The following is a 288,358-nucleotide window of genomic DNA, read 5'->3' on the forward strand; positions in this document are numbered from 1 at the left end:
AGATTCATAGGGGCACAGATTATGCCTCAGGTCCAGTACTGTTTCTCATATATTAAAACAGCAATTCACTTAATATGCTAGTATAATTAGTTATTTTTGCAGATGACATGAATATTAATGTAAATCTCAGAAGACATTACGCAACTGCAAAAATTTTAAATACTGTAATGCTTTCATTAGTGACTGGTTTAGTACAAATGTATCCCTCTAAACTTAAAAACCATAACACTATACAGTATCATACAGCTCTGGGCCTCCACAGCACCAAAAAATTAATAATAAATTTTGTACTTGACAGGCGTTATTAAAAGGGGTAGAGTCTATGAAGATGGAAATATAACTGCCCACAAAAGAGGTGGAAGTCAGTTCTCTTCAGGCACAAGCATACTATTGGCAGCCACAGTCTTCTCACTGCCACTCCCACAGGAATCAGATTACAACATTGCTTCACTCAGCTGTAATATGCTGAATTTGTCATCTAGCCCTTCTTTACTGTTACAGGGGTTTGACTATGTCACCAGTGTTCAACTATAGGTGACAGACTTGAAAATAATTCTTCTGGACATTTGTGATTCTAAAAAAATGTTGAGTGGAACACTCTGAAATTGCTCACCTTACTATCAAGTATCAATGATTGCATCTTGTGATAGATGCTGACCTTCTGGTACTTCAAGTGTCAGTTCCTCCTACATTGTTTATTTTTCTTTTGGTCTTTAATTTTTCCCAGATACAAAAATAGGCAATTTAAGTTGAATTAATGTCATATACTGTAATAGTACAAGTTTTTATTTATTGCTGCAGGTTGCAGCAAATGACGATGAAGTATTAGTCTCATGCATGCAAGACAGCTACAGTATCATTGACCATATACATTATCAGTCCAGAGCAGTATCTAGGTCTAGCCAGTTTGTGAAAGAAGGACAGAGTGTCAAAGATGGAGGCAGCAGTTCAAAACAAGAGCAAAAACAACTGGAACTACAGGAAAAACTGTATGAGAAGTGACAGCAATAGCTACAGCTACAACAGCAGCAGCAACAATTGGAACAGCAGGAACAATGGCAGTGGCAGGAACAATTTGAGTGATATCCCAACAAAAAAGCAAAGAACCCAGAAGGACAGCAGAAAAGAAATGAAACTTCATGAGTTGAGAGGGTACATGATGTTTTTTTGGTGATTACAAAATTGAGTACAATTTTTAAACCACTTGGCAGTATGAGCCACTTATTTGTATCATGTTGTACTGTCTCTGGTCATGATTTGGTCTGAAAGGTTGTCAGAAAGCCATTGTATCCTCTCCTGAAGCAAGATGGCCCACAGCTGTTGCTACTGGTTCTTGATATCCTGGATACCAGCACTGTGATGGAGTTGACATGAAGCTTGTTCCATAGACGTTCAATTGGGGACAGACCTGGGGTTTTACTGACCACGGGAGTACCTTAGCATCACGTAAACAGTCAATAAACAAATGTGCCATGTGTTAATAAGCATTGTTCTGGTGGAAAATGGAACCATGATACTGTCGCATGAGAGGTAACACACGAGAACGCAGGATGCCCATGACGTACTGTTGTGTCATGAGAGTTCCCCCAGTCACTACCAGCCATGACTGTAAGGCATTCCTAGTCACCCACCCACATTATTATGTCAGGAGTAACAGTACTGTGCCCATCCAAAACATTGGAAGAATGAAACCGCTCCCAGTTCACTGCCATACTAAATGGCCACTGCCATACTCATACCACGGTCATTCAGAGTAGTGCAGAACCTCAATTCATCACCGAACATAATGCTGTGCCATTCATCAGCTGTTCATACATCCCAGTCATGGCACCACTCCAAATGCACCCAACTGTGTTGTGGTGATAACTGCTGCCTATTCATGGGACAGTAATTCCCTAGTCCAGCTGCTGCTAGTCTCTGACCAATGATGCAGGATGACACAGAACGTTACAGAGAATCCATTATGTGCTCTTGGATAGCAGGTGCAGGTGCGAAGGGGTTACAATGTGTTTGGTGCATAATATGGTGAGCCTCACTTGTGGTGGTCAAATTTCACTGACCAGAAACTTGACATCAAGTGTACCCTTGTGTTTTCGTGCAGTCCATCATCAGGCCACTGTCACATTCATATACACAAAAATGTGAATACTGCATTATTAAACCAACCAGCCAATTGGAAATCCTCAATGAGGCCCCTTTTTGACTCTCTCAGATGCTGATAATGCAGTCTCATGCATGTACATGGCATTTCCATATGCTTCACAGTGACCACTCAACATCTAATGCTGTTCATGCCCCCTTATACACTCTACCAAACCAGGTAACAAGACTAAACATGAACAATGCTAATGCACTCTGCTGCGGGCTTCACTTTTTTTGCCTGGTAGTGTATATCAGCAGCAGTTGTTGTCAATATTACAGCAATAGCCTCATACAAGACAGGCTTGCTCAAGATGCACCTAACCATCAAGTCTACATTGATATCCTCAAGTTACCTGAGCATAGATTGGAAGAAGTCCTAGCCCACACATGATCACTTGAAATAACTCAGACAGCCCAGTGTCTATAATCACATGTGACAGATGTCACCTTCACAGCTTCAAAGAATAGCCATCCTTGCCATCCACCTTCCCTCTTGCCCACAGCACTTATACTACCACAGCTGCAGCCCCTACCCCTATCCTGCAGCTCTTTGTACACCTTGTGGTCAGACAGGCCACATTTCTGCCATCTGTCCCAGCACCTGAGGACAGACTGTAGGGCTCTTGCCAACAATGGAGGTCGACATGCTCCTCATGATGTAGAATGGGTTTCATGTCAAGTGGTTATGGGTACACCTCCACATTCTGGCCACTAGATACCATTTCAGCTAGATACTGCTATTACAGCCAACACATTGTCCATAGAAACATATAAGCAGTTGAGCTCTGCCTCTTGTCTGCACTGTAGCAAACCTCTGCTTAGGTATGGTCAAGTGTCAATTCCAGTTTTAGGCACATGGTTACCTGCCATCTTCTGTTTGTGATAGTCAGCCATAAGTATGCCCCTAACATATTTTGTATGTACTTCTTTAATGTATTCTGTTTCATCATTACAGACTGTTTGTGTGGTATCATTAGTCACTCTTTTCCAAAAAATCAACATCATTTTAAACATTCCCACCTCACTCTTTCAACAAGATTTAGGGCGTGCAAAAGGGTCTTGAGGACATATCACTCTTTGTGTTGATACCATTTCACAATCTGCATGTGCGAACCAGATGAATCTCTTCACATCAGTGGTGCCTTCAAGGCCATAGTCAATGCCTAAGCTGTAACAGATACCTACCCATTAACACAGCCTAAAGAATTATTTTCTTGGGCATTACTACTCAAAGATTGACACCTCTCATGCATATTTGCAGCTTTCCCTTGATAGAGTCTCAAACATTCATGGTCATCTATACACCATTTGGATTATACCAGTTCCATAGGCTGCTGTTAGGCAAATGTACCATCAATTTCTCAAAGGTGCCTGGAGCAATTACTACAGAACATTTCCCATATTACTTGAATTAAACCATAGTAAACAGAACAGATACAGAAGACCATTTCCACAACTTCTAGTGAGTTTTCACACTGCCAGAACAAACATGCCTCTGTTGGAACCTGCAGAAGTGCTCATATTTTCAGCCACTCATAGTAGCGTCGAAACCAGGTCAATTTTGACTTAATATTTGTGACTGAGGGCTTATTTGTTACAATATAATTCTGACACAGTCACTGAACCTTAGCAGCTATGTTCAAAGATTATGAAAGAAGGTTGTGTATGTTGAAGAGAACTGGAGACACTGGAATGTTTCAGACTGATTATATAATGGTAAGACAGAGATTTCAGAAATAGATTTTAAACTATTAGGCATTTCCAGGGGGAGATGTGGACTCTTACCACAATTTACTGGTTATGACCTGAAGAATAAAACAGAAGAAATTGCAAAAAGGTAGGAAATTAAGGAGATGGGAACTGGATAACTTGAAAGTTTCAGAGAGTTTCAGAAGGAGCATCAGGCAATTACTGGCTGAAGCAGGGGAAAGCAATACCGTAGAAGATGAATATGAATAGCTAAAAAGACAAGGCCTAGCAGGAATACTTGGATATCATAGGTGATATTGAATTCAATTAAAGCAGAAAATATTAAATGCAGCAAATGAAGCAGATTAAATGGAATACAAAAACCTAAAAATGAGACTGACAGGAAATGCAAAATGGCTAAGCAGGAATTGCTAGAGGACAAATGTAAGGATGCAGAAGCATAGATCACTAGGGGAAAGATAGAAATCACCTATAGGAAAATTAAAGAGGCCTTTCAAGAAAAGAGAAGCAGCTGTCTGAATGTCGGCAGCTCAGGTGGAAAACCAGTACTAAGAAAACAAGGAAAAGCTCAAATGTCGAAGAATTATATAGAGGGGGCACACAAGGGAGATGAACTTGAAGACAATATTATAGAAAATTATGACAATATAGATGGAGATGAGGTTGGAGATATGATACAACAAGAAGAATTTGACAGAGCACTGAAAGACCTAGGTCGAAACAAGGCACCTGGAGTAGATGACATTCCATCCGAACTACAGATATCCATAGAAGAACCAGCCATGACAAAACTATTCCACCAGGTGTGCAAGTTGTATTAGAGATGTGAAATACCTTCAGATTTAAAGAAGAATGTAATAATTCCAACTCCAAAGAAAACAAGTGTTGACAGGTGTGAATATTACCATGCTTTCATGTAGTATGATCAACCCCAGCTGTACAGCTATGTAAGAAGGGTCAGTATGGAGTTATATTGGTTGCTTATGGCAGCTACTGAGTCAGACATGAGTTTGGCTCCTGTTGATGTTATTGGTAGGTGGGATTTCACTTGGCATGACCTTCATCCCAATAGGAAAGGGAAGGCTAAATTGGCTGGGTTGATAACAAAATCCTAAGGAGTATGGGGCACACTGAAACTCATGAGAGTACCTCTTTTTTAGGCTAAGATCAGTGTACACTGATACAACACTGAAAGGAATCAAACATGATGAAAAGCTTAGACAGGCAGGTACTAAAGATGTTAAAATACCACAAGATTCTTACAAAAGTAATATTAGTATATTGCATTAGAATATCAGTGGATTAAAAAACAAATTAGATGAACTTCTTGTTTGTTTAGAAGATTTAGAAACTGAGGGTGGAATAGATGTACTAGGCCTGTCTGAACATCATATAGTCACAGGCATAGAAATGGTATACGTAGGTGGGTATAAGCTTTCAGCACATGTAAGTAGAGACACTGTGGAGAGAGTTGCCATCCATGTATGTTAAAATCAGTCATAGTGTGGAAAATTTGGAAACTAAAAAAAATTTTGTAGAGAAACATACAGAAGCATGCGCATGTGAGCTTAAACTAAATAATGGTACTGTTATAATTATAGCTGTGTATAGGTCACCATTGGGAAATTTTCAGCTAGCTGTTTTTGAAAAACTTGGATTCTTTGTTGTGATGTCAGAGGAAAGCAAATTATTGTTTGTGGGGATTTAAATGTTGATTTTCTGAAAGAGTCTGATAGAAAGCTTGACCTTGTAGTATTACTTGGTTCTTTCAATTTGACATCAGTTATTGATTTTCCTACTCAGGTGGTACAGGAAAGCAGCACACTGGTAGATAATGTTTTTATAGACCAAGATAAATTAATCAAATTAAAAACTTTTCCTGGTAAGAATGGTCTGTCTAATCATGATGCAAAGCTAGTTACAATATATGACACAACTCCATACAGTAATGCAAAACAGTCCTCCAAAATAGTCCGTTCAATTAATGAGTCAACAACTGCAAATTTTAGGGAAAGCTCGCAACAGTTTAACAATTTAGGACATTGTTAAAAGTGAAACAGGGCAACCGATAGCACAGGATGACTGTATTTCTATCAAGGTCAATGAAAAGTTTGTTAACAAGAAGTCAGAAGCAGAACTAGCACTCCTGGAAGAAAGAATCTCTTCCAGGAGTGCTAGTTCTGCAAGGTTCGCAGAAGAGCTTCTGTGAAGTTTGGAAGGTAGGGAAATGAGGTACTGGTGGAATTAAAGCTGTGAGGACAGGGCGTGAGTCGTGCTTGGGTAGCTCAGTTGGTAGAACACTTGCCCGCGAAAGGCAAAGGTCCCGAGTTCGAGTCTCTGTCCGGCACACAGTTTTAATCCGCCAGGAAGTTTCATATCAGCGCACACTCTGCTGTAGAGTGAAAATTTCATTCCAAAAATACAGATAGTCTGCAAAAATCAGCAGAGACCTCTAACAGGAGAGGTAGCAAGGAAGGTGTCCCACAGGGTTCAGTCTTAGGTCCCTTATTGTTCTTAACATATATTTATGACTTGCCACTCTATATTCATGAAGATGCAAAGCTAGTTCTTTTTGCTAATGATACAGGTATAGTAATCACAGTCAATAAACGAGAATCAGCTGAGGAAAGTGTAAATAACATCTTTCCAAAAATTTTGAGAAAGCAAATGGCATAACACCATTGATAAATATAGACAGTGAACAGAAGTCTGTTGCTAAGACAGAATATTCAAAATTTCTGGGTGTGTGCATTGATGAGAAATTGAATTGGAAGAAACACATTGATGATCTGCTGAAATGGTCAGGTTCAGCTACTTATGCTATTAGGATTATTGCAAATTTTGGTGACAAATATACAGTAAATTAGCCTACTATGCCTATTTTCATTCACTGCTTTCATATGGCATCATATTTTGGGGTAATTCCTCATTAAGAGAAAAAGTATTCATCACACAAAAGTGTGTAATCAGAGTAACAGCTGGACCCCCCCCCCCCCCCCCTAAGATCACCTTGCAGACATTTATTTAAGGAACTCAGAATATTCACAGTGCATTCAGAGTACATATATTCACTTATGAAATTTGTTATTAATAACTCATTCCAAATCAAAAATAACAGCAAAGTGCATAGCTACAACATTTGAAGAAAAATGAAATTTGTTATTAATAACTCATTCCAAATCAAAAATAACAGCAAAGTGCATAGCTACAACATTAGAAGAAAAGATGATGTTCACTATTCTGGGTTAAATCTGGCTTTGGCACAGAAAGAGGTGAATTAGGCTGCCACAGAAATCTTTGGCCATTTGCCAAACAGCATTAAAAGTCTGACAGATAGCCAACCAACACTTAAAAACAAATTTAAAGAATTTCTGAATGACAACTCCTTCTACTCAATACATGAATTTTTAGATATAAAGTAATAAAAAAAATAAAAATAAAAAAAAAAAAACGTGTAGAAGAAACGTATGTTAAAGCATCATGTCAGTTACTGATTTTCCTACTTGGGTAGTATACTGATAGGTAATAGTTACATAGACCAACATAAATTTAATCACATAAACATTCTGATCATGATGCACAGTTAATTACAGTATATGACATAGCTCCATGCAGTAATGCAAAACAATCCTCAAAACTGATACAATCAATTAATGATTTAATGGCTGCAAATTTTAAGAACAACTTGCAGCAGTTTGACTGGGATGAGATGTACCAGGAACCTGATGCTAATTTAAAATATAACATATTTCATGATTATGTTTGTGAGTAGTTTTGAAAACAGTTTCCCTAAGAAAACTGTGAAATACAATTGTAAGAAACTACGTAGAAAACCATGGCTTAGTAATGGGATAAAAAATCTTGTAACCAGAAAAAGGAAATTTATCTAATAATAACAAAGACTAATGACCAAGAAACAGTCAAACATCAGAAAAACTACTGTATTATATTAAGGAAAGTTATTACTAAGTCCAGAAGGATGTGTATTATGTCTGAGATTAGTAACTCTGATAATAAAATTAAAACAATTTGGAATGCTGTTAAAAGGCAAACAGGGCAGCCAGGTGCACAGAAAGACTGGGTTACCATCAAACCGAATGAACAGTTTATGAACAAAAAGTCAGAGGTTGAAAATATTTTAATAAGCATTTTTTAAATGTTGTGGAGAAAATAAAATCCAGATGTTCATTAGAAAAGGTAAACTACATATGGAAAAGGAAATAAATTTAAAATTCTACCCACCTTTCCTTCTGGAGTTAGGAAAATAATAAATTCACTCAAATGTAAAAGCTAGATGGCATCTCCACCAAAGTACTATCCGCTTGTTCCCAACAAATAAATTCTCAGCCACATATTTAATAGCTCACTGAAACTGAGCATTATTTCTGACAGATTGAAATACGCTATTGTTAAGCCATTGCATAAAAAGGGGAATAGGTCTGGTGCCAACAACTACTGTCCACTCTCACTTCTGACATCTTAGTCCAAAATTCTCAGAAAAGTAATGTATTTATGAGTAGCCTCACATTTTTGTAAAAATAAAGTACTAACAAAATGCCAATTTGGTTTTTAGAATGGCTTTGCAACAGAAAATGCTATATATGCTTTCACTGATCAAACATTAAATGCTCTGAATAACTGAACATCACCGACTGGGATTTTCTGTGATCTCTCATAGGCTTTTGATTGTGTAATCATGGAATTCTTGTAGATAAGATTAAGTATAGTGGTATGAGTGGGACGGTGCATTAATGTTTTAATTCATATTTAACTGGAAGGGTACAGAAGGCTGAAGTAAACAGCTGATATAATGTGCAAAAATCAGCAGATTCCTCAAACTGGGGAGGTATCAAGAATGGGGTCATGCAAGGTTCAATCTTGGGTTCCCACTGTTCCTAATATATGTTAATGACTTGGCACATTATATTCATGAGGATGCAAAACTAGTTCTTTTTGCTGATGATACAAGTATAGTAATCACACCTACTGAACACAAATTAGTTGAGGAAATTATAAATAATGTCTTTCAGAAAATTATTAAGTGGTTCTCTGCAAATTGACTCTCATTAAATTTTGATAAGACATGGTATACACAGTTCTGTGCAGTAAATGGCACAACACTGTTAATAAATATTGAATTTGAACAAAAGTCTTTAGCTGAGGCAGAATATTCCAAATTTTTGGGTGCATTCACTGATGAAAGATCGAATTGGAAGAAACACATTGATGATCTAGTGAAACTTTTGAGCTCAGCTACTTATGCTCTTAGGGTTACTGCAAACTTTGCCAATAAACATATAAGTAAATTAGCTTACAATGCCTATTTTCATTCACTGATTTCATATTGCATTATATTTTGGGGTAATTCACCATTATTGGAAAAAGTATTCATTGCAAAAAAGTGTGTAATCAGTATAAAAGCTGCAGCCCACCCAAGATCACCTTGCAGACATTTATTTAAAGAACTAGGAACATTCAAAGTAGCTTTGCAACATATATATTCACTTATGAAATTTGTTATTAATAACCCACCCCAGTTCAAAAGCAATAGCCATTTGCATAGCTACAACACTATGAGATAAGCTGATCTTCACTACTTTGGGTTAAATATAACTTTGGCACAGGAAGGGGTGAACTATGCTGCCACAAAAATCTTTGTTTACTTACCAAATAGTATCAAAAGTCTGACAGTTAGCCAATGAACATTTAAAAACAAATTAAAAGAATTTTTGAATGACAACTTCTTCACCTCAATAGATGAATTTTCAGATATAAATTTGTAATCTTACAAGTAAAATACAAAAACTTTGAATTACAGCATTTAAAGAAACCTTTTGTTAATCTGACACATTCCACATCATTACAAAATGTCATATTCATGACATATGGAACAATTATTAACCTAATCTAATCTAGTCTAATGACTCATGGTTGCAAAATACTACCATAAATTCTTTACAGAAGAATGGAAAAACTTGTGGAAGTCAACCTTGGGGATTAACACTTTGGATTTTGGGGAACTGTAAGTACACATGAGGCAATACTGAAACCACAACTTATCTTATGAGATAAGTTAAGGAAAGGCAAACCTATGTTTATAGCATTTCTATATGTAGAGAAAGCTTTTGACAAGGTTGACCAGAATATTCCCTTTGAAACTCTGAAGGTAGCAGGGTTAAAATACAGCGAGTGCAATGCTATCTACAATTTGTACAGAAGCCAGATGGCATTTATAAAAGTCTAGGGGCATAAAAGATAAGCAGTGGTTGAGAAGAGAGTGAGTACAGGGTTGTAGCCTATCTCGAATGTTATTCAATCTGTTCACTGAGCAGGCATAAAAGACACCAAAGAAAAATATGGAGGAGGCATTGAAGTTCATGGAGAAGAAATAAAATTCGAGGTTTGTCAACAACATGTAATTCTGTCAGAGACTGCAAAGGACATAGAAGGGCAGATGAACAGAATTGACAGAGTACTGAAAGAACATGAGATGAACATAAAAAAAAGCAAAACAAGGATAATGGAATAAAGTCAGATTACATCAGGTGATGCTGAGGGCATTAGATTAGGAAATGAGACACTTAAAGTAATAGATGACTTTTGCTATTGGACAGTAAAACAACAGATGATGACTGAAGTAAGGAGGATATAAAATGTAGACTGGTAATGGAAAGAAAAGGGTTTCTGAAGAAGAGAAATTTGTTAACATCAGATGTAGATTTAAGTGGTTTAGGAAATCTTTTCTGAAAAGGAGCCACTTATGGAAATGAAACATGGGCAGTAAACAGTTTAGACAAGAAGTAAATAGAAGCTTTTGAAATGTGGTGTTAGAGAAATTGTTGAAGATTAGATGGATAGATCACATAACTAATGTGGAGGTACTGAGTAGAATTTGGGGGAAAAATTTGTGGTACAACTTAACTAAAAGGAGGGATCAACTAACAGGACACATTCTGAGACATCAAGGGATCAGCAATTAATATTGGAGGAAAGTGGGGAGGTAAAAATCATTGAGGGAGACCAAAAGATGAATCCAGGAAGCAGATTCTGTAGGATGTAGGTTGCAGTAGTTATTCAGAGATGATGAGGCTTGCACAGGGTAGAATAGCATGGAGAGCTGCATCAAACCAGTCTTTGGACTTAAGACCACAGCAACAACAATAGCAAAAACAACAACAAGAATAATATGCAGTGCTCAGTTAAAATATGATGCACACAACTATTTAAAGATTTCAGCATTATATGTATAATGTAGATACTCTCTCATGAATTTGACTGTAAACAAGCCATTATACTTCAGATGGATAATGGTATCTGCAACTACAAAACTAGAAACTGAAATGATCCTCATTGCTTTTCACTAAATTTGATTGATGTTTAGGAAACAGTGAAATATGCTGGTATCAGCTTTTTTTTATCTAAAATGCTTTAAGGATAGCATAGCTAAATTAGAAAGCAAGCTCAAAAAGTTTCTGCTGAGCAAACCGTCATAGCAAAAAAAGAATAAAGGGTATAGCAGCGTAGCTTATGTGCTGTAAAGTCATTACACATTTTCTTTCATTACTAAACTAAATACACTGACAGAAATAGAGACATAAAGTCTGAAAATGAATCTGTGATCATGTTTTTGACACTTTATTTTACAGGTCCATCTTGATCAAGATGGACCTGTAAAATAAAGAGATTTTTATATCATGAAGCACCAGTCTAATATCTATCAAACAATGTGGAGATGATCATCATATAGTGGCTATATAATGATTAAACTCCCATTTCATTCAGAAGTCCGTCATAGCCACTGGTATGAGGCACTAACGCACTCTCGTTTTCACTTTTAAATGAAAACAAACAACCTCTGAATGTTACCTTGAGGCATTTCTTGCCATGCCTGAAAGACATGCTGTATCAGTTGATGAATATTGCTGGCTGGAGGCTGGTATGAAGTTATATCTCTTATCATCACACCCCACACATGCTCTTTGGGTGACAAATCAAAGAATCACTGCTTCCTGCAGTCTTTCACCATGTCATCTATGAATGCACTGGCACCTATCTGACTGACACAAACAGATGCAAGACTCATTTCTGAACACTACAGAATGCCACTACATGTGTCAGTACAGCTCTGCACCATGCAGTTCTCTGTCATCTGTGGTATTGTGGAACTCGTAAACAGTTTATGGTGACAGAATCTCAACCCAGCTTCCAGCAACCTGTTCACAACAGTAAGTGGTGGCATTCTACCTCTGCCTCAGCTCAGCTCATATTCCATTTGTTGTCCATCTATTCGTCACAGCAAGTCAAATAGTCGTATGTTCTACTTATGGTGTAGTCCAGGGCTTAACAACTGGCCGGTTTTGAGCGCGAGTACTCGCGTCTGCTCAGGCACGTGCTCGCGAGCAGGTGCATGGTCGTGAAGTAGGGAGGGAGGGGGGGAGGGGAAATGCGCACGCACGTTTGAATAGGGCCGCTGCGTGCCTATTGAATTCGCGCCGACTGTGTAACGTTTAAAGTACTACGATTAGCTCTAACAGTCACTTCGCTGGTTAAGAATCATGTCAAGTCGCCGTTGTGTAACCCCAACCATGCTTTCGCAGTTCAACCCCCATTGGGAGGAATTTTATCTGTTTACAGAAAAAGATGGTGTTGCAAAATGTTTAGTATGTCACAAAATGCTGAATTCTTTTACAAAATTTAATTTGCAGTGACATTATATGTCGTACCACGCGAAAGACTACGGACGTGGAAAAAGTGATGGACCAGATCGTGCACAGGAAGCTATTAAACTTAATAGGAAGCTATCAGAAGAAGATCTGGACGACAAAGAAAAATCAACTGAGGCAGCTCTCAGAGTGAGTTACAAAATTGCCTTGCTTTTAGCAAAATCCCTGCGCCCCTTCACTGATGGCGAGCTAATAAAATAATGTTTGGTAGTTGCAGCGGAACATTTGTGTCCATCTCAAGTTGAACAATTTCGGATTGTGCCATTATCTAACATGACCATTATGCGTCGCATACAGGACATGGCAGACAACGTCCAGAGCCAGCTTGCAAATATCTGTAAAGATTTTATGGCGTATTCTCTAGCTCTGGACGAAAGTGTTGATATCACTGGTACAGCGCAGCTTGCCATATTTATTAGAGGTGTTAATAGAGATCTTCAGGTGAGGGAGGAGCTCCTCGATGTAGTAGCCATGAAGAACACTACAACCGGAGGTGATATTTTAAGTAGTGTTGAAGAAAGTGTTGAAAATATAGGATTGTCGTGGAACTCTTTAGTTTCAGTGTCTACAGATGGTAGAGGCATACACTAAGCTAATAACATTATGTGGCACGTGTACATTCTCCTTTATTTGATTCATTTGTCGCAGTAATAATTCGTGAGTGATATCCCTGCAGGTAGCCGCGGATTTACATTGACTGGCGGCAGCTGTTGTGTACCCCAAATGACTCTCCCCACTCTCCGCTTTGGTCCGGTAGTGAGGGTAGCGTGCGCGCGCTGCTCCATGCTCGCGCCTTGCTGCTCACAGCTTGCCCCACGAGAACGTATGTTGTGAAGCCCTGGTGTAGTCCTTCGGGAAGGACTCACGCCCACTCCTCTTGCATACTGTTGTCCTGAGTCCATCTTGTTACTACTTGTTCTGGAGTCATTACGACATTTTGGTATGATTTTCCAATGTCCCTCATGCCAATGATACAGTGTTTCTCAAAGTTGGAAAGATAGTGATAAGCTACATGTGCATGTTCTCTTGCCTTGCTATGTTGTGATCTTCACCTGAAAAGCTTCAGTAATGTTGCAAACACACAACAGCAATTGTAGACATGCACCATTTTTCATCTGTAAGAGTGACCATTTTATATACTGAAAATAATCTCACATAGCATTGAGTTTTAATCAAAATATTCATGGTTATGGAGATATTGGAGTTTCATTTTAGTAGTATTTCCATTAGTGTATTTTCTACTGTTACATAAATTTGTTGACAAATTGCCAGTATGCAGCCATACATAAATATCAATAGTTCCTGGAGTCATTCAAAGAACATCTATGGTCAGTAGCATGTAAATACCTGTATCACGCATTACTAGTTGGAGGCGACTTTAGCCTACTGAGTGTACACTGGGATGTGTAGGGATTTATTGCAGGGGTTACAGACAGTCTGTCATGTGAAGTACTTTTAAAAATATTTTCTGAAAACTGTCTTGAGCAGCTAGTTTAGCAGCCCATATGGAATGTAAATTTCTCACACCTCGTAGGTACAAATAGGCTGGACCTTATGACAATGTCAGTATAAAAATGGGGATTAGCGATCATGATGTCATTATAACAACCATGGTTACAAAAGTCAATAAATCAGTTAAGAAGGTTAGGGAAGTGTTTCTGCTAGAAAGAGCAGATAAGCAGTTATTAGCATCTCACTTAAACAGTGAATTGACATCACTTAGTTCCATTATAGTGGATGTGGAGGAATTACAGGCAGATTGTAAATCATGGTCTGGAGAATTCTGTGCCTAGTAAGTGGATTAAGGATGGGAAAGACCCACAATGGTTTGATAACAGGACTCAGAAAATACTGAGCAAACAGAGGCTGCTGCATGCTGAGTTCAAAAGAGAATGCGCAAATGATGACAAGTAAAGGCTAGTAGAGATTCGTACATCTGTGAAAAGATCTAAGCACGAACCATACAACTACTACCATCCTCATACCTTACAAGGGGAGGCCGCCAATTGCGAAATTCAGATTCGATTCATACTGCGCATAATAAAAGCTCATGGCCAGGTGTAATGTGGTAAAGCACCAAGATGCACTTCTCAGCCGTTGTCGAGAAAATCAACAGTTAAAAGAAACCGTTGCAGTGAAATACTCTCTACGATTAATAATTCTCTACAGCATCGTGGCGCAGCAGTAAGTGCTCTGGTTTGTAATCCGAAGGTCGCCGGATCGAATCTCACGCTATGCAACCTTTTTTTTTAGTATTTGTTTTTTATAATTCAAATATATATATTGGCGGCCTCCCCTTGTAAGGTATGAGGATGGTAGTAGTTGTATGGTTCGTACTTTATATATGTATATATATATATATATATATATATATTTTTATTCCCGGCAATCAGTTGCAACAATTATGCATATAATAAGTTGTTGAAAGTCGTTTGTCGTGGAAAAACTGGCGACTTCGAACATCATTACGTTTTCCGCAAACAAAGTTGTATTTCACAAATGTTATTAATTGTCTTCATAATGTTAACCACGCATAGTTAACCGGAAGACGTAGAAACGATATTCCGAAACGAATACGTATAGCGTAAGTCAAATGTTCGAATTAGAATAGAGACCCCACGAACACAAATTTGCTGTGGCAGGTATGAAATATAAACTCCGTTACTCGCTCGTTACACTTGAATGACATGTTGAATGGGCCGAAACGTGCCGCCGCATAACAGCATAGTTGCCTGCTAACTTCGAAAGAAGGTAGATGCGGTCCCTAGCGCAACTTATAACATTGTCGAAAATCAGTGCGGACGGGAGAGCTTTGGTACACCCTGTTAAAAAAAAACGGAAAAATGGAGGCGGTACAATTGGAGAGCGATCCGCCTTCACCAACATGCACAAGCAATTCATTAATACTTTATATATATATATATTTGAATTACAAAAAACTAATAATAAAAAACTAATAAAAAAAATTGCATGGCGCGAGATTCGATCCAGCGACCTTCGGATTACGAACCCGAGCGCTTACCGCTGCGCCACGACGCTGTAGAAAATTACTGATCGTCGAGAGTATTTCACCGCAACGGTTTCTTTTAACTGTCGATTTTCTTGACAATGGCTGAGAAGTGCATCTGGGTGCTTTGCCACATTACACCTCTGGCCATGAGCTTTTATTATGCGCAGTATGAATTGAATCTGAATTTCACAATTGGCGGACTCCCCTTGTTAGTAAAAGATCTGGCAGAGAAACCAAGAAAATTCTGGTCTTATGTAAAGTAGTCACTAAGTAGATCTACAGCTTTGTGACTTGTTGGCCTATGTGGTGTGGCAGTTGAAGATAGCAAAACGAAAACTGAAGATTTAAATTTTACATTCAAGAAATCATTCATGCGGGAGAATCATACAAATATACCATTGTTTTATGAAACAGACTCCTGAATGGATGACATAATAATAAGCATCCCTGGCATAGAGAAACAACTGAAGAAGTTAAAAACAAATAAATCACCAGGTCTGGATGTAATCCCAATCCAGTTTTTAAAAAGCACACTATAGCATTGGCCCCTTACTAAGTTTGCATTTCTTATGAATCTCTCACATGGTGTAAAGTCCCAAGAGATTGGAAACAAAGTGCAGGTGACTTCTGCGTATAAGAGGGGTAAAAGAATGGATTTGCAAATTTACAGACAAGTATCCCTAACATCAGTTTGCTGCAGAATCCTTGAACACATTCTCAGTCTGAATACAATAAATTTTCTTGAGACCAAGAAGCTTAGGCCCACAAATCAGCAAGGTTTTAGAAAGTGTTGCTTGTGCAAAACTCATCTTTCCCCTTCCTCAGATGATATATTGTGAGCTATGGATGGAGGGCAACAGGCAGATACCATATTTCTAGATTTCCGGAAAGCATTTGACATGGTGCCTCATTGCAGGCTGTTAAAGAAGGTATGAATATATGGAACAGTTTCACAGGTATGTGAGTGGCTCAAAGACTTCCAGAATGTTGCCCTAGATGACAAGTGTTCATAAGAGACAAGGGTATCATCAGGAGTGTCCCAGGGAAGTTTGATAGGACAACTCCTATTCTCTTTATAAATAAATGATTTGGCATACAGGGTGGGCAGCAATTTGTGGTTGTTTGCTGATGATGCTGTTGTGCATTGTAAGGTGCTGAAGTTGAGTGACTGTAGGAGAATACAAGATGACTTAGACAAAATTTCTAGTTAGTGTGATGAATGGCAACTAACTCCAAATGTAAAAAAAAGTAAGCTAATGCAGATGAGTAGGAAAAACAAACCCATAATGTTTGTATACAGCATCAGTAGTGTTCTGCTTGACATAGTTATATTGTTTAAAAATCTGGGCATAACATTGCAAAATGATATAAAATGGAACAAACATGCGAGGATTGTGGTAGGAAAGGTGAATGATCAACTTCGGTTTATTGGGAGAATTCTAGGGAAGTGTGGTTCATTGTAAAGGAGGCCACACATAGGATGCTAGTACAACCTATTCTTGAGTAATGCTTGAATGTTTGGGATCCATACCAGATCAAATTAAAGGAATACATCGAGGCAATTCAGAGGCGGGCTGCTAGATTTCTTACTGGTAGGTTTGAACAACATGTAAGTGTTACAGAGATGCTTCAGCAACTCAAATGGGAATCCCTGGAGGGAAGTCCATGTTCTTTTCGAGGAACAATATTGAGAAAATTTGGAGAACTGGCATTTAAAGCTCACTGTAGCCTCCAACACATATTGTGCTTAAGGACTACAAAGACACAAGATATAAGAAATTAGGGCTAATACAGAGGCGTATAGACAATCACTTTTCCCTCACTCTATTTGTGAGTAAAACAGGAAAGGAAATGACTAGTAGAGGTATGGGGTACCCTCCGCCACATGCCTTAAGGTGGACTGTAAAGTATCGATGTAGATGTAGATGCAGATGTTAAATATGCCTGAAAATGACTCAATCTTTGTCATTATGTTGTCACATTTAAATGGTTCATGGAACACGTAAATAAGAAGTCTAAATCAAAATAAGCTGCAAATATACGTGTAGCATCCTTCAGGTTGTCCAAAACTTTCTAATCATTTCTTACTCTTGTGTTTCTCTAGCATTCACAACAACAGTACCCCTTAATCACAAAAACAAACTGCATCAGAAAACTCACAAACTGAATGTTCTTTGTGCTAGTATTGGATTTATATAAATACGCACACAACTCTTTCCATTGTCTGAATGTAGACTCACCCAGCATATAGTACTGATGAAAAGCCCTCAGGTTTCCAGCTGGATGGCAGTTTCACTCAGCTGGGAACATGAGAGCTTTTCATTATTCCATTGTAACAAAGGATTAAAACATTATTCTAATTAGCATACATGTAGCAGACATGAAAAAGAATATATGTTATCAAACACATGAAAGTCCCCCCCCCCCCCCCCCCCCCCACACACACACACAAAAATAAGATATTTTTAAAATGATGGTTACATCTTTGTACTTTTGTTTGGAGGAAAAGTGTTTTTCCGATTACTGTTGAATATTTTTCTTATTTTTTTACAGTGAGAACTTGGCCAAAATTTCAGTATTTTTTTATCTACAGTGGAGAACAGTTCATGTATACCATACAAGTATGCAAATACAGATAATAATAGCTAGAACTCTTAAAAAGAAGTTCAAAATAATTTGTCTACAAATCATAAAAATTGTTCTCAGTAAAAACAGAGCTTGATGCTACTTTTTATTTTCTGTATTTTCCCAAAAGTATCTCTAATGGTAGTTTCACTTCTTTTAAATCACCTCATACAAAAAAATCCACCAAATGCGTCTCATTTTTATTTTCTTTCTTACTTTCTAGTTTCTGGTTACATTTTTGACTCTCCCTAGTACAAATACTTTTTCTTCAAAAATACTTAAGTTGATCCATACACACTTATGACAGCATAAGCAACGCCACTTTGTTGTCCAGTCAGTTATGAAATTTCAGTTACGTCAGTGCTACTACTCTTACTATTGTTACTTTTCGAATCTATGCAGCATTTACACTGCACATAAGAAAGTGAAAACAACATACAAAACTGACAAAAGTTATGTATTTTCAATGTTTCTACATTATCTGGCAAAAAAGGTTGAAGGGTCAAACAAACATGTACCTCAACCACTACACAGTGGTCATGTACATAGATATTCCAAAAACCATTCTCCAAAGAGTCAACATTGCACAATGACTGGCTTCCCTTTTCCATTGTCTCATTCTATATACACACAAGTACTATAATGTATAAGCTGAAAATTTCACTAGTCTTGTATGCTAAACAGTTGGATCAGCAGATGACTATATTAGTCTTAGCCTTGGACTTAAAACCTTATCGCTACATTGTACAGGCATATATTACAAAGCTTAAGGACATTACAATGCACCTGTGTTGTTTATTGCTATTTCACAGAGAAATAATTAGCAGATTTAGAAGTATGAGAATATTTCACCAGTCATTGTAATCATTCTATTCTTTATAAAGTGAGATGACATGAAATGTTCTCCCAGTATTCATGTTTGTACTTTATTTCACTATGGTTAAAAATAATTTTGAGATCAATTAATCAAAACAGTATACATTTTATACTACTGTTTATTCTTCTTCTTCACGTGTTTTTTCACATGTACAGCTTCAACTGTAGAAAGAATATTCAAAGTGGCAAAATACATAAGAAAAACAATTTCAGGAATGTTTGTAACAGATCAAGTCTCTTTGTGTATACTGTGAGTTTGCCACTATATAGACCTTCAAAGCATTGTTGCTTAACCAGACAGTTATCAGTTATGCTATGGCTTGCTTGTCCAGCAAGAGGTTAAAATATGGATGATAAAGTATACAAAATTTATTTATATAATACCAAAGGATGTAACATACTGTGAGTTGCTTATACAGCACAGGGTTAGAATATGGATAATAATGTACACAAAATGTATTTTTATGATACCAGAGGATGCAAGATAACTCAGATGAATGCTAATAGTAACACAAAAAAAGAAAAAAAGCCACGAAACACCTCCTTACAGACACACGTATACATCCATAAAGATTTAAGAGTATCATGATATTTGTTCATAATTAGTGACATACAATGCACATAAATGATCATTGCCTATGAGGAATATCATTTATTACTGTAATCTTCTGCCTAACTTTTCTAAAAATAATAAAATGTCTGCCTTTGTACCTTGGAATGACATTGGAAAGGAGGCTGTTTAGTTCTACACAGTTCATAAACCTCGCAGTGGATGCATTACACTTTTGACTATTTCATGTAGCCACTAATACCAAACAAATTTTAAGGAAGAATACTTCAGTTTCAAGCCCAACATACAGTAAAGCTATTCATATGTACATATTGTATCATTACAGAACCTTCACGCAAGACCTGTGTGTGACCCACTAGTGCTGAAGGCTTTATACCACAGTCATATTTGGTGGCTATTTCATTTCCAATATAAATTATTATTGTGAATAGACTTTTACTGCAGTTGAACTATTTTTATCCATCAACACCCTTCACTACTTGGAAACTGCACACTAAGAGATGGCGTTATGTAAGAGTTAAAGTACATGCACTCAATAACGGGCACTGTGTTTCTTTCTGAGGAGTCTTGATTAAGTTCTAATGTTTCATGCAGATGGACATAGCTATAAGCCTACCCAACTGTGCATAAATACATGGTTATATTCTCTTTTTTTTCTTTTCTTTGTTTTTTTGGGCTGGAATATAGTGGATGTTACATGCACATATAAAGTAGCTGGGGATATTCCAATCACATGTTGTTCTGATGTGTCTCAATCCAAGAAAAGTGAAACGCGTACTGTTTTATTTTAGCATTTCACTGCACATAAAAAACAGCAGTGCTGTTCTCTCACACAGATTAGTAGCCAGAATAATGAACAATTCTTGCAGCTATGTCATCGGGACCTGTAACAGAAAGTATATCTTTAATTCAACAAGTAAAAGTAAAAAATGAGAGTGATAACCTATGCTCATAACCTAAAGCTGTGTACTTACCAACAGCAGAAATTGGGAGAACTGACACTTGAGTTTGCAGTAATGCTAAATGCTTCAAGACAAATCTTGAGTATCTGAATGACTTTTTGAGTAACTAAAGGATCAAGGAACTGAAGGAAATGTAGAAACAATGCAGAATGATAGATACCACATAGAATAACAGACCCAGATATAACTGCTTGAATCTTACTGTCTATTTGCAACTAGTACCTTAATCTGAAACTTGAATCCTCTGTAACTTATGTCAAATTTTTACACTTATCCCTCTAGACTATTTATCACTCAACTTTCAATGAACCTTTATTTCAAAAAGCTCAAGATGCATCTCCAGCAGTTTAGCATTGATGCCTACCTTGCCACAGTTTTTCCAATTCCTGTTGCAGTAGATAAAATTTTCTTGTTTTCTCAAATTGAGACTCTGTGGTAAAAATAAAGGCTACATGCAGTTAGCTAGGAAAGTCAATGTAATATCATGGTGAATTATAAGAACATCATTCTTCAGTTACTGATTTGGCAAGAGAGTCATTACTAAGCAATAACATTCATGTTCAGGAACCAGTATGACAACATAATTTAATAATAAACATTAATTGTATTTATGGCAAAATTCTCATGTTGACCCTTGAAAACGCAGCTTACTGGTTGTTTCTCTGAAAGTTTTGTCCCCTAATACTTTAAAAAAGTTAAATTTTTGTTCGTTTAACTACTATTCTGTATTTTATTTTGTCTTTTGGAGATGAGTAGCTAACTCAGCCACATTTCTACACTATGACAATGGTTCTTTGCAAGAGTGGTGTGCCTAGTATTTATATCAGTCTTTGGTGGCACAATAATTGCAAAGAAGAGTTAAAAGAAACCATACACACATTTCCATACATAGATCATAGAAAATATGGCCTAATTTGAATATAAATTTGAAGAGAGTTGTCTGAAAAGCCATCTTCCACAGTTTTTATGAAATATAACCACTATTAGGCTTTGGATATGTCCAGTGAAGGTAAGACAGTTTCTTCAGGAAATAAGATTTTAAATGAGGATGCAAAAAATACTGAGTCTTACAATCTTTATGAAGAGTAAACAAAAATGGGAATACAAAGACATGAAAAAAAAAATCTTGATTGCAAGACTGTTGTCAGAGTGTCTCAAAATTAGAATTCCACAAAAACTAAGATCATAGGTACTAACAGACCATGTACGCCTCTATCTCTGCTGTGTTAACAACTGAGACCAACATCTGTGTCCCCTGATGGAAGGCAAGAAGTGAAGGTACTGTCATTATACCCTATGCAAAGTTGAACAAACAGTTTCTCCCATTTATAGCTGAAATCAAGCTTGGTTTTAACAGTTGAACTGCTTTTTGGGTTACTATTAGACATGTGGTAGCGCAGTTAACCTGATTTCTAATAAATTGCAAATATTGATGTGATGGTTACAGATTTTACATTGAACCCGGTAAAGCATAACAAACAGTCTGAAACATTGTATCTGCAGTTCCTTCTTTCTACAAATGACAGAATTAGTTCTTCAGTGACTGGCCCAGATACTTGAGGACATTTAAGCACCTGCTTCCAGGGCGTGAGGAGGCACACTGGCCGTGGATCAAATCCATCTCGCAGATTAACAAAGGGGGCAGGTATACCGGCCAGTCTGGATGTAGTTTCTAGGCAGTTTCCGACATGAAACTAGGTATATACTGAGCTGGTTCCCACCTCAGATAAACAATGAGCAAACACTTGGGAACACAATGTCACATTTGACCATGCGATTACACTAGACACACACAGAAGAGGTACATGCTTCCTGAAGAGAGCTAGCAGAAGCTTTAAATGTCTTTGAGAGTGATGATCCCACTGTAACAATAGCCTAGAGATGTGTATGTTTGGTTCTCCATAGAATAGCAATACAATAGCAATCCAAATCTGGAACTGTATGGATAAAGGGCACCAGACAGGAAGGAGGGGAGGGAGAATTAGTTATTGAGTGAATTCCTGTTTTTGCTACATTGGGAGTCACTTAGTTCACTGCTTTAACAGCAATGGAAAACATATATCAATTTTGCAGGAACCATTTAGTTCTCTGACACATCCTCAACAGTATAAGTAAAATGTTTTATTTTTATATGACATCTATTTCTGTCCACAACATTTGGTTTTTACACAAAATAGGCATTTAAGTTTTATGGCTTTTGCTTAATCTAGTACACATACCAAAACAACATCATGATAAGAAGTACATTCTATTAGAAAATATTGATTGCATAGAAACCTACTGTAGTGAGTTAGATATTAACATTCTGTTTTCTCAAAACCTTTGTAATTCACGGCATAAATTCTCACTTTGAACTCATGCAAATATCTCTGGAAGAACTACAAAATTATTCCCTTTCACAACTCAGACTTAACCAGTTTGCCTCATGTGCTGTGTGCTAAGCAAGACATCTGTGAGCATACATGATGCTCAAATTTTGTAGGAAATTTATGGTAACATGTAAATACTTTTGGATTAAAAGAGCCCACAGCCCGAAAAGTAGGCTAGGCTTACAATTCCAGTGCTGCATTTCATCAGGTGGATTAGGTTGTGGTGGGGCTAGTGTCAGGTCAGGGGGGTAAAGGGAGAGAGAGATGGGAGGCAAGAAGAGGGATTGGAAGTGGGTGGCTAGTGGCTATGGGATAGGCAGCTAGTTTGCTAGCTAGGAATGCGAGAGGGAAGTGTGGCTGGTGCACAGGCTAGGCATGTGACATGTGGTTGTTGGAGCTGGTGGAGGTGATGTCAGGATTTGAATCTGGGAGGGATGACAGGAGGGGAGAAGTGGAAAATGTTGGAGAGGGTGTGGGGACAGTGGTTTACTGGTGATTGAGGCCACGACGATTACGGGAGCAAAGAATGTGTTGCAAGAATAATTACCATATGCATAGTTTACAGAAGCTGCTGGTGGAATAAAGGATCCAGATGGCCCAGGCTGTGAAGCAGCCACTGAAATTGAGTATGTTATGCTCAGCTGCATGTTGTGCCATTGGATGGCCAACTCTGTTCTTGGCCACACTTTGGCAGTGGCCAATTATCTTGGTGGACAGTTGGTTGGTAGTTATACTGACATAAAAAGCCATGCAGTGTTTGTAGTAGAGTTGGTATATGACATGGCTGTTTTCACAGATGGCCCAGCCTCCGATGGGGCCGGAAAGCTTATGATAGGATTGAAGTAGCAAGTGTTGCAGTTCATACCACCATCCAATCATGTCCCTGCTCCCTCCCACCTAACCACTCCCTGGTCACCCTCCAGGAATTCCTACCTTGAACTTGGTTTCACTATCCTACCCCACATCTCTTCCTAAGAACAATGATCTTTCTGCAGAAAAAAGGACAGCCATATACAAACTTAAAACAAATTGCTACTTAATCATCCCACCTGCAGACAAAGGCTCCACCTATGTTACAATGAGTTGCAGTGACTACCTGGCAGAAGGCCTTCACCAATTGTCTCACTCTTCCACCTACTAGCTCTTCCATAGTGATCCCATACCATAAGTCCAACATAACCTCCAGTCCCTTCTAAAACCATAGTCCCTTCCCAGAAGCTCTCACCTGAGTCCACCTCACCCCTCCTCTTCACCCCAAAAACTACCCACATGACCAGCTACTATATACTCCCCAAAGTCCAAAAAACAAACAATATAGGATGCCCCATTGTAGCTGGCTATTGTGCTGCTACTAAGAGAGTTTCTGCTCTTGTTGACCAACAACTCCAACCAATTACCCAAAATGTAGCGTCTCGCATCAAAGATACTAACCACTTCCTTCACCAACTATCCACTACACCCATCCCTTTACTTCCTAGATCCCTACTTATCATCATTGATGCCATTGCCCTATACACCAACATCCCTCATGCCCATGGCCTTGCCACTATTGAACACTACCTCGTCCAGTGTCCCTCAGACTCCAAACCCACCATCTCATTCCTTATATATCTCACCAACTATAACTTCACATATGACTACTTTTAATTCAAATGGAAGGCACAGCACCCTCCCATGCCAACCTATTTATGGGTCATCTACAGGATACCTTTCTAGCCTCACAGAACTTCCTAACCCTAGTCTAATTCAGGTTCACTGATGGTTTTTTAATCATCTGAACTCAGAGCCATGACATCCTGCTCTCATTCCTTCACAACCTCAACACCTTCTCTCCCATCTGCTTCACTTTCACAAATGTTGACTGCCACCTCCATGATGGCTCCAACTACACCTCTGTCCACATCAAACCCACCAATCACTAACAGTACTCACATTTTGAAAGCTGCCATCCCTTCCACAACAAAAAATCACTCCCATACAGCTTGACCACCTGTAGGCGACATATCTGCAGTATCGAGAACTCCCTTACCCCATATACTGAAGGTCTCCTGAATTCCTTCACAGGCAGGTTCTACCCCACAAACCTAGTCCACAAATAAATTTTCCATGCCACATCCTCACACTCCCCAAACCTCTCACCACCCCCAAGGATCAGCCAGTACTGTGTCCTCATATATTCTTGGTCAGGGCTTTGATTATCTCTCATCATGCCCTCAAATGAGGGACATCCTACCCAAGATCCTTCCAACACCTTCTAAATTGGTGTTCCATCAGCCACCCATCATATATCTGTGGAAGACGAAGCTGCGGGACCTGCCCAATCCACACACTCAGCACTCTCCTGTCACAAGCTTTTCCTACCCCATCAGAGGCCACACCATTTGTGAAAACAAATATCTCATGTAGCAACTCTGTGGCAGACACTGCACAGCTTTTTATGTTGGTATGACTACCAATCAGCTGTTCACCAGGATGAATGGCTACTGCCAAACTAGTCCAAGGAAAAAGTTGACCAGCTGGTGGCACAACATGAAAGTGAGCATAAGATGCTCAATTTCAATGAGTGCTTCGCAACCTGAGCTGTCTGGATCCTTCCCTCCACCAAAAGCTTCTCTGAACTGCACAGATGGAAGTTATTCTTGCAATAAATCCATGCTTCCATATTTGTCTTGGCCTCATTCTCCAATAATCTGCGTCCCCACACCCTCCACCCAAGTTACCCCTTCCTGTCCTGTCAGCCCCTGCTAAATTCTCCAAATTAAACAAAGTCAAGCATTCACCTTCCCTACTGCCAACTTGATATTCTAATTCCATTTCATATCACTTTATGACATTACACTTAGATATTTAATCATTGTGACTGTGTCAAGCTGCACCTTAATAATTCTATATTCAAATGGTACAGGATTGTTTTTCCCACTCAGCTGCATTAACTTATAGTTTTCTACATTCAGAGCAAGCTACTGTTCATCAGACCAAGTAGAAATTTTGTCTAAGTCATTGTGTATACTCCTACAGTCACTCATCTATGACAACCTCCCATACACCACAGTGTCATTAGCAGACAGCTGTAAATTTCTGCACACGTTGCCTGTCAGGTCATTTATCTATATAGAGAATAAAAGTTGTCCTATGACACTTCCCTGTGGCACTCCAGACTATACCTTGTCTCTGATGAAGACTCACCATGGAGGACAATGTACTGGGAGTGCTAGTTCTGCAGGGTTCGCAGGAGAGCTTCTGTAAGGTTTGGAAGGTAGGAGACGAGGTACTGGCAGAAGTAAAGCTGTGAGGATGGTGCATGAGTTGTGCTTGGGTAGCTCAGTTGGTAGAGCACTTCCCCACGTAAGGCAAAGGTCATGAGTTCAAGTCTCGGTCCGGCGTACAGTTTTAATCTGCCAGGAAGTTTCATCCCTACCCTTATCTGGAACTGAACTTGGGATCTACAGGGTAGAAGTCTAATGCTCTACCCACCAGCCCACCATGACTACTTTTGCATCGATTAAATAACAAAAAATCTTCCACTTGCTTGAAAGTAAATGACATCCCACAAAGAAATTGTCTGCTTCCTGGTTTATCTTCTGATTATGTATGAACACATGCATACATGGTGAGGCGGCTAAGTCATAACACCCCTTGTATCTCCCCAACCGTAACAGATATAGATACAAAGATTCCATTTGGACAGTGAATTGCAGGGACAGAGGCTACTTGAATACATCACATTTTTTTTATTACAGAGATATGAGGCCATCTTTGGTTTTTTTTAAATGGAACCCTATATTAAATTTTAGTGTAACATGATGGGCTTAAAAAGACGGTTTCAAATATGTGTATACCATAATATTTAGGCAAATAGTTTTTGAGATGCAGATGTATTCTTGTATCACGTTTGTCATTCGAAGCGGCATTGTCCAATGTGACCTTTCCTGTTGTGTAGAGTACATCGTAAATGTTGCGAGTCCATCCATTTACACGTCCATTTACCCAACAATAGTAATACATACTGTGATACTTTGCACAAAAATTAACTGATGATGTTGCGCAAATATTATTCAGTTATTTGACAACTGTGATACCAAAATAGTAGACAACATACAGTATTAAAATACTACAAGATGTTAATACATTTTAAGTAACAGAAATACAAATGTAAATGAGGAGGCCCTTATTGGTCACAATTATTTCATACATATTTGTTTTCTATTTGAAAATATTTACTATTGATCGCAATAAAAAGCTAAAACACACAAACATGCAAAATAAATACTGTACAGGATACAAAAATTTACTGCAGCATGTGCTCATAATGCTTCCCCTCTGCAGCAATGCACATTCGTAGTCACCATTTGAATGATCTGTGAAGGGTGTCATGTATGATATCAGCGCACGCTTCAATGATATGTTGCTTCATATCGTCTGGTGTAGTTGGTATTTGAGCATACACTTTATGTTTGATTGTTCCCCACAGAAAAAAATTGAGAGGGGTCAAATCAGGAAGCGAGAATGGCCACTTCACTTCAGCACGTCTTCCTATCCAACAATCCAGGAACTTTTCATTTAGCAGCTCTGTAGCCACACGGGAAGAGTAAGCAGGACAGCCGTCATGTTGGAACCACATGCACTGACACATAGTTAGTGGTACCTCTTCCAGCAAAACGGACAGAACGTTTCACAAAAGCTGTGCATATTTATTGCCATTTAGTATACCCAGAATGATATACGACCCCACAATGGCATTTCCGACAATGCCCCACCACACGTTAACACTTCATGGTTGCTGATGCTGTACCTGTCGAAGCCGATGAGGGTTCTCTATTGACCAGTAATGCATATCATGCAAATTCACATTACTGTGGTTGGTGAAAGTCGCTAAAGCACCCATTGAAGAAACGTTGGATCATCTTGTAAGCGCTGCAGAGCAAACCGGCAAAATTCCTTGCGCTGTTCAAAATCCACACCGCAGAGTGCTTGATGTAACGAGAGGTGAAACAGGTGAAATCTATGCCGGTGCAATATGCGTAGAACACTTTTTTGAGTTAAACCACATTCCGAGGCGATACATCGCAATGAAACAGTTAGGTCGTTATGCACCAATGCTAGAATGCCCTCTTCATGTACCTCGCCAGTTGTGGTTTTCTGCCTTGTCCTCAGCATGGCATTCCGTGATCCCAATTCAAGTAGTTTCTTGCAAATACGTGCAAGAAGCTCACACGTAGGACACTCACGATCAAGATACAGCTGTCCATATCACTTTAGTGCTCTAACAGCATTTCTTCTGCTTTCACCATACACTAGAATCATATCTAACTTTTCTTCATTGGTGTACATGTTTGCTCCAAGAAACTGTGATGGAAATGCGATGTCTCATTACCCCAGCAGCACATTTATAGCCTTCTCTCCAGCTACCTTGTGTGTCATCTTGCAGCATTATCGAGAAGCAGGAAAACAATGGCTTTCCTGTTAAGATCCTCAGTGGTCAACAGGAAAGGTCGAATAGGACTATGCTGCTAAGACGGATGAATACAATCCGCTAACATATTTGTGTCTCAAAAACTATTCACCTGAATATTATGATATACACATATTTGAAACCGTCTTTTTAAGCCCATCATGGTATGCTAAAATTTAACATACGGTTCCATTTAAAAAAAAACAAAGATGGGCTCATACCTCTGTAATAAAAAATAGCACAAACATGAAATGTGATGTATTCAAGTAGCCCCTATCCCTGCAATTCACTGTACAAATGGCATCTTTGTATCTATTACGGTTGGGGAGATCCAAGGGGTGTTATGACTTGGCTGCCTCACCCTGTATATTCTTTTTCAAATTTTCACAGCCTATGCTAGCAAATTATTTCTCCAAATAATCACACTTGCATCACAATACTGCTTTATCTTTTTCTATTACAAATGCAAAATCCAATTTCCAGTACTAATTTCCACACTTTTCAATAGTAGCACTGTCAAAATGTGTCTAAAGGAAGATGTAGTTTTTCAGCATCATGACATTATCACACGGGTTTATCACATTCAGCAAGAAATAATTTTGGTAGATATTTTCACTTAATGAAACAAAATGATCGTATGGCACTGATTGCCACGAGTCCCCACCAAGGAATGTTCGGCCACCGATTTGCAAGTCTGTTCAGTTGACACCATACTGGGTGACTTGCGTGTCAATGATGATGAAATGATGATAACAACAAAACACCCAGTTCCTGAATTCCTGAATTGAGAAAATCTTTGACCTTGTTGGGAATTTAACCTGGGCCTGCTACATGGTAGTCAGATGGAATAACCACTTCGCTAAGAGGGTGGACTTCACTTAATGAATATCCAATGAAATAAAGTATAAATTATATGAATCTAATCTATCCACAAAAATGTGCAAGTAAAACTAATAAAATGTGATGCACTATAGTTAGTGAACTTTCATGGGGTTCTGGTTTTCGAAAATCGAGAATCCAATAACTTCTTTGATTTGCTGTCTGTTCTGTTTTATGAATTAATTTTACTAAGAACAAGATTTTCATAAATATTTTAAAGATGCTGGATACTAACTTTACTTTGGCTTTTTCTGACCAAACTATACAATTTTCCTCTTTTTCCTATCCCGAAATATTGCTTAAATTTTTTCTACTACACAATGTACTCAAGTTTTCATATAGTAAAATCATACTGTAAAATTTATTGATGTTACCAAACAGTCAAATCAGTCACAACATTCAAACTGGTAGAGATAAATACACGGTTCAAAAATTGCAAGAGGAGGCAGCATATATCAAAAAGGCCAGGAGATGCAGAGAGACATCAACTGCATTCCTTCATGGTTAGACTGATCTTACAAAATCATAACTGTATTTTAAGGAGTACACAGGAGCTGATATAGGTTCAGTTTGTAATTTAATAATAATGAGGAGTGGGCTGAAGTTTAAGAGAAACCCCAAGATGATCAACATACAAGGAAGTGGAATATTAAGGAAATGTGGACTGATGATATGTTTTCAATGTTTCCTGAGGCTGTGGTAATGAACAACACAGTAGGTGATTAAGGGAAGAAGTTGTGGAAATCTCTGAAAAGGGTTATCACTGAAGTTGGACAGATAAATATAGATATAAAAAAGTAACTGTGAAGAAATTGGACATGCCAGAAGACATGTTTCAATTGATCGATGAAGGAAATACAAAAACTCCACAAAAAGAATGGAATACATAAATACATCTCAGTTAGAAATGAAATCATGAGGAAGTGGAAGGAAGCTAACATGAAATGGTAACAGGAAATATGTCATTTGGACAAATTCATTATGAAGCAAAGTCAAAACAACTGCCACAGAATGTAAAAGCAAATGTGTTGACATTATGAGTACAAGAGGAATCCCACTGTTAAATACAAAGGGGAGAGGGGATAGATAAAAAGGACGGATAGAGGACCTCTGCTAGGGGCCAAGGACTCACTGACAGCATGGTAGAAGATGAAATGGGTGACAATTTGGAGGACATAGGGGTTTTAGTATTAGAATCAGAGTCTGACTGACCTTTTGGAATACATGTGAGTGAACAATGCAAAAGCAGTAGTTAACATTCCTATGGAAACCAAACAGTTAACCAAGTTGGTGGCAGATATAGACCATCAGAGTTTTGGAAGAATATCATCCACACAATGCTAGATATACGACAGGCAGATAAATGTGGCAGTTATTGCATAGTGAGCTACATTCCTATGGAATTTATAAAATCATTGGGGGAAGTGGAAACCAAATAATTAATCAAAGTGGTGGTAGATACAGACCATCAGAGTCTTGGAAGAATATCATCCACACAATCACAGATATACAATAGGCAGATAAATGTGGTAATTATTGCACAGTCAGCTGGATGGTTCATGTATCTAAGTTGCTGATGAGGACAATACACAAAAGAATGGAAAATACAATTGAGGATCTGTTAAATGTCAAACAGTTTGGCCTTAAACTTGATAAATGCACTAGAAAGGCAGTTATGACGTTACATGTAATGGAAGAAAACTTAAAGAAAAATTAAGGTACTTTTATAGGATTCATTGACGTAGAAAAACAGATTGACTATGGAAAAGGAACACACGATGTTCAAAAATCCTCAAAACAATAGTTATAAATTGCAGAACAATGTGTGTAATACACCATATATATAAGAACAAACAGGAAACAATGAGAATGGAAGACCCTACAGTTCAAAGCGTATATAGAAGAAGTGTGAACTACATACATGGAAGGTTACGAAGTGTGATTAAAATTAAGAGGAGGAAATGTCAATAATAGATTCACTGTTGATATTACTATCATCTGGGAAAGTGGAGAAGAATTAAAAGACATGTTGAGTGGAAAGAACATTTCTTTGAGTACAGAATATGGATTGATAACAAACCTTCCAGCCAGGAAAGTAGTGCATGATGGATGAAGTGAGGAAGGAAGATGAAAGAAGTAGAGTTGCACAGGAAATGAGAGCATTCCTTTCAACTAAATCTATTATATCAGATTTAAGAAATAAATTTCTGAGAATGTATGTTTGGAGCACAACACTGTATGCACATGAATCATTGGTTGTGTAAAAAACAGAAAGGAAAAGAATTTCAAGCATTTGAGATTTGGTGTTACAGAAGAATGTGGTTGTTCATGGTTGCCTATCACCAGGCAATACATCAAAAATTGCAGTTAGACCTTGTGGTGTCTGTTGTGTACGGTAGTGGCTCTCCTAATGCTCAGGCCAATGTGGTCAGTATCATCAGAAATGTCATGTGAAGCCAGGACAATGAAGTAGTGGAATGGTTGGCAGTGAGTCCCAACCTAAGACTCATCTTGGACACATGGAACATGCTTGTCAGATGTGTTCATGGTTGTCTTGATCCACAATACTCTCCAAGAACTCTCATGGGCTCTCGCTGAATAGCATAGAAAATGCACAGAAGACTTAAATCAAGAAAGCTAGAGACAGGAGTTTCAAATTTAGTTATCTTGATCACACATGGTTTTAATATTTTATCATTTTATCACTTAGTTCTGTTTCTGTAATTAAAGCTACTATATTGAACTTCTTGTCTAATGGTTCTACATCTTCAGTATTATTTATCCTATGCACATTCATGGTCATGCAAGTAATGAACAAGGTTCTTTCGAAATGCTTCTTTTCCCTTCATTTGTAAACTCAAAGAGAACATTGCATTTACCAGCCAATCACGCCAGTCATTTATATCACACATCTACACAACTGACTAAAAATATGTAGGTCAAGGTGAATAAAAGCAAACTGCATTCACAGTATTTATTCCAAGAAAGTAAACAAGGGCTCTTAAATTGTTCCTCAAGCCTTACAGAATAAATTGGGGCTATAATCTGTTTGTGATTGGAGCAGTGGGCTAATATCTGTACGTACAGGGTTTGTCTCTCATGAAATTTGTCACAACAGTGAGCTCTGGTAACTGTGATTCCAGGATTAATATTTCACAGTTCCCCCCTCTCCTTCCTCTTCTCTTCTCTCTCTCTCTCTCTCTCCCCCCGTGTGTGTGTGTGTGTGTGTGTGTGTGTGTGTGTGTGTGTGTGAGAGAGAGAGAGAGAGAGAGAGAGAGAGAGAGAGAGAGAGAGAGAGGGAGAGGGGGAGAGAGAGAGAGAGAGAGAGAGAGAGTGAGTGTGTGTGCACGTCCATGTGAACTTGTAGTATTTATATCCAGGTAGAATCTTTCAGGTTTGTCACAGACATGGCACAAACTGCTTCTCCCTAACACATGTTAAAACGTGATACATGGCTTGTAATATTCTGCTCAATATGTATAGTACTTGACAGATACTCTCATAAATAATGTAAGCAATAGGGATTATTCTCAGTTCCTTTGCTAATTTAGGTAATACTGCAATACCAAAGAAACTTTTACAACATAGATTTTACTTACATTAATTTCATGTAAAACAAGGTACATGCCCAACAATAAATTGGAGAGTGTCTTTTTGTCCAAAAATAAATAACATAGTATGGACCGATGACCGTCGCAGTCTGGTCCCTTTAACTCCCACAAACCAAATAACATAGTATTAACACAAGGCAGACGATAAAGATGTAAACGAACTCTGAAGCAAACAAAATAAACTGTACAGTATGATATGGATTAAATACGATAGAAGGGTTTAACATCCCATCAATGACAGGGTCATTCCAAACAGAGCACAAGCTTAGACTAGACAGGCGTGGGACAGGAAATGTGTGTCCTCACTGAGATCAGCACCAGAACCAAAACAATGCTTCACCAGTTATTGAATCAAGCAATGGAAAATCCAGGATGGACTGTAACAATATGATGAAAATAACAAAATTATGAAAAGGAAGTTGCAGCATCTCCGTTGTATAGTGAGTAGCAACTTTCCTTTTCATAATATTGTCACCAGTTATTGTGAATTCTAAGTGGAGCTGGAATAACTACAGAAAACAATGAGAAAACAACAGTCTCCTGTTAGGTCTATCAGCAAAAAACCACTTTGCAATAATGCATCTCACTTGAGCTAATGAAAAAAAAATAAAAAGATTTAAAATATATGCTGGTATATATTCTTCCCTGCAAGTTCTATTGAGACCATGTGCCCTGTTCAGGTTCCCAGAATCCAGACTGTCAGACAACGAATAAATTAATCATCACACTACAAGATGTAAATAAAGCAAGGCACAAGATGAATCAGCTGTCACAGAACTCTGGAAACATTACCCAAGAATCAACTGAAATCCATCACAAAGTAAATAGCAGAAATTTGGAATATGAAAACCCTAACCGAAGACTGGAAAATTCCATCCACCTGTGACCTACAAAACTCTATCACTTACACTCTTGGAACAATTAGAAGTGTATGCTGAGAATCAAACAGGTGAATACCGAGAGAACTCAACAGCCAAACAGACCCAGATAATTGTCACATACTGTATGCTTACATCTAAAACATTTGTGTCAGTCTTTTTAGACTATGAGTAAGCATATGACTTGATAGACCATGAGGTCTTGTTAAACATGCTTAATGAATTAACCAAACTGCTGGCCATAATTAGAGCCATCCTGACAGTCAAGAAATCCAAGGTAAAGTTCCTCAGATGTACCTCACATTTTTTTAACATGAAAATAGGATTCCAAATAGTTATGGTCTGACTCTGTTGCCTTTCAATTGTGTTCATCCGAACCTGGTGAGTGGAGCTAACATAAGACCATTTACAGTAAACAAGGTTTTCTGAGAACAGCAGCATATGTCATTACAGAACATTTCCAAAACCGGTAGTTTTGTATGTAATCAAAACCCTGTACTGGAGCAGTGGTAAAGGACTCTTTCAAGAGATGGAGAACAAAACGTACAAAATCTTTATATGTATCACTGGTATTCAATTACAAGAACAACATTCACAAAAAAGTCCAACAAAGAAGTTAACAATCAAGTTAAACAAAGCACAAAAGTTATCTGCATAAGAGAGCCAAAACTCTATGGTCACTTCAGACAAATGTTCAGAAACAAGCTAACCAAAACGACTTTCGGTTTTCTCAACACTGTGCCAAAACTCTCAATGCCCTGGTTCACAAACACCAAAGATAATCTCCAAACATTATATATCAAAGCCTTTGACAGGAACCTATTCTGTAAAAAGATAGTGACAAATGGGATAAAATGAGACAAACAACCAAGAACAATTTTTTTTTCATTGAGGCTAACTTACACCATTCTAAGCCTTGTTAAATTTGGCAGGGAGCTTAGATTTCTTCAATGCTCCAATTCTTATATTCATTGTGAACAGTTTTCTTCTTCCACTCCTCTGTCCAGAGGATGTAGTGTTTTGTTTCTGGTTGTTCATCTCAGTTCATACCATTTGTCACTATCTTTTTTGCAGTCAAAGCCACCTACAGTCTTAATTTCTAAAGTTTCAAGCTGTCTTTGCTGCTTGTTAATAAACCAGGACATTGCAGTTTTTGTACATACATGCTTTCACTGGTTGAATTTATAAAAAAAGTAAAGGATATAAATTGTTGTTTAAAGCAGATTATCACAGGAAATCCAATTCTGGACTGAAAAACCATAAATTTAATTAAAACACTACACAGTCATATTGAAGGAGCTGTACAGTTTCCTTTAGGCACAATGTCTATGCCTTTGCCTTCCTAAAACATAGGAACCATGGAAAAATCCAATGACATTCTCCCTAATATTAGATTACTAACTGCAAGTGACTCCCAGAAGCTGATCTTGAGCAGGAAATAATTTACATATATAAAAAAAAATGCATACAAAATATTCAAATCATATGCAAAACAACAGAGTAGGATATACTGATGATATTTGCATATGAATACTCTTAGACACACACACACACACACACACACACACACACACACACACACACGTCCCCCCTATGGGCCATTAGACACATTTTCTGTGGCGTTTCAACATATATTTGCAATTTAGTTTTTGCTATGTGTAGCTGGAGTCAGCCAAAACAAATCTTGCTCTTCACATCTTTCATATGATGCCCAGTGTCAACGAAAAGTGTCGGCCTGTTTCTCATTACAAACAAAATTGTTTTTAAAGTGGAATTTTACATGCCATTCAATAGAGCAGTCCCATAATATTAGTCTAGTGTGTTATTTTGTTTATAATATGTATTAATGGGAACAGTAAAACACAAGGAATAATTAGTAGTTCAGCAGCGACTGAGCAGCACTTCTGAATGTCATTACGTCAGAGTGGGCAAGGGTGGTGCTGTTGCTGCTCATTATTCTTCATGTTTTACAGTCACACATTGATAAAAGGAATATCACATTAGACTAATTTGGGACAACTTTGTCAAATGGGCATATAAAATTCCACTTTAAAAATCATTTTATCATTTTGTTTGTAACCTAAAACAAACCAACACTTTCCATCAATGTTGGGAATTGCCTGAAAGATGTGATGAGCAGTATTTGTTTGGGCTGACTCCAGCTACAAGTGGCAAAACTGCAAATATCTGCTGAAACACATTAGAAAATGTGCCTAACAATTCTTAGGAGAGGGACCATACATATAACAGTGTCCTAATGTAACCACCAAAACAAAGTTATTCAAATACACTTTCTGATACATAAATTGAATATTTTAATGTGTTATACTGTATAAGACAGAAGAAATTTAACAATATATATTATAACTGAAACACTAAAATAAGATATGAAACATTGTCACAAAAAAAGCCTCAAAAGAAGAGCACATGGAATGTTTACAATGTTATGTGCAATAAAGTGGTTAATACTGATATCTATCCTTATGAGACTTGAAATATATACACAAAACACATAAATCAAAAATTAAGGTGCACAGAACGTGTCAAACTAAAGATGTTGCAGACAGGATGAAAGTGGTGAACTGTATACATCCACTTCAAAGGGTGATTGCCAAACAACATATTTGAAATTAATGTGTACTAGGATGTAGAAGAATATAAAACTAAAGTAAAGTAGAGATCAAACCAAAAATTCTCTTGAATACTACAGTTACTCTTTGCTTTTCTCTGACCTGAGAACCAGCTCACCCAGTTGTAAATTTGAATTATAAAACCTTAAGGGTTGGGGGGGGGGGGGGGGGGGAAGACAAGGGTGTGGGGAAAAGGTGGCAAACAAAGGGCGCCAGGGGGAAATCTTGTTAGTAAATTTTAAACTCTGTTAAGCAACAGTGTTCACTTGCTGTCAAAACTACAGAAGGAAGATCCTCATACAGATGTAGAGAAATGTAGGGTGCAGCAGAACAATGCTAAGAAACTTACAGGTAAGTCAGGAGAAAAGCAGAACAGGAAAAGAAGAGTTCTGCTGCTAGGTAGCAGTCACAGGATGGGTGTAGGCAACTACAGCAAAAATTTGGAGCAGAGTACCAGATCACAAGTTTTGTGAAACCAAGTGCTGGTGTTACTCTGGCAACCACAAACTTAGATCAAATGTGTAAGAATTTTGACAAAGAGGATTAAGTGTGGATAGTTGGGGGAGCTGGTAACATGCTGGATAAAAACAGAAAGTACAGTATTAGGGGTGACCAGGACAAAATATATGCAGCTGCTGCGCACACAAATGTGGGTTTTGTGGCACTATGTGCTGAGTTAACTCTGCTGTAAACTGAGTAAACATGCAGTTGAGAGAGTTCCTTCAGATGGATATACTTATCATGGTCTACACCTCAGTAGAAAGGGAAAGGCCAAGTCAGAAGGTCTGTTAGCAGGAATCATAAGGGGGCCAACAACATGCAAAAACAAATCCCTGTGGTTACTGGGGTCAGATGAGACACTGACATTAAGTTAGAATTCAGGAAGATAGCATTAAAGGAAATTAGAGTGACAGAGACTCCCAATTCATCTCATAATAATAGAGGAAAAAGTGAAATAAACTTGTTTCATCAGACTGTAATGGAGGTAAAAAATAAAGTAAATGAGCTGTTAACTGGTTTGCAAGACCTTAGTAGTTGGAAAGAAACTGATGTCATCTGTCTGTCTGAACAGTGTATAATCATAGGGACATAAAATCTTTATGTCATTGGTTACAAGTTAAATGCTTATTCATGTAGACCCAATATGGATAAAGGAGGCATTGTCACATAAATAAAAAAGGGACATAAACACAAAAGTGTAGAAACAAGTGAATTCTGTATAGATTAGAATACAGAAGCATGTGCTTGTGAATTACCATTGGGAAATGTAATATTTGTGATTGTTACAATTTATTTCTCCATTCGATAATTGAGATATTTTCATTAAAATGTTTCATGAATTATTGTGCTCTCTGTTTGACAGAAGGAAGGTGTTATTAATTTGTGGTGGTTTTAATGAAAAAATCTTGAAATAATCTGAAAGGACTAATGATCTAGAGGTGCTTTTAGCCATTTATAAGTTGGTATCAGTCATAAATTTCCCTACCCAAGTAGATCACGACAGTAGCACCCTTACAGATAAGGTATACATTCAAAAATCAGATGTCAAAGAGAAACATGCCTGTCCATTGTTACCAGATTGTAAGATCACAAGCCACAGTTACTCACTTTATACACCTTAGCTGCATGTATGGTTCGGAAACACTGTAAGAAAACAGTGAGGCTGATTAATGCCAAAACTACTGTGAATTTTTTTAAAAAAAGCTTAAAAAATGTTGACTGGAGTGAAGTTTATAATGAGTCTAAAGCTAACTCTAAATTTACATTTTTTTAAATCAGTTCATGCCTACTTCTGAAAATCATTTTCCTTGAAAGAGGCAATCATCCAACTGATGCACCAGGTTGAAGATACCTGTTTGGTAAAACACTGTGTCGTACTGCATGATGAAGTCTGTAACCGCCCGCTGCACATCCTTGTCTGACAGGAATCAATGAGCCTTCAAGGCCTTTTTTAAGGGACCAGAGGGATAATAATCACATGGCGAGAGATCAGGACTACAAGTCAGCTGCTTAAGTGTCTCCCACTTGCGTTGACATAACTTCTGAATTACAATATCTGTGACATGGGGACATGCATTATCATGAAGCAGTAGCACCCCTTTATGGAATTTGGCACATCATTAAACAACAGAGGCTTTCAAAAGACGTGCTGTCCCATACCCATTCTTCATTATCTGATGGATAACATTGCCATATTCCCCCCCCCCCCCCCCACCAAGAACGATGGACCTTGCCGTTGGTGGGGAGGCTTGCATGCCTCAGTGATACAGATAGCCGTACCATAGGTGCAACCACAAAGGAGGGGTATCTGTTGAGAGGCCAGACAAACATGTGGTTCCTGAAGATGGGCAGCGGCCTTTTCAGTAGTTGCAGGGGCAACAGTCTGGATGATTGACTGATCTGGCCTTGTAACACTAACCAAAATGGCCTTGCTGTGGTGGTACTGCGAACGGCTGAAAGCAAGGGGAAACTACAGCCATAATTTTTCCCGAGGGCACGCAACTTTACTGTATGGTTAAATGATGATGGCGTCCTCTTGGGTAAAATATTCCGGAGGTAGAATAGTCCCCCATTCAGATCTCCGGGCGGGGACTACTCAGGAGGACGTCGTTATCAGGAAAAAGAAAACTGGTGTTCTACGGATCGGAGCGTGGAATGTCAGATCCCTTAATCGAGCAGGTAGGTTAGAAAATTTAAAAAGGGAAATGGATAGGTTAAAGTTAGATATAGTAGGAATTAGTGAAGTTCGCTGGCAGGAGGAACAAGACTTTTGGTCAGGCGAATACAGGGTTATAAATACAAAATCAAATAGGGATAATGCAGGAGTAGGTTTAATAATGAATAGGAAAATAGGTGTGAGGGAAAGGTACTACAAACAGCATAGTGAACGCATTATTGTGGCCAAGATATACACGAAGCCCATGCCTACTACAGTAGTACAAGTTTATATGCTAACTAGCTCAGCAGATGACGAAGAAATTGAAGAAATGTATGATGAAATAAAATAATATATTCAGATAGTGAAGGGAGACGAAAATTTAATAGTCATGGGTGACTGGAATTTGGTAGTAGGAAAAGAGAGAGAAGGAAACGTAGTAGGTGAATGCGGATTGGGGGTAAGAAATGAAAGAGGAAGCCACCTGGTAGAATTTTGCACAGAGCACAACTTAATCATAGCTAACACTAGGTTCAAGAATCATAAAAGAAGGTTGTATACATGGAAGAAGCCTGGAGATATTGACAGGTTTCAGATAGATTATATAATGGTAAGACACAGATTTAGGAACCAGGCTTCAAATTGTAAGGCATTTCCAGGGGCAGATGTGGACTCTGACCACAATCTATTGGTTATGAACTGTAGATTAAAACTGAAGAAACTGCAAAAAGGTGGGAATTTAAGGAGATGGGACTTGGATAAACTGAATAAACCAGGGGTTGTACAGAGTTTCAGGGAGAGCATAAGGGACAACTGACAGGAATGGGGGAAAGAAATACAGTAGAAGAAGAATGGGTAGCTTTGAGTGATGAAGTAGTGAAGGCAGCAGATGATCTAGTAGGTAAAAAGACGAGGGCTAGTAGAAATCCTTGGGTAGCAGAAGAAATATTGAATTTAACTGATGAAAGGAGAAAATATAAAAATGCAGTGAATAAAGCAGGCAATAAAGGAATACAAACGTCTTAAAAATGAGATCGACAGGAAGTGCAAAATGGCTAAGGCTTATATCACTAGGGGTAAAATAGATCTGCCAACAGGGAAATTAAAGAGACCTTTGGAGAAAAGAGAGCCACTTGTATGAATATCAAGAGCTCAAATGGAAACCCAGTTCTAAGCAAAGAAGGGAAAGCAGAAAGGTGGAAGGAGTATATAGAGGGTCTATACAAGGGCGATGCACTTGAGGACAATATTATGGAAATGGAAAAGGATGAAGATGAAGATGAAATGGGAGATACGATACTGCGTGAAGAGTTTAACAGAGCACTGAAAGACCTGAGTCGAAACAAGGGCCCGGGAGTAGACAACATTCCATTAGAACTACTGACGGCCTTGGGAGAGCCAGTCCTGACGAAACTCTACCATGTGGTGAGCAAGATGTATGATATAGGCAAAAATACCCTCAGACTTCAAGAAGAATATAATAATTCCAATCCCAAAAAAAGCAGGTGCTGACAGATGTGAAAATTACTGAATATCAGTTTAATAAGTCACGGATGCAAAATACTAACGCGAAATCTTTACAGACGAATGGAAAAAGTGGTAGAAGCTGACCTCGGGGAAGATCAGTTTGGATTCCGTAGAAATATTGGAACACGTGAGGCAATACTGACCCTACGACTTATCTTAGAAGCTAGATTAAGGAAAGGCAAACCTACATTTCTAGAATTTGTAGACTTAGAGAAAGCTTTTGATAATGTTGACTGGAATACTATCTTTCAAATTCTGAAGGTGGCAGGGGTAAAATGCAGGGAGCGAAATGCTATTTACAATTTGTACAGAAACCAGATGGCAGTTATAAGACTCGAGGGACATGAAAGGGAAGAAGTAGTTGGGAAGAGAGTGAGACAGGGTTGTAGCCTCTCCCTGATGTTATTCAATCTGTATATTTAGCAAGCAGTGAAGGAAATGAAAGAAAAATTCGGAGTAGGTATTAAAATCCATGGAGAAGAAATAAACACTTTGAGGTTCGCCAATGACATTGTAATTCTGTCAGAGACAGCAAAGGACTTAGAAGAGCAGTTGAACGGAATGGATAATGTCTTGAAAGGAGGATATAAGATGAACATCAACAAAAGCAAAACGACAATAATGGAATGTAGTCGAATTAAGTCAGGTGATGCTGAGGGAATTAGATTAGGAAATGACACACTTAAAGTAGTAAAGGAGTTTTGCTATTTGGGGAGCAAAATAACTGATGATGGTTGAAGTAGAGAGGATATAAAATGTAGATTGGCAATGGCAAGGAAAGCATTTCTGAAGAAGAGAAATTTGTTAACATCGAGTATAGATTTAAGTCTCAGGAAGTCGTTTCTGAAAGTATTTGTATGGAGTGTAGCCATGTACGGAAGTGAAACATGGACGATAACTAGTTTGGACAAGAAGAGAATAGAAGCTTTTGAAATGTGGTGCTACAGAAGAATGCTGAAGATTAGATGGGTAGATCATATAACTCATGAGGAGGTATTGAATAGGACTGGGCAGAAGAGAAGTTTGTGGCACAACTTGACTAGAAGAAGGGATCGGTTGGTAGGACAAGTTCTGAGGCATCGAGGGATCACCAATTTAGTATTGGAGGGCAGCGTGGAGGGTAAAAATCATAGAGGGAGACCAAGAGATGAATACACTAAACAGATTCAGAAGGATGTAGGTTCCAGTAGGTACTGGGAGATGAAGAAGCTTGCAGAGAATAGAGTAGCATGGAGAGCTGCATCAAACCAGTCTCGGAACTGAAGACCACCACCACCACAACAACAACAACAACAACAACAACAACAGTCCACATTTACCACGTGCTTGTTGGAAGACACAAATTCCTCACTAATCCCTTGCCTACATGTCAGTGCTTGTATGTTCACATTGAAGTCATGCTGTGTTGTATATACATTGCAGCACCACCTTCAATTGGAACTTTTTAACTGACCCTCACAGTATTTAAAAAAGAAGAAAAAAATAGCACATCTTGTCAGAGATTGGCTGTTCATATAATAAAATAAAATTAATATGAAATACTGTTAAAAATACAAGGAAAGAAGCCATCGAAGATAATATTATTTCTGTTAAACAGAATTAGAGCACTGTAACAGAAAGTTCAGGCATAGAAGATTTTTTTTCATAATTTTTTTTTTAACAATAGATGAGAAAATTGGTGCAAATAGTTCAGAAGAGAAACCAAAACAGTTCAGTGAAGAAACAAAACATAGGGCATTGTGTGAATTAAAAATTAATCTCACATCCCCATCTGAAAGATGGAAGATCATCATGACTCTAAAAAGTAAAAGGTCATTTGTGGTGGTTGATATCTCCAATAAGATGCTAAAAAGTTCTGGCCCTACAATATTTAATATTATTAGTCACTTATGCAATGCATCATTAATGCTCTATACAAAGCATGCATCCTTAATGTCACACACTTGTGTATTAATGGGATACTTAGCAGACCACAGTTTGGATTTCAAAAGGGCCTTTCTACTCAGTCAGCTATTTATACATTTACTAATCACGTAATAAAATCTTTTAATACTAAAATATCACCAGCAGGATCTTCTGTGACAGGCATTTGATTTTGTCAGTCATACTATTCGAATAGAGAAGTTAGATTTTTATGGAATATGCAGTTTGGCAAATGCCTGGTTTAGTTCTTATTTAACAAATAGAATGCAGGAAGTTACCTTAGGTTGTTCCAGTAATACAGAGAGAGATGCTAAATCATCTGCATGGGGAGAAATTATGACGGCGGTCCCACAGGATTCAATCATTGGCCCACTACTGTTCTTGCTTTATGTTAATGATCTGCCATTTTCTTTGAATCAGAAGGCAAAATTTGTCATGTTCACCAATGATCCAAGCATTGTTGTGAAGCTGAGCTCAGAAGCATAACTCGAGAAAATAGTAACTATTGTTTTTGTAATAGTTACTGAATGGTTTTGCAGAAATGGGCTAGCTTTAAACTTTTAAAAAATGTAGTTCACCCAGTTTTCTACTGTCAAAAAATCCCATCTCCCATTAACATAGCATATCAACAAGACATAAAAAACAGGGTAGAATGTTGTAAGTTCTTAGGTGTGCACCATGCCACATGAGGGCATGAAATAGGAGGGATGAAAAATCATACACACACGTTGCTGCTTCAGATCACATTCAAATGTTGTTGAATGGTGTTGAACAGTCCCTAGTGGTTCCAGTATGAACATGAGAGAAAAATTGTGGTTGTGCTGTGCTCCAAATGGGTGCAACCATAGTTGATTGTCAGCAGTGTCAACGGTTGTGAAGAATGTCTTCCTGTTGCTCATCACACTGCAAACTGTCGTTTTCAACAGTGAAATGTGTGGGAATCAGCGCCTCAGACAAAGGGGTGGTTTCATTGCCACTCTTCATGGCATCCCCTGTGGCCTTTTTCTGCCAATACTGAGCAGTGATGTGTCTGGAATGTTTTCCTTGGCCACCCACAATAATGATTTCAACACTGGGTGTTGCAGTTCTGAGCTCCATCACAGAGGCTTCAAAAGAAGGAGTTAAATGTGGGTGAGAAGGGGTGTGACAACATTCCAATCATGTTACACATGCATGGTGGCATTGGGCAGAATTGTGGTGAAGTTTGATGCCAATGTGGCTTCATGAATCCATGTTATACATCAGATGAACTTCTGAGTTGTGGCCCCTTTTTTTTACGTGCGGACACCTTGCTGTTTGAAGGGTCATTGAGCCCGAGTGTGACAACACAGGATGTCACACTTTTGCAGCATTACAGAGCCTTACAATGGGTGGCAATTAGAGCATTTCAAAAATTTTAGTCTTTTACTCTGTTGTGCAGTATATGAGTGGAATTTGTACATGTACCTTTTACAAGTATCTGTTTAAACAGCTGGGAACATTAGCCACAGCCTCACAGTACACTTATTCACTTATAAAATTTGTTATCAACAATCCATCTAAGTTTGAGAGTAACTGAGGTATTCACAAGTACAGCAGTAGAAGGAAACATGATATGCACTGCAGTTTAATGAATCTAACTTTGGCAAAGAAAGGAGTGAAATACGCAGCTATTAAACTCTTCGCCAATCTTTGAGGAGGCACGACTTAGCCACAGCCAAGGGGATGTTTCCAGGGTGAAATTTTCACTCTGCAGTGAAGTGTGCACTGATATGAAACTTCCTGGCAGATTAAACTGTGTGCTGGACAGAGATTCGAACTCGGGACCTTTGCCTTTAACAGGCAACTTCTCGACCAACTGAGCTACCCAAGCACAGCTCACAACCCATCCTCACAGTTTTACTTCCACCCATACTTCATCTCCTACCTTCCATTTCCTACCTTCAAACATTCCCCAGGCTATGGCTAAGAGATTTCTCCAAAATATCTTTTTTCCATCAGTTCTAGTCTTGCAACTTTCACGGGTGATCTTCTGCAAAGTTTGGAAGGTAGAAGATGAGGTACTAGGGGTAGTACAGCTGTGAGGACAAGTCATGAGTCTTGTTAGGAAAGCTCAATCGATAGAACACTTGCCTGCGAACGGCAAAGGTTCTGAGTTTCAGTCTCGGTCCCACTCACAGTTTTAATCTGCAAAGAAGTTTCGTATTAGTACACACACCATTGCAGAGTGAAAATTTCATTCCAAATTAAAAATCTTTCTCCTTAACAACTCCTTCTATACCACAAAGGATTTCTTGAGTAGAGATAATTAGGCATTGAAAAACCTATAAATGAGCACCATGCAGCCATGTAAATGTTATTTTTTATTTACTTGTATATAAATGTTCCATGTTTGTTCTGTTGGCATGATCCACATCGTATCATTTCTTGTGAATTTTATCTACAGAACAAGTAACTAACTAGCTAAGCATCAAACCAATAAACTGGCGAAATACTTGACTGTCAAATAACTCACTTAGTTAACATGCCATGGGCAGAGCAGCATATTAGTGGCATAAACATGTAACAGTTTATACAAAAGCAATGGTGTTTAGATTAGATGTAATTTTCATTCCAACAGATCCATAGTGAGGAGATCCTCCATGATGTAGAACATGTCAGAAAAACAACAATACATAACTAATGTCTTTAAAGAAAAACAAATGTGCTAATGTACCTTCCACAGATCACAAGTGAAATGGTCATCATGGATATGGAGTAAAAAAAAGTCTTATGCATATTTGCATTTAAAATGAAAAATAACTTAAAAAATGTAAATGTTCAGCACACTCAGGTGAATATGATGCATCATGCATCATCAAATAGAAAAATCACTTAATAACACTTGTTTACAATGATCTCATTACTGCACTGATTTTGTACCCAAGTACTAACATTCACACCATTTGATATTATTACTGACATATACACAGCAGTTACTTTGACTAAGTAATTCTCCAATGGAGTAGGAGTAGTTCACCACCAATAAGTCATTCAGGCTCCTCTTAAACTCAACTTTATTACTGGTTAAACTTATGACTGCTCATAAGTTACTGAAAATGTGTGTTTCTGAATAATGGACACCTTCTCGGACCAAAGTAAGGGACTTAAAATTATTGTGAAGATTATCCTTATTCCTACCTAGTATTGTGTCCATGAACTGAGCTGTTGGTTTGAAAGACATATATTTTTAATGACAAATTTCATTAAGGAATAAATATATTGGGAAGCAGTAGTTAATATCCCTAGTTCCCCAAACAGGTCTCTGCATGAAGTTCTTGAGTTCACCCCACAAATAATTCTTATTATGTGTTTTTGGATCCAGAAAATTTTGGCTTGGGTTGATGAGTTGCCCCAAAAAACAATCCCTTATGACATTATGGAATGAAAGCAAGCATTGTATTCCACCTCTTTTTTTATTTTTACATCACCTATGTCTGACAATATTCACATTTCAAATAGAGATTTGTTGAGGCACTTCAGCAATTCTGTGGTGTGCTTCTCGTACTTCAATTTATTATCAAGCTATAATCCAAAGAATTTAACACTGTCAACTTCTGCTATCTGTTTGTCATCATATTTTAGGCATATACTGCTAAGAAATCTCTTACAGGTTCTGAACTGCATATATTTTTTTCCAAAGTTTAATGACATAAAAAAAAAGTGAGGAACCATTTTATAATGTGCACGAAAATTTTATTGACTGATCTTCCTAAGACTATATATATTTGATTTGCTATGTATCACATTGTTTGCATCATCTGCAAACAAAACAAACACTGCATATAGTAATGTTACAGATGAAAGGTCACCAACATACACAAGTAAAAGTAAGGGTCCTAAGATGGATCCCACATGTAATTAGTTCCCAGTTGGATGATGCCTGACAGCTGAATTCATGTCTCTTTCCTAATGACATCCATTGTTTCCTGTCTGAGATACAGGATTTGAACCATTTTATGTTACACTATAATATTCTTATTTACTTAAAAGAATACTGAAACTTACACCGTCTAATGCCTTTGATAGATCACAAAATATACCAGTAGCTAGTAATTTGCTGTCTAATGAATTAAGTGTGTTTTCAGTTTATGTGTAGATAGCCTTCTCAGTATCAAGACCCTTTAGAAATTAGAGCAGAGAAAATGACAGTATACTATTTGCTGTCTGGGCTGCCAGAAATAGTGGTCATGTGTGCATACAGTTTCCTTGCTTGCGTGAATGAACGTGTGCATGTTTTTTTTTCTGAAGAAGTGTGTTCCAGTCAGAAGCATACCCTTTAATTAACTTTGTTATTTTATCATAACCACTACAATTTTTTGATTTTAATGATTTTATGGAAGACATTACTTCTGCTGGTGTAGTCATGGTCATATTCACATTAGTGACTGGTCTAAGATAGTCCATGGAGGCAGCTACTGAACGTGACAACCTCTTGTTTTCAGTAACAGTATGAAATGCATTTTAACAAGTTTTGCAACACTGGGCACACCTGGTACCAATGCATCTTTTACTGCTATCTGTCTCTCTTCATGTCTGGTTGTATCAGTCTCCTCCTTCACTATATCCCACATGTCTTTATTTTGATATGGAATATAGAAAATATGGAATAAATCGGCATGATTTATGAACATGGTTCACTTAGGAATAAGTTTTTCTTATGACTTCATACTAGAGAAAAAAGGATTTATTAGTAGACCTGCCATAGTACAAAGACTGTATCACCAAACCTTATTATTCATGTACACATTAAACTGAACAGATGTAATGCTACATAAAATTGGAGCTCTTACTTTTAAAGAATTGTTAGCTATGTTTCAGTGTGCAAAGTCTTACTTGTTCAAAACAAGTAACTGGGAAAAATTGATGCTAGAGAGTATTAATTGCATTTCCTCTCTACATTCATCATGTCTAGCTATAAGTGTTGTCTGGTTGGTAAACCAAAATTTTCTAGCATGATTTTTAATTCCTTCAGTTATTCACAGATTAATGGTGTAAGCTAATTAAGAGAAATTTGGGGGGAGGGGGGTGGGACTTTGAAATGATTATGATGCTCTGAGAATATTGCTGGGATTAGCAACAAACAGAGGTTCTTTGTCACTTTTTATTACAGCAAATGGAGGCACTCACTAGAAAAAAGAGGCCAGGTGGCAGGAAAGGAGATTAGGGTTCAACACCCCTCCAATGATGAGATAATTAAAGACAGAGCACAAGCACAAATTGGGCAAAAATAAGGGAGTAAGTTGGTTGTTCCTTTTCAAGGTAATTATCATGGGCTTCATTTTACTTGGCTTCAGGAAGCTATAGCAAATGTAAATCTGGATAGCAGTATAGGGAATCTTACTCCCTTTGAATGAAAGTTCACTGACCCAACCACTGCGAAATCTCACCTGGCAAATGGCTGGATACAATTAACCAGTAATCTTGATGGGGTTGGTATAAATACTGCAGTAGCAATATGACTGTCAAACACAGCAGCTACTTTTCCACTAATATAAATACCAAATAAAAAGGAATGGAAGTAATTACCATAACTAACAACCTATGTAGATTAATATTATTCATTAGTAAACTTTAGAGAAGTAGCTGGTAGTGGCTACTTCTGCCAGTAATGTACAAGTAATATATAACTTGATTCGTTCTATATCTCTCAAGGCTCTTCTTCACGTTGGTATTTATAGAATACAATGTATATGTGTGTGTGTGGGGGGGGGGGGGGGGGCATGATAAATATCTGGTTCTATTTTCCTGGAAGGACAAGTACACACTATAAATCAAATTTTTCTCAGTTGATGGATAGAGAGGGATGGACTGGAGGATGTGTCAATGCAGTTGACAAATTTTAAATCCCCTCTGTCACTTAACTTTGATGATAAAAGATGTGACCAAAAAAAAGAAATAGGAATTTTTATTTTTCTTAAAGGATCTTTACTTATGCATCAAAATCAACTTCCCCCATTCAAGATAATCACCCTCAGATACAACAATGGCGGCAAAATGGCATCCTTTCATTGTTCTCTTAGGTCTCGAGAATAATAAGAAGTCGCAGTAGGCCACATCCAGCAAATATGGTGGCTGAGGAAACATAACAGTTTTGTCTTTTCCCAAAAAATCACAAACAAGCATTGAGGCGTGAGTGAGAGCATTATCATCATGCAATTTCCACAAGTGGTTTTGCCACATTTCTGGTTGTTTTCTTTGGATTGCTTCATGTACATGGCACATAAGTTCCCGGTAGTATTCCTTATTGACTGTATGACCATAAGGCAGAAACTCATGATGTACTATCCTGTTATAATCAAAGAAAACAGTGAGAATAACTTTCGCATGTGATCGAATTTGTCGAATTTTTTTTGGTCTTGGCTCTGCAGGTAGTTTTTATTGGCACAACTAGGCTTTGGTTTCAATGCCAAACGTACCCATGTTTCGTCACCTGTTGTAACCTTCTTTAGAAGTTCTGGATCACTGTTGACTTCATTCAGCAATTCCTGAGTGATGTCTACATGATGTCGTTTTTGGTTGACATTCAACAATTTCAGAATGAACTTATGATGCTACATGTTTCACGTCCAAAACATCCAAAAAATTGCTTGGTATTAGCCAAAGGATATGTTGACATCATCAGCAATCTCTCTGATGGTGATTTTGCGGAACCATTTTCTTTATCTCTTCCACACTGTCATCAGTAATTAATGTGCTAGGGCACACAGGACAGTCGTCATTTCCAGCATAATCTTGACCCCCTTTGAACATTTATACCATTCATAAACTGTTATCTTACTCCTAGTAGTTTCGTCAAAAGCCACAGTCAACATTTCAAATGCAGTGCTGCAAAATTTAATGCAAATTCTTTGATCCATCTTTTTCGAAAGTATAAATTCATGGGGCACTCGAAAACACATATAGCCTTTTCGACTGTCAACAATAAACTAAATATTGAAAACAGCTGAAAATGCAAACATACATCATGAAGATGTATACCAAAAAGATAAAAAAATTTGAGTAAGATGTATAAAGCCAATGAAATTAAAAAATTCCCATTACTTTTTGATCACACCTCATAAGTAGTGAGAAATCTGCCTGCAATAAAATTAATGATCTATTGAAATAATTTTATTATTCTTTGTCATTGCCATTTCAAACAAAATATTCATTCAATGGTTACAGTACAACGAATTATTGATAAGCTGTTGCATATATTTGAGTGTCATAGTACCTTACATTAAAATGTAAGATTTCACTTTAAGTTCATGCGCAATACATTTTTCTTGTTGATTTTGCGTGATGCTTAGCAATTATCTTCATTTCATTTTCCAATATTGTAGGGCATTACAGCACTAAAAAAAAGATGGTGACAAGTTATTTGCCTCATGAATGTACTGAGCCATCTCAAGATGAATATTATGCCCATAACTGGTAGCAGCAAGGAACAATAAAATTGTTTAAACATGTCTTCAACTTTTCTTACCAAACAACTGCAGCACCCTTCACATTTGTCATCTACTGACAATACTGCTACATAATTCAAAATTTCAGAATGAGATTTTCACTCTGCAGCGGAGTGTGCGCTGATATGAAACTTCCTGGAAGATTAAAACTGTGTGCCGGACTAAGACTCAAACTCAGGACCTTTGCCTTTCGCGAGCAAGTGCTCTACCAACTGAGCTACCCAAGCATGACTCAAGTTTGGAAAGTAGGAGACGAGGTACTGGCAGAAGTAAAGCTGTGAGGACAGGGCGTGAGTCGTACTTGGGTAGCCCAGTTGGTAGAGTACTTGCCCGCGAAAGGCAAAGGTCCCGAGTTCAAGTCTCGGTCCGGCACAAAGTTTTAATCTGCCAGGAAGTTTCAATTCAAAATTTAATGATCATGATATTTTTAATGCCAAAATCCCCCAAAACACATTTACTTAAAATTAGAACTCAGAGAAAAAGCTTCATTCTCATTACATTAAAAACCTGTTTTAAGTGCATGAATTATGACATACAATTTCTGTTTCTTTCCTTACGAAAAGCCAGGTGTTGTTGCAACATACACAAAAAAACTTCCCATAAAAATATTGCATTTTGAGAGATTTATTAGAATACTAATTTTGTCACATCATCTCATTTGATACTCCGAATTAATTTCCAACAGATTTCGTGTAAAATAAATTTCACCAATCAATTCATCCTTAAAGACATATCTACAATGTATTTTCATTAAAAAAGTTGAACAACGTTTGAGAGAAAGGACTGGCACAATATGATTGGAAGCCACTTTTTAATCATTGTATGCAGCACAACAGCATTACATCCAAATGTTTTAATATTAAATTAAAACAGAAACTTTCGAAAACAGCTCAATAAAATGGTACACTTTGAATGGAGCTTAGGTCCAAACAAAACATGGGTATACTGCCAAAAGTTAGAACCTATAAGTCAACGGAATGGAAGACAGTGAACGGCAAATGTAAAGCACAAGGCCAAAAAATGTCACCGACAGTGAGTAAACCAAGTTTCGAGTGCGAAAACAATTTTAATATCCTTTATTCCGAAAACTGTAGTCAAGTGACTCGGTCAAAATATGAGGTAAATTTGAGTGTGTCTATGGAAAACGTTACAAAAAGTAATCTTCATAGCAAAAGAAGTGAAAACTCCCGCAAAACAGTTAGATTTGCACTACCTGTGCCTCAGCTCTTACCAGAAACCAACAGTGATAAATATGAAAGTGTGAAATGTGGCGAAAACGAATTTTGTAAACTATGCAGTGGAGAAACAAACAAAAAAAAAACGGTAAAAAATACGATTGTCAAACCACCGAAAAAAAGGTACAATGTTCTCTTATTAACAGACAGCCATGGCAGAAATTTGGCGAGTGTTTTACAGGACAATTACAAAGATATCCAAGCAATAGGAATAGTGAAATCAGGTGCAAGTACGAAATCTGTTACTGATGTCGACCTGCAGGGAAACAAGAAGGTAGAGAATGAATATGTAGTGTGTATAGCTGGTGCCCATGACATTGCAAGAAATGAAGAACGAAATTGCCTAGCAAGCCTGGAAAACTTCCTAGAAGCAAATAAATCATGAAACACCATTATTACAATGCTGCCTCACAGGTATGATCTCATGTACAATTGATTCGAAAAACAAACATTAAAATGAGACAAATGTGTGCTCGTTTTGGCAAATGTAAAATATTAGATATAGGCAAACTGAACAGAAGCCTACATACCAGACATCGTATGCACCTAAATTTTGAAGGCAAAAAATTCTTGTGTGACAAAATATGGGAAATTATCAAAGAAAAAGATGAATTAAACAATTTCTCAGTCACAAAGTAAATAATGATGTTTTTTTAGAGGAAAGCATAATAAATTAATCCTTGCATATCAGAATGTCCAGTATATAACTAATAAAACAGAGCAGCTGAGTGTTTACCTAAATGAAACTAAGCCACACCTCTTCCTAGTGAGTGAATTGGGATGCAAGAAAGAGAAAACATATTGTTACAGGCTAAAAAATTACCAACTTATAAACTTGTACTGCAGAAAGACACACAAAAGTGGTGGGGTAGGCATTTATAGTAGAAATGATGTAAAATGTGAAAAAGTGAAATGGATAGATGATCTGAGTACTGAAATGGTATTTGAGGTTGCAGCAGTAAACCTAAAGTATGGAAACAACAGCCTTATTATAGCAGCACTGTGTAGGTCACCTGGAAGTAATACAGAAGAGCTTCTAAATTGCCTAGAGGACTTGCTGGAGGGGACAGCAGTGTATAAAAAACACTTGTTGCTTGTTGGAGACATCAACATAGACTCATTCAATGATAGTGTTAATTATTTGCACTATACTGATGTATTACAGTGTTATAAATTTAAACAAATGAACTCAGAACCTACAAGAGTCACTGCAAATACGAAGACATGTATTGATCATGGTCTCACAAATGTAGGAAAAGAGAAAGTAAATGTAAACACATTAGAAAACTACATTTGTGATCACAGAGACCTTACTATGGAAATTGATGTAGGGAACATAGATGTAACTGAAAGTGATACAGTTATATTTAAAAGAAAATTTAATTATTCTAAACTTAAGATGGCACTAGGGAATGAAAAATGAGAACCAGTGTACAGTGCAACTGAAGTGAATGAAAAATGGGAATATTTCTATAAGTTATACAGTAAACTTTAAATGAAACCTGTCCTTTAGTTAAAAAAGTACGAGGGTCGGTCAAAAAGTAATGCCTCCCATTTTTTTTCTACTTAAAGAAATTAAGTTAAGTGAAAAATTTGAATTTGGCGCCATTCCTCAAACCTTCTTCTGCAGTCCACTGCAGTAGTAACTTTCTGTGTCAACAGGTGGCAGCACAGCAGAAGTTTGTAAGATGGCCGACATCGATGTTCGTTTGAGACAGCGTTGTGTGATTGAATTCTTGAATACAGAAGGTGAAACGCCCATACGCATTCATGAAAGACTGAAGAAGGTGTATGGTGTTGTGACAGTGGATGTCAGCACTGTTAGACGATGGGTTCGTCGTTGTAAGGAAGCTGAAGGGCAAACACCGTTGACTGACGAAAAGCAGAGCGGCAGGCCGGTGAGTGCAGTGACTCCACACAACATTCAGCATGTTGATGACATCATTCGTGGTGACCGTCGGGTGACTGCAGATGAAGTGTGTCGCATTATTTCTCTTAGTAAAGGCAGTGTGATCACGATTATTAAACAATTGGGGTACTCAAAAGTTTGTGCACGGTGGGTTCCAAGAATGTTAACCGATCAGAATAAAGAGGCAAGGAAAACAATAGCCTCCCAACACTTGCAGCGCTTCCGTTTGGAGGGAGATGAGTTTCTGAAAAAAATTGTGACCGGGGACGAAACATGGGTGCATTTTTTTGAACCCGAATCAAAGAGGCAGTCAATGGAGTGGCGTCACACAAGCTCGCCGAGGAAGAAAAAATTCAAAACTGTGCGATCAGCAGGGAAAGTTATGGCAACAGTTTTCTGGGATACAGAGGGTGTGATTCTGGTTGATTTTTTGGAGCAGGGATGCACAATAAATTCTGTTCAATACGTCACAACCCTCAACAAACTTAAAGCACGTCTTCAGCGAGTTCGCCCAACAAAATCAATGGCAGATGTTCTTCTTTTGCATGACAATGCAAGACCACACACCAGTCGTCACACCTCTGACGAGATTGTCAAAATTGGATGGGAAGTTTTGCCTCATCCCCCATACAGCCCTGACCTGGCACCATCAGACTTCCATCTGTTCGGGCCACTAAAAGAAGCTCATCGTGGGATTCATTTTAAAGATGAGGAGGCCGTCAAAACATCCGTGCGTCAATGGCTTAGGAAGCAGAGCTGTGATTTTTACCGTGCTGGGATACATGCCCTTGTTCAAAGATGGACCAAAACTGTAGAGATGGGCGGAGATTACATTGAAAAATGACAAAATGATCCTCAATGTTGTGGTTTTCAACCTATGTAATTGCATTTAAATTTCCTGACAATTAAACGTAGAAAAAAAAATAGGAGGCATTACTTTTTGACTGACCCTCGTAAATAAAGCTGTAAACCATAAAGCCGAGAATCTCCCTTCTGAAATTATTGAACTGAGGGAGAAAATGAAAGATTGCTATATACTTTTTAGAGATACTAAACTACAATATTTCTCGACAAAATATAAACTGCTCAGAAAAACATACAGTGTGTTCTTGACTAACCTAAAAGCACAGAAATGTACCTCTGAAATAAGGGACTCTAGCTGTATTAGTAAAGCTGCCTAGAAAATAATGCATAAAGAAATTGGGAAACAGAATTCTTGTGAACGCAGCAAAATAACATTAAAAGAAAATGGTGGATAAATAAATGACCCAAAAGAAGCATGTGAGAAATTTGTACAAAAGTTCAGTACAGTTGGTACAAATGAAGTTCATGTCAAGCCACAAAATTTTAGTCTTGAAAAATCTAGCCAGTCCTTTTATATCCTCGGCATTACTGAGAGGGACGTCCTAGCAATCATATCAGCACTTCAACCAAAAATGTCTTGTGGCTGGGATGACATTTCACCTAAACTGCTAAAGGAATGCAGGGATGAATTAGTGAAACCCCTGACTCACTTGATAAATACCTCCCTCAGTAATGGTGTATTCCCTGACCTTTTGAAAATTACTGAAATTACACCAGTGCATAAAAAGGGATTAAAAACTAACACTAAAAACTACAGGCCAATATCATTAACCTCAGAACTAGGCAAATTGTTTGAGAGAGTAATACTAAATAAAGTTGAATCATATTTCACCAAGCACAATCTGTTAAACAACCTACAACATGGATTTAGAAAAGGGAGATCTACTACAACAGCAGTAACACCTTTTATACATGAAATATGACAAAAGTGACAAGGTAACAGATACGAGTAAAGCCTTTGATACTGTGAATCATACCATTCTTCTGTGTAAGCTGGAAGAGTACGGGTTGTGAGGACTAGCCTTGAAACTACTTACCTCCTATCTGAAAGACAGGAAACACTGTGTAAAGCTAACTTATAAAAATAATGAGCAGCTCCTAACAACCAAATCAACCTTCAGGACACTTCAATGTGGCGTGCCTCAAGGAACCATACTGTTCCTTGTATATGTAAATAACTTATTTGAGCCCCAAAATTGCATGGTTGTAAGCTATGCTGATGACATATCCTTCATGAGCTGTGGCAGTGATATGCAGTCTGCAGCTAACAGTACCGAGATCAGTTTCAATACTCTGTCGGCATACCTTACAGCAAACAACATTCTGGTAATTAAGGACAAAACAGTAATAATGAAGTTCATCCTCAGTTATAATGCTGCCATAACTGATACTGTATTAAAATCCCCACTGGGTCTTGCATATGCAAATTCAAATAAATTTTTGGGCATCGTTGTTGATGAACACTTATCATGGAAAGAACATGTAGATAAAATTTGCAAGAAAATCAGTACAAATGTGTATCTACTGAAACGGGTATCAGCCTTCTTGAAACATCATACTTTAAGGCAAATATATTTTGGGTTGATTCATCCGCACCTTCAGTATTGTATTGAGATATGGGGAGGAGCATCAGCAGTTCATATAGAAAGACTTTTTAGATTACAAAAAAGGCAGTAAGAATGGTAGCCAAGGTAAAGAAGAGAGAGCCTTGTAGAGACATCTTTAGAAAATACAAAATTCTTACAGTGTACTCCATGTATATACTGCAGACAGTCATGTTCGTGAAACAAAATCCTGAATTTAATATGACAAACAGTAATGTACACAACTATGAGACACAGGGAAGGGAAAATTTTCATAGAATTGTGACCAATAAAAAGGTAACGGACCACAGCCCACAGAGAATGGGAGCAATTTTCTACAATGCACTATCCTGTGAACTCATGAAAGAAAATCTAAATATGCTAAAGAGTAGACTGAAGCAATTATTAATAGAGAAGTGTTGTTACTCTATAGAGGACTTTAAGTTGTAGTGCCATCTTGGAAAACAGTGTATATAGATAATGCCTCCGATCTATCAGTGGTATGAAAGAATGTAATTATACACTGTATTATGTGTACTGTACTATTATAAATATAAGCTAAATTGTGTTACACTATAGAGGAATCTACTTGTAGTGCCCTTTTGAAAAAAAAGTGTACAGACATGTGTCTGATCCATATGATGTTATGAAAGAATGTAAATATTTTACCGTATATGTGTAATGTAAGCTAAATTTTCCTGACAATGTCCGAAAACTTTTTGTTATATGGACTGAAAATAAATAAATAAATAGGACAAAAAAAGGAGAGACGAGGGAAAAAATCAACTTAAACTTCAGTACCTTGCATGGACAAAATTAACAAATCTTCATTTAACTGTTACTATTCATCACATATGCATAAAACAGTCTACAGTTAGAAGACAGTTAACAATATTGGTTTTACTGCAAAGGAGAGTTGTTGATAACATAGCAATTTGCTGAAGGACACTTGATTCACTATACATATGATTCAAATTAACTGATGCAGATATGGAGACCACCCACATACAAATGAAATATCCACCAGACCCATGTATAGCGTAATTGATGACACACACATTATCACATAAAAATGATTTCTGCAGGCACCGTTTACGTAGTGAGTTAAGAAATCTCTGCAACAGCAAACAATATGTTCACTGACTAAGAAATAATGCACACAGTTATTGTAAATTACAGAATTATTTTTGTATGCTACTGTGACTACTTCTTTCACAAGTATATGGAACAACTACACATACTTCCACTCTTAATGTACTGAGGTTCATCTAAATACTGGATAAAATTAAGTACCATCTCACTTCCAATGGAGTTTTAAATTGTGATATTCAAAGAACATTTGTCTAATATGTTTGGGGCAGAGGGAGGAATGGATCAAAGTTTCAAGACAAGTCTTATACTCAATTGGTATCTGTGCAATAGAGAACAAGGGTGAGTGTTGTACACTGAAGTCTCTGATGATATGTTACTTGTGTGAGTAATGCTGGCAGCATAAACAAGACTTGTTGGTTCTTTGTTTTCTGCTACAACTAGCACGAAGATGCTTCAGAATCTCAAATGGGAATCCCTGGAGGGGAGGCGACGTTCTTTTCAAGGAGTACTATCAAGAAAATTTAGAGAACTTGTACTGAAAAAATTTAGAGAACTGGCATTTGACGCTGACTGCAGAATGATTCTACTGTTGTCAACATACATTTCGCACAAGGACCACATAGATAAGAGAAACTATGGCTCGTACAGAGGCATACTGACAGTTTCTTTTCCCTTTCCCTCTATTTAAGAGTGAACAGGAAAGGAAATGGCCAGTAATGGTACAGGGTACTCTCCACTATGCACCATATGGTGCCTTCTGTAGTATGCATGTAGATGGATACCTCTACATAATGTCGCATCACATAAAATAGTTCCACAACATTTTAGCATGTATGTACCATCAAAGCTCCCTTAATGAAGATACATGTCAAGCTAACAATTCCTAGTAGCTGAAATTAAGTGTTTCTAACATCGTTCTAGAGAAAATACTGGCAAAATGAACTTCTATAATTGAAAATATCTAAATATTTAACACTTTGTGCAAGAATATCAACTCCAACTGACTATGGTCATCTGCTTCTCCCAGCTAAACTTAGCTGTTGTAAGTATTTCTCAGAGTCACAAACAGATACCAGTTTACACACCGGAATGAACAGTTCACTATGAATTAAAGGAGTAACTATTTTATATCTCACGATTGCCAAAAACAGGAACTACAAATGTAACATATCATCTCAAATATTATGTGTTCTGTTTTCAGATTTCAGGGCATACAACCACATAGGTGGAAAGTTAGCTGCTGCTTTAGATTAAAACCTTATTTCAAGATAAATAATGAAATGAGTAAAGGAACAACTCACCACATAGTTGAGGCATGGGGTCATCAGTAGGAACATAGACAAGATTGAGAATGTAACTTTATTTGAGATGAAATGTTCTTCAGAGCTAATACTATGCCCTGCCCCCTCCCCCACCATGCACATTCTATTAGTTCTGACAAAGGATTCATCTGAAAGTTAGCATTGCTCTCAGGCTAGTTGATGTGCTTATTGATGACTAAATGCCTTAATTAGACAGTGAGTTATTATCTTTACTCCTCCCACTATTCATATCCCAAGAACTGCCACAATTATTTCCAAATAATATTTACTGCTTTTTCAACAACAGATAGACTTCCTGTTTCTCTAAGTTTTAAATACTTTTGTGTGGTTTCTGAGGTTCTGTCAGCAGGTATGTACTATTTCTTCTATATTTGCAGATGGGTTGATGATTTCAATCATCTGCACGGTAATTCCTTAATTAATTAAATAATGTCTATAATGAAGTTTTGAAATAATGTTATCACTTAGAAATGACTCTGGATGCTTATGACGAAATCTTTTCTTCAGCAAAATTTGGATGAATTTCCACAAATGCTCCTTTGCACACAACTTCCTTATGAAGTTTGACAAGTTTTAACTACTGCTTTTACCCAGAACTGCACATGTACTTGAGACCTAGAACTTTTCAGACGGTTAAAGCCTAATACAATAGTGCAGACTGTAATCTCTAGCAAAATTTCAAGTACTTCATCATTTTCATCAAGTATTTAAAAATGTAAGGTGAATCTGGATTTCTGTGAAAGTAACTTTGTAGGACATATGATGTGAAACAGACCCCACATTATGTTTTGCTTCAACAAGATTGTTACTGTTGATACTAGACCAGTTTTACATGTTTAGCCAGTCATAATACATAAAGGCATTTACATTCTGTTTTTTGAATACACTGCCAGTATTCCAACTTACGAAGGTGATAGAAGGAATGCAGAATTAGTCATCATGATGGCTAGAATAATAGTCCTTTGAAATACAAGACAATATTCTTGTCCATATCCACCCGGGTTATCGCATTCAATGCCACATTACTTTCATTCCAAAAATTGGACTGCACATATGGGAATACTTCCAAAATGAGGAAAATACACAAGCACTGCTCCACATATCTTTTCTAATTTTTTTTTTCACATTTGAAACAAATGCATACTGATTGACTGAAAGACGGGTCAGTCGGTGCAGTGGCCACAAGTCTGACAAAAAGAAAAGAAGAAAGTGAGAAACTAAGTTCCCAAAATTTACTTTACTATCAGAACATAATATTCTTCACCTTCAGAAACATATAAAAAGTGAAAAACTTGTCTGCAGTGACAACCATTTGATTCACTATTTTTCGCAGACATAGAATGTGAGTGGAGTTTGAGTTAAAATGCCTTTTGCATGAATCTTAATAAATGATAAAACTTTACTCACATGATTCAACAACAGAATAAACAGAATATATGGTAATTTCAATGTAAAAAAAAGAAGTGTTTCCATAACCAAGCCTTTTAGATATGACACAATAAGAAGACATAAATCTTTAGTTACGACGTGTGAGATTCACGAAGGTAGAACAGTAACTATGCTATTATATTATGGTGCAATAACTTTGAAAACCTATTATTCACAATGTTTATGGATAAAAGCAAATTCATTGTGTGCCATACTATTCTTTCACACATTTTTGATACAGTAATGCAAAAAACTTTATAGTGAAAGGAAGCTGGTATTTTTGGTATATTTTATAGTTATATTACGCACAACTGAGGAAAGATTTGCAGCAACCATTTTGGTTAATATTATCAAATTTATTGTATTATCCCCCACCCCACGAACAATGGACCTTGCCATTGATGGGATGGCTTGTGTGCCTCAGCGCTACAGATAGCTGTACCGTAGGTGCAACGACAATGGAGGGGTATCTGTTGAGAGGCCAGACAAATGTGTGGTTACAGGGGCAACAGCCTCGATGCCTGACTGATCTGGCCTTGTAATATCCACTGAAATGGCCTTGCTGTGCTGGTACAGCAAACTGCTGAAAGCAAGGGGAAACTAGAGCAGTAATTTTTCCCGAGCACATGCAGCTCTACTGTAGGGTTAAATCATGATGGCGTCCTCTTGGGTAGAATATTCCGGAGGTAAAATAGTCCCCCATTTGGATCTCTGGGCTGGGACTACTCAGGAAGATGCCGTCATCAGGAGAACCAAAACTGGCGTTCTATGGATCAGAATGTGAAATGTTAGAGGGGTTCGGTGGTAGAAGGAACACGACATCCGATCATGTGAATACAAGATTATAAATTCAAAGTTGTGTAGGGGTAATGCAGAAGTAGGTTTAATAATGAATAATAAAATAGGAAAGCAGGTAAGCTACTATGAACAGCATAGTGAACACATTATCTTACCCAAGACAGACACAAATCCCACACCTACCACAGTGGTACATATTTATATGCCAACGAGCTCTGCAGATGAAGAAATTGAAGTAGTGTACGATGAGATGAAAGAAATTATTAAGGTAGTTAAAGGAGAGCCAAATTTAATTGTGATGGGGGACTAGAATTCTATAGCAGGAGAAGGAAAAATATTAGGTGAATATGGACTAGGGGAAGGAATGAAAGAGGAAGCCAACTGATAGAATTTAATCATCACTAACACTTGGTTTAAGAATCATAAAAGAAAGTTGTATTTGTGGAAGAGACCTCGAGACATTGGACGGTTTCAGACTGATTATATAATGGTTAGACAGATTCAGAAACCAGATTTTAAACTGTAAAGCATTTCCAGGGACAAATGTGGACTCTGACCACCATTTGTTGGCTATTAAATGTAGAGGAAAACTGAAGAAATTGGAAAAAATAGGAAATTAAGGAGATGGTACCTGGATAAGCTGAAAGAACCAGAGGTTGTTGAGAGTTTCAGAATGAGCACGGGGGAAAGAATACAGAAGACGATGAATGGATAGCTTTACGTGACAAAATAGTTAAGGCAGCAGAGGGTCAAATAGGTGAAAAAGTCAAGGTCTAGTACAAATCCTTGGATAACACAAGAAAAACTGAATTGAACTGATGAGTGGAGAAAGTTAAACATGCAGCAAATGAAGCAGGTGAAAGGAAATACGAATGTTTAAAAATACTGATTGCCTTGGAGAGCCAGCTATGACAAAACTATTCTATCCGCTGTGCAAGGTTTATGAGACAGGCGAAACACCATGTATGAACATGCAAGGCAATACTGACCCGACAACTTCTCATGGAAGATAAGTTAAGGAAAGGCAGACGTACATTCACAGCTTTTTTAGACTTAGAAAAAGCTTTTGACAATGTTGACTGGAATAACCTCTTTCAAATTCTAAATGTGGCAGGGGTAAAATACAGGGAGCAAAAGGCTATTTACAATTTGTACAGATACCAGATGACAGTTTTAAAGAGTCATAGGGCATGGAAGGGAAGCAGTGGTTGAGAAGGGAATGAGACAAGATTGTAACCTACCCCCAACATTATTTAATTTGTAAATTGAGAAAGCAGTAAAGGAAACAAAAGAAAAATTTGGAGTAGGAATTAAAGTCCAGGGACAAGAAATAAAAACTTTGAGGTTTGTGGATGTCATTGTAATTCTGTCAGTGACAGCAAAGGACTTTGAAGAGCAGTTTAACACAATGGACAGTGTTTTGAAAGGAAAATGTAAGATGAACATTAACAAACAAGGATGTTGGAATTCAGTCTAATAAAATCAGGGGATGCTAAGGGAATTAAATTATGAAATGACACACTTAAAGTAGTGGATGAGCTTTGCTATCTGGTCAGCAAATCACTGGTGACCCGCGAAGTAGAGGGGATACACAATGTTGACTGGCAATGGTAACAAAGCATTTCTGAAGAAGAATTTGTTAACATAGAATATAGATTTAAGTGTCAGGAAATCCTATCTGAAAGTATTTGTATGGAGTGTTGCTGTGTAATTTAGTGAAATGTGGATGACAAAACAGTTTAGATAAAAAGAGAAAAGAAGCTTTCAAAATGTGGTGCCACAGAAGAATGTCAAAGATTAGATGGGTCAATGCATCACTAATGAGGTGGTAGTGAATATAATTGTGGAGACAAGAAATGTGTGGCACAACATGACTCAAAGAAGGGATCGGTTAATGGGACACATTCTGAGACAACAAGGGATCACCAATTTAGTATTGGTCGGAAGTTTGTAGGATAAAAATCATAGAGGAAAACAAAGAGGTGAATACAGTAAGCAGATTCAGAAGGCTGTAAGGTTGTAGCAGTTATTTGGAGACGAAGAGGCTCGCAAACGATAGAATAGCATGGGGAGCTCCATAACACTAATCTTTCGACTGAAGAAAACAACATTGTATTATCCTTTACTAGTTTTTGGTATTTTCAAACTTTTCGTGGATGGGTGTGAATACACCAACAATTCATAAGTAATTCATTATATAACATTAATACTACTGACTGACTCTTACAAATTCTTCCTCAGTAATGACTGTGATGTCAGCTGTTGGTAGATGTGGAACAGAACTACCTGACAAGCTGAAAAAGAATGATTAAGTCTGTTTTCAAATGGGATATATCTAACCACTCCACACAATATGCATGTAAAGAGAACATTGCTTCTTATGGTTATGGACACCAATGGGAACATTTCATTTATTGCACACATATCATTGGTGAATGCTGCCATGAAAGCCATCGTAGTAGATGGCAATGCCATGACATAACTACCATGTTCCACAAGTTGTTTGATTAACATAAAACCAAGACAGGTTTTAATGTCTTAATCACTAAATAAGTTATATTTACCATTTTGGCTGTCTTAAGCATTAGATAATAGATATATGAACTGTTGCTCATGACAGATGATTATTGAAAGAATTATATGAGCAGAGGATGCAAGTATGGCTGCAAAAGACATAAAATTTAATGTAAATGATTCGATGAACATCATAGTGGGCAACATCAATATGTGTGTCAAATACACAAAAACACATCATGTAACTGTAACAAAACATAGTACATATAATTGCTGGACCCAGATACCTCATACAGCCAACAATTTATAGTCACAAGATGATCAAATAATGAGCATTGTCAACTATGTTAAATTCCTGGAAATGAAGGCAAATATGTTTCCTTGGATATTTCACATTCAGGTTCTACTGTAGAATATGACTGCTTTTGTCTTCACTATAAGAATACTCTCAACTTCCAGAGGTAGTTTGTTTAATTTGCTTATTTTTACTGTATCATGTTCTGTAGTATCATATTGTAAAGTAACTGACAAGGAAACATAACCAAGTCGACCTTGGATTTTAAAGAGAAAAAGACACGCGAGATATCAGCTCCAGCAATTAATCCCGCACAATAATTTGGGCCATAATTCTGACAGTACGCACTTATGACCTCCTGAATATACAGCTTTTAAATTTTGTACACACCAGGTGTTTCTCACGCACTCCACACTGCAGAAGCCGCTTAATGCCAGACTGTGAAATATGGCACATTGGAGTGAGTAAGAGGTTTGTGAAAACTGTTTTGATGTCAGTAACATTGTGTCAAAGTGCACAAATTCTAACCTGCAGTTAACTCTTTGCTTTTAATGTTTTTATGTTATGATTCCGAAACAAAGTGTAAATGAAATAAATAAATGGTGTTATTAAAAAAGTAGCAAAGCACTATTAACACCAGTGTTGTGTGTTATTTTTCTTTGGATTTTAAAGCTGACAATGTTAAAGTGAAGTACATATGCAGGAAACACACTATTCTTCAATGTGATTGGCAACATTAAATTGTAAACTGAAAATAATTATAAATTCATTTCGTAATAATTCTTTAGTTGCTTTGATTTACCCATTTTGCTTTTGAGGAGTATATATAGCTGCCGAATATCAATATGAGAATATTGTTAAACAATATTGTATGTATATGTTTGCGAGGTTGACATATAGTATACCACATTCAAATTACTCACCTATCTTTCACGTAGAAAAACACATTCTCAAACCAGATTTCATTACGCGTTCACCACACCTGTGCACCTTCCCCCTCCTCCTCCCTTGCCTTCAAAACCCTGCAAATATGCAGGCTCTGGTTGTCACATCACTGAAGAGCACATCACACTTGAGCAATAGGTGGCTGCAGTGGGGTGGAGCAATGACAAACAAACCGGTGTACATAGAAGTTTAAAATCTGTACTTTCAGAAGGTCATAACTGCGTAAAGTCAAAATTATGGCAAAACCTTTCGTGCAGAACCTGATATTTTGCACATGTGCTTTTTGCTCCTTGAAGTATGAGATTGAGTTGGTGATGTTTCCTTTCCACTGCAACTGCGCATGGTATTCTTATCCCACAATAGGACTATAAGAATGCTTTTAAGTGTCAGTTCACATACTTCATGCAGGATGCAGTTCAAACATTAATGAACAACATATTCATTCTAAAGCACATATCCATTAATAGAGTATTGGGTATTCTAGAAGAACTGCATTATTTTCTCATATAATAAATAAAATAAACCTATTTTGCACTTCTAATCTTTCGTGATCATCTTACAGAAAGATGTGCACTGTTCTCTTCGTTTCAGCATAAATGAAAAATATGTTAGCAGTTATCCTCATATTCCCAAATCTCTTTTTAAACTATAAAAAAATTCCTTGTGAGTGTGTAGGGCCTTTTACAGTATCATAAAACTGAACACTTAATCATTTGGTCTACTACTGAGGATTCACCATTATAAAATGTATCAGGTGCCTTACCTGAATCAAATAGTTGGCCTTTACAATCACTGAATTCCATGTCATTCTACTTTCTCTTCTGTGTAAGATCAGTTAGAGAGCAACTTGCATACTGCAGAAGGCAGATTAGAGATTAATGGCTCAGCTAGGTTATTAGTGGTTATGCAACTAGTTTAGTTGGACAATGTGACAGGGATACAGGTGTGTATGTGTGTGTGTGTGTGTGTGGGGGAATTAGCTGTGACTTTTCAATTAGTTAGTCTGTTCAGTCTCACATAGATCTTACTTACAAAAAAACATTACGAAGAGGAACGTGCTATTTTAACAAAAGATCGCAGAGACAATTAGAATATTTATATAGCTAAATGGTGGCCATTTAAAGATTAGTAACTCACTGATTATTTCTTTCCATGAATTTCTTTATAGTGTAGGAGTTGTTAACAAGAAAACACTCTGATCTACATTTTGAAGAAAAAATGTAAGCATTCGTGTGAACTGATTCTGAGGAACCATCTAAAACCTAAATCAGTATGGTGGAATGGAAATCTGAACTTTTTTCCTAAAAGAACATGTACATTGCAAAAGTCAAAAGAACTACAACAGTTTATAAATATGTTGTGTGAACTCAAACTCATTCAAAGGTTCCATAAAAAGTAAACAACACTTCAGGTGGTCTGCATCTTAAACAGTCAGAGTGACACACAAAAGTGCCCCTGTAATATCAACTGGAAAAAAAGAGAAAGCATTTTAGACTGCATGAGGAAAGGCAAATGCAAAATGCATTTGTGGCACAAAAGCATACTACACCCCATGCATCATAGATGAATGTGCACAAAGACTACAGGATATGTCTGAATACCAGGATCTCACTGTACAATGACTTGCAATGTGAACAGAATGCTGTGAACAGTGTAAGTTTCATGAGCACACATGCTGTCACCAGAAGTAATAATGGTAACCATTCTTATTAAATTTTTGTGATGAAAATTGCTCGAGTTATAAGAAAACAATTTTTATGCACTTAAGTTCAACGATCTTAAATATACACAATTAAATTGGAATTAACTAATTGTAATTACACATGTTCTTATATTTCCATGCGCAGTGCTTACTTTTTTTTACGTACATTCTGTTTTTCCAAGGTTCACTTCAACCAGAGATGAAGTGCAACATGCCTTTCTACTTTTTTAATAAAGCACAGTAACAAGCAAGGTTTCAAATCATTCACAACCATTACTTTAAAACTGCAACAGAAGAATAATAACCAAATATGTGAATGCAGAAAACCAGCACTTCAGGTGACTTTGCATATAAAATTAAATGCAAGACTTGCAAATTAAACCCTACAGCAGTAATGAAAATTCCAAGCAATTTTAGAAAGTGGAGGAAATCTAAAAATATAAACTTTAACAAAGGTCAAAATGCTTTGGCTGGCTCAAACAGCACTATAATATATGAAGCCTCAAGAATTTGAACGAAGAGAGAAGTTTAAATGGTAATATTTGTGTTATTACACAGAATGGTAATATTTGTACCCACATTTCACTGTCTTACACACCTGTTACATAACACCGCACCAATGTTCAAGTGTAATTATGAAATTGTGATAATGTGTCATACAGATTTATTGCTCACTGTGCACTTTTAACAGCCACAAAATTAAAGAAGAATTTAAATAGTAGCTTATGGTGATATATAATGTCATTTCTAAAGTAAAAACAAAGAATGCAAATGAGTAGTTGGAAAGTTAGCTAGTCAAAGCCCACTGAAGAACTGGTTTTGTGTTTAACAAAATGTTTTATTTTCATTCACTGCAAAAGCTTTTATTGAAATTAACAATGCACAAAAAGCACTAGCAACAACATACAATTCTTTCACATACAATTTTTTTTTAATTTTTACTTTTTTTTTACACAAGGGCAAGCTAGCAATTATGTACAAAAAAAACTAAAATTCTACTCAGACCATGAGACACTTTCCATTATATTGCCCTATATCAAATAAAATGCACTACAAAATGACTAGTTCCAAAGTCACCTCATTTTAATTGAGATGGTATAAAAAAAACTATCGTATTCATACATTTTCATAGAAAATCATGCACAGAAGACTATACAAATATAGAGTAAGGAATGTCTAAAAAAATTGTCCTAATTATGTTCAAAGTAGATGGAAGACAAGCACAAATGAGAATACAGAATTACTGACCACCAATCACACTATAAAACAATCACTGCAATTTGTATATGTTAAAAATATCTTATTTCTACTGATGTTAGAACATAGAAAATTGTTTACATTCATATAAAACCGTAATCCTTGAATAATAATGAAGGAAAAGTGCCATTAGGTTACATACTGCAGGACTGTAAAATTATAAAAACTTCTGTACAATAGTTATGGACTTACATGTAAAATAAACATCTGATTATAATCACTCAGCATAAATGAGTGGCAGCAAAATTAATCAAACATTAACTCGATTTTCGATACTTTCGAAAAATTAAAGTAAAGTGTATAGAACAATTTAATATCATAATATCATAAAATACTTGACATGTAAATAAACCATATGAAGAGATGTTGAACTTCCCACATACGTGTAAATTTAGTTTAGTTTTTGTACATACTTATTTTTTGCTGCAAATATCACTAGGCCCGTAAGTCAGAGAGATTACCTCTGAATTTACTGAAAAGTTAATAAATTATGGTTCTCTTAGATGAAAGAACAATAAAAAAGTAAACTGCACAATCATCATTATGACTTTTTATCACATTATTACTCTCCATATTATTTTTTATATTATGTGTTCTCTTAATTATGATGTATTTGTTACATTACAATCCTAATACTCTCTTAGGAGTGAAGCAAATGCTCTCTGACTTCTCCACAAATATAAAACTCAAGCATATAGAATTGTTATTTTTTAAATAATCAACATCAACAGAAAAGTGAATACTTATTGATTAACTACCTTAATAATCCATTCAACAATGTAATTGATTTAGACAATCATATGCTAGTGGCAATGGTAACTACAATGTATATTTCACTGAATATTTATAACTGACACAGTGACAGCGATAAAAAATGAGTTTGCAAAGCAAACACATATATTTTTAAAGCATAATAAAAACTTTTAAGTCTCAGATCAAACACAGAATGTTCACAAATGTTCTTATAAGAGCTATTAATTTTTAACATTATGCCAAACCAATGAATCTCTATTATCAGCATTTCAATAAGTTTTCTGTAAGTATCTGTTCACCTATTTCCCTTTCTGCAAGTTGTTTGAAAACCAATACATCAGTTCAAATGAAATTGACTTTTAGCATACAGCAGTTACGTGCTGAACTTTCTTTCGCATTCTTCCTAACTCCCAAGCATTCTGGATGGAAGTCTCCATACCTGTTGAAAGGTAAGCATGCATTTCATGCCAAGTAAGTAACAATGACACCACATTATTCTCACTCATTAGTAGCTGCAACAGTGAAGGGAAGTGAATAATTATAACATGCAGTTTTCTAGCACTAAGTAATAAGGCAGTCTTTGTACAAGGATATTAATGGCAAGGAATGCAAGGCAATGCTGTTAAAAACAGACAATTACAAGAAGGTACTAACGGCAAGATAATTTACTTACCATCTTAATAAGCTGATGGAATATCACAGAAACATTATGTGCATTACAACTGAAATATTTAACATGCATTCTGAAGTGCAAAAGTCAAGTAAGGACAAAGATACAAACATCAGATCCATGCTACAACTCACCAAATCAGACTCTTTAGACGTGGCCTTCACTTGACAGTTAGCTAAAACCATTATGACATTATTTGAAAGAGGAGAGGGAGGTGGGAGGGGGGTTGGATAAGAAAAGAAACAGGAAGATCTGGGTTTAAGGTCGCATCAACAATGAGGTTGTTAAGACATAGAGCACAAGCTCAAAAAGGGGAGGAAATTGTTCATGCGCTTTGAAAGAAACCATTCTAGCATTCACCTTAAGCAAGTTAGATAAATCATGGAAGACAAACATCTGGATGTCAGGAAAGGGATTTGAATCACCATCCTCTCAAATGTGAGTTCAGTATCTTACCACTGTACCACCTCACTTGGTGTGTGTGTGTGTGTGTGTGTGTGTGTGTGTGTGTGTGTGTGTGAGAGAGAGAGAGAGAGAGAGAGAGAGAGAGAGAGAGAGAGAGAGAGAGAGAGAATAATAATAATAATAATATTATGATGCTGAACCTGCCATAGCAATAACAGGTCATTTTTGGTTTTAAACAGGCTGAAACAAAAATAACAGTAGCTAACATAGTAAAAGAATATGCAAATAATGTCAAAAGACATACGTTAGTGGTAAATGGGTCATCTAAGCAATTCATGTCATTAGTTGATGATAAAAAGTGTTAGAAAAAGTATCCCATCTTGATGATAATTAAATAGGCAAGAAAGGTTTAGCTGGTGATATATATATGCAAACCAAGACTGCCCATATTCATTAAGACTGTTGAACAATATATATGTAAAACCTGACTTCATCCAGCAACATTATATGAAATGAGATGCCAAATAACAAATTTTCATTCTCGACATCATTTCATATGTTTAACGTAACAATGGGACAAGAAAGAAATGGAACAACAATAATAAAATTAAAACTGACATTTTGAACCTGCTCATAAAAACTACTTTTGATAATGAACATATATAAATTCTATTATACGAAGAATGAAAATAAACTTGGTAGATTCTGAGTAGATGGTTTGACTCCCTGGAAACAACTGGCAGTGTTCTGTCTAAGTATAATAATATATAATCACCACATTAATGAATAGCTGCAATATTTAATTAACATGTTTATTCTCAGATTCATATCTAATGTGAATTATTCTGAGACTGACAGTATACAAGATGATTCTTCTTTCCCCTTCCCATATCTTGAAAAAGAGTTAGAGAAAATTATGTTTAGGTTCTCGTCAAAAACACAGAAATAAAATAATCTCTTTTCAATGCAGCTAAATTGATCACTCACATATTAAGAAACACATTTAGAAAATTTGGTGTGATGCTTTTACTACCCAGTCAAAGTAACTTTCAAATATGATATACCACTGCATAATATTATATCCTCACACATGGCCTAAGACTATATCAAGAAGTAAGTCTGTTATGGACAACTACAAATACTACTTCATGCAGATATCATCATAATGTATGTCAAATCAATATTCAGGAACTCAATGGGCAAATGACAGTTACTATTCTGTAACAAGATACCTAAACAAACAAAAGTATCTGTAATCACTGACCTAGGCAGTTAAGGAGAAATGCATTCAGTAATAGTTCTCAGTAAATTTATTTATCTTAATCTCAATATAAAGAAGCAGTCAGATATTTGGTTTCACTTTTTTAATAGCCATCAAATATCTATGAAAAATGGCTCTGAGCACTATGGGACTTAACATCTACGGTCATCAGTCCCCTAGAACTTAGAACTACTTAAACCTAACTAACCTAAGGACATCACACACATCCATGCCCGAGGCAGGATTCGAACCTGTGACCACAGCAGTCGCGTGGCTCCGGACTGAGCGCCTAGAACCGCTAGACCACCGCGGCAGGCATCTATGAAAACTAAAGTTACTTTTTGTAGATCTGAAGATGAGTATTTAATAATGAAACCGGTTATACAGATGCTTATTTATATTATGAGCAAAGCAAATAAATTTACAGTGAAGCAAAAGTATATTGGGATTAACAAAATTCTACAGCATGTGTACATTTTTCATCTACTGCTAATAGCTCTTCCAACTGCAGTGTTCATCATGGATCTTGGCTAAGTGAGATGGTTTGTATGCCTCAACAATACAAACTGCCAATTCACAGGTACAAACCAGCTGGAAGGTTATATGTGGAGAGGTTAGATTAATATATGGCTCCTGAAGAGGGACAACAGTTGGGATTACTGACTGATCTGGCCCTATAACATAAGCCACAATGACCTTATTGAAAGCAAGGGGACATTAAGACTACTATATTTTCTGATGATGTGCAACTCTATTGCACCGTTTAATAATGGTGGAATTCTTTTCCATAAAATATTCCAATGTAAAATAGTACCCAATTCTAATCTTTGGTTGGGGACTTCTCAGAAGGATGTTGTCATTAGGAAAAACCAAATCTAGTGTTCTTGGAGACATAGTGTAGACTGTTACGAGCCCTTAATTGTGTAGACAGGTTAAGTAACTTGGAAAAACAAATGGATATATTGAAGTGAAGTAAAGTCAGTGACAGAAAGAGAAGGATTTCTGCTCAAATGAGTACAGGGTTAGCAGCAGAAAATCAAATATGCATAATGCAGGAGTAGGTATAATAATGAAAAAGAAAACAAAAATATGGGCAAAACACTATACAACATACATTGTAGTCAATGAATTATCATAACAAATATGTGACCCCCACAGTAGCACAAATATACATAGCTACTAGATTTATAGGTGATAAGGTTGGGGAAAAAAGGTTAATATAAAAGAAATTATTCAGAATCCTTCAGGAAACAAAGACTCAGTTGTGATGAGGATAGGAGGAACAAGAAAAGAAGGAAAAGTAGCAGGAAAACATGGACTGGAGGAAGCAACCTGGCAAACACTTGCCCATCGCGAAATTTAATTATTGCAAACATGTCAACAACAAGAAAGTTAATGTTCTGTGGACCTTAATATGTCTGGTATGAGCAATGAATAGACCAAATTTCAAAACGAACTTCAGCAAATATCTGGCTGTAACCATGCTGAAGCTACCATCTAATCACCAATGATGCACGATTTGGAACAGCAGCTGCGAACCTTACATGAAGACTGGACCATAACTTGAAACTGGGTTCTCCTGGACGCACATCTATCGTTTTATCACTGTACAACCTAATTCAATAAACTAGGGAGAGGAAAGACACTTTTAATGTTCTACCTAAATTAGCTGCTTTACATATTCACATCATAAATAAACAATTGCAAATGTAACCATTCTTACACCATGGATCCATTCCAAAAAAAAAACAAGAAGGTAGGAAGGTTGATATTCAAAGTTCTCTCAACAATGAGGCCATTAGAAATGGAGCACAAACTTGGGTTGCACAACTGATGGGAAGGAGATTGCATGGGTCGTTTCTAAAGAAATTATGACAGCATTTGTATTAAAATGTTTAATGAAACCATGGAAAATGTAAATCAGGATGAACAGACAGGGATTTTAACCCCACTTCTGAATGCAAATTCAGTATTTTAACCATTGCACCATGTCACTTACATATGACAAACAATGGACAGGAGCAATTTTCTGACTGTGATCTCATAGTACAGTTCATGTGTGGAAAGTCACCCAAACGTAGAAATCATTGAAAGTGGTGTATTATCTAACACACTGGCTACAATCATGTTGTCATGAATTTTACTAATATTTATACATGCATGTCTTCCTATATGGGGCACTTAAATCATAGTGATGTGGTGGTACTGATGGTGACTGAAGGTTAACTGATTTGAGTTCACATAATATGAATTTCCATCATTCAAATTGGACCACAAGAGGTGGTAGTGCACAGTTTCTGACCATACTATACAACATTATCCTCAAAGAATCTTAATGTCAAGAATTTCTGAACAGAACAAAAACACTGCAAAAGGATATTAGCATCTAAACTAGCAACCGACTGCTTTCCTGCCTAAAAGTAGGCACCCTGAGGTGACATGGAGAGAGAGGAAGGTGAGGGATACCTACAGACATCATGCCTAGAAAATTACACCAAACATTAATAACAAAGACAACACCTCAGTAAGTGTAAAAACTGGAAATCTGTAACACAGAAAGACAGCATTCTGCTACATATGATCTAACCCATCCATGATGATTATTAAAAGTAATGCAGGTAACAGTATTTGAAGTACAGCTTTAAAATGCTATTTTCTAGCATCTTATAGCGAGATAGAGATGGGTAAGAGAGGACGGAACATTCATTCACTCATTCATTCATAAATAAAATAGGACATACAAAACATTTCTATAGTACTAGTACTGTTGTTGTCAACATAAGGTTAACTTTCCTTGTGGAAAAGTAAATGCAGGTGAATGAAAGGGGTAATTATGATCAATAATGAATCACAATAACATGCAACTCCAATGTTTCAGCTCTCATACAACTAAATATGATACACAACTCACTTAAAAGTACCTAAGCTTCTCAGTCAGTACAGGTATCATCAATTTCTCTCAAAAATTTAACTCTAATGTTCCAAATACAAATGGCCATTTTAAAGTAAGTGTTCTCTTAACATTCTGTTAATATCAATGACCAGAACATCACATATCAAGCCACAAATGGAAAAAAAACTCAACTTTTTAATACACACATTTAAAAATGCTCAATATCCTCCACTTCCACACGTCCCAGTCAGCATCACGACTGCCAAAAGAGAAAAAACTGAAATAATTAAAGCTCAACTGCAATGCAACAAACAAAGAAAGTGAATTTCATAAATGACCAACACTATGCTCACATTACTGTAAGAACAAGAAAAAAGGGCAGAACTACCAGCTAGGAAGAACTTCGATAAGTAACAGTTGCTATTAGATAAGCAATTATGGAAACTTCCCTGGACTTGAAAATATGAATAAAGACCTATATAGACTGTCTTTTACACGTTTCTCACTTCGCAATTTATTACACTAATTTTTCCAAAAAGAAACATCACTTTATAGCCCCTTTGTGCTGCCCTATTAGCAACAAGCTATATATAAGAAACATATTCTGCCTATATAAGCACATACTGATCATGCGATGCCTCATAATTACATACGCGGAATTGCCAAGAATGTTGTGTCATTTATTAGTGTATACTGCAAGAGCTCCAGAAATAGTATGTGAGTCACAGCAAATATAATTACACAAAATAAATACGAGTTGTTACGTGTACACTACGTCTTCATGCAGTGTTGCACCACCACCACCACCACCACCACCACCACCACCACCTTCAACAGGTAGCTTCCAACAATCATTCCTTTTCCTTTTAAACAGTTTATGTAACAACAACCATTAGTTTCTAGGCCAAAATGATGTTTCACAAACATTACTCTTTACTGCTGTTCACTAATCTTACAAATTTATTAATGTAAGTGTCAAAAAACTTCCAAACTTGTTTGTGAATGTTCAGTAATTATATGTTAAAAAACATCCTGAAAATTTGTTAATGAAATCAAGTACTTCTGAGCCTGGAGATAAAGATATCTAGTTACAGCCCCACCAAAATCCCACTGAAAGGACTAAATGAGCAACACGTGTACTAGATATCCTACAGTACATCTATCAGTATACGTAATCACAGACAGTATTTTCCAAGTAACTAAAAATTAACAGCAGCCATTCCCTTACAAGAAATAAAGTACTAATACTTGAAATATGCCTTGTAAACTATAATGCAATATTACAGCTAGAATATGAAATTAATCGGGGCATGAAATAAATTCAGATTACTTTCAACACTGCATAACTAACGGAAAAGTCTGTGCATTACACGGTGTACTTTTAACGTATGTTCAACTGTTGCTTTCCTGACTGATGTTACTCAAAACATGGCTCATTACTGATAAGTATATAATAAAGATGTTGCCACTTCAAAATATCATATATGATATGGTTATAGTGATCAATAACACAAAAGTATATCCTGAAATTTGAACTACTAGTTTCAAGCCTGTAACATGCAGTGCATGAGGTCAATGCGGTTGCAAATCGAACAAGGGGACCTTGCAGATTAGCTGCTTTCGATTTCCTTCGCACTTACAGGATTTGAGGATCAGTGCCTGGACACCAGTTTCCTAAAGCAGTATGGTACTCTTCTCAAAAAAAAACCTCTGAAGACCCAAGCACTGTTAAGTATAAACTATTTTTAACATTGCTGGAATGCAGACAACTCTAACTGCATCCATAGCACTCCACCCCAGTAATCTTGAGTACAATGGTCTGATGCTCACTTGCAAAAACTTTTTCTTTTACTTGATTTATATATTTATCAAACTGGAAAGTTAGTTAACAAATATTGAACCATAATTATAATATATATTAGGGCTGACAAAGCATAGCTTGCAAGTCACTGTACTCCAACAAGTGCTCTCCCTCCAACTTTACTTGTATGTGCTGCTAGGGCCATGCTGCAGCATACAATCCTCTTGTTTATCAGCAGTTCAGAGGGCAACATCTCTTCAACTGGCCTCAAAGCATAGCTTATCGCACCTTCACTCCCTACCTGACAGACATCGGTTGCTCTTAGCAATTTGTTAAGATTTGCTCTCTTTAATATTGCACTATGGCTCTGGTCATTTTGGTTGTTACTGTGGCTATTATTCTGGTTAATATTGTGGCTATTTTTTTTTTTTTGTTATTGAGTATTTTTTGTGCACAATTCCAATTAAAACCCCAAAACATTTACGTGAAAGCAAAGGTAGTAATCTTGCTCAACATTTCTTTTCACTCAATGAAGCAATTCATGTATGTTACTGTCCTGACGAATGATTCCCTTTACTGGATAAGTTAAAAAAGAAAACAGTTGCCCGAACCATCAAGTCTTACAGAAAAGTGTTCAACTGGACTGTATGTGGTATGTTTAAAATTGGCAAAAGATCGGAAATGCTTCTGTAATGGCACACCTGCGATAGAATGTGCAACAGATATTGCAAAAATATCTGGATATGATGATGATGAACATTTAAAAACAGCTGCCTTCTTATTTACTTATTTTGGCTTTTAACACTGATCATACAGCAAGCAATAGCTATAACTCTACAGAGTTAACATAAAATTTGCTGCTTTGCAACCTAACACTGTGAAAGACACTGTCCTGATATGGGTCATAGCTAAAAGGAACTAGACAATCTCATTGCAAACTGCCAATGAAGGGTACTGATTGAATGGACCTCAGTCAACTACTAATTTTATTGTATTACTGTAATGTGTAAAAGATGGTGGGTAGGAATTACTAACTCACATCTGTATGTCTTCAAACACCAGTTTTGGATATTTTTAATGGTGATAACACCATGCAACAAAACTGGTGGTTCCCAAAAATGCTCTGCAATTTGTACCACTGGTACACAAGCTTCAGTCAGTGGCAAAAACGGTTTTGTTGGCCATTTATGAAAAAAAGAGAATAAATTGTTTAACTTTTCATTGTATTATTCATTAAGAAGTATTACGTGGGAACAGTGTTAGAATGCCGTTAGCAATAAAAATCAAGTATATAATACACTGACAAAGTCCATCACCATCTCATAGAAAATTTAAGCAACTTTTGGTAAATGCTGATGCTGAATATTATATTTCTTCATTTGAAATTCATTTTTGAGTGCAGGAAACTGTTTGGCTCTTTTTATTTTCTTTTTGTTTTTGCGCTTATAAAAGAACTTTTCAAGTCTCTTAATTAAGAGGTATAATCGAATACTTTGGAATTTGAAAATAAACTTCAGGATTCACTTTTTATCAGTATTATCATTTCTAACACACAAATCACTTATATAATTTGAATTCGCATATTGGGAATAGGCTCACCATTCATGATGAATTACAGTCATCCCTGTAATTGGCCGGAATAGCTGTTTCAGGACCGTGACAGCAATGCCCGAGACGAGTTGGAGGGGAAAGCACTTGCCGGAGGAGAATGGCTCATGATATGCATTTAGCCAGGCCAAATATCTTTTTCTCTATTTCAAGTTTCTCATTTTTGTACCAAATTTTAATTGATTATGAATACTCGCATTTTCATGTGACTAGAAATTAACAAAAGAATGTGTGTTTTTATTAGAAAATTATTATTATTCAATGTTTATTAATTAACATTTCAATTTTATAATAAACACAGAATTCAAATAGAAGTAAAAAGATGCAACTAGTGAGAAACTAATCAACAACCTCGCAATTACAAAGTTAGCACACAACACACACACACACACACACACATACACACACACACAGTTCAAGGTGACTGACTGACTGATACAGATCGATATTATTTTTACTTAACAGTGATACGACCTTAATAGTCTCAAAGTTAATTTTCTCAAGTGTTTTTTAGAAGTGCATTTGTACCGTTTTAGGAAATTGATGTCCAGATATTGATATCCAGATCCTTTAATTATGAAGAAAATTGAAGAAAGCCAGTCCATAGAGTCTCCTTAGTAAGTCGTCTAATGGCCCTGAACATTATAAAAATGACAATTATACAACAGAATAAGGAGAATCACTTAAGTTCAAAAGAGAATACTTGATTCCCTTCAAGGCTGATACATATTCAAAGTCCCTTTAATTCTCTAACAGCCAACTTTGTCTTAAAATAATATGAATGTTTTGAAGAGAGCCACATAAAAAAAAATAATGAAGTGGAAATTTAAGAAAACAGGTTCCACTGTCACCTATTATTTATCTACCTACATGAATAAGTGATACTGGTAACCATACTTTTTGAAAGCTACTCAGTACTTTCAATTTCTTGTATCAAGTAGTTGCTAGAAGGTTTTCATATGTATTTCTGCCACCGTAAGTAAACAGGTCAAATTCCAAGACCTGTATCAATTTAACTACGCCAAAAATACCACTGCAGCATCTGGAAAATTTCTGTTTCTGAATTCCACAAGGCACTCAACACTGGATAAAAATTAGCTTCAATTAAGTTGATTCACAGATTTTAAAATGAGTCTGATCTCCACTAGGAAATAAGACTTCAGTAACTTGCACATGGTAAACTCTTTGCATTACCATGCATTTGGCATATTCTTTATATGCTTTGGAATAAATCTTGCAGGGCACAGCCCCAATTCAATAATCTAGAACATGTAACAGTCGTTTTTTTTTTTTGCTAACTACATATAGTAATTTACGCAGTATCAATGCTGGTATCAATACATATGACAAAGACATTTTGTATCTTTTACATCCCAGAAATAACACTGTAATTAAAAATGTCGTCTCTTAGGAGTGAAGACCACGCTTTTAATAACAGAAATCTAGGAATTAGTCTATAATCATTAAACCATCAAACCTAATTTGGCATGTCCCAAATAAACACACCTGGAAGCCATGACTGGCAACTACTGAATAAAAATTAAAACAAGCACATATCACACATCTTAACAGAAGGAGCATTGCAGGACTGTGAGTTTAAGCGACTGTTTTAAGTATAAAGACTACACAACCCATCAAGCACTTAATTCCAATCTTCCCAGTCTTCTCTTGCTATACTGAGCTTAAAACAATGATGAGCACACACGTAACTAAATGCAATATATTATCACCACAAATATTAAAACAGTAAATGATAAATAAACTAAGAACATGCACTCCATTGAAACACTGTATCCTATAAACGCAGTTATACTACAGAAAAACGTTTTACGATGTGGCAATATGAACAATTTTCCAATGCTAAATGAATGACAATTCTGTCATTCGTGTAACAATACCAGTCTAAATTGGCTATTATGAGTTAAATAAATGTATAGGACAAGATATTACATCACATTAACAGCCATTAAACAGTTTACATTGCATTATAAGCACAAAACAAAAACTATCAACACAAGACATTAAGTAAAGAGGATATTTACTTGTGTGTGTTTTGTCTAAACATAATTTCTCAAGGTAAGAGGGAGACAGGTAACCTAATTTCTTTTTGTGGAAAAAAGTAACAAAAAAGTTCATGTCACATCAGTAGCTCAAACAAAATTTTGAGGAAAGGAGGTAGGAGGAAAATTAAAGTGGACTGAAGAAAGCAGCAATTCACCAACCTGCCATATTTCACCAGTAATTGGTATCCAGTGCAAACATGATAAATGACTATAGGAAATTTAAGCTTTTTTACCTGCTCCCATGGAACAAAGAATTTTTTGAAAATCTGCTAACTCCTGCCCTAAAATTTCTAAGCTTTGACCAGAAAGATTTTCATGCAGACGTGCACTGCCTGTTTCCTCTTGAGAACCCACCTGTGGTTCTCTCCTATTCTCATGCACTTCACCTTCCTGCACTTTTTCTTTGGCAACTGCATATTTCTTCTTTCCGTCCACAGCTTCAGAAGTGTTGGATGAGGGCTCAGATCGTCTTACAACAGCTTCTTTCTTTGGTGGCACTATAGGTTTATTTGGAGGTACAGGAGGGGGAACACCCCTGCTGGGGGCAGCTACTTTTTTGGGAGGAGTTTGAGTCTCCGGTTGAACAGCAGTACTAGATGTCACATGAAACATTACTTTGTTACCCTGAGATGCAAACACCTTGGAGCTTGGTGACGTCGTCAGACTGACACGTGGTGTTACTTGCACTACCTGTGCACGTTTATCCTGAAATAGGGAATAAAGGAACTGTGTAATTACAATAAGAATAAAGATATCATGCTACAAAATGGATGTACACTCAGTAGAAATTTTGTGTAACGTCTTCTGATATGGCAGGAGTCTTACTACCAAACAAACAACACTGGTTACAGAATATTGTCATCACAAACCACATACAGACACAGAAAATATGCCCAGTAACTGCAGCATGCAGAAAGCTGTGAGTTGTCTATAAAATGCCATCTTTAGTTTGTATGAGGAGAAGGATGACTGAGGACTCCCCAGTCGCAGCAGGGGGAGGAGGGCAGGGGTAGCTAAGAAGTTTTATTTTTTCTGTTGTAAGAAGCGAACTTTCATTTTGAAAGCTGAATCAGTTTTTCATTGCTCTGTTAATAGTCTGCAATGACAACAATCCAATTCCTCTTCTTTTCTGTCGATAAGAGGGGCCTTTTCATTACAGAATATATTTTTATATCTCTAATCCTCGACTGACGGAGAGAGAAAAATTGAGTCGACTTATGACAGACACTGCCAAACGACCCTGAAATTGGTCTTAAACATGCAGCCATCCTGAGAACGTCAGCTGGTTGGCATCACAACAATTTTTCATTCATCCCATTTTTGAGATTAGTGTTGTAAATGAAAAATTGGACAGCTGTGGGCTGTAAGTCTCAGTGATAAAAAAACTGAATGGTCAAAAGTTATTTGCTACACCAGCTTAAAAATAAATTATCTAATGGTGATTAAATTAAATCAGAATCATAAAAAGTAGGTAATAGAGCAAACCCAAATGCTGAAAGTATTATTATGATGATTTTTCAGGTCTTCTGTAATTATTAAATATTCTTGTACCTTCATGATGTCCACTGATCAGTACTGAAGGTTCAAAGTTTCCTTGTTTTTAAACTGTTTCATCTTTTGGTTGGAATATCTCCAATTTGGGAAATTTACCTTGTTACATTTTTATAGATCGTAACTCCCATTAGACCGCCTTGGGCTGCAAGGCTGGTGGTAATTTCCCACACTGAAAAGAACAGGCTGCACGCTATCAGACCTGAAGCATAGTCTTCGAGGTTGCTATATAAAGACTACGTATGATCTTCGATTGTTAATAACTTCATAACAAAGTACCTACTACATGGAGATGTATTTGGGAATTTTCTAGACTAACTGTTTCTCAATGCAACAACTTAAAAAGAATACTGTTGAAATGCATCCAATTACTATCAGCAGCAGCCTAATTACCACAACCGAGCCCCATCTTTGTGAACATTAACCTAAGCTGACAGTTTGTGACCATCATCTGATGTGTGAACTAACTTGACTGCAACATATACCACTATGAACACTAGGCATAAAACAAAGAATAATAATTGTTAGTGGTCATACTCATTTTTATGGAAATGTCCCTAAAGACTGTTTACAATTCCATCTGTACATTTCGTTACTGTGTGGAGAAAATTTTATAAAAGTTCACTGTTTAACTGGAAAAAATTCCACTAGTATCTAAATAAGCATTCAATATATGACCCACACTACAGCATTATACAGTATTGATTACAGTTATTGCAGGTCCAATGAGCATTACCTACCAAAGGAATACATAAACAGAAAAATGCAGATGAGAGTGCACTGCCAGATTTCAGAAACAAATTGAGTGGCTCATTAATCAAACTGTTGAACCTACTACAATGCTCTCTGTTGGTTATACACTTTGGTGTTACCATGGAATAGCTGTCAGATTAGATTGTAGTGTGGCATCACTTGGTGTCCTCTAGTTGCTTTTTTGGCAATTTAGAAACGCAATGACAATTTTTAAAACAGATTTTTCTCACATAAGAGACTCAACTTTGTTTTCTTCGCCAAATCCTGAAGTCTTTTTAACGTAAACTGCAACCAAAGAAATCACTTTTTATCTGGCAATGGAAAGTGCTGGCAGAATATATATAATTTCGGAGAAAAGGTAAGGAGTAACCAACAGCAGAGGTGTTGGGTCAGTAACAGGCACATAAAAAAGGCTGAAAACCTACCAGTTCTTGGATGAATCTTTTCTCGATTTAGAATATGGACACACACACACACACACACACACACACACACACACACACACACACAGGTACGTGTGTGATCGATACATTATGCCAGCTGAAAACAAACTGTTGGTACTGCAGCTCTGCAGGTTGGCTGGGATGATGTGTTATTTCAGATGCAGTGGGAGAGGGCAGAAAGTAACTGGGAAATGGGAGGTAGTGGAGTGGGAGACGGGAGAGAGTAAGTGGGAAGTGGGAGGGAGGACTGTGAAAGGGTGCCTTATAGCTCCAATAAAGGCAACAGGTGTACAGGACAGTAAAGCACGAAGCAGATGTAACAGGTGTGTATAGCATAGGAAAGTGACTCATGGTCACCGGCATCTGTGAGGAACAGATTGGGAAGAGCTGATAGAATGGGATAAGGTGTGGGTGCAGGTGTAGGTGAAGTTAGGGTCCTGGGGCAGGGTGGAGATGGGTGTGAGGTAAGGGGGTAGTGGAGATTGAGGCCAGGAGGATTAATGGAATGAAGGATGTGTGGCGAAGGCAACTCTTATCTACTTAGTTCAGGGAAGATGGTGTTGGGGCAAGGATAGAGATGGCACAGATTCTGAAGCAACCATTTAAATTGAGCATGCTGCTCTCAGCAGTGTGCTCCACTACTGGAATATGACCTGTGTGGCAAGGAGCTGGGAGCAACTGTGGCATAGGAATGGACCACTGTGTTGCATACACTGGGTGAATGGGAGAATACCATCGTAGGACGGTTGGGAAGGTCTATAAGTAGGATATTCCTATTTTTGAGCACGAGGACAGTGAGTCAAAACCCTGGCAAAGGATATGGTCAAGTTGTCCCAGTCCAGGGTGATACTGGTGCATCTTCGCAACTGATTCTCGAGGTTGGTGGGTGTTGGGGAGGAGGTGTGTGTGTGTGTGTGTGTGTGTGTGTGTGTGTGTCTGCAGAGGATGTTTTAGGTACAGTGCCTGTCTGTAGATGCCTCTGTGAGACCTTCAGCATACTGAGCATGGGATTTCTTGTCACTGCAGATATGCCAACCTCAGGTGGCCAGAATATAGAGCAGTGATTTTTTGGTGTGGTAGTGATGACAGCTGTCTAAAGGCGGGTACTGTTGATGGCTAGTCATCTTCATATGGACAGAATTATGGATGGAGCCCTCAGAAAGATTGAGGTCAACGTCCAGGAGGGAGGCATATTGGGCTCAGAAGCACCAGAAGAAGCAAATGAGAGAAAAGGTATTGAGGCTATGGAGGTATGAAGACCCAGTGTCTTGGCCTCGGGACCACATTCTATGGCACAACCTCTCTCAGTCCTTTACCACATGGGTCATATCCCAGTGTAAGTCCCAGGCTCAAGACTTGCCCAATTCACCCAACCTGCACATCCTACTAAAGCCTTGTCACAGGCTTGTCCTAATCTATCAGAGGCAGAGCTACCTGTGGGAGCAGCCAAATCACATACCAGCTCTGCTACAATTTCTGCACAACATTCTATGGGGCCATAAATACCAACCAGCTATGGCGTAACATACTACTGAGCACAATGGGCTTGATTTCAATGGTTGCTTCAGTGTATTATCTTGATCCTCTCCACCAATACAAAACTTTTACTATGAAAATTATGAATACTTCTTCAAAGCTTTGGATGTATCTTGTAAAATATTAGACCAACTGATAGTGTGACCTCCAATGACTAATTACAGGAAATAAGTACAACATATATGGGAAATGCCAAACCAGCAATTAGACACAAAAGGCTGCAGCACATGACAATACATCAACGACACATTGAAAATATGGACAAGCAATTAACTTACCCAATGAACTTTTGTCAACCTATTCATTCTTCCTGTAGGACATAGATGTGAACAGGCAAATAACTAGCACACTCTCCAGCCTTTTTAAAAGACAAATGGCAACAGCAAACAAAGCAAGCACAGCAAATTTACGCCTCATTTTAGTGTTGTATGCAGCTGATGGTAATCCCTGATTCAAATGATTCCCCAAAACTACTTCAATTCAATAGCCATTTCAGCTTGCAGCTTTTTTATACACAGAGAGAAAAAAATGCAACACACAAGGGCTGTGTTCAGTGGCACCAGAGTATGATATGTACGTACTGAGAGGTTGTAGTGTGACATTTGTCACGGCCACTGGCGATCAGATGGCACTCGGCAGGCCTGTCTGTGCATCTTCTGTTTTGACTCTGCTGGCAGTAAATGTGTTGAGAGTTTAGAGGCAGACAGTGTTTACAACATTCATTCTAGGGTACAACCGTGTCTCACAGGGGAGTACGTACGCCTACTGAACAGTTTCAGTCATTTGAACAGGGACCCTTTTACTGATGGATTGCTGCACATGCTGGCCACATTGTATCGGTTGTGTGATGACGCTTTCAACAGTGGCCTGTGGAACATTCCCACACCTGTTGACCAGGTTCTCGATGTCTATGTACTACATACACAAGTCAAGATGACACATTGTGTGAGTGGCAGTGGCTGTCCAATCATTACCCCGGGACAAAATCTGGGCACATGTTGCACCTTCTATGTCATCAGAGGCAACTGGGAACTGCCTGTTAGCAGAGGGATTAAGATCACGTGCACTTCTGGCGAGGTTGATACCACAACAACATCATCAAGTATAGCAGATATGGTGTCATGAAAGAGTTGACTGGAAAATGGCACTCTGTTGTCTTTAGTGATGAGAGTAGGTTCTGTTTGTATGGGAGTGATGGAAATATACGTATGTGGCGTAGACCTGTTGAGCAGCCTATTACAAAGCACATTCACCCAAGACACACAGGTCCCATCCCAGGCTTCATGGTGTTTGAGACCATCTGTTACAATTCCTGATCACATTTAAGGCTTCTACATTGCACAGGCATTATCCCCATGCTACTGTCATTTCTGTGGAAAGAAGATGGTGTGCTTTTCCAGCAGCACAACACATGTCCACTTAAGGCTGCTGCAACACAATGAGTTCTTCATGGCGTACAACAACTGTCTGGGCTTGCAAAATCACCAGACCTTTCGTCAATAGAACATATCATGAAGCAAGAACCTACTCTCATTCTCCAGGGTTGCAAAAATCACTACTGAATTGCAACTGAAGACACAAGGTCCTTGGGAAAGTCTACCACAGGATGCTATTTCGCACCCGATGATCATGCATGCCTGCGTTGTTGTCAGAAGGGGTACACTATGTATTGATGTGACCGAGCATGCTTTACTGTGTCGTGTGCTTCATTTGGTCTGAATTTGTTATCATATACTCCTACAATGATTAACTACCTGTCACCTCAACTATCATTAAAATGATCTTGTCCTGTAGCACATATAATTATTATATTGTCCTTCAGGAACGGATCTCTGAGTAATTTTCAGAGAAGCCAATCATTATTATTTAAATCTGCCATGCTTAGAGTGTGTACAGAAAGTAATATACCATTTTTAGAAAATTGGTAATACTTAACCAAAGTAATGTAGATAAAACATATGAAACATAAATAAAACTTGCCTGTGTCACAAGTTGTTCAGCAGTCGTGGCCATCCAGTTTCCTGATGGTGGTGCAGATCTTGCATCAGATGTTGTAGTTGCAGAAAAAGGGGCTGTCCTTAAACCTTGTCCTGGTGAAACAGAGCGGGCAATGCCTGTTGCTGCAACAGTTGAAAAGTTTACTTATTAGCTGATAATACAGGTAAACAAAATTTGACTGACTAGAGAAGGGGGAAAAATAGGAATGCTCCTACTAGTCTCTGCACAATGTTAGTGCTTCTTTACATCATAAATTGTGGAAAGACATAAATACTGGAATTGTCTGTTCTATTTCACACCTTCAAAGTTTCAGACAATATTTCAACATAAAATGCTTAAGCTGTTATTGAGAAATGAATTGTGTACGGAAGACTGCAGGAAATGCTGTATGTAACACCATAGAGTGGCACAGATAGAAGTAGTCTATGTAAGCTTAAAGAAAATGCAGTGAAATTACAGAAACAAAGCAGTGACGTGAACTTACCATTTATTTACAATGAAAAATATAGTGACCCGCTGCAACATCAATACACAGCTGTGCATGCTTAGGCATATTCAGATATACCTGTCGTAATGTTCAGATATCGATGGAAGAAATTTTATGGCTGATGTTGCCTTTCAATTTACGTATTGTGTGTGGATTTGTTTCACAGACCTTGCTCTCCAAGTGTCCACACAGGAAAATATCACATGTTGTTAGATCTGGTAAACTTCGTGGCCATAAATGTTTGCCGACAGTTCGTTTCTCAGTGAAGCCATCATGGACTCATACCAGGGATATCTTACTTATGTGGCTTGTTGCCCCATCTTGCTGGAAGAAGCAGTATTATCTTTCATATTCTGTGTGAGCTGAGCACAACATGTATCAAAAATTTCCATTTATGCAACCATCTTGAGGGTAGTGTAAAAAAAAATATCGGTCCAATGATGCCCATTCCTGTTACATCACATCAAATGCCGATTTTTTTCATCATGGAGTGGTTGCTGACACAACACAATGTTATGATTCTCTGTTGCCCAGTACCTCACATTCTGTGAATTCACATGACTGGAAAGATGAAACCATGCTTTATCACTCATGATGTCATGGAATGAGTCTAACAAAACATCGCTGATGTCATTCAAAAGCTACATACAGTAATTTGACTGTTATCCTCCCACGATCGCTACACAACCGTCGCAAAATATGGCTTCAAATTAAGAATTTTCAATATCCACTGGCAACTTCCTAGTCCTCCTACTTACATGCACCTGTTGGGCCAGTTTATGTGTATACTTCTTTGGGCTTTGAATAATTCTTCAGTGAATGTCTGCAACATCTTCTGGTGTGTGAACTGAAGGAATTATTTGTCATTTTACGTTTTGTACAGATCTGTAGATGCACCAATTTTTATACAGACACAGCTCTCTCTGCTGGTAGTCCTCTATCTGGATACTTGATGCAAAATTTTTGGCAAGTTCCCTTAATTGAACCTGTTCTCAGATGTTTCCACAGTTTCAACTCTTTCTTCTATTGAGAATGTCATTTTGCAGACTGCAAAGAAAAACGTCCAACTTCACTGATGAAATTAAGTTAAATGCTGACAGAAGAATGCCAGCAATTGATTATTGTATTAAACTGCCCACTGTTGTCGTTGTTTACTCTATTTCACAGATCAAAAAATTACTGCATTTGAGTTCAAAAGGGAGGTGGGCTACTTTTAACTGTGTCACCCTGTGCTTCTACTGTTGCAACATGTGCTGTGTACAGACCAGATAACCAAAAGGTGGATTTACATGGGCCTTATTTTATAGTAATGTGCAGCCATGGTAATCTTGCTATCAACATTGTTACAATAGGCAGTTATATTGCATGGCTGGTCAGGCAGTATTGTGATGGATCAGGCTGTTGCATGAAATTGCCAAGGTGCTGTTGGTGTCATCCACCAAGGGTGGAGAATATTTTGTATTGCAGGGTAATATGTATCTCTGTCCTTGTCTGTAAATGCTTCCTTCTCATTCTCAGCCTTGCTTCCTTTTTCTCAAGCTGGCAGCACTGCAGTGGTCTATGTAGATGCATTCCATTTGTTGTCCAGAGAACTGTACAAGTAGGTAAATGAGACAACCATAAATTCCAAAAATGAGGCTACGTCTACAACCTGAGCAATGGCACACAAAAAGTAATATATAGAAAGAGCGAACTTTGAAGTAAGTCATTCTCAATGCTACCATCATAGTAAAGCTGGAGCAGTGAGCCACAATTTTATTCTACATAAATCCTCAAGACTTCTACATCTTTTTGAAACTTGTAAACTACCTTCCTTTTTATGATGATGATGATGGTGATGATAGTAATAATAATAATAATCTTTGTACTTATTACTTTTCACATACCACAACTCTGCTTGTAGATGCAACACATTTAAGACATTCGTAATTCCATTACTGTTCTTGTTCACCACAATAAAATATTAACATAACTATTTGATTGTTAATTTCAAATAATTTTAATGAATTCCTTGAGTCCTTCCATCAAAGGGTTGCAAATGTCTGGTACAAAAAGGCATATCTGCAATTTGAAACCTGAAATTGATAGCAGTTAGATTTTGGGGGAATATTTAAGTGTATATCAAAAGGATACTGCGTGAAGAGTTTGACAGAGCATTTAAAGTCAAAACAAGGCCCCGGGAGTAGACAACATTCCATTAGAACTACTGACAGCCTTGGGAGAGCCAGTCCTGACAAAACTCTACCATCTGGTGAGCAAGATGTACAAGACAGGCGAAATTCCCTCAGACGTCAAGAAGAATATAATAATTCCAATCCCAAACAAAGCAGGTGTTGACAGATGTGAAAATTACTGAACTATCAGTTTAATAAGTCACAGCTGCAAAATACTAACGTGAATTCTTTACAGACAAATGGGAAAACTGGTAGAAACCGACCTCGGTGAAGATCAGTTTGGATTCCGTAGAAATGTAGGAACACGTGAGGCAATACTGACCCTACGACTTGTTGTTGTTGTTGTTGTTGTTGTTGTTGTCTTCAGTCCTGAGACTGGTTTGATGCAGCTCTCCACACTACTCTATCCTGTGCAAGCTTCTTGATCTCCCAGTACTTACTGCAACCCACATCCTTCTGAATCTGCTTAGTGTATTCATCTCTTGGTCTCCCTCTATGATTTTTACCCTCCACGCTGCCCTCCAATGCTAAATTTGTGATCCCTTGATGCCTCAGAACATGTCCTACTAACCGGTCCCTTCTTTTTGTCAAGTTGTGCCACATACTCTTCTTCTCCCCAGTTCTATTCAATACCTCCTCATTAGTTATGTGATCTACCCATCTAATCTTCAGCACTCTTCTGTAGCACCACATTTCGAAAGCTTCTATTCTCTTCTTGTCCAAACTATTTATCGTCTACGTTTCACTTCCATACATGGCTACCCTCCACACAAATACTTTCAGAAACGACTTCCTGACACTTAAATCTATACTCGATGTTAACAAATTTCTCTTCTTCAGAAACGCTTTCCTTGCCATTTCCAGTCTACATTCTATATCCTCTCTACTTTGACCATCATCAGTTATTTTGCTCCCCAAATAGCAAAACTCCTTTCAGTACGACTTATCTTAGAAGAAAGATTAAGGAAAGGCAAAGCTACATCTCTAGCATTTGTAGACTTATAGAAAGCTTTTGACAATGTTGACTGGAATGCTCTCTTTCAAATTCTGAAGGTGGCAGGGGTAAAATACAGGGAGCGAAAGGCTATTTACAATTTGTACAGAAAGCAGATGGCAGTTATAAGAGTCAAGGGACATGAAAGCAGTGGTTGGGAAGGGAGTGAGACAGGGTTGTAGCCTCTCCCCAATGCTATTCAATCTGTATATTGAGCAAGCAGTAAAGGAAACAAAAGAAAAGTTCAGAGTAGGTATTAAAATCCATGGAGAAGAAATAAAAACTTTGAGGTTTGCCAATGACATTCTAATTCTGTCAGAGACAGCAAAGGACTTGGAACAGCAGTTGAACGGAATGGACAGTGTCTTGAAAGGAGGGTATAAGATGAACATCAACAAAAGCAAAACGAGGATAACGGAATGTAGTTGAATTAAGTCGAGCGATGGTGAGGGAATTAGATTAGGAAATGAGACACTGAAAGTAGTAAAGGAGTTTTGCTATTTGGGGAGCAAAATAACTGATGATGGTCAAAGTAGAGAGGATATAAAATGTAGACTGGCAATGGCAAGGAAAGCGTTTCTGAAGAAGAGAAATTTGTTAACATCGAGTATAGATTTAAGTGTCAGGAAGTCGTTTCTGAAAGTATTTGTATGGAGTGTAGCCATGTATGGAAGTGAAACATGGACAATAGATAGTATAGACAAGAAGAGAATAGAAGCTTTCGAAATGTGGTGCTACAGAAGAATGCTGAAGATTAGATGGGTAGATCACATAACTAATGAGGAGGTATTTAATATAATTGGGCAGAAGAGGATTTTGTGGCACAACTTGACTAGAAGAAGGGATTGGTTGGTAGGACATGTTCTGAGGCATCAAGGGATCACCAATTTGGTACTGGAGGGCAGCGTGGAGGGTAAAAATCATAGACGGAGACCAAGAGATGAATAAACTAAGCAGATTCAGAAGGATGTAGGCTGCAGTAGGTACTGGGAGATGATGAAGCTTGCACAGGATAGAGTAGCATGGAGAGCTGCATCAAACCAATCTCAGGACTGAAGACCACCACCACAACAACAACATCTACATCTACATCTATACTCCCCAAGCCACCTTACGGTGTGTGGCGGAGGGTACTTATTGTACCACTATCTGATCCCCCTTCCCTGTTCCATTCACGAATTGTGCGTGGGAAGAACGACTGCTTGTAAGTCTCCGTATTTGCTCTAATTTCTCGGATCTTTTCGTTGTGATCATTACGCGAGATATATGTGGGCGGTAGTAATATGTTGCCCATCTCTTCCCGGAATGTGCTCTCTCGTAATTTCGATAATAAACCTCTCCGTATTGCGTAACGCCTTTCTTGAAGCGTCCGCCACTGGAGCTTGTTCAGCATCTCCGTAACGCTCTCGCGCTGACTAACTGTCCCCATGACGAATCGCGCTGCTTTTCGCTGGATCATGTCTATCTCTTCTATTAATCCAACCTGGTAAGGGTCCCATACTGATGAGCAATACTCAAGAATCGGTCGAACAAGCGTTTTGTAAGCTACTTCTTTCGTCGATGAGTCACATTTTCTTAGAATTCTTCCTATGAATCTCAACCTGGCGCCTGCTTTTCCCACTATTTGTTTTATGTGATCATTCCACTTCAGATCGCTCCGGATAGTAACTCCTAAGTATTTTACGGTCGTTACCGCTTCCAATGATTTACCACCTATGGCATAATCGTACTGGAATGGATTTCTGCCCCTATGTATGCGCATTATATTACATTTATCTACGTTTAGGGAAAGCTGCCAGCTGTCGCACCATGCATTAATCCTCTGCAGGTCCTCCTGGAGTACGTACGAGTCTTCTGATGTTGCTACTTTCTTGTAGACAACCGTGTCATCTGCAAATAGCCTCACGGAGCTACCGATGTTGTCAACTAAGTCATTTATGTATATTGTAAACAATAAAGGTCCTATCACGCTTCCCTGCGGTACTCCCGAAATTACCTCTACATTTGCAGATTTTGAACCGTTAAGAATGACATCATGTGTTCTTTCTTCTAGGAAATCCTGAATCCAATCACAAACCTGGTCCGATATTCCGTAAGCTCGTATTTTTTTCACTAAACGTAAGTGTGGAACCGTATCAAATGCCTTCCTGAAGTCCAGGAATACGGCATCAATCTGCTCGCCAGTGTCTACGGCACTGTGAATTTCTTGGGCAAATAGGGCGAGCTGAGTTTCACATGATCTCTGTTTGCGGAATCCATGTTGGTTATGATGAAGGAGATTTGTATTATCTAAGAACGTCATAATACGAGAACACAAAACATGTTCCATTATTCTACAACAGATTGATGTAAGCGAAATAGGCCTATAATTATTCGCATCTGATTTATGACCCTTCTTGAAAATGGGAACGACCTGCGCTTTCTTCCAGTCGCTAGGTACGTTACGTTCTTCCAGCGATCTACGATAAATTGCTGATAGAAAGGGGGCAAGTTCTTTAGCATAATCACTGTAGAATCTTAAGGGTATCTCGTCTGGTCCGGATGCTTTTCCGCTACTAAGTGATAGCAGTTGTTTTTCAATTCCGATATCGTTTATTTCAATATTTTCCATTTTGGCGTCCGTACGACGGCTGAAGTCAGGGACCGTGTTACGATTTTCCGCAGTGAAACAGTTTCGGAACACTGAATTCAGTATTTCTGCCTTTCTTCGGTCGTCCTCTGTTTCGGTGCCATCGTGGTCAACGAGTGACTGAATAGGGGATTTAGATCCGCTTACCGATTTTACATATGACCAAAACTTTTTAGGGTTCTTGTTTAGATTGTTTGCCAATGTTTTATGTTCGAATTCGTTGAATGCTTCTCTCATTGCTCTCTTTACGCTCTTTTTCGCTTCGTTCAGCTTTTCCTTATCAGCTATGATTCGACTACTCTTAAACCTATGATGAAGCTTTCTTTGTTTCCGTAGTACCTTTCGTACATGATTGTTATACCACGGTGGATCTTTCCCCTCGCTTTGGACCTTAGTCGGTACGAACTTATCTAAGGCGTACTGGACGATGTTTCTGAATTTTTTCCATTTTTGTTCCACATCCTCTTCCTCAGAAATGAATGTTTGATGGTGGTCACTCAGATATTCTGCGATTTGTGTCCTATCACTCTTGTTAAGCAAATATATTTTCCTTCCTTTCTTGGCATTTCTTATTACACTTGTAGTCATTGATGCAACCACTGACTTATGATCACTGATACCCTCTTCTACATTCACGGAGTCGAAAAGTTCCGGTCTATTTGTTGCTATGAGGTCTAAAACGTTAGCTTCACGAGTTGGTTATCTAACTATCTGCTCGAAGTAATTCTCGGACAAGGCAGTCAGGATAATGTCACAAGAGTCTCTGTCCCTGGCTCCAGTTCTGATTGTGTGACTATCCCATTCTATACCTGGTAGATTGAAGTCTCCCCCTATTACAATAGTATGATCACGAAACTTCTTCACGACGTTCTGCAGGTTCTCTCTGAGGCGCTCAACTACTACGGTTGCTGATGCAGGTGGTCTATAGAAGCATCCGACTATCATATCTGACCCACCTTTGATACTTAACTTAACCCAACAACAACATCAACATCAAAAGGATAGGCTAATGGGCAATGGAGGTGGTGTATTTGTGGTTGTACACAAGAAACTCAAATTCACCAATATAGAAATTGAAGCAGCATGCGAGATTGTTTGGGCATGACTCAGCATCAGGTGTGAGCATAAAATGATAACTGGGCCCTCAAGTCATCCACCAGACTCAAATCCCGATGCAATTGAAAACTAGGGAAAATATCAGTTGGCTTGTATGTAAGTTCTCGAAATATACTGTAATCATTGGTGGAGACATTAATCATTCAACAATCAATTGGTAAAATTACAGTTTTGTTTGCGGTGGGTGTGATAGAGACATCCTGTGGAACATTTACTAGATGCTTCCTCATTATATGTATTAGATAAAAAATCAGTATTGTCATATCTCAACAACAAATCTGAAACTTTCAACACAGGGCAGAATCGTGTATAGGAACTATGGCTCAAGTTTAAAATAATAGTTGACTGTGAACTAGACAGATATGTATCCAATAGAACAGTTAATAATGGGAAGAACCCTCCATGGTATACAGTCACAGTAAATAAACTTTTAAAGGAACAGATACTACTGTGTAATAGATACAGAAAAACGTAGGACTGTAGACAGAGAGAGATTCTGAATAAAATGCAATTGGCTGTTAAAGGGCAAAACGTGTAGCCTTCAGTGACTACTGTTACAGAAGATCGTCAAATGATCTTTCACAAGACCCAAAGAAATTCTAGTTTTATGTAAAGGCTATTAGTGGCACCAAAGTTGGTGCGCAGTCCCTAGCGAATGAGACAGGAACTGAAACTGAGGGTAGCAAAGCAAAAGTTGAACTGCTTAACTCTGTTTTCAAATGTTCCTTTACACAGGAAAACCCACAAGAACTGTCCCAATTTAATCCTCAAACCACTGAAAGATAAGTGAAATAAGTATTAGTGTCAGTGGTGTTGAGAAACAGCTGAAATTGTTAAATTTGAACAAAGCTCCAGGGACCAATAGAATCCCTATCAGATTATATTTTGAATTTGCACCTGAGTTAGCTCCTCTTCTTCCTGCACTCTATCATAGATCCCTCAAACAAAAAACTGTGCCCAATATATGGAAGAGAGCACAGGTAACACCCGTCTACAAGAAGAGTAGTGGAAATGATCCACAAAACTACCATCCAATACCTTTGACATAGATTTGTTGTAGTATCTTAGAACATATTCCAAGCACAAACAAATTTAAGGATCTTGAACTGAATGACCTCCTCCATGTCAACTAGGATTGATTCCAAAAACACAGCAGCAGACGGCCAAGACCCAAGCAGCAACAGGGAAGTAAACAATTTTATGACTTTTATGAGTTCCTAACCAGGAGCGAACTTAATAATATCGTCTGTGTGCTTTAATAGTTTAGTTTCTTGTGTTTCTGCATGTTAATTTAATATCTAATAGCCACAGTTCTCACAGTTCTCGCAGTTTTGTCTACAACAGAAAGTAAACCGATTTTGTGACATATTACCAGTTCCTAATCGGGGCGAATTCTTTAGTTTCATCCGAGTGCTTCGTTAGTTAGGTTCTACAATCTCTGCGTATGAATCTAATTTGTTAAACACAGTTCCTGATTTTTCATCAGGGTCTACAATAAAGCTGCGCAGCACGTGCCAATAGCCCGTTTATCTGCAGAGTTTAGTTTTCCGCGGTCTTTAGTATGGACACAGACTGCAATAGTTGTGTGCAGATGCGAGCTGAGTTGGTGACACTTCGCTCCCAGCTTCAGGCTGTGATGGCTTCAGTTACAAGCTTGAGGCTGCAGTGGATTGGCACCACTGTTGAGGGCCGACCGTGGGGATCCAATGGATGTCCAGCATGTCCGAGTCCTCTGATCAGCCCTCACCGTTGGCCAGCTCAGTTACTGCTCGCACTGATATTGACCCTTCACCTGCGGTCAAGTCGGATGTTGCCATGGGGCGTAGCAGATGGCGAAAGACTTCCCAGGCAGCTGCACATAAGGCCTCCCCAGGTTTGTCTGACAAACAGGTTCCAGGTGCTCTCTGTGGCTGACATTGTCAGTGAGACAGATGATGTCATCTGTCCTGTTTCAGAGGAAACTTCTCAGCCTGCAAGATCCAGACAATCACAGAGGGTGGGATTATTGATAGTTGGGAGCTCCAACATTAGGTGCGTTATGGAGCCCCTTAGGGACATGGCTGCCAAGAAGTGAAAGAAAACCAACGTGCACTCCGTGTGCATACTGGATGGAGTCATTCCAGATGTGGAACGGGTCCTCCCAGATGCCATGAAGAGCACAGGGTGCAGCTAACTGCAGGTGGTTGCTCACGTCGGTACCAATGATGTGTGTAACTTTGGACCAGAAGAGATTCTCTCTGGTTTCGAGCAGCTAACAGAAGTGGTAAAGGCTGCCAGTCTTGCTTGCAAGACGAAAGCAGAGCTGACCATTTGTAGCATAGTCAACAGGACCGATTGCGGAGTCAGGTGTCCACTATACTCAGTAGGTGGCTACACAGGTAGCAGGGGCTGTGTAGCATGGACTGGGCGATTTTGTAGGCTAGAGGGTTTCGGGAAAACACAAGAAGGGCTTCAGTCACAAAGGGTGTAGGCCAAACACAGGAAAAACATAGATACAGGAACCACTGGTATAACAGTTGTAAATTGTCGTATCTGTGTTGGGAAAGTACCAGAACTCAAAACGCTAATAGAAAGCACTGATGCTCAAATCGTTATAGGCTCTGAGAGCTGGCTAAAGCCGGAGATAAATTCAGCCAAAATTTTTGCTAAGAACCTAATGGTGTTCCGAAAGGATAAATATTCCAGAATTCGAATCAAGAACAGCTGCCAACATGAGTAACATAGAAGTAAATATCCTTGGAGTAGTGAAACAACTTAAATCACTTAACAAAAGCAAGTCTTCTGGTTCAGACTGTATACTAATTAGGTTCCTTTCAGAGTATGCTGATGCATTAGCTCCATACTTAACAATAATATACAATCGTTTGCTTGATGAAAGATCCATACCGAAAGACTGGAAAGTTGCACAGGTCACACCAGTATTCAAGAAAGGTAGGAGTAATCCACTTAATTACAGGCCCATATCATTAATGTCGATATGTAGCAGGATTCTGGAATATATATTGTGTTCGAATATTATGAATTACCTCGAAGAAAACGGTCTATTGACACACAGTCAACATGGGTTTCGAAAAAATTGTTCTTGTGAAACACAACTAGCCCTTTATTCGCATGAAGTGTTGAGTGCTATTGACAAGGGGTTTCAGATTGATTCTGTATTTCTGGATTTCCTTTCATAGCATTTTGTACCACTCCATGAATATCCTTCTCTTGACTAGTTTCAAAAATTGCTTTAGAGGCAAAAGCTTGCCAGTTGGCTTTCTGAAGACACCAACATGGTGCATGTTCCACTGGTTGACGGGTGGAGAAAGAGAGAGCGATAAGCCAGTGATCACTGCCACAGAGGTTACCATGGACAGACCACATGGTTAAGAGTAAAGTGTCAGTTTGCAGATTGTAATATGTATGGGTGAGTATGTTCCATGGTCCGTGTTGAAATGTGACGCAATGCCGGTGTTAAGGATTTCTGAATTAACTGCTCTATTACTTGGCCGCTGCTAGATATGGTTTGGCTGCTGCAGAGGATTGTCAGCACTGAAGTCCCCCAGTAGGAGGAAGGGTGGAGGCAGTTGTTCCACCAGCTCACATGATATGGTATAGATTTGTCTGGGGAGGGGGTACACAGATATTACATACTATTACCCTAACTGACATGTAGACATGAACAATCATGGCTTATAATGCAGTAGTTGGTGGCACCTGCTAACTGTGTCAGATGAAATGAGAGTGCAGGTCTGATGTCTTATCAACATTATTACTATTTGTACAGTAGTATTTGTAATTTTTAATAATGGGGAATCAAGTTTCTGAGAACCATGTCTGCTGAAACATCACGCAAACTGCAGTGTAAATAGTCACTTTTTGATGGAGTTTGGCCTGATGGTGATCGGAGCTGTTACAGTTACATTGAAGAAACATTAGATTGGACTCTGATAAAGCAGTGAAGGAAAACGGAAGAACAAATTACTTTGCTGCCAAGTTATGCTCCACCTGAATGTGCAGTTCTTCACTGGTATTCATAGGCTTGAACTCAGAGAATGGGGGAGGGGGAGGGGGGGGGGGGGGATTGCCTGGAAAAGTAGAAATTGGTTTAATTTTTGATTTATCCTTCTTGTCCCTATGAGGTTCCTGTTATACCTGGCCTTTCACCAGCCACTTCTGCTTGCGGTATGATGCCCACAACCAGCAGCTAGTCTGCTGCAGTGCTGCAGGCAATCCTCCGGAGTGAGTCACGTGCAGAGCATCGCAAGTACTCTGCGTGTTTTGGGAACATTACTGTGGACTCACAGTAACATGCATGTTGATACGCTAATCTCCAGCAGGTGCACCAGAGGCACCAGCCTTGCACACTAGCAGTGGGCACATTGGTGACAGCAACACTGTAATAGCACGGCCTATGTTGTATCCACAAATCACATGTTCGCTGACCAATCTGCGATATCCTTCTGCCTGCAGCTCAATTGCAAGCAAGAAGCATATTCTCACTCACCAGGTTTAACGTTGGCCTTGTTCTGCAGTCCACAGTCAGAGCTCTTGTCGAGTCCAGCCCCAAGGACCACATCCACACCACTACGACGTCGCTCCAGCAGCCACCAGGGATGACACTTCGCATCAGTCACAGCGAGCCACTAGCCATCCCTCTCAGAGCCTTCACCTCTTCCTACACTGGCCTTCCTGGGACTCAGTGCCATTGAACTGATATTGCTTCTGTGGAACGAACCATGTACTTGTGCCTAGTAGGGACCATTGTGACCAACATAACCATGGACTTTGATTTTGTCATGCTAATATCAAATCAGGACAATCTTACAAGTGTGTTACTCTCTATGCCTTATACTGAACTTTGCTTTTGTGTGTTGTGCCGGTAAAAGTGGACTTAAATACTACCACCTGGGTATCATCAATTGTTTGCATTCATACACAAGGGACATAAAAGTTGGCAATGATTAAAGTGTACATGCTGCAACAACAGCAGTCAATTTCCACTGTTGTCCTCCCTTGCTACTGCACTCCCCCCCCCCCCCCCCCCTCCTCCCCCAGCCGTATCCAATGCTGCCCTGCCAGTTCATGTCTTTGCCAAGGAGATGTGACCATGGCCGGTTTTACTTCTGAGGGCGGCACAGTCCAGGCCACAAGTTGGCAACAAGGATAATGATCCGTTCCGACAGCACCAGGACTCATCTGCCACCCAGCCGCTGCACTCCTCCAGCCATGCCCAACGTGGGTACTCCTGCCCCGCATCTTTGCCTTAATTATGCGGCCACGAGTGGCCTTCCTAACAAGGGTGGTGCAACATTAAACTTTGTGATGAGGAAAAGTTACGTCCTAGGAGCATCCAGTCTCATCCGTCAGCCAGGCAACATCGTCATCTGGCTGCACCAGATGCTGCTCCACATGTTGCAGCCATATCTTGCTCCTTCCCGAGGATGGCACTGCCTCGGACAAAATTTTGCGATGAGGGTATGGTCAGCATCCCAGTGTAGTTGTCTGGCATCACAGCAAGTGGACCCAGCTGCCACCCTGTCCTGCACAATGGTTGCCCTCCTACAGCCAAACCCACTGCTGACCCCGCTGCTTGATGTCTCTGCCAAAATTACGCAGCTGTTGACGGCATGTCCTTATGAGGTTGACACCGCTCCTCTTGCCCTCCTCCTATCTGGGTATTTTTCACTACATGTTTTCCTCATTCCCCTTCATGTTTTGCTTTCCTCTTCTTCCTCATTTCATTTCCCGCGATTTAGATCCTTTCTTTGCCCTCCCTCACCCCTTCCTCTTTTTGCATTTCATTCCTGCGGTGTAAATCCTTCCAACACCCCCGCACAAGCCTCATGTTCCATGATGTCTTTGTTTAAGTTTCTTCGGGACTTTCTGCTGGTCTTTTCTACTTGCGAGCAATTAGACACACAATATTTTTTGGGCCATCATTCCTGCCTCACAGAACACTGTAGTGGTCCTTCTGTGTGTTCCTAACGCATAGTTTTGTAGCTAATGGCTACTTTCACTCTCTGGGCACAACACACCCTCATGTGAACAAATTACCTTTTCTGTGCTGCGACTCACTGCATTTTGTACCTTCTGGCGAAATTTGTATGTTAGCTGCTATGTTCTTCTGTAGTGACAGCCAACTGAAGTTGTAATATGTGTTTTTATAATACAAGTCTTCAACACTTTAATATTTGCACTGAAGATGGTCACACAGCACCTGAAATTGATTTGCTGCAATAAATGATTTCAAATCTCCAATGACTGATGCTGCCCATTTTCTAATTTACAATAATAATATTGCTATCATTGAGCACATGGTTCCAAATAGAAACAATCCTCAGTAAATTTTGTTGATAGAGTACCTAGCACAGCCACGCTAAGTCTAAAATTAACGGAGCTGTTACATGAGCATTACACTGCCTGAGTGTACAATAATGAATTGTGGATCAGCAACATTACTGACAAATCAACGGAACAAAATTATGCACTGAAATAATTCATGCAGCCCAAAGGCCCAGTTCATTCATTTTATTGGTCCAAGACAGACTGCATACCCAAACACCTCATTTCAACGGCCACTGTTTCTTCGATATCGTCAAGTGACCGACAGTATCAAATTCCAGAAAGTGAACTGCAGAAGTAGCTCAAAAATTCTGAAGAATGTAAACTGCAATGCTGAGAAGTATAAAATCAAAATAGATATTACTTTTGGCTTGTCACTTGTGTGAGATACTTGTATTGTCTTAAGAATCTGATATACAGTCCTCAGTAAATGGCTTTGTAAGCAGACAAGTACCACCACAAGGCACTGGAAACCAAATTACAGTCTTGGAAATTGCAAGAAGAAACTTACCACTGGCTGGTACTGTGTAACTATCAGGTGTGACTTCTACCATGATGGGGTAGCCAATTCATAATCTTGAACCAGTAGTGACAATGTCACCATGGACCAACCCAGTACATTGAGATGGCACATGCAATGAAACACAGGCAACAGGCTGCTGCAATGTAGCCTGTTGCCATGGCACATTCCATCAGTCACTTTCGGGTATTGTTAGTGAACATTGGAAAATCTAATGTGATTTTCTGAATGCTTGAAAATGTTATTTCCAATTGTGATTAGTTTGAACCCAGTTATGGAAAACATTTTCTAGAAGTGAACTGAATGATCTATTTTTGTAATTTTTATGGAAAGAAAGTGTGAACTGATTTTGTGGAAATTTAGAAAGCAGTACATGAGTATTTTATGCTGGAAAACCTTGTCACTAAATTGTTGTGTCTGAAGATTCATGTTTATCATGCCTTTATTCGCAGCATAATTTTTCCGGCTACTTCCCCCCCCCCCCCCCCCCCCAATTCATATAACATTGTTAGCCCATGCTGGAAATGAAACCCACTGTTCTGGGGGGGAAGGGTAAGGGGAGGGGGCTAAAATATGTTGTTTCAAATGACTCTGGTTCTCAAGCTTCAACAGAAAATGGTATTTATAAAAGAAGTGTCGAATATACACTATATATTCACCTTTTCATAAAAAGTTGTCATTTTTTCGAAGAAGTTTTACATTGTTGGCAAATAGCAGGTGAATGAAATTTTGTATTCCTCATCCTTGTATTACGATACTAACCACTGCACCTTCAACATGCATTTACTCTGCAATCTGAAACTTTTTTTTTTTTTGGTGTCGTGATTTTTGCACCCAATTTTGATTCACATTATCTAGCATTGTTAGCATGAACAGGATAATCAATTATGCCTTTTCTTCTTTTTTTTTGCACTTAAGCCCATTAGTTTAAAAAACTGGTCTTCCAAATGGGCCCAGTTTCAAAAAGAGTACAGTGTTCTGCAAAATCAGGTCAAAAACACTTGACTTTTTAACTTTTTACGAAAATCTTCAAATTTATACTTAATCTATTCAGTATTGGAAAGTGGCACATAAATGAAATTTTATATTTGGGTTGTAAGGTTATTACAAGTGAAGTTCCGCATTGATCATACCTCTAGTTGCTCAGACGTAAGAAGCAAAACACAATTTTTTTTTGGAGTTTTTGCCTAAAATTTTCTGGCTGAAATCGTTTGTAAAATTCTTTTGATTATTATTCTTAATAGAAAGCAAGAAGTTTTACAAGATAACAAAATTTCACTTCTTTCAACAAAAATACTGCCCAAGATACAACTCAAAGTCACCAGAAATTTACACTTACTCTGTGAAAAGTCGTGTATGGAGTCAAACAAGTGACTGTAACTCAGCCAATATTGTCTTAATGAATGTTAAGCCCTTAATACCTGAATAAATTTCTAGATGAAAGATAAAAATTAAAACGGGGTGTTTCTGAGGCACCTGAAACACTCATGACAATGCAGCACTTGTCAGAGGTGTTGGTAGCTTCATGCAGAATCAGCAACTACTGGCACTGGTGCTCAAAAATAGTTATTAGCACAGCACTGGTACTACGTGGATTTGTGACACTCGGCATAAAGGGGTTTAACTTCACCAATGTTCATTGGGGACATGAGTGAATGTTCACATAAAATTTCAATGGTATCTGTGATGATCGAGCAATGAGGCCCTGGTGAGTTGACATGGAATGACCCAAAAAGATTCTCTGTCAGTTCTAGAGCATACCAAGGACTGGGTCAACTGTCCACCTCCATTTCTTTTCACCTGACTAACATAATGGCGTGGCCAAAGACAGAAACGTCATGATGATGCAAGCCTCTGTATAAAAGCTTGCTATCTATCCACTGTTACGTCACCCCCCACGTGCACCACCTTAGCCATGACAAAGGCTAGCTGGCATAGTAACCACTGCCTGGAGTCCCAGTGCTCCAGACTAGGTAGGTACTTGCTCTTCAGCATACATGGTAAGGTTACAGCTCGGGCATCAATAGCACAATCCCTGCATTGTCAGGGAGCTACAACCATGAAGGTACATGATGACCCTCCCCAACGATGTGTTGGGTACTGCACTGGATTTTGGGTGAGAACATAAACTCACTCTAATAGTAAGTGCAGAAGATCACATCACATGGCACTGTGATGGACCACATAAGGTGCCCTTCCCCAAACAGCCCACAGTTCTCTGGAATTTAGAAAAGTGGAGGCCAAACCATAGGTAATTAAGCCAAAAAGGTTGGGTGAAAGAATGTGAAGTGAGCTGAAACTGACAAGTGTCCTAATACGGCCAAGACGTTAATGTAAAAGCTTCACTTCACATAAGACTTCTTTTAGTCACCTCTTACAACAGCAAGGCATGACCATGAGTCTATTCTATTCCCGCCACCGCGGAGGGGTATATGAAGAGTAATCCTAATGTAAAAAATTCTGGATTAATCTGGATCTTTGGGATGTGACTGCTTTAATGTTACCCTTACAGAAACCTACTAATGCTGGAAATGTCAGACCTCTGTACATCCACACATACAACTGGTAATCACTTGTGTACGCACGCAGACTGAGTGAAACTGAGGAGGAATTAGTGGAAACCAAATGATCTGTTGTTGGTCTGAGAGCAGTATGGTGTACAGGGGAACAATGTGCGACACTGAACTCAGAATACATTGCATAACATTCAGGAGAACCAGAATTAACAATAAACTGAATGAGGTCCCTAATAAATAAGAACATAATTGGTTAAGTATCAGTAATAGAAGGAACATCAAGTAGAATCACACTGAATATTGTAAAAATATCACAGAGAGAAAAGTTCCAAGTCATGCAACTATATGCTCTTACTTCCAGCCATTCTGATGATGATGAATTAGAAACATTTTTCAGGGAGGTAAAATACGTACACAATAAAGGACACAACTCTCTCACTTTAAACTGAGGATTGGGATATTAAATGCAAAGTTGATGTTAAACAACAAGGAAATGTTTCAGTAGGTTGCCATGGAATCGATGAAAGAAATGAAAAAGCTGAAAGGCTTCTTCAGTTTGCTGAAAAGAATAATTTATTTATCATGAACACCTTTCCTAAGAAACACTGTAACAGAAAATGGGCATGGATAATTCCAAATAACAAGACTCTGAATGAAATAAATTTTATTATTGCTAATTAAAAAAACAATAATAAAGCTGTTTCAATTTAAAACCAATTTAATACTGAAAGGGGTCACAGACTGACAGTAATAAAGGTAGACCTAAACATCCAGCAAGAAAGAAGGAAACTAATATCAATGAAAAAAGAAACTATCAACACAAATAAATTAAGTGTGAAAAGAAAGAATTCTGGAGGACTCTTTGGAAGAATTAGAAAAGTCGAGGAAAAACTAGTAGAAACAATAACGAAATATGTAAAAGAAGTAGGGGGCTCAATGAAAGTTACTAAAAATGCAAGGAAGTTAAAAGCTCAAACTAGGGCCTTATTTTCAAATAACTTCCGGGAATTCAGCCAGGGCTTACTGGTAGTTGGGAGTTCCAACGTCAGGCGCGTAATAGGGCCCCTTAGGGAAATGGCAGCAAGAGAGGGGAAGAAAACCAATGTGCGCTCCGTGTGCATACTGGGGGGAGTCATTCCAGATGTGGAAAGGGTCCTTCCGGATGCCATGAAGGGTACAGGGTGCACCCATCTGCAGGTGGTCGCTCATGTCGGCACCAATGATGTGTGTCGCTATGGATCGGAGGAAATCCTCTCTGGCTTCCGGCGGCTATCTGATTTGGTGAAGACTGCCAGTCTCGCTAGCGGGATGAAAGCAGAGCTCACCATCTGCAGCATCATCGACAGGACTGACTGTGGACCTTTGGTACAGAGCCGAGTGGAGGGTCTGAACCAGAGGCTGAGACGGTTCTGCGACCGTGTGGGCTGCAGATTCCTAGACTTGCGCCATAGGGTGGTGGGGTTTTGGGTTCCGCTGGATAGGTCAGGAGTCCACTACACGCAACAAGCGGCTACACGGGTAGCAGGGGTTGTGTGGCGTGGGCTGGGCGGTTTTTTAGGTTAGATGGCCTTGGGCAAGTACAGAAAGGGCAACAGCCTCAACAGGTGCGGGGCAAAGTCAGGACATGCAGGGACCAAGCAGCAATCGGTATTGTAATTGTCAACTGTCGAAGCTGCGTTGGTAAAGTACCAGAACTTCAAGCGCTGATAGAAAGCACCGAAGCTGAAATCGTTATAGGTACAGAAAGCTGGCTTAAGCCAGAGATAAATTCTGCCGAAATTTTTACAAAGCTACAGACGGTGTTTAGAAAGGATAGATTGCATGCAACCGGTGGTGGAGTGTTCGTCGCTGTTAGTAGTAGTTTATCCTGTAGTGAAGTAGAAGTGGATAGTTCCTGTTAATTATTATGGGTGGAGGTTACACTCAACAACCGAACTAGGTTAATAATTGGCTCCTTTTACCGACCTCCCGACTCAGCAGCATTAGTGGCAGAACAACTGAGAGAAAATTTGGAATACATTTCACATAAATTTTCTCAGCATGTTATAGTCTTAGGTGGAAATTTCAATTTACCAGATATAGACTTGGGACACTCAGATGTTTAGGACGGGTGGTAGGGACAGAGCATCGAGTGACGACATACTGAGTGCACTATCCGAAAATTACCTCGAGCAATTAAACAGAGAACCGACTCGTGGAGATAACACCTTGGACCTACTGATAACAAACAGACCCGAACTTTTCGACTCTGTATGTACAGAACAGGGAATCAGTGATCATAAGGCCGTTGCAGCATCCCTGAATATGGCAGTTAATAGGAATATAAAAAAAGCAAGGAAGGTTTATCTGTTTAGCAAGAGTAATAGAAGGCAGATTTCAGACTACCTAACAGATCAAAACGAAAATTTCTGTTCCGACACTGACAATGTTGAGTGTTTATGGAAACAGTTCAAGGCAATCGTAAAATTGCGTTTTAGACAGGTACGTGCCGAGGGACAGGAAAAACCCACCGTGGTACAACAACAAAGTTAGGAAACTACTGCGAAAGCAAAGAGAGCTCCACTCCAAGTTTAAACGCAGCCAAAACCTCTCAGACAAACAGAAGCTAAACGATGTCAAAGTTAGCATAAGGAGGGCTATGCGTGAAGCGTTCAGTGAATTCGAAAGTAAAATTCTATGTACCGACTTGACAGAAAATCCTAGGAAGTTCTGGTCTTACGTTAAATCAGTAAGTGGCTCGAAACAGCATATCCAGGCACTACGGGATGATGATGGCATTGAAACAGAGGATGACACGCGTAAAGCTGAAATACTAAACACCTTTTTCCAAAGCTGTTTCACAGAGGAAGACCGCACTGCAGTTCCTTCTCTAAATCCTCGCACAAACGAAAAAATGGCTGACATCGAAATAAGAGTCCAAGGAATAGAAAAGCAACTGGAATCACTCAATAGAGGAAAGTCCACTGGACCTGACGGGATACCAATTTGATTCTACACAGAGTACGCGAAAGAACTTGCCCCCCCTTCTAACAGCCGTGTACCCCAAGTCTCTAGAGGAACGGAGGGTTCCAAATGATTGGAAAAGAGCACAGATAGTCCCAGCCTTCAAGAAGGGTCGTCGAGCAGATGCGCAAAACTATAGACCTATATCTCTGACATCGATCTGTTGTAGAATTTTAGAACATGTTTTTTGCTCGAGTATCATGTCGTTTTTGGAAACCCTGAATCTACTATGTAGGAATCAACATGGATTCCGGAAACAGCAATCGTGTGAGACCCAACTCGCTTTATTTGTTCATGAGACCCAGAAAATATTAGATACAGGCTCCCAGGTAGATGCTATTTTTCTTGACTTCCGGAAGGCGTTCGATACAGTTCCGCACTGTCGCCTGATAAACAAAGTAAGAGCCTACGGAATATCAGACCAGCTGTGTGGCTGGATTGAAGAGTTTTTAGCAAACAGAACACAGCATGTTGTTATCAATGGAGAGACGTCTACAGACAAAGTAACCTCTGGCGTGCCACAGGGGAGTGTTATGGGACCATTGCTTTTCACAATATATATAAATGACCTGGTAGATAGTGTCGGAAGTTCCATGCGGCTTTTCGCGGATGATGCTGTAGTATACAGAGAAGTTGCAGCATTAGAAAATTGTAGCGAAATGCAGGAAGATCTGCAGCGGATAGGCACTTGGTGCAGGGAGTGGCAACTGACCCTTAACATAGACAAATGTAATGTATTGCCAATACATAGAAAGAAGGATCCTTTATTGTATGATTATATGATAGCGGAACAAACACTGGTAGCAGTTACTTCTGTAAAATATCTGGGAGTATGCGTGCGGAACGATTTGAAGTGGAATGATCATATAAAATTAATTGTTGGTAAGGCGGGTACCAGGTTGAGATTCATTGGGAGAGTGCTTAGAAAATGTAGTCCATCAACAAAGGAGGTGGCTTACAAAACACTCGTTCGACCTATACTTGAGTATTGCTCATCAGTGTGGGATCCGTACCAGATCGGTTTGACGGAGGAGATAGAGAAGATCCAAAGAAGAGGGGCGCGTTTCGTCACAGGGTTATTTGGTAACCGTGATAGCGTTACGGAGATGTTTAATAAACTCAAGTGGCAGACTCTGCAAGAGAGGCGCTCTGCATTGCGGTGTAGCTTGCTCGCCAGGTTTCGAGAGGGTGCGTTTCTGGATGAGGTATCGATTATATTGCTTCCCCCTACTTATACCTCCCGAGGAGATCACGAATGTAAAATTAGAGAGATTAGAGCGCGCATGGAGGCTTTCAGACAGTCGTTCTTCCCGCGAACCATACGCGACTGGAACAGGAAAGGGAGGTAATGACAGTGGCACGTAAAGTGCCCTCCGCCACACACCGTTGGGTGGCTTGCGGAGTATAAATGTAGATGTAGATGTAACACTTTCAGCGACCGCCGATATTTCGGCGGGAGAACACCCCGCCATTTTCAAGGCAAACTGCAACGGACAGGCAGCGTACATGCAAATTTAATACCTCTAATACCTCGGTTCTCCGACAGAAGCAGGAAAGATAACACACACACACACACACACACACACACACACACACACACAGAACACTAGTGCCACCAAAGATGACCAAAGTCAGAGCTATCGATAGTGAGACTACGAATTCGCAGGTGAGGCAGCATTGACTCTGTTCCTCTGTTTTTTGACAAGGGAGAGAGCTGGATTCCAAACAGAGTTTAAACAGAAACCTCCATCCCTGTTAACGAGGTTGCTTGCTAATTTAATCTCAACTGCCTCCCTAATGACACTGTCCCAATAGCTGGACGTGCATGCCAATATCTCTGTGTTATTATATAACATGGGGTGACCAGTATGCAAGCAATGTTCGGCAACAGCAGATCTATTTGGCTGCTGTAATCGTGTGTGCCGTTTATGCTCAGTACATCTGTCCTCCACGGTCCTGATAGTTTGACCAATATATGCCATGCCGCAGCTACAAGGAATACGATATACACCCACCTTAAGCAGTCCAGGATCATCCTTAACGGAACTCAAAAGTGCTCTAACTTTAGATGGAGGTCGGAAAACACATTTCACATCGTATTTCCATAAAATACGACCGATCTTATTGGACGTGTTTCCTACATAAGGCAAAAAGGCAGTAGGGCCTTATTGTCAGAGAGATGAGAGATAAAAAATTAAAATTACTTTTGACAAGAAAGAATATGAAGAACTAAGTCAGTGTATAAGGAAGAAAATAAAAGCAAATACAACACGATATGACAAAAAGCCACAAAATTAGCACTAGAGAATAAATGGAGATGTAAGGTGTACAATTGGTAAAAAATTAATACTAGCAATTGACAGTGATGAAGTTCACACAACAGATAAGGAAGAAATTCTGGAGTATACAAGAAGTTTCAAAAAAAAAAAACACACACACACACACACACACACACACACACACACACACACACACACACACACACACACCAAAAACGCATGAACCATTAACACTAGCTTATGCAAATGAAAATGATGAAGTTCCAGAAATTCTCCCAAGGAAATAAGAAAAGCTATAAATGAAATGCAGTATGGCAAAGCAGGGAGTCATGATGGTCTAACAACTGTAACACTTAAGCTTACTAGTGATGAAACACAAAAATATCTGGCTAAAATCTTTATTGTTTGTATACAAACGACAGTATACCTGCCCGTACCATGAAGCAAAGATAATCTTTTACACAAAAGAATTACCATCCCATCAGTTTACTCCCTGTTATCTACGTCGTCTTTACTAAAGTCTTGACAAATCACATCAATACTAATGTGGAAAATGCACAGCCCATAGAACAAGCAGGAGTCCGCAGTGGTAATGGCATAAGTGACCACATACACACATAGCATAAAGTAATTATTAGTAAAGCCAATGAATACGAAATGCCTCTATGCATGGCATTTATGGACTTTGAAAAGACTTTTTATTCTGCCAGCCACACTGCTGTTATACAAGCACTGACCGAACAAGGTGTGGGAATAATGTACATAAACATATTACATAACATATGTGATACCTCAATGGCTTCTGTCAGTACAGGAAAACGCATGAGAGAATTTTCCATTGGAAGAGGTGTAAAGTAGGGTGACCTATTCTCAAAACTATTTATAGCAGTCCTTGTCTAAAATTAATAGGAAAGAAAGGAGAGCTACAATAAATGGAAGACGACTCACCAACTTAAAACATGCAGACAATATGGCAGTCCTACACAAGAACATGATACAACTGCAATCCCCTGTAACGGATTTATCAAAGAGTTTCAATAAAGTGGAGCTTAATATAAATCTGTCCAAAACAAATACCACGTGCAACATGCGAGCAACTGCAAAACAAATAATATTTAACAATAACTACCTGAAAAATGTTTATCTGGGATAATTAATTAATACCCAAGGAGGCTTAGAACCTGAAATTTTTTGCCGAATCAAGCTAGATTGGTGGGCTTATGGAAGAAACAACCATTTTTAACTTTAAAAAGGTTGTCTTTGAACAGTCTGTTCTTCCCATACTAACACAACTGTGGAACATGGATTCTAAATAAGTTTTTCAAAAGAAAAATTCAAACAGCTCACAGAGCTATGGATAGGTCACTCCTCTGTCTCATTATGAAAAATAGGGAAAGAAGTGAAGATATCTTCAGAGCAATAATAGGAGTTAGGAATGTTGTGGAATAGGTACAGGCTCTAAAATGGAAATGCGCAGAACACATTGCACAAAGAAATGACAGAGGATGGACAAATGCAATATCAAAGTCCCAGAGAAAGACAAGACCACATGGCACACCAAGCAATCATTGGGGTAAAGAACTGAAGAAAGTCACAGGCTACAATTAGCAGAGGACTGCAGAAGACAGAGAGGAATGGAAAAATACTGGCGGAAGTAAAGCTGTGAGGACGGGGCATGAGTCGTGCTTGGGTAGCTCAGTTGGTAGAGCACTTTTCCGCAAAAGGCAAAGGTCCCGAGTTCGAGTCTAGGTATGGCACACAGCTTTAATCTGCCAGGAAGTTTCACGGAAAAATAGACTGAAATTGTATTTGTTAACACCGTTTGAAACTTTATGCTCAAACTCCACATTATATGGGTATGAAAATTTACAACAAAGTGAAAAATTCCTTATACGAGAAACTAGTGCAGAAATGTTACTATTCACTAAAAGAATTCATAAATGACAACCCGAAAATTTGAACAGGAGAGAGCAAGTGCTTAGGACTGTTAATCTTAGAAGTCTGTTACTTCTGAAGAAAAATTATTAATTGCTTAATTAAGTATCAACCAGATAAAATCAAGTATAAAATACCTGTTTAAAAGGGAACCAGATTATTGTCACTGGGTGACTACTCAGAAGCAAAGGGTGGCGAAGTCACTTCGTTCTACACTAAAAATTTCACACCCAATATTTTAGGAATGAGCACCGAAATCACACAAAACCTAAGAACACAAACCACACCTGCCTCATTATCAGTTAAAATAGAGGGCACATCCTGTAATAGACCCAGGTGTGCCCTCAGGTCATCACATAAAGCACATTCAATTAAAATGTCTTGTTTCAACAGCTGTGTTCCACATCTTTGACACATTGGTAGCTCCATGCATTGTAAGAGAAAGTCATGTGGCCAATGTCCCAACCTTAACCTTGCAAGTGCTACTTCTTCAGCTTGTCATTGTTGGAAGAAGGTAAGTCACAGCTGCACTGATATTCTGTATTTAGTGAACAAGATGATGGTTGTGGATTAAGACTCTATAGATGTACCAAAACGGTATAAATTAATTCATGTTGGCAGTGTGAATAAGAAAGGAACTAACAACATTAGAACTGAAGTTATTGTATCTTCTTCCCTCTCCTCTCTCTCTTACTGGCCTTCCTTTTACTGTTCAACTCAACAATAAGAACATGCTATGACAAAACAAAAAGTCAAACTTCATTATTTGTGCAGGACAATTTTTGCAGATGCAACTGCCAGCATTTATTTTGTCACTACTAACTGTTTTTAACTTCTCCCGGGGACCAGGCACTCCTTCCCGCCCGGAATAATACACAGTACTGAATAATTACTTAATTAAGCAATTAATAATTTTTCTTCAGAAGTAATAGACTTCTAAGGTTAACAGTCCTCTTTGGATTTCTTACTAGGATTCCATGGAACTGCAACAATGATTATTGATGAGAAAAGGCATTTCCTCAATGTTAACCAGAGTCAAAGAAATAGATATCTGATGAACGTGAAATAGTGTGAATGCAGATCATATTTTCTAGTCTTCCAACTTTAAATGAAGAAGAAACCAATCAATGTTGTGAAGAACAGTTACAAAGGGAAAAAAATTATTATTGTTATTATTGTTATTATTATTATTTTTATTATTATTATTCTGGTGGTAGACTGCTGGGTCACACCCATAACACCACAATTCATTGCCTATTATGACTTTTGCATCAAAATGCATATCAATTTCTGGCTGTTCTTTCAATGCCCTGCATATGCATAAATGACTGCCTCTGTGGTTGTCAGATAGCACAATGAGAACGAGTTTCACTGCAATACGTTTCAACTTCCAATCTTCAGTTAAAATCTGTTGGCATGAACTCCTGGATATTCCCGCCATTTCCACCAGTTGACCAATAATTCTATAATGATCAAACCTTATCGCAACATGGTTTTTGTCCATTCTTGAAGTTTAGATACAACTTGGTTGTGCTTCATTTTTAATTGATGTTTGGCCACTTTTAAAACAAGAACACCTCTTGTAAACCCTCATCTGGCTCAAATGTTCCTTTCCATAATCCATCTGAAGCATTGCAATGGTTTATGCTGCTGATTTCCGTAACAGTGAACAGAGCCAGATGGATAGCACACTGGTATTTTACTGACTGACATTGAAAAATCACTTACAAAAACAATCACATTGACCACAATAAAGTTCCCATACCAACGTTGCTAAGACAACTGATACAAAATGGTGTCTAGTGAAGACATCTAGCAGTAGAATTCAGAACTAATGTTCTAGCAACTGCCAGAAAAAAATTCTCTTTACTTTTGGGTGCTCCATTGAACACCCAATTATTTTTGCTTCTCTTCAAAATGCACATTCATACTTACGAAGGTTAAACATTAATAATACCACAAATAACTTGAAACTATAATATAACCTCATATGACTGTTTAAACGTACGTGTGTGTGTGTGTGTGGAGAGAGAGAGAGAGAGAGAGAGAGAGAGAGAGAGAGAGAGAGAGAGAGGGGGGGGGGGGGGGGATGAGAGATATGACGGATGTGGAGATGAATAACCATAAAGTATAAAAAGTCACTCACTTGGCCCACACACAGGTACACTGGACACAGTGGCAGTAGGTTGTACAACTTTGGCAACACTACTCATCATTGGAGTCCCTGCAGCAGGAGGTTGTGCAGACTGTGAAGGTGGTGGTGGTGATACACTTCCATCACTTACAGTCCACGTGCCTACTTTTGGTGGTGTCAGTGGCCCAACAGCTGTAAAAAAAAAAAAAAATAATAAATAAATAAATAAATAAAAAATAAAAAATAATAATTTATTTAATTACTCAAAGTGTCTGTAAACATTAAACTTTCTTAATTTTTTGTATAAGAGAAAATTAATTTTTTTCAGTTTCTATATGCTTGTACTACCCTAAATAAATTGCAAACCAAAATGTTCGGCAACCTGGTTAGTATCCAAAATAGCCACATTATTTTAACCAAGAGTTCACTGCAGTTAATTACATATTTCACTGGTAGTACCATCACACTTTTCACTGCACATCAGTTATTCCATTATTTCAAAACAGCTCCTCCAGTATTGTTAGTTTACAATTTTTTTAAATGTAGAAATGACCAACATTCCAGTTTAGCTTTAGAAGTTTTGTTCTTAGAAATGTGTGTAAGTGCGTAGGAGTGCACGCGTGCGCGCACACGCTCAAATATTTAAAGTTGGGTGAATTCAAATACAATGAACTTAACAGTCTTTGTCAGGATAACCTGAAGCTTTGGTAAAGGCTACATGAGGCAGTACTTGGACCTAGGACGAGGATCTAAGGTAGAAGCATTTACAATAAAATAGCCACCTCGGTTGCAATTTTCTTAGTCAGCAGTACTCTATGGAGAACTATAGGACAATGCTGAGAGTTCAGAAATCTATTGGATAAGAGCACTGAATACTGTGGCAACAGAATGCATGTGTGTTGTATCCCTGTTCCTCCTTGAAGGGGGGTATTACATGATGATCCCCCCACAAATAAAGCAGGTATACAGCAACTGCCATCTGGTGGTAGAACTGGTGGAACTGAAAGAATTAGCAGACACATTACCCGTACTCAAAAATAGACAGCAGTTCGACACTCCTAGGAACCCGCGCATGCGCACCTGATGGCAGTAATGAGCATCTACAGAAGGGGTACTCCAAGTCTGCTTTCTGCTTCTTATTGTTTACTATCATTGTTGATCTCTGTAGGTTTTCATATTGGAGCGTTTGCACACATTTTAATGGGTAAATTTTCACAAATGTAGTAACTAAACAAAAACAGTATTTTCACAGCACACATTATTTTTTATACATGCTGTTTGCAAAAAGCATTCTTTGTACTGACTGCTCCATGTTCTAGTAATGGAGTCAAACAAACAAGCATTAAGTCTCCTAATCCAAACATATAGTGACAAAAGGTGATCCTCCCAACCCACGGTATCATAATAAGGTACACTCAGGGTTGATTATTTCTGAGTAAATGTATGTATTACTTTACATGTGTGATGTCTCATATGTATACGTAGCACCTTAATCGACAAACGTTTATGATCGTATATTTTGCTTTATTTCGGCATGCCAGGCAGGATAAACTGGCAATAGTTGCTGAGAAAGTTACCAAATGAATAAATAAGTGATTTAATTCTTATTTCCAAATAAGTGAAATTGCCTCATATTACTGTGTCACTTTAATAAATCCCTTCCAGTATCATCGACAGCAGCTTGTCAATACAAGAGATGTACACTCTCACGAAGTTCCAAAATTCCTGTGGATCTATGGGAGCTCAATTACTTCATTACCGGCATAACGTCAAGCACCTGCATGACAGTCAAGAACATTGGAGCACAGAGGGCTGTGAGACAACGTCAACCAATAGTATGCTGACCGGCTCCACTCTAAGAGAACACCAAGACAGCAGCGGCCTCTAGGCGAAGAGAACATAAGTGCCACTCTGCCTACCTGCAGCCCAATGGAAGAATAGCCATTCTACGAATGCCACAGCAGCCACTTATAAAGTTTCACCTGTATTAGGAATTGTATACATTGAAGCGACTTCTTATTTGACTGTCACCAATTGCTTGTGACACACCATTATAAATTCCCGTAGTTAAGTTTTGTCATTTATTTTCTGTAAATATAATTCATTGATACGATTTGCTTGACTTCTTGTCTAGCACTCCCAGAAAGCAGATCTCCTAGGCATCCCTAATTTCATGAGTAAGCAGGGCACAACACTGGCAATGTGCCTTCAAAAAAAAAAAAAAAAACCCTGCAACTCATGGCCACGGAAATTTTCTTTTGTGTTCTGCTGGTGCCTTAATTCTACATTTGTTTCTCTTTGCAGGGATGTATTTACTTGCTTTAACAATCTCTTATAGTGTTTTTGCTAATCAGTGTTTTCAGGTGGGCATTGCAGAAATTTTCTTTGCTTTTGTATTTCTTTTTCTTGCTTGCCTTTGTATCCTACTATATGAGCTACTCACCTCACCCATCCCCTGCACAGGCGCCTCAGATGCAAGTGATAGATGCAATGCAGCTAACACAGATGTTTCAGTTTCAGATGCAACAGATTGCATCATTACTCAATACGGTCCAACAGCTCCTGGCAAATCAAATGAATGCACTACAGCAGCCACCTACAGCAGCTCCAAGTGCTAAACGGCCTTTTCGTCAGTTTCATCAACAAGAAGAGGAATGGCTCGAGTGGTTGCAACAGTTTGAAACCAACATACTTGGTCACAACGTACCAGGTACTGTGAAACTTCCCTATTTCCTGTCCACGGTAGGAAGTGCAGTGTTCAGACTCATTCAGAAGCTATTTCCTAACGCCACTTTGAGTGAACTTTTGTATGATCAGGTTGTAGAGTCGCTAACTATGACTAACAAATGAGTGTGGTAGCAGCTAGGTATCAATTCTTTAATTGCAAGAAACGGTCAGAACAAACTTATCGCAAGCGGGTAACAGATTTTGCAGGGTCTGTCTGACGAAGAAATGCAAATTGAAATGTGCTCGTGGTGCTTTATTTTCAGATGTGATGTTGCGTGATGCGATCGTGTACAATGTAACTGATGTCAGACTTGAAGAACAAATTTTGAAACAGTCTGGGACCATCCTGTCAGCATGTAGTTCAAATACTAGATCAGTACGATTCAGGTACTGTGCCGGTTGATCAATTGAGCAGCCAGCAATTTTTCGGTTCGAGTCCCTCGCTTGTGACTGGCCCACTAGGCAGTGGCAGTTTGCATGCACCACACCATGTAAACAATTCTCTCACAGTGTAAGCAGCTCTCTACACATGTGAACTGAATTAATTCATGTCTGCAGTGCTATTCATGGCACAATTGCCATGACTGTCCATCCTGAGAAGCACAGAGTTACGCTTGTAGCAAGAATGGACACATACAACCCATATGTTTGCAATGGTACAACGTAAGAATTTGGCCCACTCACAAAAATCAAGTCACAAGGCCCATGTAATCAATACAGTGCATTCAAAGCCTCCAACAGGCACTAGCAAAACTAGCAAGCAAACTGTGTCTTCAGTGCTATGCCAGTCCAACAAACTTTTTGTACCTTTGCATATTGGTGGAAAACGTGTGAAATTTCAGTTGGACATGGGTGCCTCTGTTACATTGCTGAATAGTAACACAAGTGACCTGTTAGGCTCCCCATGCCTGTCAAACTAGCACGCACCTGACGGCTTATAATGGACAAGACATTCCCATTCTCAGAACATGTACTTTGCCTGCTATGTATCGCTCCCATACACGAACTGTGACTTTCACTGCGCAACAATCACACAATTGTGAGAACATATGTGGCCCTGATTCTTTTGATTTGTTTGGCTTACACATTCAGGACAATGTGTTGTCTGTGTCTGCATTCAATACAAAAGACAGTGTAGACAGCTTGTTTAAAGAATTCCCGGAACTCTTCTCTGAAGGTTTAGGCAAGGCTAACAATGTTTTTTGCACACATTACTCTGAAAGACAAAGCTCAACCAAAATTTTGCCCGACCAAATCTGTTCCCATTGCATTACGGGATAAAGTTGCTGTTGAACTTAAAGCATTTGAAGATTGTGGAGCTATTGGGCCCATACAAGCTAGTCAATGGGCAAGTCCACTGGTTTACTCCCCAACCCTTCAAGTCACATTCACCCCTGTGTTGATCCAAAAATTGTGATTGATACATATCCCTTGCATGCCCAGAGCATCTCAAGACCGATTAGGTGCTGGTCATTACTTTTTGAAAATTGATTTCCATGACGCAGATCTTCAAAAACCACTCAATGCAGAATCTCAAAAAGTGTGTGTTCTTGAACACTCATTTAGCCATGTTTAAATATTTGCATTTGCCTTTTAGCAGTGCTTTCGCACCTGCCATTTTTCTATGGTATTTGGAACAGCTGGCTGCTTAGATACCAAACTGTTCAAACTATTTGGATGATATTGTCATAGCAGGTTGTGCACTTGAAGAAAACATTGAAAATTTGTGTGCTTTGTTTCATGTGTTATCTGATGCACGGCACAAGTGTAGATGGGACAAGTGTGACTTTTTTTAACCTGAGTTGCACTATCTTGGTCACTGGTCATGTCATAAACAGTCAAGGTGTACATCCTCACCCGTCACATTTGTTAGCCATACGAGATTTGCCAGTTCCTCACAATCTCACAGAATTACGGTCAGTTGTAGGGAAAATGAATTATTATATTCGGTTCATACCAAAAGTTGCACAAATGGCAACTCCATTGCATCGCTTATGTCACAAGAATGTCCCTTTCCTGGGACAGCTGAGTGCCGAGAAGCTTTTCAAAAACTTAAACGATGCATTGCTCAGTGATCGCTGCTTAGTTCACTTTGCTCCTGACAAACCAGTTGTGTTGCAAGTTGATGCTTCTTCTTATGGAATTGGTGCAGTGCTTTCACACAGAAATGGTGATAAAGACAGGCCTATTGCTTTTGCATAAAAAGTATTGCCAAAGCTCAGTGTAACTATTCAAAAACAGAGAACGAAGCAGTGGCTATTGTGTATGGTGTCACCAAATTCCACCACTATTTTTATTGCAGAAATTATATTTAGTAACAGATCACATGCCATTGCAGCCCTTGTTTCGTTCGACGAAGACGGTTCCTATACGAACTGCCCAAAAATTGCAACGATGAGATTTGTTGTTGTCTCAATACCAATACGAGATAGTGTATCACTCCGACAGCTGAACATGGTAATGCAGACGCACTTTCACGTCTCCCGATTGGCCCTGATACAGACTTTGATGCTTCTGCTGCATCTTCTTGTCACATTGATGCTCAGGACTCTGAATTGCTTCAATCCTTTCCTCTGAACTATCAGAAAATTGCACAGGCCACAGGAGCTGATACAGATTTGAACATTTTGCTAAATTATGTTCATATATCTTGGCCTCGCTCATTGCATTGCATTAAGAACTCTGTAGTGAACCGATACGTTGCACGTCGGCTAGGCTCGCTACACAGCAAGGTGCGATTCTTGTACAAAACGACAGTGGACAGTCACATGTGTCGATCCCTAAAGCTTTGAAAAAAGAAGTGCTGCAGTTACTTCACCAAGGACACTGGGGGATTGTTCATATGAAACAGTTAGTGCGTCGACACAGTACTTGGCAGGGTATGGCCACCCAAACAGAGCAGATGACGTCACTAAAGTCCTCTGCTTGGCCTAAGTCGCAATCACCATGGCAATGTGTGCATATAGACTTTGCGGGACCTTTTTGGAACACTCGCTGATTGATTGTGGTAGACTCGCATAGCAAATTTCCTTCTGCTGCGTCAATGAACTTGACAACGTCACGTAGCACAATTCAGGCGTTGCCCCCTATTTTTTGCTTAAAAGGTTCGCCTGAAGTTATAGTGCCGGACAATGGCCTCAGTTCACATCAAATGAATTTGAAACATTTTGTGAATGCAATGGCATACAGCACCTAACTAGTGCACCATTCCATCCACAGTCAAATTGCGAAGCGGAACGTTTTGTCAGAATCTTCAAGCAGCAGATGGCCAAACTTCGTACCACACACACCAGGAATCAAGCATTGCAACTCTTTCTCGCCTCCTATCGTTTGCATCCACAAGATGGGCCATCGCCGGCAGAAATGCTTCATAGCCGCCGCCACTGGACACTGCTCCATCTGCTCCACCCTCCTCAGCATCCGGTGCCGAAGGAAGGCCGCAAGTATTGCTTCACGCTGCATGATATTGTGTTTTACTGGGTTTTTAGTGGCAGCACATGAAGGGTGTGACGCAAGATCGTTCGTCGACTTGGCGCATGCATGTATATCATTTCAGGCCCCAACGGATTGCAATGTCGACATCACAATCAAATTCGCCACTATTATGTGCACGGTGATCCTTCTGTGTCTCTCCCCCAGATTCAAGGATCCCAAGGACAGCATGGCCACAGCAGCCACCATAGAGTGTCATCACCACACCACAAGATGACCCCATGGGGACTGAGCCTTCACCTCCTCCATCTCCTCTCATCCTACCAATGGAACTGGACCCGGCCACGTCACAGCAGCCGACGCCTTTGACATCTGGTTATGGGCCTCAGTAGGTGGATGCATACCATTCTGGTCATTTTCTCTCAGCGCGAAGGCCGAATGGTGTGATATGACTGGAAGCCTGGCATCCCCTGCAGCCACAACTTCCAGTCCAGCACAGCATCAAAACTCCTGCCTCCCCCGCCGTTATTTCACTCTCCATACGTCGACGGTCCATCACTTTGGGGGGGGGGGGGGGGGCAGGCAGGAATGTTCCAGCGCAATGTCAAGCGGCGGCACGATGGTCAAGAACGTTAGAGCAGAGAGGGCTGTGAGATGACATCATCAGCCAATAGCACACTGACCGACACCCCCCCCCCCCCCCCCCTACGACAACACTAAGGCAGCAGTGGCCTCTAGGCATAGAGAACGTAAGTCTCATTCCACTGGGCTGCAGCCAAGTGCAGAACTAGCCATTTTACAAATGCTACAGCAGCGACTTATGAACTGTATTGTTTCACTTGTATTAGGAATTGTATATACTGAAGAAACTTCTTATTTGACTGTCGCCAATTGCTTGCGACACACCACTGTAAACTCCTAAAGTTAAATACTATCATTTATTTTCTGTACATAAAATTCATAAATACAATTTGCTTGAATTGTTGTCTATCAATCCGGGAAAGCAGGTTTCCTAGGCACCCCTTATTTCACGAGTAGGCAGGACGCAACAATATGATGTTGTTTCTGTTCCTTCTTCCCACCTAGGATTCAGTCTGGCAACATCTGGCTTTTGCTCACTGTCATTCTGCCCTAATCCTATGGGTTACAGACACCAATAGGGAAACAGCTCCAAAATCAAATGCATCCTCCATGTGTAAAATGATGTATAAACATGACTTCAGATAAACATATGCTTGTCTGAACAAGTATTTTTTAAAACATCTTTTTAATTTAGATATTTAATGTAACCTCCCTCCCCCAAAACAACAAAATGCTTGGTTATACTAGAACATCCGCAATTATGTTAAAACAATATGATCTATATTTATTGGCAATTCATGTATTCACCTTGTATGTAGATAAGAGACTAAAAGAAATAGCACACAAATAAATAAATAAATGTAAGACAAACAGTTGAGCCAAAAAGTCAGAACAGTAATAACAATTTCGTGATAGCTATATAAGAGAATAACAGTTACTGAATAATAAATAGGAACCTTAATCTCTCTCAAAATTTTAATTAAAATGAATGACTTTGTAAGTAATCAGACATTCCCCTTTGAGTTTTGCACATTGTTGCTGACTGACGTGCATGCACAAATTCATGCCACGAATATCCCACATGTATTGTCCAATTGGCTGATGTTAACCAGGCTGCACTCCCAAATATGTACACTTGGGCTGCTGCTGGAGAGATGTACACACCTCAGGTTCGTGGCGTAATATGGGCTTTTCTCTTCCCTTTCAGGTAATTCACACTTCCCCTTATTCTCATTCTAAGTTGTTCTGTTGTTTGTCCCAGGGAGAGAGTTCATACTGCCAAATAAGATACACCACGGGAAGTGGATTATGTTTACTATTATGATGATGATGATCTGTTCAGATGCTAATGCTGAACTGACATATGAATGGGTGTGCATGTCACACCCCACTGGAGATACTATCTGCACAATACACTGGCAATGGCAAAATTTTTTCACATGCATTTCACTATATGCAGCAAATTACAATGTGCTATGTGCCCAGAATTATTAAATATTATGGAAAATGCAGCAATAGAACACCAAGAGCAGAGGTCTGTACGGAACAGCAAACACAAAAGAGTGACGAGAACATCAGGAACAATTTCAGTTGTTACAACAACTTATGCAACTCTTAAGTCAGCACTTGATGGTACATCTGGCACTGGCTCCTGCATTTGAAACACTCCATAAAGAACCAGAAGACTGAGATGCATATCACAGCCCCCTCCATATCCACTTTCAAACATGTACAGTAACTATCCAGCATTGCAACACACTTTTGTTTCCTTTTCGAACTCCAAGCTTTGAACTTCATTGTACTTTTAACCCCGTATCATTCCCCTGTAGTTTGCCATTTACAGAGATGAGTAGTGTGTCATTCAGTTTTTGGTCTGAACAACTGAGTTTTTAAGTGACATGATTAAGTTTTTATTGTGTCAAGAAAGGGCACCTCAATCACTCACACACTGTGAATTCTACAGTGAAAATCCAGCCCGTAAATATTCAGATGTAAAGTCCGTAATAAGTGACTTTTGTGTTAATACTTGAAATAGTTCAGGCAGCTCAAAATGCATTTCTGAATGAAATGGATGTTGCAGAACTACAGGAGTTACCGTGGAAACAAAGTAAAGAGAATGTTAGCCGCCGCCGCCGCCACCACCACCACCACCACCACCACCACCACCACCACCACCCTAATCCTAATCTTCAAAGCCTGTCTATATCCACTGGCCAATACAATTCTGATAGCTTTTAAAGAGATCATTAGTAACACTTGGAGCTAGACAATGAATTTCAACCTCTTTGGCTTGCCCAGAATGTTTCCAATCATACTGCAATGAAAATGGTCACAATGGTCATCACTGGGACATAGCATACTTTTTGCCACAAGTGAGATGTAATGCAACAACATGCATGTGTCAGTATCAAAGGTCTCCAGTGTCACCACATTGCAGCTGTGATGGGATAACTAGGTTGTATTCATCTCACAGAAGCTAATGCATTCACTTGTGATGCTAGATACTCCAGTGAATTCCCAGATATATCCAGGTGCAGATGTTTCACTCATTAATAATGGGACTTATGTGCACGTAGGTTTGCATCAGATGCAAGATGAAATTTAATTAAATAGACAAGTCACAGTAACAACATACAAAAAATTCAATAGCATATTACATCTGTTTGTTGCAACATCCTCTAAAACAGAATGTATTTTTAGCTGAGAAACATTTCCTCCATGCTTTTGGACCTAAATTCTGGATCCAATCAGCATAACCTCACAAGCAATTTCTTTCAACAATCCAGATGATTTATGTGAAGAATAAACATCACTATTTGAGCCAAATCTTATGTTTGCAGTAGAAAACGCAGACCGCATAACACTCTCTTAAAAAAAAAAAAAAAAAAAAAAAAAAAAAAAAAAAAAAAAAAAAAAAAAAAAAAAAAAAAAAAAAAAACCACACCAGGCTTTTCCATGCCTGACCACTTACCCTCTGCAACACACTGAATGCAGATCTGGATGACTCAAAACTCAAAAGGTCATTAAATCAATAACATGTATTCAGTGATTGTGAAATCACTGTTAATAAATGAACTGAAGGTGGTTCCCTCTTTCTTTTTTTTGGGGGGGGGGGGGGGGGGGGTGCAGCTACATTTCACAGACACCTCCAGCAACTTACGAAGTGACACTGCAAATGTATTAACTGTCTAAATAACACTACTGTGGCAATTCTTTGATGAAAAATTTATTTCAAAGGTTGCTAAACTTTAACTTTCTTTTTAAAAAATTATTGTGAAAGACCATTAAATATGAATGGATTAGTGAGTGTAAGAAAAGGCAATCCAGATGTTGACATTACTTCCAAAATAGACTATGTGTCCATCTAGCTTCTTTAAAGACAGATGATACACGCATCACAGGGTATACTTCCACACAAAGATGCCAACAGCACCAGCAGGTCATCATGTTTGCTTCAGAAACTAATGGCAGCACAAACAAATTACTCACAAATAGAAAACATTTCTTGTAACCACAGAGAGTGAAAATTTTACACCTTTGGAAAATTTTTTGCCCTACATTACCAAATAATGTATAGAGACGCAGTCATATCACACTTTCTAAGACTACACGTATTAGAACTATCACAAATGGCCTAATTGTTTTTCACAAATGAAGACTCAACATCATATACACTTGCCAAGATACATAAAGATTAGACATGCAAGTCTGGCTTGCTCTTAGAGCAGCAATCATGTTCTCCACGGCTGAAGCCTCAACAACCTTGGGACCATGTTCGTATTAACTTTTCTGGTACTCGCAGTGTTCCCAAATATTTATATGTCTATTCCCATACAGAGTTAGAAAAATGTGGAAATCCTCCATGAATTATGCTGCTGGCCCTCCACCAGTCAGCTGCATACATGCTGGAGTTCCAGGAGAGTCCAACCCCCGAGGTCTGCCCCACATACATGGACATTTGTCAGATTGGATACCTGTAAATATCCTTGGGAGTCATGGCAGTCGGCTTTTTACATTCTACGCCACTGGACAAACCATGGTCTGCTACCAAAATAACAACAGCCATGATTACCCAGCAACCTTTCATAATCAATCTCTCAATTACAGAGAGCATTTCCTAGCATCATCAGCCGTTTCCATCAGCATCACAGCACAACATCTGGATTGTCAAATGCTGCTGAAATGCTAGGCTGACTCATGGGGTGTTATCTGGGATCCAACGGAAGAAGTTGCAGGCTCAAACCACAGTGGTCTCCATCCTATTCTTATAGGGGACAAAGTTGAAAAACTACCAGCGCAATACATGTTCAACCCAAACCTCTCCTCCTAAGCAGCAGCCATATCACAGAATTGCAGACTATGGGTAAGTTAGGGATGAGAAGGATCCTGTACTTTTACCTGACAAACAGACTGACATCTGATTTCAGCCTGCAAGATACACTGCACTCATGGGTTCCTCCAGCCTCACACCAGTACCACTGCCACCAAATCACATGGCTCGCAGCTGGAAGCAAACCAGATCAGTCTCTTTGCCTCAGTAGTACCCAGCAGCATGTCTACATGCACCACAGACAGCGCTCTGATCAGCAAACTGTTTTCGGCTTGTGCATTCTTTTATGCTCAGCACATTCTATGGACTATGTGTGGGTCTCCTTTGATTTGGGTCATTCCATTTCAAATCAACCAATTTGAGAAAATGTTCCAGCTGATAGTCTCACATTTGACTGAAATTTAGCACACCAATGCTACCAAGTGTGGAACACTCGTGTACAAAATTTTAAATTCCCCTGCCAATTAGTTCCAGAATTATGGTTTGTGAAAGAAGGTGGCGTGACCCTGAAATTGCAACCCGTATCTGGCAATCTATCTTCAGACCCAACTTCAGGTCTTAATAACTTTGGAACTATTCCGCACAATCCAATGAAATTTTTACAACCCAGTAACATCCACTTAGAGAACACACTCCATGAATCAAAACACCAACAACATATTTCGGAGGGAAAATAAAAAATTCCAAAATGTGATTAAAAAATGTAATACATTAAAAGGTACAGATTGTAGGTGCCCCCTATGCCAAATATAACTCACTCAAAAAGGGTATAATTTTTTTGTGGTAGGCTTAATGTGGCCTAAACACACACAGATCTCATATTGCCCATATCAGTCACAAAAACAGAGTTACATGCACACGAAAATACAAAAATTTGAAAAATTACCTGAAAAACATGGATTTTGTAAGTGTGGTAGCACAAAAGGGACAAGTGATATTGAAGCCAAACTGCGTAAGTAGACCACTATATAATATGTGGAAAAATTTCAACTTGTTATTGCAAGGCATTTGTGTACAATAAAGGCTGACAGATATGTATTTGGTTATGTTTCTTTTAACACGATTCAGCAAATAATAGTGATGATGCAGACAGCTTGTTTCAGATAAAGCTGCAGCAATAGTTGGGAACCATTAGGCAACAGAAAGTTAAACAATGGTAGTTTTCAGGGACAGAATGGGCCATTGTTAGACAGGAACAACAAAGGAAACAAGCAACAATTACAGGTTACTCATGTTTTTATGATTCTCGTTCAGACTGGTCAGTACTGTTATGGAAAGTCAGTATGGAGGTAGAAAAGTGTACTAGTGTTGCTTTTGTTCAAACAAGTTGAAATATTGGTAGAGCTCACGCATCTGAATGTCATAAAACAACATATGGAACAAAATGTGGCAGTCACTTTGTACTGGATGATCTGGATGAATCAGACCACGATTTGTTGCTATGGAGATCTGGGATACACCATGTGGGCACAAGAAGTACAGTTCCTGGAAACTTTAGTGTTTGTTATCATCGTATGAAAGTGTTTCTGGATAAGTATTCTTTCCTACAAAGAAGTTGTTTTGATCCATTTCGGATTCATAAGAAGACAGTGAATTGATATAAAATCAGTATTCAAAGTGAATCAGTGAATGGGACTTAACATGAAACCAGGACAAAAGTTATGTTCCAGGTGTGTTACACTGCTAAAAAAATGAATGTTCTGATAATTTACACAAGAGTGACGAAGAGTATCAGCCACCTACAACCACAGCGGATGAGCAATTAAATACTTCAGTGACTGCTCTTGGTTTGTCTCCCATGAAGACACACAAAGTTGGGAAAAGAGAGAGGCCCAGCTATGGTAGAAGAAAACTACAAGAAGCTCAAATGGAATTAAAACACAAAATAGCTAACACACTAATGGTGGAAGAGGAAGAACTATTTGACCCAAAGGAACAGAAATCATGCCAGAAATGCTCCGATTTGGACAAAATTTTGCATGATTTGAAAGAAAAATGTGCCATATCCACACGCCAGAAAAAAGTAGCTATTCTTACCCTTGCACCTTCCAGCTAGTCTATTGACTATACTGCAAAGGAATTCAATGTTTCTACATATATGGTAAGGCAAGCTAGGAAAATAAGAGCAACCCAAGGAGTGCTTCCACAACTTCAACAGGCTCAGTGTAAGCAATTGAGTTCAGAAATAAAGGTGCTAGTGTCAGAGTTTTACGAAAATAATGACTACAGCTGAATAATGCCTGGAAAAAAAAAGACTATGTAATGGTGAAAATGGGAAATGTACGTGTACAGATGCAAAAAAGACTGTTGCTATGCAACATATCAGAACTATATGTAGAATTCAAGGAAAAGTATCCCAATACCAAAGTAGGTTTATCATATTTTTTTCAATCTTCAGCCAAAATGGGTAGTGCCTATAAGTTCAAGGTGCACACACAAAGTTTGTGTATGCGAGACCCATCAAAATGCTAAGCTGATGTTTGCTGCTATAAAGGATTCTGGTCTGGATTACAAAGGTGCAATGAAGCTGCTAGTGTGTGACATCAGTTCCTACCAGTGCATGATACACAGGTGTGAAAAGTGTCCTGGTAAGGCAAATCTTGCAGAACACATGAATAACAAACTGTATGGTGAACTCCTTATGGATGACGACGAACTTTCTTCTTATAAACAATGGACACACATGGATCGCACAAGTCTTGAAACAAAGCAAAGTACAGTGGAAGATTTTGTTGAAATGTGTTGTCAAAAAACGGACAAACTGACCACACACAGCAACCGTACAGTCTGCTTATCTCCAGTTTTGTAAGGATAATTTGAAACAAGATGAAATTATAGTAATACTATACTTTTCAGAAAATTATGCATTTATAGTTCAAGATGCCATCCAAGGATATCATTGGGACAACAGTCAAGCAACTCTCAAGCCATTTGCGATTTACTATAGAGGTGAATCAGGTGATGTGTCTGTCGTGAACCTGTGCATTTTTAGTGACTGTTTAATTCATGATGCCATTGCAGTTCATACCCACATTCGCACTGTCATGGCATATGTGAAAAACGAGCTGCCTCACATACATTTAGCGAAATACTTCAGTGATGGGGCACCTAGTCAGTACAAAAACTGTAAAAATGTCAAAAATTTATGCAGGCATTACCATGATTTTCAGATTCACGCAGAATGGAATTTTTTCGTAAGTCGTGGTAAAAATGTATGTGATGGTATTGGTATTGCCATTAAGTGCATGGCATCACGAGCTAGTCTGCAGCACCCTACAGAAGGTCACATTCTAACACCTCTTCAATTATTTGCCTGGGTACAGAAAAATATCTCTGGCATACAATCATTCTATGTTTGGAAAGATGGGGTGAAATCTGTGGTGTCACCGCCAGACACCACACTTGCTAGGTGGTAGCCTTTAAATCGGCCGCGGTCCATTAGTATACGACGGACCCGCGTGTCGCCACTATCAGTGATAGCAGACCGAGCGCCACCACACGGCAGGTCTAGAGAGACGTCCTGGCACTCGTCCCAGTTGTACAGCCGACGTAGCTAGCTACAGTTCACTGACCAATACGCTCTCATTTGCCGAGACGATAGTTAGCATAGCCTTCAGCTAAGTCATGGCACCAGCAGGACCAGCAAGATCATTTCATTGGCCACATTTGGCAGACAGGTGTTGGACTCCTTTTGAACATATTCTTATGACAGTTCCAGTTCCTACCACAGTGTCAGGAAGACAGTACAATTTGCCACTTAATGTACATTAGCTAAAGTGTGGGAGAACTTCTGTTCGAAGCACAATCAATTGGTTTTTAGCAGTTAAGGTGCAGTAAACAATGATAGGTTGTGTTAATCTATCTACATGTTGTTGCTTAGTGATTAAACAGTTGTGGGAGAGGATAAGAAGAGGCAGAACAGTTTACGATGTTTTTTACAAAGTTGTGTTGTGGAACAATGGCCACATCACCAAATACGTATGTCAACTTCCATTGTACACAAATGTCTAGCAATAACATATTGAAAGTTTGAGATATATATCATTATGGTCTACTTATGCAGTGTGTGAAATTTAACTTTGATACCACTTGCCCTTTTGTGCTACCACACTTCGAAAATCCACGTTTTTCAGGTAATTTTTCAATTTTTTGCATTTTCGTGTGCATGTAACTCAGTTTTTGTGACTGATATGGGCAAGATGAGTTCTGTGTGTGTTTAGGCCACATTAAGCCTACCACAAAAAATTTATACCCTTTTTGAGTGAATTATATTTGGCATAGAGGGCACCTACAATATGTACCTTTTAACATGTTACTTTTTTTTAATCACATTTTGGAATTTTCCCTTAAAAATAGGTTGTTGGTGTTTTGATTCATGGATTGTGTTCCCTAAATGGATGTTACTGGGTTGTAAAAATTTCACTGGACTGTGTGGAATATTTCCAAAGTTATCAAGACCTAAAGTTGGGTCTGAAGATAGATTGCCAGATGCGGGTTGCAATTTCCGGGTCACGCCACCTTCTTTCACAAGCCATAATTCTGGAACTACTTGGCAGGGGAAACTAATACTTTGTACACGAGTGTTCCACACACGGTAGAATTAGTGTACTGAATTTCAATCAAATCTGAGACTATGAGCTGGAGCCCCTGGTTGAACTGACATTAATTTCTGCAGTTAAGCTTGGACTGGGTGTACGCTGACTGTTCAACTGAGAAAAATAACTTTGTATGTTGTGATATACAAGACTTTCCGACTCAATAGGACATTGCATTTCATGGAGGGACAGCACATCCTCATTATGGTTCTTTGAAGGGTTGCTGCTTACTCATTTCCCTGACTCCCAATGCTACAATTTTCTCTGGTTTTGCAGGAGGAGGGAAAGTCTTTAATTATCCAAATTATTTTCTCTCTGTTGGAAACATGCATCCAATTTCTTCTCAGCTATTCCTGTGCCTTCAAGTTTGCTTATAATGCTACTTTTATATAGTGGATGCTTTCCTAGGCAAATCTTCAGCAGATGGGCAGGGCAAACTCAGCCAAGGACAGAGTTCTCTCCTCCCTACTTGGACCAATTGGTCTGTACGACGATAAAATTTGATTTTTATCTATATTATTGTAAATTACTAGTTGAACTACATGTTTAGAGCATTTACTTTTAAAATACATCTGAAATTACTCTCAGGCTTCAAAGAACTCAACACAACCTTTCACTCAAATATTGATGTGAAATATGTATATGAAATGGAAAGATGTGGAGGTGTATATCTGGACCCTAAACAGTGGTGACAGTAGTTCAAGTAAAAAGCTGCACCATGTTCTGGAGAAAACAAATCCTCATCATAGCATGACTGACTGAAATCCACCTGACTGTCTCCCTAACAATTAAATGTTGGTGTAATGATTTGTGGGAACTTTTGCCACACTCTTTCCTTCTTCTTCTTCTTCTTCTTCTTCTTAGTACTTTGGTGGTATTTGGCCACTAGCGACCCACAAATTTGTTAGGCTCTCTTCAACTGATCAGCTTTTGAACATACACAGAGCATCTTCCCTGCCCATGATGGCAAAGGGGCACTGCTCACTGCACCAAGTGACAAGAAGTATTTTGGAATACATGCATCAACAGCTTGTTGCATCACATTTATCGTTAGATCTCCCCATTCCTACATGCTATCTCTAAAGATGAACACAGAAAGTTGGCTGTGAGTCATCTAGTTAGCCTTATCAAGCACTCACTTTGCCAGCTTCCCTTAGAGCATAGCTAAGCTGCCAGATGCACACTATCCGCCAGTTCCCACTGAACAATGTACACGAGGACATAACGAGAGATCAATAGCAAACAATGACCCATGTTCAGAAAGCACAAGCACATTTCTTCTACTAGTATAATGCCATTGGGCTGGCGGTAAGGACTTACAGCTAGGGACCTGAAAATGTTGCATCTATTTTTGGTGAAAACATAATCTACTTTTTCTTTGTCTGTAAATGATTATAAGTTCAAATTCAAACAGTTACACACTATGTGCCAGAAGATGAATTACTGGTGCTTTGAAAATGGGAGAGAGGGAGGAGGAAAGATGTAAAATAATAATAATAATAATAATAATAAAAGAGAATAAATATTAGGTTGGTGCATAATTTCGTAGTGTTTTTCTGAAAGTTTAATAAACACAGCAGATACATACATGTAACACATCCTTTAGTCATCAATAATACACTCTCCTTCAGTGTTTACAACAGTTGGGTAACTTTTTCATTCCGCAACTGTAGAAATCTTGTTGTTTGGAGGGGAAGAACTGGTCAAGCACAGTTCAAAGCGTATTTTCATTTAGAAAGGAAGTTCATTGAAAACAGTTCGATAGAGAGCAGAGAAGGTGAAAATCTGAGGCCACAAGATCAGGTGAATAAGGTGTGTGTAGAATGACTTCCCAACTGAACTCCTATATAGTGTTTTCTGTCAGTCTAGCAGAATGCAGGTGGGCATTATTATGGAGGAGCATGAGTTCACAAAGTCTTCCTCGTCACTGTTCTTGGACTGCGTCTGCAAAATGTCTCAGTTGTTACAATTTCTCATCACCAGAAACACAGGATATGAAAGGTGGGTGTTGTTCGTGAGCCAACTGACGCCGAACAAACGGAGATGTACCCATGGCCACCCACAGATTTTCTTTTATTTTGGCTTAGAGCATGCAGTACCAATACATATGATTTTTGAACCTTCCTCTTTGCATGCAAATGTCACATGGTGGAATGATTACAGTTCATCACATTTGCCAGTTTCCAAGTCTACTGATGTGAATCATTGTGGATTAAAGCATTCAAACAAGCTTCTTCAAACCCCAAAGATCTTCCCAAATGTGGAGGGACACTAACATCAAAACAATGCTCCTCAAAATGAGAAAACCATTTTATTGTCATGTTCTGTCCATTGGTATTATACCCATACACAGCGGAAATGTTTTTGGCTACCTCAGCTACTGTCACCCTTCTGCTAAACTCAAATAGGAGAATGTCAGAAATATTCTGATTTCTCCACTTGACACTCCATTTTCTAGTGACCACAGCTCCACTCACGATCTCAAAATGACAATATGTAAACTCAAATAACAACAGTGGAATACAAATAAAAAAGGCAGTCGATAAATAAACCCACAGCAACCAGAATATCAACATAAATTCTACAAACTAATGCACCAACCTCATAGTCTTTATTCAGTATAACAACAGCCTATTGACTGAAATGTTTGCTTTTGGAAAAACATCAATATTTCTTGGTTCTGAAGTTGTCTTCGATTGTTTTATTCTTTTGGGTTTTTTTAAGATTTAATAAATGATTGGTTCAGTTGAGAAGCAGAAGCATTTTCTTACCTGTGAACAGAGTGCTTCTGTGATCGAAAGCATTTCTCAAAATTGTCTCCATTTTAATTTTGAAAGAAATTTCCACCATTTGACTGTAGATTTGCACTCATTTATTTTAAAAAAAACTGTGATTTTGTCTTTATAGCCATTTTCAAGTGTGATTTGATCGATTAGCCTTAATTACATGTCATCGTGGAAATGGCATATATCTGGTCTTTCTTGTGATTTCAAATTGCGCTTGAGAATGGCTAAAATGCCAAAATCATGATTGTGTGAAATAAATGACTACAAATCTACAGCCTCATGGTGGAAATTTCTTTTAAAAAGTTCTACATGACTGTGGTCCCCCACAAAGGAAAAATCATTATCTTTATTTTCCTACCCAATTCATAAATCACTAAATCTACAGAAAACTTATTTTGAACCTGTAGCATATAAACACTGATTAGCACATTGCAAAGCACTTAAATGAGCATTCATAGCAATGTGACCCATCCTTAAGAGTAGAAGTAGAATAGAAACTAACTATTCGAGCTCAACAGGAAGACCTTCAACAGGGTCAAAATATGTTATCTGATTTTGCTTTCACGTCTCTAGAGTCACATGGAATGAGGGTTTTTTTATGAGAGAATATCTAGATAACATGCACAGAAGTATTTCAAATAGTTTTTTTTTTAATGTTTCACGACATTTTATGAGATACAAAACATGGTTGATATAGCCTGCCTTGCTAGATGTATAGCTGAGCACAAGAGAGCTATCTTTTCTACTGGATACACTGCAAGACAGTTGACAATTGATTCTCCACCATCTGTATTGCTTCTTTTGTGACTAAATATATGTGCTTGTTGTGAAAGTCACAGAGTTTTCTTCCCTTCAAAAAGCCAAGACCTAGTGTGAAGGTATTTAAAAAGCATGTAATTGGCGCAAGAAAGTAAAGAGTATTAAGAATTCATCTGATGCATTGTCTACATCAGTATTTGATGTCCCAATAGTGTCTAACCTCTAAACTGGTAGTGATACATTGGGTGATGATGCCGTCACTACAACTGAAAGTGCTTCAAAAAGAAAACTATCTGGAACTAACGAGCAATACAACAGATTAAATGATGGGACTACAAAACATGAGATAATTAATGTGGCTTTATTATCAGACATTTTGGTAAACAATATATGCTGCAAATAATGTGGAAAGTGTGGTGCTTCACTGAAAACAAACATAAATGTAGGACCTGCTTGTGAATTAGAGTTGATGTGCAATCATTGCAAAAACAGTGATTTTTTCCCTATTCCTCAGATATTACTGCAGATACAGGTAAACTATATGATATAAATATTAGACTGGTTTATGAATTATGGTCTATAGGTAAGGGCAGGGCTGCAGGTGTCACATTATGTTGTGTGATGGACCTCCCTGCTCCACCCTCAAAATTTGACACACACATCATTGGAAATAGGCTCTGCTGTTGAAGATGTAGCACAGGAAAATATGAAATATGCTGTTGAGAAAGCTGTTAATGAAAATAATAACTGGGACTTGTCCACATAGTTTTTGATGGGAGCTGGCAGAAGAGAGGCCACACATCTCCGAGTGGTGTTTTACCAGCTACAAGTATGGACACTTGCAAGGCAGATGATGTGGCAATACTTTACAAGAATTGCAGATGAAAGGATAAAATGAAAAATAAATATGAAGAAGAGTGCATAGCAAATCATTATTGTTCAAGTGGTGGTACGGAAGTTGCTGGAGTAACAAGTATTTATCAACGCTCAGTAATGTGATACATGTTAGATACACAAGTTATATTGGAGGTGGTGACTCAGAGGCATTCAAAGAAATTGAGGAACTAATCCCCTATGGGAACATTGGGATCATTTGCAAACTGTAAGTCTGCTGGCCACATTCAGAAAAGGATAGCATCAATCATTCAACAGCTTAAGGCTGGCATTAAATGCAAGAAACAGACATATGAAAAACTGCAGATGGGAAAAACAGGCTGACAAATGCTGCTACAGACCATATTTGGAAGTGCTATGGTCTAGCAATATGACAGATTACAGCAGATGCAGAATTAATGAGAAGAGCTGTCTGGGCTCTGTTTTTTGACACAGCTTCAAGCAAAGAGAATTCCCAATATGGACTACATCCAAAGGGGGAGATAGCTGGTGCAAGTACAACAGAGGCAAAGTAATAGAACAGCAATACACTACCCTCATCATTTGCAACCTGCCATAACGGGACGACATAAAACCAATAATCTGAGACCTTGCAGGTATTAGTCTACTATAGAAATCTCTTCATGGTCAGACTCCAAATCCAAATCAGTGTGTGACCAATGTGATATGGAACAGACTACCTATAATTGTGTTTACGGGTATAAACACTCACCACCATGGTGTTTCTAATGCTGTTTCATCATTCAAACAGTGCAATATAACAGAGTGCAAAGTTTCATAGAAGAGGGGGCTCTGCATAGGATTGCAAACTGCTGCAGCTGTGTTCTGTTTGGAAAAGGAACAGCTTAGGTCTTCAGATAATGCAGTAAAAATCTATTCAAAAATGGCTGGATAGCATAGTAGAGCCATCAAGAGGAAGCTGTTGGACAATTCGATGATCCTAGCTATGGAGCACTAGCTCCATAGCTACGGAGCAACTCAATGCTTCTGCTTTTCAGTGAGTGGTCTCCTTTAATCTTAAAATAATTGTTAAAATGTATAACCTTTTTAACATCTAGAAAAAATATAGTATCTCATAAACTAAACTTTTTTTCCAAAAACAATTATTTCACTAGAAAGGCGGAGCATATGTCTGTATTCTGTGAAAAAAATGAACATTGTAAACATAGGGCATTCTGTATCCCCGTAACATATCAGTTCACTGCAAGTGTTAAACGGGAACTTTAACCACCCACAGGAAGAGAAGCAATGTGGGAGGACAAACCCTGCTTCCCTCTTGCAGGGCAGCCAGTCTATATTGTGTTCTGTATTCCTGTGGAAGCACAACTGACACATGGTCACAGGGATTGCCAATCCCTTCTTCTACTGTGAGGTCCATACTGAAGCCTCGATATGGACTAGGGTTAATCTCATCACTAATTTCAAAATAAGACAAGAAAACAACGAGCAACGCACAACCCAAAGTACAGCAGAATGCACAAAGCATTTGGTAATGGCTACGTGCAGTTACATGCTGAGATTGGCAGCATTGTAAATAAAGAAGTTCAAGCCCAATCCCTACCAGTACCTTAAAAAACTGTAGTTGGAGGCAGTCACCACCTGTAACTGCTATGCTTAAGTGTCAACATAGAACCACCTTTCACTAGCAGACAAACACACGCATTTCTTTGTTCTAAGATGCTAGGCCCCATAGCTTAATCCTATGTTTCCATGAACAGTGTGTTAGAGAGACCATTCAACAACCTATAGTTGAGGGGCACCAGAGCACAAACTTACAAGTACACTGATATTGCGCACAAGTGTGCTCTTTATTTTGAAAAAACACATTCTTATGCATATTCCCTTTCCAAATTAGGCTTCGCCAAATGTTGTGCAATACCATTAACCAAAATTCTGGTTACTTTTTCAGTGCTTAGAAAATAAAGCTGTTTAAAACTATCATCGATCAAATAGTTCACCTGGATACAATTTGCTCTGAGATCACATTTATTAAATAATTTCGCATTTTGAAGTAGAATTCCCACCTATATTTACATTCATGGCAAATGCGATTTTTCATGTCCCTAGTTATGGCACATTGTGTGCTTTCAATGCAGGAGGTGACACTATTATTGCTGTTGAAAAATTCTTGGGTTTCTTGAAACTGATATCAGTTCACAATACAAAAGAGTACTGGTGCTGAAAACTGGGAATGGAAACCTATAAAAGTAATGACTATTTAGATCCAGAATACAGTTTTATATTAACAAACATATATTGAACAATTGCCCCCCCCCCCTACACACACACACACACACACACACACACACACACACACACAAACACACAGAGAGAGAGAGAGAGAGAGAGAGAGAGAGAGAGAGAGAGACTCACATGGAGGCTGAGGTCTTGGTGCAGTCTGTGGTAGTATAACCACAGGTTTTGCTGGTGGTTGTGGTGGTGATGTAGTCAGCACAGGACGAGCTGGTAGAACCATTCGTGGGGGGCTTGCACCAGCTTGAAACATGGCAACTTGATGAGCTTCCGCTAGCTGCTTTCGCAGACTGTCTAGTTCTCCTTGAGCTCTCTCCAGTTCTGCTTGCAGTTCTTTGCTCCTTGTAACACGGGAAAAATATTCAGAAACATGGTGACAGGTAGAAAGTTTTTCACAAATGTCAAACAACATACACAGAAAAATGCTATTGTATTAGAAGTCCATAAAATGTTTTTTTGCCTACATACATTGTTACATCATATGCTTTCAGCAGCAGCCACTGTCCAAGCTTCTTATGAGTAGGTCACAAACTTACAATCATTCAAACTTACAATCATTCAATATGCGCTCCTTAGATCATCCTAAAACCATCCACACAATACTCAACTCATTCCCTGTGTCATTTAACATACATCCAGTAACAGCCTTAATTACTACATAGCAGCCTTAAAAAATACTCAAAGAAAGAAATGATTACTAATATTCAGTAAACAAGGTGGTGGTCCAAAGTAGAGCTCTATTCATCCTTTTTTGTAGCAGACATGGTCCAGCACCGAGACAGAATGCAATAAAGAAGGTTCTTGTGCCTTCCTTTCTAATGGTCCATCAAATGGTACAGTGTATTCAATATTACTGCTATTTAATTTAAGTAACAGTTAGTTTTCTAATATTCAGAAATAAATCCTTTGTGGTAGCTGCTTATTTGATGGAACACTGAACTAAAAATTAATTTTCCCTTTTCAAGACCTCTGGGGAGCAATAGGTTGGGGAAAGCTAAATAGAAGGGCTGTTGTTGTTGTTGTTGTTGTTGTTGTGTTGTGGTCTTCAGTCCAGAGACTGGTTTGATGCAGCTCCCCATGCTACCCTATCCTGTGCAAGTTTCATCATCTCCCAGTACCTACTGCAACCTACATCCTTCTGAGTCTGCTTAGTGTATTCATCTCTTGGTCTCCCTCTATGATTTTTACCCTCCACGCTGCCCTCCAATGCTAAATTTGTGATCCCTTGATGCCTCAGAACATGTCCTACCAACCGGTCCCTTCTTCTCGTCAAATTGTGCCACAAACTCCTCTTCTCCCCAATTCTATTCAATACCTCCTCATTAGTTATGTGATCTACCCATCTAATCTTCAGCATTCTTCTGTAGCATCACATTTCGAAAGCTTCTATTCTCTTCCTGTCCAAACTATTTATCTTCCATGTTTCACTTCCATACATGGCTACACTCCATACAGAAAAGACTTCCCGACACTTAAATCTATACTCGATGTTAACAAATTTCTCTTCCTCAGAAACACTTTCCTTGCCATTGCCAGTCTACATTTTATATCTTCTCTACTTCGACCATCATCAGTTATTTTGCTCCCCAAATAGCAAAACTCCTTTACTACTTTAAGTGTCTCATTTCGTAATCTAATTCCCTCACTATCACCCAACTTAATTCGACTACATTCCATTATCCTCATTTTGCTTTTGTTGATGTTCATCTTATACCCTCCTTTCAAGACACTGTCCATTCCGTTCAACTGCTCTTCCAAATCCTTTGCTGTCTCTGACAGAATTGCAATGTCATCGGCGAACCTCAATGTTTTTATTTCTTCTCCATGGATTTTAATACCTACTCCGAATTTTTCTTTTGTTTCCTTTACTGCTTGCTCAATATACAGATTGAATAACATTGGGGAGAGGCTACAACCCTGTCTCACTCCCTTCCCAACCACTGCTTTCATGTCCCTTGACTCTTATAACTGCCATCTGGTTTCTGTACAAGTTGTAAATAGCCTTTCGCTCCCTGTATTTTACCCTTAACACCTTTAGAATTTGAAAGAGAGTATTCCAGTCAACATTATCAAAAGCTTTCTCTAAGTCTACAAATGCTAGAGATGTAGCTTTGCCTTTCCTTAATAGAAGGGCAAGTCACTCAAACCTCAGAATGAGAGTGACCTACAACAGGTGGGATAGGTTGGAGAAGGTTATAAAGAAAGACTAGGTCACTTATACCCACAGTTAAGTGGGTTGCTCTTATCTTCAGCTTTGAGTGACATGCTCTTCTTTTTTAACCTTCCCCAACATACCCATTTCTCCAACCCAAGGAAACACCTAATAGTTCCAAAATTTAGACCAGTGCTTTGCTCCTTCTTATGTGTCTACTGGCAGTACTAAATATTTCACCTCATTTCACTGGCCAGCAATTCTTTCTCATAATTGTATTGTTTCTCAGTGTCACTTTTTCTTTTAATATAAAATTACATACACTCATTGATGTATCCACTATAAAATGGCTTTGTAGCAGAGCTTGCTAAAGTTGATTTGAATACACACTCCAGAACATTAATTACAGTATTAGGGCGACCTGGATGAAATAGGAGAAGCAACTACACACACACACACACACACACACACACACACAGTGTGCATTTTGTGTAGGTCTTGCAGTGTCATGATCAACCCTGGGTTAACACAGCTGTAAGCTTTGTTAACACCGAGTTCAGCAGGCTGCTGCTGACTGAAATGAACTCTCATACGAGTACAGTGTCTGTTGGTACAATTGGGAGATGTGGATATACTAGACATGCCCACACCTGAATAGCAGAGGGAAAATAGGCTATCTGATCATCTTGCAGATAATATACTGCAGCGGGTGGGGGGCAGTGCACCATCACACATAGTAAGATCTCTGAGGATAATGATGTCGGAAAGGCACATCTTTTAGGTTAGAATCAGGCTTCAGGCATCCTGTTTTGAAAGAAGTGAAAACAACAGAAGGGGCCCACTGAATGCTTAAGAATGCACAGTAAAGTAAGGTTAGCCTATTTCCATCAAAATATTAGAGGAGTGAGTAATAATGGAGAAGAACTGATTTTCTGTTTAAAAAATATAGAGAGCTCTGAAAAGATAGATATCCTGTGTGTGTCTGAGCATCACATAACCCTAGGATTAGATAAATTACATACGAAAGATTACACTATCACAGCGGCCTCATGCAGAACCAATATGGGAAAAAGTGGAGCTATTAAAACACTAAAACAGAACACAAGTTCAAAAACAATGAGACAAGTAGATTCTGTTGTGATCAGCACATAAGTGTGTGCGCGCTTGTGAGTTTGTACTGAAAAATAGTTCACTTTCAAATGTAACTGTATTCAGACCCCAAACAGGAAATTTTGAACTGTTTATGAGCAATTTGGAATCCTTACTGTGTTATCTGCCAGACTGCAGCACACAGTTACTAGTCTATCGTGACTTCAACGTAGATTTTCAAAAGGATTTTGATAGGAAAAATTATCTGGAGACCTTATTTGGATCCTACAATTTGATCTCAGCAATTAACTTCCCAACAGAGGTGGATACAGACAGCAGGTCCCAAACTGATAATGTTTTCTACGGTGACGCTCAAAGCACGAAAATAACTGTTTACCCAGTAACAAATGCTGATCATGATGCACAGTTAGTTAGGGTAAATAACACAGTGCCTTCAGTATGGATACTGCTCAGTGGAAATCAGAATAATTAATGACTCTAGCACAAATACTTTTAAGAACAGTTTACAGTAGTTAACCTGGGATGAAATTTACAATGAACCAAATGCTAACATAAAAAACTTAATCTATTCCATAATAAATTCCTATCATTATTTGAAAATAGCTTTCCGCATAAGCCGATCATAAAGGACACTAAATAGCCATGTAAAAAACCATTGATTATTAAAGGGATTGAAGCATCTTGTGAAAGGAAAATGGAAATGTAGGGATCCTGCTGTAGTTGCACACTACAAAAACTACTTAAAATTACTACAAAAGATTATTTAAAAATCAAAGAACATGTACATAATGTCAGAAATCAGTAATTACAATAACACACTTAAGGCTAGGGAGGACAACCAGCCACAGAACAAGACAGCATCACAATTGAACTGAATGGAAGAGCTATAAATGTTGATTCACAGGTGGGAAATGTATATAATAATTTCTTAAATGTAGTAGGAAACATAGGGACAAGAAGTGCAAGAGAAAAATCACAGCAGTATGTTGAAGTAACTCACACAACATTCAATCATAGGAACATACTACCAACTTCTCCTTCTGAAATTAAGAAAATTATGCAGTATCTCAAAAATAAAGCTCATTTTATTTTGGTTGTATTTTCAACAGAGTACTAAAAATGTGTTCCCATGTAATAAGTCCAGCCTTATTTGAAATATGTTATGCATCACCAACTCGTGGCATTTTTCCAAGGAGACTGAAATATGCTATTATTAAACCCCTCTTTAAAAAAGGTGATGAGAAAGATGTCAATAACTACCGACTTGTTTCAATGCTGACACCATTCTCCAAAATATTTGAGATGATGATGCATTCGAGAATAGTATCTCACCTGAGCAACAATAATATCCTTAGCAAATCACGTTTTGGGTCTCAGAATGGTTGCTCCACTGAAAATGCCGTTTACATGTTCACTCACCAGATTTTGCAAGCATTACATACTAGTTTTATGAGACTGATGGTATAGCCAATATATAAATGTAACATATCTAAACAAAAGAATGCAGAAAGTTGTACTTAGTAAGTCAACCAATATAGTCCGTAGACATAATTCTGACTGGTGAAAAAACAAGTATGGGGTTCCCAAAGGCCAACTCTTTGGTTTACTATTATTCCTCATATATGTAAATGATCTTCAATCTCATATACAACAAGCTGAATTAGTTCTTTTTGCAGATCTCATGCGCGCACGCACGCACGCACGCAGAGAGAGAGAGAGAGAGAGAGAGAGAGAGAGAGAGAGAGAAAATCGAATACAAACAGAAGAAAAGATAAAGCTAAAGACACAACACGTGCAGTTCTACCCATCTAGAGGTACTACACCAATAATAAATGTAACATATGGTGAGGAAATAATAAACAGGGTGGAAACTTCCAACACTGTGAGTTGCCCACATTGATGAGAATTTAAATTGGAGAAAGGGCATTTTGGAACTCCTAAAACAACTTAGTTCAGCCACATTTGTACTTAGAATCATCATAAATCTTGGGGAGAGACAAATCGTTAAGTTAACATGTTCTCCATATTTTCATTCAACAATGTAATAAGGAATCATGTTCTGGGGTAACTTATCTTTAAGAAAGAATGTCTTCATTGCACAAAAACGTGCAGTAAGAATAGTATGTGGTGCTCACCCACAATCATCTTGTTGACAGCTGTTTAAGAAGTTGGGTATTCTGACTACTACTTCACAGAATATTTATTCCCTCATGAAATTTGTTGTAAATAATCCACTACAGTTCAAAAGAAACAGTCATGTACATAATTACCACACCAGAAGGAAAAATGGCATTCATTACTCCACATTAAGGTTGTTTTTTGTACAAAAAGAGTTGCACTATGCTGCAACAACAATTTTTGATCACTTATCCAGTGATATAAAATGTCCGACTGACAGGAAACTAAAATTTGGAAACAAATTGACAAAGTTCCTCCTTGACATATCCTTCTAGCCTGTAGAAAAATTTCTGTTACTGTAATGTGAGTTACTAATCTGTACTTACCAGCTTTACACATCTGTATATCTTTTTTCTTTAAAAATGAGAGATGTTCAGAATGTAACCATACGAACAAATCAATTTGTGATCTGATTGTAAAATGACTCATTCCACTTCATTACAATCTATCATACAAAATGATCCATGAAACACATAACCAACTGTAGAATCTCAGCAGAAATAACATTGTCTTTTACAAACATCCAGTCTCCGCATCACTGTTAGTTTTTGTAGTGACCTTTAACTGAACCATACACAACACTGCACTGTAATCATAGAATAGGACTCGCGTGCTGATCTGGAAAATGTCTCACAGCCCCTTAATAAGCATAAGATGTGAAATATTGATAGAACATCAAAAACTTTGATGGTTGCTGCTGCTGATAGTGTGCTACAACTGTACAAGATTTTAAACAATATTTTTATTAAAGTTTGAAATTAATACTGATATAACACTGGATTGAGATACAATAGAAGCTACAAAACATGAAAACAGCACAGATAACTGGTAACTAGTCGAAATACATTGTGTCTTAAAAATTTCTTTTATGTCCTCATGTCACACAGGAAAGGCAGTCTGTGGGTCACAGTAATCACATATTCAAGAGCTGCTAAAACCTCTATTATTTCAATTCAAAGTCCAAAGACCTAGACCACATCCTGCTGCCTAACTATTCTTGTCACTTTCTGTTCATCTAATCATAGTCACATTTTTCTTGATACTAACCTCAAAATAGACCTCAAATCCACCAAAATGGAGGGTTATCTGGTTTTATTGCCGGTTGTAATTTGTTAACTACCAAACTTTTTCTCCAATACAGCCAAGACATTCAGGGAATGGATAGCTCTCACTTTACTTCTCCTAAAGCCTACTCACACAAATGCTGCTGTCTCAGTATTCTTACACCCCTTTTAACTCTTTTCATCATCCCCCTCCCCTTTTCTCCTATTCTCTTTTCTTGTTTTCTTATCTCTGTAAGTTTTCATTTTGTGTAATAGTTATCATAATTTAAGAAAGACAGTTACAGTACAAATAGTTTGTGTAATTTCATGTATCAATGAATGTCTACACTGTAAAATGTAAGGTATTTGGTCCTAACCTGGTCATGGTAAACAAGTGAATCAATAGAATGAATTACTGAATGAATACATTCAAATAAGCAACGGTTGGTAAAACCATTGTCAACTTGCTCATCGATACCTTCACACCATTTGCCAAAACCCTACCAGCCTTTTGACCAAGAAAAAGTTGGAGTACCTGATTACACCTAATTTTCTTTGACCACTTCAGTTTGAAAGAAAGGTAATGGAAATCATGTCTCGTCACATATTGTATGCATTTCTCAATCTTATGGCACAAAACAGTTTTTTAAGGGAAAGAGTGCCTTGGAAATGAAGACTGAAAGGTCCAACTGAACATTTACTAGCATCAACCACCTGATCTTCTCACTCGAAACATTCTACCCATTCACCGCTCACTTTCAGCTGTAATCACTCCCCTCTTATTGCTTGCTTGTCTCAGTTTTTGAACCCTCTTCTAAGTTCTCTCTCAGAAGTAAATGTATTGTACCTTGCACCCTCTGCTCCTTTATTTTTATTAGATCCTGACAAAGTGTACATCACTTCACAACACTCAAGACATTGAATCTGTTGTCCCTAACAAAGTAGTTCTCTGTAGCTCATCACAACTGTGTCCCTTGAGCTTACTCAGAATATCTGCAGAACAAACCCAATGCATTCATTTATACAGTAACTATTTCTGTCGTGATATTCAGCAGTCAAAACACAACTTAACAAAACAGAGTTGCTTGCAGCAGAGAATGAACGTTTCTGAAATGCATTGCCACACTTTTTCACAAAAACTGAAACGTATGAAATCAAATATCAAACTCACTTCTTCTCTTCTTTGGCTACCGCAGCTTTCAACTGTTGTCGCTCTGTATCAAACTGCGCAAGCTGCTTCTCCAGTTCTGCCTCCATCTGTAATGATTTCTTACTTTCTTCCTCAAGTCCTTCAGCCATTGAATCGATGCGTCCCTTCTCCTCAGCAAGGATCTAGGAAAGCAGCAAGTAAAAATTTTACCATTTAATTCTTTATGTTCTCTCTCTCTCTCTCTCTCTCTCTCTCTCTCTCTCTCTCTCTCTCTCTCACACACACACACACACACACACACACACACACACACAGCGAGAGAGAGAGAGAGAGAGAGAGAGAGAGAGAGAGAGAGAGAGAGAGAGATCAATTTATTGCTGGGTTTTCTCACAGGAGACTGCCAATAATTTTAATTAGGTCACACGTACCTCACTATCTTCTGCACTGAAAGTGTATCTGACACAGCTGCTGTATTATTAGCAGACCCCAAACTAATTGTCTGTATACTGTACCAATGACAGCAACATTGACGTCTTTACAGACATACTAGGTAGAACAATTTCCCACTTGCAAAAATATAATCAACATAAAATTTTTATCTTTGGTGATATTAAAACTGATATTAGGATTACAACAACGAAGTTGTTATACTTGCTCAATGTCCTCAGTCACACTATATGTTTTGGGCAGGTAACGAGACTGTTATCATATCTGGAGAACGTTATAACAAATGTAGAAAGAAATATGTATGACTAGAGCTTTTTAATACTATGTATCTACCAGATCATGAAGAGAAATGGTTAAAATTGCTGATAAAAAAATCCACAGAACAATGTGAACAACCAAAATATATTATTAACAATAATCACATCAATGCTTTCAGATCAGAGCAGTGTACAGTAGAATGGACCAACTTCCGGTCTCAATTTACGAATGATGGTGAAGCTTTTGACAGCTTGGTCATTCTTATTTCTAATATGTTCAATAAGTGCTGTTCTAAAGTATTAAAAAGTCAACAGGGGAAACCAAGTAAAAGTAATCATAAAAGTTTACCCGAACTCAAAAAAATCAAGAACATAGGTCATCAACCTCTACAGCAGATCAAAGAAAAGTGAAAAAGGATAGACTTCAGCACCTTCAACTAAAAAGAGACACAGATCAGAATTATAAAACAGAAATGAGTGGCAAATGGTAACTATATTCGGCACTCACAAAACAAATGCAAGGCTGCTCATAGAGTTATCAAATTAGAACTGGACGATACTAATAGAACCATTTGTAATAGTACCAATATTACACTGAAGAAATTAATAACTTCTTTACTAATTCTGGTAACAAAGGTCATACAAGTCAACAAAATGACAACTATAAATGAGGCATCAATTAACATCTAGAAAAAAAGGCTATTCATATTGCACAACATACCTGAAACATCTACCACCAAAACGACCCTATATATAACACCCCCCCCCCCCCCCCCCCTTTTGACAGGTTCCTTGAGAAAATTTATTTTTTAATGTATTATGTCTAATCAAAATTACAAATTTTTTACTGACTTAAGATATATGCCTAAAAAGTTAACATGACAACTATTTTAAACTTACGCCATTTATTCATTGTCTACATTTTGATAATACAAGGAGTAACAGAAACAGAAATAAATTGTTTATATTAATTTTTTATCTTTACTGTCTTTTTTGTTTACTTTGCCTATCGTCTATGATATCACTATTTTTAACCATCATCACTGTCAACATCCTAACAGAACAGCTATGAAACTTATATCTATGTTGCCACAAATATCTGGCTACTTCTTCCAAATGTGTTGTGGTTTCTGAGGTGGTTGTTATGGTGGGACCTAAGAACACAGCTTTTTTTACTTTTTTTCAAAAAATATGTAACAGCTTTTACTTCTATACTGATCCAAGAATGTTACAATGTCTCTTGCTAACAAACATATCGTCTGTGCGCCGTGCTCTCACTGGCTGTGTAGAACCAGCAGTTGGCACACCCCATATTGTTCCCGTCATACCTCATAGTGAGCATCGACAACATCGCTGCACAAAATACATATGTATGCCACTGGCCTCCATGTAGGCTTTTAGCATCTCCTGCATAAATGTATGCTATTGTTGAGTAACAGCCCAATTTTAAACTCAATTCTATTCTGAATCTGCAGTTTCGACATGGTTGATGTTCATAAAAAGCAAAAGCATACAGTATAGATTCCCTGCGTTAGCAGCACAACAAAATTGGCAGCCCACTCACCACCTCTCCCCATCCTGCACTCATTGCAGTTCTCCACCAAACTAAGTCACTGTTTCCCCTCCAACCCTTCCGTAGTGTTGCGCTTGAGCAATACTGAAACACAGACGGTAGTACTTCTTGGGTGTAGGTAACACGTAACAACAGCAAGTAATACATAAATAAAAGATTGAACTCACAATTCATTGCAATTCCTGCACTTTCGCTCGTCCCACAATCTAGTGATGTCTGTCGGCACGATCTCCACAAAGGGTCTTTCTGCCATAATTTATTCTTGTGATAACAGTCACAGTCAGTTTAATGTGGTTTATTTCATTTGTTAGACTTTTGATTCTGGATTAATTTTCTTTCTCATTTCATCTTAATCATACCATCATGTTCTAAGGCTGACTAAAAGCTGGTGACTTTTTTCCTGGTGTTCTAATATGTGAACAGTGATCGAATTTCTCATTTGCAGCCCACTTGGTAAATCATTAAAATTTCTCATAACCAAATAGAATACTGAATAGTGAAGTAATAGTTTTCTGAACGACAAGATTTACATCTGTGAATGTTACCTTTATTTAAAAAGCAGCATAAATGTAAAATATGTATTCAGTACCCATATGTAAGTTTGTAAGTTGACAGAATTTAATGCTATTTCCTCCTGTGTTTCACAAAATTGCCTTTTTCTTTTAACAGAGCATTAGATTGTCATTGTGGTTAGTTCATAGTTTCTCATGTATCCCCTGCACAGAGCATTAGCGCTGCAAGTGAAATGTCACGTGATTGTTCAAGCAAGGTCAATACTGTATCCAATGCTTCGGCATATTGGGAAATTTCAAGCCTATTCGAATGAATGCATTGTTTGCTAAGCCCTACCCTTCAGAATTCTTCAAAATATAGTGCACAACATCTCAATAGCCAAAACTTTATCTGTAAGTGTAAGAGGATCCCTATATTAACCTCCCAAACAGTGTAAAAATGTTGACCTCAGCAGCAACAGTTTAATCGTTGAATATATGATGACCCTGTATTTTTTGAATGAGAAATTTGGGGGAAAAAACCCTGTTTTATAATCATGTAAATACAGTGTATTCAAGTGGGCACAAATTGCTGTCACTGACACTGCAGTGGCCATAGCAAAATTAGAAGACTTGTATGGTCTGTCAAATTTTGTTATTAAAAAGACAACAGACATTACACTACAACCACTTTGTGTACTAATAAACTGGATTTTTGTGATTTGTTCTCCCTACACAAAAATGGAGACTAGTTAGGCACTGATAATTACTGTCTTATTTCTCTTGTATCACTACTTTCAAAAATAGTAGGACACAGCATGCATCAGAAAACTGAAGAAGATTTCATCTGCAATAGAACACTGACAAACACTCAGTATGTCTTCAGGGAAAATTCATTATACCGAAAGCAGTCCAAAATGCTTCGATGATACTCAGTGCCTTTGAAGCAAAACCATCTGCTGATGCTCAACTCATTGATCTGAGCAAGACATTTAACTATGTAAGTCATCTGATTTTAACAGATGAACTGAAGTGCTATGGCATTTGAGATACAGGACTTGCTTTTATAAAATTGTATCTTGGCAATAAGAAGCAGAGGGTACACTTCAACAATACGAGCTCAGGATCGTAGATGAGACAACAGGCATGCCTCAAGGTTCCATGCTGGGATCCTTATGGTTTTTAATCTACATTAATGACCAGCCTAGTATCAAGCCGTCTAAATCTGTTCTGTATGCACATGATACCATGTCCACTGCAATCGTAAATGACGAAATAGCACCTAAAGGAACAAAGCAAGACCTACCTAAGAACTTCTAATGCCTTGGTTAAAGACAATGTATAAACTCTAAACCAGAATAAAACTGAAAATGGAATTTATAGTTTGCACAATACCAACAACGATTTTATGACACAGATTCCAACCTTGGAACCTGGAAACAGATTCTATATGCACTAAATTGTCAAGAGTCATATACCTACTGCATAAACTTAGAGTATGTGTGAGTAGAAACACGATTCTTAGCTCCTGTTATGTATTTTTTTCATAGTCACGTAACATACTGCATACTGCTTTGGGGCACCTCCACCAGGGCAAAAAGAGTTTCTACATGGCAGGAAACGCTAACAGATGTGTAGACAGTGTTTTAAAAACACATCCTGTATGTCACTTTTGAAAAACTGGGTATAATGGCAGTCTCATCATTATTTACAGTTAATTGTCTAGTCTACAAGAAAGAAAACTGAGAGGGCTACACATTAAGGCAATCATTTCATGCACCATAAAGGGAAGATTTACCAACCCATTACAAGACTAAGTAAGACTCACAACATGTACACACACCTTGGAGTAAAACTGTTCAATGCACTCCCACAAAACGCACACACTACCTCATTAACAACCTTTAGTAATGTACTATAAAGTTAGCTTAAAAAGAAGGCTTTCTATACCATAGAGGATTTTTCTGCTGTGCAAAAAAGAAATAAAATTGTAACTTATACTCATTATACATTTGTTACACAATCTACATGTTTTACTTGTTTGCTTTACTACTACTACTACTACTACTACTACTACTAGTATTATTATTTCTTTCTTTCTTTTTTTTCCTCAGACGTTATGTCTGGTCAAAAATGGAAAGTGACGCGGACCTTGATCAAGCGTGACTTCCTTTTAACTGTACGGTATTTGTTATATTGCATTTAGGAACTTTTGGGTAATTGAACATGTATCAATAATTACGGATTTCTGTAGTTGTATATATAAGTTTGGATGTAGCTGTATTGCATTGATGTACTGGTGGATATTGTGTGGTATGACTCCTGTAGTTGATAGTATAATTGGTATAATGTCAACTTTATCCTGATGCCACATGTCCTTGACTTCCTCAGCCAGTTGGATGTATTTTTCAATTTTTTCTCCTGTTTTCTTTTGTATATTTGTTGTATTGGGTATGGATATTTTGATTAGTTGTGCTAATTTCTTCTTTTTATTGGTGAGTATGATGTCAGGTTTGTTATGTGGTGGTGTTTTATCTGTTATAATGGTTCTGTTCCAGTATAATTTGTATTCATCATTCTCCAGTACATTTTGTGGTGCATACTTGTATGTGGAAAACATGTTGTTTTATAAGTTTATGTTGTAAGGCAAGCTGTTGATGTATTATTTTTGCTACATTGTCATGTCTTCTGGGGTATTCTGTATTTGCTAGTATTGTACATCCACTTGTGATGTGATCTACTGTTTCTATTTGTTGTTTGCAAAGTCAGCATTTATCTGTTGTAGTATTGGGATCTTTAATAATTTGCTTGCTGTAATATCTGGTGTTTATTGTTTGATACTGTATTGCAATCATGAATCCTTCCATCTCACTGTATATATTGCCTTTTCTTAACCATGTGTTGGATGCGTCTTGATCGATGTGTGGCTGTGTTAGATGATACGGGTGCTTGCCATGTAGTGTTTTCTTTTTCCAATTTACTTTCTTCGTATCTGTTGATGTTATGTGATCTAAAGGGTTGTAGAAGTGGTTATGAAAATGCAGTGGTGTAGCCGATGTATTTATATGAGTGATTGCTTTGTGTATTTTGCTAATTTCTGCTCGTTCTAGAAAGAATTTTCTTGAATTGTCTACCTGTCCATAATGTAGGTTTTTTTATATTGATAAATTTCCTTCCTCCTTCCTTTCTGCTTAATGTGAATCTTTCAGTTGCTGAATGTATGTGATGTATTCTATATTTGTGGCATTGTGATTGTGTAAGTGTATTGAGTGCTTCTAGGTCTGTGTTACTCCATTTCACTACTCCAAATGAGTAGGTCAATATTGGTATAGCATAAGTATTTATAGCTTTTGTCTTGTTTCTTGCTGTCAATTCTGTTTTCAGTACTTTTGTTAGTCTTTGTCTATATTTTTCTTTTAGTTCTTCTTTAATATTTGTATTATCTCTTCCTATTTTTTGTCTGTATCCTAGATATTTATAGGCATCTGTTTTTTCCATCCCTTCTATGCAGTCGCTGTGGTTATCCAATACGTAATCTTCTTGTTTAGTGTGTTTTCCCTTGACTATGCTATTTTTCTTACATTTGTCTGTTCCAAAAGCCATAGTCACATAATTGCTGAATACTTCTGTTATCTTTAGTAATTGGTTGAGGAGGAGTATATTAGTGTTTAACGTCCCGTCGACAACGAGGTCATTAGAGACGGAGCGCAAGCTCAGGCAAGGGAAGGATGGGGAAGGAAATCGGCCGTGCCCTTTCAAAGGAACCATCCCAGCATTTGCCTGCAGCGATTTAGGGAAATCACGGAAAACCTAAATCAGGATGGCCGGAGACGGGATTGAACCGTCGTCCTCCCGAATGCGAGTCCAGTGTGCTAACCACTGCGCCACCTCGCTCGGTAGTAATTGGTTGAGTTGTTGATTTGTTTACTGCCAGTAGTTTTAGATCATCCATGTATAGCAGATGTGTGATTTTGTGTGGGTATGTTCCAGTAATACTGTATCCATAATTTGTATTATTTAGCATGTTGGATAGTGGGTTCAGAGCAAGGCAGAACCAGAAAGGACTTAATGAGTCTCCTTTGTATATTCCACGCTTAATTTGTATTGGCTGTGATGTGATATTATTTGAATTTGTTTGGGTATTAAGTGTGGTTTTCCAATTTTTCATTACTATGTTTAGGATCTACTTTGTATATTTCCAATATTTGTAGTAACCATGAGTGGGGTACACTATCAAAAGTTTTTTGGTAATCAATGTATGTGTAGTGTACCGACCTTTGTTTAGTTTTAGCTTGATATGTCACCTCTGCATCTATTATCAGTTGCTCTTTACATCCTCGTGCTCCTTTGCAACAGACTTTTTGTTCTACATTTATAATTTTGTTCTGTGTTGTATGTGTCATTAATTTCTGTGTAATGACTGAAGTTAATATTTTGTATATTGTTGGTAGGCATGTTATGGGGCGATATTTAGCTGGGTTTGCTGTGTCTGCTTGATCTTTAGGTTTCAGATAAGTTATTCCATGTGTAAGTGTATCAGGGAATGTGTATGGGTCTGCAATGTAACTGTTAAATAATTTAGTTAGATGTGTTGAGGTGAACTTCTTTAGCCAGAAATTTGCTATTTTATCTTTTCCAGGGGCTTTCCAATTGTGAGTAGAATTAATTGCTTGGGCGACTTCATGTTGCAAAATTATCACTTCAGGCATTTGTGGTATCATCTTGTATGTGTCTGTTTCTGTTTGTATCCACCGTGCATGCCTGTTATGTTGTACTGAGTTTGACCATATGCTGCTCCAGAAGTGTTCCATGTCTGTTATGTTTGGTGGATTGTCTATTTTAATGTGTGTGTTATCTATTGTCTGGTAAAATTTTTTGGTTTGTGTTGAATGTTTGGTTTTGTTTCCTCCTATTTTCACTTTTTTTGTATCTTCTAAGTCGTATGGCCAATGCTTGTAATTTCTGCTTCTTTTCATCTAATTGCTCTATCGCTTCTTGTTGTGAGATTTTACCTAACCTTTTTCGTTTTTTTCTGACATTTCATTTCTTATAAATTGTGTTAGGTGTCCGATGTCTTTTCTCAGTTTTTCTATTCTGATCTGTAGCCTGTGTTGCCATGCTGGTTTTGTGGGTTATTATTATTATTATTATTATTATTATTATTCAGTTTTAAAGAACTATTAACATCAGTAGCATGCCACACGTACGAAGTTAAAATAAATAAATATCTGTTTCTGAAACAGTTCCATTCCTAGAAAACAGCATGTTAATTTTGTGCTTAAGGCTATACATGCCAAATGCCTTCAAATACCGTAGGTCAATAATGGTGTGTGTGTGTGTGTGTGTGTGTGTGTGTGTGTGTGTGTGTCACTAACCATTGCCAGCAAGAATAACTCCAATAGTACGACAGGGACAAACGTCTGTGTGACAAAAATTGCATGGGACTACAGGGGGCCATAATTTGACAGTTTTTTGTTGCTAGGTGGGGTCGCTTCAGAGATATGAAGGTCAACTTTATTTTTTAAATGGGATGCTATAGTTTGGTACTTATTTTTTGATAGCAGCCATCGAGATGAATCCAATGATGTGTAACAGTAAGGTCTTTGAAGGTCAATGAAGGTCAAAAAGGTGACATGAATGTCCATCTACAGAAGGTGTTCGAAGTGATGACCACTGTTATCAATGCAGTAATGCAGTCTTATCATCATGGATTGAGTGGTATTCCTTATCACATCGGCACTTATCGAAGCACATGCTCCGACATTTCTCCGTATCTTCAGGTGTAGTGGGAACATCTTTATAAACAATGTCTTTTACAAATCTCAATCAGAAAAAATCCAGAGGCGCTAAATCTGGCAAACGAACCGACCACGACATATCCTGCATGTCCAATCCAACGACATGGGAACTCTCTCTGCAACTAATTTCTAGCCATCAGCGAAAAATGTGGCTGACAACCATCGTGTTGATAGCATCAACATCTACATCTACATCTACATCTACAAACATACTCTGCAATCCACCATACTGTGCGTGGCGGAGGGTACCTCGTACCACAACTAGCATCTTCTCTCCCCGTTCCACTCCCAAACAGTACAAGGGAAAAATGACTGCCTATATGCCTCTGTACGAGCCCTAATCTCGATTATCTTATCTTTGTCGTCTTTCTGCGAAATGTAAGTTGGCGGCAGTAAAATTGTACTGCAGTCAGCCTCAAATGCTGGTTCTCTAAATTTCCTCAGTAGCGATTCATGAAAAGAACCCCTCCTTTCCTCCAGAGATTCCCACCCGAGTTCCTGAAGCATTTCCGTAGCACTCGCGTGATGATCAAACCTACCAGTAACAAATCTAGCAGCCTGCCCCTGAACTGCTTCTATGTCCTGCCTCAATCCGACCTGATAGGGATCCCAAACACTCTAGCAGTACTCAAGAATAGGTCGTATTAGTGTTTTATAAGCGGTCTCCTTTACAGGTGAACCACATCTTCCCAAAATTCTACCAGTGAACCGAAGACGACTATCTGCCTTCCCCACAAGTGCCATTACATGCTTGTCCCACTTCACATCGCTCTGCAATGTTACACCCAAATATTTAATCGACGTGACTGTGTCAAGCGCTACACTACTAATGGAGTATTCAAACATTACAGGATTCTTTTTCCTATTCATCTGCATTAATTTACATTTATCTATATTTAGAGTTAGCTGCTATTCTTTACACCAATCACAAATCCTGTCCAAGTCATCTTGTATTCTCCTACAGTCACTCAACGACAACATCTTCCCGTACACCACAGCAAACAGCTGCACATTGCTATCCACCCTATCCAAAAGATCATTTATGTAGATAGAAAACAACAGCGGACCTACCATACTTCCCTGGGGCACTCCAGATAATACCCTCACCTCCGACGAAAACTCACCATCGAGGACAACGTACTGGGTTCTATTACTTAAGAAGTCTTCAAGCCACTCGCATACTTGAGAACCAATCCCATATGTTCGTACCTTAGTTAGGAGTCTGCAGTGGGGCACCGAGTCGAACGCTTTCCGGAAGTCAAGGAATATGGCATCCGTCTGATACCCTTCATCCATGGTTCACAATACCACATTCTGTTTCTTGTTACTAAAGGTATTTCTTCCAATAACAGACCTAATGTTTCTTGTAAGAATGTGGTGTACTTCCTACCATTAAGATTTCCTTTGATGAAATTGGGGCCTGTAATTCTGTCTTCCAGAATCTCATACCATACATTCACCAACCACGGTTTTTGGTGTGTAACTTGCCGCAGCAAACATGGATTTTCAGTTGCCCAATAATGCATGTTATGCAAATTAACATTTCCATGGTTTGTGAATGTAACTTTATCAGTAAATAAAATCAAATTAATGAATGTGTCATCCCTCTGAATCTGAAGTTGAGCCCATCAGCAAAATTCAATGCAATGCATACAATCCACACCAGTTGATTCTTGGTGGAGACTGATATGACAAGGATGATATTTATGGTGATGCAGAACATGAACAACACTACTCTGGCTCATGCCAGATTCCCTTCTGATTTGACGCGAACTAACACAAGGATCCCAAACCACAGTGGCTAGGGTACCAATTTCCGTATCCTCGTTAGTAACTTCCCTTTGCCGGATATGTTTCGATATGTGTTAAAGATCCGGTTGTTCTTAATTTATCATACACATATTTAAATGTATGACGTGTAGTGTGAATGCATTGAGGACACCTTTCAGAGTGCAAGTCTCTAGCTCTCACTGAATTTCGTTGGCATTCTCCATAAATGAGAAACATATTTACTTGTTCTTCGAAGGAATACACCATTCACTTTCGCTTGTTCGACGATACTAGTCTTACTGTTCCTATTAGTGTTGCATTGCATGGCACGTTAGATGGATACACCGTATTCTGCGAATATTTACTATTTGCACAATATACAAGAGAGAATTGTCAGAGCATGTGCTTCGATAAATGCCAAAGTGTTAAGGAATAGCACTCAAGCCATGATAAGAAGATTGCAGCACTACATTGATGCCAATGGTCATCACTTCAAACACCTTCTGTAAATGAATGTACATGCCACCTTTTTGACCTTCATTGACCTTCAAAGACCTTACTGTTACACATCATTGGACTAATCTCGAGAGCCACCATCAGAAAATAAGTACCAAACTATAGCATCCCATTTAAAAAAAACGAAGTTGATCTTCCTATCTCTGACGTGACCGCACCTAGCAACAAGAAACCAACATCATATTTTGGCCCCCATTGCCTTGTGCAACATTTGTCCCACAAACTTTTCAACTACTATCATTCTTTTGGAGTTCGTCTAGGTGGCAATAGTTAGTGACAATAGTTAGTGATATCTCCTCTCTTTTTTGAGTTGGGGGATGTATCAGAGAGAATTTCAGTGATGCTATTTTAACAGCTATGCTTTCCAGAAGTTCAGTACCATCTCTCTTTTTTCCAAATGCTTTTATAATTTAAATCCTCATGAACAGCAGTTTACCAAAAGTTCAGAATGAGAAACTGAAGAAAGATACCCTACTTTCAATTTAGCTGCTCTATAAACTTGTTTATATTAAAAAAAAAAAAAAAAAAAAAAAAAAAAAAATAAAATGTTAAGACTCACCTGAGCTAGATCTTCCGACCGTTTTCTTTCTTCTATGTACTTCATGATTAATCTTTTTCTTTCTGCAAGCAATAAAAGTACTATTTGTTTTTGTCGAGATCTTTCTTCTTCCAACGTATCATTTGATTTCTTTAGGTCTTTCTCAAGTTTCTTTTTCATTTGCTTTTCTAACTCCAATTCCTAAAACATAACAATTCAAACAGTTTCAAAGAATAACTAACATAAGAGAGAGGCACTACTACTGCAAATTCTCTGTTAGTATTTCACAGTAAGGAAATATAATCTAAAAAAGCCCATAGTAGCCAGACTACACACACATTTATTTTGTGAATCACAAGCTACTAGGCATTGGTAAATTAAGCCACTTACCAAGAAGATGAAGATAATTAAATGGTTATGACCATACACTAGTATTAATGTTGCAAATTTCATACGAATTCTTTTACAGGATGGTTTACAGAAGAGCATAATTCAGTTTAGCTTTAGAAATGATCCAGAAACAAAGAAAGCTATTAATTTATTGGTACAAGGACAGGCTTTGACATAAAACCTCGCCAACGGCTAGTTCCCACACATACTAATCTGAGTCATTTACTTAAGGTACCAATAAAACTTGCCACCCACAAGAATTCTACATCCAGCCATATGCAAAACCTGGCAACAATGTAGATGGGGAATTTTCTGGAGGAAGTGTTGTCTTCCTCGTGAGCTATTGCAGTCCACTCATGATCTACTAGTGAAAGTTACCCAATGTAGACACAAAGTTGTGAATTCGAGTCCACTTCTTCCTTTTATTTTTAAAACACGTTTCAGGTGTCTGCTAAAGCAAAACCTTCCAGGAACATCTGCACAAAAGAGCTCGTGGCTACATCAAAATAAGAACAATTTATGCTCAGGAGTTTCCTCACCATACTGTGGCAACTGGCCATTGTCAGTGGCAGCCAGATGTCAGCTGGTATCAACAAAAGTGATCATGACAGTGTGCCTTTGATAACTTTTTCTGGTCTCACACTGGCTAGCGTAAAATTGTTAATTACTGTAATTTGATTTTCCACACAAAATAACTTCATTAAACTGAGTGAATGAAGTGCAGTGACATCAGACATAGGACACCAAGAATGTATTTATCATATTTAATTTTTTTTTTATATTTGGAGTTCCAGTATTTAACTTAAAGTCAAAGGTTTGACTAGCATACTCAAATCTTACGAATGTGGTTTAAGCATTACAAAATAAAGTCATGAGGAAAAATGTTCATTTGTTAGAAATTGTTCACTTTGAGTTTCATAGACAACAGGAGGCAGCTTGAAACGGGGGCAAATCACATCAGGAAATAATTTTCTTGCTTCATGGAAATCATTCTGGCATGAATCATTCTCCACATTCAGAAAGTCTTAATAAATGACACATATGATGAACTGTGATCATTTACCCCAACTGCAACACTTGGATTCAATAGGCAAGGTTCACAAGTTGGGTGTAAGAGTACTGCAGTTTCACTTGTAAGCCATCAGTTTGCTCACTGAGCATTCTTACTGGTAATGAGTTATGTTAACGTCTTAAAAAGAAATTAATGGCTGAGCCATGACAAAGGACATCTCTTTGGGCAAAAAGGCAAACTGACTGATAATATTTTGCATCTGGTGGCATAAACAGGGTGTTGTGCACTATGAACTCCTTCCCATGGCTGTGTCCATCACAGGCGCCGGCAACAACTGTGACATCTTTTGGTCGCAGCGTAAGAAAAAACAACCAACAGAACCACATACAGTGTTGCTATTGCATGACAACACACACTGGTGACTTTTATAATAATAATAATAATAATAATAATAATAATATCGTATTTTAATAATACCGTATGTTAATAACACTGTATTTTGCAGACTATAAGACGCATTTTTTTCTTCGAAAAATTGCTTCCACAAGTCAGGTGGGTCTTATACTCTAAATTAATATATAAAAATGTCCAGCGTTTGATTTAAAATTCCCCCACTCTTAAAAAACCTATCTCTGCCTGGAAAACCTATCTCCACCTGGCAATGTTGGGGTCACCTGGCAGCAAAAACTTTAACTATAACTATAACTATACTATAACTATAACTGTAACTATAAAAACAAGTGGACATGAAAAAATGGGCTACCCTGTTGTCCTTTCATTTTGTACTGACAGTACACCAATGTGACGAACATGAGTTGTGGGGATTCACAAGCTTGCTAACAGTGTCTCCCTCCCGTCCTGCCATCACAAACCTAGAACACATCTATGATGTGTCATCGCAGTCAACAGTGCCAGTGAACTTGAACTTAAAGTGGTTTGTGTTATCGGTAACAGTACAATATTTTTGTTGTAGCTATTTACACAATGGAAACAAATAAAAGGTATTCATATGATGCAGGCAATAAATTGGAAGTAATAGCATACGCAGAAGAACATGGAAGCAGAGCAGCTGAGTAGCATTTCGGCCCTCCAACAACAGAAAAAACCATTCACGACTGGTGGTCTAGTAAAAAGGAACTGGAGAAAAGAAAAAAAAAAAATGTGGAAGACTATATGTGCAAATAGAGGACTGAATGCAAACTGGCCAAAACTAGATGACATATTGAAATGGATTCAAGGACATTGTCAAAATTGCATTGGAATTAATACAAAAATGATTCAAACACATACTCACAACCTAGCTGTACAGTGGAACTTAACAGACTTTACGGGTGGAGTTCCATGTTTAGGACACATCATTGACTTAGCACACAAACCAAAACCACAATATCTCATAAAATGCTACAAGAGTATGAAGAGAAAATATTTTCTTTCCATCAATTTACTATTCAACACTGAAAGAAAACCAGTGTGGAACTAAGCCAATGGTGAATATGAACACAACTCCTCTGACATTTGATGTGCCAAAGAACAGAACTGTTGCCATGAAAAGTGCAAAAAGTGTAACTATAAAAACAAGTGGACATGAAAAAATGGGCTACCCTGTTGTCCTTTCATTTTGTACTGACAGTACTAAATTTAATACAATGACCATTTTCAAGCACAAAACAATGCCAAAACCTTCCGAAATACCACGAGATGGTGGTGTTAGTGTACATGACAAGGGTTAGACAGGAGGAGGCTGGTATGAAATTATGGTTTAACAGAGTGTGGGAGAGAAGGAAATGAACAGTTCCCCCTCTTGTGCTAGATCAATTTAGCAGTCACTTGAAAAATTCTGTGAAAGAGAAATTGAGACAGAGAAATACAGTGCTTGCTGTCAATCCGAGAGTACTCACTTCACAACTGCAACCTCTTGATGTCTTGATAAACCATGTAAAAAGTATATGAGAGAGGAATGGAACAAATGGACACTGGATGAAACTCAACATGAATTCATGTTGAAGGGAATGTTAAAACGACCTACAATCAAACGAGTGTGTCAATGGATAAAACAGTCATAGTCTAGAATGAGAGAAAACATTATTAGTGTTAAAGCTTCCTCGGAATGCAGTCTAAGTAATGCTCTCAATGGCACTAAAGACGATCTTATATGTGAAGAGGATAACGATTATGAAGAAGAAGAAGAAATCTCAGATTACAATTTTCAGGGATTTTAAAGGTCAGTTCGGTTTTAAAAACTAAGATTTTTTTAGTCTGGCTTTGCAATCTAATAATAAAAATGGTGAAAATGTTATTTTTTTAAAAATTGCTTGAAAATTAAGGTGTGTCTTATAGTCCATAGGATTCTATAGTCTGTAAAATATGGTAATACAAGAAACCTGTCTAAGAGTTAGAGAAGTCATCCCTCACACATGTATTCTTTCGAACTTGAGCCCTCAAATGTTTACACTTCCTGCTCCTTACTGAACAACCACCACAAAAATTCCTTTCTGGACAGAAATGAACTATAACCTGGCTTCTTGACATCTTTAACTGCAGCTCAGTATGTTTTTACACACACTGAATTGGTAAAATATCAAAGCACTGTCAGACTGTTTTAAATACTGTGATAGAATTCATTGTTCATGCTCAATTTATCTCTTATGTTAACTATTGTGTAATCTGTAACATTAATGTGCAAAAATCGATATGAATTACTAAGATATTACACACTTTGGACTTCAAAACAGTGTTTGTTTGTGTGTCGTTCTGTGTCATACTCTATTAATATGAAATGTGGCTGCTGGGAGTAGACACAAAGAAACCCAGTTGATGAATTACTCAGCACCACAGTTTCATAAATACAATTGTGTACTCACAAAACCCAAAAATTATGTCAAGCAGATGCAGAAAGAGGCATCATCAATGTAGCCTTCACTTTACAGTGCAACTCAGTTACTTTAGCTCTAGATAACAGCTGCAGCATTCAGCTCTCCCTTACTGCCCCATTGGTGGCTAGCACAGATAAACATAAAAGGCAGGATCAGTTGTATTTTCTGCATGGAATGACCTTTCTGAACTCAAAATCGTTAAGTGAAAATCACTTTGATTATTTAATGGAAATGACAAGAAAATCTCAAGTAATTCAGCAGGATAATTCTGTGCCATCCAAAAAATAATTTGACAATTACAGAGTTGCCAAACATATGAAGCACTGCTGCAAAGTTCCAGTTGTCCTACTGGTAGGAAAAATGTGTTTCCATAGCTGAAATGTTTGTCAAGTGGCCTCAGAAGTGAGTATAGTCTGGGTCTCAAAGACGCAGATGCTGAAGGCTGTAATACGGAAACTATATGACAATGAGTTTTATTCTCATTTCTGTAAGTAGGTTTAGGGACTACCGTGTAGTTTCTAATAACACTCAGATGACCTGATTACAAACTAAACATCATATACCAATAACTGTCATAATTGTTTTCCTGTCTCAAGCACACTGAAAACTGAGAAGCTCATTCACCAAATGTGATTCACTTTTTTGGTGCATCGCCTGTGGTTATGCTGATAATATTATGAGTATGCAACACATCTTTTGATCATTGCAAGCTTAAAAAAGGTTTTCCTTAAGAACACTACCATTTGTACTACCCTCAAAACAAGAGAAACACAAATGAAAAGACAACACAGCATCAATTTGAAAATGTGAGCATCCACATTGACATTTCGCAAGTTATTAATAACAAAAGTTCCAAATCAAGTAAGTCTACAGTGCATGGGAATCATACAAAATGACCGAAAAAGCAGGTTCAAAAGTCCATGAAGAAAATGAAAAAAACTGAATGTGTGCAGTACTGCTTGTGGTAGTAGAATGCATATTTTAGTAGCGTTTTTTCATTAGTTTGTGTCATACCACAAACGTGAGACTTTTTACACTTGCAATACTTATTTTATAACTCTTAAAAACAACATTAATTAGCTTCAACTAACAAGTAACTGCAAGGTAAGTAGTGGAACTCCAAATAACAAAAATCGCAATTAAAACAGACACGTGTTGCAACCTACACATGTTGTGTTATTGCTCTTTGTTAACTTGGTTTACCAACGTTATTTTGTTTGGAAAATTTAACTACAATAATAAATGACTCTACACTGGCCACGGTGAGAGTAGAAATGTGTCCAAAGAGAGCCGAGTCATGATCAATTTGGTGGATGCCAAACAGTGCCAGGTGGTTGATGTCGGCTGACCAGTGGCATGTTGCCACAGTACAGTGAGGAAACTCTCAAGCATAAACTCTTTATTTTGATGCAGCAAAAAGCTCTTTTGTGGAAATGTTTCTGGATGGTTTTGCTATTACTGGTGAATCAGAAAGTGAAGCAAATTATCTTTGGGGTATCAGACTGATATTTTTAGCAGACACCCAAACTGCAGTTTAAAAATTAAAGGAAGGCGCTAACTCTGAACTTGTGACTTTACTAAACCACACATTTTACCATTAAACAATGAGCAGGCTACAACAGCTTAAGCAGAGAATGACACTTCCTTCGGAAACTTCCACATTCTACAGTGCAGACAGTTTTATTGCCAACTTTAGGAAATTACACAGACTTATTCTCTGAAACAGCCACCCAATGACAAAGTTTTAGATCAAAGACTGTACTGCAAGAGTGTATAAAGAAGTTAAAGCCACAGTGGTTGTTTTTAGTTTTTTACCTGTATGGACTATATCAATCTTGCATACTTCAAATTACGTATGAATGCCATGCATGTAAATCAAAGCACATTAGCATGATCAGAGAGATCCATTACAGTATGTACATTCTACTTCTCCAGAATTTTTGAATTAGTGTCCAAACTTTAGGCATAATCTTTTTAAGAAATTTAATATATTGACTGAGTAGTCTAGGAAGTTATTCTTGTTTAACATATAAACATAGTCAAGGAAGTTATTCTTGTTTAATTTAGGCCAAAGCCAAAATTTGAGTGCCATGAGAGAGAAGTGTACGAGTTGCAATTGGATTGTTAGATCCAGGGTGTGGTGTGAGGGTCGTTGTAGTTTCTTTCATGTGTACGATTGTAGTGGCATGGGAACTGCGGAAATATATAAGGCTCAATGGTTGTACAGGATTGGCTGTGGACATAGGAAGATAGTGGAACAGAAGGAAGTGCTCCCCTTTCTGTATGTTCTGGTCATAAGAAGAGTGGACGGCACTTTGGGCCACCACGTTTATCGGAAGAAGACACATACTGACCTACATTTACACGCTGACAGCTGCCGTCATCTGGCTCAGAGGAATGGCGTGTTCAAACCACTGATACATAGGGCTCGCACTATGATAATTGAAGTATCAACGAAGAACTTTAACATCTGAAGGCAGTTTTCCAGAAGAATGACTACAAGGAGTGGCAAAATTCAGAGAGCCTTACGTCCTACACTCTCCATATGACCAGCGGAACCAGAAGAGGATTCTCAGGATGACTCCGGTGTTGCATTCATTTCTTTTTGTGGCACGTTATCCAGCAAGACAGGGTGAATTCTTCGGTAACACCACGTAAGGACGATCTTCCGCCCACCAGCCAAAACACAGGCACAACTTGGTTGTGTGAAAGATGACCTTGGACTGCAGATATCCATGGTCCATCACATAACCTGCAATTGTGGTAAGATTTACATAGGTCAGGCTGTGCGTACTGTACAATATCATTGCCAAGAACAACAATGCCATGCCATATTTCAGCAGCCTAACAAATCGGCAGTCACAGAACGTTGCCTGATTGAACTGCATGGAACAAACTACAGCCACACCAAGGTTCTGTCACAGACCTCCAAATTCTGGAACTGTGTCATCAAGCAATCTCTTGAGATTCGAGTAATGGAACCACAGATAAATCGTGATAGCGGCTAGATACTTAGCAAGGCATGGGACCCTGCTGTCAGAACAGTCAAGAAGAGGAATCAGAAATGGGCAGTTTGGGCTATAAGTGGTGTAAATTCACAAACCTCTTGTCGACCCCTGTTCATGAGTCTCAGTATTTTGACATTGGCCTCTCAATATATATACATTCCTTATTGTCATTTCTTGTTAACAGTATTAGCTTATTCCCAAGAATAAGCAGCTTCCACTCAGTTAATACTTGGCAGAAATCACACTAGCATTTGGATTGGATTTTCGTAACACTTGTGCAGAAAGGTGTGTAGTATACTGCTGCATCCATTTTCAATAAGCTGTCACTCAAATTCAAAAATCTTAACAGTAATCCACACACCTTCAAATCAAAACTGAAGAGTTTCCTCATGGGTCACTCCTATTCTGTCGAGGAGTTCCTTGAAAAATTAAGCTGATTCTTGCAGTATTGTTGATTGTTAAATTCATGGACTGACTTTTTTTGGGTTCATAAACATTTTATTTTTATCTATTATTACTTTTATGTTGTAATTTCAGTTACTGACACGTTCTATGACGTTTGAAATTTGCTCCTCAATTTGGTCCTATGGAACTTGATGTGTAAATAAATAAAATTAATAAACATTAGACAAAAAACTGACTTTGGAGGCAGGCAGAGGAATGGCTTAAGTGTCGGCAGTATGCGCATCTGGGACAGAACACTGGATCAGTAGGTGCTGTGGGGCTAGAGGTGCTGGGTGCCAACAGCCGATGGAGTGACTGATCAGAGGGGAAACAGGCCGGAGATAAAAGCACGGTGCCAGCCAGCCCCCCCCCCCCCCCCACCACCCGTCCCCCCCTCCTCCCAAATCAGTTGGTTCATCAGTCTACCTGACGATGGCCATGTGGTTGTTTGCCGAAATATCATGCCTGTAGGACACTAATATCTGGCAGTTCAGCCATGAAGTATTTTGACAAGATCTGGGAAGGTTACGGGGGGAGAAGGGAAAAGAAATGTGGGACAAAACAGGCAGCCAGAAAGCAAATTTTAATGTACAATCCATGCAAACAGTCCCAGGTTGAAACGGAGATATTGAAAAAAATCAACAGAAAAATTAGGTTCATCCATTTGTAATTCAGCCAGAGTACAAAATCAGTTATCCTTATTGCATCAGAATATCCAAGGATTGATGGGTAAGCTTAATGAGTTGCTTATTTGTGTTGAAGAATTAGAGTTGAGCAAACTAGTTTATATAATCTGTCTCTCTGAACATCGTGTGACTACTGACATAGATATGTTAAATCTTACAGGAGTCAAGTTGGCCTCTTACTTCTATAGAGAAAATATGGAGAAAGGAGAAGTTGCCACATTTGTCAGACACTGTTTTAATTTCCAGAATATTGATATTATAAATTTTGTTCAGAGCACAAGTTAGAAGCTTGTACAACAGACAAAGTATTTCATATAAGTCCTTTATAATAGGAAGTATATGCAGAGCACCTTCAGGGAACCTTAACCTCTTCATAAAAAAATTTGGATCTTTTGTCCCATCTCACAGGAGGAAAAAACAAAGAAAGAGTGGTTGCTGGTCATTTTAATGTGCATTTATGGAAAAGCTTTGTCAGTGAACAATTATTGCAATCAATCAGTGATACTGTCATTGAATTTACTTCCTACTGTGAACTTTTAAACTGGGATAAGTAAATGCTCTAAGACTGCTATTGATAATACGTCTGCAGACAAATCTAGGGAAAAAAGTAATATTGGTTTTAACCAATAGTAAAAGGACTATCTGATGCCATGTATCATCTTACGTTAAATGCTGAAACATTACAAGATATACAAACTACGAAATCTGAGTGCAGGAGATTAATAAACCAGTGAAAGATTGAGAATTTTAGGAGATTGCTCAAAGACATGAACTGGATAGATGTTTACAATACATCTGACCCAAATGGAAAACACAAAGCATTCATTAATAAAGTTAATTCATCACCTGAAAATTGCTTTCCCTCAAAGGTAACTCAATTCAAACAGAAATCTCAAAATAAACCACGAATTACACAAGGAATAAAGATATCATGTGGGACAAAAAGGACACTCCATCTACTATCCAGGAACAGCTCTGATGTTAGTATTGTAATGCATTACAAAGAATACTGCAAAAACAGTGACGCAAGTAATCCAGAAATCTAAGCAGCTTTATTATGAGAAAAAGATAATTACGTCAGGCAACAAAATAAAAACTATACGAGATATAGTAAAGAGAGAGAGAAGTGGAGCCAAAAAGGAAGAGTAACAGCTAGCTCTAAAAATAAACGAGACAGTGGTAACAAGTGCATATAGTGTTGCAAATCTCTTAAACAAGTACATTGTTTGTGATACTGACAGCTTGGGGTTATCAGGTTCAGTAAACAGTACAATGAAGTGTCTGAGACCAGTCTTTACAAATAACTTCAGTTACATGGAAATGACACTCACGTCTCCCACACATCCATCCTAAAATCCTGAAAATCAAAGTAGTCTAGCAGTTATGATAACATATCAACAAAGTGAATCAAAGAGTGCTCATATGAACTGAGTTCTATCTTAAGTTATTTGTGTAATCAATTTTTATCAGTGAAGCATTTACAGACTGGTTGAAATGTGCTGAAGTTAAGCCTCTTTACAAGAACAGGGATAAAGAGATACCGTCAAACTATTGACCAATTTCATTTTTGCCAGCTTTTTCAAAAATATTTGAAAAAGTTGTGTTCAAGTGCCCTCTTTAGTATCTATCTGCAAATAATGTATTGTCCAAGACACAATTTGGGTGCCTTCAGGGTTCCAATGTAGAGACAGTTATTTGCATGTAAAGTGAGAAAGTAATTAATTCATTAGATAACAAATTGACTTCCAACTGATTTGGAATTAATTACATGTGGTGTTCCTCAAGGTTCCACCTTGGGTACATGGCTTTTTCCTTGTGTATATTAATGACCTCTCGTGTATTACATTGTCAGATGCTTAGTTTATTTTGTTCATAGACAATACAAATATTGCCATAAATAGGAAGTCAAGTATAGGTTTAGAAATGGTCCCTAATCAAATTTTCACTGACATTAATAAATAGTTTAAAGCTAATTCACTGTCATTAAACTTTGAAAAGACACACTATATGCAGTTCAGAAACTGTAAGTGATTTCCTTCCAGCATGTGTGTAACAAATGAAGACATGCAGATCGAAGAGGTTGACAGTGTTAAATTTCTGGAGTTACAACTTAATAATCAACTCATTTGGGAAGGGCATACCACAGAATTACTGTAGCGCCTAAACAAGTCAGTATTTGCAATACGAATTATATCAGATATAGGAGACATTAAAAAAAGTGCATACTTTGCTTACTTTCATTCTACTGTGTCATATGGGATCATTTTCTAGGGTAACTGGTCAAACGGAGCAAAAGTTTTTAGAGTGCAAAAGTGTGTAATAACATTCAATTGTAGTGTAAATTCAAGAACATACTGTAGAAACCTGTTCAAAGGACTAGGTATTCTAACCATTGTTTCTCAGTATATTTATTCCTTAATGAAAGTTGTAAGTGATTTGTGTGTATTTCCAACAAATAGCTCAATATATAGTATCAATACTAGGAATATGAACAATCGACATTAAGACCTAAAAGACCTTGCTCCAACACATTTTCAATAAATCGCTAGCAAACATTAAAAACTTGATTTCAGATAAAGCACAGTTTAAACAGAGTATGAAAGATTTTTTGATATGCAACTCCTATGCTATAGATTAAATAACTTAACAGGGAGTGTTAGACCAGCTTAACTAAAAATGTCAGATTTCGTTTTTGACAGCACTTGTAACAACAGTCAAGATTAGATATTTTGAGTCTGATAAATTTATTAAAAGTGCATAACTATGTTTCATTCTGAAAGTGTATTAATTCTGTTAATATTAGCAATTTCAGTTCACTGTGATGTATTCACATATTTTGATTATCTTCTGACAAATGATCAGGGAAGTGAGCAGTATATTCGAATGTTCTACATTTCTTTTGTTATACTTTCTGACACGTTCCACACCTGCGAGAATCCTCTCATTTTTGGGTCAATGGAATGAAAACTGAATCTAATCAAATCCAATCGAATTTAATTTAATGTTGTCCATCTACTGGACTGCAATTTTTTGCTACTATCTTTATCACACTCTCAGTAAACGTGAATTGACATCAACTATTTATTGGCTAAATGCCTGCAGCAGATATCTTGAAAGAAAACTACACAATTTGAGCATATGAGGAATTTCATGGCACAACATTTGTTTTGCTCAAATACTTTGCATTTCTTAACTTTTTAAACACATTCAGAGACCACTACAGAGAAAACAAAGTGAAATTTACCAAAGTGTATCTCCATTTGCTGTAGTATCACTCCTAAAATAATTCTTCCCCTTTGCTGCAATTTACTTTCAGACAAATACAAAGTAAATGTCACAATTATTTCACTGGATGTTTTCCAGTTTCGTAGTATACTGAGAGTAATTTATGTTTTACCGGTTCCTATGGTGTAGAAAATTTTGCTAAGGAAATTCTGTTTTACATAAAAGCTTGACATTTAAAATTTCCTCTAAAAATGTTGACACAGCTAATAAATTTTTCTGGAATAGTGAGCTACAGTGGTTAGACAAATGCGTTTCATTTCACCCAACATGAAACAATTTGAAATTTGATTTGATTTAAAGATTTCATTATAAATAATGATTATTATTTAATATAAGAGCATTGCATTCACAGCTCAAGTCCATTCCAATAAAATCCTTCCGCATGTGCGACTGCAAAGTGTAATAAAACTACCAATGTTTTGGCTACTGTTCCATAAAAAGTAGGACCACTAACATTTTTAAAAAGGCATATGAATTACTAAGAGGCTTAAAGAAAGGTATTTAATTGTGTTAATAACTAAAATAACATTAACATAAACTGTGTGAAAGAAACCTATTTAAATAATTGTTGTAGTATTTGTATAAATATTATCCAATTTAGACACCATATAGAGCTACAAAACAAGATGAAGGAGTTTAGTGGGATGAAGTTGCGATCTAGTAGTGCTTGTAGTTAACTTTAATTCGTTAAGGGCTGGTGAAAGCCTGTGATATTTGCAGCCTGAATTCTCTATAAGAACTGTGTTCATGTAATCTATAACTGTTAGTTTTCATACACCAATGTGCTTATTACTGAATAGATCCAATAAACAGCAAAGTTTGTTGAACACTGGCCTCATTATGTATGGAAACCTTTACCATGAATAAAGCACTATAGAATAATTATAGCTTGTAACATCACACAAGGATGAAATGTTGTGAATGTGGAGAACCATCAGGTATATAATGGAATGATGACAACGAAAGTTTGTGTCAAACCTGGATTTCGCACTTATCGTGAGTGGTCACCTTACCATTAGGCTATCTGAGCATGACTCACGGCCACACCCAAACTTCCACATGTCTTCATCTGTGTGTCTTCTACAACCTACAGTCATACAGCTATTATATATATTTCCATAAAGAGGAGAAATTTTAATACAAAGTCACTTGCCAGTGTTGGCGGATAAATGCAATATTGCTGTACTTGTCTTGTATGATGCAATTTTCCAAACAGCCAACACCGGGCAGGTGACTATTACAATGTATCCCTATACAGAAATATACATAATGGATGTACAAGTATAGGTTGTAGACACATAGTTGATGATCTGGCTGTGAGTCATGCTTGGATAGCCTTATGGGAAATCCTGGTCTGAGTACTGGTCTAGCACAAATCTTCATTGCCATCATTCAATTATACAGCTGCTGGTTGTCCATATTTGCAGCTGTGAACGCATTTCATGTATTTCATAATGGCTGTAGTCACTGCACTGCCTATTCCTTGGGATATTCATGCATGCCCGAAGGAACACTGCATCATACTACTCAACAACACACACACTGCAATATCGTATTATACAAGGAAGACTTTTCCTTAAATCCGCTATATAAATTTTAACAAAGTTGCAGAGCTCAGCTAAAATGTTATGAAACACAGTTAACACTGTAGTGCAGCACACAGTTAATTCCACATCCCAAGAAATCTAAATTATTTCTGGAGCTTCTGACAAATCAGTGCCAAGAAAAACAGAAAAACAATGATATCGCTTGCACCCAGTGATCTGCTTAGCACGTACGCCAAATGGCTTCTGTCCCATAATTTATCTACGTAGTTTCACTCCAGTGGAGAACAAGCAGTGGTATCAAACGGCAGTATCCATGACTCAACTTCAAGACTTGCCATCATGTGGCTGTTTACCAGCTTCAGTGGAGGCTCGTAATATGTGCCTCTGTGGCCAGTCTACTTCCCTTTTAGTAAACAACATCTGTGATTTTTAGTTGGGTTGCCTGGCTGAGTGAGACGTCCAGAAATGGAGCAAATATAGCTGGCTTCATCCAAATGGACAATTCCCACAAAAATTCACGATTCTCAGTGCTTTTAGGCTTCTGACCTACAAAATCTTTAAGTGTAGCTGCCAAAATAACATCGCATTGAATGAAGTAACCCTAAAATTCACTCCATATTGGAAACAGAGGACAGTATGTCATTTGCAGTATATTTAGGTTAAAATGTGAATGGATCAAAATTTCCACACATACAAATTTGTTTGATAAAAACTGAAAGAGAACAATTTACCATCTCCCACATCTTCATTTGCAGGTGACAGCAAGCTACTGCAAGACATAGGAAAGACGTGACATAGGTGGTGTGGAGGGGGAGGAGAGAGGGGGCAATATAGTAGGAGGCAGGATTTGTCCTGCAACAGAAGTGCCAGAGCAGAGGTAAGAACAGAGAAAATGTGTAAAAACCTAATACTAAAAATACTTTGCTATATTTTGCCTCAGAATATCATGTAATGGACAAATATATTTACGATGAGTACGCTGATACAACTCTGTGTTTGTACCATGTTTTCCATTATACGTCATTTTTAGAGCTGAAATGAGGACATAACGTAACTCTCAGGAAACATTTGATGTTACTGATAGAATCTTGTGCCAGGTCTTGTTACAAACTCAACACGCTGGATTTTTGCTCCACGTAATGTACACTATCGTTTCAAATTTACAACAGTTATTACTTTCATAAACTTCCATAAACTGCTGCTACATTTTTTTATCTAAGGAAATTGTTACCCATTTCGTTATTTCAATGTTGTAACTGTGATTCTTAAAACCTGTGTGTTACAATACTATTAAAATAAGGGTCCATTATACATGTAGAAACTGTCTCAGCACATACCTGTTTGAGTCTCATACGTTCCTTTTCCAACCCATATGTAATATCATCACCCTGAGCTGTATCATGTTCATGTTTTCTCTTTTCTTCATCTAGTTCTTGAACTACCTGTAACATCATTACATAAAACATAAATAGAAGCTTTATTAAAAATGTTTAAATAAAATTGATTTAGCTTATGCAGTAATGTAAAATCCAGCATTTACTTTTAAACAGCCACCTTGGCCGGTGATTTTTTGAATAATATTATTATGTACCAGTAGAAAATTTAGCTGGTGTTTCATATTATACAGTTAGTTTCATTGCGCATACTCTTCTTTCCTAGGTCTTGATAACTTACTTCTTATATATTCATTGCATTGTGTAGAAATCTACAAAAACTATCTAAGAAATAAAATTAAAATGAGAAGCATTACAATCTAGAAAGCAGAGATAATATTATGGGTCATCTAGCATGCAGTAGACAGAAACGTATTTAGATACAAACACCACACAATTTATCAGCAAATATTATTATTATCATTATTATTATTATTTCTTTCTTGTCTCAGACGTTATGTCTGGTTACAAATGGAAGGTGATGCAGACCTTGATCAAGCGCGACTTTCTTTTAACTGTACGGTATATGTTATATTGCATTTAGGAACTTTCGGGTAATTGAACAAGTGTCAATAATTTCAGATTTCTGTAGTTGTATGTATAAGTTTGGATGTAGCTGTATTGCATTGATGTACTGGTGGATATTGTGTGGTATGACTCCTGTAGTTGATAGTATAATTGGTATAATGTCAACTTTATCCTGATGCCACATGTCCTTGACTTCCTCAGTCAGTTGGATGTATTTTTCAATTTTTTCCTCCTGTTTTCTTTTGTATATTTGTTGTATTGGGTATGGATATTTTGATTAGTTGTGCTAATTTCTTCTTTTTATTGGTGAGTATGATGTCAGGTTTGTTATGTGGTGGTGTTTTATCTGTTGTAATGGTTCTGTTCCAGTATAATTTGTATTCATCGTTCTCCAGTACATTTTGTGGTGCATACTTGTATGTGGGAACATGTTGTTTTATAAGTTTATGTTGTAAGGCAAGCTGTTGATGTATTATTTTTGCTACATTGTCATGTCTTCTGGGATATTCTGTATTTGCTAGTATTGTACATCCACTTGTGATGTGATCTACTGTTTCTATTTGTTGTTTGCAAAGTCTGCATTTATCTGTTGTGGTATTGGGATCTTTAATAATATGCTTGCTGTAATATCTGGTGTTTATTGTTTGATACTGTATTGCAATCATGAATCCTTCCGTCTCACTGTATATATTGCCATTTCTTAGCCATGTGTTGGATGCGTCTTTATCGATGTGTGGCTGTGTTAGATGAAACGGGTGCTTGCCATGTAGTGTTTTCTTTTTCCAATTTACTTTCTTCGTATCTGTTGATGCTATGTGATCTAAAGGGTTGTAGAAGTGGTTATGAAAATGCAGTGGTGTAGCCGATGTATTTATATGAGTGATTGCTTTGTGTATTTTGCTAGTTTCTGCTCGTTCTATAAAGAATTTTCGTAAATTGTCTACCTGTCCATAATGTAGGTTTTTTATGTCGATATCCCCTTCCTCCTTCCTTTCTGCTTAATGTGAATCTTTCAGTTGCTGAATGTATGTGATGTACTTTATATTTGTGGCATTGTGATCGTGTAAGTGTATTGAGTGCTTCTAGGTCTGTGTTATTCCATTTCACTACTCCAAATCAGTAGGTCAATATTGGTATAGCGTAAGTATTTATAGCTTTTGTCTTGTTTCTTGCTGTCAATTCTGTTTTCAGTATTTTTGTTAGTCTTTGTCTATATTTTTCTTTTAGTTCTTCTTTAATATTTGTATTATCTCTTCCTATTTTTTGTCTGTATCCTAGATATTTATAGGCATCTGTTTTTTCCATCGCTTCTATGCAGTCGCTGTGGTTATCCAATACGTAATCTTCTTGTTTAGTGTGTTTTCCCTTGACTATGCTATTTTTCTTACATTTGTCTGTTCCAAAAGCCATATTTATATCATTGCTGAATACTTCTGTTATCTTTAGTAATTGGTTGAGTTGTTGATTTGTTGCTGCCAGTAGTTTTAGATCATCCATGTATAGCAGATGTGTGATTTTGTGTGGGTATGTTCCAGTAATATTGTATCCATAATTTGTATTATTTAGCATGTTGGATAGTGGGTTCAGAGCAAGGCAGAACCAGGAAGGACTTAATGAGTCTCCTTTGTATATTCCACACTTAATTTGTATTGGCTGTGATGTGATATTATTTGAATTTGTTTGGGTATTAAGTGTGGTTTTCCAATTTTTCATTACTATGTTTAGGAACTGTATCAATTTAGGATCTACTTTGTATATTTCCAATATTTGTAGTAACCATGAGTGGGGTACACTATCAAAAGTTTTTTGGTAATCAATGTATGTGTAGTGTACCGACCTTTGTTTAGTTTTAGCTTGATATGTCACCTCTGCATCTATTATCAGTTGCTCTTTACATCCTCGTGCTCCTTTGCAACAGACTTTTTGTTCTACATTTATAATTTTGTTCTGTGTTGTATGTGTCATTAATTTCTGTGTAATGACTGAAGTTAATATTTTGTATATTGTTGGTAGGCATGTTATGGGGTGATATTTAGCTGGGTTTGCTGTGTCTGCTTGATCTTCAGGTTTCAGATAAGTTATTCCATGTGTAAGTGTATCAGGGAATGTGCATGGGTCTGCAATGTAACTGTTAAATAATTTAGTTAGATGTGTTGAGGTGAACTTCTTTAGCCAGAAATTTGCTATTTTATCTTTTCCAGGGGCTTTCCAATTGTGAGTAGAATTAATTGCTTGGGCGACTTCATGTTGCAAAATTATCACTTCAGGCATTTGTGGTATCATCTTGTATGTGTCTGTTTCTGTTTGTATACACCGTGCATGCCTGTTATGTTGTACTGGGTTTGACCATATGCTGCTCCAGAAGTGTTCCATGTCTGTTATGTTTGGTGGATTGTCTATTTTAATGTGTGTGTTATCTATTGTCTGGTAAAATTTCTTTTGGTTTGTGTTGAATGTTTGGTTTTGTTTCCTTCTATTTTCACTTTTTTTGTATCTTCTAAGTCGTATGGCCAATGCTTGTAATTTCTGCTTCTTTTCATCTAATTGCTCTATCACTTCTTGTTGTGAGATTTTACCTAACCTTTTTTTCTGACATTTCATTTCTTATAAATTGCGTTAGCTGTCCGATGTCTTTTCTCAGTTTTTCTATTCTGATCTGTAGCCTGTGTTGTCATGCTGGTTTTGTGGGTTTCTTCTGTGTGTTGGTTGGTTTTGATCTCTGCATAGTGTGTATATTTAGTGTAGTGAGTGCTCCTATATAAACCAGTAGTTGTAACTCTTCCATAGTTGTGTTTTCATTTATTTTGTTGTGTATGATTGTGTTGATAGTTTTTATTGTTGTTTCGACTTGTGGGTTATTTGGCGGTCTATGCAAGAATGGTCTAATGTCTGTATTTGTGTCTTTGTATTCTATGTATGTCAGCTGAAATTTTTCTTCTATATCTAACATGTGTGTCACTTCGTGTTCTATTTGTGCTTGTTCTGGTGGCTGTCTTAAGATTTCGTTTTCCTCTGACTGTTTAATTGATGCGTGTTGTTCTTTGTTTGTTTGCTCCGGGATGTTTGAGTCCATTACTGTATTTTCTTCTTCTTCTGATTGCACATTATTTTGTTCCTGTACTTGCTGTTTGATGTTTTCTAATTCTGACTGGGGTATCCTGCTATTTTTGATTATTACACGGATCTGATCAGCTAGTCGTTGTTCTGTTAAAAATTTTAATTCTGGGTATCTGGTAATAAATGTTGTGCATACTTGTGATATGTATCCAGTTGTGTTGGTTCCTAGGTTTGTTGCTTGGTAATAACAGAACGTGAGGTGTCGATTAACTTCATCTGACCATCTCATCCTCTGTCTTTGTTTTCCTTCTAGGGTGGTTGCAGGAAGCATATCCTGCAAAACACCTCTATTTGAATTTGAATCATTTTCCAGTTGGCTAGCAGTGTCGTTACCATTGTGGGTGGGCATAGGGTTCAAGCGTCGTCCCCGACCATGACGGCGCTTGTCCGAGGCTTCTTTAGTTCTGTCCTGAACCAACTAATCACACTAAAAGGGGGGTTAGCCCTATTAATGGTTTGTTCTTTTCGTCGCCTTTTACGACTGGCAGAACACACCGGAGGCCTATTCTTTTCCCGGGCCTCCACGGGAATTATTATTATTATTATAAATTACTATTCTTTCAAGAAATCTAAGCTGTCTGCTGGTCTGTTCCACCAAACAAACATTGAAACACAACTTCATTTAGCACAGGTTTCAATTGATAATCAATTTTCTCAATCCTGTTGTCTTCCTTGCTATTCAGAAGCCCTACCGATTTTTTCTGGTGTCAAATTTGTTCATCAATGTATAACAGTTAATGTCATCTTCAGTGTTTTGTTTCATATCTTATCTCTATCTGTGTGAACAGATTTTTTTTTTTATCTCGGCTGTCCTATATGGCTCTCATTCTTCTTGGTCCTTACTCATGTTCAGACTCCGCAAACAAATGTTTTCCTTCACATTAAAAAAAAATTGGTTCAGCTTTTATTTTTTTCCCTTCAAGTTATGGCAAACAGTTCCACAGATAGTTTGGAGTATTTGGTTCTAACCTTTAATCCATGAACAGCTATAACAGACACTACACCCCAAATAACGAAAACAAGAAATACACGTATGTATTTTTCATATAACATTACTTTTCCTTAATTTTTTCATATTCAAAAATTAAAGTTTTTGCAAATATCGTAATCTTGGGCCTGGGATTTACAATGCACTGGTGTGCAAAATTAAGGAGGAATAGAGCTTTCACATGATGTGTCACTGTCAGGTAACACAGCTTGATGGAACTTGGGCCATTGGCTTACATTATACATGTATCAGCACATCTTAACTCCAATATATAGTAAAAATAATAGGCAAGCCATGGCTGGGGCACTTTGTGTTACACTTCTGACATTTCTGCTCCCTTGTGTTATATTCGTCCATCATACATCAATGCAGTCCATGCTATAATCTTCTAACACAAAAGCTGCAAAATTGTGCAGATAGTATTTCATCTTATAACAAAAAATCTAACAATATTTAAATTAAATTCATAGCCAAATGTTTCATTAGGCCTATATAGACTGAGAGATTTTAATTGTATGAAATACTAAGCAGAAGGTGAAGAGAGAATCATTCACCTTGCGATGCCTCTCCTCTGCTTCTTTCAAAATACGACCAAGTTTTATCTGAGCTCGACGATGTTGTAAAATCAAGTTGTCTAATGTTGCCATTTGCTGGTTTGCAATGGCCCGAATTTCTGCCTCATCAACTCTAGGTTCTGCTGCTGCAAAGCTATCTCGCTGTAGAGCTGCTACTGGATCATTAGCAGGCATCACTCTGTATCGCCCCTGATTTAACAGCTGCTTCAATTTCTCAGACTGAAACAAAATTACAAACATGCATAAAAAAAACTATCACCCCATCTTTAAGAAACTACTATATTCAGCTGACTTACTGTAAGTAAAGACATGTGCAAATTCCTGAACAGCAACTAATAGCTTTAAATGGAGTTAATGAATCTGATCACATGAGAGTAATCTTATCCGAAACGTGCACAGTGCAGTTCCAATGTGCTAACATTAACTCTTTGCATTGTTTAAGTATGCTGCTGACTAAAAAGTAAAAATTTTAAGAAGTTTTTCTATTTATTTGTTTTATTTAACAATAAGTGATATACTAACTGGATAACAAAACTGACCAGTATTCACAGTAAATAGATACCACCCTTGCAAGTAAAGAATCAGTTGCTTTAAACTACTTAACTGTACCTGCCATTTACCATATCCCCCTGTCAATGCATATTATTGGCTGATCAATGAGGCACATGTAATGAAGATACAACTGGATCTGAAGTATGACTGAGTCCCCCCCCCCCCCCCAGCCATTAACACAAGCACCCCCATTGTTTTTTAACAAACTGTGCTACTACCAAATGAAATTCAGCCGGAGAAATTGAGAAATACAACTAAACAAACAGAACAGCATTTGCAATATTTAGTTTGCAAACTACTGATGGTGTTAATATTGATTACAAAATAGTGTGGTACCAGTAACCAAATTACAAAATTTACTATGAAGACTAAAAATATGTAAACAAGCAATACCCACAGTCTGAGAGGCAAAACGAAGAAGAAGAAGAAGAAGAAGAAGGAAGACGAAAGATTACACAGTTGCTTAGTCCTACAGAGCATCAATCCAATGTAAAATTATTTAAACATTGTGATCGTCAACTTTTGTAAAGCCAGGGCAAATGAAAAGTTATTCCAGTAACTACAATCAATAAGTACAGGGTTTCAGTCCATGACATTTTAAAAGCATTTGTGTGTAAAAATAAATTTAACAAACTCTTACAAAATTTCATAGTATTAATGAAACCCCAATAGTAAAGAATTAAAGAAGTCCTAAGTAATGCCCCACTGCTTATAACAGCCACTACAAAGGTATTTTGGTTTTGTAATTTTATTTTTATTAATATGTACAGATATTTCAAACACACTGAGTACTTAACTGGATTGAACTTGCTGTTATAACAATGAGAGTCTCAAGGATCTGATCGAAAAACTTGAGAGTAAATAGAAAATACAGCTGTAAGTAAGGACACATTTTTAAACTTCCAGAAGTCTTGAAAACAAAAGTATAGCCCGAGTTTTGAAATTCGGCCTAACACTGCCTGAAGAAAAGTCCAGCACGCAGCAGAAACCATTAACCACATATCAAATTAATATTATTACTTTGTAACCACAGTCATACATGACTTATCACATATTCTGATTTATGGAACTAAAGAGACTTTTGCACCAACTCATTCCTCTTGTTACGAAAGTGTCAAAGTCATTAGACATTTTGAGTTTTGGAAAAGAAATCTGTAAAGAACAGGCAAAACTTTTATCAACTACTACAATTATAATGTCACACGAGAGATTTATATCTGCTACAGTTAAATTTAAGAACTTCACAACAGAAACAGAGGAAAGCATGAGATGATCCATTTATGGTGAGGTCATTACAGATAGAGCATAAGCTCTAACTGGGGAATGACTAGGATGGAAGTTACCTATATACTTCTCAAAATAATCATTACAGCATTTGCCTTAAGCCATCTTAGCAACTCCCAGAAAACCTAAATCTGGATGGCAATTAGAACTGTTGTCCTCCTGCATGAGAATCCAGTCCAGTGTCTTACGACTGCTCCACCTTGCTTTGTATTTCATTTTAAGAAGCTAAAACATAAATCACTCCTCCAGTGCATCAGAACACAAGAATGAATTTGGAGAAATTGGTGGCACCAAAAAAATGGAAATCTTAAAAGGACTGAAAATTACTCAGATCATGTGAAACCATAAATTCACATAAAATGTAGAATGTCAAAACAGATCAATGTGAAATGGCAACTGCCTGTTGTACACATGTATAGTTTCGAAATAAAGAAATTTGTTTTTAGAAGCCCAAGAAGCTAAGTAAAATGTGTATTATACTGAAAATTATGAATCATACCTTTACAATGCACACATTTTATCAGAAATAATCATTCCCAAACAAAATTTTGTAATCTTTACTTCACAAGAAGATGATGACGTAAATGGGTGTTGAATTGTATGGGAGAGTAACCAAACAGGATACTGGTACATTATTTTTAAAAGTGTAGCTACAACAAGAATCCAACTTGTACACATTACAAACCCATTGTTAACCTGTGAACTACACTCATCTACACCTACATGCATATTTCACAAGCCACCATATGGTGTATAGCAGAGGGTACCATGTACCACTACTATTCCACTTTCCTAACACAATCAAAAATGGAGCGAGGAAAAAACAACTATCTACATGCCTCTGTAAAAGTCCTAATTTCACTTATCTTGTCTTCACAGGCCTTACACGAAAAGTATGTAGACTCATTCTGCAGTCAGCTGCAATTACTTGTCCTCTAAATTTTCTTAATAGTGTTTCACAGAAAGAATGTTCTCTCCGCTCCAGGGATTCCCATTTGAATTCACGAAGTATCTCCAAAACACTCGTGTGTAGAGCTAATCTACTGGTAACGCAGTAACACACCTAGTAGCACGCTTCAGATTTGTTTCACCATCTTCCTTGAATCTGACCTGGTGGGGATCCCAAACACTCACGCAATACTCAGAAATGGGTCATAAAATTTGGTTCCTCTCTTTGTAACTAAGCATAGTACAATGATTATACTGACCAATTATTTCATATCTACACAGTTATGCTAGAGACTGCACAAACATTAGCCACAACTTAAAAATTAAGTCACATACACAATGGCACAAATTGTTCATATTTCTTAACTTTTAAACAAAGAATGGTACGTAGAGTGTCTGTAATCCTGTTGACTGTATGGAATATGGTTTACAAGAAAACAGAAAAAAAGCAATAAATTTTTACTGGCCAAAATCTTTTGGTATGCACATTGACAGTGAATGTTTAAGTCAACAGACTGAACATGAAACCTTACTATTTATCATTTAAAGTTATATAACAAAATTAATAGTTATGTTGTGCATTGATCAAATACCCAAAACTTCTTAAACACTTCAAAACAGCAGATAACTGCAATGTATGGTTTAGAGAGAAGTGACACGTAACATTTTGCAGTGGATACTCATTGAAAACTATTTTATATGTTAATAAGCTACCAACATATAAAGTGTCCAGTAATGTCAAATCAATACATGTCAGCATACAGCATGTTTTATCAGTCATGGACTTCACTTGAATAGTAAAGGAAAATGCATGTTTGGAAAGTTGATAAGTGAAGCAACTGAAAGTAAGCTCCTACAAACAGTCAGGCAACTGGAGTGGTACGAACAATGTGTAAAACCCATTACTGAATCATCAGCAGCAGCCATTTCAACAGAAAACAACAGCAGTGGACCAGCCAGAACTGCAGATACAGTCACATCAACAGCCCCTTGTTCATTGCACCAAAAGCACGTATGTGAGTAACTGTAGTGAAGATTTTTTTATGGACTATCATACCCCAGTGCAACCAAAACTGTAAATACCAAAGCATTACACTCTCTACCTATCATTGCTGACAATAGAGCTTTAATTATGCATCTAAATGTGCAATCAATCAGAAACAATATAGATGTATTCCTAAACTCAAACCCATGCCATGATTTTTTGTGTAAACAAACACATGCTGAGACTGCTCTGTATATTGCAGAAGGATTTCAATTAACTAGTGTGTACTGTAGACGCAAAAGTAGACATGGAGGAGTTGCTATTTTTGTAAACAAAAACTTTAACACTGACTTTGTAACACAAAAAGTTGATCAATTTTTGCACGGAATAACTTTTTGAAACTGTTGCATTATTATTTTATAAACCAAAGTTAGTGCTTCTCTCTATTTATCACATCCCGACCTCCAATATGAATCTGTTTATTGATCAAATTGAGACTATAATGCTAGTAAAATACAGGCACCACACGATAACATACATTGGTGATGTAAATATTGACATCACACATAACACACCAACTGTCACCCACTTTCAAAACCTGCTAAGATACAACAACTTTTACTGCGTGAATGACAAGCCAACCTGATTAGATGCATGTCTGGATAACAATCTCCAATTTGATGAAAGTTGAATATCAGTATGGAGTATATTATTATCTGACCACCACAGTCTATGGCTGATGGTCAACTGTGAAAACTATCCTCCTAAACAACCCACTCACATTAAGAAGATGAAATTGTTATAAAGCTGTTCCATAGATACAGCAAAAATTATCATGTGGGATTGAGTATATACTTGTGACAAGAACACCACTTTTAATTAATTTATTTATTAATATACAAACAAGCTTAGTTCAAAGCTGTTGCCCACAAGTAATTACAAAGGTGAAAACAAATGGTGCATAAAACAAAAAAGGCAGAACAACTGGCTTACAACTGAATTATGTAACTTGAGAAACGCTGTAACTGTCCTACATAAAATGGCTAAAACTGGTAACCTAGAGTTGTAGGATAGGTACAAAGAAATACAGACAGCAAAGCAGAGAGCTAATGGTGCTTTTATTGAAAATTCCAGGAACAAAGTAAAACTACCTGGAATATAATAAAATAGCATGGAAACACAAAAACAGACAAAAAACTCCTATGTTGCCAGAATTATTTAATAAATTCTTTGTTAACAGCACTAAATGCTAAGCTCCTGCTACCTCTACACCAGATGATGGACCTTCTGGAAGTAATCTTAACAGCATACCTGACCTAAATAACTTGTCTTTTAAATGGAAACTGGATACCTGCCAAAAAGTATTCAAATTTATCACAAACCTACAGTGAAAATCTCTACAGCTTCTCACACACCATCTTTAAACAAACAATTGATATTATTGTTACCCCTCTTACCTTTCTGGTCAATAATACTTTTCAGACATGGAAATTTTCCAAGATCCTGAAGGTTACTACTGTTATCCCAATTTATAAGAAATGGGACAAAAACAGGACTGAAAGTTATAGTTATCATCCAATATTGCTCATATCAATAATATCCAAAGTAATAGAATGTCGTATTAAATTGCAACTTCACAGTTATTTTGAGGCTCACAATCTTGTCTTCCTCTTTACCCTTTGGTTTTAGGCCTGGTTCATGAACAGTAAATGCAGTACAAACACTTGTCACTGATATTCTTGACGATTTTGAGGAAACTTGCTCAACTTGTGCCTTACTACTAGATCTAAGTAAAGCATTTGATACTGTGCTGCATGGAATATTTATAAATTAGCTTGAGTGCTATGGTATCAAGAATAATGAACTGGCTTAATTAAATCATACTTGAATAGCAGAACTAATGTGGTTATGGTAAATAACTGTCAATCAAATGCCCTACCATTTGTTAGAGGTTAACCACAACGTTTAGTACTTAGACCCTTCCTTTTCCTGGTGAACATGAATGACCTGCCTACTTTCTTGCCTCATAAGGCTGTAACATATGGTGATGACACTACTGTAATTACTGTGGATAACAACTTGGAGGAGGTGAGGAAAAAAACAAAACAAAAGCAATGCTTGAAAAGTTTGCCGTATGGCTCCACAATAACAAGCTTCTCCTAAACAATAGCAAGACAAACTATGTACTTCTTCCTGCACAAGCTAAATGAAAAAGTAAATGATTCCAACTCTGTTAGACTTCTCAGAATCCACCTAGATCCCAAACTGACTTTGAACAGCCACACAGAACAGTTATGTAACAATCTACCCAGAGTAGTCTTTCTGTTAAGCAAATTAAAAAGGTTTGTTACTAAACAACAACTATGCCTTTTTTTAGTCAAATCTACAATATGCAATAAAACTGTGGGGTAATTCTCCTGGCGCTCAGTATTCATGCAGCAGAAGTAAGCTAGAAGAGCAATTACAGGAATCACAAGCTGAGAATCACATCAAGAGCACTTTCAAGAGCTGAACATCTTGACTGTACCTTCCCTTTTATACTGAAACAGATCTTATTTCCACAAAAATATATAAATACATTACCTTGTGGACCAGCCATTCATTCGCATGAAACTATAAATAGAAATGATCTAAACATAGAATTTACAAGACTGCACCATTAGATGATTAGTGCTTTCATAGTGTTAAGGAATTTGAATGTACATAGTAAATATCCTCATCCCCATGTACTGTTCAAACTCGCCACTTCCTGAAAAAAATTAAGCTATCTGAAGGAAACAAAAAATTCAATATTGTGTGTTCCTCAAAGTATTAAAGTGAATGCAAAAACTTACATATGTATGAATGCGTATAGCATTACCAGTTCCAAGTCCACCACATCAATTTGACACTTATAAAGCAAATTTCAAGCAATAACATGGTAAACTATTAGATATGATGTGGAACTTGAAATGTAAAATTGTCTATTTGAACATATATAGGCTAACAACAAATTTTTTAAAAACCACATCCCATATTAATGTTAGAGAGATAATGTCAAAACAGTATGTTTTGCAATACATAGCATTAAACTGCATGCAATATTTCACATAGCTATGACACTGTATATTAGTACCTTCAAGGTAGCGATGACAATATCTCGTGCTTGAAGTTCGCCTTCTAAATAACTAAGAAGTTTGAGAAGATCAGTCTTGCTGAGTTCCATCTTTGGATTTCTCTGAAACAAAAAAAAAGGGGTTGCCGATGTTTATAATGAACAATGCACAACAACAAAAAAGTAACAGATATATAAAAATCCAGGAGTTCCCCCAAACAACTCTTTCTTTACAAGAGAGCTGTGAATACTTCTCAGGCTATATCTTTAAAAAAAAAATTATGAAAAATATACTCATGCATGGTTCTACAATTCAACTAAACTGATTTAAGGCACAAATTGTGAATCAAAATAACTATCATGAAAAAAGTACTCACTCACTTTCAATATATGCCCATTTCAGTACGTAAACTTTGCACAAATTCTATTCCAGTGAGTAGATTTCACACCTGAATTGTGATTCCGAAAAAGTTTGCAAAATACACATTTGCAATTGCTATAGTCTTTTCACCGACATCAAAACTTTTCCAACCACAAATTTCTTTAGAACTTGGAATAGATGAGATAAGAGGTGGCAAAATCCACCACTTATTGTTTTACCCTTTGCAAAGTAATCAATAAGACCTTTTGTATCCCACAAAACTCTTGACATCTGTTCCAGTACATGAAAGAGATTTCTCCATCAGTTTCCATCCAACGTCCTATATCTGACAGAGTCGTGAATCCACATTTTCTCCATAGTAACACATTTGAGCATAAAATCAGTTGTGTTCTTTCTTAAAATGTCCAAGCATTCCTCCTCAAGTTTGTTTTCAGTCAGCATTCAACAAACACAGCACTCATTTTAAACAAAGCTATCTCATCATTAATTATTTCATAAAATGTGCAGCACTCTGGCATCTGAAATGCCTATGGCATCGGCTGTTTCATGTCTGTTCCCTGCTGATTAACCAATCTTGCACATCCCCAATTTTTTCATCTGTGGTTGCAATTTTGAGACACTTTCACATGGATTATCTTCAATAAAAGTACAACCACATTGAATTCAGCAGCTCATTTCTTAACTGTTGCAAATAAAGGAGCCATTTCGAAACTGTTAAACAAAAGGGGGAGGAGGGGATACATTCTGAAAAACTGCTTTGTGCTGAACTTCATTTATCCATCATGGTAACATGACAGCTACTTTGTCCATTTAATAGAAACAGACACAATGTAATTACTTTAAAAAGCTGCACAAAGAAACCTAAAATACAGTTTAAGTCAATATTTAACTTCTTATTGTGCATCATGAAGCAACATACCTGAAACAAAATTCCATTGGGGCCCTTACTTTTTCTTGTGTATATCAATGACCTTTCATCAGTAACATTACCAGGTGCCAAGTCTGTTTTGTTTGTCGATGATACAAACATTGCAATAAATAGCAAATCAAGTGCAGTCTTAGAAAGATCAGCCAATAAAATATTTGTGGACATTAATCACTGGTTCCTAGCCAATTCTTTGTCACTAAACTTTGAAAAAACACACTACATGCAGTTCAGAACTTGTAAGGGGTGTCCCAAGAGTATATGTCTAACATATGACGACAAGAAGATAGAAGAAGTGGACAGTGCTAAATTCTTGGGATTACAGCTTGATAATAAATTCAACTGGGAGGAGCACACCACAGAACTGCTGAAGCATCTTAACAAATCTCCGTTTGCAATGCAAATTTTGTCAGACATAGGGGATATTAAAATGAAAAAGCTGGCATACTATGCTTACTTTCATTCCATAATGTCATATGGGATTATATTTTGGGGTAATTCATCAAGCCAAGCTAAAGATTTCCGGGCACAAAAAAGTGCAGTAAGAGTTATATGTGGTGTGGACTCAAGAACATCCTGCAGAAGCCTGTTTAGGGAACTAGGGATACTAACTACTGCTTCCCAATATATTTATTCCTTAATGAAATTTGTCATTAAAAATATATCACTTTTTCAAACCAACAGCTCAATTCATGGAATCAATACTAGAAATAAGAATAATCTTCACAAGGATTTAAAGTCACTTAGTCTTGTACAAAAAGGTGTGCATTATTCAGGAATACACATTTTCAATAACTTGCCAGCAGCCATAAAAAGCTGAACAACCAATGAAATTCAGTTTAAGAGAAGCCTAAAGGATTTATTGGTGGCCAACTTCTTCTACTCCATTGATGAATTTCTTAGTAAAACCAACTGATTTGTATATAAGTACAACATAACTTCTGCACAATTTCAGTGCAGTAATGTGTTCATTGAAAATCTGTGTGTGTGTGTGTGTGTGTGTGTGTGTGTGTGTGTGTGTGTGTGTGTGTGTAAGTATAATCTAACTTCTGCACCATGTCAGTGCAGTAATGTGTTCATTGTAAATAATGCAACTGCAACTGCTGTGTTCGGATGCAGGCTGAGTTGGCATCCCTTCGCTCCCAGCTTCAGGCAGTGTTGGTTTCGGTCACACAGCTTGAGGCTGTTGCCAATGGGCATCACTGTGGGGGTCCGGATGGGGGTTTGTCGGGGACGGCCAGCTCGTCCCACGCATCCCCTGATCGGACTACGACTGTGGTTGCCTGGGATACTGCCCGCATTGAGGCTGATCCCTCACCTGTGGTAGAGTGGGAGGTCGTTTCAAGGTGTGGCAGGGGGCGAAAGACATTCCGGAGGGCTGAACGGAAAGCCTCTCCAGTTTGTCTGACGAACCGGTTTCAGGCCCTGTCTCAGGCTGATACTGATCTTCGGCCTGACACGGCTGCTTGTCCTATTCCAGAGGTTACCCCTCAGTCTGCAAGATCCGGGCAGTTGCAGAGGGTGGGCTTACTGGTAGTTGGGAGCTCCAACGTCAGGCGCGTAATGGGGCCCCTTAGGGAAATGGCAGCAAGAGAGGGGAAGAAAACCAATGTGCACTCCGTGTGCATACCGGGGAGAGTCATTCCAGATGTGGAAAGGGTCCTTCCGGATGCCATGAAGGGTACAGGGTGCACCCATCTGCAGGTGGTCGCTCATGTCGGCACCAATGATGTGTGTCGCTATGGATCGGAGGAAATCCTCTCTGGCTTCCGGCGGCTATCTGATTTGGTGAAGACTGCCAGTCTCGCTAGCGGGATGAAAGCAGAGCTCACCATCTGCAGCATCGTCGACAGGACTGACTGCGGACCTTTGGTACAGAGCCGAGTGGAGGGTCTGAATCAGAGGCTGAGACGGTTCTGCGACCGTGTGGGCTGTAGATTCCTCGACTTGCGCCATAGGGTGGTGGGGTTTCGGGTTCCGCTGGATAGATCAGGAGTCCACTACACGCAACAAGCGGCTACACGGGTAGCAGGGGTTGTGTGGCGTGGGCTGGGCGGTTTTTTAGGTTAGATGGCCTCGGGCAAGTACAGAAAGGGCAACAGCCTCAACGGGTGCGGGGCAAAGTCAGGACATGCGGGGACCAAGAAGCAATCGGTATTGTAATCGTCAACTGTCGAAGCTGCGTTGGTAAAGTACCGGAACTTCAAGCGCTGATAGAAAGCACCGAAGCTGAAATCGTTATAGGTACAGAAAGCTGGCTTAAGCCAGAGATAAATTCTGCCGAAATTTTTACAAATGTACAGACAGTGTTTAGAAAGGATAGATTGCATGCAACCGGTGGTGGAGTGTTCGTCGCTGTTAGTAGTAGTTTATCCTGTAGTGAAGTAGAAGTGGATAGTTCCTGTGAATTATTATGGGTGGAGGTTACACTAAACAATCGAACTAGGTTAATAATTGGCTCCTTTTACCGACCTCCCGACTCAGCAGCATTAGTGGCAGAACAACTGAGAGAAAATTTGGAATACATTTCACATAAATTTTCTCAGCATGTTATAGTCTTAGGTGGAGATTTCAATTTACCAGATATAGACTGGGACACTCAGATGTTTAGGACGGGTGGTAGAGACAGAGCATCGAGTGACATTATACTGAGTGCACTATCCGAAAATTACCTCGAGCAATTAAACAGAGAACCGACTCGTGGAGATAACATCTTGGACCTACTGATAACAAACAGACCCGAACTTTTCGACTCTGTATGTACAGAACAGGGAATCAGTGATCATAAGGCCGTTGCAGCATCCCTGAATATGGAAGTTAATAGGAATATAAAAAAAAGGGAGGAAGGTTTATCTGTTTAGCAAGAGTAATAGAAGGCAGATTTCAGACTACCTAACAGATCAAAACGAAAATTTCTGTTCCGACACTGACAGTGTTGAGTGTTTATGGAAAAAGTTCAAGGCAATCGTAAAATGCGTTTTAGACAGGTACGTGCCGAGTAAAACTGTGAGGGACGGGAAAAACCCACCGTGGTACAACAACAAAGTTAGGAAACTACTGCGAAAGCAAAGAGAGCTCCACTCCAAGTTTAAACGCAGCCAAAACCTCTCAGACAAACAGAAGCTAAACGATGTCAAAGTTAGCGTAAGGAGGGCTATGCGTGAAGCGTTCATTGAATTCGAAAGTAAAATTCTATGTACCGACTTGACAGAAAATCCTAGGAAGTTCTGGTCTTACGTTAAATCAGTAAGTGGCTCGAAACAGCATATCCAGACACTCCGGGATGATGATGGCATTGAAACAGAGGATGACACGCGTAAAGCTGAAATACTAAACACCTTTTTCCAAAGCTGTTTCACAGAGGAAGACCGCACTGCAGTTCCTTCTCTAAATCCTCGCACAAACGAAAAAATGGCTGACATCGAAATAAGTGTCCAAGGAATAGAAAAGCAACTGGAATCACTCAATAGAGGAAAGTCCACTGGACCTGACGGGATACCAATTTGATTCTACACAGAGTACGCGAAAGAACTTGCCCCCCTTCTAACAGCCGTGTACCGCAAGTCTCTAGAGGAACGGAGGGTTCCAAATGATTGGAAAAGAGCACAGATAGTCCCAGTCTTCAAGAAGGGTCGTCGAGCAGATGCGCAAAACTATAGACCTATATCTCTTACGTCGATCTCTTGTAGAATTTTAGAACATGTTTTTTGCTCGCGTATCATGTCATTTCTGGAAACCCAGAATCTACTATCTAGGAATCAACATGGATTCCGGAAACAGCGATCGTGTGAGACCCAACTCGCCTTATTTGTTCATGAGACCCAGAAAATATTAGATACAGGCTCCCAGATAGATGCTATTTTTCTTGACTTCCGGAAGGCGTTCGATACAATTCCGCACTGTCGCCTGATAAACAAAGTAAGAGCCTATGGAATATCAGACCAGCTGTGTGGCTGGATTGAAGAGTTTTTAGCAAACAGAACACAGCATGTTGTTATCAATGGAGAGACGTCTACAGACGTTAAAGTAACCTCTGGCGTGCCACAGGGGAATGTTATGGGACCATTGCTTTTCACAATATATATAAATGACTTAGTAGATAGTGTCGGAAGTACCATGCGGCTTTTCGCGGATGATGCTGTAGTATACAGAGAAGTTGCAGCATTAGAAAATTGTAGCGAAATGCAGGAAGATCTGCAGCGGATAGGCACTTGGTGCAGGGAGTGGCAACTGACCCTTAACATAGACAAATGTAATGTATTGCGAATACATAGAAAGAAGTATCCTTTATTGTATGATTATATGATAGCGGAACAAACACTGGTAGCAGTTACTTCTGTAAAATATCTGGGAGTATGCGTGCGGAACGATTTGAAGTGGAATGATCATATAAAATTAATTGTTGGTAAGGCGGGTACCAGGTTGAGATTCATTGGGAGAGTGCTTAGAAAATGTAGTCCATCAACAAAGGAGGTGGCTTACAAAACACTCGTTCGACCTATACTTGAGTATTGCTCATCAGTGTGGGATCCGTACCAGATCCGTCTGACGGAGGAGATAGAGAAGATCCAAAGAAGAGCGGCGCGTTTCGTCACAGGGTTATTTGGTAACCGTGATAGCGTTACGGAGATGTTTAGCAAACTCAAGTGGCAGACTCTGCAAGAGAGGCGCTCTGCATCGCGGTGTAGCTTGCTCGCCAGGTTTCGAGAGGGTGCGTTTCTGGATGAGGTATCGAATATATTGCTTCCCCCTACTTATACCTCCCGAGGGGATCACGAATGTAAAATTAGAGAGATTAGAGCGCGCACGGAGGCTTTCAGACAGTCGTTCTTCCCGCGAACCATACGCGACTGGAATAGGAAAGGGAGGTAATGACAGTGGCACGTAAAGTGCCCTCCGCCACACACCGTTGGGTGGCTTGCGGAGTATCAATGTAGATGTAGATGTAGATGAAGTATTACAGTAGTTGTGTTACATGTTTATTACCTTATAAATAAATAAAAACCTTTTTTATTTTAAATTCAGTGCATTAGTATTTGTAAAATGACTCTTAGTGTTCATTAAAAAATGACGATCATTCCACTTGGGACCTGTGGAATGGTACATTAGCTTACTTGTTTTAGTTGTAAATATTTGTCGTGTATTGTTGTTTTTCTGACATGTTCCACATCCTGAAGGACCTCCTCACTACGGATCAATTGGAATGAAAGTAAATCTAATCTAAATGGTTGACCTGGACCCTAATTTTTAACTTGCTGTTGTGAGCCCTTTGCTCACGATATAACAACAACAAACACAGAACTGCCTGAAAGACATTAGAAAGTGCTAGAAGCTGATAATGTGACAAACTGAATTAATTACTCTTAGCATTCCACCCCCCAAAACCAATTTCCACACAACATCACAAGGAGATGAACACTGCTGATGGCTGGCACAGAAATAATGTAAACCTATTTTGCAAACTTTATGGTTCATGAACAGTTTGCTATACACACGAAATTAAATCTTGTCCTCTTATTTATAAAAGGATTGTTTCACTTATGCCTCTCTTATTAACTGAATTACACACTAAGCAAAAACTAAACTGATCTGAAATGTTACTTTAGATAATACAAACCTAAAGGCAGTGAACAATTAACCTCAAAATTTTAATCCTCCTTCAGACTACATGAAATATTCAACTGCACTGCATAATTTTCTCATCAAAGTCAAACCATACATATTCTGTAGGCAAGCCAATCCTCCATATTGTGTTTATAGAATAGCCACACAATTTTCTCTCATAAAAGTATGCATTATAAACAAACTGGACAGTGAAATACAGTGTATGATACAAAAAATGGTAAGATGTAAACACATTCATAAAAGTAATGAATTTATAAATGAGCACTGTGACACAAATAAATAATTGACATTTAGAGTACTACAATCACATTCCCTATATACATCATGGTATGGAATCAAAGTACGCGTGGCATATATTTGTATATTACTTGCAAACTGCCCCAATACAAGCCTGTAAAGTATTGGTGTCCAGGTGCTGTAAAGCACTGGTATCCAACTGCTGTATAGCATTCACAGGATAATTCATTAAGTGGCAACCCTCATACACAAGGTGTCCATAAAGTCTCTTTACAACTTCAAAATTTTATTACAACAGCAGTTGTTGAAATATTTTAACAAAATTTCTTTTATTGTAATCACTGTTTACTAAAGTTTTTATATATACTAAAATTTCGTGTTTCAGATACTCTGTTAATGGAAGGAACTCAACCTCTATAAAATGGCAACTCCTCAAGAGAAGGCACAATGTGTGTCCTGGTTTATTGAGACAAAATCGGATGTTCAGACTCAATGAAACTTCAGAACGGAGTATGGAAGAGATCCACCATTGAACCCTTCAATCCGCACATGACAAAAAATTTATGGAGATAGGGACAGTGTTGGATAAAGGGAGGAGCGGGTGACCAAGAACATCTGAGGAAAACAAAGATTGCGTTTTAAACGTCTTCACTCGTTCACCTATGAAGTCAATCCCCACTGCTGCCAGACAGTTGCACCTACCATGTTCAACTGTGCATAAGGTCCTCGACAAGAACTTACAGTTGTATGCTTACAAAGTGCAACTATTGCAGATACTTGAGCCAAATGACAAGCCAAAAAAGACAGAGATTGCACTCAACACGCTGGAACACCTTTCGGAGGATAAAGCATTCCTCAAGAGTTTGTTTCAGTGACAAGGCAACTTTTCATGTTTCTGTGACATTAAACAGACACAATGTGCGAGTCGGGGGATCTGAACACACTCCATGTGACTAGGGAGCTTCACCAGAATAGTCCAAAAGTGAATGTGTGGTCTGGAATCGTATGCAACCGAATAATTGGTCAATAATTACTGTAGATGTTTACCTCAACCTTCTGACCGAATATGTAGCACCACTGGAAAATTCCAGCAAGATGGTGCACCACCACATTGGGGACTGCATGTTCATCAGTTCCTCAACGAAACATTTCCAGGCAGATGGATTGCGAGGGATGGGCCAATTCCTTGTTCGCCAGATATCACACCCTTTGACTTTTTTTTTTTACGGGGGGTATGTACAAGATATCATGTATCAAACACAGATACGGGACATTGCTGACTTGAAGCAAATGATTCATAATGCCATTGCCACCATTAATGACGCTATGCTACAGTGAACATGGCAAGAAATTGAGTACAGTTTTGATGTGCTTCATGCAACTAAAGGCATCCATATAGAGGTCTATTAAACACTGTCAAAAAAAATTTTATAAACACTGATTACAATAAAAGAAATGTTGTTAAAATATTTCAACAACTGCCATTGTAATAAAATTTTGAAGTTGTAAAAGGACTTTATGGACACCCTGTATATTTAATAGGTGTCTTTTGAACAGGAAGTACATACAGAATGAGACCTCTGCTGACATGGGAAAAATCCTTGAACATTTTGGGCAGCCTGTGACTTTCTCTTACTATATTACTTCCCAGAACACCAGTGAAATAAATAATTTTGGCACTATATTGCAGCTAGACAATGACCAGTAATAGTTATCTGCCATAAACACCATGCCTTTTACACAGTAGGGCCTACATCAGATAACCAATTCTCCCGTAGCCTGTTCACATATCAGACATGCTACAGACTGAACCATGTATGAGATAATGCCACATAACTGGTTCAGCAGAACTTTACAGCCACCAGTGTCAAGTGCGTCTGATTAAGAGAAGCTGCTTGGAATCTAGATCTGAATAACATATTCAAGTACCTCTTTGATTTAGTATCACAACACATAGATCCTATCCCTGCAGTTTCACAAAACAGTGACTTGGTTTCACAAATATAAGTGTGGCAATATCAAATATTACTGCTGGCCAAACACAGTGTAATGTAATACTTTATGCAAAATGTGTGGCATTTCACTAGTCATGTAATGTTGTTATCCAAAGTGTCTTGAACTGAGATCTATATGACATTCATAAGATATTACCACATATTGCTGTTGTTAACAAGATAAACATAACCACGTCTTCCAAATTGCTTTAAGCACCTATGCTGATGAGCCAAAAAATTATGACCATGTGTTTAATAGCATGTTGCTCCACTTCTCAAACACAGTACAACAGAGATTCTGCTTGGCATGAATTCTACCAAGTCCTCGACAGGATTCCAGAAGTATGTGGCACCAGACATCTATGCACAAGTCAAAAAATTCCTACAAATTACAGGATGGTGTTTTATAAGCACACAGCTGGCACCTGACGTGTGTTCCTGTGGGTACAGATCAGGCCCACCTGCTGGCCAAAACATCAATTTGAGTTCACTATAATGCCCCTCAAACGACTGTAGCTCAATTCTGACCATGCAACATGGAAATTTATCCTGCTGGAAGATTTCATTGCCGTAGGAGGAGACTTCAAGCATGAAGCAAAGCAGATAGTCTGCAATAATGTTCACATAGTTCAACACTGTCATGCTGTCTCTGATTACCGCCACAGATCCCATGGACACTCAACTCACTGCACTCCATAGCATAATTCTGCCCTAAATGACCTGCATCTGTGGTGTGGCGCAGGTTTCATGCAGCCATTCACCTGGATAACGCCGTGTAAGGACCCAACCATTGACCTGGTGTAACAAGAAGTGTGATTCATTCAACAGGCGATACGTTTTTATTGATCCACGGTAAAACCTCAGTGATGCTATTCCCACTGCAATCATAACTGATGATGTCATTGGATCTATACAGTAACACGTAGGGGCTGTGTGATGTGGTGCTCCGTGTTTAACAATGACATTTGAACAGTGTGCTCTGAAACACTTTTGTCTGCATCATCATTGTACTCTGTCATCAGATCTGCCACAGATTGCTGCCTCTCCTGGATTACACAATGGGTGATCCTTTGACCTCTACATTTTGTGAAGACACATGTCGTTCAATACCACATGGCCTACTTGTTGTTTCACCATACTTCAATCACTTTCCATAGGTGCTCATGACAGCAGTATGCCAAGCTTCACCATTTTAGAGATTCTCGTTTCCAGCTGTAGGGCAATAACAATGTGCCCTTTGTCAAAACCGCTTACAGCGACAGGTTTCTGCATTTGCTGCTCGTATCTTCACTATCATTAGTACCAATTTGTCTCTCTTCTGCTTACATCCTTTCCTTACCGTAGCATGTGCTCGCAACATTGCCAGGAGGCATTCAAACTCACAGTGGGCAGTGGTCACAATGTTTTGGCTCACTGGTGTATTAAATTAAAACGTAAGTACAGAGTCAATGAACATTTAAATTTGTCATGCAAGGAAGCTATAATTGTTCCTCCATGGAGTCATAGGTGCCGTTTGTAATGAAACAGCCATTACACAGACACAGATATTCCACAATTCAATAGACCAACATGGAGACTAATGATGTTATGGCTTTTATCGGACTACAATAGTGTCTGAAAATGTACATTCCAAACATAATCAATCTGTCTTTTAGTTTCTGACAAAGCCATAAGGCAAAGGAACATTTGAGAGACAGACAACATTACAGAAGTCGTGTCATTACATTTTCCAATGTAGCATTAAGTGCTCTTGTGATTTCTGAAGCAAAATCATAACAAGTATCAGCTGTGAATCTTCCCTATACTTCTATAATCACCAACACCTTGTATATCTCATGAGTATTATTTCATTTTATATATATTTGAGAACTGACAAAAATGACACTGGCCCATGGTTTACAGCCATTTGTAGCAGGTGATACACTTCTGTTTTTTGGCAAAATTATTGCCAATAATTTGGGGGATGTGTTCTATTCCCTCCTTGGAGATAAATGAAAAACTTTATGGATTTACTAACAAGCTTACTTAACTATATGACAAATATGCTCCCCTAAACACTGGAAAAGTAAGGACACCTGCACCTTGGCTAACTGAAGAACTAACATGGCTCAAATATCTCAGAGATGCTGCACATTCGGCATACAAACTATGCCCTATGCTTGAAAATCATATTGCTTACAAGCAGAAGCAGAACAGAGTCAGTCAAGCCACAAGAAATGCTACACTCAGGCATCCCATACATTAAGCAACAACAGAAATAGACCACGTGTCCTATGGAAAAACCTGCATGGTCTTGGTAAAGGTAAAAGCTGCCGCTGATCCCACTGTCCCAGCTGAAGAACTGAACCAGTACTTCATGTCACCTACAATCACAGTTGAACGACAAACAGAACAGAGACTCATTGATTACTTTATGAAGGTAAATGACTGTGGCCACAAAAAATTCCACCTAAAGCATGTTACTTGCAATACCATCCAAAAAGCCATCATACCTATCAGATAAGCATCTACTTGACATGATGGCACCACAATCCAAATAATGAACGTTATTACGACCCGCTACTTGCCCACTGTAACAGGTATCTCCAACCACTACTTAACCACAAGTATTTCCCCTGAGATCTGGAAACTGGGCCTAGTTAAGTCACCGCCTAAAAAAGACATTCCACAGCACCCTCTCATTAACGACCTATTTGCATTCTTCCTGTGCTGTCAAGGCCTTAGAATATTTAGTCCACAAGTCCATGACCAGCTAATAAACTATGTAACTACGAACAGTCTACTAGAAGAATACTAATCAGGTTTCTGCAAACATTGCAGCACATTATCTGCCTTAATAAAGGTATGAGATGGCCTCAAGCTTGCCATGAATGCACAAGAGGCAACTATCACATGCTTCTTAGACTTACTTGCTAAACTTAACAGTCTAAATTTCTTGGCAAGTGCAGTGCACTGATTTTGTTCATACCTAATGTCTCACCACACTGTGTCATGTCCAGCACCATGAAGTCACAATGGAGGCAGATAGTATCACATGTTCCCCAGGGTTCAGTATTAGGTTCTATAATATTCCAACCTGAAGTTTCCATTCTTTGATTTTTTTCTTTTCATTGTCTGTCAATGATGTGTCATCAGTTTGGCCGTACTGCAAATACTATATACACACAGACGACTTCCAACTGTGTCTAAGTGCAATACTAACAAAGATGAAGACCGTTATTGAGAACCTCAATACCAACCTGCGCGCTTTATCAAAATGGGCAGAGTATAGACTGTTAAAGCTCAACCCCTCCAAAATCCACATGGTACTGGTCGGTCTTTATATGCTCATTAGTACAAAATATTGGGAATCCTTACCATCTTTAATCCTAAACGGGGCAAGTATCAACTTCTCTCCCTCAGCAAATAGTCTGGGAGTAGCATTAGACGAAAATCTAAATTGGACTCAGCACATAACTGCAATGTGCAAGAAAGTATCAGCATCTCTCCATGTCCAACAAAAATACAAAAAAGTTCTTCCCTCTTCACCTGTAAAAGAAACTTTTACAAGCATTTATACTTCCAATCACTGATTACAGCGATTTTATCCTGCAAGGTCTTTATCATGAGAGCTCATGGTGGATGGAACTAGTTATGAATGCCTGTGTTCATTACATCTGTGATGCTTAACTCTTTAGTCATATTTTACTGTCATATGCACAGCTATCCTGGTTGCATGCAGACAAGTGCACAGATTGCCATACCATCTGTCTTTTCTACAGTCTTATCAATGTACACTGTCCCTCATATCTCTCCTTGACCTTAAGGCTCTCCTTTGAACAACATGGCAGAAACATATGTTCCCATCAGAGCAAAATCATTTCTGTACCTCTGAATCATTAGCCACTTTCTTGAAGTCCATCTCAGTAGCAGAAATCCAACTCTGGAATAACCTCCCTCACCGTATTAAAGAACTGAATACATCTCCAGTTTAAAAAGATAGTTAATGACATATCTACTGAAACAACAATAATGACAACCATGGGCCCTGTATGCACTTGTCACCCCCATTTCCCAGTATTTTTTGCTGGTGCAATCTCCTTAAATTTCTTTTCCCCAGGACTCACTATATCAGAAAATCTCCATTTTGCAAACATTCTTTTTAGACCTGCCACTGTCATGTCATCATTGATATTTTTTCCATTATATTATTATTATTATTATTATTATTATTATATTACTCTTAGTGACAGCAGCAGCAGCAGCAGCAGGAGTAGTAATAGAACTAATGCCAGTATTAATATTCTTAGTTCATAGTCAGTATCATTTACTCACACTGTCTCTATAGACAGAGAAATCATTTTAATACTGTTTGTCACATTAAAATTGTTGTTTCTTTGGTAACTATGGTTTAAAAATGATACTGTATGTGTAAAACCCTGGCCCAATGTCGAGAAGACCGGATGGCCCTTACCAGATCAGGTTAAATAAATAAGAGCCAGAAACTGTTCCACCACAATGTACTTGTGTGAATTTTATTAATACATAGGGCATTCAAAAAGTTTTGCACGGTAGTCTCTAATTTTTTATTTTTTGCAGGAGGAGAATGAATTTTTTTGTGAACATACTTGGAACATTTAGCTATAAGTTGGTATATAAAAGAATTTTCTTTTATTTACAGGTGAGCCATAATGGACCGTGAAGTAGATGGCAGGTTGCAACAACGGTCGGTGCTGGACTTCCTCTTCAAGACCAGGGATGACTCTGCCCCATCAATTCACAGGAAGTTGCTCCCTATTTATGGAGAGGACACAGTGGATCACAGCAGTATCCAGCGGTGGCTGCAGAGGTTTAAAGTAGGTGATTTCTCTCTACTGGACAATCCACGATGCGGTACAGTAACTAGGGTACAGAAAAATCTGTGCACGTTGGGTGCCTAGATTATTGACAAGAGAAATGAAAACAATGAGGAAGAATGTGTGCGAGGGTTTGAAGAAGACCTTTACTGAAGAGTAGAAACAGTGTTTTCACGGTGTCATTACCCAGGATGAAACATGGTTGTTTTTGTCCAAATCTGAGAGCAAAACCCAATCCATGGAGTGGCATCATCCGGGTTCCCCTCGGAAGAAGAAACGAAGACTCTCACGAACAGCAGGCCGAAAGGTGATGGCGTCCTTCTTCTGGAATCAGTGTGGTATCATTTTCATTGACCTTTTGGAACCTGGCTCCACAATTAACCGAGACCATTACTGTTTGTCATTGGACAAGCTGCGATGTGCCATCAAGACCCATCGACAACAGCTTTAAGGTCAGCTAACTGGACTACACCATGACAATGCCAAACCCCATAGAGCCCTTAAGACACAGGAGAAAAATCGGGAAAATGGGTTGGAAAATTGTTCCTCATCCTCCCTACGGCCCAGACTTGACTCTGTCTGATTTTTACCTCTTTGGTTATCTGAAGGCCCACCTGCGTGGTAAAACATTTGGTAGTGAGAAAGGCCTTATTTCCTGTGTCAAGCAATGGTGTAAAAGTCAATACCCAGAATTTTACCAAAGTGCATTTATATCATGGAAAGAATGTTGGGCCAGGTGTGTCACAGCTGATGGAGGCTACATTGCGTAGGCCGAATGTATAGCTAATTGTTCCAAGTATGTTCACAAAAAATTTCATACTCCTCCTGAAAAAAAGAGAGAGAGAGAGAGAGAGAGAGAGAGAGAGAGAGAGAGAGAGAGAGAGAGACGGCTACGCAAAACTTTTTGAATGTCCTTTGTAATTAAATGACAACACTTACGTAGTGTTATAAAAATGGGGAATTTTTATTTTAGAAAACCTACCTATATTGACTCGTCAATACTACACTGAAGTGCCAAAGAAACTGCCATCAGCATGCATATTCAAATACAACATGCAGAAGATGGCACTGTGGTCAGCAACGCCTATATAAGACAACAAGTGTTTGGCGCAGTTGTTAGATCGGTTACTGCTGCTACAATGGCAGGTTATCAAGATTTAAGTGCATTTGAATGTGGTGTTATAGTCACCGCACAAGCAATGGGACACAGCATCTCCGAGCTAGCGATAAAGTGGGGATTTTCCCGTACGACCCTTTCACGAGTGTACCATGAATATCAGGAATCCGGTAAAACATCAAATCTCCGACATTGCTGCGGTTGGAAAAAGATCCTGCATGAACAGGACCAACGACAACTGAAGAGACCCTTTCAACATGACAGAAGTGCAACCCTTCTGCGAATTCCAGCAGATTTTAATGCTAGGCCATCAACGAGTGTCAGCATGCGAGCCATTCCACAAAACATCATCGATATAGGCTTTCAGAGCCAAAGGCCCACTTGTGTACCCTTCATGACTGCACAACACAAAGCGTTATGCCTCACCTGGGCCTGTCAACACCAATACTGGACTGTTGATGACTGGAAACATATTGCCTGGTCAGACAAGTCAAGTTACAAATTGTATCAAGTGGATGGACATGTATGGATATGGAGACAAACTGATGAATCTATGGACCCTCCATGTCAGCAGGGGACTATTCAAGCTGGTGCAGGCTGTAATAGCGTGGGGTGTGTGCAGGTGGAGTGATAATGGACCCCTGATATGTCTAGATACGACTGGCAGGTGCACATATGTAAGCATCCTGTCTTTACCACCTGCATCCATTTATGTCTATTGTGCATTCCGATGGATTTGGGCAATTCCTGCTGGACAATGTGACACCCTACACATCCAGAATTGCTAAAGAGTGGCTTCAGGAATGCTCTTCTGAGTTTAAACACTTCCGCTGTCCACCAAACTCCCCAGACATGAACAATATCGAGCATATCTGAGATGCCTTTCAAGGTGCTGTTCAGAAGAGACCTACACCTCCTTGAACACCTAGAGATTTATGGACAGCCCTGCAGAATTCATTATTTCGGTTCCCTCCAGCACTACTTCAGACGTTAGTCAACTCCATGCCACGTCACGTTGCGGCACTTTTTCTTGCTTGCGGGGAAGGGCTACACTATATTAGGCAGGTGTACTAGTCTCTTTGGGTCTTCAATGTAATTTCAACCCCTTCAAAGTACACCCCTTGAGATGTAATGCATTTCCGTCACTGTTTTTCCAGTCTTCAAAGCACTTCTGCAACACAGTTCTGTGTATCGCATTTAGCTCTTTCAGTGATACTGTTTCTACATCTTCAGTGATGATAAGACATCATCTTTTACAGTTCTTTTCAGCTTGAGGCCAATGTGCAGGGAGTACAGGAGCTGATACATCACCACAATATAGTTTATGGTTCAAAATGCATGGACAAGAAGTTAAGTGTGAGCAAGCAGCAAGAATATTATCATAAAAAAATTTCCTTTAATCTTCCAAGTACTTCACAAAAATGGCATAGAATTTACACACAGCAGCCTTTACTGACCATAAAACCTGGTGGTAAAAACTTTCGGTGCACAATACTAATGAAATCCAAGAACACTGAAAGTAGAACCTACACATTACATTGAACTTCATGAGAGTTTTTGCACCTTAATTCCTCAGAAAGTGTTTCATCATCAGATATAACCCAAATGGCCTATCTGAATTGTCATGAACTACATTCAGCAGATCTTCAGCACCGTTGATTTGAATGGTTTGGGTCAAAATCCAACAATTTTAAATTAATTTTTCTGTCTCACATCTCATGGTCAAAACATGTGAAAAATTGCTTAGAATGAGCCAAATGACAGACTAACATCATAAGCATCCACACAAACAGTGATTCAACGACTTAATGACTACTTTCTTTACTTTTTTGATAGTGTTATCAGTTATTGATCTTAGACATCAAGAGTACAAGTCGCCAAGTCTGCCAGAAGATATGACACATGATCATACACAAAGAGGGTGCCACATGAGAAAACCAGCCTCCAAAGAGGCGCAACATAGTTACGGTCAGATGCCAAAGTATGTCATGGTTCCACCTAAAGGCATACAAATACTTCAAAAGTGAACATCCATATGCCAGATGCGGATATAAGTGGATGCACATCTCCACTCTGAATGTTTATCAATTGTTGGTTTGATGTATCAACACTGTGCCTCAAGACAGCATCAGGATTAACTACAGTTGCCACCCTGAAGACCCATCTGGATGTTCTAGTAGTAATGTTAGTCATCATTCACTATATTCAGGACTAGACCAGTGTTCAAAGATTAATCAGTACAAGTGCACAAAGTTAGGCATCATCTTCAACTCAAGTTACATAATTTATAATTTCATTTACCAAATTACTGTAAATTGTTGCTAATTTGTGTTGCCTTCAGTTTTATAATACTTTGCTTAAATATATTTGGCCCTGTGATAAGGCTGTATAGCTTGTGCATAAACGCAAACCATATCAATAACAGCACTACTTTGTTGTTCCTCTTGCCACATTTATGTTTGACACCAAAAGTATTGGTGAATAAAATACAAAAACCTGGCAACAGAAGTGATATAAAAAAAAAAAACTACTGATTATGAAAAACAGTGATGACAAACATTTTGCTTTGAGAACAAAAGAGTAAAAACCTGACAAGTGAACATGAACCTTCCCTAACAACATGATAGAAATTCTACCTTTAAACTAGTGTGGCAGTCTGAATATTATCTATTTTGGTTTCACTTAATTCCTTTTCACGAAGATATTTCAGAATTTCATATACTGTTCAGAATTTTATTTTTCAGAAAGGGCTCAACCATACAGCCCATTCTTCTTCTTCTTCTTCTTCTTCAAAAATCTCTACAACACAAGAACTTCTCGAGAAATGGCTATCAAAATTAGAACAGAAACAAGATGTTCAACAAAATTTCATGACACCACTGCCCTTTCTAGCTTTCAATTGGAAGATAGGATCCTGGATGATCTATGCCTCACTACTTAAGCACCATTTCATCATTCACAAATTATCAGGTAATGTTTAGTGAACAGCTTTTCTTCTTCTCAACACTGATGTGAAAATTTTCAAATGAACTCACAAGCTTTATCCTAAAGTAGATCTGGTGACAGATTAAAGATAATGTACAATTTTGTTTAGAAGCTCAAGCACCCATAGTAATACCCAGGCATAAATTTTTCAGGTGTTTTAAAACAAACACACACTCAAGGTTACGAAAAGCGGGCACCATAATTACAGCAGCTCCCTAGAAATGACAATTCTATATGAAAATGAGAAATGCAAAGAGTCTTACACTGACTAAACTGTAACATGGTTACTATGCACTCGCCTGATACCAAGTTAAAGAAAGACACCTCTTATTTTGACTAGTCCATAATTGCTGGAATGTTTGCCTTTAATCTGGGCGCATGAACAGACATTGCTTCCATCTGTTGAGCTGCAGTTCAAACCCACTAGTGTGCTCACAATAAGTCAACAACAGCCCACATGGTCAGGTCACGAAAACGAACATCTGTCACAGCAACAAGGCACGAAAAGGGAACATCTGTTTGTAAACATTCAACAGAGGGAAATTATGGTCGTGTGCATGCTGTAATATTACTCAACAGCATTAAGACTGTTTGTTCATAAATGAACAAAGCACATACTGTAAAGAGAAAATTCATAAATATGAATTGTGTAACACAAAGCACATCAGACAATATAACAAGACATCAAAGCACATATATTAGTAAAGAAATACTTGCACTACAAATGATGTCCAAGATGAACACAAACAGATAAAAATTTATGTGCAAAGAATAAAATGAATACTATCTTTTCAGCTAACAAGTAATGGAGGGAGAGACAGAGGGAGGAAGATTGAGTTTAACATCCCGTCAACATCGAGGTCATTATAGATGGAGCACAAGCTCAGATTGTATCCAGGATGGAGAAGGAAATCAACCACGTCCTTTCAAAGGAACCATCCCACCATTTGCCTGATTTACGAAAAACACAGAAAACCTAAACCTGGATAGCTGGACGTGGGTTTGAACCATTGTCCTCACAAATGTTAGCCCAGTGTACTAACCACTGCTAACAGTAAGGTTTTATCTGTGACACGGAATTAATGAAGTGCCACTGAAATTTCAATCTAACATGGGATTGTCCATTTCTCTTATCTATCTATGGCACGGAGAAAAAAACAGGTTCACAGAAATTAATTTAATTTCTAAGTTCACTATTTAGCTACAGCGACCAGCAAAGATCGGTCAATGGGCAGTTCATAATTGATCTCGCAAAGAAGCTATTTACAGGACAGACCAGAACCATAGCAGTAAATTTGCACTAAGCAACAAATTTACTGAATCTTAATTTATTCAATAAACTAGGCTTCATAATAAATGAGTGGGCAAATCAGATCCATGCTGATGTTTCTAACAAAAAGTTAGAAACGTATGACACCATTCTTCTGAAGCAATAACTAGCATTAAAAATTACTAAGTGCATATCACCATTTACTAGATGTCAATGAGCAACATCAACTGTTGTTGAACAAAAACCTAAAGGTAAATTATGGATTTCCGGTGATTTTAAGGTGGTGATCAATGAACAACCAAATATTGATTCTTATCCAATTCAAACAATGGAAAAATTAATGTCTCAATTACCTGGCAGTTTATATTTTGCAAAACTAGATTTGATGGAGGGTTACTTACAAATACCTGTGGATGATGAAACACAGAAATTCGTGTGTCATTAATACAATGTTTGGACTTTATGGAGCCAAAAGATTACAATTTGGGATTGCCAGTACATTAAGTTTGTTCCAGCAATACTTTGAACGATTAATTAGGAAAGCACCTAACACTGTGAACTACCTCATGGATATCACTGTCTCAGGAGAAACTCCTGAAGAGTTACTGAGCAGTTTGGAATGCATATTTAAGATTTTACGAGAAGCCAGTTTAAAATATACAAAAGGAAAGTACATCAATACTTAGGATGCATTCTGTCACAACATGACATCTGGTCAACACCACAACACATTAGAACAATTAAGAATCTTCCAGCTCCCAAAGATCTTGAGCAGTTATGTCCTGTTCTAGGACAAATTACTTATTCCAGAAAATTCATTACACATGCCTCATCCCTATGAACTGCTTCACAAACTGTTGCATAAGGGAACAAAATTAATATGGAACAATGAATACTAACATACATTTCACAAATTAAAATTAAAGTTACTAGATACCAAGTGTCTCAACACATATGATCCAACTAAAACAGTAACCAATGCAGCAGATGCTTCTGAATAGGGATTAGTGCAGTCTTATCACTTGAGACTTAACTTGGTCTAGAAACGCTGATTGTGTTTGTGTCCAAAATGCTAACTATTGCTCAGAGGAATTATAGTCAAATCAAAAAGGAACCTCTTGCTGTGGACAAAAAGTCCCATGAATACATCTACAGTCAAAGACTCATTCTACTAATGGGTCATAAGCCACTGATGGCTATAACAGTACCCAATAATATGGGTCCTTCTAGGACAACACAATGCTTACAGCAACGCACACTGCTTTCATCAAACTACAATTATGAAATATAACTTCCTGGTAGATTAAATCTGTGTGCCGGACCAAGACTCGTCCCGAGTTCGAGTCTTGGTCCGGCGCACAGTTTTAATCTGCCAGGAAGTTTCATATCGGCGCACACTCCGCTGCAGGTGACAATCTCATTCTACAATTATGAAATAGTTTATAGATACATACTGAAACACATGAACACAGATTTGCTATCATGGCTGCCAACATAGGACAAGAATTTCAATTCTTCTGCTGATGCATGTTTTGCTTTGGATATTGTATGTCAAGATACAGTTGAAAATTTTCCACTGAATGGCTAACTTGATAGCAAAACTAGAGTGAGAAGATCAATTACTACCCAAAATAAAACAACACATTCAATCTGTGTGGTCTTTAGATAAAAAGTTAAGCAATCAACCAGAAATTAAATCATATTGGAGTACACATGAGTGTCGATTGCAGAAGGGCTAAAACAAAAAGCACTTCCAATGCTACAGCAATGCCACTTGGGCATAGTAAATACCAAATACACTGCCAGTGGGCACTGATATTGGAAAAAACTTACGTAAAGACATAAATGTGATGCTGGCTAAATAATACTAAATAATAAAAAATAACAATCAGCTTCCCCACAGCAATATTTTCTGTGCCAAGTCATCAGAACCGTGGTCATATTTATACAGGTTATGCTGGGCCATTTTTAGGAAGCTACTGTCTGATTGTCAACAGATGCATTTTTTAAATCTCCCTGTATGATAAAATGTCACACATAACTTCTATGGAAACAATACAAATGGTATATTATATTTCAAAATTGCACCCTTTTACCCCAAAGCAAACAGACTCACTGAGAGATTTGCAAGAACACTGAAATCTCACATGACAAAGCTAAAACAGAAGAACAGTAAGTGTAATCCATTAGGCCTATTAATTTTCCTTTCCCAGTACAGAACCACTCCATATGAAACACAACACCCAGCAGAAAAATTGAATGAAAGATAGCAGTATACTCTAATGTCAGTCCTAAAGCAACGTGCATCCACAGACCCAGCATACAGAAAGGTTGACAACAGGAGCAACAGGTTACTCATTTTACATGCTGGCCCAAGTGATACAAACACTCAGAAATATAATGCACAGAGTCCAACTAGTAATTATGTCACATCAAGACACAGAAACCATATGAAATCAGACTGCCTGCATGGATATACAGACATAACTCCTACACAGTTTTCATTAAAAGGCTCATTTGAATCCAATGCTGCCAACTGTCTTGGGGATCAACAGCTGCAGCTAACAGTCACATTTGGTTCTTCCATCAACATCGGGACCCGCTGCAGCAAACTGTCAACATTCCAGTGTAGACAGCATACCTCACTGCCCAGACAAAGATATGCATGCTGACATGGAGGATTAGTTCAAACAACTTTCCATCATCCATGCTTTGTGTACGATTTTTCCTTGGATGCCACAAGCAAATGCAAAATTTAATGCCAATTCCTCAAAGCATTTTTTCCTGGAAGTTTAAAGTAGCTGAACATATCAATGTATGTGCAACCCTTTCAATGGCCAAAAATAAAATAAGAATCAAAAAACATGAAATATGATTAACAATGCTGAAATGTCAGAGACAAAGATACCAATGTAAAGAAAAATTCTGACAGTTAATTTCTTTTGTCAAAACTGTATACAGTTGTCACACAATGAGCTAACATGGAGATTCAGTACCAATTTAGATGGTAACTAATAATGTTAACATATATGGAGTGTGGAGAATTAGAATTTGCCCAGGGCATTATTCCACATTTATTTTACAGACTGCAATCTTACATAGAATGGCACATGATGAATTTTTATTTGCAGAATGAATCCATCAGCCTCTGGCAAGTCTGATACCACAATCTTGTGTCCATGTAAGATCATTATCCTTAACATTTTTTCTTTGTTCTGCTTTCAGAAGTTGCATTCTCTCCATTTGGTTCAGGTCTTAAGATGCAGATGCAAATGTTATTTTATGGACTTCCAAGAAACGATTAAAACAGCCGCAGACTACCACTTAAAAACAATTCCAAGAAACGATTAAAACAGCCACAGACTACCACTTAAAAACAAATTATTATATCAGAACACTTGCCGAAGTATGCATCTGGGTTGAAGACTGCTTGACATTTAGCAATTAGTTCTTGACAAAAAGCCATACACACCCATGCTTGTAATGTGAAGTGTAATAAGGACTGTACAGCGCATCAGACCAATTTAACATCTTATATTTACCATATACTGAGACTGCAAACTAGCGAAGTAAATAGAAAAGGCATAGTACACATCAAATCAGGTAAGCACAGAAAAAATCTTATCTTGATAGAGTCAGACGTTCACAAATTCAACAAATGTTAACAAATTCATTCAACAAATGTTAACAAATTCAACAAATGTTAAAATTCAGAAAGTGTGTGTACCGAGACCACTACTCTCATATAAATTACCTTCTTCAAACTATTGACAAGAAATGGGTACTTAAATGTTTTGCACAACTCTGGAGGATCACTTACAAAATCATTCCGCCACAGAAGGTGCGTGACACTGTGACCACGCAACTTCAGCTCATATATTTCTTTAACAATTGACCATATAGTTTTAATTTTGTTCTAAGATCTCTCTATTCTTTTGATGTAATGCATTGTTTTAGCTTGTCTGGAGATATAGACGAGCATTTTGTTGTATCATCTGTAGTGAAATTCTCTAGTTTATCTGTAACTGTCCCTAATATCATGATACAACTCATCCTTTCTCCCACGTGATACCCTAATACCATTAGTTATCTGAACTGGTTATTTCTAAGACAGCATTTCTCTCTGTGATTTTTGATGGAAAAGAACTGTCAAGGAAAGTAATGATAGTTCCTAGAAACATGTCATATTTCTTATTGAAGATGCTTGTACTGTAAACTTCTTGCTAAATGTGTCCTTCAAGATTGGCTTAAACTGAGTGCACTGCAAGGAGAGCCATATCTCTAAATTTTTTGTTTACTGTCTTGGTATATGACACTTCCTTGATTCCTTTCAGCATTACTGTATGTGCATCATAATCTGACTACACATTGCTATTTTTTTTAGTGTGGCCCTCACTCCTACAGAATCTATGGAAATACCATCTATAATTTTATTAAAGTTTATATGTACTGTAGTTTGAAAAGACAGTGTTTGCATCAGGTTGTATGACCCAAGTAGGGCCAGCAACCTTTTTTTTTTATTTTTAAAATTTTTCTTTACAGAAGAGAGAATCAGTTAAGTCAATATTGAAAGTCCCCAACAAATTTAACTAGCTGTCTTTTTTATGGACCGGACTTAACACCGTGTCAAATCTGGAGAGGAAAATCACGCTGTGAAATGTGTTGGCACCTGAGTTTAGATCTACTAACAGATCATCTACTTTATCTCTAATTTCCTCATATTTCAATGACACAAATATGTATAGTCAACAAAGAATGTTAATCTATTCAAACAAAATCAAATCTCAAACTATGCAAAACACCTTCCAAAGAAAAACTTTAAAATGACAAAACAAATTGGAAGTCACGAACAAAAAAATTTAAGAAACAGAAAAACAGTACACAATTCACTACTACACAGGAAATAACAGCTTTACTAAGTTATCCTCTATTTGTATCACATAGTTCATTGGGATTTAGTTCCTTCACTTCTAATTCCTTTCACTTTTTACTTTGATTCCATGATACTATTCAGTTGAAGATGACATAGATACTAAATCAACTGTGAAATTTCTAAAGAATGCGAACATTTCCTCAGGATGAACTACAATTTATGTTGTGTATTGCAATAAAAAAAAAGAAGTGTGATTGTTCTCCTTGTCTTCCAAGTACGTTATCAGACAGAAGTTTAATTTCCTAATGTAACAATGATAACAGGTGAAAACTGCCACGTTCCATTTATAATAGAGAAAAGTGTTTCCTAAGTTTGGTGCAAATGTCTGTATTGGATAAAACTTTTATAAAAGGGTAAAAGTGAAAGATTGAATCCACTCTCTGAATCCCACCACTTGATTCATGATTTATCTGAATTTTCTCTCCCAACTTTGAAAGAAAGCAAATCAGGAAACATATCCCACTTTTTCAACTTGAGTTCTTATGAGGAATGCCAAAGGAACCATTCTAGGATTCCCCAGAAGTTTTATTTAGGTTTAACCTGCACCATTTTCACCTGTTGCTTCTATTCACACACAGCTTCTAGAACATCAGTCGTAAGGTCTCAAAGTTTGGAATTCACCATTATTTATATCAATGAACCACCAGGATGAAGAAATTTGTATGGAAGATTAATCAGTTGTTTTGGGATGCATTCTATTTTCTTTAGTAGGTGGATGTCACTGAGGTTTAGTCTTATTATGAAAAGAAAAGAAAAATATACCATTATTAACTGAAGATACATAAAGTCTACACACAAGTCACTGGTCATATTTGGGACTTCTTTAATAATTGTCCGTTTTAATCACACTTTGGTGTATAATTTATAGTATTAATTGGTTCTGGCTTTCTCCCATCATCCAGTCTATTAAAACAAAATTGAAAAACATTAATAGCTTCAATTGACTTAGGCTTCGTATACAGAAAAAAATCTAATAGTATTTGCAGAGGATAATATGGCTGACAACCATAACATACTATTAAGAGTATGCTGATACAAAGCTTTTCTTCAATAAACACTAAATATGACCATGAGCTAATGGATCCCCTCTTTAGCTGAGGTGTCATCCAACTGCCACATGGTTCAGTCCCCAACACTGTCAGTTTTTTTATCTTTGTCAGTTGGAAGCTACCTGAACAAGAAGTAGAGTTGGTGTGTTAGTTGAAGGCCCTCAACAGATCTGTACTTTTATTTCACTCTTCAAACTACCGTATGGTGTGTGTCAGAGAGTATACATTGTGGCAATATTATTTTATTTTCTTCCTGTTCCATTCACGGATGACACATGGGCAGAGTGACTGTCAGTATCCCTCTCTAAATGCCCAAGTATTTTAAGCTCTTAGTCATAATACAAGACACATGTTGTAGAAAGTAATAAGTTTCTTAATTACTGGAACATAGTCACATGGGATATTCAGAGTACGGCTCTTAAAGATGAACAACCACATTCTTACAGTGACTATCTTAGAGTTCATTGCATATATCTGTGACACACTCATGCTGAACAAACAAACCTATGGAAAACTGTACAGGTCTCCTTTTAATCTTCTCTATCTATTCTATCGAGCTGAGTTGATAATGATCCAATACCAATGTACAATGCATATGAATGGGATAAATGAGGACTTTTTAATCAGTTTCCCTCATACATCAATTGCATTCCCTTGATTTTATCAACAAATCTTGGTCTGGCATTTGCCTTACCTTCTCCGTGGATAGATTTGTTTGGCCTGTCTATCTCATCTCAAACCACTCTGAACAGATACTCCAAGATATCTAATTGTTGTGATTAATTGCAGTGATATCTATGTCTATGTGTATAAACGGTATAGGACTTTAGATTCACTTTCAAATATTTCATTACATTACTTTATGTGTAAGAGCACTTAGTAGTTTGCCAGAAACCCTTCAAATCCAACTGTATACCAGTTTGAACATTCCATAAGCAGAATATGGCAATTGCTTTGTTTCTCTCTCATTTTAAATATAATATGAAAAATAGTTTTTTTTTTCAGAACTGAGGAGTTGACAATTATAAGCTCTACAAAAATAATGGAACTATGCAATGTAAAGCACTTATTTGTAAATTGTGAAAGGCCATAAATGTGCAACATCTACAGTCATTGCTCTTCCACTGCATGAGAGTAGGATGATCAAATTAAAATCTTAAACCTAAAACTAAGGCTGGAGTCAAGACACACACCTCATCTGAAATACACACAGATTCCCATTTAAATGTACTACTGTCCACTAAATGTGTTCCATTCAAACATGACAAATTGAAATTTGGTCACCATAGACACCATAACAAGAAGGCCTTTCCATCAATTAAAGGAAATTATTTTCTACATTGAAAACATTTATTGTGACTTTATATGGACATTCTGACTCAGCAGTAGGAGGAATGCCATATCAAATCATATGTATCACCATTCACAGCTCTTGCTGTCTCTCACCTACAGCCATATCTTCCCACTGTGAGCGAATCAACTGAATAAAAGAATTGTAGCTAGCAGGGGACTTGCATTATGTTCAATTTCATCATCCTAACAGGGTCTCACTGTCTGGTCTATCAGCTTACTATCTATCCCTTATTCTCATGTGTCCTGATATGCTGATATGCATCCAAATGCAGCCTCCTATACCTGTTGTTGTGTGCGAGAAAGGATTCCCATACGTTCTGCACTTTTTTTCTGTAGGGTACATATGCCAAAGGATCTGAGGAGCACTAAGAGAATTTGAGCAGATGAAAGATTTATTCCTCTATCATGTCACAATGGCTACACTGCATTCAAGATCACTTGTTGCAGGCTGATGGGCAAATTAATTTTTCACAAACAAAACAGACTGAATGCAGCTCCTTGTGATGGGCATGATACTGTCCATAACTAGTGCAAAATAGCCTTTCAATGCTGTCTTGGGGAACACAGTTCACTTATTCAAAGTGATTGACAAGACCTTACTAACTTTGCATCTAGAATAATGTGACGAGAGGAAGGTCTGTAAAACTATAGTATGTACTACTACAAAGCTAAAAATAATTCTGGGCTTCTTCAGTAGCCAGCATAGCAAATGGCTCAAACCTTGAGTTAAGGCTGATATTTGTTCCACTTCAAGTGCCACGAGGTAATATTTTGAGCAGATCCAATTTAGCCTCATCCCTTAAAGACATTTTTTGAAAGCCTGTTAAATGACTGGACAATTAATAGTGAGTCTGGAATGACAAGGATCCTATACACCAAACACACCATGAAGCTGCTGCTGCTGCTGCTGCTGCCGCCGGGAGGCAAGAAGCAACTACCAAGCCTCAGCACAGAAGAGGTTACGTACGCGACTGGTCCTGTGAGTGCCTGTAGCCCAACTAATATCTTCATAGTGAAAGTGTCGATGACCTTGAGGTGTTTATGTTTCACTAATCCATACGTCAAGCAGGTGCCAAATCTTCTGCAAATGAATAGTAGTGAAATTTAAATCCTTACTGTGGACCCATTTTTTTTGCTCAACCAAGAAAGATAATGCTTCACAATTAATTTGGATACATGAACAGTCTCTGTAGAGACACTGACGGAGCCATCCACAAATATTGTGCCTACATGTAGTGTCCAACAACTTATCAAAAACTATTAGACAATGTGACAGTTTACAATTAATTCCAAGATCTTTCACACACAGGGGTTCATGATGACACATAGGTAACTACTGGAAGAAGTGGACCAGAATTGCCAGCCTTCACAACTTAGGAAATTCACTTGTCTGCTAAGGTGTACTGTAAAGTTCCAGCAGAACAATTTCCTTTCCTTTGTCTCCAACGTGTCACATCATGCTTCACTTGATTTGGCTGATTTGATTCAGCACCAAAGACAGTCCTCACAACAACTCAATGCTGGCAATAAGGTGGCAGATCTTAGCAGAATGCTCTGCTATTGTCTAGGCCAGGCCTTCCCAACCTGTGGTCCGCAGACCCCTTAGGGGTCCGCCGGCTCTTTCTATGGGGTCCGCGGCCACCTTTCATCAAATCGTGTAAAATAATGAGTAAAATTACTGAATAAAAATGTGAAAATCAAATTCATCACTTTTTTTTGTGTGTGATCCCCAAGCAGCCTTTGCGGTTCCTAAGTGAGAACGCATACACAGTTTAGCGCCGGAGAATACGGCTTCTCTGATCGACTGTTTAGCAACAATACGGTGGTCGTTTGTGCGGCGGCTCACGGCGCTAGATGCGCTGAAACCTTTTACGCATGCGCGGAGCGAGCTCTGTCGACCAATCACAGCGCTCGCTGGCACGTATGCGGTCGCAGGCATCATTAAATGTTAAACTTGCTTTGTCAGTGCACTACCTATTTTATAAGTCGATTTTTGACCAGTTTATTACTTCTAACATGGATCGATGGCTGAAGTGAGGATCACTGAAGAAGGGTGCAGTTTCTCCATTGCCTTCACAACAAAGGAAGTTTCCAGTTAAAATGAATGAGGAGGGAGGACGACCAAAGGAAGACTTTACAAACATTTGAACATTTTTCTTTGGATTTCACGAACCCCCCCTTACACACACACACACACACACACACATGCACACGCACACACGACTGTTACGAAATTTTCATGCTCCTTACACAGCAGTAGCCAAATAGTGGAAGTGAACAGACCATAAGCAGCAGCTTGTCAACAGCGAACAGTTTGGACATGACGTTGATTGCTCTTGGAGGAAGACAGCTCCATCGTGTGAAATTTCAATTACCAAGTAATTTTAATCAGGCTATAGTGTTTTGAATGAAGTGAGTAAATCCACTAGTAAGTGTCTGGATACAATGGGAATTCAAATTGGATCGTTAATTTCAAGTTGTTTTCATTCATCTCTAAACCAAAGACTATTGATACTTCAAGGGGGGGGGGGTCATTGGGAACATGGCACTTGCATTAAGAAGCTTTCCGTTCCCATGGGTTTCGCCCTGAAATTTAAAGTTACTGTGCTCTTGACTGACTAGGGGTCCGCCATGGATTTTCGACTGAAGAAGGGGTCCACCAGCTGAAAAGGTTGGGAAGCCCTGGTCTAGGCAATATTTCCGTTCATGCTAGAAGACACCAGTTTAGTATGGTGATACAGGTGGTCTACTGTGTATCTTGGAAATACTCCTGATAGTTTCCCATATTAGCTAGTGGAGCAGTCGATATGGTTCTGGAACACTCACCACAAACATTTCTCAATCTCTTTAAAGGAGGTACTCTCAGCTTCCCTCTACTCGACTCCATACTCCATTACTTCTACACTTCAGACATGTCTGACAACACAAGTGTGGAAAAGTCTGATGGTTTTCTACCCACACTTTCAGGTTTATAATAGTTTGACGTTTTCTTTCGCATGACTATAACGGCACAGAAATATTTTAATGCACTGCTTACTGGATCTTTTGCTGCTTTGTTGCTTGTTTCTGGTTTGTTAGTAGTTTCAGGGTTTTGTATGACTGGTCTGTTGGCTAGTGGCATGGAGAATGGCTGCTTACAAGTGCACTTGAAAGAGTTCCATCAGGGAATACAATTCTGCTGTACTTTTGTGCATCCAGATACCATCATGTATGATGTGTCTGAATGTTTTCCACAATATCTGTTATTCCATCTCCTCAGTGACATTTACATTCACAGCTGATGATTATGTCCACTGCATACAGTGCTTCTGGGAGACAAATTGTTTAGTAGTGATGTACTTTGGCGTTGGTGGGATGAGATTTCTTGTTTTAAATATTCCAGATGGTTGTGTAAACTTCACACAATTTTTTGGATGAGTTATATTACTTATTTTGTCATTGAAAATGTTCTCGATAATTTCACCAAAGTATTTTGTGTGCTGACTTTGCGTCTTATGCCTGTTTTTATTTCAAGTGTTTCAGAGATGTTGCACATTAATTTTAGTTTAAAAGATTGTGTTTGTTAAAGCGTGTTGCATTTAGTTAGCTTTTTTTTTTACCCACACCACTTTCATGCAGTATATTAAACAGTATAGTACAGTCACTCAGGTCACGGCTTTTTAAAAAATGACATACGTGACAACATCCCTAACTGACTGCAGTCCTGTAGTATCATCTTCAGGTTTCACACATGTTCCACATAAGGTCAAACCCTGTGGAAAACCTGCCCAGTATTCAACTATCTTCTATTGTGTCTGTTGCTCTAACCCGGAATGAGGGCACAAAAAACTACTTTGTAAGCAATGTGCAGATGAGACAATTGTCCATAGTTTTTTGGATTTGACTTATCTTTTTTTGTGCGGAAGGTGAATCAAAATAGTTTTCCAATCTACTACATCACTCTCCCACATTGATAGCTTGTAGTCTGTCAACCACAATTTTGCCTCCTATCTCTAGCATCTCAGCAACTCTGTGTGTTAATTATGTTATTTTATTAATTGAAATTACATCAGTAATAATTGATTGATATAGGCCTATTTAAATAATTTTTGAAGTACTGGAATAAATTCATTCCAAAACAAGGCAGAGTGAGAGTTGTTATGAAGTACTGTCAGTAGAAGCAAAAAACACACTATATGTAACTGGAATATGGATAGCACTTAACACACAGGAAACAGCAGTTTGTTTAGACTTCGTAAAAAAAGAAAAATTATAATACAGAAATGAAATTTGCTGAAGTGCTGCTTTCTAGTATTGTGCCAGTGATTATTGTCTCAAGCAAATTAAATGACAGAAGCAAACACACACTTTCTTTAGGCTCCAGAATGAAGTAGTGCACTTTCCATGTAGAACGCCTACACTTAGTTTCATACTGGTTTTGCATCATTTGCAGATGGGGGAAAAAAAGGAAGAGCAGGGGGCTGACAGCACTGCAGAAGTTGTCAGGCAAATTCTGTATGATGACTTGTAGAAAGCAAGTGTAGATGAACTGTTAACCCTTATTGAAAGCAGTGGTATCAAAACCCTAAACTGTTCTGTACGTTACTGTGGGAATTTCCTTAGATGATTAACAGCAGCATACATTAAAAGTGTTGTGGAAATATAATCCTGAAACTGATGTGGCACAAACATTCTACATTTCAAGCATTATTAAGAACTAAAAAATGACATAGTTTTCATTTGAATAAATCATTGCTTTGTTCCAGATGTATAGGGTTCTAAATACCTTGATGCTTTTTGTCCAGGTCTCCTCGGACACTATTAAATAATTACAGCAGACTCAGGACAATGTAGCTGCAAATACATAATGTTCCTTTAATTGATGCTCTAATGATGTACTATTTCACTTGCTGTACTCCACATGGACTAGGTGCTTCTCATCTTATGTTGTGTTTAGGTGGACTCAAGAAATGCTGAATTCATTATGGGTGCCTAAAAAGGAAATATAGTCCTCATAAAAGTGGTTTCGGCTGAGGGTAAGCATGTAAAGGGCCAGATGAGTTGGCTTTTTATGCAAGGAGAGGATGAGCTTTAAGTTTATTAGTGGAGCTGTATTTCTTCATTTTCATTGTAAACTTTAGGTGTTGTGAATACTATTACATTAATCTTTCATGGGCATCACACCAGATACACATAGGTAACTGTAAAAACATCTTGACATTAATTGGAGTCCTGTCCAAATTGATTTGTGTTTATATTAGAGTTACAAAAGAAAAAAATCTCTTTTTTTTCTGTTCATTTGCATAATTATTTTTGTGATTGTTTCACCAAGGTCAGACTGGACAGTGATACAACAGAAATGCATGGTATTGTTTCTGCACAATAGAACTGGAAGCCATGGGAAAGGGTCCAAGCAAATACCCTTCAGATGGCACCTTGAAGCTGGCTTTCAGCCAAGACTACAGACTGGGAGCTATACCAAAGGCAGAAGTTGACATACAGCATGTGGGTGACCAGTGCTCTGATAGAGGTCACCAACTTATTGATGGCAAGGAGGAAGAGTAACACTCAGCATGGAGCCCTCTGGGCCACCGTTTTCTTGGAGCAATGGTGAGCTGGGTGATTGACCAACTCTAACCCAAAACAACCAGTGAGATAAAAACTGCAAAATAAAAATCTGGAGATAGACTCGAAAGCCCAAGTCATGGAGGTTGAGTAAAATGGCATGGTGCCAAATGGTGTCATATGCCTTACGTAGGCTGAGAAGACTGCAATGAGGTGTTGGCATTTAGAAAAAGTCTGTTGGAGTGCTGTTTCCCACCTAACCAGATGGACCCCTGTAGCTCATACTTTCCAGATATCACAATGATAGGGGGACAGAAGGCCCCATGATTTTAGAACTCAAAATAAATCATTGGGTTACCATCCATCATCTCAAGCAGTTTGCAGAGCATGTTGCAGTCAGTAGATGTCAATGGACGTTTGGTTTTGCGTCTGGTTTACGGATTGAAAAGATGATACTATCTAACCACTACAGAAGCAAAATAGTTTCTAGTCAAATATAGTTCAGGACTCAGAAGATAGCGACTTTGAGTAATATTCAGATGTTGGCTCATCTGATTATGAACTGAATCAGGGCCTGGAACCATATTGTGTGACGAGTCAAGAGACTGAAGCAGTTCCCTGTCAATGAATGGCTGATTGTATGGGATGATTCTCATTAATGTTTAAAAACTCCTGACAAGCTGTAGATGATGCTGAGACAAGTAATTTTATATAAAACATATGCAGCCATAAATGTCAGGAAATACCCCAAAAGCGGATGGAAAATTTTGAACACGTGCTTTCACCAGACGACTTACCTCACCATTTGTGCAGTGGTTGGTCTTGGTGATCCTACCCTTTCTGGTTGGGAACAATGCTATACATCAATCCGCTAGTGTATTCTGTTTGCATTCTTGCATTACCCAATGTGATACAGTAGAGCTCATGGTAGTGGTAATATAACATTGTGATGAATCAGTTTACATTTACGAAAATAGAGTACCCTAGCAGAGCAATGTGTAGTGCAGACCCTACCAACGAGGATAGGATTGACAAACCCACTCCCCACTTGCTGCACTTGTGGCAAGGTACATCATCTGGTGACATCACACATTCAACATTTGTCATGCACTTTTGAGATATTTCCCAACATTTGTTGGGAAATATAAGGCACATTCCCATGTGCCTTATATTAAATTATTTCAGTATCCTTTACATCACTTTGGGGGTTTTTAGGCATTAATAAGAATCACCCTTTATAATTTGGCTTGACAGAGGTAAAGGATGGGAGGATGTCTTCAACTTGTCTTCATGCATTTCAAAGGTTGCCTGGTAAGAACAGGACACCAATGAATTCACAAAGTGGTTCACAAGGCATTTGGCAAGAACTGATCCATCTGTAGATATACCAACATGAAGGAGGAGGTCTGGGACAATTCATCTCTGGCAGCCCAGTAGACTATGGTGCTTGGCCCATACTTGGTATGGAGAGGCATATGTTCCTAAGAGGGAGATTTAACACTCCCAACATTTCTTCTTACTGCAGTTAATTAGATGGTAAGCTTTAGCATGGAGCTGCCTAAAAGATGATGTGGGGCTGTGAAGGATGTCACATGGGACAGTGCAGGGCCCTTTGACAATCATGAATAGCTGTTGCAATGTCTCTGGCCCATCATGACAAAAGCAGATAGCAGAGTGGACCTGCAGAAAGGCAGACAGGAGTTCTAGCAGTGCGAGCGATCACACTGGAGATTGGAGTAGTCTCCCACAACCTCATCACCAATGCTATCTGACAGAGGAGATGAAGGTGACTTCAGAGGTTCTTTGAAGAGCCCACCATATTATGTGGACCATTACGCAGTGACAAGGAAGTGACAAGATCACCGGAAAGTGGCCACAGTCACGAAGATCGACATACAGTGAACACTGTAGCGAAGCCACGGCATTGAGAGAAGAAACTGTGAGATCGATAGTCGAAAAGGTGTCATAAGTGGTACTATGAGTACAGTCATTGTGGAGAGACACGTCAGGATTGGAAAGAAGCTGGTCAGCCAGAAGGTCCCTGCCAGATGAGGTGGCCCTTCCCCACAGTGCACCGAAATCCTCAAGTAGGTGAAAGGGAGGGAGAGTTGTTCGATTAAGGTGGTAATCTCAAAGTAAGAAATTGCCCTGCCTTGAGGTAAATAAACATTACAAACGGTTATAACTTGTGTTTTTTGCATCACACTGCTCTTGCTTTCAATGCGCTATGGAGGGGAATCCACTCACAGCATTTGTGTGAACAAATGTGGAGAACCCTCCAGATGCTCTCTTGGGAATGCTCGGTAACCTCGAAGGGTTGGAGAATCATCATCAGTGAAGTGTTTGTTGGAGAGCAACATAGATCACATAACAAGAAGAAATTAGTAGTTGTTCTGGTAGGTAATAGTAATATGTACTGCAAGTATATTAGATCACCGCATTGTGGGTGTACCACTTAGGTGTAAAGGGGACAGAACAGGTCAAGCCCCAGGATCACTGTCTGTCACTGGTGTGGGTGAACAACGACAAACATTAGTTTGGAGTGTGATGATGTACAGAGAGGATCTGCCGCTGCTGGAGGTCAACCAGAGTAGACTTCTCCCAAGATTTCTTCTTCACAACTTTTGCCAGTCGAGAATCTTGTGAGGACTTATGCACTGTGGGTGTAGGAACAGAAGAACACTGGGCAGCCCTGGGACCCACAGTACATGGCTCCCTCAGCCACTGGTTGGTGTCAGGTTGCTGGTCTGCAGATGTCTGGGGAGAGGGATTTCAGAAGGAGCCAAGTCTCAATTAACACTGAAGGCGTATGCTGCTTTTCCAGCTAGATGCTGGGAGTGGTTACCAAAGATGGTGCTGCAGGTGCCACTAGAGAGGGCAACTGATTGCCCCCACAGTCAAGTTTATTTTGGTGACTAACAGAGGTCAAGAAGTAGGGAGTAAATACGTTGGCAGGTACTAATGATGACCTTGTCACAGTAGTGGCTGAAGCTGAGACTGCATACAAATGATAATATTTTTTTGAATTCCAAATTATGGGAGGTAATTCTGGATCTTGCATTTCTTGATTACAGCAGCACTCTTCAGGGAACAGGAAGGATGGTCGCTGCCACAACTGACACAGACAGGTGGTAGCACATGTGACATTTTTGTGAAGTGACTGGCCACAGTCTTCACAAATAAGGTCATGTGTACACTGGGAAGACATACACCCAAGCACTGGCATTTAAAGTGCGAAATATGGCTTCGGATGACAGCAGTAAATCATATTTTGACTTCCTCTGGAAGTTAATTCTGCTCAAAAGTGAGGATAAATACGCCAGTGTCTACTTTGCAGTGAAACAGGCCTCGATGCACATGACATACACAATGGATCCATTGTCTCTCCACGTGTTTTCACAGCTCTTCTTCCATCTACAGCATTAGATCCCGGTGAATAACTAATCACTATACCATGTTTAGGTTCTTTGGGATGTTATGGTAACAGGTACATTACCAAGTAGATTTGCAATGTTATCTACAAAGAACATTGACACAGAAAAGGACACTGTTCACGTACACACCAGGAGCTGACAGGAGTAGTGTCTGCAAGTCACATGGTTTTGTTTTCCTCCCATGGCATGGCCAAGGAGAGTAGGTTTCTAGGGTTGCAATGATCTACCCTACACTGAACTGCGGTCAGTCTGAAGAGATTATCAGAGCCTCATGGCCATCACCTGATAGCTTTGGTTATTTTATGAATTCAAATACTTGCTATGGTGCTGCCTACTCCAAACAAAGTGCCATTTAGCCAGAGCAAAGGTCACTTGGTGTAATGGCCAGTGCTCAGTGGCATGGTGCCCCCAAGAAGACAGGCATCCACTCCTCAACATGCCTGGGGAAGTGACAGCTTGGGCACCCACAGTATGATCCCTATGTTGTCAGGGGCAAACACTGTATGGGTACCTGACGACCCTTACATGGATTAAGCTTAATGGCACGAGGAGAACTAAAAAATTGTATGTTCATTAATGTTAACACTACTTATGTATACATATTCCGTAAACTAATTTGTTCCGCATCATTTCGATAAAAGAATCATTCAAATGATCTATGGAACACGTAATTAATTATTATTAAATTTTCTATGTAACACGTAACTTACTGCCACAAGTGAACTGGGTGAGCTTTCCATCAGGGACTGCACATTCTGTAAAAGAATTTTGAAAAGGTGGATGTCAAACCCAGATGTGGAGACTGATAACTGAAATATATGGTGTAAAATGAAAGGAACAAAGTGAGAAAAGCCATAACTGACATCCTACAAGTATGTTAGGTTCTCAGCAGGAAATCTAATAGAGAATAAGTCTGAGAAAAGATATAGTCATACAGTAAAACTGCTGATGTGGGGATGCACAAGTTCTTGGCAGATTTATAAGGAAAATGGACAACTACCAATCTCAGTGCTAAATGGAAGTTAGCTAATGTCAGAGGAACTAGTAAATGCGTACACAACCCACGATGTGTATATTGCTTACTGGAGACACTTAACTGCTCACTGAACCCATGCTCTGCTCAACTAGTCAGCTGGTAAACAAGAGCAGTAGTGAGTTCATTATTCAGCTCACTGAACTCTGACACAGGCATATTTAGCCAGCTCATCAGAGGCAAACTGGTGCAAGCTGAACTATGCAATGCACAACATTATTCGTAGCACACATACTACATCTAACTTTGGAAAAGCAATGTACTTTAATTTTCAGTAACAAAATTTACAAAATATAATATATAATTTATATTACGCTGAGAAGATCTAATTGGCATCACAGTGACTTGTTTTCACATGTTTTAACAACCAACTAATACTTATATAGTAAGACAGAAACTGAGGGGGGAAAATGGCAGAAATAAGCTACACTACTGTAGAAGAAACCATTTTGGAATTTTTCTGAAGTAATTTAATGAAATCATAGAAAACCTTATTCAAAGTGATTGAGGTGAGCTATATAGATCAGAAAAGCAGTTTAAATAACTGTGAATGATGTGAATAAAGACTATCAATCTGGTAGTCATTTTGCGAATGAGAAACACACCAGGACACTGCTTCGTAAATGAAGATGAACACTTGATTCCATGTTCTGTACAAAACTTTGAAGGTGGCTACAGTTCACGTTCCCTTATTGCTTGAAACTCCTGTGGATATAAGTCTCCCATTACTACATTCAGATTTCCCTGCAGTGTTACAAATTATATCTGAATTTTTGTTGTTCACAATGTTCCTACAAGCATAGGCACCCAGTTAAATTATTTGTGTAACTGTTTGAAGTGTTAGAAAACTGAGCTAACAATAACCACAAATTAATTGATGAAATACAGCAGCCAGCCACTTTTTATACAGTGTTATTTATGCTTAGAGGCCGGCTGTTCTACATCTACATCTACATTTATACTCCGCAAGCCACCTAACGGTGTGTGGCGGAGGGCACTTTATGTGCCATTGTCATTACCTCCCTTTCCTGTTCCAGTCGCGTACGGTTCGCGGGAAGAATGACTGCCGGAAAGCCTCCGTGCACGCTTGAATCTCTCTAATTTTACATTCGTGATCTCCTCGGGAGGTATAAGCAGGGGGAAGCAATACATTCAATACCTCATCCAGAAATGCACCCTCTCGAAACCTGGACAGCAAGCTACACCGCGACGCAGTGCGCCTCTCTTGCAGAGTCTGCCACTTGAGCTTGCTAAACATCTCCATAACGCTATCACACTTACCAAATAACCCTGCGATGAAACACGGTGCTCTTCTTTGGATCTTCTCTATCTCCTCTGCCCTGGTACGGATCCCATACTGATGAGCAATACTCAAGTATAGGCCAAACGAGTGTTTTGTAAGCCACCTCCTTTGTTGATGGACTACATTTTCTAAGGACTCTCCCAATGAATGTTGTGCTGTGAGAAGTAATTTAATCTACAGCCACTCTACCAAACCACCATTAACATGGATAAATCAATGTTAGCTGCAAATATTTCCCTAACCAAATGAGAATAACAAGCATTACCAAAGGAAAGAGAGAATAAATAACACTTCCTGCAACTAATTATTCCAACAGATCTATGATATTAACTGGCATGCTTACAGAAATGAAATAAAATACACCAGAGCACATCAAAATTAAGAATTGCATTAATTTCTCATTACTGTGAAATGATGAACAATGAGCAATGAAATTAAATACAGAGTTTACCTATTTACCGCCTGTGATACAGTTACTGTCAAACTTCATAATGTAAATCAGGAACAAAACACATTCCATCTTAAATCAGGAATAGAAAACACACTACTACTTTTTACAATTATCAGTACATGAAATACTAATTGTTTCTGTACAACTTGAATCCAAGGTTTCATATATAGATTTCAACCATTAGCTGGTCCCTGTACTACACTTTTGAGCTTTGCAGATATTTCATAAAGCTAGATTTCTGAAAAGCATTTGTCATGGTCCTCCCACCACAGACTGTTACCGAAGGTATGGGCAATCAGAATAGGTTCCCAGATATGTAAATGGCGTTCAAACTTCTTAAATAACAGAGTCCAGCACATTGCTCTTGATAGTGAGTGTTCATCAGAGACAAGTGTATCATCAGGAATGCCCCAGCAAAGTGTAACAAGACAGTTGTTATTTTCTACATACATGAATGATCTTACGAGTATGGTGAGCAGCAAACTGCAGCTATTTGTTGTTGATCCTGTGGTGCATGGGAAGATGTCACCATTGAGTGACTGTGGGAAGATACGAGAAGACATACACAAAATTTCTAGTTGGTGTGATAAATGGCAGCTAGCTCTAAATATAGAAAAATGTAAGTTAATGTAGATGAGTAGGAAAAACAAATCCATTATGTTCAAATACAACACTAGTAGTGTGCTGCTTGACACAGTCACATCAGTTAAATATCTAGGCATTATGTTGCAATGCGATATGAAATGGAAAGATCATGTTAAGGACTGTAGGGAGTGAAGGCGAGGCTCAACTTCAGTTTCCAGGGAGAATTTTAGGAAAGTGGGGTTCATCTGTAAAGGAGGTTGACTATAGAACGCTAATCGATTCATTCTTGAGTACTGCTGAAGTGTTTGGATTCCACACAAAGTCAGACTGAAGGAAGACATTGAAGCAATTCACAGGCAGATGGCTAGTTTTGTTACCAGTAGGTTCAAACAACACATAAGTATTACAAACATGCTTCAGGAACTCAAATAGAAATCCCTGGAAGAAAGGCAAGGTTCTTCTTGAGAAAGTTTAGAGAACCGGTATTTGAAGCTGTCTGCAGAAGGATTCTACTGCCACTAACGTACATTTCATTTAAGGCATATGAAGTAAGATAAGAGAAATTAGAACTCGTACAGAGGCATATAAAGTGTCTTTTTTTTCTTACCTCTGTTTGTGAGGGGAACAGTATAGGAAATGACTGGTACTGGTAGAAGGTGCCCTCCACGATGCACCATAAGGTGGCTTGTGGAGTATAGATATAGATGCAGATGTACATGAAGTAGTGAAGAATATTGGCAGCACAGGGAATTCACTACTTCGTAATACGTCTGTGTCAGGTACAGAAATGTATAAACTTAATTTGATATACTAGTTTGTTCAAAATGATTATTAACCACATTACATTCATTTTCCACGCAAACTATTCCAGTCCCAAACTTCAAAATTTACCTCTGTTGTAACTAAAATGCACTGTATTTTATCTATTGAGCAAATAGTATGGATCTCTAATACAGCCATAGCTGAACACATTAACACTATGTGAATTATAGGAAAGAAAATTTATATTGGTTGGAAATTACGATTCTGCAAGAAAATTCTCCATATTGTTCGAAGTGTGTGAACAGTAACAAAAATTTAGATCTTTATGAAACAATGTCACAAAACTTGAAGTACCATGAATAATAATCTATGTGCAACAAGAAATAAAATACTTGCAAACGAGTATTTTATATAAAATATTATATCGATGTTAACAGCAATGCTGTTCCCAAAATATACATACTCTCATGATACTCTTCTCGGATCTGCAGCCAGGTCTTTATGCCAAGTTGACAATGTAGCGTCTCACCTGTAGGTGACAGGTAGTTCGATTGTCAAAATATTGTGTCACCTTGACTTGAAAATCTGGCTCCAAACTCGAGAAGAGTATCACAAATTATTTTGCTAAAAAGGCCTATGAATTCATAATACATACTCCTATTCGTTTAGTATGCATAACAACAAAAATATAGCTGACAACAAGGGGCTTATTTGGCCAGGACTTTGTTAGAGGAACTACACTAACATTCACTTAAAGTGACAGGCAAATCAGGGTAAATTGTATATCAATGATTGTAAGAATTTTTGAAACTGAATTTAGTACATTCTGGGACATATTTGTCCACTTCCTTGGGGATGCAGTCTGGGAAGTGTTAACTGACACAGGCAGGATGAAAACTGAGGCCAGCTGTTTATCACAGCATCTACCTCCACAATTCAAAATAGTGGTTCACTGCTGTGAAAGTCTGTACAAATTTTCTTTGTGTTGATCTATGTCAACGTTAACACAAAGGGAAATTCAACTAATGCAAAAGGGGAATTAACTACATATCAAGAAATTAAACATAAACCTGAAATGTTTATCACTCCTCAAATTATGTAATGAATATAACTGGGCTCAGGCTGAACACTTTGAACACCTTCCGTATGCTACCCACAAATAGAACCTCAAGAAAGAAATGCACTTCCCTCCAGTGTCACTTCCCTCCAGGCTGGTCTTTTCAATGAAGTTGAGGGGCTAATAAAATGCCATGTCAGTGAATAAAAATGATCAGTGCTTAACACAGTAAACCTGTACCAACATATATTAAGTGCTCTGGCTGTGTATCTGTAACCTCACCTAATCTGTCCAGCATATCATCACACTTCAACTGGAGTGGACGACTCCAAAATGAGTCTTTGGAAGATACAGATTGCCTGGGAATAAGAGACTTTTTAGAGCCTTTTCATTTGCTAAGTAAAGGACAGTTGGACATATTTCTTAGCTTCAAATTGCACTTTTTTATGTTCTCTAACTTGCAAAGATCCTTCGTTCTCACAAGGAAGTGAATCATCCCACAGCACTCATTATTGTTACAGATTCACATATGCAGGTTATTCAATTCTATCACAAACAGTGCAACTGGAATCAACTGGTTTTGTCGTCCTAGATCCGAGACGTAGCCAATGCCTTTTTCAGCCATTTTTGAAGTTACTATTACACAACTCTTGTGGAAATAAAGAGATTATGGATAGCCGTTTGTACAACTGCATGCACCATCTGCCACTTTCTTTCAGACTTTGTACTAAATTCTCAACTAATGCATGTCAGTGTCATCAAATTCTGCTCTCTTAAATGAATTGCAACCATAGGTTCCTATCACAGAGTTAACAACACAGGTGAAATACTTTATTCCAATGTGTTCAAGTTTTGTCATTAAATATTCTCTGAAGTGAGGTGTTGACTATCTAGCAGACTACAAAACATCTTTGTAAGAGTCATTCTCATAACTGCTAAATTAAAAGTATTTCATAATGTCCTGCAGCACAAAAAAGTAAGTAAAATGAAATTTGCTGTTCTCCTCATCTGGTTTCTTATTCATGTGCTATTCAAGACTTTAAATTTCCTTACATCATGATCCTTTGGCTGAAGGTAAAGTGTCATCAAATTAACAATTCATCCCTGCTATCACCATTTTGTTCTTGATATTTGTTCAATAAGATTTAACATCTGACATACAAAACCCCTGGAACCCCCTCACTGGTTCATCTTATTGCATTGTTTTCGAAGCACGAAATTTGCTTTCTCCAAGTTGCACTTTGCAACACGTTTAAAGGCTCACTTTTTTTAACTCTTGTAATTGTCTCCAAATCATGACAAAGAAGTTTTGAAATATAGCTCAAAGGTGCCTAAAATCTTTCTCTATAAGGCTCTGCAACATAACTTTTGCACTCAGTGAAGCTTCAAATAGCAAGGTGTCAACACACGCGGAAAAAAAAAAGGGACACAGCTCAGAAGTGAATATGATGTGTAAGGTGGCTGAATGATGTCACGTTGGCACCAAATTTCACCACACTTCTGTCCAATGTCACTGAGGATGTCACACACATGGGAAGGTCATCACACCCCCTTACCCATATTTCACGCCTTCTTTCGAAGCCTCTGCAATAGAGGTCAGAACAGCGACACCCAGCATTGAAATCACACAGATGAGTGGCCAAGGAAAACATTTCAAACACACTGACATTCAGAATCGAAATGAAAAGCCTCAAGAGGAAGCATAAAGGGTGTCAAAGAAACCACCACTTCCGCAGAGGTGTTGATTCCCACACAGTTCACAGTCAGAAACCACAGTTCAAAGTGTGATGCGCAACAGGACAATGATCTTGACAAAGTTCAACACTGTTGACGCCCTCTGAGCAATTCACCTTGTTAGAGAGGTGTGAATTGTCCAGGGGATGTGAGCAGTGTCAAAAGTTGTCAAAAACATCGTCCTGTCACTCACCACACCGTGGATTGATGTTTCCATCCATGAAATTTATGGGAATCACTGCCCCAAGGGTAGAGGTGGTTTCACTCACACCGCTTATGCCAACTCCTGGGGTCTCTTTGCGTTGATTCTGAGCAGTGGTGCACCTGAAAAGTTTTCCGCAACCACCCATTAGAAAATCATGTGATTTCTATGCTGGGCATTGTGGTTCTGATCACCATCACAGAGGCATTAAAAGAAGGAGGTGAAATGTGGGTAAGAGGAGGTGTGACTAATTTCCCACTGGGTGACACACCCACAGTACACATCACTTGAACTTCTGAGCTCTGAACCTTTTTTTTTTTTTTTTTCCCCCACGTGCTAACAACTTGCTGTCTGAAGCATCGATGAGCCCAAGGTGATGTCGCAAAGCACCACCACACTTCTGCACCACTACTGACGAAGGTTGTAAGCACCTATGAGGTAACGTTGAAACTTCTGTGTCACAATGGGAGAGAATTACAGTGTTTCAAAACTGTGACCCTTTAACTGTATTGCACAGTGTATTTGTATCTTCACATGGGTTATGTAAAGGTCAATCAAATTTGATAGCCATTCCAAACTAACTGAATGGTAGAAGACAAATACAGCAGAGTCCCACAAATCCGAACGTTTGGTTAATCCGAACATGAAAAATGTTAATCTAAGTATGGAAAACTGTGCAGTAAATTGCCGTATATACACACTATTTTAATTTACACAATGCAGTAAACCAATATTAGAAAAATTGGCAGGAAAACATTAGGTTTAAACAATGCATAACAATGCAATAAAAGCTGTCAAACTTACTAAAATACAGCGGACTTTTTAGATGACAAAAACTCAGTCATTGTTTTTTGGCATAATTAAGACAATCTGTTATATGACGCATAGTTGCACCATCGCCTCAAACATCAAATCAGCAGGTGTAGCAGTAGGCTGTTGCTCCAAATAACATAGCACGAGGTCAAGGGCTTCTGTTGCGTCACTGTGTGTAGCTTTCACACTCATTGTCACTTCCGTCATAGCAGTCAACTTCCTCCGGGTCTTGAGTCACAGCAGCTACTAAATCAGTGTCAGTAATGTTCTCCACACATACCCCATCCACTGCCATCCACTCATTTATGTCTCCTTCACTAGCTTCTTCACATCCAGGAATTGTTTGTATCATTTGTAGTAGATTTTCCTCTTCATTTTCAACTAGGATGTCCTGAAATTCAAGAGATGTCCACAGTTTTCTCCGCGATTTTCTCAGAGTATTTTCTGAAATATTCTGCCGTGCCTCAACGGCCCAATAAACATCATCCTTCACATTGGTCTTTTTTATTTTGTCCACTAAAAGAATGCTATCATCTTGGATCAGCAGTCTTAAAAATTGTTTTCTGTAAATCAGTTTTAATGTTTGCAATACACCCTGGTCCATCAGCTGTAGAAGTGGTGTAACATTCAGTGGCAAAAATTTTGCCATATTTTCTCGATCACATAATTCCTCAATGCTGGTGTGAGATGATGCGTTATCAATCAAAACGATTTCACGGGGAGACAAATGATTTTCCTTAGAAAACTGTCAAACAAAGGGAACAAACTGGCCGTGCAACCATTCTTTGAACAGCTTACCATCCATCCATGCTTTTTTCTGGTTGCGATAATATACCAGCAAGGACTTCATGTTGCAGTTTTTAAAAGCTCTGGACCTAGCAGATCAGCATTAAAGGCAGCTTGTGATTACCAGCAGTGTTGCTGCACGCTAATAAAGCCACACGATCCTTGTACATTTTAAAACCAGGAGCATAGTTTTTTGCTTTTGGTGCCAGGCTTTTTGTTGGCAATGCCCTAAAATTAAGGCGAGTCTCGTCAGCATTATAAATTTGTTGGGCAGAATACTTTCGCTCTCTTATCATTTTTTCACACTCACCCAAGTATTCCTTCATTGCATCATGGACAGAAGAAAGATTCTCTCCAGTAATTGTTAGCTGACTGATTCCATGACGTTTTTTGAATCTGTACAACCAACCCGTACTTTCACTAAAAGACTCATAACCATTTCCCCTTTCTCTATCCTGCATAAACCAAAGGAAAAGAGCTTCATCCACTTTATCATACTGGAACTGTTTCAAAGTCTGTCGAATTTAGAGTGTTCTTCCCGAAGACGTTGCACAGGACTGTTCAAGCTTCACTCGGTTCATCTTCCAATCACAAATGGTTGCTTTAACAACACCCAGTTCCTTTGCCAGTTTAGATACATTCTCACCACTGTCTATCCACTTCAAAGCATTCAGTTTTTCTTTGAGAGTAATTGTTGTATGTTTCTGCTTACTCATGATGAAAATACGTACACCACTACACCTGAACGAATACAATACAACTATGAGTGCCAGCGATCAATAATTAACACAACCAAGTGCTTTGCGAGTCAACTGGCAGTGCACTGACCTCAGGCACTACAAAGATCTCAACAATGCACAACAACAATGGCAGGGAGTGAGAGTGAGTCATTGTTCCCACACTTGTTCCCATTTGTTGCGATGATGTACCTACTTATATGCTTGGTATACTTCATTCTAGATACTCGTTACCATAATTCCGGCTAATATGAACAAATCGGTAATCCGAACAAGGTCCGATCCCAATTAGTTTGGATTAACGGGACTCTACTGTACCTTGTTTACATACAGACTTCAGCATTTAATCTACGTTAAACTGGACTGTTGTAAGTACAATAATTATTTTCCTAAAGTTGTTTATATTTACGAATGTATTACCACTACAATCGTATGTCCATTACCTAGTGTCCATCTTTGTTATCAGTAATGCTATATGATGTCTCTCTCCGGTTGACAAGTTATGTCCAAATATTTTAACTTGTGCACACAACCTCTTAAGTGAAGAAATCTTCTGGTAATAAGAATTATAACTAACACACCCTTTGCTTATAGTGCTAAGACCTGAATTCTGTCAAGGTACAATTGAATTTTTCCCACAATAAGATCATGAGAAACTTAGGTCACACTACAACTACAGTAATACTCCACAACTCACAGTGAAATGTGTGGAAGAAAGAGTCTGGCACTTTTACTACATCTCATCCCTTCCATTCCACTCCCTGATAGCCCGAGGGAAGGGGAAAAACCTGTAAGCACCAAGCTCAGATCAAATATCACATATTTTATGCACTTTATTAACAAGACTTAGAAGCACAGGTGGCAGTAATAGATCAGGACAATCTTGAGTAGTTACAAATCCTGAACGTTATAACAGTATAAAACTGTCCATAAACCTCACGTACGTAGAATGAAGCATATTTCAATGGCATGATGACAAGTTTCTACTGTATAAAATTGAAGTTAATAATGATAAAGATTAGATTAATATGAGTAAAGAGCTGGGTGAGTGGTAAGATTGGGAATCAAGCACAGAAAATAAAGAAATAAAAGGGGCAAGTAATTGTCAGAACATGGCAATGTAAACAGTATCATCATGGGAATGCCGTAAGTACAGAATTAAAGGAACAGAAAGCAAGGGCGATTACAAGGCATAGGGAACAATAAAGAACATAAAAGAATGGGATAGTATGTGCTGTAATCTGGGTCATATTAAAGAGAGTATTACAACTGAGGGTCACATCATACCACTTGAGGGTTTCTTTTTCTTTTTCCTTCAATTATTCAGTAATGGGTTGCCCTGGGACTTTCAAATAAAAAGCATTTAGTTCAGCAACTGTGGCCTACAAATTAAAACCACCTAGCTGAATGCATTTCTTAACATTTTTAGTAGCTCAAAGTTATTGGTCACAAATGAAAAAAAATTCAATTTTTGATACTGGTTTTCCAAATAAAGAGTAATTTCTCAGCCTCAATACTTTTGGGCTAATACACTATTTAGCACAGTTACTTTCTATAAAATATCAATGGTGAGAAGCTTACACTTTAAAAATACACATTTTTAAAAAATGGATTTTTTGAATTTTTTTCCTTTTTTGGCCTGCAATATCTTTGTCAGGGGTCCAGATAAAAATATGGAAATTACACACTTCAAAGACCTTTACAATAGCAAACTTCAGTACAAATTGCAATTTTGAGATTCACTTGGAAGTTATGAAAAATTACTGATATGATTAAAAAAAGTTTTTTAACATCCACAATATCTAGGCTAATGGTATAAAGTATATCAATTACCTAATTTAAACATATCTACGATTATTTGTTATTTTTTATACTGAAAATGAGCCAACTAATTACGTTATATTGTTCTCATCTTATTTGAATTTACTATGTTGTTCATTGAACATCTGAGAAATTTCTTCACTTAATTTGGACATTAGGTTAAAATTTAGCCCAGTCACAGTTGTTAATTCCAGGAGAGAGTGAGAGAGAGAGAGAGAGAGAGAGAGAGAGAGAGATAGAGAGAGAGAGATAGAGAGAGAGAGATAGAGAGAGAGAGATAGAGAGAGAGAGATAGAGAGAGAGAGAGATAGAGAGATAGAGATAGAGAGCTTCAACCCAAAGTTGATCCTTCTCAAATTTTTAAGCGATATCTTTGGTCCTGGTGGGTGGTAAAATGTAACGTGCACATCATGGTTTTGACAACCAATTCTATCAAATACGGCAATCCAAAACTGTTCTTTATAAACACAAGCCACAATGTAAAGACAAAGGTGTCAGTGGTACTAGTTTTCCACACTGAGGAGACACACTATTGGGATGTTGATATGAAATTACAATTTGAGCAAGTTGTGAGACTGGGGTATAAAACAACAAAAAGATGAAGTGCTTTTACTCTTGTGACAAGTGTTGAACCTTTCCTCCAAGACATTGCTGTAGAGTTCTTGTATTTTCTCACATTTTACAAAAACTTAGGTAATACCTTTTACCTGTTTTCATAGGTCTGTCGCAGACAACTACTTGCGACAGCTCGCTTTGTTGTGCCCCCGACGCCATCACACACCACGTTCCCATGCCATGATGTAAAAAGTGCCACTCTACACCAAGTCTAAAATGTTTTTTGTGAAAGGAGATGGTATGGTTTATTTTATTTCACTGGTTTGCAGCACCATCAGAGCAGTAGGTCAGTTTTTTCGTGAAAGAGTGGTGCAGTTCTATGTAGTTTGTTAATTGCAGTTGAAAAGTGTGTTCTGCTGTAGTGTTGTGTTGTGTTGTGTTCTGTTCTGTTCAAAGTGGCCACTTATGACACAAAAACTGTGACTCTGGTTTATCTCTATCTTTATAACAGAACACAGATGGATGAACTGTGGCCTATTTGTTTACCCAGTGGTAACCTTCAACTTTGTCTTGAACAACAAAGGAATACTTTTCAGAGAAATCGACTGGAACTAAGCATCCATCAACTGCCAAGATCTTTCATAAATTTACTTTGAGCTCTGGCAATAACATGATGAATTTTCAGATTTTCAAGGTTAGCTACCAACACTTCAAACATGTCAAGTAAAGCTTAAGATCTTTATGGTCAAGTCTCAGATTGGCCTCATTTATCATTAACTTTACACTCAGGTGATACAAACAAACGCATGTGTTACGGGTGCCACATGCCCCTGCAATAGTACACTATTTTGGTCTCAACCCACAAAATACTGACTTTCCAATTTTAATGTCAGGGATTTCCCTCTTAAATTCAGTGAACATTTCATTTAATTAACACAATATTAAACTTTTTTCCTTGAAATTTACTACTCTTTCCCTTCACAGGATAAAAAAATCTTTTCTGCACGGCATCAAACGGCTGTTGTCATCTTCATAAAACCTAATAACTTTTACAACTGTGTTTTCGGCTATCAAATTAGATGAACTTTTCTTCGTAATGCCGGTAAAATGCCTTATTCTTTTACTGACTGTCTCGTTAGTGTAACCAAACATTCTGACACATTAAATTCATCATAAACTTTTGCTTCACTCCAAGAACTTAGCAATAGATAATCATCATTTTGTCCTCTTTATTTGAAATACGGCATTTAGTTTCTGCCACATAGCAAATCATCACGCTCAGTTGGTGCATTTGTAGAACTCCTATCTAGTTTAGTGCAAATTTCCTTTTGAAATGAAACTTCCAAATTCATTCTCGCAAGAGTTGCCACTTTCTCAATTATTGCATTCATGGCACAAGCTTTTTTTTCCTTCACTTAGGTTTTTTGTTTAATTTAATATGTTAAGTCCCATAGTGCTCAGAGCCATTAATTTAATAGCAAGCAACACACCAAGGATATGGCACATTGACTCTACTTTTCTTTTATAGTTCCTTGTGTGAGACAAAATTCTTTATCTAAACCACCATTACAGTACAAACTTGCAGATGCTGTGTCCTAGCCTATCGAAACTTTCGGCAAATAATCATTTCTTACTTTAATTTAATGTGTTTAAATTATGTAACTGACTTTTTCCATCAGCCTTAATATCACAAATGTTAAATGTATTTCTGACTCACATTTGAAATTTTTTTTCATAACTTCTAGTTGTATTTGAAAGTTGAAATTTATACTGATGTTTGATATCATAACGGTTTATTACATCTGCAATTCTCAGGTTTTTATTAGGTCCTCTAACAAAGATACTGCAGAAAAAAATGACAACTTCAAAAATCTGTTTTCTAAAATATGTATTTTTTAGGTATAAGCTTATCATCATTGGTACTTTATAAAAAGGAACTATACTATACAGCATAAAAGCACAAAAAATACTGAGGCTCACAATTTACTATTCCTTTGAAAACTGGTGGTAAAAAAAAAATGATTTTTTTTTTTTTTTTTTAAATTTCCAGACAATGATTAGATTAGATAGCCTTGAGCTATTAAAAACATATTAAGAAATACGTTCAGTTAGGTGATAATGGTTTTAATTTGTAGGCCAGGGTGTGTTCAATTTAATTATTTTTATTTGAAAAGCCTAGGGCAATCCATTACTGAATAATTCAAAAAACTGCAGCTGCTTGCAAATGCAAAAAATTGCTTTAGGCTTGAAACAAAAATGACCACTGTTTCTAAATGACAAACAAAAAATAATTTAAAAATTTTTTTGTGTTCTCTAAACATTAGGGAATTCATCCAGTAAATACCAAATTTTTTGAGGAAGGACAAACAAGCATTTTTTTTTTCCTGGACTTCTTGGTATGGAATGGCCCCTCACATAAATTTTTTGCACCTGTTCCTTGTTTGTCACAAAAAGGACAGACATCTATTTCTAATTAGATGAATTTTAAATTACAATTTGTAGACCATTTTTAGAATAGGTAATTGTACCCATCTCCCTACCCCAACTGTCTATTGCACAGCAGAATACTAAATGACTAAATTATTTTCTTCGCAAAAAAGAAAAAGCAACAAATTACGGGTAGGACAACAACTCTACAAGCAATCTATATAATTACAGTATGATACTGAAAGAAAAAATTCAACCCAAGAGGGCAACAGACAGAGACTCTCTCTTTAATGAATCAATAGGAATTATTACACTTGATGGGAAAGACAAATGCTCAATACAGCATTGGCACAGCACTAGTTTACAGGGAGATTGGTTATCTTGGCTGGCCGGAGTGGCTATGCAATTCTAGGCACTACAGTCTGGAGCCGAGCGACCGCTATGGTCGCAGGTTCAAATCCTGCCTCGGGCATGGATGTGTGTGATGTCCTTAGGTTAGTTAGGTTTAATTAGCTCTAAGTTCTAGGCGACTGATGACCTGAGAAGTTAAGTCGCATAGTGCTCAGAGTCATTTGAACCTAATTTTTGGTTATCTCGGAAACAGGTTGATCATTCTACATTACCTCCAGACAGCAATGAAGATGGTCATGTGGAGCAGACAGAAACAGCAAAGTTACAAAGGGTATCACTGCAAGACACTCAGTGTCACCATCAATCTCTCAGCACATCACATCAACCACCATTTATAGCATGGTGTAACACCTCAGTTCAACTTTGTTCTTATTTCATTAAAATGAAATGTTCTACCCCTGCCAGATGGATTCATTTATGATGACCACTGTGATTTGTGTATGTTGCTTTCAATCTCTCTTTACAACATCAATGACTGTGCTGCTGACGGCGTAAGGTCTGTTTAAAATATTGTCTGGGCAGCAACTTTGTATTGGTAAACTAAGTTTGTGCACTCTTGACTGTAATTTTTGGCTTTTCATAGGCAAAAAACTTCAGGATCTATTAATGTCTCAAAACATTGCAACCTACCCATTCACTAGCAAGACTAGACCAATGACTTTTGCCTTTGAAGTATCAGTTATGGCACCTAAAATCATCAAATTCATTTCTTAAAAATGTACATGTTTCAAGTCTGGAAGCATTACCAATAAAACTGTAGCAGGTATCTGAAAGCTATGAAATGTCATCCATCACAGAAACACTGATCCCTAGTGATCATCATCAAAAAGGGCAGCACCGAGAGAATGCACTTTTAGTTACTCTGCAAGTAAATAATGTGAGCAGGCTTCACAGACTTCACCTGATCGCAAAATGCAAATAATTACTGAATCTTAAAGGAAACAAAAATAGCTTCTTCTGGAAGTTCAAACTTTTCATCTCAATGGATAAAGTTAACAAATAGATGTAATAGAATAATTATTTAAATAAAAATTAATTTTTAATATGACATGTTTTATAGTAGGTTAAATGGTATAAAATAACTTTGTGTAATCTCATACAGAATCCTAACCATTACAGTTAGTTCTGACAATTTGTGAGTGTTAATTTTTTATGGAAAATTATTTTATACCATTTAATCCAATATAAAACATATTAAAAATTACATTTTAAATAAATAATTATTTCCATTTTTTCCATGTAAAATTTTTCAATCAATTTCCAACATCTTGATGAAATTACAACAGAGACTTGGTAAAACTCAGGTTTATTACAGTTTCTCTTCACCTTATTTTACCAATATACTCCCTCCTCTCATATTTATCTTGTGAAAAGACTGAAGATAAAAATTAGAATGGTTCAAGTTCACATTGTAGGCTTCCAGCAACTGTTTATATCCTGCAAACCATTCACAACTGGAACAGGAAAAAGGGGGAATGGCAGCAATATGCAATGTACCCTCCACCACACACCACACAAGAAAAGTGCTTTAATATTGCATTGTCATCCCAGTCTGAAATATGCTGAAAGTTACAAGTGTCCAACTCACTGGGAAGTTAATTTAAAACCAATAGGAAAATTTCTACCTAATGAACAGACATGAGAGTGAGTTAATAAAAAGAGTAGTAAAATAAGTCAGGTATACACCAAGTTTGGTTGATACTGTACCAGGTTTTCACATCCTCACAAACTCATAGGGCTGCATGTTGTTTGTGTGTGTGTGTGTGTGTGTGTGTGTGTGTGTGTGTGTGTGTGTGTGTGTGAGAGAGAGAGAGAGAGAGAGAGAGAGAGAGAGAGAGAGAGAGAGAGAGAGAGAGGGGGGGGGGGGGATTCAGGGAGGGGGCTTGCTGTCACAGTAATTTTTTCCAGGTTCTAAGTTACACGTGCACCCAGTTTGCTAGAAATTGCACGGCGTCAGAGAGCTGCATCAATAAATTGAATAGACTGTCATAGACTCTTTCTGCAGCAGGGAATTTATGCACAGTGTGCCTGTAGAGGTTGTGGCGCAATCTGCTAAGCACAGCCATCCTACAGGAACTCCGTTATGCTTCCTTGTCACCCCATTTTCACCCTATCAAAGGTAGGTGGTTCTCACCCTCACATTATTGCACTGTCATCAGTTCTGAGCTATCTTTAAAATGTCAAGTATCTAGCTCATTGGGAAATCAGCTCAAAAGCAATTGCAAAATTTGTACTGAATAGGTAGAAGGGCAACAGAACGACCTAAAAAATGTGTTAAAAAAGACTAGCAGTATAATCTGGTAACAATGCTGTTCTCAATATGTGATATTTTAACACATGAAACTAATTACTCATTTGTTCAGAGATTTTTATCAGCAACTGCACTACCCAAGTGCAGTATTATCAACTGCATTCTGCCCTACACCACCTTTACATCTGCCGACAGCTGTCATCGCTGTTTGTCCCTCTTTCACTTCTGCACTTCAGTTGTATTGTAGTTAATTTAGGCTCTCACACAAGCTCTTCACATAAGTCCCAAGGGCAAGATTTCATTTCTAGACAGCCACAGTAGTTTACAATACACACTATGTGTGTTTTATTTTTATAAATGCAGGAATTGAACTAGTGTTTAAGAATTAAAAATGTGTGTTACAATCATGGTGTTATAGAATGAGATTTTCACTCTGCAGCGGAGTGTGCACTGATATGAAACTTCCTGGCAGATTAAAACTGCGTGCCGGACCGAGACTCGACCTCAGGACCTTTGCCTTTTGCGGGCAAGTGCTCTACCATCTGAGCTACCCAAGCACAACTCACGCTCTGTCCTCACAGCTTTACTTCTGCCAGTAGGCTACCTCGTCTCCTACCTACCAAACTTCACAGAAGCTCTCCTGCGAACCTTGCAGAACTAGCACTCCTAAAAGAAAGGATATTGCAGAAACATGGCGTAGCCACAGCCTGGGGGATATTTCCAGAATGAGATTTTCACTCTGCAGTGGAGTGTGTGCTGATATATGAATCATATCAGTGCACGCTCCGCTGCAGAATGAAAATCTCATTCTGGGAACATCCCCCAGGCTAAGCCATGTTTCAGCAATATCTTTGCTTTCAGGAGTGATAGTTTTGCAAGGTTCGCAGGAGAGCTTCTGTAAAGTATGGAAGGTAGGAGAAGAGGTACTGGCAGAAGTAAAGCTGTGAGGACATGGCGTGAGTCGTGCTTGGGTAGCTCAGATGGTAGAGCACTTCCCCGCGAAAGGCAAAGGTCCCAAGTTCGAGTCTCGGTATGGCACGCAGTTTTAATCTGCCAGGAAGTTTCATATCAGTGCACACTCCGCTGCAGAGTGAAAATCTCATTCTATAACACCATGATTGTAACACACATTTTTAATTCTTAAACACTAGTTCAATTCCTGCATTTATAAAAATAAAACACACATAGCACAACGAGACCGGAAACCCACACTTTCAAAATATGAATCCTCTTTTGCTGAAGTAGTAGTACCAGTTTCTACACGTTTGTGCATCTGCCAGCTTTTATATCTCTTGTCAATCAACAAATAAAAGGAAATGACAGAAAATATAGAGGATGGTCAAAAAAATGGTTCAGTCGAATGCCTTATTCCACAAAGTGAAACTTTAAATTTCATAATAAATATGGGCTGAATGAATAAAAATTACGCTTACAATAGTTACTAAAAATGACATGGCAGTTGCACTGCAACTACATCACTGAAATACGTTGTCACATCTGGTCACTCCAGGAATCATTGTAAGCATATTGCAAGTTATGATTCTTGCCAGAAAATCCTCTTAATTTTCCATGGGAGTTTTAAAGACAACATATTTAATGCACGATCAAAACAAGATACTACGGTATGTCACATAAATTTAGGAGTGGAAGCAGTAAGTTTAGGTGGGGAAGCTAACTAACAAACAAGACCACATCTTCCTTTCAGCTTCCAACAGAAAACCTTGTGAGATATTTGAAGACTCTCAAGACTCTGCTTTGACTTCATAATGCAGACATAGGGTGTCTCCGGGCACTTTTATTTAAATTACAGCCACCCTGGATGGCCTATGCACCACCGAGAATTGTGAGAGTTTCTTTGTGGAAACAGTTAGGCCACTGGCCAACAATTAGGGTATACATTAATACAAAAATTGCACTTTGATTCAAATATATTTACATATGCATTACACTACAAAACTTTTCACTGTGCGATACTTTTGGAAGTCTCCAGTGTAGACCATTTCCATTGTCATTTCACTCAGACTGTTTCACTGAATCATTACCATCATCAAAAACATTGTCATTCTTGTTTTGACTAAGATATTTCTCTAAAATCTCTTCCTCAGACATTACTGTGCATGAGGAACTAGCCATTTCACACCTACTAACTCGAACTTAATAACTACAACTTTTTTCTCAATACAACTGCTAGAGAGTGACACCGAGTTAATGTAGGCTTCCTTGGAGGGGAGTACTATCAGCACTGATGCATAGTACAGTCAGATTCGACATTGGAGTGCAAAACAGCATCCGCAACGTCAAGTGCCGTGTGGTGATGGAGCGGAAAGGATAAAAGCTGACTGTTTTTATTCATCTGCATTTGACAAAATGAGAAACAATTTTGTTTGTGCCATTTTGCAGCAAGCTTCTGGGGCTTAAATATATCTCTTTCCCTTTCCACTTAACCATTATGACAAAAAAAAGGGGGACACCAAGAAACGAAATCATGATCTCCGAAGCAACAGTAACAAGAACTATGGAGACTATCACAATGTAACTACCATGATTAACTGTTGATACAAAATTAAAATACTTCAAATTGTGCAGAGGAAGTGGGGCTCAATCAGTGAATTTAAATGACAACAATACCTCAACAAAGTGTGTAAATATATAGACTGAAATAAATTACACACAATGGTGACTGTCAGTTAAAAGGTTAGATAATAGAAAAAAGCAAGACAGTCCCAAGAAGGCAAATGCTGTAGCAGATAAAGCACATAATACAAGACTTAAATTAATAACATATTGCAAAGCGAACAAAAATAAAAGACGCACACAGAGAGAAATTAAAATTGAGACTCCTACTAACCAAACTACAGACTGTGAACAAAACAATGGTGAAGAGGAACAGCAGAAAACTAGTAGAGAAAGGTGCAGTACCACCACTGCATCTGTCAGTTGAACACACTCTGTATATTGTTTCCAATACAACCAATATGAAACATTTGTTTTCAACTAGATTAAGATAAATATTACCATAACTGGGGTTGTGCTTTCATTTACAATACCAAAATGAAAACATTCCCTTACAAACTATAAAAATATTAATGTACTGCAGTAATATCAATACCTCCTAAGGCTCAACTACATACTCTGCAGAAGTGATTACCAAACGCCCAAAGCACTATAATGAAGTCAATTAATTGCATTTGTAACAAGAGTACACTTCAATAACCACTCTAGTTATACATTGAATTGTGCACTTCTGTAGTGAGTCATCTAAAAGGCTGAAGAAAATTATCTATTGACATTTTCAGTACAGATTACGAAAACAACATTCTTGTGAAACACAACTACCTCTTTATTCATACAAAGTAATGAGTGCTACTGATAGGGGATTTCAAAATGATTACACATTTATAGATTTCCAGAAGGCTTTTGACACTGCTCTTTGCTAGCAGCATCTTAGCAAATTGGGTGTCTAATGGTGTATCACCACAGTTGTGCAACTGAATTTGTCCTGTCAGATCACAGTTCCCAGTAACTGATGGGATGTCATCAAGTACAAGAGAAGTCAAGTAAAACAGAAGTGATAACTGGAATTTCCAAGGCAGTGTTAGAGGCTCTCTTACTCTTCCTAAAATATATAAATTATTCTGGACACAATCTGAACAGCACCCTTACATTGTTCACAAATGATGATGCTGTTTACTCTCTAGTAAGGTCATCAGAAAGTCAAATCCAATTGCAAAATGATCTAGACAAGATATTTGCATGGTGCAGAAAGGTGGCAGCTGACTCTAAAGAAAGGAAAAGGGTGAGGTGAAACACACGAGTATTAAAAGGAATCTGTTACATTTATCACACATGATAAATCGCTCAAATTTAAAGGCTGTCAATTGAACTGAATACCTAGAGATTACAATTACGAACAACTTGTATTTGAAAGATCACATAGAAAATGTTGTGGGGGGAAAGCAAACTAAAGACTTGCCTACATCACACATTCTCATCCCCTACTGGAAGTAGGGAAGGAAGGAAGATCAGGGTTTAACATCCCATCAACAACAAAGTCATTAGAGATGGTGCTCTTCTGAAGTACTGTTCCATGGTATGTGAGCCTCAACAGATTGGAGTCTCAGAGGACAAAAAAAAGGAAGAGAGTGTTGTGGATATGAAATACAAGTCGGGGTGGCAATTATTAAAAGAAAGGCATTTCTTGTTGTGGTTGGACCTTTTCACAACGAATGAATCATGAAATTTCTCCTGCATATGCAATAATATTTTGCCGACTCCAATTTACATAAGGAGAAATTTCTGTTTTAATAAAATAATGGAAATAAGAGCTCTCACTGATACAATTAAGTTTGTTTTTCCCATGTGCTATTCATAAGTGGAATGGTAGAGGAATAGTTAAAATATGGGTCAATGAACCATCTGCCAAGTAGTGTTTCACATTCAAATCACTTTCCTGAGAAAAATGTGTTAGCTTTATGACTCTACATCAATCAAGATTTTTTTACAAAACATAAATATGGCTCAATGTAGTTTGCCCAAGCACAAAGAAAGTCTCCCTCCAATGTCTTTGACACTACAGTTCAAGCTATAAAATCATACACATCATGGGCATCTGTGTGTAGCTGTTTACAAGTTTTACAGCAGTTAAGCTGTGTCTTAGACAGTATAGAAGGTAATGACCATCCCTAGTTTCTCATAGATGACGTTGCTCTGAACTTTTCCGAATACCTCCAGGTGTTTCAAAGCCAGCTAAGAAGTGTAAAATTACACTTAAGCATTCCAACAGCATTTACATCTTACGCTGTGATTAGCCAGTTTTCAGTCCACCAATAGTTCACCACACCACAGATTCCAATAAAACAAGTAATCAACCCCTCTTCCACTTACCAAACTAGACACTAACATGAAACGATAGCTGAGCCTGCAGCTAAACACCAGTCTTTTAAGAAACCTTTTTTTCTTCCCCTGTACAGACACACAATGGTTGTTATCCATGGTATCTTAGGCACAACATTCTACTCAGAATATATTCAAGACCTCTTGAAATATCCCAATTATTGTAGGAAACATCCCCCCACCCTCACTATCCCTTTGCAGTAACACTTATTTAGTTATCAGCATCATCAGAAAAGAGAACTGCAATTACCTTTTTTGCATGAGGTTGAAGGTCTTTTAGGCAAGGCAAATGAATGACTACAGGAGAGAGAAAAAAAAAATACGTAAATAAAAATGGTTGGCTGGATGGGACTTTGAATTCTTGTCCTTTGAAATGAATGTTCAGTGATTTAACCAGTTCCCCATATTGCACACAGGTGAACTGTAAATTTAAAGCCATACTGACTGAACAATTTTTCATCCGCAATTAATTAGGATGTCTTTACAGCACATTATGTCTATTGAACAGTATGTTATGTCTATAATGAAAATTAGCTGCAGATGATGAATTGTACAAAAATTATCTGCGGTACTGCAGACAGATAGCTTCAGAAACATCAATATGTGTTATTAAAGTATGTATTTTGTTAAAAAGCTATGAACATAATAACCATAATACTAGAACTGTATCACACACATTTTTACTCATTATTTGACGGAAAATAAAGTGAAACCACTGATGATGCTGATACTTCATTGAAACACATGGAAAGACGGAAGCGTCCGATCCCACCCGTCTGCTTTGACCCATGACATCACAAATATGGCGGAAACAAAAACAAACACACACACTTTCCACAAGAAGCCTAATGAGACAAGCGCGGGAAATGAGGTGTTTTGGGTGGGGGGCAAACTAAATATAAACAAATTTAGTCGCCTTGCGTAGCTACAACGTGTAAGTGAAGACAGCCATGCATGAATACCCACCCACCACCCCAGGGGTCGTAACCCCTGCAACCCATAGAAGATAAAGATGCTTCAGTAGCTGATTAGTGTTTTTTGTCTTTTAAAAAAAAAAAATCTCACGGGATAGAACAAACAGATCAGAAAGATAAATATAATAAACTAAAACAGAAATTCGAGGAAACAGATAATTAAAATAAGTAATAAGTGTTTTTAAATTTTAAAAAAAATCTCACGAGATAGAACGAACAGACCAGAAAAGTAAATAAAATAAGATAAAACAGAACTGGAGACAGCCACACTCAAACCAAACTCCGCGCCGTCGTGACGTCACACACAACACCCTTACGTCACGGGTCAAAGCCGACGCGTCGGATCAGACGCTTCTGTCGACCCAAACACATATGGGTTAAAAACAAGAAAATTGTGTTTGCTCAAGCCACAATCCTTTCTGGGAAACATATTTGAAAGCAAACACTGGCAAAAATGAGCTTTAATCTCAAGATTTTTAAAGCAAAACTATATAAGAGAATCACTGGTATCAATAAGATACATAAGTATGTCACACAAAAGTTGCCTGAATGGCAGAGTATTGATGGATTATGTACACTTTATATGACACAATTCATCAAAATAACACACATGATGTTTGGCTAATGGATAAAAATGAAATAACCAATGACTTAATAAGGTGAAATACAATGAGACTTTTTTTATTCAACATGGACATTTCTATATCTTTGGTTGTGATGGGTGAATGGAGCTATATAGTGTAAAGGTGGAGATGTTTACCGACAAAAATTACTGACAACATTGGGATAATTTAGAAAATTACAAATAAGGATTCCATTTTTTTCCTTATTACCCACAAATCCCTTTCGATTGTTCGCAGCGTGAACTAAACTGGAAATTTAAATGTTAAGTAGTACACTGCACACAAAACCTTTAAGTGGACCGTCTTAATAACAAGCCTTTTTCCTTTTTTAACAAATACAATATTTATTTTGAATTTGCACATCTGTGTGAAAAATGTTTTATGCAACTGTTTCTATAACCCACATTTCCAAGTCCTTGTGTATCAAACAAGAAAATCTGATCAAAGTTGGGAAGTGTATTAACTAATATTTTGACACCAACTAGTGTAAAAGTACTGAGATGATTACTAAAATGAACAGATTCTACATATATACAACAGGTGTTGTACACAGCATTTTATATATAGCACTTTCTCAGTAAACAGAAGGTTATATGTTGAATAACACAACATTAACATTTCACTGAGGGGAAAAGAATAATAATAATAAGAAGGAACACATAATTGGCAGAGAGCAAAAGGGAATGATGACAAATTAGTTGCAAGGTAGCATAGCCAATGGATGTGAAGATGAAAAAGGTTGTGGATCAGATTGACCAATACCATAGCAAAATGTACTTCAAATTTAATGCACTTTTCATAGTCAATAATCAAGACAGCAACATAAATTCAAAAAACTGTTCAATATAGCAAACAAATTCAGTGTAGTAATGTGATAACTGTAAATAAATGTTGTAAAATGATTTTTCTATTAAGTGTTTATTATATCATAAATGAATTTTTTTTTTTCTGTCATGCCACTTCCATCACCTGAGAGCTCTGAAAGGTATAGTAGTGTGCTGAAATTTGTTTGTAAATATTTCTTGTGTATTCTTGTTCTTTTGACATGTTCCATATCCTGGATGATCTCCACGCTATAGATCAATTGGAATGAAAAGAACATCTAATCTAATCTTTTTGTATAACATGTATGTATACCTCAACTGCTAAAATTGCAGAAGCCCAGGGGAGGGAGGGAGGCGCAAAATGTAACTGTTACACAGATGAATAAAAAATTTTCGAAGTGCATATGGATCAACATTGTGATGAAATTTAGGAGGCCTAATTTCATTTCTGGGATTAAAAATGGATGCTTACTGCATTACTACAGTTCATTCATATGGAACACATCCTAATAGAACTGTCAGCATTAACTCATTAAGAAATTACCAGGGGGAGGTGCGGCAGCAGGCAATTTAAAAAATCCGAAAGGTTATAGAACACTGACTGAAAAGAAAAACCATTCTACATTGCTGTTGAATAACTGAATAGTAATGTTTCAATTTAGCTATAAACGATTGTAACTCGTAAACGCTTGTACGAGTAGCAACCATCATTAATGTTTACAGTAAATTTTGCTTTATAGCTTCCATATGTTGAATGAAAAGTGTCTTTCCGTGTACCTATATGTAAATATGCAGTTATGTACTGGCCAATAATAACTGTATTTTAACAGATATGGATTACTGTATCTACACAACAGGAATCCGCCTTATGTAGCCTAAAAGCTATCTACATCCTCATGAGTAAATAAAATAATAATGGAAGTTCTTACTTAACATGTTTATCATGTTCTCATTACAAACAGTTCAGAATTAACATGTCAACAACTGTGGCTTTGTGTGCACTTCTCACACATATTTAACCCTGCGAGTATTCTCTTTTTATATACGTTCCTACAGGCGACCATGAGAATAATTTGTCAAGAACTGATTTAAAAAAAAAAAAAATCCGTTTAAATACACGACCACAACAGTTCACTCTTGTCTAGATCTGAAACAAAAGTCCGTTTTTCTGGAAAAATGCAGCTGAGGAGGTAGTATGATATACGAAAATATTTAACCGTTTGCAGTGTTAGTTATTAAATTTTTATTTACATGATTCCAGCAATTGAGATCCCTGAGGTGGCACTACAATTAGGAATACACAAGGAAAAACGTATATACACTCTTTTTTACATACACAATACAGGTACCTTCAAAGTGTTACTCGATGATTTATCAAGTGGCTCAAAATTTGGTGTCTGTTCTTGGCGATTGTGCGGCGACTTTGTCATCGTAACTTCGCTTTGTTCTGCTGTTGCATTTGTGTTTGTGGCCATTTTGAAACCACTTTCCTAGATCATCGGACACCGTTCTACGCGTTTTTGTCTCTCATGTTTCATCGAACTTTCCACATTTCGCACACCCAACCACCCACAACCACTAATACGTTTTCCACCGCACCAGTAGCACCATACACATGACACAATCTCACTTGCATTTAGGCAAAGATACGAATGCTACAAAGACTTCGTAAAATTGTGTGTTGGCAGCCTTCTTTTGGCACCTTTGCTACAGTCGAATCTTGTTTTTTATTCCCATATTCTACCCATTACGCATCATATTTATTACAGCTGAATAGCAGTCTATGGTCAAAATTGTCATGTATTTCATCGTACTTAAATAATTCCAAACAGCAACCAGAAGATAGCAATCTCCACGCTTAACACTGCAATTACAGCATATTCATCCATCCTTTTTTCAGTCTATAAATGGAAACATACTTTATTTTTAACTACATAAGTATGAATAAGAAATGAGCGGTAGAGTGCCAGTTTTCTGTTCATTTGCGTTGTAACTGTTACACAACGACGTCAGGAAAGGTCTTGCACAACAGAGTGTTTCCAAAACAAGTTGAAATACAGGGTTATGTACATAAAACTATGAAGAAATATTTGTCACTCTAGACGCAGAATGGATTCCCGTAATATATGAACGCAGTCCCCTGCTTGAGACTTCAGTTCCCGAACATTTTGTTGTTCAGACACAATCCAACGTTCCATATTATTGTAGGAATTCAACATGTGCCCTGTTTTCAGGAAATAAGTGACTAAAATTGCCGTATCAGTAAGAAGTTTCAAAACTAAATTTATATAATATTTTTAACCATACAACGCAAAAAGCTTCGAACCAAGTTCTGCTATAACTCCAATTAAAATTTATTTGTACACCGTACGGAACTGAACGAAATGGAAATATTTTTCGTTAGATTTTAGTAAAACGCATCCTCGCATCAACCAAACGCAAATGTTTTTCGATAAATACGAATAAAATGTGACCAAATGCTGACATTTTCAAACGTTTTTATTTACAATGGTTAATATATGACAACATTTAATAAACTTATCTCTTGCGACAAATTACACGTTATTAAGACAGGAACTGTTGATAAGCATGCTTACTTATAAAGGTTTTCTGTACATAAAGAGATGAACAAGGGCTACTTATTTCTGTATCGCCGGAAGTCGGTAGGAGTCGGTCTACATTAGCCTGCACATGTTTTGTGTCGGGACACAGCTAACATCAGTGGTCTAATACAGAACTCTGCACAATGTATTAGCCGATCACCATATTATTGCACGTGTGAGTGCTTCGATCTGTTTGTTGTTGGCCAGAGCGTAATCGGCGTTGGTAGTATACTGACCTGAAAGCATTGACTATGCGACACGTTTTCCTTCGACACAAAAAATGGTTCAAATGGCTCTGAGCACTATGAGACTTAACTTCTGAGGTCATCAGTCCCCTAGAACGTAGAACTACTTAAACCTAACTAACCTAAGGACATCACACACATCCATGCCCAACACAGGATTCGAACCTGCGACCGTAGCGGTCGCGCGGTTCCAGACTGTAGCGCGTAGAACCGCTCGGCCACCCAGGCCGGCCCTTCGACACAACTGTAGTTGTTTACTGTAACGTCACCGCGTGTTTCTGATAACGGCCAAGTGCAATAATATCGTGGTTGAGTAGTAGCCACCGTGAGGTGATTGTTGTACGGTGTTGTATTCTGTTGAAATATCTCTTAATGAGTGACCACGTGGCCCCTGGCTCATCATTGGCCTCGAAGGGTGAGACTGACTTTTTGAAACCACATATACAGTTGTGTACGTTACGGTCCAAGGTATTACACACTGATCTCTATACTATATGGATGTCAAACTCCAGCTCTCTGAACATGGCGGCTAAAGTTACTCGTATTTCGTTTCTTGCGTAGCTACAATGTGGCTGCCAAGAAATGTCACGGGAAAACAAAATTAAATTATTTTCGATTTTACTCTTACACGAGCCCATTACACCGCTTATTGATATGAAGTTCAAAGCCAGTAATAAGAAAGGGATTCTATTTCATGTACAGACCAGTGGAAATTCTTTTTGCATAACTACAAAATGGCGGACTGTGTAAGAGACAAGAATCTGCAGGCACACCTACAAGTAAGTCCCATGCTCTGAGATCAGAGTTCTACATCTAGGTAGTACTATATCACAACCTGTAATCATTTACTCTGTTGGGTCTTCGTTTGCGAACAATCAACATAATTTCCTGTGGTCCACTAGGTGACTAAAACTGCAATAACAAGGTTGATCCTTGAAACCCCACTGTTACGTAGTGTTAAAAGTTACTTGGACAGTATGGTGAAAGTAGTGGGCATGAGTCCTGTCACGTGTTTTATTTACATTTTTGTAGAAATGAGTGCCATAATTATTTTTATATGACTGTGACTGCATGGTGTGATACATGGGACCATAATCTACACAACCATATAAGTGGTTTCAAAAAGTGGTGACCTCTCCTTGTTAGTTGTAACTTATATAGTCTGCACAGGATGCTGTCCTACTTTCTAATTTTTTAAATTCTCCTTCGCTTAGGCAAATATCTACTGGGAAAATCCAGTCGAATAACTTTGACAAAGGTGTCATGAGACAGTCAAAGACCTCTACCTAGCTAGAGTAGGAGTATTTGTAGTACTAGTAGTAGTGTAGCAGCTTTATTCATTCATAGGCCACTTTTACAAGGAATTTGGATATGTCTTGGTATTACCATTTACGAACAAGAAACAAGAAAAATAAGGTAACTCTTATATTCAGGAACTTACATACTTACATGTCTGGTGTTCCATGTCAGCACTGGTGCCATCTATTTACTATTTTCCCCCTTCTGTAGGGATGGAGATGTCGTCTGTTCCACTTGATTGTGTGATGAGGTCACATGGCGCTGGTGCATGCTAGAGGGCACAGTGATGGGCGGAGTGGCATATGACAGTCTGAACAGGGCTGGACAGTTAATGATGTCATGGTGAACTTGAGCAGACTCTGGACTGTGCAGTGTGCCTGTACTGCTGGTCTCTGGAATCGTTTGCCCAAGCTGTTTATCAGTCCTGGTGGTATGGCAGAACAGCTCCAATAATTGGATATGATGGTTGTACTGGAAGGCATGCATTAGCCCTGGCTGAGTTGATATAGCTTATTTGGTGGGGCACTCTATCACCCTCCAAACTTTTAAGTGTGGATGCATATTATAGCGGAAAAATAAGACATGTCAGTTGTAGTTTATCTTCCACGAGAAATATCTGGTGTGGACAAGTTGTGATTGTGAGAGAAACTTGGCCTCTTGTCTCCACACAGAGAGTAAGAGAAGATATATTTTGTCTTTTAATTCTTAGGGTACTGTTTTAGTGTATGCTTGTTCTGTAAAGTCCAATTCATGGAGTACTCAAGGTGACGAGTATCTGACAGAATCATTTTAATACACCTATGTTACTTGCCTGTTATGAATTCTTGAAGGTGGCACATTTCAAAGTGTTTGTTGTAATGTACGATTATTTAGATAAGACTGATTCACTGCATGCTTGATACAGTGATTTTCCTAGCAAGAGTCTTTCTAATGTGTTGACAGTAATTAAGAGTTGTCCAGTTTGAAAATTGTTACATTTCAAAGGTTTCGTTAAAACCTTTTCTCAGGCTTGCGGGATTAATGCTGATATGAGGAGTGACTAATTTTGTGGCCTGTCTGCTAGTTTCTTGTTAATGTCAGTTAATGATTAATTATTTGCGCATTACTGAGGAAGATTATGATTGATATATTGACAGATCGTTTGGTTCTGCTATATCAATGGTTATTAGTTTATGTGTTTTTATACCAGCTTGGGTATTCTTTCTGAGGCAGTAATTACAAAATGTGGTATTTTTATTGCTATTTTCTTAAGATTGTCTCTGTTCGGTATTTATTGTTCAGCTAATTCAATCTACACAAGATGTAGCCCCTTTAAGTTTTCTGTCCGCTGCTGTCTTCTGCCAGCTGAAGCCCACAACTTTCCTGAGTTCCTTATCCCAGCGATCAGGTGGTCTCCCTGGTGGTCTTTGTTTTTCTCTGGGACTCCACTCTAAAATTAATTTTGGCCATCTTCCATCCTTCGTTCATGCAATATGTCCCGCCCACTGGCATTTTAGAGTCTTAACCCGTTCTATATCTTTTACTCCTGTTATTGCTCGAATGTCTACATTTTTCTGTCGATCTTTCTTAGTGAGACTTTACATTGATCTTTCCATAGCTCTCTGAGCAGTTCTAAGTTTCCTTTAGAAAAATTCATTTAAAGTCCAAGTTTCACACCCATATGTTAAAACTGGTAGGACATACTGATCAAAAACTGTCTTCTTTAAGTATACTGTCATGTTAGATTTGAAAACTGCTGCATGACTGCTACAGTCACAGGTTCGAATCCTACCTCAGACATGGATGTGTGTGATGTCCTTAGGTTAGTTAGGTTTAAGTAGTTCTAAGTTCTAGGTGACAGATGACCTCAGCAGTTAAGCCCCATAGTGCTCAGAGCCATTTGAACCATAGTTGGCATCAGATGTTATTCTAAGTCTTTGCTAGTCTTTATTGTTGTTATATGTTGAAAGTTGTTTCATTTTGTTATTCCTTTTCTAAATACTGAATAATAAAAGATTAACTGAGGCACCAGTCTGATTTGTACAATATGAGCATAGTAAACTACGTGCACTCTATTACATTTATAAAGTGGATTTTTATACATCCTGTATCATAATTAATATTTTATAATGAAATTGACTGAAACATGGCTGCAACGTGAAGTGAAAAAACTACTTGGATAGAATCAGGTTGATCGGTAACTGAAATTTATTTGCATGTTGTCACACATTGGTAATGTTTGATATAGAAATGGACTGAAACCTTCAGACACTGGAAAGTGGCAAAATGCTTTTTTGTGAAGTATTCATCAAATAATATATTAGAAATATTTGTTTAAATTTGTGTTTGTGGTAGGCTTATTTACTGTTAAGTAGCTCTCTGGATTGCATGCAAAACAGTTTTGCTAGCATCAGTGGTCAATATTTATGTGGTTCCAGTAGCAATACTGGGCTTGAACTATCGAAAACCAAATACAAGATCTAAAGAAAATCCACAAATCTTGAAGGAAAAGATACTGAGAGAGATATGACTACTGCACTAATATTCGCACTGGACTGGCAACAGAATTTAATCTTAAGCTAATTTATCATGGGATGTGATGGCAGCTCATAGCACTGTGTTCCATTTAACAATTATGGGTACAATATGACATAATGAATGAAAAAAATTGGAACTTTGACTTTCTAAAATATTTATAAAATGCAGAGCCCTCTTCCTTGAGCTCCTACAGTCTGTGGAAATTCCCTCCTGTACCCCATAATAACATTTTTCGAACCAACACTCTGTTTTTTTTTTCTTCTTTCACGCTTCTGACTTCCTTCTCTAATATACAAGCCATCCCTGCAAGCTGCAAACCATCTGAGTCTGATAAATGTCATTTTCATACAAATGTGGGCTTCAGCATCCACTTATATTAGCTACCACGTTGTGTATGTGCACTTCATGTGTAAAAAAGTCAAAAATCATTTTGCAAAGACCGCAATTCCAGCAAAAAAGCATTTGAGGATAATCATATGAGTTGAGATCTCATGACTTGAATTGAACTGACGTGATATGGCGTGATGGGCAGCGTGATTATACCCTGACGTGACGGTGCCTTGATGGCCAGTGTGAATTGGCTTTAATCGTAATGATATGTAATTATAAGTTACACCTTCGCATTAAATATGGCTACATGCCTACTATTTACAAGTGTTTTTTTTAATACTAACAAGAATTAGTACTGATTACCCAGCATCTTTTACAGATTACAAGAACAGAAATTCTTCTACAGAACAGAAGGTGTTGTCAGTGAGGTCCTTTTTAGCTTGTTCTGAAATTTAACTTAGCTATCTGTCAGATATTTTATATATTTGATTATAAATTTTGGCAGTAGCATTGTGCAACCTTTTTCATGCTAAATATAGCTTTAATGTGGGACACTGAACATCATTTTTTCTTTTTTTGTTGCAAGTGTGGACATCATAGTTCCTTTTGAGCTGCTGTGGATTATTTAAACAAACCTTGTGAGGGTGTAAATACACTGTGATGCAGCAGTCACAATGACCAACTTCCTAAACAGTTGTGTAGAAGATGATCATGACTGAGCACCAGATATTATTCTGACAGGGCGTTGTTGAGCAGCTAAGACATTCTTAAATATTACGTATCCAAGAACATTACTCCAGATAACATTATTGAATGAAAATATGCAAAGAATGTAAACTTCCTGATTTGACTCTCCTCAAGATTTGCAGTGTTTCAAAGTGCAAATTGAGGAGCTACTTGACTGAAGAGTAGTGGCTCTGCTCTCGTAAATTGACAACAGCCAGGAGAGTATTATGCTGACCACATGCACCTCCATATCTGCATCCAAAGATGCCTTTAGGTTGAGGATGACACAGCAGTGGCTTAGTAGTGTTGGGCCTTCGAGGTCTGTTCAGACAAGTCTAGAGTTAGTCTTTAGTGCTGTGATGGAAAGACCATGAAATCCAGATGAGCTTTGATTTTTGAGCTAATATATAATTTCCTCAATTTCAGAAGGAGAAATAGGTGAGACATTCATATGACTGAATTTCATCTGATTTACTTTACCAAAGCACTGCTTTGATTTTCTTTCAGTCTGTTTGTCCCATATTTTCTACAGAATTCATGAAATTATAATGAAACATACATGCCATCTGTGACTGATCATTTATAGCCCTTCCATGTAAATCAGTAGTGGTGTTATCCTGTTCTGTGACAGGTTGTCCTGTCATTCATTTCACTACATTCCATGTAAACTTAAGTCTATTGTCTGACTTATTAATTTCTGATGCAATGTCCATGTTCCTTGATTTTTAATAACTTTTCTTAGTAATTTTTAGTAGTTTTTGTAGGGAGCAACTATGTCAGGATCTTTACTGGTTCTTGCCAAAAGATACATTTTCCTTTTCCTTTTAAAGATACTTTAATCACTCAAGTGATTCGTGGACACTTTCATTGCTATTTAATGTCTTCTCTAATTAACTTGTGTGGAAAGGTTTTTTCAAATAATGATATGAATTTATCATTGATTGCATTAAATTTCATGTCAGCATTTGGTTCATTATAAATTTCATCCCAAGTCTCCTCTTGGAAACTATTCTAAACCCTCAAGTGTCTGGGCCTATGTATAAAGTGCGCCAGTCACAAATAGTATTGAAGTGTTCTGTTCCACTGTTGTTTTCCAATTGCTAGCCCATACCAATTCCTTCATTATTGCTTCAGCAAATACAGTAATAATTAATGTTGTCATATGCCCACATGCAGCAATAATATAAAACAAACAGCAACCTTGGTGAGAAAAAAATTACGATCTATGCAAGGAAACGCCAAGATTCCGAGCTAGCTGCACAATCCCACAATCAGGCAGTTATCTACAAGATAATTAGTAATAAAATATGGGGTGGCAGGGATCTAATCCAACTGTGCTGTTTAATTCTTTGAGTGCATCATTACTGTGGGGTGACACATGTATGAGGCAATAGAGTGCTATAATTAAAGGTTTATTTTATTCTTGTTTAATTAAACCGTGATTTAGCACATATAATGCAAATTAATTTTATCATTGTTTAATTAAACTAACACTGATCTGTGATTTTACTCACACATGTTTACCTTGGTAAAATAATGACAACTATTGTTTACACATGTAAAAATTGCACCCCATACCCACTCCCACTCGACGGTTAAAAATGTTTGTCATGAAGTCATTGATTATTCTTACTGAGATATATGTGCTCAGTGAGGCGTTACCTTATTTGTCCTGACACTTTGTCATCATCAGTGAGAGCATATGTTGCTGATTATACAGTGCAGCACAGAACTAATCAGTTGAGGGCCCTACTGTATTTATCTATGCATGTTGGAAATTGAATTACAGAAGGATTCAATTAAAGTTTCCTGATCATTTTTACTATCAGAATCGTTTAGAAAATCTACATTGAAATCAGACTTGCGCCATAGGGCGGTGGGGTTTTGGGTTCCGCTAAGTAGGTCAGGTGTCCACTACACACAGGAGGCGGCTACACGGGTAGCAGGGGCTGTGTGGCGTGGAATGGGCGGTTTTTTAGGTTATACAGTCTCGGGAAAGATCATAAAGGGCTCCTGTCTCAAAGGGTGCAGGGCAAAGAAACGACGAGAATCGACCAAGCAACAGTCGGTATTGTAGTTGTAAATTGTCATAGCTGTGTTGGGAAAGTACCAGAGCTTCAAGCGCTGATAGAAAGGACTGAAGCTGAAATCCTTATAGGAACGGAAAGCTGGCTAAAGGCGGAAATAAATTCTGCCGAAATATTCACAGAGGCGCAAACCGTGTTCAGAAAGGATAGATTAAATAAAGTAGGTGGTGGTGTGTTTGTGTCTGTTGGTAGTAGTTTATCTTGTAGTAAAGTTGAAATACATAGTTCTTGCAAATTACTATGGGTAGAGGTTATACTCAACAGCCGTACCAAAATAATAATTGGCTCCTTCTACCGAGCACCCGACTCCGATGATATAATAGCTGAACGGTTCAAAGAAAACTTGAATCTCATTACAAATACGTACCCCACTCATACAGTTATAATTGGTGGAGACTTCAATCTACCCTCGATTTGTTGGCGAAAATACATGTTCAAAGCCGGTGGTAGACAGAAAACATATTCCGAAATTGTACCAAATGCTTTCTCTGAGAACTATTTTGAACAATTAGTTTGTGAGCCCACACTAATTGTAAATGGTTGTGAAAACGCACTTGACCTCTTAGCCACAAATAGTGCTGATCTAATAGAGAGCTTCATGATGGATACAGGGATTAGTGAACACTAGGTCATTGTATCGAGGCTCAAAACCGTATCAACCAAAACACTAAAAATAAAAGCAAAATATATCTATTTAAAACAGCAGATAAAAATTCGGTTGATGCCTTCCTAAGAGAGAGTCTCCATTCCTTCCAAGCTATTTATGTAAGTGTAGACCAGATATGGCTCAAATCCAAAGATACAGTATCGACAGCAATAGATTCATACCGCATAAGTTAATAAGAGACGGGACTGATCCACCATGGTGCAGAAAACAAGACAGAACACTGTTGCAGAAGCAACGAAAAAAGCATGCCAAATTCAGGAGAATGCAATATCAAGACTGGCTAAGTTTCACGGAAGCTCGAAATTTAGTGCGCACGTCAATGTGAGATGCTTTTAATAGGCTCCACAATGAAACATTCTCTCAAAATATGGTAGAAAACCCAAAGAGATTCTGGTCATATGTAAAGTACACCAGTGGCAAAAAACAGTCAATACTGCACGATATTGATGGAAAAATGGTTCAAATGACTCTGAGCACTATGGGACTTAACTTCTGAGGTCATCAGCCCCCTAGAACTTAGAACTACTTAAACCTAACTAACCTAAGAACATCACACACATCCATGCCCGAGGCTGGATTCGAACCTGCGACCGCAACGGTCGCCTGGTTCCGGACTGTAGCGCCTAGAACGGCTCGGCCACTTCGGCCGGCTATCGATGGAAATGTTACCGATGATGGTGCCACTAAAGCGGAGTTACTAAATACATTTTTCCGTAATTCCTTCACGAAAGAAGACGAAGTAAACATTCCAGATTTCGAAACCAGAACAGCTGTTAGCATGAGTGACATAAAAGTAGATATCTTAGGTGTTGCGAAACAACTCAAATCAAGGCAAGTCTTCTGTTCCAGATGGTATACCAATCAGGTTCCTTTCAGAGTATGCAGACACAATAGCGCCTTTCTTAGCAATCATATACAATCGCTCACTTGACGAAAGGTCTGTTCCTAAAGACTGGAAAGTAGCACAGATCATACCAATAGTCAAAAAAGGAAATAGGAGTAACCCACTGAATTACAGACCTATATCACTGACCTCAATTTGCAGTAGGATTTTGGAGCATATACTGTACTCGAACATTATGAATCACCTTGAAGAAAATGACTTATTGATACATAAGCAACACGAATTCAGAAAATGTCGTTTTTGTGCAACACAGCTAGCTCTTTATTCCCATGAAGTAATGGGTGCTGTCGACAAGGGATCTCCGATTGATTCCATATTCCTAGATTTTCAGAAGGCTTTTTATACCGTTCCTCACAAGCGACTATTAATCAAATTGCGTGCATATGGAGTGTCGTCTCAGTTTTGTAACTGGATTCGTGATTTCCTCTCAGAGAGGTCACAGTTCGTAGTGACAGATGGTAAATCATCGACTAGAATAGAAGTGATGTCTGGCGTTCCGCAAGGTAGTGTCATAGGCCCTCTGCTGTTCCTGATTTACATAAATGATCTAGATGATAATCTGAGCAGCCCCCTTGGGCTGTAATTTACCGTCTAGTAAAATCATCAGACGATCAATTCCACTTACAAAATGATCTAGAGAGAGTTTCTGTGTGGTGCAAAAAGTGGCAATTGGCACTAGACAAAGAAAAGTGCGAGGTCATCCACATGGGTACTAAAAGAAATCCGATAAATTTTTGGTATATGATAAATCGCACAAATCTAAGAACTATCAATTCCACTAAATACCTAGTAATTACAATTTCGAGCAACTTAAAATGGAAAGACCACGTAGATAATATTGTGGAGAAGGCAAAACAAAGACTGTGTTTTGTTGGCGGAACACTTAGATGCGATAAACCCACTGAAGAGACAGTCTACAGTACACTTGTCCGTCCTCTGCTGGAATATTGATGTGCGGTGTGGGATCCTTACCAGGTAGGATTGACGGACATCGGAAAAGTGCAAAAAAGGGCAGCTCGTTTCGTGTTATCGCGCAATAGGGGCGAGAGTGTCACTGATATGATACGCGAGTTGGGGTGGCAGGTACTGAAACAAAGGCGGCTTTCTTTGCGGTGAGATCTATTTACGAAATTTCAATCACCAACTTTCTCTTCCGAATGCGAAAATATTTTGTTGAGACCCACCATAACAAAATAAGAGAAATCATAGCTCGAATGGAAAGATTTAGGTGTTCCTTTTTCCCACGCGCCATTCGAGAGTGGAATGGTAGAGAAGTTGTATGAAAATTGCTCGATGAACCCTCTGCCAGGCACTTAAGTGTGAATTGCAGAGTAAAGGAGGATTCACACTTAACGGAACGTCATCGTCACGTTTTGGACCGTCGACGGTCAGAGAAATTTCTGAGCATTCACACTAGACGGCACGTCAACGTCGACACAACGTCGTGTGATGGTTCATAATACACTCGCCAGAGGCGCTTTTGTAGTCTATTGGTTTATTATCAGCATAGTTTCGGATCTTCATAAAATGCCAAAATTCAGTCTGAAGCAACTTGCAATGATTGCAATTGCCCTTGATGAAGAGGAAGAAGAACGGCGACCAAAAAGAGTGTGGGTCAGGAATATGTTAAAAGGCCGAGAATGCGAAGGAGAGTTTCATACCCTTTACAAGGAGCTGGAAGAGGAGGAATCGTCCTTCTTCAAATATTTTAGAATGTCTAAACAACAATTTTTTTACCTTTTAAGCAAGATACAGACGAGGATTATGAAGAAAAATTCAAGATTTAGGTGTCCAATATCACCACGACAGAAGCTGATGGTGTGCTTAAGGTATGCTCAGTTTAAACATTTATGTTTCTTAACTTTGTCGATTCTTGTTTTATCTTCTGTTTGTCGTAAAATTATATTATGACTGAAGCGTAAACTTCTGCAAGTTGCACTGGCTTTAATCCCCGATTTTTCTCTGTGTTACTGTATTTGAAAAGCCGTGTGAAGCACATTCAACAATATGTTTATTGTTTTCCGTCGGTGTTAACTGTTAAGAATATGAAATAAATAACATAGTATTGTTTTCCAGTGTATATTAATATCTTTTTCGTAATATCTAGCACTGCAACCTAGATTTCGTGATGGTGGAGGGGGAGAAGGGTGTTCCAATAACACACTTTAGCCACTTATTGTAACAGTTATTTGCTCTGTGCACTATTAATGTTTGTGAATGTGTAATATTTGTGTGTGACTTTAAACACTCAGCATTTCTTACTGCATTGTAAGTTATGCTAGATAAATTTTCTATATGGCTCTTTATTCATGACTAATTTAATGTTTTTCAGGTACTTGGCGACAGGTGATTCCCTTCTCACATTATCGTTCAGTTACCGACTTGGGCACTCAACTGTCCATAACATTGTTAAGGAAGTATGCCAGGCAATAATTGATTCAATGTTACCTGAAGTAATGCCAACTCCAACAGAAGAAGACTGGCAACAAATAGCTGAACAGTTTTTGGATCTATGGAACTTTCCCAATTGTATCGGTGCAATTGATGGGAAACACATTCAGATTGTGGCTCCTCCAAACAGTGGATCCCAGTTTTATAACTATAAGCAAACATTTTCCATAGTTCTTCTTGCACTAGTTGATGCCAACTATAAGTTTATAAACGTAGACATTGGGTCTTATGGTAAAAATAGTGATGGGGGCATATTTGCCCATTCAAAGTTGGGGAAAGCCTTGGAACTTGGCAAATTGCAAGTGCCAGGAGATAAGAGACTTCCTGGTACTGATGTTGTAGTGCCACATGTGATTGTTGGTGATGAAGCCTTCCCACTAAAAACTTATTTATTAAGGCCATATCCAAAAAGTCAAGCAAGTGGTGATATTGCCATGAGTGCTTTTAACGCCAGGCTATCCAGAGCTCGCCGAGTCTCAGAAAATGCGTTTGGGCAATTAGCCCAGAAATTTAGAATTTTTTTTAGGAGAATTAATTCAATGCCAGAGAATGTGGACAAGATAGTGATGGCAACATGTATTCTTCACAACTATATCAAAGAAAATGTTTATGCACAAACTGAAGCAGCAAATGGGACCCTTGTGTTGCAGGAGCTAACTGGACAAGGTGGTTCAGCTACATCATCTGCTTTTGTTGTAAGGGAACACTATAAAGATTTTTTCAATTCCCCTATTGGTAGACTCCCATGGGCGTAATTAAAATGTATATTTTCTTATGTATTCAAAAGATATTCTCAAACAATTCCTCTTTTTTAAAAAAAAAAAAAAAAATGCCTGTAATTCCACTATATCTGACACTGAGTGATTGGCTATGTCTACAGTGTGTCTAAATTATTCTGAAACATTTTCCTAGTACCAGATCACTTGAAGTGCTCAGCTGTGAGTATTTAAAGATAAAGTTTGGAGGAAAGGGGTGTCTGAAGCTGATGTCACTTTTCCATAAATGTATTCAACCATTTAGTACTATAGTGGCTTGGGACTGATATAGCTCAACAATAAAGAAATTTATGAAATAGTCCTGTAAAGCTGTTGTTTTATTTATAAATAAATGGAACACTTATTTAACAGATTTGTTCAAATAAATGCGCTGATGTAAATAATATCTAGTGTTATGTTGTGAACATTACATAGGGCAACAGGTTGCAGTTTTTGCATTAGGAATAAATATTACAAGGGAAAAATTCCAAGTTTTGTGAATGTTCTCAATCTGCACAAGTGGCCACATAAAACTAATCCCCTTGACATGAATAGCAATGTATTTGGGTGCAGATTTGTAATTTCTTTCATAAGGGCTGAAAAGCAGTACTTGATATTGTTTTGAAGGCTGAAAGGAGATGTAATGGGTAGAGATCATGATCATAAATTTTCGAGCCATGGAGTTCTAAAGATTCCAGCTGTTGGAGGGCTAGTTACTGCCAAAACATCAGTAGATGCAGCAGTATTGTTTTCATATCATAAAACATGTTTTTTAACAAACTTGGTACAGCACAATATTTACATATGCAATATTGGAAAAGCACTAGTTTCATGGTTATCCATTACAGACTATGATTATTTCAGTGGCATCTCTATATACTCCAGTGGATGAATAATGCCAGTTTTTGAAAAGAATTAACATTTATTTTGGTGTAAGTAGGTGTATTTACTGCAGAAGTGTGTGCTAATACATGTTTTTAATACTGTGATAAATAAGGTACAGCTTACTATTTCACATTTTAATTACATCCACAGTTATTAGGCACTGAAAGTCTAAAACTAAGGCAAAGCAAAAGCCATATGTAATCCTTCACATCTCATTTGAATGGCTCAGAAAGGGGTAAATTATGCTGCCACAAGTCTTTGGTCACTTACCTAATAGCATCAAAAGTCTGACAGATAACCATATAGCATTTAAAAGGAAATTAAAAGAATGTCTGAATGGCAACTCCTACTCACCAGATGAATTTTTGGATATAGTAAGTGAGTAATTTCCCCACCCCCACAAAAAAATAATTTAAGTGTCATGTAATATCTTGTATAGACACCTTTTATTAACCTGACACGTTCCACATCATTACGAAGTGTCATATTCATGATCTATGGAACAAGTACTAATCTAATCTCTCTAATCACCAGTTGGGTATGATTTGTAATTTCTTCTGCCACTAATTCATAATAGCTGAACTAATCCAAGATGGGAAAGAGTTGGTGTAATATACTCTGAGTCTGCAAAATGCATCCTAGTTGGCAAAATGAAAAGCAGATAACCTTATGATTTATAACTCATAAATGAAGACTTTTGAGGTTTTGGGGAAAAAGATGTTAATAAAGAGCTTACCTGGATTCTTGTTTCACTTAGATGAAGAAAAAAAAAAAATCATGTTCTTATTCCTGATACAGGTATTACCGAAAAAGTTTCATATAAATTATCAGTGAGCTATCCATTCATTTACTATGATGCTGTTCTCCATAGGAAACATGTCTAATAGGATACACCAGATTTTGGCTGCCTACAACACTATTGAAATTTTAAATCTAAATAGTATAACCAGATACGCTTCTGTTCCTTCATATGTAACAGTAGCTCTCATTCAGAACAGTAATTCATATCATAGTAAAATATTGGTTGTCACTGTAAGGGCTTAACATGATTAATAAGTATATATTCATCTCTCACCTCCTTCCTCCCCCCCCCTCCCCCACACACACACCATCAAAAAATAAGAAAGCCTAGCCTAACCAAAACCCTGAAAGAAAATTTCTTATTAATTTCATGTTAAGTCGCCTCTGACTTGGCTGCTTGGTTCTCTAAAATTATAGTCATCAGCATAAATAAGTCACAAACACACACAAAAAAAAAAAAAAAAAAAAAAAAAACTTTTGGTGTAACAGGTGATTGTTTACATTATTTGGTTGTTAATACAGAACTACACTGTGAAGAGACTTTTTATTTAATCAACTTACACATAGAAGTGCTTCCAAACTGTAACAAACAGCACTGTTCACGATTTATCACTATTAATATTTTCACACACTTGATCCCTTTCTAGATCAGACACTATTCTGTAAATTTCGTCTTTAGCTTGTATTTGCCGCAATGGGGACAATCTTTTTATACTGGCACATATCCCTGAAAGAAAACTGTCAATGTGATCTTCCTTTGGCTGTGTCGCTAAAATATAATTCATCAGAGAAGCAGATGCAGAGTCTGTAGTTCTCCTCTTATTGCCACTTTGACTACGCTTTTGCATGACAGGCCTGCTTGTCTCTGACCTCAAATCACTGTTATTTTCAATGTCCGGAATAGGTGATGACACCTCACTGTTTGATTCATCCTCTGAACAAATATCAACAGTTATGTTAGAAACTGTTTCCCGCTCCAGCATGTATGGGCGCAGGAAAGCCATAATCTCCTCATACTTCCATGGCTTCTTGGGTATGGCAGCTTGTCCGCTCTTTGTTTTTTTAACAACACATTTTCTAAATTGGTCTCTCAGTGACACCCATCGTCGCTTGCATTCAGGGCCTGAAATAAGACAACATATACAGCTGTTAATAGAGTGCATCGAGTAGTCTAACGCTTTTTCAAAAAATAATTAGGGACTTCCCAAACTTTTAACAGGGACACAAACACGGTTTGCTTTCATTTATTTTTACAACAGCTTCCCAATAATATGAGGTACTTTTCATTTGCTATGCTGTTAATCAGCGCATAGGCAATAGACACAATTTCTTGGAAATCATCCAGGTTTCTATAAAAAAATTTCATGAGTAAACACACTCTACAAAATGTTCAATTACAGCCTACACAAAGCTGAAGAAACTTTGTAAGCCTTATCTAGTAATTTACAAAACTGCTAACAAACATATTTGTATCCTGTGATCTTTTTCTAGCTCCAAATATATATGAGAATAAGTTAAGAGATTCTTTACGTACTAGGTACAAGAATGACTGTCCATTTATTTCCTTTTCACATGAATCAATGTAGTAAGTGATTGTATATTCTGTCATCCCATTAAAAGGTGTTTTGGTAATTACCCAGTCACAATGTGTATGTTTTACATAAAAGAATTGTTGTTTCATTTCTCATCAAACGTAGAGAGCAATAACACTCATGTAATTTAAAGAATACGAGTGGCCCAAGTGCATTGCCAGATTTTCTATATGGTGTGTTATTTACATAAATATTAAATTAGTGCAATATTTCGAAATTATAGCAACAGTGTTACATTAGATACGATATATTTTACTTTGAGGCTTTATACACTGCACAGCACAAAAGTGTCTGCTAAATTACTTTGTGCTACTCCCTCAGATAAATACTGGAAATATACAGCCCAATAAAACTGACTGGAACTATTCTCAGTTTCGTGTATACAGCATCCACGTGCAGTACATAATTTAAAGATCCTGAAATGCTAGGTGCACGTCAGTACAACATAAATTCGGTCAACACCAGTGTATTTACGTTGCTGGAGTTCGTAAGTTTTAAAAAACACCTTGTACAGTATATAATGTTTTTACCGTGGAACGCTGCACACGGTACTCCACTCAAATATTCATCGTTGTAGCGAAAACTTTCGCACATACTAACTACGTACCACTTAACAATCCTTAGTAGAAAGTAAAATTAAATTGCGTTTCATTTACCTGGACGCCCCACTTCTTCTCCAATTTCCTTCCACAGTGTTTCTTTCCAAACGGAATCACTATATCTCCTATCAGTCATATTATATAGTTCTGAATGAGAACGAACTAATTCAATCAAATACTCGTCGAACTCCATTATCTAAACAAAATAATAAATACAATAGAAAACACCGCAACTTACTTGTAATTAGAATAAATAACAAAGAGAAACTCGGAACTATAAAAAATTTATTCTTACATGTTAGGTACAAGCAAAGTTTTCGAACCAAATCTAACCTAACCTCACTCCTTCCAAAATGTATAAACACTTAAACAGGGGCCGAATAAAAACATGGAGGCAGTCCGAAAACCAGAGATTTACATCACGTCAACTCACCGTCATGACGGGAAACATTCTTCGAAAGAATGCGTGACGTTGACGTGACGGAGACGTTCCGGGACGCTGACGTCGAGTGTGAACACAGCCATTAGAAACACAGGGAGGAATGTTTTGACGTGACGGACGTGACGGTGACGTTCCGTTAAGTGTGAATCGACCTTAACGATGTAGATGTAGAACAGAGAATTATTTGGTTACTGCTGTGTGACAGATAGCACATAAGGGAATCCATATGTCTCGTAAAAGTTCGAAATTTCCCTGCGTGATCTACAGATACTTGGAGTTAAAAGTGAGCTGTAATTCACTGTTAGTTCTCAAGCACAAATTTATGTATGCTGATAACTACAAAAGATATTTGTTTCAGGGTTTTTGAACTTTTGTTCTTTCTACTACATGTTACAACTACTCCTTTTCTCATATTAGTTCTATACGACTGAGGTACAAGAATGTAATCTTTTCTATATAAGTTTTCTGACCCTGTTGTTATGTGCTGCTCAGAGAATAACAGGATACCTATATTTTCAGAGCTCTTCAACTCTCTCAGAGCCAAGCGCACTAGGTTCCACGGTTATGCGTAGTTTGTTGATTAAAAAGCGCTGCACGTTGTTTTCACACCTCTGACTGTCGATATACGATGTTTATACTGTTGTCTATTAGTTGCACGGATAGATGACGTGAAAATGCGCTTTGTTTTTGCGGTATTTCGTACGTTATGAGTCATTGTTTTCGCCTGCGGATAGAGCACATTACTGGTTCTCTGTGTAAGAGAAATGGCGCGCTGTAGTTTATCTAATGAAGAATTTCGGAGACATTGTCGATGCTCTAGGTAGTGAAGATGATCTAGACGACTCAGGTGTCTTTGATGAGGACTGTAGCACAATGTGTTCAGGCACAGAGCTGTAAGAAGGTGATGGAAACTGTTTCTCCATTTGCTGTTACTGAGAGTATCGAAAGTTTGCGCTTGAATGCGCTGTGCTGCGAGCTTCTGCTGTGGGAAATCGTTGCTGCTTAATCGAGCGTAGGTCATTGTCGTGACGCCTCTTTTGTAACGTTATTAATTTACGGAAATCTCGGCCTTAATACTGTTACCATGCCTAATACGCATTCGTGTACTTTGCCAGAAGGGCCAGCAATGCTGGCTGCTGTTTCAGATGATGAGGTAGATCGTCTCACGCTCCTACGGGTGAAGCTGAATCAAATGGAACTTGATAAATTAGAGTTAGAGAGACAGGCTGATGAAGCTTTACGTTAGCTCCACTGTGAAACCCGGTGGCATCAACAGGCAAGTGCAAACTCCTCCAAAACCCCTGCAGTGGATCCCACCATGTATATGCCTAATGTTACCAGTTACTTTTGTACATTCATTTTCTGGTTAACCAGGTGAAAATGCCACCATGTTTCTCCAAAATGCCTGTGATGAAGGTTGAACGTTTTCTTGGCCTGACAGATCTGGAATGAGGTAAAAGTAGCTTCTCCCATCTCTTTGCATGTGGCAGTTCGATTAGTGTTAATATGCAAAGAAACAGGACAGTTTGTTTCGACTCCTGCACGCACTAATGAAATGAGACATGCTTTTGTCAATAATACCAATTGTCAGTGGTGTGAAAAGCCAAACCACACTCCAAAGTGTTGTCGCACTCCTTGGTGCACAAAACGCCGCATGATATAGCATTCAAGCGACAGGTGTCCACAGCACAATAGATGAAGTTTTCCACAGAGGATTGCTGCACAAAGTGATAGAAGAAATGGAGATTCCAGTGGAACAATACACAATGAGGAAACGAGCAAGAGGCGGGCCCTGCCACGCACCCTCGCCCCCAGTCAGAACTATGAACCCAGTTAAGAAGGAAGTAGTAGAATTTAGTATTAGTAGTAAAATTTAGTATTAGAAGGTAAGCTTAGGGGTAAGATTGTATGTTAGTAGATACAGGAGCTCAAATTAGTATTTTATTTGTGTTCCAACGCGACAAGTGTGTACGTATGCCACCGCGGTAAATATAAGTGGCTTAGGAGAGCAGATATAATACTGCGGGAACTTGTTTTGTCATTCTGCAAATCGACGGAAAAAAAAAGTTTCACATGCAAGTAGTGAAGAAACGCAGACGAGATTTTGATGTCATTTTAGGGAATGATTTCCTACACCATTTTTAGTTGGTAATAGATGACAAGGTACAAAATGTTCATTTCAGTGAAACAACCCACTGTTTTGGCAAGAAGGACGCACCTCAATCACAAGTTGGGTTGTTTTTTGGGGAAGGAGACCAGACAGCGAGGTTATCGGTCTCATCGGATTAGGGAAAGATGGGGAAGGAAGTCGACCGTGCCCTTTCAAAGGAACCATCCCTGCATTTGCCTGAAGTGATTTAGGGAAATCACGGAAAACCTAAATCAGGATGGCCGGACGCGGGATTGAACCGTCGTCCTCCCGATTGCGAGTCCAGTGTCTAACCACTGCGCCACCTCGCTCGGTCAATCACAAGTAACTTGAGGTATGACGCCTCTTCCACGAGATCCGATATAACTGAGTACATGGCCGTTAAAAACTACCATCTCTGTCAGAATCAGTGGAGGTACGTGAAAAGTTTTCTGGATAGATGTGAATACCCGAATGTTGCTGAGATCAGACTTTCTGGTCGATATGCTCGGCCAGAACGACGTTCTCGTCCTGTTGCAAATCCATGTTAAGAGAAACATAAGTAAACCAGAAGTTTTGGGAAAGACGTTTAGAGTACCAGTTTGTGTTGACAATTTCGGTCAACAAGATATCGAGATTCCATGTGGAACGATATTGCCAGGTGGAGAAGAGGTTGTAGAAACAGCAGTTCAATCTGAAAACAGTTGAAGCAAAGTAGGAAAAGAGCTTGCCAGAGCGTGAGAAAGGTTCATGCAATTATACCTTTGTTAAGGAATCAGTTATGATAAAAGCTGGCACATTTGCCTAAATCAGATCAGGATATTTTGGAATATGGATTGCTACTCAAGAAACAGCAGCATTTGTCAGCAACTGACCTCGTACAGCACAAAATCCCCGCGAGATGTGCTAGACGGATCGCTCAGAAAACACATAGACTACCATTTCAATTACAATTTGTCGTTGAAGAAACAGTTCAAGAGCAGTTGGTTGCATGGTTAACTCAACCCTCTGCAAGCCCATGGTGCGTGACGTCATAAGCGCGTGACTGCGTGTGAGATCGCTCTCTAAGTCTTCATCTATTTTTAGGTTTCAGATATATATTTTAACTGTTTTTGTGATAATATTTACTATATAAGTGACTTATTAGTGGTTTCTTCATTCACCTCTGCATTTCTTGTGTTGTGGCCTGATATTTGTGAGTGTTTCGTATCGAGCAACTTAACCTCTTACCCGTGTTTACATTCCGCGCTGACCAGTTGCAGCTGTAGCGGCGCATCGAAAGCTAAGTACTAATTAATTGTTTGTGTATAGTAGTTTATTTAGGAACTTTAGTAGTTTTCAACCGGTGTTCTTGGTGTTTTCCGGTGAAATAACTTCAGAAGAAATTTTTGCGAACTGCTTTCAGTTTCGTTACTGTCATTAGACGTTTGATTTTCTTTCTGTGTTAGTTGGTTGGTTGGTTTTGGGGAAGGAGACCAGACAGCGTGGTCATCGGTCTCATCGGATTAGGGAAGGATGGGGAAGGAAGTCGGCCGTGCCCTTTCAGAGGAACCATCCCGGCATTTGCCTGGAGTGATTTAGGGAAATCACGGAAAACCTAAATCAGGATGGCCGGACGCGGGATTGAACCGTCGTCCTTCCGAATGCGAGTCCAGTGTCTAACCACTGCGCCACCTCGCTCGGTCTGTGTTAGTATTTTGTTATATTCTCATTTGTTGTTGATTAATACTGTCAATAATAGTAGTTACTTCCCTTGTAGAGCAAGTTTGTGATAATTGTAGTCAGTTTTTAACATCTTCTTATTGTAGTAGCGGAACTTAGATAAAGTTGTTTTCTTCTTTCAATAATTGTAAAATTTTACCATGAGTGAGAAGTGTGGGCTTTGCCGTAGGTTCGTGAGTAGTCGATTGCGGTGTGAGACTTGTTCGAAGTATTTTCACTGGGGGGAATGCAGTGGGGAAGCCAGTGGGCATTCTGGTGAGATCCTCTCCTGGAACTGCAGGTTATGTAGCAAGAGTAAGTTGATAGAGGAGCAGGAGCGTAAGATCTGTGCCCTTCAGGTGCAGTTGAAAAACGCACAGGAGGAGCTAGATAGGATGAGGAGGGAGAAGGGGGTTGGGGAATGGGAGCTGGCTGTTGGCAAGGGATCTGCTAGGAGAAGGAGATTTTCAGATAGTTTTACTATTGGTGTTTGTAATAGATATGACCAACTGTCAGAGTCTAGTGGAGAGGAATCTCTAGTAGCTGTAGATGAAGGAAGTATGCAGCAGACCTCAGCAGTTACGGTGGCTAGGACAGTTGCAAAGTCTAAGAGAAAGAAGAAGGTTCTGCTGTTAGGTAGTTCTCATGGTAGAGGTGTAGGCCAGCAGTTGCAGGAAGTTTTAGGGAGTGAGTACCAGGTCACCAGCATTGTGAAGCCTAATGCAGGATTGGCTCAGGTGACTTTTAACATAGGGGGGTTATGTAGGGATTTTACTAAAGAGGATCAGGTAGTGATTGTGGGTGGGGCTGGTAATAGTATTGATAGGGATGGGGAGTATGACATAGATGGTGACCTGGAAAAGATAGCCACTCAGACTGGCAACACGAATGTGCATTTCGTGGAACTGTTTCAGCGTCACGATCGGCCTCATCTTAATACAGCCGTCAGGCGTAATAACATGAGACTTGGGGGTGCGGTGATGACAGAAGGCATGAGTCACATTTCAGTGGTGTCGGTGGAGTCTATCAGTAGGACGGGTTTCACTAGACATGGCCTGCACCTCAACAGGTATGGGAAGGGGAGGTTGGCAAAACTTATAGGTGACAGCATAAGTGGGGGTGGTGGGATCACTCATGGGAAAATTCCGGTAGTTGTGGGTGTTAGAGCTGTACCTTTTTTAGATTGAAGTCAGCTGACAGATATTCCTGCTTAAGGGAAGTCTCTCTAACAAAGGAACCACTTTTGAAAAAGCTTAGGTATCCGATTAATGAGGGAATTAGTATATTTCATCAAAATATACAAGGTATTAGAGATAAAATTAGTGAACTGCTTATAGATGTTGACTCTGAAATTATTGGTATATCTGAACACTTCTTAAATAAGGAGATAATTCAGAGGCTTACAAAGAAACCACTTTCTACAAAGCTTGGGTATCCGATTAATGAGGGAATTAGTATATTTCATCAAAATATACAAGGTATTAGAGATAAAATTAGTGAACTGCTTATAGATGTTGACTCTGAAATTATTGGTATATCTGAACACTTCTTAAATAAGGAGATAATTCAGAGGCTTCCTTTACCAGGATACAGGTTGGCTGGCAGCTTTTCTAGGAGCTCTTTGCGGTGTGGGGGAGTAGCCATGTATGTGAAAAACGGCATCCCATTTGAGTCAATTGATGTTTCAAAGTACTGCACTGAAAAGGTGTTTGAATGTTGTGCAGGTGTGGTTAAATTTAGTGGAGCTAAACATCTTACTGTTGTTATTTATAGATCCCCAGACTCCGATTTCACAACATTTTTGCTAAAGCTAGAGGAGGTTCTTGGTTCACTTTATAGGATATACAAAAAGTTAGTTATATGAGGTGATTTCAATATTAATTGTATAAGTGATTGTGCAAGGAAAATGATGCTGGTAGACCTTCTTAATTCATATAATCTTATGCAAACCGTATTCTTTCCAACGAGAGTGCAAGGGAACAGTAAAACAACCATAGACAATATTTTTGTTCATTCGTCATTATTAGAAGGGCATTCTGTTAGCAAAAAGGTGAATGGCCTTTCAGATCATGATGCACAAATTTTAAGTCTAAAATATTTTTGTGCTGCAACACATGTTAAATATAGTTACCAACTTTTTAGGAAAGCTGATCCAGTTGCTGTACAGACTTTTGTAAACCTTATCAAGGAACAAGAGTGGCAAGATGTTTATAGTGCTGATACAGTAGACGAGAAATATAACGCTTTCCTCAAGACTTTTCTCGTGCTCTTTGAAAGTTGCTTTCCGTTAGAACGTTCAAAACAGGGTACTAGCACAAACAGGCAGCCTGGGTGACTGACTAAAGGGATAAGAATATCTTGTAGAACAAAGTGGCAATTGTATCAAAACATTAGAAACAGTCAAAATCTAAACGCAGCAGCCCATTACAAACAGTATTGTAAGGTGCTTAAAAAAGTTATTAGGAAGGCAAAAAGTATGTGGTATGCAGATAGAATACACTCCTGGAAATGGAAAAAAGAACACATTGACACCGGTGTGTCAGACCCACCATACTTGCTCTGGACACTGCGAGAGGGCTGTACAAGCAATGATCACACGCACGGCGCAGCGGACACACCAGGAACCGCGGTGTTGGCCGTCGAATAGCGCTAGCTGCGCAGCATTTGTGCACCGCCGCCGTCAGTGTCAGCCAGTTTGCCGTGGCATACGGAGCTCCATCGCAGTCTTTAACACTGGTAGCATGCCGCGACAGCGTGGACGTGAACCGTATGTGCAGTTGACGGACTTTGAGCGAGGGCGTATATTGGGCATGCGGGAGGCCGGGTGGACGTACCGCCGAATTGCTCAACACGTGGGGCGTGAGGTCTCCACAGTACATCAATGTTGTCGCCAGTGGTCGGCGGAAGGTGCACGTGCCCGTCGACCTAGGACCGGACCGCAGCGACGCACCGATGCACGCCAAGACCGTAGGATCCTACGCAGTGCCGTAGGGGACCGCACCGCCACTTCCCAGCAAATTAGGGACACTGTTGCTCCTGGGGTATCGGCGAGGACCATTCGCAACCGTCTCCATGAAGCTGGGCTACGGTCCCGCACACCGTTAGGCCGTCTTCCGCTCACGCCCCAACATCGTGCAGCCCGCCTCCAGTGGTGTCGCGACAGGCGTGAATGGAGGGACGAATGGAGACGTGTCGTCTTCAGCGATGAGAGTCGCTTCTGCCTTGGTGCCAATGATGGTCGTATGCGTGTTTGGCGTCGTGCAGGTGAGCGCCACAATCAGGACTGCATACGACCGAGGCACACAGGGCCAACACCCGGCATCATGGTGTGGGGAGCGATCTCCTACACTGGCCGTACACCACTGGTGATCGTCGAGGGGACACTGAATAGTGCACGGTACATCCAAACCGTCATCGAACCCATCGTTCTACCATTCCTAGACCGGCAAGGGAACTTGCTGTTCCAACAGGACAATGCACGCCCGCATGTATCCCGTGCCACCCAACGTGCTCTAGAAGGTGTAAGTCAACTACCCTGGCCAGCAAGATCTCCGGATCTGTCTCCCATTGAGCATGTTTGGGACTGGATGAAGCGTCGTCTCACGCGGTCTGCACGTCCAGCACGAACGCTGGTCCAACTGAGGCGCCAGGTGGAAATGGCATGGCAAGCCGTTCCACAGGACTACATCCAGCATCTCTACGATCGTCTCCATGGGAGAATAGCAGCCTGCATTGCTGCGAAAGGTGGATATACACTGTACTAGTGCCGACATTGTGCATGCTCTGTTGCCTGTGTCTATGTGCCTGTGGTTCTGTCAGTGTGATCATGTGATGTATCTGACCCCAGGAATGTGTCAATAAATTTTCCCCTTCCTGGGACAATGAATTCACGGTGTTCTTATTTCAATTTCCAGGAGTGTAGTTAAGTCTCAGGATAAAATTAAAACCATATGGTCAGTCGTAAAGGAAGTGGCTGGTCTGCAGAGACAGGTCGAGAATATAGAATCAGTGCGTAGTGGGGATGTCCGTGTTACTGATAAGTCGCAAATATGTACAGTACTTAATAATCACTTTCTGAATATAGCAGGTGAACTAAATAGAAACCTAGTCCCAACAGGGAATCATATAGCGCTCTTAGAAAAAAGTGTTCCGAGACTGTTACCTGAAATGCTCCTCCATGATACTGACAAGAGGGAGATTGAGTTAATAATTAAATCACTAAAGACCAAGAACTCTCATGGATATGACGGGGTATCTAGTAGAATACTGAAGTATTGTTCCACGTATGTTAGCTCAGTACTTAGCCATATCTGTAACTTTTCCTTTAGGAGTGGTCGGTTTCCTGACCGATTAAAGCACTCGGTAGTGAAGCCACTTTATAAAAAGGGAGACAGGGATAATGTTGACAATTATAGACCTATTTCTATGCCATCGGTGTTTGCTAAAGTTATCGAGAGGGTTGTATATACAAGGTTACTGCAGCATTTAAATTCACATAATTTGCTGTCAAATGTACAGTTTGGTTTTAGAAATGGCTTAACAACTGAAAATGCTATAGTCTCTTTTCTCTGTGAGGTTTTGGACGGATTAAATAAAAGGTTGCGAACGTTAGGTGTTTTCTTTGATTTAACGAAGGCTTTTGACTGTGTTGACCACAAAATATTACTGCAGAAGTTGGACCATTATGGAGTAAGGGGAGTAGCTTACAATTGGTTCGCCTCCTACTTTAAGAACAGAAAGCAGAAGGTAATCCTCCGCAATATTGAGAGTGGTAATGATGTTCAGTCCCAATGGGGCACTGTTAAATGGGGCGTTCCCCAAGGGTCGGTGCTGGGGCCACTGCTGTTTCTTATTTATGTAAATGATATGCCTTCTAGTATTACAGGTGATTCAAAAATATTTCTGTTTGCTGATGACACCACATTGGTAGTGAAGGATCTTGTGTGTAATATTGAAACATTATCAAATAATGTAGTTCATGATATAAGTTCGTGGCTTGTGGAAAATAATTTGATGCTAAATCACAGTAAGACTCAGTTTTTACAGTTTCTAACCCACAATTCAACAAGAACTGACATTTTAATCAGACAGAATGGGCATGTTATAAGCGAGACGGAACAGTTCAAGTTCCTAGGCATTCGGATAGATAGTAAGCTGTTGTGGAAAGCCCATGTTCAGGATCTTGTTCAGAAACTAAATGCCGCTTTATTTACCATTAGAACAGTATCTGAAGTAAGTGACATTTCAACACGAAAAGTAGTATACTTCGCATATTTTCATATGCTTATGTCATATGGTATTATTTTTTGGGGTAATTCTTCTGATTCAAAAAGGGTATTTTTGGCTCAAAAACGGGCTGTTCGAGCTATGTATGGTGTAAGTTCGAAAACCTCTTGTCGACCCCTATTCAACAGTGTGGGAATTTTGACATTGCCCTCACAGTACGTATTTTCTTTAATGTCGTTTGCTGTTAGCAATATTAGCTTATTCCCAAGAGTTAGCAGCTTTCACTCAGTTAATACTAGGCAGAAATCAAATCTGCACGTGGAATGCACTTCCTTGACTCTTGTGCAGAAAGGAGTGCAGTATTCTGCTGCATCCATTTTCAATAAGCTACCACAAGAACTCAAAAATCTTAGCAGTAGCCCAAACACTTTTAAGTCTAAACTGAAGAGTTTCCTCATGGCTCACTCCTTCTATTCTGTCGAGGAGCTCCTGGAAGAGCTAAAAAATTAAGCAAATTCCAGTGTTACATTCTTGATTTTCTTTATTTAAACTAACGACTTGTCGCCTGAACATGTTTCTTATATTTCATTTTATCTGTTTCTACAATCGTGTTATAATTTCATGTATTGACTCGTTCCATGACCATGGAGACTTCTCCTAAATGTGGTCCCACGGAACAATAAATAAATAAATAAATAAATAAAAAAGAAATCATTAAATGGAGAAAAATCTTGTCGTCTGTGTGTCAGTATGAGAGGTAAACAGAACCACCACTCCTGACAACTAACCTCTGCCCCATATCGATGTAACATTGGACAAATTAGGGAACTGTAAGTATTTTACCACCCTCGAGAGGGTCTCTCTGTAACACCAAATTCCGATTGCACCACAAGATCGGTCCAAAACCGCCTTTGTTGTTCCTTCTGTATTATATGAGTTTCTCCATATACCTTTTGGCCTAAGGAATGCGCCTGCCACTTTTCAAAGGTTCGCTGGCGTATTATTGAGAGATATGAAGCCTGGTATGTGTCTTGTGTAACTGGACGATATAATAATTTTTTCTAGAACAACTGACGGACACAGAGAGAGAATAAGGAGTGTGCTGTCCAGGTTGCAAAGTGCATATCTAAGTTTGAAGATAAAGAGGTGTTCATTTACTATGTCACATGTCAAGTACATGGGACATATTAGACTGAAGCGCCAAAGACAGGCAGAATAGGGCGGTGGGCTCATTAACGCCTATTAATGTCAACAAGTGTCTGGCGCAGTTATTAGGTAGGTTACTGCTGCTACAATGGCAGGTTATCAAGATTCAAGTAAATTTGAACGTGGTGTTATAGCTGGCGCATGAGCGATGGGTTATAGCATCTCCAAGGAAGCGATGAAGTGGGGATTTTCCCGTATGACCATTTCACTAGTGTACCGTGAATATCAGGAATCTGGTAAAACATCAAATCTCCCATATCGCTGGGTCCGTAAAATAGATCCTGCAAGAACGGGACCAACGACGACTAAAGAGACTCGTTCAATGTGACAGAAGTGAAACCCTTCTGCAAATTGCTGCAGATTTCAATGCTGGGCCACCAACAAGTTCAGGCATGTGAACCATTCAACAAAACATCATTGACATGGGCTTTCGGAGCTGAAGGCCCACTCGTGTACCCTTGATGACTGGACGACACAAAGCTTTAGGCCTTGCCTGGGCCTGGCTACACTGACATTGGACAGTTGGTGACTGGAAACATGTTGGCTGGTCCGACAGTCTCGTTTCAAATTGTATCGAGCTGATAGACATGTATGGCTATCGATGTGGAAGCGTGACCAGGATATACCCATGATTTTTTGCGTTTATGGTTATTGTAATGAACCCATTTTTTGTCCACAGTCACAATGCGCTGCAGAAATCCAATCCATTTATGACTCTGAAGCAACTGTTCACAAACACATAAACGCCATTCAACGTCTCTTGGTTTCAGCTCACACGGGACCCAAGTTCCTTCTTTCTAAATCATGCCCATAGCCTTGAGACATTTTGAAATGGCTTGCTGTGTCACTCTCACTAGTCATGCCAATCATGAATCCATGGACCCTACATGTCAGCAGGGGACTGTTCAAGCTGGTGGAGGCTCTTTAATGGTGCTGGGTGTGTGCAGTTGGACTGATATGGGATCCTTGACACATCTAGATACGCCTCTGACAGGTGACACGTATGTAAGCCTCCTGTCTGATCAGCTGCATTCATTCATATCCATTGTGCATTCCCACGGACTTGGGCAACTCCAGCAGGACAATGTGACACCCCACACGTCCAAAATTGCTTTAGAGAGGCTCCAGGAACACTCTTCTGAGTTTAAACATTTCCACTGACCACCAAACTCCCCAGACATGAACATTATTGAGCATATCTGGGATGCCTAGCATGGTGATGTTCAGAAGAGATCCCCAACTCCTCGTACTCTTACTGATTTATGGACAGCCCTGCAGAATTCATGGTGTCAGTCCTCTCCAGCACTACTTCAGACATTAGTTGAGTCCATACCACGTCGTGTTGTGGCAGTTCTGCGTGCTCGCGGGGGCACAACACAATATTAGGCAGGTGTACCAGTTTGTTTGGCCCTTCAGTGTATTAGTGCAGACGGGGTTCAGGCGGACTCTAGGCTGACAGAAGCTGTAGACAATTTTCCAGTACTCACAAGCGTTAAAGAGTTGTAATCGTTTATGAGTTTAGCAAATTTTATATCCATTTCGTGAAGTTTGTGATGCTTACATACGTGTCACCTGCCAGAGTCGTATTTAGACGTGTCAGGGATCCCATATCAGTCGAACTGCAGACACCCAGCACCATTCCACGAAGTTGTTTAAGAAAGGTGTTGAATTTGACTGGACAGAGGAGTGTGAGATGGCTTTGAGAAAAATTAACGACGTTTTAACGAGTTCACCTCTGTTAATCTTCCCAGATTTTGAAAAACCGTTTATTCGTTCCATGGATACATTTGATTACGCCATGGGCACGATTCTTTCTCAGGAATACAATGGAGACGAAAGACCTATAGGTTACACCTCTAGTCAGAGGAATTCAGCTGAACTGAATTATTGTACTTCTGAGAAAGAACTTTTAGTCCTTATGTTTGGAGTTAATTACTTTAAATGCTACCTACATGGTCGGAAGTTCACTGTAGTCACTGACCACGCTGCTCTTAACTCGGTGGGCGTTGAAGTTACCAGAGTATAATTGTATAGTACATCACAAGCCAGCTCATCTCTATCAAAATGTAGATATGTTAAGCCGCAAAGCCTAAATTGTTCAGACAATTGAAGTTTCAAGAGAGGAGCCAAAAGAAGCATCAGAAAGAGATGTAGAGTGTCACTAGTATGCATCTGTCGCATGGTTTGTCACTGAAGATGATATTGCGTATCACAAGAGTCCCTTTGGTAACAGAGTAGTAATACCTAAGGAATTACAGCAGCGCATTACGATAAAATGTCATGAAAGTCTGCAAGCCTGCCATAACGGACGACATGCCACAAATGCTAAAATAGCCTCTTGCTTTCCGTGGAAAGACAGATAAATGGGTGTATGGAAATATATTCCAAACTTAGGCAGGCAAAAATATCAGAGTTTTAAACATAGCCACTGAACCAAATATTCCAAACTGTTTGCGTTGAGCACAGAGAGCACCATTTCCAAGGAAAAAATGCCTTTACAGACACTCCAATAAGCTATAAAACCATTTCAGACCATCGCGTTAGACGTTGTCGGCCCTTTTCCACAAAGTATCAAAAATAATAATTATATCTTGTCTATTCTTGATTACTTCTCTCAGTACTTAATTCTACAAGGTGGGGAAAATAAAAGTGGCTTGGAGAACAGAGTTCCAGGGTACAAAGCAACACAACAGAGGAATGGAAATACAGTACTAACCTGACTACAGCAGATGTTGAAAGTGACCACCATTCATCTCTTGACACTTTTAGACCTTGGTCAGCAAGTTGCTGAAGGCGGATCGAAGTTGGACTGTTGAAACTGATACAGTCTCATAGGAAATTGTCTACTGCAGTTTTCGAGGACTATGGAGGGTAGTTGCAATAAACCCTAGGCTTGAGGGCTCCCCACTCAAAGCAATTGCACACTAACAGATCAAGTGACCTGGGATGGCCAGCTAGGACCGCAACCAGACAGACCTCTGCTAACAACTCCTTCAGTGTAAATACTGTGTAAATGTCCTACGAGGCTAGGCTGGCTGTATGGGCAATTGCTCCATTCTATTGGAAGTAACGAGGTGTGGTTATATGCATACATTCACATTCAATTGTATCCACTCGTCCAGGCCACTTTTATTTGCCCTACACTGTAGTACCACTCACAGACATGACCACTGAAACAGTCATGGAGATGAGCTGACTTGTGATGTACTATGTAATTATACTCTGCTAACTTCAATGCCCACTGACTTAAGGGTGGAGTGGTCAGTGCCCACAGTAAACCAGCGACCGTGTAGGTAGCATTTAAAATTATTAACTCCAAACATAAGGGCTAAAAGCTCTTTCTCAGTAGTACATGACCACTGAAACAGTCGCTTGCGCCTTTCTCAATCACTTGGTTCTTCATTTGGAAGTCCTAATGCCCAAGGATCTAACGTCATGTCTGCTCTCTTTGTACAAGGATGTAAACTGTTAAGAATCAATAAATGGTGCACAACACGTTTCCATATGCAAGCTAACGACTGCCTCGAATGGGTGCATACGACGTTCGTTGGAATGCTGTCTTATTACATGGGGAAAATTTTTCCAGCGTGGGATAGATATGTCACTTCTAAGTATAATAACTAATGCACGAATCAGTCGGGTATACACACTATGGGGAAGGCTATAGAAGACCCATGAACTCCCCATTTGAACTTGATAAACTCCTACCTGGAGTCGACACGAGCGAAGTAAAATGACTGGCCTGCCTTCTTAAGTAATTTGGAAACAGATTAAGCTGAATAGTGCCAAAACTACTGAAAGACAGTTGCAGCATTGTGATAAAGTGGCTACACTTCTGCAGTATAAACCCAGAGAGATCTCGTGCTGCTCCGAAACTCAGTAGTAAAAAAGGAAAGAACCAAAATATTCACTCCTCAGTATGAGGGCCCTTACCCTGTTCCACACGTGACCTCCCTGTCAATGTGGAGAGTCTCATCGTACTGTGATAGTACGTTTTGACCAGCTTAAGGTGTACCACAGCCCAGCTGTCCCATTGCCAGCTGTACTGTCTGGTTCTGCTCCAAACAAAGGTGCTACTGCAACTAAAGCAAAGAAAAAGGACGAGCCACTGTCTGCGTATCATCACTACCCCTCAAGAAACAGGTGCCCATATGCCCTAAGGTCTAGGGACCAAGTTTTTTCTGTAAACAGAAAAGACAATGTACTGTCAGATTTATAACAGAATACAGAGGTGTCAAGAATAATGTATGCGTAGATATGAGGAAGTCGGGAATACCAGTCTTCTTTGTTTTGTATTGTAAATATGAATATATGTCAAGTGGATAGATTTAATTGCAATAGAGATGCATGCTGCCCCTCTAAATTATAGAAGAAGCTGCTTGCGCTGTTTTATCACATTTAAGTGCACCATGGTGTGGAATAATCTTTGGCGTTAATCATTAGTAACCAGAGCAGTGGAAAATTGTCCGTGTTGTTTTAAAGGAGAAAAGGAGTGAAGTGGCGATCTACTGAGCAGAAGATTCTCTTACAACTGTGGCAATTTGTATCATGACGTAGGTTGTATTTAACAAAGCTCTGTACTAAGGAAGACTGGTTTTTGCAAGTTTTACTTCATGTTTGCCATTTAGTTTAAATGATTTTGAATTTAACAGCTAAACAGTGCACGTGAAAAAAGAATAACATTTTTTGACAGACAAATATTAGACAGTTGAATCGCTGAATATAATTAAAACAGATCAGTCGTTTAAATATTATGGAATGTCTCTTAAATGTTTGCCAGTAATTAATTTCACAAGAACTGTTACATTCTATATGAGCGTCGCTCAGTTGCCTGCATACGTGCAAAATATATGAATTACTTTTTGGTAGAATGTCCACCAATTTTATCTTTTCATGCAACTCTCAGTGACACTGAGCGAATTTAATATAATGAGCTGGTTGAATACGACTCTTCCAGGAATATAGTGTGCTGAGCTTTCGTATTAATTTCACTGATGTGTAGCAAGTTTGGCACTATATATCACTGTACACTTAATTGTTCATTTTCAGTAAATCTACAACACAGCTAAGCGATGACATGTTGGACACACTGAGGCTTCGATAAATAAAATTACATTGTCAAGTTGGTACGTTTCATTAACTGAATAAGTAGACAATCGCCCCTAAAAAGCAATGTCAGTTACGAAGAACTACAAGTTACTGAAGTACAAGCACTGATGCAACTAAAATCGTGTGAATTTTCCGTCGGTTCTTGGCAGATAATAATAATATTAATAATAATAATAATAGAAATAAAACATTTCCTGACGCTCTGCAAAGTTATATTTATTTGGTCAGGAACCAGCTTTCGACTTCTCAGGCCATCTTCAGATGACAAATGCATGTCACAGACACAGATAAACATAAAGTGCGACTTACACAGATATTGTTTGTACAAAAGATACAAAAATGACAGTGTTTGTATAGGAAAACATTACAATAAATGCATTAACTAAAAATGTTTAAAGAAAGCTTATATATGGAGGTGCATTTAATAAATGATGAGAAATAAGATGAATTTACAGCCTGAATCTAGTATTTGTTATGAAAATTTAATTAATAAAGGAGAAAATGGAAATTGAGTCTGATCATTTAATACTAGGCTAGCATTCTGTGTCTTGCATTTGTTGATTTCCAATATTTACAGCAGGGTCAACTTTCTGATTTTCTTGACAGAATGTAAAACTTCACATTTTACATCAGATGAATGGTTTTCCGCCAAAAGATAATCAGCAAAGATCGAATGTTTCTTTCTCAGTCGCCAGCTTCTCTCAAGTTCACATAGCTTTATTTGCCACAGCTCTGCGTGACTGACCAATATACACTCCATACACTCCTTGCAAGTGATTTTACATACACCACTTTGTGCAAATGGTTGCAGTTTGTCTTTACTACTGAATAAAAATTGTGATATGTTATTGGTATTATAATGTGCTGGTCCGCAGTTGTGAGACTTTAACTTTTTAGCAATAATGTCCGAAATATTTCCAATATATGGAATTCTGCAACAGACCTTGTAACTACTGAGTGAGTGCTTTTGACCATTGCACAGGAGTGGTGTTGTTTTATAAATGTTCTTTTTTCTTATTGTAATGTTTTCGTATGCAAACACTAACGTTTTTGAAACTTTTGTACAAATAATATCTGTGTAAGTCGCTCTTCATATTTCTTTGTGTTTGTGACATTCAGACGAAAACCGGTTGGTGACCAAATAAATGTAATATTCCAGAACATTAGGTGATGCTGAAGGAATATATATTAGGAAATGAGACACTTAAAGTAGCAGATGAGTTTTGCTATTTGGGGAGCAAAATAACTGATGATGGTCGAAGTAGAGAGGATGTAAAATGTAGACAGGCACTGTCAAGGATAGCGTTTCTGAAGAAGAGAAATTAGTAAACATCGAGTATAGATTGAAGTGTCAGGAAGTCTTTTTTGAAATTACGGAGTGTAGCCATGTATGGAAGTGAAACATGGACGATAAATAGTTTAGACAAGAAGAGAATAGAAGCTTTCGAAATGTGGTGCTACAGAAGAATGCTGAAGATTAGATGGGTAGATCACGTAACTAATGAGGAGGTACTGAATAGAACTGGGGAGAAGAGGAATTTGTGAATTGTGAAAATAATTGCATTTGTTCAGATTATTTAGGAAACTGTTAGTAGGTAAGTAAGGGGCATTGAAGCACCAAAGTATGTCGCTGATAACGTCATCAATGAGTCATGGATTAACTCCACCTCCAAACCCATCTCACTCCCACCCACTGACACTGATCTATTACGTCACAATCCATCTCAGACCTTTTCGGCTATTTACAACAGTGTGAAATTCCGGCATACTGGTCCAGACATGAGATACTAGGACAGGTTCTGTGACGTCAGAATTCAAGTGCCAGAATACTGACACTACAATGTCTTAGACAAAGGGTGTTTTTGCTGGTACAGTCATGTGATACCTTTTCCTTAGCTATTATTCACACTCACGTGTAGGATTACTGCTTCTCCTAACTCGAAATTCGAGTCTTTCCAAATGTGTCTTTATTTAAACAAACACCCGGAGGGTCAGATCTTCTGGACATACCCCCTCGACTTATTCCCATAAGTTAAAGTCCAAACTGTTCGCTATTTAGTAAGAACATCTGCATCTTTATGAACTTCCAGTATGCATTTTCGACTATGTTACGATGATTTGTAAATGGGTCCTGGCCCGAAACTAGTCATCGAGTGAATAAAAAAAGTGAAATTTGCAACTTTCCTTGTACTGACTTGCATCGTTATTTAAGGAAATACATTTTCATGGAGAGTTCCCTTTCAGTGGTCGAGGAGTCCGACATGCACCACTCCCATTCCCAAAGGTTGGGCAGAGCTGTCAAGCTTCAGGATCGCTGTACCAGCCTAGACATAAGAGTCCGGTAACCAGTCATCAGCTCACCGTCTGTCAGTGACAGCTCCGAGTGGAGAAGGACACCGCACGCTTACCTACCGATTAAATAGCCTAATGCTAAGGTGGGCACCTGTGCGGTGGCTCTGAAGCCAAAACGTGAGTCGATGAGCTTGGAAGGGAAGCAGTGGTTGAGAATGGAATGAGACAGGGTTGCAGCCTATCTCTGATGTTATTAAATCTTCATATTGAGCAAGCAGTGAAGGAACCAAAAGAAAAATTTGGAGTAGGATTTAAAATCTATGGAGAAGAAATAAAATACTTGAGATTTGCCGATAAAATCGTAATTCTAACAGAGACAGAAAAGGACCTGGAAGAGCAGTTGAATGGAATGGACAGTGTCTTGAAAGGAAGATATAAGATGAACATCAACGAAAGAAAAACGAGGATAATGAAATATAGTCGAATTAAATTAGGTGATGCTGAAGGAATTAGATTAGGAAATGAGACACTTAAAGTAGCAGATGAGTTTTGCTATTTGGGGAGCAAACTAACTGATGATGGTCGAAGTAGAGAGGATGTAAAATGTAGACAGGCAATGGCAAGGAAAGCGTTTCTGAAGAAGAGAAATTAGTTAACATCGAGTATAGATTGAAGTGTCAGGAAGTCTTTTTTGAAATTACGGAGTGTAGCCATGTATGGAAGTGAAACATGGACGATAAATAGTTTAGACAAGAAGAGAATAGAAGCTTTCGAAATGTGGTGCTACAGAAGAATGCTGAAGATTAGACGGGTCTATCATGGAACTAATGGGGAGGTACTGAATAGAATTGGGGAGAAGAGGAATTTGTAGCACAACTTGACTAGAAGAAGGGATCGGTTGGTAGGACACATTCTGAAGCATCAAGGGATCACCAATTTAGTTCTGGAAGGAAGCATGGAGGATAAAAATCGTAGAGGAAGACCAAGAGATGAATATACGAAGCAGATTCAGAAGGATGTAGGTTGCAGTAGTTACTTGGACACGAAGAAGCTTGCACAGGATAGAGTAGCATGGAGAGCTGCATCAAACCAGTCTCTGGACTGAAGACCACAACAACAACAACATAACCAACACCACAGGGCCACCAAACACATGAACGTACATCCACCAGACATGTAATAACAACATTTGAGAATAAAACATGCTTATATTTATTTACATCTCGAATCGTAACCATCAAAAACTCGGTAAATATGGATGATAAAACACAGTGTGATCTTACAAGAGTGAGATCCTGTATCCTTCTTATCCATGGCATTTCAACATGACACACTGTCACCAGGATTGATTTGATTTGATTTACTTTCATTCCAATTGATCCATAATCAGGAGGTCCTCCAGGATGTAGAACATGTCACAAAAACAATACATGACAAATATTTATAATTCAAACAAATAAGCTAATGTCCCATTCCACAGGTCCCAAGTGGAATGATTGTCATTTTTAATGAACACTATGTGAAAGGATCATTTTACAAATATGAATGTACTGAATTTGAAATAAAAAAGTTTTTTTATTTATTTATAGGGTAATAAACGTGTAATGCAACTACTATATACTTATTTACAATGAACACATTAGTGCACTGAAATGGTGCAGAAGTTAGATTGTACTTACACACACACACACACTCACACACACACACACACACACACAAACACACACACACACACACACACACTCACACACACACTTATTTACAATGAACACATTACTGGACTGAAATTGTGTAGAAGTTATGTACATATATAGTTGGTTCTACTGAGAAATTCATCAATGGAGTAGAAGGAGTGGCCACCAATAATTCTTTTAGGCTTCTTTTAAACTTAATTTCATTAGTTGTTAAGCTTTTTATGGCTGCTGGCAAGTTATTGAAAATGTGTGTTCCTGAATAATGCACACCTTTTGTACAAGACTAAGTGACTTTAAATCCTTGTGAAGATTATTCTTACTTTTTAATAACAAATTTCATTAAAGAATAAATATATTGGGAAGCTGTAGTTAGTATCCCTAGTCCCCTAAACAGGCTTCTGCAGGATGTTCTTGAGTTCACACCACATATAACTCTTACTGTACGTTTTTGTGCTCTGTTTGGAATCACGCTGCATGTACTGGAGAAGGAATACCTCAAGACTACAAAGAGGTGACAAGTCATGGGATACGATGTGCAAATATACATATGGTGGTAGTTTCATGTACACGAGGTATAAAAGGGCACTTAATTGGCGGAGCTGTCATTTATATTCAGGTAATTCATATGGAAGATTTACGACCTGATTATGGTCGCACGACGGAAATTAACAGACGTTGAACTTGAACGGTTGTTGGAGTTAGAAGCATGGAACATTCCATTTCGGAAATCGTAAGGGAATTCCATATTCCAAGACCCACAGTGTCAAAAGTGTGCCGCGAATGCCAAATTCCAGGCATTACCTCTCACCATGGACAACGCAGAGGCGGACGGCCCTCACTCAAAGACCGAGAGCAGTGGCATTCGAGTAACTAACAGACAAGCAACACTGCGTGAAATAACCACCGAAATCAATCTAGGATGTACCACAAACGTATCCGTTAGGACAGTGGGGAGAAATTTGGCGTTCATGGGTATGGCAGCAGTCGACTGAGACGAGTGCCTTTGCTAACAGCACGACATCGACTGTAGCACGTCCCCTGGGCTCGTGGCCATATGAAATGGACACTGGTGCAGACACCACGAAACCATGGACCCAGGTTGTCAACAAGGCACTGTACAAGCTGGTGGTGGCTCCATAACAATGTGGGCTGTGTTTACACGGAATATACTGTGTCTCTCGTCCGACTGAACCGATCATTAACTGGAAATGGCAATGTTCGGCCATTTGGAGACTATTTGCAGCCATTCATGGATTTTGTGTTCTCAAACAACGAAGCAATTTTTATGCACGGCAATGCACCAAGTCACTGGATCATAATTGTTTGCGACTGGTTCTAAGAACATTCTGCTCAATTCGAGCCAATGATTTGGCCATCCGGGTTGCCTGACATGAATCCCATAGAACACTGATGGGACATAATGGAGAGGTCAGTTCGTGCACAAAATCCTGCACTGGAAATACCTATGCAATTACGGGCAGCTGTAAAGGCAGCGTAACTCAATATTTCTGCAGAGATTTCCAACGTCCTGTTTAATCAATGTTCATAGAGTTGCTGCACTTCACCGGGAAAAAGGAGGTTCGACACTGTGTTAGGAGGTATCCCATGAGTTTTTTCACTTCAATGTATGTTTGCACTGACTCAGTTCAGATCTGTGTGGACGTTTATTTCGTGAAACGTTTTACAGAACCTATCGAGCGAAAGACGGCAAGTCAGTATAATGTATAGCCCTCAAAACGAAACCTTAAATTTTATTGTGTTGGTCCGCCGTTTTTCAGTGTCGTAATTCTGTTTTACATGGATCGAACAAGCTTTTAACAGGTTAAAAGGGAAGGAATACATGTTGTTACTCTCTCTCCTGAAAATGCCAAAGACGTTTCCCAAAACTGAACACCCGACTAGTGCTGGCGGAATAGACCTTTGGTTGTATGCATCAACTCGATGATACTTGACGCAGTATATTTTACATTTCTGCTATAGGATCCTGATTTCACCTCTCTGTTGGGACATGACTGTGCGAGAATACAGCATTTCGATTCTGCCAAGGTCGATTTTATAAGGCTTGTAGCTTAGCAGAAACAGTGTTCAGATCTGTAGCTTCGAATAACGCGATAATTTCACACGTTCCTCGGACACACTGATTTTGGCTGTAGATATGACTTGGTGTGACGGAATACGAGGGGAGGTCGAAAAGTTTCTAGGCCGAGATAGTTATCATAATGTCTCGCACAAACAACGCCACCTTCTTTTATGGTGACCCTTCGTGAGTACGCAAGTTAAATTTCTCGGCCCCGTTTTCGTTAGTTTTGGTTTCTTCTGAAACAGTATATTTTTTATAGAACTGAGGCCAGGCCACCATTTTTGAAAATCCAAAGAATTTTCTGTTTCTATCAAATCAACACTAAACTATCCCTGCACTGTACATGTTAATATCATTTCGCATACTTCTTTTGCTGTGTGATATCGGTCACATTTCCTTAATTTTCTTTTGACAAGGCCGAAGACTCTGTCACAGGGCAGATAAGAGTGGCCCCTTATATGGGCAGACTGTACACAATCTTTTTGAATCTTTCACTGTCTACAAGAGAAAGTAGGAACCTAATCATTCTGTGATTTTTGTTTTGACCTGTACAGTTATCACTGTACAGGTATAATTCATCAAAATTTTCTGATATATTATCATTGATACACTTCAATATAAAGGAGCAAACTTCATTGCTGCCCTTTCCTGCAACCTCTTGGTGGTACAAGTAAAAGGGTATTGCTGTTGTGGATACAAAATAGATAAACTCACAGCTGCTTAAGGTAGTAGACATCCTGAACTGGAATTGTGGGCAAAGAAATGTTTGCCGTGTAGTCAAAACACAAAATCACAGCATTACCATGTTCTGCACAGTATTGTTTTGTTTCACGTAATGAAGTATAAAATTTGTTACCCTGCCTTTTGTGCATGAGTAACTGTCCAACAGCTGAGGGTTTTTGATTCACGTATTAAGCATCTCAAACTCACAGCAAGTGTCAATTTGGGGCCTTCCAAACCAGTAGTTAAAATGTTCGTTGAACACCTTATCGTAAAAACTACATTTTACATCACGACCATGATATTTTTCTAAAAACATGTTATACATTTTCTTTATGTTAAGCCTTGCTTCCAAATATTGTATTTCTTTCGACGAGTAGTGACTAGTTTTTAGGAGAAATGACTTAATGTGGTCTTTGATTTGGTCAGTATAATCTTGTTGTCTTACGGTTCTCCTGTTATCCTATCAAACCTCTAGGTGACTCACCTTTTAAAACTAGCTTTTCCAGTCTTCTAACATTTTATACCCTATGGTATACAAACACAGAAACGCTTTTTTGCAAACTTTAACTCGTTGTTCACCAGCCATAATATGAAATGTAAATGAGTTCACATTTTCAACACAATGCATAGGCTTAGTAAACTCCTTGTCTTTGTCATCTCTGGGGTTAGGTATCAACCTAGACCTTCTACTTTTCACTGGATGGGCTTCTATTAATGATTGACAAAATAAGTGTTGTTCAACTTTGCTTGCAAAGCTTCCGCCTCTGCTAAGAATGTCAACTTGGTCCTCCTCAGAAAACTTGTTGAAACATTTCATTCTGTACCTACAAAATGCAGAATACGTTAGTCCTATTTCTTTTAAAATCAGGTTAAAAATGTAACACTTGAAGATATAGGCTAAGTTAGGGCTCATGTAGAACAACAAAATGCAATAAATGGAAACATAACCTACAACACAAAATTACAGAACTGTCTAGATCTAAGGTATTTCAAAGTAAATAAATCAACTTACGAGCATGGTGTCCCGGTTTTTCGTGCTTGAGAAAAATTCCTTTTGTAATTAATATACTCATCACCACAGATTCTTGTTTTTTTTTACGATTTACTTTGTAATTCTTGATCTTGCGAACTCCTCTTTTACGTTTATTACATTCCACGACGTCATTATCACTCTCTGACATTATTTTAGGGCACACGAAGTCTTCTTAACAACTCTTAAAATTAATTTTACGTTAAAGATATCACTTGAAACTAACCAACAACCATAACAATCACAATGAAGAGAGAGGAATAGAACTGTAATCTATACAGACTAGTGAACAGAAACAACTAGTTCCCAGACCACTGCTGCCAACCATCCTTTATTTAAAAAAGGGCTGATGAGCCGTTTCATAAGTAGACACAGATTTGCAATGCCTGTATCCTGAAAAGTATTGGCGTGAGAAGAGATCTTTCATAAGTAAGCGATGCGTGGATGTTGGCACAATCAATTTTCATGATAAACTCGTATTTGAAAAAAAAAAATGACTTGAGCCCTTTCATAAATAACCGATTCATGTGTTTTTCGTAGTCTTCTTTTATTTTTTCCTCAATTCAATGGCTCCCTGATGTACAGGGTGCAGTGACTGATACATTTGAGGAGCATCAGAAACAGGAGATAGCAAACCAGCTTGCACGTATGCTCCATGATGCTGCCAATCAAGTATACTTGAGCAGAAGCAGAAATCAAGTCAGCACAGAAAAATGAAAAATGTATCTGGACTTTTAGTTAACACTATATCCATCGCCTTCACCACAAAGTCAGCATGCAAACAAACTGTCTGTTGCACCGCCTGATATATCAGAGCAGGACACGGAATTTCTTCCACACTTTAAGTTCCTTCTATGTCCAACGCCTGCACCACTTATCAAGCAGCAACAAGCTGTTACAGAGTACTGTTGTTTTAACACTACATATTAGCTAGTACCTGACATAGACTTCAAAGTTGTAGCGGAAATAAAGACTGTCCAGCGAGAGATAAAGGATAGCTCAGTGGTATGGAGTGGGATCAACTGTGCAGCAAGCTGAAATACATCGAGGGCTGCATGACAACTGAGAAAAACCCAGTCCATCAAGACATTAATATTTTCGGCATTAAAAGCATATCCATCGTTGACATGTCTGGGGTGTGATATGATGAAATTAACATCACAAGACCCGACGCAAAGTGTGTATTTATAGCATCCAAGTGTCACGAACCTGTGTGGTCTGTACGGTGCAGTACTGCTCACCACAGAAAGACTCAGTCTGCAGTGAAGGTATGCTAAACCACTATTCGATGACAGTGTCAATCAAGTATGTATTGGAACATGAAGCACGTGATGAAGAGGAGGAACTGGTTGTCGTTATAGATGTGTGTGCATCTTCTATACCTAAGCTGCCAGTATTACTCGTATAAACAGAAATTCCATACAAGCAGAGTTTACACATGGCAGAAGAAGGAAGAATCTACGACTCAGTCACTGCCAGGAAGGAAGATTTCCGATGAGGTGGTGAACAGATGTTTGAAATTCTATGAAAATAAGCATAAACTATAGGAAAAAAGAACTGTAAGAACTAGTAGCTGCAGTGATATTCCAGACAGCTGCTCCATCAGAACAACAATTTTTAATGTCAGCCATTTCCAACCTACATGGTTTGATTGCACATCTTTAGATGCTTTCATGCTATCACATTCTACATCAGGTGGAGTTTAACGCTTCAGCTGTTACAACTTTTTCTAGCTTGCTATTCACATGGGACATGCTAACCACTTACATGCAGCGTGCTATTTCTGGCATACATTCACCCCTATACTATTAAACCTGAAAAGTCTATGAGTTTTATTTTCTGGCATGGCTTCTCACAGTTACTTCCAACATATGAGAATTATCAAGTATCTTCCTGTCGCATTCCTACAGAAGTGGGAAGAGTTTGTGACACAGTCACTGCCAGGAATGTGGAATTCCGATGAGGTGCTGAATAGATGTGTGTGTGTGGTTCACTTGTTCAGCACATATACATCTTTGTGATCCGTTATATCTGCTTGTTCTCCTCTAAAGTGTCTAGCAAAATGTGTCAGGGCTGAAAACCATGTCTCCTATGTGGGGTCGACAGAGATGGCTCTAGGAACAACAGGTAAAAACTGCATGAAAGCATTTAAAGACCCACGATCAAGCCATATAAGATGAAAACGGCTGACATTAAAAATTGCTATTCACCATAGACTGAGTCTTTCTGTGCTGAATAATAGTTCACTGTAGAGACCACACAGGTTCATGACACTTGGACGCTATAAATATACACTTTGGGTGGGATTTTGAGATGCTAACTTCATCATATCACACCCCAGACATCTCAACGATGGATATACTTTTACTGTCAAAGATACTGATGTCTCGAGGGAATGAGTTTTCTCAGTCGTCAAGCAACCCTCGATGTATTTCAGTTTGCTGCATAGTTGATCCCACTAGATATCAATGAAGTACGCTTTCGTACCTCACTAGACAGTCTCTATTTCCCCTACAACTTCGAAGTCTATGTCAGCCGCTAAACCAACATTAGCAAGCTTCGATCCATTGGCACTCAACTAATAAGTAGTATTAAAACAACAGCATTCTGTAACACCTTGGCTGAGGCTCGACAAGTGGCACAGATGTTGTATACATGGGAAAGTCGAGGAATGGAAACAATTCAATGTCCTGGTCAGATATTTCTGGCGCTGCTTCAGGGAGCGTGTCTGCATGCAGACATAGTGGCACCAGTCATGGATATAGTGCAAACTCGAAGTCTGGGAATATTTCTCCATGCTCAGGCATCTCGAATTCAGACATTATCGAATATGTTGTGGACTGTAAATTTAGAACCATGCAGGTTCGTAGCTGCAGGATGATCTCATGGAAAATTCTGGTCCTCCTGCTCAGTGGTTTACTATGTTGCAATGTTAGATAGATTAACATTTCTTAGAAATTCATAGCAGAGCCTTTGTTCATGATGAGTAGTAAGCCTGGACGCTATACATGAGTAGTGGATAGAAATCTGCTGGAAATCTCAAATGTCCCAGGTGCAACGTAAAACACTTTTAAAAAACTATTTGAGGAATCACTTAAAAATACAGTCCCAGCTCGGTCATTAGATCACATTCTGTTCATAGGAAGGATGGATGGTGTTTAACATCCCGTCTGCATCGTAGCAAATTCCCATCACGCCAAATGTATTTCTACAGCGAAAACCGATATTAGTAAAAAAAGTCATATTGCCCTCAATAAAAGTCGCTGTGGCACAGCTGACTGAGAATCCTACAGCTAGCTGGGAACCTACTGCCATCTGAGTTCATCATGGCGCCTAGTGTTTGAATCTATTGCTAATATGGTACTATAGCAACTGAGTCAAAGCAACTCACACATGTACCAACTATTTTAGCACGTTAGCACATTTCCTTGTACAAATACCAGTACAATTCATCAGAAATCGGAAGTGTGATGTTAGTTTCATGTGTGTGTTGTATGTGGTGTTAAAGACTTTGATACTCTCTTGCTCCAATATATTGTCGACAGATAGTACGCCTGCATACAACACCTTGTGGAGAATATTTTATATCACTGCTATTTTTCTATTCCATTTGCATATGAGGCAATGGGAGAAGGGATGTGCACCATTGACAAGTAACTTTAAACATGCAATTGTTATGAATCTGTGGGACTTGCACTCTGAACTACGGATCTCTATGGAGACACTCTGTGGCAGACATATATTAATTGCTCTTTTTTGTATTGTCACATGAACTATATAGCATTTTTTCCTGTGTGGGACCAGTATTCCAAAACTTGGATTCTGATGTCATGGGACCTGTCCCAGTATATCATGTCCCATCTGGTATACCAGTATTCTACACAGTTTATTTTAAACTGTATCGCTCTGCTCCTCTGCACCCATGTTGAAGACTAATGTCATGTGTGTGTCTAACACATCTTTTATACACACAGTGCAACAGGGATAGGTGTTTTTTTAAATAACAACAACGAAGATGTATGGTAACGAATTCATTTATTCAATTCTGTTAGACACAGATGTGTATGAATGATAGATAAATTTCAGTTCTTTATGATACAATTTGGTTCTTCAAAAAAATTTCACAGCAAAATTCACTGGCTCATTTTCCACAGTAGTAACGTATTTCCTGAATAACTGTTTCCCGTATATATTCAATTCTGCTCGCATTTCCCTCAAACTGATGGGTGCATCAAAAAGTTCAGGTACATCATCTGGAAATGTAGTGTGGATGGATTTATCTACATCTTCATCTACATTTATACTCCGCAAGCCACCCAACGGTGGGTGGCAGAGGGCACTTTACGTGCCACTGTCATTACTTCCCTTTCCTGTTCCAGTCGCGTATGGTTCGAGGGGAAGAGCGACTGTCGGAAAGCCTCCGTGCGCGCTCTAATCTCTCTAATTTTACATTCGTGATCTCCTCAGGAGGTATAAGTAGGTGGAAGCAATATATTCGATACCTCATCCAGAAACGTACCCTCTCGAAACCTGGACAGCAAGCTACACCGCGATGCAGAGCGTCTCTCTTGCAGGGTCTGCCACTTGAGCATACTAAACATCTCCGTCACGCCATCACGCTTACCAAATAACCCCGTGACGAAACGCGCCGCTCTTCTTTGGATCTTCTCTATCTCCTCTGTCAACCCGACCTGGTACAGATCCCACACTGATGAGCAATACTCAAGTATAGGTCGAACGAGTGTTTTGTAAGCCACCTCCTTTGTTGATGGACTACATTTTCTAAGGACTCTCCCAATGAATCTCAACCTGGCACCCGCCTTACCAACAATTAATTTTATATGATCATTCCACTTCAAATTGTTCCGTACGCATACTCCCGGATATTTTACAGAAGTAACTGCTACCAGTGTTTGTTACGCTATCATATAATCATACAATAAAGGATCCTTCTTTCTATGTATTCGCAATACATTACATTTGTCTATGTTAAGGGTCAGTTGCCACTCCCTGCACCAAGTGCCTATCCGCTGCAGATCTTCCTGCATTTCGCTGCAATTTTCTAATGCTGCAACTTCTCTGTATACTACAGCATCATCCGCGAAAAGCCGCATGGAACTTCCGATACTATCTACTACGTCATTTATATATATTGTGAAAAGCAATGGTCCCATAACACTCTCCTGTGGCACGCCAGAGGTTGCTTTAACGTCTGTAGACGTCTCTCCATTGAGAACAACATGCTGTGTTCTGTTTTCTAAAAACTCTTCAATCCAGTTACACAGCTGGTCTGATATTCCGTAGGCTCTTACTTTGTTTATCAGGCGACAGTGCGGAACCGTATCGAACGCCATTCGGAAGGCAAGGAAAATGGCATCTACCTGGGAGCCTGTATCTAATATTTTCTGGGTCTCATGAACAAATAAAGCGAGTTGGGTCTCATACGATCGCTGTTTCCGGAATCCATGTTGATTCCTACGGTGTAGATTCTGAGTTTCCAGAAATGACATGATAAGCGAGTTAAAAACATGTTCTAAAATTCTACAACAGATCGATGTCAGAGATATAGGCCTATAGTTTTGCACATCTGCTCGACGACCCTTCTTGAAAACTGGGACTACCTGTGCTCTTTTCCAATCATTTGGAACCTTCCGATCCTCTAGAGACTTGCGGTACACGGCTGTTAGAAGGGGGGCAAGTTCTTTCGGGTACTCGGTGTAGAATCGAATTGGTATCCCGTCAGGTCCAGTTGACTTTCCTCTGTTGAGTTATTTCAGTTGATTTTCTATTCCTTGGACACTTATTTCGATGTTAGCCATTTTTTCGTTTGTGCGAGGATTTAGAGAAGGAACTGCAGTGCGGTCTTCCTCTGTGAAATAGCTTTGGAAAAAGGTGTTTAGTATTTCAGCTTTACGCGTGTCATCCTCTGTCTCAGTGCCATCATCATCCCAGAGTGTCTGGATATGATGTTTCGAGCCACTTACTGATTTAACGTAAGACCAGAACTTCCTAGGATTTTCTGTCAAGTCGGTACATAGAATTTTACTTTCGAATTCACTGAACGCTTCACGCATAGCCCTCCTTACGCTAACTTTGACATCGTTTTGCTTCTGTTTGTCTGAGAGGCTTCGGCAACGTTTAAACTTGCAGTGAAGCTTTCTTTGCTTTCGCAGTAGTTTCTTAACTTTGTTGTTGAACAACGGTGGGTTTTTTCCGTCCCTCACAGTTTTACTCGGCACGTACCTGTCTATAACGCAATTTACGATTGCCTTGAACTTTTTCCATAAACACTCAACATTGTCTGTGTCGGAACAGAAATTTTCGTTTTAAGCTGTTAGGTAGTGTGAAGTCTGCCTCCTATTACTCTTGCCAAACAGATAAACCTTCCTCCCTTTTTTTATATTCCTATTTACTTCCATATTCAGGGATGCTGCAATGGCCTTATGATCACTGATTCCCTGTTCTGCGCTTACAGAGTCGAAAAGTTCGGGTCTGTTTGTTATCAGTAGGTCCAAGATGTTATCTCCACGAGTCGGTTCTGTAGCAGTACTAGCCGACTTTTTCACTGGGTTGATAGATGAACTGAAGCGCTGTTCTAAATAATTCAAATGTATACTATGCACATGAAGACAGTTCACAAAGTCATTGTATATAGCTTGAATAAATAGAAGCCAACGGCCTAATCACTCTGAGCAGTATGACAGCACCATCCTTAGCCCAAATAAGTTCATAGTAGTAGAGTGTTGCAAATAAATGGATACGTCTCTAGATTTCATGCTGAGTGCTGCATCATTGTACATTGATGTGATCAATAGAGTCAGACCAGGATAGTAAATGTCTGGGGGGGAATGAGATGCGTTACTCTCGGTGGTCATTTGAGCGTAGATGTATGGCATTGGATGACGTACCTAATGCCATTCCGACTCAGTACACTGCACTTTTAACACCCTTCATCATATTCTCAATCTCCATAACGGCACACCAGTCACTGTCTGCTGGTTCTACGCCTATGTTCAAGCGCATTGACCCACTAGTAGCTAAATTACACGTGAAAGTGAACAGCAGTAGTGCGCTAGTGGTCTTTGCAAGCTAGTGCATACAGCTTTTACGTCTAAAAATACTTTTACTTTCATAAAAAATTTCGTACGATATATGTTCCACGTTTCTGTTGGCTAGGATGCGACTTGCGACTCTTAAATAGGTATAAATCTGTTTAAATCCCCAATGTTGTTGCTGCTTGACTCCTGTATATAGGGGACAGGGAATTATAACAGCACTGGGACAGTGGGTCGCTGTACTAACATTATTACCAATCCTTATGTCTCTCCCAGCAGCTATTCACTTGTAGATTGGCAGGAGGCTACTCCACTGTACTTCAGTGATAGTCTGCTGTAATATTATCGTGAGT

The 288,358-nt window shown here is 38.4% G+C and overlaps 3 protein-coding genes across 16 annotated transcripts; 1 reads left to right on the top strand and 2 right to left on the bottom strand.

Moving 5' to 3' along the window:
* Positions 1–18,389: 18,389 nt before the first annotated feature.
* Positions 18,390–240,685, bottom strand: LOC124554703 (CTTNBP2 N-terminal-like protein). Of its 14 annotated transcripts, none has more exons than XM_047128327.1 (13): positions 240,208–240,684; positions 215,327–215,371; positions 178,955–179,056; positions 172,050–172,289; positions 166,767–166,871; positions 152,206–152,385; positions 140,816–140,976; positions 133,282–133,502; positions 110,816–110,995; positions 84,672–84,811; positions 78,763–79,113; positions 73,143–73,195; positions 18,390–20,541 (listed from the first exon to the last, which is right to left on the bottom strand). In XM_047128327.1, exons 1-12 carry the CDS (start codon positions 240,331–240,333, stop codon positions 73,190–73,192), a joined length of 1,857 nt encoding a protein of 618 aa, XP_046984283.1. In that variant the 5' UTR covers positions 240,334–240,684; the 3' UTR covers positions 18,390–20,541; positions 73,143–73,189. The 14 variants fall into 14 exon arrangements, with proteins under 14 accessions (XP_046984283.1, XP_046984289.1, XP_046984282.1 ...); XM_047128333.1 differs by having other exon boundaries at positions 79,024–79,113; positions 240,208–240,683; XM_047128334.1 differs by lacking the exon at positions 18,390–20,541 and adding an exon at positions 66,559–68,146 and having other exon boundaries at positions 79,024–79,113.
* Positions 240,686–251,639: 10,954 nt separating this feature from the next.
* LOC124555724 (protein ANTAGONIST OF LIKE HETEROCHROMATIN PROTEIN 1-like) lies at positions 251,640–253,572 on the top strand. The gene is made up of 2 exons (XM_047129742.1): positions 251,640–252,065; positions 252,569–253,572. Exons 1-2 carry the CDS (start codon positions 251,686–251,688, stop codon positions 253,440–253,442), a joined length of 1,254 nt encoding a protein of 417 aa, XP_046985698.1. The 5' UTR covers positions 251,640–251,685; the 3' UTR covers positions 253,443–253,572.
* Positions 253,573–255,653: 2,081 nt separating this feature from the next.
* Positions 255,654–258,782, bottom strand: LOC124556401. The gene is made up of 4 exons (XM_047130363.1): positions 258,371–258,782; positions 257,753–257,913; positions 257,377–257,515; positions 255,654–256,251 (listed from the first exon to the last, which is right to left on the bottom strand). The coding sequence occupies exons 1-4, from the start codon at positions 258,780–258,782 to the stop codon at positions 255,728–255,730; spliced, it is 1,236 nt and encodes a 411-aa protein (XP_046986319.1). The 3' UTR covers positions 255,654–255,727.
* Positions 258,783–288,358: the final 29,576 nt, after the last annotated feature.

This window comes from Schistocerca americana, chromosome X, assembly GCF_021461395.2.
Source record: "Schistocerca americana isolate TAMUIC-IGC-003095 chromosome X, iqSchAmer2.1, whole genome shotgun sequence".
Lineage (NCBI taxonomy): Eukaryota > Metazoa > Arthropoda > Insecta > Orthoptera > Acrididae > Schistocerca > Schistocerca americana.

Excerpts from the sequence above, each read along its gene's own strand:
- LOC124554703 (XM_047128325.1), bottom strand. The coding sequence starts at position 240,333 with ATGGCCACAAACACAAATGCAACAGCAGAACAAAGCGAAGTTACGATG. Across the intron at positions 84,812-110,815 it reads TGTACCTGTGTGTGGGCCAA|CAACAGGCATTGCCCGCTCT; the intron begins GTGAGTGACTTT and ends CAACTGTTGCAG. Across the intron at positions 68,147-78,762 it reads AGAATAGGAGAGAACCACAG|GTATGGAGACTTCCATCCAG; the intron begins GTGGGTTCTCAA and ends ACCTTTCAACAG.
- LOC124555724 (XM_047129742.1), top strand. The coding sequence starts at position 251,686 with ATGGTTCATAATACACTCGCCAGAGGCGCTTTTGTAGTCTATTGGTTT. Across the intron at positions 252,066-252,568 it reads AAGCTGATGGTGTGCTTAAG|GTACTTGGCGACAGGTGATT; the intron begins GTATGCTCAGTT and ends AATGTTTTTCAG.
- LOC124556401 (XM_047130363.1), bottom strand. The coding sequence starts at position 258,782 with ATGACCTACGCTCGATTAAGCAGCAACGATTTCCCACAGCAGAAGCTC. Across the intron at positions 257,914-258,370 it reads TCGTATATCGACAGTCAGAG|GTCGATTCACACTTAACGGA; the intron begins GTGTGAAAACAA and ends TACATCGTTAAG. Across the intron at positions 256,252-257,376 it reads AGAAGAAGTGGGGCGTCCAG|GCCCTGAATGCAAGCGACGA; the intron begins GTAAATGAAACG and ends GTCTTATTTCAG.